This window comes from Vanellus vanellus, assembly GCF_965231255.1.
Source record: "Vanellus vanellus genome assembly, chromosome: 1".
NCBI classification, from domain to species: Eukaryota; Metazoa; Chordata; class Aves; order Charadriiformes; family Charadriidae; genus Vanellus; species Vanellus vanellus.
Genome location: NC_138905.1, coordinates 134,044,529 through 134,332,886, shown reverse-complemented (window position 1 = coordinate 134,332,886; position 288,358 = coordinate 134,044,529). Strand labels below are relative to the sequence as shown.

Sequence of the window (288,358 nt, the reverse complement as noted above, 5' to 3'; positions counted from 1 at the left end):
CTGTGCCCATGCCCTCTCTTCCCAGCTCCATTTCTCCGCAATTTCTTCCTTCCTTAGGCAGGGTAGTGACCCCTCTTTCCTCCCATCAAACTTTTCCAAACATGGTCACTCTGAGAGTCAGCAGGGGTGAAAATGTGCCATAGAAGAGACAGCAGTGGTTTTTTCCTTGGGATTGATTTCTTTCTCTCAAGGCGTAGTTGTACTGCGCAGCAGATAACACAGATAACATAGCTAAGACCGACCATAGCTAATACTGAGTGAAGAAGCTCCAGAAGTAGCACAGCCATGTTAGTCTAGCTCTGCTCACAAGAAATAAACCTTAAGCACTGAGCTGGTTCCTCTGGGCCACTCTGTATCGTATTGATCAGCTTCAGGGGCTCTGCACACACCTCTCCTGCATGGTATAGGGAAGCGCTTCCCACCTGGGGAGCGATTTCAAGGAGTTCATCACATTCTGAACGGGGAGAAATGGGAGGCAGTTTCTATGCAGCCATCCACGGGAGCTCTACTGAAGAAACACAGGCTGCAACACTCCGGTTTCTTTCCTTTATGGAATTTGTTTCCACTCGCTTCCTTCTGACATCTAAGTGTACATGAATATAGCCTTTCACAGTCTAGTGTCTCTTTGGTCACTGTTAATAAAAAGAAAGAAAGAGGTCATCATCAAACACTGCAATTAGCTGTTCATGTAGCAAACGTCCCATTTATTGCAATCTATGTCAATCAGTTTTCACAAGGACAGTTGGCCTTTTGGCAACTAATGAGTTGTAGCTTTTCTTCTACTGAATTTTTGCCTTTTTGGTGAAAAAAAAAAAAAAGAACGTTTTCTAGATCTTGTACATTCTACTGAATGCACTAATATTTTATGACCTTTCTGTGCATGAGCATTCTTGTTCAGCCTATATCTTATACTTTGAAGAGTCATTTTAACGAAGAACTACACGTGTGAATATTTTTCTTTAGTTTCATGCGAGCAAGCACTGTAACACGTTGCTAGTTTTAAGACAAGTAGTACAACTTAAGATCTTTGCTTTTTTAGAGTAAACAGGCACTTCTGGTTCTGCTGTTTAGTTTGGTCCCAAAGTATTACCTGCCATCCCCAGCGTGATATTTACACAGAAGGAATGCAAACTCTCATCCAGCTCAAGTGATTTTTATGGTCCAGTGAGTAACAAGATATTAGTCACCAGAAGATCTTTTGACCTCATTCGATTTTACCTTCTTTTCTGCTAATAAATACGTTCTTCTGGTTATGAGGTGACTACTTTTTATGCAGTAAAAGTCACTTTCCTGGAAAAATCTGCCAAATGCAAGTCTCTTTCAGATTGTTACCTTGGAAGTTGAGACAAATTAATGGTGTATTAACTCAGACACCAAGTTTTCGAAACAGCAAGCAACACCCACCCTAAAGCCGTTCTTCTGACCTTCCAGCAGGTGCAGGAATATGGAAGCAAGGGCTTTGCACACACCGGCCACAGGAAACATTTGAACTCCTGCATCCTTAATCCCTGGATTTGGGATCTCCAGGCTGTTTAATAGGAATCATCCCAGATCTTTTCCAGCTGAGCAACAAAGAGGGCCATCTGGCCCAGACAACCCTGGCTGTTGGAGGAACAGAGCAACGGTTTTGTAATATGAACAGAGCATTAAGAGAGACAGGTTGCAAATTTCTCGGAGCTGGCACAGGGGAACATCTTTTCACTTGCGAGACACTGTTAAGCAGGCTACTTGCATAACCCGAACTTCTCCCAGGACTTCTGCTGGAGCAAGGGTCCAATCTGGAAGCAGCAACCTGCCACGTTAGCAGATGGGCATGAGTTAGGCAGCCAAAAGACCAGAGAAAAATGGATGCTTATGGGGAAGTCACAGAAAGGGAGTTCATCACAATGGAAGGATGTAGACAGCAGTTAACAAGTTCGTAGACTGCAGTGGACATAATTATAACATGACTGCATACAAACAGGGAACGCGGATTAACACCTCAGCAACAGAAAAGCAGCGTTTTTTTTATAACGTGAATCACCAGCAGACATCTACTGTTGTTTGTGAAAGCAGGTTCATTACCCTCTGTGGACAACACCGTGTCTTGCCACAAGAAGAGGCTGGGATGAGACACCTTATTGCCCGAGTCGGCATATTATCCTTGCTGAGTCCATATGTATCTCTGTGCTGCTGCTCAGCGTGAACATAGCCATCAAAGGCTTCCTCAAAACCAGCAGAAAAATGCCTGAAACTTCTCAGCTCTGAAAGCTCAGCTCTGCAGCCTCTGCAGTATAACAGAATGTTATTGAGGGCTTCTAACTATGCGCTGTAAGAAAAATGGTAGAATTAGTCTGTTTGCCAACACGTAGTGCCCGATCTGCCAATTTAAGTCTCCTGCTCTCTATGGATAATATAAGCTGCTCTCCTGCTGCAGTAATAGTACATTCTAATAAAACTGTAAGCATCACCAGTGAAACGCACTATGGTGTATTTGTATGTGGTTTTAGGAACTGTGGGATTTAGATATATTGCAAGCATTTAATTTTGTCAGTTTCCCTGACAGAGATCTGAGATAGGTAACTTCATTGGGTACAGATGTTCTTCCTAAAGAATGTCTGTTCTGCCCTAGCGGTTAATCCTGACACTTTTCCTATGTTTTTTGATATGTGTATATTTAGTTGCGTACGGAGATTTTGCAACAGTGATGGTTAGGATGTATTTTAGTGTATGTTATATCAGCACCCAGTATATTCTGAGGCTGCCTTCTACATGTACAGCAAGAGAGCCACTGCCACAAGCAGCTAATGAAGGAGACAAGAACTTTTATTTGAGTGCAAGTTTAATAGTGTTTCAGGGACCAAGGCAGGCAGGTTCCATGGAATTGCTATCATCTGCAGTGCTCTCAAGGAGTGATATGAAAGTTTTCAGAATTGTCTGGAGATTAAAGATGCTCCATCTGAATGCCTTGAAAGAAGCCAGTTCCTTAAGGGTTGTTGACTTTCAATTTCTGAGGATCCAGACTTACCAAGATGTTCAAAATGGGTCCCAATGAGCAGAGGAATGCAAGCACTAACGTCTCTTTTGTCAGTTCGAGCTATATATGTTATCTTGCTATTATATCTTACCCACTCCTTGAGCCTTTTCTGGCTCCCACTGCTAAACAAACTGCAGCAAGCATTTCCTACTCTGCTTTTATGTAATAGATTCCATCATTTTCAAAAAGAATGAGATTTAATCCAACCGAGTGCTTAAGCTTGTGCATACCTGCGAACACATATGTAATTCTATTGAAGTCAAGGAGAAACAGCACATACTTAAAGCCAATACAGGGCGAAATCTGTTTCTAGATCGGGTCTCACAAGGGTTGCTGTTGAGGTGGGCTAGGAGATGACTGGTATTGCTCAGACATTGCTCCTGCCACTGCCCGTGCAGTAGGAAGGTGCAGCTGGAGCTGCTGTTCCTGTGGCAGCTCTCTCTAAATGGAGATTAAGCATCTAGAGTTAAGGCAATGAAGGGTTTGTGTCAATGTGCAGACTGACTCGGAAGATTAAATACCCTTAAAGGTGCCTAGCTTTAACATACGGAAACTTAAGATTATTTACGCCTTAGACTGGCTCTGCAGGAGGGATAAGACAGATCAGGACTGATGCTACAATATTCTGAAAGCAGGAAACTCTCTGTGGCACCTTTGTTCCCCCACGGTGCAGGGCAGAGTAAGCGTGTCCAGAGGGCTCACTGCTAAGGTGCTGAGGCTCTTGGTACCTAAAATGGGGTTCAGAAGACACTGGAGACACCGGAGTTTCCACCATTTCCAAAATTACATGCCTCAGAGCCTACATCCTTTATGGATGGATCCAGCCCTAATGTAACTGGCTGTTGGCTTTTTGCTACAAATCCATGTCTGTGTTTCAGTCCTCACCTGGAATGACCACTGCCAAAACAAAGCAATGTGCTGTGTCAAGTGTCTCACTGCTGAGCCCACCAGGAGAGGGTGGCAGCTGTGATTTTTGTAGTTTGTGCTGTGCTAGAAACTGAGCTGCGCCTTGCCAGCTGACAGGTAAAAACTGGTTTTCCTTGTGGTGAACCTAAGTTAAAGAGATGACTAATTCATGAAAGTTTCTATTGTCCACTGCCCCATACTCTTAGATACTCAGTCACCTCATAACTATCTAGTCAGTTACTTTTCCCTCCCCAAAACAGCTCAGCTATACACTTCTAAGCAGTGGTATCACTTATTAAATGATGCAAATACCCCACCCTTAATAGGTGACAGCCTGGAAAAAACCAACCTTACTGACAACAGTACACTGAGACCTTTCTTTAGCTTTTGTTGTGAAAGCTGTTGTTTGGGGAGTCCGGCTTGTCTCACTGAAGACCCAGAGGAGTTAGAGCTTCCTCACCAGGGCTGGGACTGCAGCGGAGCCCTGGGAACACGCTGCTGATGCGTGGGTGTAGCAGTCCCTCGACTGGTGGTAAAGTATTATGATTTTAGCCACTGGCAAAGGGGAGGGCAAACAAACAAGAGAAATTCAAAGAGAAACATCAAACCACTGTAAGCAACCTGAATTATGCAGGAGTCATAGAGGGAAGACCAAGAGACTCGGATAGGAAAATTACTGAAAAATGTACAGCAACATCTGTCTTGTGTCTGTATCAGACTCGAGGCAGAGCTGGGAAACCTGTTTTGATGACATGCCAGGTGAAACAAAACTGTTCCCTATCCCTCAAAGAAAATAAATAAGGAAAAATGCCCCTCACTCTTTCTCCTGTTCTGCTGCAGTAACCCTTTGCAGGTCTTAAAAATTCAGGGGAGGCAGCACCAGCCCCACCAGCAATGCTGATTCAGCTGCACTGGGAGCTGAGACAGCCAGTGGGCAGTTGCCAAGGAGCAGGCAGCCTGGTGCCGAAAAGGGAGAAGCCGGTCTCCTGTCACAGTGAAATATTTCCGACCTGGGGTGAGCACCAAAGCCCCGTGCTGAAAGAATGGCCGTCGAGCACAGGAACGGATGGGATGTACCGGGAGTGCCAGCTGGCCGCAGGGATGCTGCCATCCCAACTCCGGGGCTGGCAGAGCTCGGTTAGAAAATCTCCCCGTTCAGTCCAGTTGTTGCAGCTCTGAGCACAGAAATTGCTCTGGGAGAGCGGAGAGGTGGTGCCTGCTCTGCCTCTCCCGTAACATTCTTCACTGAGAGGGTGGTCGGTCACTGCAACAGGCTGCCCAGGGAAGTGGTCACGGCACCAAGCTTGTCACAGTTCAAGGAGCGTCTGGGCGATGTTCTTAGTTATATGGTTTATTTTAGGTGGTCCTGCAAGGAGCAAGGGTCTGGATTTGATGATCCTTATGGGCCCCTCCTGACTTGAGATAGTCTATGATTTTTTTCCTGTAAAATTCACAAAGGAAAGGCTGTAGCAGTGCCTCCTCCTCAACTGGTTCTGCTTTTCTTTTTAGCAACAAACCACCCGTAAGCTGAAGGTCGAGGCTGAGCCCCCTGAAGGGGGCTGTGCCAGGCCCTCACAGGGCACGTGTGGCGTCCACGGGCATCCCACAGGCACCTCTGCTCTGTGCTCAGTGCCATCTGTAAAGGTGCCAGGAAGCAAAACACTGTTCAGATTACATTATTAGAGACAGAGATACAGAGCAAAACATATGAGCTAACAGTCTAGTTTTCCAGGACAGTGTCGTTATCATCAACCAATTATGATTTTTTAAAAGATACCTTGTAAAGGGATGGATTGAACATCTTTTGAGTGTTTTGACAAAGACGTGAGAAGATTTGGTGTCCCTCTTTTTTTTTTTTTAACCTTTTGCCGTTTTTTAATAAATTTTATAAAGCTCTTTCCATTTTTCTGCCTGAAGTACATTAGTTTCTATGGAAACATTGTAGTCATTTATGTGCATGGTGTTTTCTGACATCCATATGTGGAGCATAAAGACAAGTTATGTCACTGTTGTGAAATGTAGGCATTTATGGGATGCTTATCACAGCTCTATGTGCAAGAGAGAGGGTACCTTTAGACTGTTATATAATAGATGCAAAAGTCCAGATACAGGGAAGCAGTAACGAGCTGAGCTGTGGAATTTACCACACTCAGTACGTTGATAGCCACACTGAAGAAGAATGTGGGATTCACTTAATATTCTGATTTTGCATATTTGATGGAATTATGCCTGTCTTCACTGTGTAAAGCAACACTGAAACCTCAGTGAATTAATTACCACAGAGAGTCTAATGATGTAACTCATCCTTCCTGTGACAACATCCAGTACTGCTGAAGGAAAGATAAAGAAAGCAATCATGCTGTTTCTTCCTTCATGAGAAAGAGAAAATTATATTGTGACACAACATGTAAATAACAGAACCAAAGCCATTGGATCTCTAAGTATCTCGTTCAGTAACATAAACCAAGCTTCTAGCGAGTGATGCTTGTTTCTTATGTTTTAATCAGGCTTTTATGAATCTACATTTCATATCTTCTGAAGGGTTAGTGAAATCCTCCCTATGTGAAGTACGTTTTAAAAATCAGTGCTATGGCAGCCTCGGATAGTTAGAGAATAAAATTATTACTGCACCTTGGGCACACTATAGAGCTAGAGTGCACCCACACAAATCTTTTGGCTGCTATTGTGTAAAAACTGCAGTTTAGGAGGTAGCACTCTGCTCATTGAAATTACCGTAATTTTGCTCCTTACACATCTTTTACTTTTGATTCTTAATATTCAGAACCGTAATCTGACAATTTGTTATCATTTCTATCATTAATTTCCTCTATCAAGACATGGAAATCAGCTTCCTTGAATATATCTCTGCAATGCAAATTAAACTGCAATGGGAATATTAACCTCTGAGGTACAAATCAGGTGCTGTTACACTTATTACCACAATACTAACAACCAGCAGAAGGCTGTAGCAATATAACAGGTAGGATGAATTGAACCTAGCAAGCAACCAAAACCAGGCAGAGTTATTTGCTAAGAAGATGCAACATTATTGGTAACGTTATCACTTATTATGGACAGCGCAAAGAAAAAAAATACTTTCTCAGACTCCTTCAGTTGATGCACGGGATTCTGCATACTCTTTGAGAAATATGTAAATTTCAAATGTATTTGATGAATCCTGCCTCACAGGAAGAAGTCGTATTTTCTCAAAGAACACCATTAGAAGTGACATAAGTTTCTCTGTTATCCACATTTCCCTGTCAGACCACCTTCAAGTGCCCTTCTAGTGGATTTTTGTAAGGGTTGCCAAGTCTGACAGGAGCTTGAGATGAGGAGAGACAATTGTCCTGATGGCGCACGGCAGGACAGCTCAGCAGCTCCTGCAGCATTCGCCCTCTCCTCAGCAGCAGAGCGGAGCAGAGGTCCTGTTTAGCCACATGAAAGGATATGGGCAGGGCTGAGCTCCCAGATGGTTTGACACCATCAGAACCACTTGAATTGAAAGGACATTTTGCCAAATAGTAACACCTTTTTTTAGTCTGCAGGTCCAGCTTACTTTTTGCCATGTCTAAATTGGGCGTGCTTTAATCCCCAAATACTCAGTGTAAGGCCAAGGAAGCCCACTGTACAGGCAGACCCTTGCTATTTCAGGTCAAAGTTAATGGAAAATAAAAATCTATTGGCACGGTGGCAAATGAATCCAAATGGTTGAAAACGTGGGATGACGGCACTAACAAGAACAAGACAGTTGTTATTTTTTTCCAGCTCTTCACTTCATTAGGAAACCAATCACCCCCACAATAAAGTAGGTCATGCTGGTTCTGGTAGAGGGGTTTGAGCTGAAGGAGCATTTTTACTTGATGTGATCTGTCATTATCAGCTAGCCTTGGTTCTTATGCAGATGAGAGCTGTGACCACCTCTCTGGAGGCCCAGAGGGCCCTGTTCCCTCCCTCTTCAGAGGCTGAGAATAGCCCAATGCAGCTTGTGATAGAGATGAACACATGAGCCACTGGCAAGAACAGTACTGTAAATCCCTGCAAAAATGTTGGTGAGTTTATGTTGCCCTCACTTTGCCCTAAATATATCCATTAGGCCAGTCCTCGGTGACATGTCAGACTTAACATCGCTCTTCTATAAGCTGTTTCTGGTTCCCCAGGGTTTACCATCAAGTGAAGGTTGCTGGGGCACTGACGCGCCACGGCTGCAGGGAAGAATACAGTGAAGAAGCCTTTATATTGTATCTATATTGCTTAACTGTGCATCTACAGTGGGGTGATCCCACTCTAAATTAATTTTAGGTTGAGAAGCTATTTTTGAAGGGAAATGCTAAAATACCTGTCCTGACGCAGGGAAATCCGGCCTTGCACTATGGGACTGGCAGTACTATGGGATAAAGCTATTGCTGAGTGTAGGTTTTATTTTGGCAATGCTTGGTACACTAAGCCCTGTATCACAGCTTCAACCTCACCTTTTTTTTTTTTTTTTTTCTTTCTCTTGTCCTTCCAAGGAGAGCTGTCAGTCATTGGCAGGAATGTCAGATGAGTCAACTGGGAAGCAAACAGCCTGGTATAAGAGGAAAGAGGAATGTGGATTGAAGGGAAATGCTCCCTATATTGAAGGGAATATTTATCTCAGTGTTGGCTCTGGGAACGGTCCCAGACCTCAGCTACAAAGTGCTGGGTCAGTGATGGAGACAGCAGACCCACCGACAGTCACTGAGCTGCTCCTTGCAGGATTGACGTCCATTTCCAGCCCAGCAAATCGGTAGCTTTGAAATTTCCTAGGAAAGGGTGTGGGTTTCTCAACACATTTTGTGAATGAATTTCATAAAATGCCACAGGTAGCGTTATCAGGTGTTTCCTAATATCCCCGTGGGAGGAGGGTGGAGTGGATCTGTGTGTGTAACATATTGGGCTATCCCTCAAGATGCTGCTGTTAACAGTCAATGCTTATGGCTATTGAAAATGAATCGTGTCTCTGTCAGACCTGAAGAAAGTTGACCCTATTTAGCTTACATTTATTCAACTATCTGTAAATCGGTCCTTTTCACTTTATTGTCCTTTAAAGATAGCTATGAATTTCTTCTGCTCTCAGAGCTTTCTTCTGTCACTTATTGCTATAACATATGAAAGTGCTTCATGCAAAACCAATAGCAACAGCATATTCCCTGGTGGACTTCAGGGAGTCTCATGCATGTTATAAAGTCAGATCTCTGCCTAAGAAAGCTACTTTGGCTGGTGATTTTGCTCTTTTTCATCCTGGGAGAAGTGAAAGGAGTTGAGGACTAAATGGGGCTTTTTATTTGTCAGCACCACAACTGGAGCAGAGGCTTTCCCTTGGATGACGGCTTCCTAACACCAGGCTCTGCTCCCAGTGCTGAGGGGTTGCTCCAGTGGCAAATGCTCTTCCACAAGACTGGGGCTTTTCCCACATTACCCCTCTGGCCCTTTCACCCCCACCACCTCCCAAGGTCAGAGCTGTCATCACAAATTTTGGCATAGCTGGGGATTGATACATTCATTAACTGATTTGAAAACTGAAGCCACGCATCTTCCTGGTGCTGGATGCCGACTGAGATCGGGGCCAGGTCGGGGAGCTCACAGCAGCCACGGCATGAGGACGATGGCCAGCCAGGTTCTCAGTGGCAGGCAGCCTTTGGGTCAGCTTTGACTCCAGCAAGTTACTGTGTGCCAGCATGGAGGAGACAAATGCCAAGGCCAAGCCCTTGTCAAGTTTACCAGCACAGAGGAGACTCAAGACGGCATTTTTGTGAACTTGTTCAACCTCATCACCCACTGTCTGAAGGGAACCAGACGGAAACCCAGAACCTTGCATCAATTGGCCAAGTGATGGCCCGATGTTCTTGGCAGAAACTGGGAACAAAGCTTTGGTCTTTAAAGACATCTGTTTCTGACCAGCATCACCTGAATCGTGTCTGTCCTCAGCTTCAGCCAGTTGCTCTTTTGCCATTTTAATAGGTTTAGTGGCATTAGATGATATCTCTATTTCTATATCTCTGTGTCTATATGTCTATATATCTATATAGTCACCAGATTTTTCAAATATATATATACACATGTATATATCATCATCATCATCATCATCATCTTCATCATCATCCCAAAGTGCTACGGCATGTTGTCATTTCCTATGGTTCCTGTAGCTTTTGATGAGAAGACAGGATACTATGAATATTTCTAGGACTTTAACTCTGTGTATAGTCGTTTTTCACTGGCTTTTTTGCCCAAAAGGATCTGTTCCACAAGGTATAGCTCAAACGTTTTTCTAAGAGTTTTGCAGGTGTGCTAGAAGCAATCTCAGATGGAGCCAGTGCTGCACTGGATAAAATTGAAGCAGGGGTCTTCTTTTTTCACTCCTTTTATATTATGTTAATATTTAACAATAACTTATCAACAAACTTGCACAGACTGACAGTTTCTTGGAAATGTGATTGGTTTACAACATCCTTTCAGAGTAGGGGATTATGATCAGCAGCCAACAGCTGGGGAGCAGTACTAGATGGCGAGTGCAATCCCCATCACATAGGAAGAAGCCTCAGACAGCAGCGGTGGAAGGTCGTGCTCCAACCATCACAAACTCCCTTTTCTTCCAAATGTGTGAGGTCTGCAAGGTCAGGTTCTGACAGGTGCCCAAGCTGTTGTACAAGCAGATGTGCATAAATGAGAAACTCCCCACCATATTTGTGCCGCTTGCAACAGAGCTTCTCCAAGAAGAGTCCTTACCAGCCCATGTTGCAAAAGGGGCAGAGGAGGTAAGAGTCAGCCAGCACCCAGAGGTCTCCAGCTGCAAATGATATTTCATACTGATTCAGCCAAATAACACTGACAGGATTTCAGCTATGGGATGAGCTTCTCTAAAATGTAAGGTAGAATTTTGGTAATAGAAATAAGATTTATGCAAGCAACTATATATTGCTCTCAAAACGCAGCAGTCTTTTTTCTGAGTTGGACCACCCTATTTTAGTTTAAAAAATGCAAAATATTATGGAAGCATCAATTTCTGGTGCTTTGTGGTATATGGGAATTGTCATCGATTTCTCAGCATGAACCTGAACACTTTTCTCAAGAAATCTGAAAAATCAAAGAGACTGGACTTTACCACCACATGCTATGGGAATATGATGACTGGTTTCTAGCAAGTGTATGCCTCCAGTTGACTTTATTTTCAACTATTTTTATTTTCAACTATTTTTATTTTCTCTCTCGGGTTAAGGCCAAAATATATGAGAACAAAAGTTTCAGACTATGTGACTAGAATTTCTTCTAGTCGTAATAGCTGTAAAACCCCAGTATCTCTAATGGAGAGTCAATGAGCAATATTCAAAGATGCCCAACACCCACAACCCACCTACAGAGAAAATAGCCTCTAAATAAGTATTTTCATCAGAATAAGTTTGACTTTTCTCCAGTTCTATTTGACTACACTTCAAACCAAAAATGCTAGCTGTTAGGATTATTCTATGCCCCACAGTCTCTGTGTAGGAGTTGGATCCTTTTGCAGTCTCCAGAGTGAACTTTCAAGTGAGAGGTCGATGTTTCTACTGTGTTTTGCACATGCCATCCACTTACTCTTTCACATATCAGTGCCCGTTGTGGTACTGAATTATCCAAATGTCTGCTTAAGGTTTGGTTGGTTAGAAACCAATTTACTACAGTGAACACCTATATCCATACAGTCTTGCCTATGCTTGTTGTCCTCCTGACGCCCCTCAGTAGCTGCAACTCTCTCTTCCCCGCTTCGAGGAAACAAGTCAGGGCATGAGGGCTGTGCACGTTGGCTTTCCACCAGCCCATGGCAGCCTACCACCGCTGATAACTTCCTCCCTGCCCTGCTTTCTGCAGGGCAAATCTTCTGGCTCACTGCTGCCTTTTGATCTCCAGCTTGGAAAAACAACTCCTCAAGGAGCTGAGCACAAGGCGTGGATTCTGCGTAGCTGTAACCTAAGCTACCAGGTCTGAGAGCTTTTAGGGAAGCTCCTTACCAAGATGGTGTGCTCTTTGCTTGCGCGGTGACCTTATGTCCGTCCTACTCTAAATTTATGCTGAGTAACACCAAAGTAAACATCCATACATCCACGCTGTACTCATTAATATACTGTAGATTTATTTCAGATTATAAATTATCTGTGCTATGCTAGGAGACAAATTCCAAATATGGAGCATGTACACAGTCCCTAGCCCTATAAACTGTTTTTTTCCACAGCCTAGCAAGCACCCTAGTAAGACAGTAGAGAAGGGTAAAGAAAGAAGGGCAACGTTACGAAAAGGATACATTTATACAGGAAAACAAACGCTGTGCATCACGCTGTATGTTAAATATTGATGAAAAACTGGAGTGACTCCATTTAATGCAGTGCTGTTCAGAGAAAGACAGTGGTCCAGGTACTAAAGGTATTTAAAACACAAAAATGTTCTCAAGACCCTGTTCTAATGCCCGCACGTGTCAGACTTGAGCAAGACAGTCCAGGCAGGCAGCTGAGATCCAGGACTGAGGGGGATACAGTGCATTTTTGTGGAAGTGTATGAACACGTAGTTAAAACCTAGTGTCTTTCTGTAACTTTTCCTCTAAAGACCATCTTGGTTTCCAATGCAGCCGGGCCAGCGCGACAGACAGTGGAATTAGGTGGGCATATTCCAGCAAATGACAGGAGCCTTATTAAAAAGCATTACTGCAAAGAGACTAAATAGGGCAAACCCTTCCCTTGACTACACCAGATCCTTGTGCTCCATCCTTGCGCTTCATCCTTGCTCTGACGCAGACTCCTACTGGTATCAGCCAGTGTAGGATCAGGCCCTCCCAATACTTCTTTAGCAGTCATCCGCTCATCTTCACGACACCACACCAAAGTCAGACAGCGTGAGCGGTGCAGTGCTCTCCCGCTGTGAAAGACATCCTGGGCAGTGTCCTCGGGATGCTCACAGGCCCAGGAGCAGCTTCATGCCATCGCCCGTCCACTGCAATAACGTGAGGTAGGAAGCGAGAAGTACTATATCCCGCTAGGGAAGCTTTGTTAGGTAGAAGTAATTACTTACTCTGAAATTAGGCCAGAAAACTTAGCCTGATTGCACTTGCCTTGAATTGCATGTGAAGCCTGTGGTATTTCAAATACCTTACTATTTAAAATGTCTTGAGATTTGTGCTGACCAGACCTTGCTACAAACTCAGTTTTACATTTTTACTGATTCCTGCATTATTGTTGTTGTTCTTAATTACTTGTAGTTAAAACACACTTGAAGGTCAGCATTTTATTATATAAATGTGCATGGCCTGTTGTTCCAAGGGCCAATAGTCACCAAATAACCAGTGTCTCTCCATCTCTGGTGGCAGGGGACAGGGTATCAGTGGCAGTCGCCAGGCTGTGAGGAGGATTTACCTGATGGTGCCTCAGCATCTTCTGGCCGCAGATCACCTCACCTTTACCTCTGGGGTGGGATCCACCTCATCCAACGCTGGCTGGCTGTGTCAGCCAGGCACCAAGCCCAAGCCTGTCCCTCTGCGGTCAATGAAGAAAGAGGGACGTTTGGAGGGCAATTTAACTCATCTATCTTAAATGGTATTTCCAGACGACAAGTGACTCTCCAAAGGACCATTTCTTTCCCCGCTGACCACAGGAGGAGTGTAAGGGGCTATCCACCCACCCTCTGTGCCATTATAAGGACTAAAAAAACCCGCAGGCCAGGTCAGAGAAAGGTCTATTGGTAAAGAAAATAACTAGATCTCTTTGAATCAAGCTGAGATCTCACAAACTCGATTCACACATGAAGCCAGAGCCTATATTCAGCCAAGAGCTTTTGGAGCCGTGAGTAAAATACAGTAAGATTGCAGGAGAAGGGCTGAAAGATAGCATTTTGTAATGTTAAAGGGACATATTAGACACTCTAGAAATGTTGGCATAGTCTGGTAATGTAATTTTCTATATGCTAAGTAATTACGTAAATGGATCTTTTTGTAACTTACACCTGCTGAGAGATATAACTGTACCTGTGTGGAATTGGGGTTGTCTGTAATTTTGTTCATGTCCTTTGGTTTCCTGGTAGCTCGCAGACATTACCTTGATAATATGCCCCATTAGGCCCATATCATATTCTGCACTGAACAAAATCATACTCATTGTATTTACATAGAATAATCAGGATATAATATTTTGTTTGAATAAATAAATAACAAATGCATGCACCACACACAGTTGTGATGAATGGGACCCTAAAGAGCTATGTGACTGACTGTAACACTTCAATTGTAGCTTTCTTTGTTTTCCATAGCTGGAACTGTACACATTAATTGTTTCAAAAAGGACATTCTAATAAGAGAACACACACCTCCTCCAGAGATTTCCTGAGTAAGCTCTAACACACACATTTGCACAATACTGCACATGTACATCTGAAGAATCAGAGATGCTCCCTGTGTCCAGACTAGCAAACAAACTACTAAAAAATGTGTCCTGTTAATCTTTTGCAAATCACCATTAATCTTCTTCCTACTGTTTTTGAATACTCTCTCCTTTGGATTCCTCTGTACCTTGTTAACTATTTGATCAAGAAAATGTAACTCGGTCTGGTCATCACAGCTGCCTCTTCATACTTCAAAGAAAAGCCTGCATATTATTCAGGAAAATTATTTTCCACTGCTTCATCGAGTGCTTTACTTTTCTTTAATGAGTGGGTGAATAGAATGTTCTGTACCAGCATGTGAAAGCCATAGACTTCAGAGGTTTGTTTGCCGTTTTAGCAAAGAATAAAGATGTTTATTAAGGGGTTTATTTTTCACATTTTCCTGAGATAAGAATACAGATTGTCAAACCGTAGTTTCAGGATAGGTATATTAAAAGCTAGTCTTTATGGTTTTTTTTCTTTGTAAAAGTGTACAGAAATAGTGTATGGCCGCATCTAAAAAATTCTGGTACCTGAAACTTCCTTAAAAGTGCTAGTTCTTGTTCCTTAAAAAAATCGGGTATTATGGATGTGTATAGCTATGGTCAATCCTCTTGCACCCCTCCAGGGAATACTGCATGCTCAGTTACCTCTCTGAAATACCTCTACACCAACTCCCGCAGCATGGGGAAAAAGTAGGAAGAACTAAAAATCTGTGTGCAGTCACAGGTACGTGATCTCATGGCAACTACAGAGACGTGGTGGGATAGCTCGCATGACTGGAATGTTGTCATGAATGGCTACCTACTTTTTAGGAAAGACAGGCCAGCAAGGTGAGGTGGTGGAATCGCTCCTTATGTGAGAGAGCAACTGGAATGTATTGAGCTCTGCCTAGGGGTAGAGGAAGAACTTTTTGAGAGCTTATGGGTAAAAATTAAGGGGCAGGCTAATATGGGTGACACTGTTGTGAGTGATCAGGCCACCTCGTCAGGAAGATGAAGCCAATGAGGCTTTCTACAAACATCTGAAAGTAGCCTTACAGTCATAGGCCCTGGTTCTCATTGGGGACTTCAACCACTCTGATGGTTGCTGGAAAGGCAACACAGCCAGGCACGCACAGTCCAGGAGGTTTCTGCAGAGCATTGATGATAACTTTTTGATACAGGCAGTGGAGGAGCCAATGAGGAGAGGTGCGTTGCCGGACCTTGTACTAACAAACAAAGAAGGACTGGTTAGGGATGTGAGGGTTGGGGGGAGCCTTGGCTGCAGTGACCATGAGATGGTAGAGTTCGGGAGCCTGCATGAAAGAAGCAGGGCAATAAGTAGGATTACAACCCTGGACTTGAGGAGAGCTGACTTTGGCCTCTTCAAAGACCTGCTTGGAGGGTAGGAGGATCCAAGACAGCTGGTTAATATTCAAGCACCACTTCCTCCAAGCTCAAGATTGATGCATCCCTAGGAGTAAGAAATCAAGCAAAGGAGGCAGGAAACCTGCATGGATGAGCAAGGAGCTTCTGGAAAAACTCAGACAGAAGAAGGAAGCGTACAGAATGTGGAAAAAGGGACTGGCCGCTGGGGAGAAATATAGGAACATTGTCAGAGCATGCAGAGATGCGATGAGGAAAGCTAGGGCCCACTTGGAATTAAATCTGGCAAGGGATGTCAAGGACAACAAGAAAGGCTTCTTCAAGTACGTCAGTAACAAAAGGAAGACTAGGAAAAATGTGGGCCTGCTGCTGAGTGAGGTGGGTGCCCTGGTGATGAAAGATACAGAGAAGGCGGAGTTACTAAATGCCTTCTTTGCTTCAGTCTTTACTGCTAAAGCCAGTTGTCAGGAATCCCAGACCCTGGAGGAAGAGAAAAAGTCTGGAGAAAGGAAGACTTTCCCTGGGTTGAGGAGGATCAGCTTAGAGATCATTTAGGCAAACTTGACACACACAAATCCATGGGCCCTGATGGGATGCACCCACAAGTGCTGAGGGAGCTGGCAGATGTTATTGCAAAGCCACTCTCCATCATCTTTGAAAGGTCATGGAGAACAGGCGAGGTGCCTGAGGACTGGAGGAAAGCCAATGTCACTCCGGTCTTCAAAAAGGGCAAGAAGGATGACCCGGGAAACTACAGGCCGGTCAGCCTCACCTCCATCCCTGGAAAATTGATGGAACAGCTTGTTCTGGGTGTCATCTCAAAGCATGTGGAGGAAAAGAAGGTTATCAGGAGTGGTCAACATGGATTCACCAAGGGTAAATCATGCTTGACCAATCTGATAGCCTTCTATGATGGCATGACTGGCTGGGTGGATGAGGGGAGAGCAGTGGATGTTGTCTACCTTGACTTTAGCAAGGCTTTTGACACTGTCTCCCATAACATTCTCATAGGTAAGCTTACGAAGTGGGGGTTAGATGAGTGGACAGTGTGGTGGATTGAGAACTGGATGAATGGCAGAGCTCAGAGGGTTGTGATCATCCACGCAGAGTCTAGTTGGAGGCCTGCAGCTAGCGGTGTTCCCCAGGGGTCAGTTCTGGGTCCAGTCTTGTTCAACATACTCATCAATGACCTGGATGAGGGGACAGAGTGTACCCTCAGCAAGTTTGGGAGGAGTGGCTGATACAACAGAAGGCTGCGCTGCCAGTCAGCTAGACTTGGACAGACTAGAGAGTTGGGCGGAGAGGAACCTAATCAAGTTCAACAAGGGCAAGTGTAGGGTCCTGCACCTCGGGTGGAATAACCCCATACATCGTTACAGGTCAGGGGTTGATCTGCTGGAAAGCAGCTCTGTGGAGAGGGACGTGGGAGTCCTGGTGGACGAGAAGTTGAACATGAGCCAGCAATGTGCCCTTCTGGCCAAGAAGGTGAATGGTATCCTGGGCTGCCTTAAAAAAGGGTGGCCAGCAGGTTGAGGGAGGTCATCCTTCCCCTCTACTCTGCCCTGGTGAGACCACATCTGGAGTATTGTGTCCAGTTCTTGGCTCCCCAGTTCAAGAAAGACAAAGAACTGCTGGAGAGAATCCAGCAGAGGGCTATGAAGATGACCAGGGCACTGGAGCATCTCTTATGAGGAAAGGCTGAGACCTGGGTCTGTTTAGCCTGGAGAAGAGAAGACTGAGAGGGGATCTCATCAATGCTTATCAATATCTAAAGGGTGGTTGTCAAGAGGATGGGGCCAGACTCTTTTCAGTGGTGCCCTGCGACAGAACAAGGGGCAACAGGCACAAACAGGAACACAGGAAATTCCATCTCAAAGTGAGGAAAAGCTTCTTTGCTTTGAGGGTGGCAGAGCACTGGCACAGGCTGCCCAGAGAGGTTGTGGAGTCTCCTTCTCTGGAGATATTCAAAACCAGCTTGGACGCAATCATGTGCAACCTGCTTTAGGTAAACCTGCTTTGGCACGGGGGTTGGACTACATGATCGCCATAGCTCCCTTCCAATCCCTACCATTTTGTGATTCTGTGATTCTGCAATTACTTTTGCTTATGCAACAGTATACCTATGGATGTTTAAGAAATGGAAACTCTTCTGCTTGTGATGTTTGAGAGAATGCATTCCTTCTGCATAGCACTCAGTGACAGGGAAAAGGATTGCAAACACGCCTATAGCTTCTGAATTACCTCTTGGGTTACACAAATAAAAACCACTGTAAGATGAAGTATCAGTGTCTTACACTATGAATAAGTATCAGAACATAAAGCATGCAGTTTATTCTTAAAAACAGTGGCAGCAATCCAGCATTACGGCTATGCATGTGCTCAAAGTTATAGATGTGAATATTTATTGTGATTTACAACAAGTGTACGTTTAAGTGTTTTTCCAGATCAGGGCCATAACCTCTGCTCATTGCTATTGCAAGAGAGTTGCTATCACTCCCTGTCCTGTGCTTCCATGCAAGAATTTGTGCCAGGTATTGCACATTCATGTCTTTCAAGTTCTGAAGATGAGAGGTTAACCAAAATTAAATTGTGCAAATTAAGTCAGATAGGAAGAAGAGAAAATTGTTTTTTGAAGCTGACAGACAATGTGGCTGCACTTTGGGAATGAAATGCAAGTTTAAATAGGAAGCAGAAAGAGGAGATAAGAGAACACAGGTGTGTTGTATGTTACCCAGCAATAAAAGCCCTCTGTGATATGAGAATAGACAATCCATTTGGAAAGGGTGAAAATGTCTAGACAGGCACGTACTGAACAGCAGCAAAAAAAAAAAAATCATACCTTTTCATCACAAATAATCCCGAAGTTCCTTTTACATTTAACTGATGAAAATTGAACATCTCAGAATTGGAATCTGGCCATGACAGAACAGTTTAATGCAATTCTATGCAAAATAACGTTACCTCTTTGGAAAGAGAGAAGCTGGGAGTGAAATCCAGCTTCTACTGAAAACGAGTCTTTCAGCATTGACTTTCTCTGGTCCGAAACCTCTTCTTGGATTTTACATTACATTTCAAGGACTGTAGCCATAACCGGGCAGCAGCCCCCGAACCTGCAGGAGCGCGCTGAGCAGCAGGGGGTGCGGAGCAGGTCCACGTGGCTGGGACTGCACCGTCACCATTTGCAACCACATCCTCAGTGAAGGAGACCCCATCCTGGGTGGGACTACTCTAAATGTGCTTCTTTTGCCCACTTGGTAGATGCATACCTGGTACCCCTGTGTGTGCTGTGCTCGCAGCAGCACTGTAGGGTTTGTTTTGCAGGTTTCTGTTTCCTCTGGTAGCCTCCTCCCAGGGAAGATGTTAAAGCAAACTACCTGTGAAGACTCTGGGGAAGGGACCACATCAGGCTAACAAAATGGAAACGCTGTATTGCATTATGCCCAAATTTACCCACAGAAAATTCCCTTTGGCTTCTTTGGGGCATCTGGGGATGGACAGCTACAGAGCATCTGTGGAGATTTCATTACCACAAGTGGGACGGTTCATTAATCATATTATGGAGTCTTTTTCAGCAAATCCAAGACATGTAAAGTGGTACTGAAAAGGTCATGCTGTTTAATGTGGGATAAATAAATGTGATCTTATTTTAGTAAGAGTCAATCATGTTTCAGTGTTACTAAGGCAAAGGCTGTGTCAAATGCCAGTATCTTTAGTAAGCAGGTTTGTTTATTGTTTTCTATATCTCACAGAGAAGAGAATGACTTTGCTTGGAAGAAACGTACTGATAATATGTCAAAATAATATTAATGCTTTTCTCAGATTTACCAGGTTTTCCTATTCCAAGTGACTGAGTTTTTAAAAGCCAAAGTGAAGAAATCGGTAAGAGGGAGCTTGACGTTATAAAGTCTAAGAGAGAAGCAAAATACTCAAACTGCAGAAGCAGCAACACATCTTGGCAATAAGGTAAATATATATTTATTTATGCAGATCCATTATGATATATATTATGATATTATACAGTGAGTTGAAATGTGCATAACAGGTAACCAAAAAGGGAAAATTTATTAATACATTTATGAATTCATTCTTTATTCTCTTTTAAAAATCTGACTGTATGACTGAATATTTAATGCAGAATATTCAAGGCGCATGTGGTACAAATAATAAGGTATTAAAGTGCTTTATTCAGAATGCCCAGCTTAATTATCAGACCGGTCAGCTCAATATACCAGCTACAAATTGCTTTTGATAGTAAGTTGCCAAACTAAACAACTCCAGAAAACCAGAACAGATGCTGTCTGGGATAAACAATCTGGGTCATTTTTGTAATTACGCATTTGCATGAGAACCAAATCACTCTGTAAAATAAAATATTTTTCAGACTGGATTCTTTGTTAGTTATCAAGCAAGCGACCCGGGTAGCTCTGGTAACGAGCTTTTTGGCCTTCCTGTTCTACAATATTCACTTCAGTGAACTTCTTAATTATTCAGTTAACCTGTAAAAGATAAAAAGGGCAAACAAAGCCTATGTGGTTAGCCTGTATGTAACACGGATAATGGGAACTATTTTTAAGAAGCCAGCAAGCTTAATGCTCAACTCAACAGGTTAGAAAATGCTCATCTAAAAATTCTATGAGAGCTGGTTTCTCTCAAAATCCACCAAAGGAAAGTAAATAATATATGTGAAAAATTAAGCCATCCAACAAGCAAAAGTACATTAAAAAAGACTCTACTACTTTGACTACTTTTTCTTCCACAAGCGTATGAATAACACAAGTAACCAGAGATTTCCCAGATCTGCTATACTTAAATCAGTCTGTATTTTTATCTTATCCATGTGGGTAAATCCCACCGTAAAGATAGCAGTGTGCCTTGTGCTAACCAGCAGTAAATTTACTTTCCCATTAATTATCTCTGATATTCTGCTATCTAATAGGTAGGGGCAGGGAAATGGTGCAGAGAGAAGAAAAAGGAGTCAGGCAAAGAGAAAATAATAGCTGGGGTGGATATGACTAAACCTAGTGAGGCTTGATATTCATATGAGTTTCTCCTTGGTAATTGCAATCTAAGAAAAAGTTTTATAACTGTTAAAATTTAGGGTAATATATTATTTAATTGCTAAAAGGATGTAATGTTCTCTTGCTTTCTATCAAAAACATGTTATGTGCTTTGCCCCTATGAGACACTCTCAGACATTCATTCTCTTACTGAAATATTTGCTTTCATATTTAGTCAATATGACATCAAAATATACATTCCAATGTTGCGGATGTTTAGTTTAAAGTAGTTTTCAAAAAGGTCAGTATTCAGTAAGTGGCAACAATATGCACTGTTTCATCTGGAAATACTGGGAAATGTGGATACCCTAAAATTTGGCCATTTCTAGAGAAGTAAGTTTCCTGATGTGAATACTTAAATACAAAAATGCTAAAACTGTTTGGTTTTGTTGAAACTAACACAACTAGAGAGTTTGAAGAAATAAAATATTTTAAATTCTATATACTAGATTAAGCAAAATTTCAAAATACATTTACAATCATTGCTTCATTCTATAAAATCTTTCATGTTTTTCCTTGTCTCACAGTCCCTGCCCTCCCTGTCCCTGCAGTAAGTGAAGAAATCCAAATTAAGAGAGGAGGAGGAGAAAGAGTTTTCATTAATTCCCACTAGAAAAAAAAGTTAACTTCCATTTTAAGTTTTTAGCATATTCTTCTTGTTAGTGATAGAAAAATAATATACTTGAAGATTTAAAATGCTGCTTTTATTTATGCAAAAAGTTCTACTTTTCATTCACATTTCCAGCTGGGGAGGGAAGCTGGGGAGAATGAGGGAACATAAGTATTTGCCATTATTTCAGTGTGGAAATGTCAAACATTATAAAAATATTTTCCTGATTTTTTTCCAGAAGTGATATTTACCCACAAAACACTGGTATCACAATCTTTTTGAAATAATCTCATTTAAGATGCCAGACCTTTCATCTTACACTTTTAACAGGTTTAAAGGTGTTAGCTTTCATGCATAACATCCACTGAATTGCCACACTTCAGGATTACACCCACCAAAGGCTTCAGGGACTTTAAATGAGATTACAATGCAAGTTACACACTTAGGAGCAGTAGTGTGGTCCTGAAGCCCCCGGACAGCCTCTGCCCATCCCAGAGGGCACACAGCGCTGGACCTTTTTCCCTGGCAGCCTTTTGGCGAGGGGGGCATCGCTGGGTCTGCGCTTGCAGAGCAGCTCTGCCGGCGGGTGCTGCAAATTTGGGGACCTCCCCAGGCTCAAACCACTTCAGGTTGGTTTAGTTGGTGGCTCCTGCCTGCAGGGAGGGCCACGCCGCCCTGTATTTCTGCTCGAAAATAAGGTCTGAAGTGAGATGTACCCTGGGGACCTGGCTTTGAAGTGATTTACGGTGGGAATTTAAACTGGGCTGGTGGTGAAAAGGAAGCCGGGTCTCGCCCGCAGGTGAGAGCACTGAAGCAGTCAGGCCAGAAAGCCCTTCCCTTTCTCCTGCCTGAGCTTCAGGGGAAGCAAAAAAATCCAACCCCAAACCATGGCAGCAATTAATAGAGCCCACCCCCACCTACCCTAATGATTTTGGCATGCTCAAGGTGAGCATCCTCGGCAGTGAAACAAAGAGGGGGGTGTGCTCCCATGACCTGAAATGTGGGTTGTCCTTGGGGGAGCCTGTGAGCTCTTGTTGGGCTCTCTCCCTGGCTAATTTGGCATCCTGCCTAGCAAGAAACCCCCATGTCCCCCTGTGCCTGCAGCAGGGCCCAGATGTGAGCCCCGTCCTGACTGAGGCCTGGGGCTATGCCGCAGACCGGCTCTTCAGCCAGCGGCACTTACAGCAGGACAGCCCTGCTGCTAATTGGACCTCTTTTAATAAAGCAGCTCCGGTCACCTTTGCTCTTTCTGTTTATTATTTAAGTAATTTATCAGACTCAGTGGCAGAATCAAGGCCTGCTCAGAAAGGAGTCTCTGTCAGATTGCTTCTGTTAGTTCAGTCCTAAGACAAATTTAAATAAGATTTCTAATGATGCAAAAGGCCCCTGTTAGACATACATTAAAAAGTATGAAGAACTGCCTCTACCACACACACAAATCAGTGTGAAGTATTTTATGAGCTCAGTCAGTTTTAGGTCTGTGTGAATATACAGCTTTATTCTTGGTGAACTGAGCAGCATAAATAACCAAACTAATTCTTCAGGGAGAATTCTGAAGGTGCAAGTGAAAGAAGCCTGAGAAAAGAAAAGCCACGCAAATATGGGGTATATCTTTTTAATGTCGTCTGTTTGTACAGTATCTAGAATACAGAAATAAAAATAGCTGTGGTGCATCAGGCAAAAAAAATTCGAAGAAGCTTTCTGCCTGAAAGAATCGAAATATTAGTGAACATATATTAGAGGGTATATTTCAGCCCTAACTCCTATCTTTAAAGAAATTAAATCCTTCCAACAGCTATCCTCAACACCCTTCCATAAATTTGATATAAACATCCCCCTTCCATCTAGCTTTAGGAGGACATTGGAGAACTTTCTCCCAGCTTCTCTAGTGCTAAAAAAAATAATTTCCAAGATGTGCTGGAAATTAATTCCTTCCATAGATTTCCTTTTCTCCTGCTGCATTGGGTACACCCAGACAGCAATGTGCTTCAACAGCAGGACTCGAGCTGCGTGCCCACACAGCCCCACAACATGGCACCACTGTTGCCAGTATCTGGCCATGAACTTTGTGCTGGGTTTGCCAGACCTCAGGGCTGAAGCCTGTCTGGTTTGCTCTGTCTACCTGCCCACAGCTTCACTTTAACTTGTTTTAGCTGTGACTGCAGTTTTTCTTCTGACCAGGTGGCTATGGCTAAGTTGTCTTACACTGCACAGAACCACTGTAGTTTTGTGGCTGCGCAGTAGTGATACAGTGGGAGAAATACTGCTCCGGTGGGACAGCAGAGGCTCTGGGACGTGCAGGTGCAGGGTGCGGCGTAGGAGAGTCCCAGCACTGGCTGACAGGAGAAGGGGCACAGGTTTGGCACTGGAGACCCCACAGCTGTAAACAACTCACCAGTGTCAGCTAAAGAAATGCAGACCCAGAGTTGGACAAAACTGGGTTTAGGGGCAACGAGAAGAACAAAGAAACTTTATCTAGTATATGTAAAAGGCTCTATACTTAGCAAATTCAGATCTGATATACAGCTCAGACCAGTTAAGAAAGAGCAAAGATGTAAAAGCATGTTAGCTAACATGTAAAAATGAACCCAAATATATCCTAGAGTAAGGAACTGTCAACGTGAACATCAAGTCCCTCCTGGTGAAGGACCACAGATGCCAACAACTCCCAATAACCCCCCAAACTCCAACACTTGATCAAAAGCAGCAGTTGGGGAAGGGGGAGCTTTACATCAGAAGAAGGGGTAGAAACTAAGGGATATGAGTGTCACAGTTTTAGCTGTATTATTATTACTATGATGACTGAAACTTTTTCTCCATAGGCATATACTTTCGTTTTCTGCAATAATTATACCTAGAGTAATAATGACTCTTGGATTCTTGGTTTCAATTATATTGGCAATAAATTCACAGAATCACAGAATGGTCAGGGTTGGAAGGGACCTTTGGAGATCATCTAGTCCAACCCCCCTGCCAGAGCAGGGTCACCTACAGCAGGTTGCACAGGAAAAAATTCCTGTCTTTATACATAAGTTGTTTCCTCTTTGCCCATAAAATAAGATACTGAGCATAAGAACTATCTTCGCTAGCTTTAAGTTAAGCCATGAAATGTTACTTTTTCACAATACTAAAATGGCATCTCTTCCTTGTTAGTCTAATACGCAAGAATAAACATTCTTACAACTTTTAAACTAAAACTGGTATCAGCTGAAGTTTCACGCGCATTTCACAATACTGAAAGGAAATTGAGAGATCAGATTTTCAGGTGCTGTAGGTGTTGCATGCAGGCTTTGCTTTTTGGTTGTGTGGAAAAGTTGGAGCTCTGATTTTAGGTTCTGTTTCTGGGACACATGGCTTCCTTAAAAACCTGAGGACCAACAGGATAATAACACTTACCGTAAGAGTAAAATCTTTCTGCCTCTGAAGTTAGTGGGAATTTTACCCAAAACAAACCCTTCACCCAAAGAAGACCAGGAAGAGATCAGAAAGGGTCACAGCCATCTGCTCAAGCTTGAGCCCACTGTTGGGACTGAGCATCACTGCTGTCCCCTGTGCACTGCTGGAAGTGAAAGCATGGGCACAGCCCACAAAAGTATTATGGCAGCACCTGGTAAGCTGGAGCTGTCGTCTCTGGGATTTCCCAGCTGTGATATGGAGATACATTATGGGTGCATTTGATCAGCTGATGCTCTAAAACACATTATAAATAGGAAAGCAAAAAAACCCAAACAAAAAACCCAGCCAACCAACCAGAAAGCCCCTCCAAAAAAAACGTACCAAGAGGAACATATCACATGCAGCTGTGATTAAGGAAAATGATTTTTGATGCTCTGAAATAACATTAGAGCTATGACTCACTGGAATGCTTGGAAGAGAAAGTATATGTAGCAGTACCACAGCAGAAAAAAATCCACAAGGTATGTATGTATACCTATATATCTCATTAATTTCCTTTATGTGTGATATGCAGGAGTAACTTTGATTTAATTAAGCTTGAGGTTAAAACATGTACACATGAGTCCACATACATGAGGGCACTTTATAATTGTTGGCCATAAACATATTTTAGTTCCCATGCAAAATATATGGGGAAGGTTGATAGCCTTTTTCAGTCAAGTTACACCATGTAAAGGTGTAAGTCTATGGACCAAGAATGAAGGGAATATGGGTGACCTCCTCAAATGAGGTACACTTCATACACCCAGGGGAAGTTCTCATGTTGTTCTGGGGATAACTGGTGATTTTGGATGCCCAAAGTATGCAGCTCCATGTAGTCATCTCCTGTCTTCTGCTCAAGCACACACATGCTCAGTGTTGCTTTGTCACATTAGCCTCTGGGTTTGTGTGTTTATGCACACAGAGTACGGACTCCATCTATGCAACCGTAGATTTTCTGAGAAAGTAAGCATCTGGGTCTGAATTATTCACTATTGGATCATTTTACAGTCTGTTGAAAGACAGCTATTTCCAGAGGGCGATTCCTCTTCCTCTAAGATAGATCTTTAAGACAAATCATCCTCTAGAAACGCCTGCTTCTCTTAACTGGGCTTTGAAGGTGACCAGCTCAGATTGAGACATCTAAAAGTTTGCTTATTTAAGGCTAAGCAAGATGAATCCCCCTCAGAGTCTGTAGTGGAGGCCCACAACGCTTGTTTGTCAGCTCCTGCCTCTATCTGATCAGGAGGTCATTAAACGGTGTCATGTGCTGTGTACGACTGTGAAGATTGCTGTGAATTGGACTGTTTGGCATTCTGTATCTACTAAGTTTTGAGTTTTATAGACCAATTGCTGAAGTCAGATAATGATTTGGGAAATTAAAACTTTTTTTTTTTCACAGAAGACTCATGTTCTGAATGATTTTTCATGACAAATTTTAAATTTTCTGTGAAAAGTTTCAAATTTTTAAAAAATATTTGTGTGATAATCATAAGAAATTAAATTCTAAACAAGGTATATATGTTAGAACCTTTTCACGCATAATATAAAACACCCCTCCAGCATCTGAACCTTTCAGTGGAAAACAGATCCCTATGATCAATTAGAATTTTAAATCATTATTTTAATTTCCATTGATTTTTTTAATTGCTTTTTAGTTTTTAAATGCGCATATGAATGCATTCATAATTTAAATAATCTAATTAGCTGTACTATGATAAGCATAGAAGAGACTCAAACCTTTGCAAATGGTCATTATTAGCATGTTTTTAACCCTCAGTCATTTTTTACAAATTTCCTGTGGAGTCTACATTACACTGTTGCAACAGCTATGGGATGATGCCCATCACTAACCTCAATGCTATGAAATGCTGTCTTTAAATGCAACATCAAGATTAATATAGTAGGGAAAAAATTATAATCTCTGATTGGGAAGCTGATTTTGTGGAGCAATTCAGGACGGGATGAGCTTAGCTCAGGAATAACCTCGGGACTGCTGCTTCCCTGCCAGATGGAAAACCTCAGGGGCGACACGTTCGGTGCCCGGCGGGAAGGATGCCGGCCCCTTTGACAGCCCATCCGCTCCACACTGACTGCATCAGCCTTGGAGGAGATTACAGCTCCTACCCTCCCGCCAGAGGAAAGGCTGTCGCAGCAGCAAATGGAGGAAGAACCATCAGGGCTGTGTTTGTGCGCAACAGGAAGGCAGTGAGCAACGTTAGGAGCTGCTGCCAGCGGCCGCCTGACAGAGGTGAGGGTTCCGCAGCTCCCCAGGTCCGGCCAGCAGCCAAGTGGAGCGGGTGATCCCAGAGGGCACATGCCTACACATGTATATGACACATCTACACATATAAACACAGACACACAGATTGGCAGGGACCGAGATGCTCAGCACTTGCCCAAACACAGAGAGCACCAACGGTCTCATCCTTCTCCCCTCGCTGGCTGATCCGGATGAAAGCCCATCAGGGGAAACTTGATATATGTAGGGATCTCTCCAGTACTCAGAGCTACACAAACACGCAGTCAAAGACACACACATGCACTAAGGATCCCTCCAGTAAAGGGGCTTAGATACCCAGAGCAGCCAGTAGCTGGTCCCTGGCTCCCCTGGTTGCCCAATAGCTCGTGTCCAGACACACACACACATATGCAAACTGGCCTTTCTGGTAGCTGGTCCAGATTTAGCACTTAGCAACAGTGAACTCGCAGACCCCACTGTCTCTCCAGTAACCAACTCGGACCTCCTGGCCCCTCCAGTAGCCAATGTACAGACCCTCTGGTCTCTCCAGTATCCATCTCAGATCCATAGCTACTCCTAAACTTGGCTCCCAAGTCTTTATCTGGCTTACTGGCCAGTCCTTCTTGATGTTTGCTAGCAACCACACAGTGAAACACACATGGGTCCCTCTGACCCATGGTCCTGCTCCAGTTGCTGGGGCTCAGACCCCCCATACACACACTTGCACTCAGAATAGAGAGGCTGTCACCCAGGAAAACAGTCAGAAATTAAGTTTAATAAGGAGAAAGGACAGACTGCAGTGACTAGCCCCTGCTGATCTTCAGCCGGCCCCCTTTATTCCTTTCTCCTCTACTTTCCCATGTTTTTTCCTCCCCAAACCATGAGCCCTCCCTTTCCTGCCTTTGGTTCCTCCCCTGAACATCCCATAATAAGTCTTGTACAATCCCCAGGTGTTCATCCCCTGAGCCCATGGGTGCCATCCCACCACAGGCAATGCCTACCTCAGTCTGTAAGTCTCCCTGGCCCCATGGTGATGGGTGTCCCCCAGCCGTGGGGCTGGCCATCTCCTGTGACAGCCCGGGCAAGGGCACCTTTCTCTGGCGAGGTCACTGCCCCCACCCCCCGCCTGCCTGTGTGCTTCTGTGCTCCTTCGTGTGTGGGGAGACGAGCCTTTAATCACATAAGGCAACAAACGCATACCAAATAAATTCCAGATAAATGAAACCATTGGGAACAACTCTCCAAAGAAGCGGGAAGCACTGACACTGTGGCACGGTGCCTGCTTCACTAAGCAGGGAGATGTTGGGTCGATAGACCCATACACCAGAGTAAGGATGGTACTTTTTCCTCATTTATTTTTTTGTCTTCTTTTCTGCTTTTGCATATCCAAAACCTGCAGTTTTTTTTCCTTTCTTGCTGTTGCTTCCCTTCCAAACCAATGTCCGCAAGGCTAGCTCTTGGACTTCAATGTGACCACACACCAACACTGCAAATCCAAGTGCCATGTGCACCCTGGGGCCACACAGTTCCTCATGGTATCCAGTCATGTCTACAAAATGACTTGACAGTAGTGGAAAGCTACAGATTTAAAAAGGTGCCAAACCCAAAGTTTAAATCTGGAAGTGGACACAGGCATTTGAGGTTTCATTAGCTCAAAGTATCCCTGGTCTGGTCCCTGGGCTGCAAACTTGTCTGTAGCTGGATGGCATCGGCTGCGCCACTGGAGCCTCTCTTCTCATGTATTTTTGTCCAAAAGGAATCCAGGATTTGTGCTCAAAGACACATCTCCAATAAGAGTCAAAGCACGATAAGTCAGGACAACCAAGAAACCCACTTCAACAGTGCACTCAGTACGGACAGAAACGTGACCATAGATGTACCTTCAATCAGGTGAAACCAGAAGATGGTCTCTAATTTTTAATAGAATAATATATATAGAAAGAGATCTTGGCATTCGGCACACAGGAGCACATTTAATGCATTCCTAATGTCAGATTTAGTCCAAAGAAAATATAACATGTCTAGTGTGTGTGACCAACCCCTGGCTCCAAAGCGTGCGCACACCAACACATGGTACCATCTGCTAACAGACATACCCTGTGTAAGGCAGAGGCAACCAAACCTGGTCCAGTCTCACCTGTGCTGCCTTCCCAGAGGGGGCCCTGGAGCCAAGCATCCTCAGAAGAATGCACATTTTTTGTTTTGATGTCGTAGGTTGACGCCAAATGAGTCTGAGACTGGACTAACATGGGTGATTAGAGGACAGAACTTGGAAATGAACTGGGGAGTTATTTGATAGCACAGATGTACCTGATGGAGTTAGTATTCTCTGGGGAAAAAAAAGTTACTTATCCACCTACTTACAAAAGTTCATTTCTGTTGGAAAGCTACTACTAGTATAGTATGCCTTTTTTTTTAACTTTGAAAGTAGTAGTATTTAATCTTGTGTATTTATTAAACAACTATTACAGCAATTTTAGTGCAATTACAGTTAGCAATGGATTCCATATTAGTTTATAAACAAGGAATTGTATTTGTAAAAGTAGCATACTTTAGGGTCTCTGAACTAACCGAAAAATTGTAGACCATTCCTATTTTGAAGACATGCAAGAAAGTTAATCAAATAAAGGTGGAATGTAAGTATGCCTAAACTGCAGGTTGATAAACGCCATATGGGTACTCTTATGCAGGTATAAAATGGCTTTCATTTTCTGTAGCTTAATTCTGTTTAAATTGCTGCAAACTCCAGCTTCTTTATTCTGAGTGAAAACACATGTCCGAGGAGTTTAACGTGCTTGAACTTACGCCTGTTAACTTCACGCTTTGATTATCCACAACTTTCCCAAATCTCCCCACCCAAACTTCCCATTAAAACAGGTTATTGCTCCTACTTACACGCGAAGTGTCCAAGCACGCGTAGCAGCGTGATCCATGCCAGCTGCATGTCAGCCATGTGGAGCAATTCTAATAGGCACTTTCTCCCACGTCTGCATGTTTTAAGAAGTTAAACTCCCAAAGACAGAAAGGGAACTAATTGAATGAGTTCAAAGCAATCTGGCCCCTTTCTATGCACCTTTTCTGAATTTGTCCTAAAGGCACTGGGCCCACTTATTTCTCTTACATGAAAATACGCAAGAATGGCAATGTACATCACAGAAGACAATGGCAGACTAAAGCTGATGTCAAGCTTAGGTAAGAGTGCTGCTTTCTGGCCCTCACCTCTACCAAATTCCTCAGGAAGACAAGCTACAAGTTGTTCTGTTCCATCTTGGTGGAGAATGGATTGAAAGAAGCTCTGAGGAGAAGAACTTGGGGGTGCTGATTGACGAGAACAGCTCAACAGAAGCTGGCAATGTGTGATCATAGCCCAGAAGGCCAACGATATCCTGGGCTGCCGCAGAAGTGTGGCCAGCAGGTCAAAGGAGGTCATTCTGCCCCTCTACTCTGCTCTGGTGAGACCCCACCTGGAGTACTGTCTCCAGCTCTGGAGCCCCCAACATAGGAATCATAGAATCATAGGGTTGGAAGGGACCTCTGGAGATCATCTAGTCCAACCCCCCTGCCAGAGCAGGGACACCTTAGAGCAGGTTGCACAGGAACGCGTCCAGGCGGGTTTTGAATGTCTCCAGAGATGGAGACTCTACCACCTCCCTGGGCAGCCTGTTCCAGTGCTCTAGCACCCTCAAGGTAAAGAAGTTCCTCCCCATGTTTAGGTGGAACTTCCTATACTCAAGTTTGTGCCTCTTACCTCTTGTCCTGTCACTGGGCACCACCAAAAATAGCCTGGCCCCATCCTCCTGGCACCCATCCTTTAAGTATTTATAAGCATGGATCAGGTCCCCCCTCAACCGTCTTTTTTCCAGACTAAAGAGACCCAATTCCCTCAGTCTTTCTTCATAAGAGAGGTGTTCCAGTCCCCTAATCATCTTGGTAGCCCTATGCTGCACCCTCTCCAGCAGTTCCCTGTTCTTCTTGAGCTGGGGAGCCCAGAACTGGACACAGTACTCCAGGTGCGGCCTCAACAAGGCAGAGTAGAGGGGGAGGATGACCTCCCTTGACCTGCTGGCCACACTCTTTTTGATGCACCCCAGGATGCCATTGGCCTTCTTGGCCACAAGGGCACATTGCTGGCTCATGGTCATCCTGTTGTCCATCAGGATTCCCAGGTCTCTTTCTACAGAGCTGCTCTCCAGCAGGTCAGCCCCCAACCTGTACTGCTGCATGGGGTTATTCCTCCCCAGGTGCAGCACCCTACACTTGCCCTTATTGAATTTCATAAGATTCCTCTCCACCCAACTCTCCAGCCTGTCCAGGTCTCTCTGTATGGCAGCACAGCCTTCTGGTGTGTCAGCCACTCCTCCCAGCTTTGTATCATCAGCAAACTTGCTGAGGGTGCACTCTATCCCCTCATCCAAGTCGTTGACGAATAAATTGAACAGGACTGGACCCAGTACTGACCCCTGGGGAACACCACTCGTCACTGACCTCCAACTAGACTCTGTGCCCCTAACCACAACCCTCTGAGCTCTGTCTTGAAACCAGTTTTCTACCCACCTTACTGTCCATTCATCTAACCCACTCTTCCTAAGCTTCCCTATGAGGATGCTGTGGGAGACCGTGTCGAACGCCTTACTGAAGTCAAGGTAGACCACATCTACCACTCTTCCCTCATCTATCCATCCAGTCACACCATCATAGAAGGCTATCAGATTAGTCAGGCATGATTTCCCCTTGGTGAATCCATGCTGAGTACTTCTGATAGCCTTCTCTTCCTCCACATGCCTTGAGATGACGCCCAGAACAAGCTGTTCCATCATCTTTCCAGGGATGGAGGTGAAGCTGACTGACCTGTAGTTCCCCGGGTCATCTTGCCTTTTTTGAAGACCGGAGTGACATTGGCTTTCCTCCAGTCCTCAGGCACCTCGCCTGTTCTCCATGACCTTTCAAAGATGGTGGAGAGTGGCCCAGCAATGACGTCTGCCAGCTCCCTCAGCACTCTCGGGTGCATCCCATCAGGGCCCATGGACTTGTGAATATCTAATTGACCTAACTGGCCCCTCACTTGATCCTCCTCAACCCAGGGGAAGTCTTCCTCTTTCCCCGTTACTTTCTCCAAGGCCTGGGACTCCTGAGGGCTCGGCCGGGTAGACCGACGCAAAGGCGGCATTCAATAACTCCTCCTTCTCCGCATCCTCCGTCACCATGGCTCCTGTCTCATTCAACAGTGGGCCCACAGCTTCTCTGGTCATCCTTTTGCCTCCAATATACCTGAAGAAGCCCTTCCTGTTGAGCTTGACATCCCTTGCCAGGTTTAGTTCCAAGGCGGCCTTGGCTTTCCTTGTTTCATCCCTGCACATTCTGGCAGCATTCTTGTAATCTTCCCAAGGAGTTAGGCCATTCTTCCACTGAGTGTAAACTTCCTTCTTCCACTTGAGCTTGTTCAGAAGCTCCCTGCTCAACCAGGCAGGCCTCCTGCGTCCCTTGGCCGATTTCTTGCTCTTCGGGATGCACCGATCCTGAGCTTGGAGGAAGTGGTCTTTGAATACCAACCAGCTTTCTTGAGCCCCTTTGCCTTCCAGAGCTCTAGTCCACGGGATCTCCCCAAAGGAAGGACATGGATGTGTTGGAGTGGGCCCAGAGGAGGGACACAAAGATAATCAGAGGGATGGAACACCTCTCCTGTGAGGACAGGATGAGAGAGTTGGGGTTGTTCAGCCTGAAGAAGAGAAAGCTCTGGGGAGATCTTATTGCCGCCTTCCAGTACCTAAAGGGGGCCTAAGGGAGAGCTGGGGAAGGACTTTTTACAAGGGCATGTAGTGATCGGATGAGAAGGAATGGCTTCAAACTGGAAGAAGGTAGATTTAGACAAGATATTAGGAAGAAATTTTTCACTCTGAGGGTGGTGAGGCACTGGAACAGGTTGCCCAGAGAAGTTGTGGATGCTCCATCCCTGCAAGTGTTCAAGGCCAGGCTGGATGGGGCTTTGAACAACCTGTTCTAGTGAGAGGTGCCCCTGCCTATGGCAGGGGGGTTGGAACTCGATGATCTTCAAGGTCCCTTCCAACCTAAACCGTTCTATGCCCTTCAACATTCAGAGATATACTTCTTGATACACTGCTTCTGATTTAATTTTATGTTTAGCATTGTGTCATATTTCTTACTATTTAAAAATATGGGAAGCAATAAAGAGAAAAAAGAAAAAAAAAAAAACCACCCAGCAATAAACACAAACTGATTCATAGCTGAGGTACCAGCCTATTGCCTAAACTGTCTGGCATGCGTTTGATGTATGGGATGATGAGAAAAATCTCATAACAGCTATTTCATTTGTGTGCTCCTAAATAGGGCAAGAATATTCAGGGGATGTGCATCACCACTAAATAATTCACTCATTGCAGGTCTTGTTCCATGGAGCACGAAGGTAATACTGCCTTGATCTATTTTGGCGCAGACTGACATGAGCCGTGGTTCCCCACCTGTGGCAGGAGTGCCGCTGACATCACACAAACCACTTCCAAGGCCTCCCTCTTCCTATGTGGATGCTAATTTGAACTGCCTGGGAACCGCCTGCTCCAGGGCTATTACTACTAGCTGTGTACGCGGGCATCCACCCCGTGGCTCAGCTCAGGCTATTACTGCCCGCGTGCCCTGACGGACTCCAGCCACCACCACTGCTGACCCTATTTGTAGACACTTGGGGTTTGAGGGATCGAGGTGGTGGGAGGGTGGGCTCTGAGGCTGACACCCCAGCGTAAGAGTATGTGGTAGGAGATGTGGGCAGCAGGGGTGGAGCCAATATTCAGTGTTGCCACCAGTGACATCCAGTCCAATCTGGATGTGAGCAGCTCTCCCATAGAGCAAGGATTTCAGAATGCCTTTCAGTGACTGCTTAGAAAATCGTTTGGAGGTGAATGATAAAATCTATACCTTTATATGACTCTGGTTAATACATAGCTCCATATTTTCATTGTCTTCAAGGAAGTTTTACATTTGCTGTGTAACCTAGAGGGGAAAAAATCCAAACCTGTCTCCTTTGAATGGAAAAGTCTGAGCTCCATGGATACTGTTGCTATAATACATCCTCATAACTCTGTAGCTGGACTCTAGGTTCCTTATGAAAACAGTTCTTTAATGAGAAAATCTGACTTTTTTGGAAGTTCTAGAATTATATCAAGAAAATTACAGAATATTAAAATTATATCAAGGTTTATAGAATATTAGAATTATATCAAAAAAAGCACACAGTGGCTTCACTTTTGTTAAATTAAACCCAGGCTTCATCTCATAGTAGATTTAGCTTATTTAATGTGAACATGTAAAACATCTTAAACTCTGCCAAGGTGTTGTGGGTGACCTCCAATTCAACCTCTAAGGAAACACAACTATGCAGGGAATTTATGCAAGAAAGCAAGGACCCAGTGTCTGAACATTTTGTAATCAAGAGGTTGGGAGAGAAGGCAAAAATGTAAAAAAGAAGGGGCAGCTGGAGAGAATGAAGAGTTAAAAATATTTGCAGTGAAACCAAATATTTGGAAAAAGTAAAGACTTGTCAGAGTTCAGAAGTGTTGCATATCTTACTTCTTTATTTTCAGATTTCTTTGCACTTCTGAGGATCTGGAAAACTTATAAAAGCTAATACTACTTGAAAACATACTTACTAGCCACTTAATGTATACTTGCTGCGTACTGTAACTGATATATTGGTCGAATGGATACACTTAATTTGTGAGGGAATCGGAGTTTTAGGGTGACCATTAAGTGACCACAACTGAATTTCACTCCAAGTAGTGGCAAGCACATGCACCTCCCGCCCGACTCCCGGTTCCCCTTCCAGCGCAGGGACACCGATGGGGCAGCAGGGCCCAACAGCTACAGAGACCAGACAGTCAACGATAGGGCTGAGTAATTCCCAGCCCTGCTCCCCGCTCCCAGCCCCAGGAGCAAGAGGGGTGGGTTGCAAATCCTTCTGTCACGAGAGCAGCGAAGAGCTGGGTGCTCCCATAGGGCTGAAGCGAGCCAGCCGCCTGGATGCCACGTGGGGTCCAGCTTCAACGAGAGAGGCGGCAGAGGGGGGCTGCCCAGCGGGGGCTTGCTTCAGCATCCCGCGCTGTGGGGGGACTTTCTGCCCCGAGCACGCCGGGGGGCGGCAGCCGCCCCCAGCCCCGCTCTCCCTCTCTGTCCTCCAGTAAGTCCGGGCATCCTCCTGGGGATACCGGTGTTTTGCTGGGTTTCTCACTATACCAAATCCCGCGAGATGAAAGTCTCAGGAGTGTTGTGGGACAGTCTTTTGGGAATGTCTCTGGGAATTATGGGCTTTCTTTCTGAAGTGTCCAAAAGGGAAAAGAGCCTTGCAGTTAGGAGGCTGGGAGCCAGGGCTTCAGGCAGCCAGCTGGGTGTGCCATACAGGTTGCTTAGTCTTTGTGTGCTGTATTTTCCACCTCCACAAGAAGAGGATTATAAATATTTCAGAGGAACATTATACATCTTCTTTTATTAATACTCGTACCGCCTGAGAACCCTGAATGAGAGATGCTGTATAAATACGAAGGCAGGTGGTTATGTCAGGCACCAGGACAAATAGAGTGGAAAATCTTTTAAAGGCTAATTGCGAATATGCACACATGCGTGCATGCAGGAAAAGAAAATCTCAACTTGCTCAAGACATCGACGTAGTTCTCGAGAGTTGGTGGGAATTAATGGAGTTGACCATATGAGTACCATGCAGCAATAAAGACTGGAAAAGGTTAAATGGGTCTGTCTGCTCCGTTCTGTGGCAGAAATATAAACTACATGCTCTCTGCATTCTAATGTCACGTTAAAAGATTTGGTGCATGAATTTGGATACGTAGTTACAGTCTAATACTTCTGGAGTACAGGAATGTTAATTCACTGGTCAGTCCTTCCCCAGCATAGCACTTTAAAAAAATTAACCTTCCCCCTGTACCAACTTCCTATTCAATATGTGACTGACAAATGCTGATTTTAGGAATTTTTTACCTCTTGTAAACTACTATGAGTGCCTTGAATTGGGTACAAATGTGCACAATACTTTTTTACAGTCTGACACAATCTTCTCTGATGTTTTGAGCTCCTCTAAGTAGCCACTTGACTACAAATTATAACACACTTGACTTTTCATATATAAAGGGTAAATAGCTTGAGATATTTTGAAGCTTTATACAAAGTCTGAGCAGTGCACACACTGGGTCAATATTAGTGGAAAACTAATTGTTGAAAAAATCCGGTGGTTTTTATCATAAATGTTCTCTTTCTTCTTTTTACTCTCTGAAAACAAAATAAGATAATAACACGTAACGTTATGCTTATAACACTACATTTGTGCTGGGTTTTGATATGTGTTTTTCCATTGCAGTTGTTACTTTAGAAAGAGCTGATGTGACTGACAGAGACTTCTGATGCATTATGACGAAACGAACTAATTGACTTTTAGGAGAAAAAGAGCAGAACAATTTATCCTAGTACTATATATCTTTTCTTGGGCAGAAAGGTCAGGATGACAAAGTAACAAAATTGAAAAATGATACAATTTTCAAAAACATGAAAAAACCCCATTGCTCTTCTCTTTGACAATCTTGTGACACAGATGAGACTAAAACAAACCTCCAGATATTCGATATTAATAGGCAGTGATGAACGATGGTGTTCCTGCTCTCTCCTCACGTGCAAGAGTGTTTTGGGGAAAACAATGCTACCGAAGTTGATACACTAAATTCTGTCTTCCATATACTTAATGCTCACTTGCTCAGTGCTTTGAAGTTAATGGAGTTATTCTGGAGTTAATTGGGTTTAACTCAGAGGAAAATTGGACCCACTAGAACGAGTGCTAACACAAAAGGCTTTGGAAGCAGGCCCGCAGTGCTGGTCAGAGAGATTAACAGCACAGAGGAAAAGGACCTCTTAGGAAGAAAGAAGGGCAGGAAGGCGATGCAGAAGAAACTTGCCCTCTCTTTTGAATTGGCAGCTGTATCACACGCTGTGATGGGGAGGCACCCAGCACCACTCTCCACCGTTTCCAACCACGTATCTCCTTGGTTCTTCATCACAAAAGCCATGCGCATGAGGTATGATGAGCAAAAGAGAACTAAGCGGTTAGCATAGGTGTGAGTAGATGTGGGATAATGGTTACAGAGATCAGAATTAGCTAGTCGCATCTGATGCCTCAAATTTATACACGCAACTGTGCTAAAAAAAAATGGATCCAGAAAACACATTTTATTGCATGTTGTTCAAAAATCTCTCTCCAAGTTAAAAGATGTCATCTAGTCTAGCTTCTCATAGTAACATTGGATCAGTTGGTCAAAATAATTTTTGTCATCTCAAACCAAGAAGGATGCTACCAGCTATACCCTAAATTCCTTCCACAGTTACTGTGTGCATTTGCATAGTAATTGCATTTACAGTACAGTATGCAAGCCCATATAAAGTGCCCCAAATAAAATTAATCCCTAAGACTATTATATCTTTCAAATACATACATATTAACCAGCAAGGTTTTATCTTTCACATACTGACTCATTTCCTTCTTTAGTAAATGATCACTGTGTAACCCATTGAGTTTCTCCATCATTATTGGCAGCTATAAGAAAGATTTCTTGCACTAACAATAAGACAGGTGCCATGGAAATTGGGGTACATTCATGTTGCTTTATACATTTATGAAGAATTTAGCCTGTAATTATTGGAGATGGTGACGGTAATTTTCTGTAGAGTGCGGAAGGACGTGTCAGATGTAAAACCTGCTCAACATTTTCCCCTGTTGAGCTGTTACTGTTTCTCTCCTGGCCTGAAAAGAAAAACGGGTGGTTGGTAATTTTTCAAATACATCACATTGAGTTCATCTTAGATTCATTGCTAAAATTGCCAGCAGGGAGTACATTTCCTCTTGATATGAACTATGGACAAAGGCCATTCTTCTGGTTGTCTAAGGCATATTGCACGCTCTTGCTTAGCAAACACTGCTGCTGGCTGGCAAAGCTCTTTCATCAAAACAAAGAGGCATCATGGTCATTCAAGCCATGATGACCATTCAAGTCATCCTAAAATTATCTCTGACGGATGGAGAAGCACTTGTGCCTCCTTCTCTACAGATTTTGGCTGTGAAATTACACAGGTGGCTCTCCTCTTCTCTTTGACACCTGAGTATAACTGATTGTGTGCTGCAGCCACAGAATGGGTCTAAGTACCTGCAGTGTGAAGGTGACACACAGTGGATGGACATAAAACAAGGGGGTTTGAGTGGGCAAGCAAGGACTACAAAGGCTTTTGTCCCTCCCGGCATCACTGGCTGGCACAGCATGGCACCTATGTCAACCGATCAGAGCTGGTTAGGTGGTTGTGGAGTTTCTGTAGGTAGGCTGGACGTGGTCCTGAAATGTTACCTTCAGATAAGGGATGCAGGGAGCTGAATGCTGTGGGATCATCATGGATTTTTCATTGCTATTGGGTTTTCCAGTAGTCAAGATTGATAAAAATTTTTCATCTGGGGATGGGAGGAGACCCGGTCCCTGGCTGCCATATGCAAAATTGGTTCTGAGCATTGTTGGCTTCCAGAGTGGACAGATGCAATCCAGCCAAATTAGAAATACCCTCAGCTTTGGAGAGGAAAATGTAAAATTCAGACTGGTTCAAGAGAGAGGCAGCTGACCTGCAAAGAAAGGGAAAATGTACAAATAAATCATTGTGGTGCCTCCAGACTCTGACCTGACCTTCAGCACTCCCAGTAGACTCATTCCAGACTATTTGCAAGATGATTTATTTCTAAAAAGCCATATGACCACATTTGCACAATAGGAATTCACATCAGTGTAATGCATTATGCAAGCTCTGATACAAACCTGCGCACAGATGCAAGGCAGGTCTTAAATTTGATGCAGTTCCATTTTGGGCATGCAGTCACGTACACTACAGCAGTGCAAACATTAATATGCACCTATGATACATACCGGCAGCTGAAAAGCTGTTTGAACAAATCTGGATATGCTCATGCAAAGTTCTCCCATGTCGTTCAATATCATGAGAGGAAAGCTCTCTCTGGGGCTGCCTGCCTTGAGAGACTGGAAGAGCCACAGATACTGATGCCCTCTGGCTAAAATGCAGGACTCCTCTCTATCATTGCTTTCCCACTGTAATAACTTTAATAATAATAATAATTAAACTAGATGAATTATGTGCCTTCTCCTCCTGCCTATGTTGAGCAAGAAGAGAACCAAAGATCAATATTTCAATTAGATTATGTAGTAGACTCATTTAATTCTCTAAAATGCTCAGAATACTACAGAGAAGAACACAATGGAAATGCCTCGGAAGATTAGATTAGATAGGTGTGATACCCGGCTGTCACTGGGATTAATAGAGTTTTTAAAATTGGGATGGTTAGAGGAATCTGAAATGAGCCCGTGGCTTGCATTCTTGCTGAGCAATTATTCAAACAGTGCTTGAGAGCTTTGCCAAAGTTTCCGATCTGTGACTCCTATTTCCTGATTTTCCAGTGCTCATCTTTGCCAACTACAGAAACAAAAGCTTCAGGAGATTGCAGGGCTGGAGCAGCACTCATGATTATCTGGTGATTGTCTGGGTAGGAGGATGGCCAACTTTCAGGTGGGAATTTGAGGCTGTGAAGCTAGAGGGAGCAAACATATGAGAGAAAATGCTTTTATCTCTAGCATGGTGTTGACTACTTGTGGTCAGGTCATCTCCAGGGCACCCCAGGGATACTCCTTTGGGATTTAGAACACCTGCAGAACACATCCTTGGTTGCTGGTTGCCAAAGTATAGGGATTACAGACCACCTGGAGGCTGTCCAGCCCTGGTTTCACCGCTGCGAGGAATGGATGCTGCCTGCCCTAGTCTGACGTTGACACTCAAGTCAGAGTACAGCAGAGCATGAACCTGGAAAGCAACGCCAGTGCTCGTGGCATGAATGTAAGCTCCATCGCTAAGCCCACAGTAGTAAATCTATCAAGGTCTTGGAATATTTCCAGGCATGAGAATGCTTTGGCTACCAAACTGCTCAAATGTGCCCCGGCACAGCTTTGGGCTAGGCCATCTAACATCTCCCAAACAAGCCCCAAGCACAGTTTGGGTATTAGCATGGTCAGGAAACAGTCAAATTATGTAGGCTGCATGTAGCTGCTTGGGTTTGGAGGTGAAGGCTGTTTAACGCTATGGACGTGAGCCATTCTGTAGTAGCTGAGACCAGTGCCAGCGAATAAGCCAGGTAAGTTTAATTCAGCAGAGTTCAATTCATTGGCTCTAGTCCACCAAGGAACGAGAGAAAACAAACAAACAAACAAACAAACAAACAAACAAAACAACAAAAAAGGTTTTGTTTAGCACTTGATCTGGGTATGTTTTGTGAGAAGCTTGCTTTCTTCTCTGATTATTTAAAATTATTTTGACTCCTTCTCTGTGGCTTAATTCCTGCTGAGTCACTTTAGGTATTTCAAATCCACCTTGTCCAATTTATCTGCCTTCTTAAACTCCTTCCCTTCTGAAACCTGACCATGTTTTGGATTTCTTGGCTTTGATGATAATATACTTAGATTTTCTCCTTTATTTACTCCCAATTTCAATATCCTGTATCTTCCCACTTCAGTGGTTTCTCACTCTTTTTAACGCTCCCCACCCTTCATTCCAACTGTACCTACAGATTGATCCATATGTACATTTGCTTTCATCTCCTCTTATGCTCCTTGTCTTTCCCAATTTCTTGTAATATTTTCTTCTAATTATTTTATTGCTTCCTGTAGCATATTCCCTGCCATTCCGCTTCACTCCTTTTATAATGCCACCTTTTCACCTCAATTCATCATTTCCTTACTTTCCTTCATTATTACAATTCTTTGACACTAGAAAAGTTCCTTCCCTTCCAAAAATATTCCTCATACATCCATTTAACAAAACAATATTCCTCTGCCTTATCCTTGTTTCTAATACTTTAACCCGGTCCAGCTGTAAACAGCAATACGAAAGGAACATTAATGACATGGTGGTATAGAAAAGTCCAAACTATGGCACTGCTGTGATATTCGAACACTTTGCATATTTAAGTAAATCTAACGTACTCTAGTCAATACTCATCTGCAGGTGTTCTTTCTCTCTAAATTCCCTTTAATTTCAATATGGCACCGTATGGACGGACCTTTATGTCCATGCACAGTCCCAGTATAGCTCCAGGGAGAATGTGGGGACCAGAAGGGACGGTTCATAGGAGTAGGACCTTAGGTCATAAATTTCTCAAGCTGTAAACATGAAGCTTCATGTAAATGTATGAGATCTCATATAACTTCAAATCATAGCAATATCAGAGCGCATCAGGGCATATTTAATAGTAACGTAGATAGGCTGCTTTGTACCAGGAATATCTGAAAATGTGTCTTTTCTCCTTTTCCTGTGAAATATGTTTGAAAGTAGTAAATGCTTCTTAAGGCTGGGAAATTCGGGACCATTTCCATAACAATAGCTTTTCGAGAAAGTTGTCAGGTCTGAGAAATAAAGCAAACCTGTCAGGTTTGCCTGGTCATTAGGAGCCAAATTTCTCCTGCCCACTTCATCTGCAAAAGCTGGCTGATACAAAGTCTTGTGGCACTGCAAGATTTATACTCTCTTTAATTTATTCGTAATAAATACTACCCATGCAGGATAGAGCCCATACAGCACGAACAAAGAACACGCTACATTTAAGAGGCCATGTCTGACTTAGAAGACATATGGCAATGCTTCCTGAAGTCAGAAATAAAATGGAATACTTGTAATATGGCATGTAATACTTTCTGTACTCCACCAAATTACCAGGGAGACAGATTGTGCTTTTCTGACTATACTGACAAATGTCCCTTCTCATTATGGTTTTGCCCTTTTTATATTACCATATCATTATTCTTTTTCTTTTGTACTCCAGTGTGCAATTTAGATGACTACTTTCTTGGGCAATTCTAGAATGTTGTTTTATTTTCAGGATTGCTTAGAAAATGATAAGATATTTATTATTCTTTTGCTAATATGAATTCATCAGTAAAAATATATACCTCAGGGGGAGCCACCCATTGCATTTAGCCAAGCCACCCAACCATTCCAAAGGTAATAAAACAGCATTTATAACCAGGAATAAACTGTGACATTTCTTTCTAACGAGATTTCCAAGCTGACTCTTGTTGGCAGCCATTTTGCATTTGTGATGCTAATAATGAGTGGGAACCTGATGTTAATAATTAGTAGCTGTTTTCTTTTATAATCTTTTCCTAATAATTTTAGCACAGAAGCACACTTCCCTTGGGTTTCCTATTGTTTCAAGTGGGGCATTTGTGTCGCGGGAGTATAAACGCAGCCTTAGCCTAGCACGGTAGCTGAACAAACAAACAGCCTCCTCGAGCTCGTGCCTAAAAAAAGAAAACGACAAGGCCCACATAATACCACCTATGTATATTTATTTTCAAGAAGGAACAGAAGACTGTTCTTTTGAGATGGCAGCTCCCCCCCCACACCTCCAACTGGGTGGCTAACGCTCCCAAAAAGCCCTCTGCATCTGCAGGGACACATCTGCTGCCAACTCGTACCTTCCCCGTGGCAGCATTGCTCTTCCCCCGTGGCAGCATTGCTCTTCCCCTGTGGCACCATCGCATCGCTGTGTAGCTGCACCAAGAGCCTCGGCTGGGAGCAACCGTGGGATGCAGAAAGACAAGAGTCCGTCACATTACCAGGGATTCCTGTTCTTTTCAGCAGCGCAATGAACCAGCCACTTGACTCCGTATGAGAGGAAATGAGAAATAGATACACTGCGGTTCGAAGAAGAGATATCATCAGAGGGAAGATAATTTCCCTCATAGCGGGAAAGGCTGGGAGAAATTCTTTGGCAGGTGTCAATGCAGGAGGACATGTCAGATGGTCAGGATGGTCCCTCCTGACCTTGAAAATCTATTAAGCCTCTGCACATCCCCACAAACCTGGGGAAGGAGGAGGTCTCAGCATGCAATTACTTGAGTCCACTGTTTCAGAGAGGCAGTGGGACTCAAATTGTGTATGGAGCGGTTCTTTTTTTTTTTTATTTTAAAGGAAGAAACCTAATTAAAACGATAGGGATTTCCTGGGGAAATTCTCAGCCTGTTCATTTTTTAAGAGCCTTTGTATTACAAAAGGTGTTTGAAGTCCTTGAATTTTTACCCTTTAGCCACCTTTAATCTAATTTTCTAATCTCTTAATAGCCTTAATTGAGTTCTGAATACTTTAAATTATTAAACATCTTTGGGGGATTATGATTTGTATTTCTGATTACACAAAAACATTATCAATTGCACACTCCTCTCCCCCCCCCCATATTTTTGTCAAATTCGACCATCAGGGATGTAAAGCATATACTTTAAGGGCAAGACACTTGCCTTTGAAACACCATTTGAAAACAATTGTGCTTTCAGGCCAGTTGAAGATGGATGGTGAGAAATGAGGAAACAGCAAGAACTCAACATAGGCCCCAAATTAAGTCAGTGACATTGCCTTTTTGGCATCTTTTGTCGTATGGGTAGAGATTGCCCATGGAGGTGGAGTGAGCGACAGCCGGCTGCCGGCGGGGTGGTGGGCCACACAGCCCAGCGCGGCACAGGTGGGAGAGCCGCCTGCTCCTCTCAGCTGGGGTGGATCTCCTTCCCAGCCCAGGGCCTTCACACCTCCCCCCTGCTCCAGTGCCAGGGGCAACTGGTCAGTACGGTGTGTGTCCCTGAGTTGGCTTGGGTCTCCAACTCCACCTAAGCCCCTTGGCTGCTCTAAACTTTCCTGACCTGCCCTGCCTCTACCCTCTTCAGAGGCTTACTGCCTCACTGCATCTCTGCTCTGCCGTGGACCTTTGTCCTCCTCCTTTACTCGCCCATGGCCTGCTGTCACCAAAGCTAGTCATTATTTCCCTCACCCTCCCTGTTGTTCTCACTTCTCCGTCAAAGACACCTGCCCTGGCAGGGACAGCAATCCTGGCATTGATGAGCCATCGGCTCAGACACCACTCTGGACGCAAAAGGAGTCCAGGGAGCAGAGGACAGACGACAGCCCTACGAGGCAAGGAACGAACCCAGTGTATTTATTCAAGGAGAGCAGCGACTTGCTTTACACGTTGTCCCAAGCCGTGGAATAAAATGCTCTCTAATAACGCAGATACAGCATCCAAAGCAGAAGTCTGTAGCATGAGCTAATACTGATGGAAGAGTTCAATTCTTATCAAATAAAGCCTCCCTTGTAAAAATCAGGAATTTATTTCTTATCAAAACACAAACAAGCTTTCTTAACTTGAAGAAAGTATTAGCTTCTTCACTTTGGTTTTTTGTTTGTTTGTTTTGAGGTTTTGTTTGTTTGTTTGTTTAATCTAACTGGGTTTATTAGATCTCAGCTTTGGTTACTGTTAGCTTACCTCCACCTTCCTCTAGAAGAATTGGCTTTAATATCCAGCACCAGAAACAATATCTTTTGAGAGCTAAATTCCTTTCCCTAGCTTTAGGGCAAGATTTCTACTTGTCATTGCTGAGCCTCTCATATGTTTTCTAGAGATCCTAGCAGAAAGTCCATGAAGTTTCTGGGGAACCCACAGTTATGCTTGTACCCATCACTGGTACCCGTTGTAGAGTCTGGCTTCATGTGCATAAAGCAAATGCCCATTCAATGTACCAGTGTTAGAGCTTGGATCGAATTCTGCCACCATTATTCAGGCTGAGCAGCACTCTACTTCAGGAGTTGTCCTATTGATTAAACAGGCAGAACAAAAGCATATAATTAGACATACTTGAACTATTTACTGGTATTATTTACAATCGGTATTGCTGTAGCAGCTATGATTGCCAGTCGAACTGTAGGGAGTTTTGGTTTTGACAGCGTACCATGACAGAAAGGCAACATCTTTTGTAAGCTTACAGGCCGAGGTGCTGATCCAGGAGGTTTGTGTGCCCAAACCTATTCTCTGAGGCTCTCCATCCATGTCCATAGATGTTCAGAGAATGGATACTTAAGCAGATACACAGTCTATACTGCTGGGTTCAGGCTTGTACTTCTTGTTGTAAACTCATTCCTTTTCTTTTTCTTTCAATATTGAATTTTACTGTGTACTTTTACATTTACTACCTAATAAATTGAGGGTTACCTAACAAGGACACGTATATTTAGATATATATTTTTTAAACACAGTAATTTTTAATGCACTGTATGGACCAGGATAATTATAAAAGATGAGTTAGGGCATAATCCTGCAGTTCAGCATCTGTGCAGACGCCTGTCCCATATGCTTTACATGAAAGGCCTGACTCATGCAGGTGTGACAGCAAGATGAGGGCCACTAAACTGAAAGATGAAAACAGCCGAGAGACTTTGGTTAAGGTACTTTGGCGGAGACACTTTAGTTTAAGAAGGTCAGCATGAAAAGTCATTCAGCTCTCCTTTTGACTTCTTACCCTAGAAAGAGAGAACAATAATAAAATGAGGCAGCAATAAATTTAGAGCAAATTAAAAAAAATACTTTTATGTAACACATGTCCTGACTATAGAATTCATTGCTGTAATAGGTCATCAAGTTAAATACCATGGCCAGATAATTTTATCATCACTCATAATGAGCCAAATACTCCCCACCATAGTCAAGCCAACGCTCTTCAGCGAGACTGAAACAAGAACGTTTGCCTGAGTGAAACAGCGTGATTTACCCCAGTATTTACAAAATGGCTATGCTCTATGAGAAGAACATAAAGGTAATTAAATCCCATTCTCAACACATCATCTGTGTATTGAAGTGGGGAAGCAAGCTCCCCGTTTTACCGTTCCATAATTTGCTAGAACCACTATAAAGGGGCTTTAAAAGTAACAGACACTGAGCACTGGGGCAGTACTGGGTCACATATGCTTTACTGAAAAACTCGCTTTACCTACAAATTAACATGGCAAGCTATAGGGATCCCAGTGCATTCTGCAATTATGAACTATAGGACTTCATACATATTTACCGAGAACTTACTTCCCCTCTCCTCACCCATGAAGAACTTTTCAGCACAATGAGAATTACACAATGGTGTTATAAATTATATGCCAGGTTTCAGTCAGATCTTGGGTATTTACTTCTAATCCTTTCAAACTACTGGTTTCTAATTAAAATTATGACACGCTCTTTCAACAACAATAACCCAGTATGTAAGGAACCTGCATACCTTTCAAACCTTTCATAAGGAAAGAAGTCAGCTTTAATTTGCAAGTGAAGTTTATTGTTTCAGTGGCTTTAGGTAACGCAACCCCTTTAGAAGCGGACTGCCTTGTCTGTGTGCTGGCAGGAATGTGACACAGGAGACACGTGTCTAGAGTCAAATTTGAGGAAAGTTACAACATCAAAGCCCCAGTTTTCAGTGAAAAGAAGTTTCTTTGCAGTTGAAGTACAGCCTTCAAAGTGAGGGTCAAGTCTTACTAATACTACTAGGGACAGTCTTCTGGGGACGCCAAGGAGAGATGTTACCAACCTTATGAGTGCTCTACTAGCCCTCATAGCTGGTACTTCAGCCCCACGTACCGAAATGGGAGAGCTTCCCTCGCTGCCCCTGCCATGCAAAGGGATTCCTTTGCCGTTGCCACTTCAGGGCTCAGGGAATCCTCTTTTTTCCTCATGTACAGATATTAAATGTCAGCGTCAGCAGCTGGCGTTCAGCAGCCAACACCATCAGAGGGAACATCTCGATGGCCGTCGCCTCAGCCTTGGCAGGAGACGCAGGGTGAAATCAAATGCAGGCGAAGCTGTCTGCCGGCCAACTCACAAGGAGGAAAACACCCTTTAGCAGTATTTATCCTCAGCCTGGAGCTGCGGGATGGCTGCCACCTCCTCAGAGCAGAGGCCTCTAGGAAGGGTGCAGGAAAAGCACCCATGGCCAGCCCAGGAGGAATTGCTCTGTGCTTCGAGGGACTCCTACAAACAGCCGCTGTGGCACAGGGTCTGTGGGAATAGTCCCCTCGAGGTAGCTGCCAGGGTGATGCCGCCTGGGGGTTATACAACGAGGGGAAGAACAGCTCCAACAGGGACAGTGGATTTTCGCACCTGCAGCCACTGTACCTTGGCGGTTCAACTCAGGGGACAGCGTGGGGAGAAGAGCCCTCTCCCCGGCTGAGGTTGCCTCATTCCCACCCTCGTTCTGCTGGTTGAGCACTCCGTTTTGCCCCACTACTGCATCCCTCAGGCTGAGGCAGGCAGAGGAAAAAGGGGCAGCCCTTCTCCTCTCCTTCCCCCCTCTCCCCTCCGGGCCGCCAGCAGAACCCGGCCAAGGGACCGCCACCCCATCAGCGCTGCCGGCCACCACGGCTCCCGGCGGCACCGTCCAACGCAGCCGTTTTACAGTCGGGCTTTCCTCACCCTAAAAAAAAAAAAAAAAAAAAAAAAAAAAAAGGGAAAAAAAATTACCTTTCCCGCCCACACAGCGATTTTTTTTTTTTTTCTTTTTCAAGGATGAAAAACCCAACCCCCAAGGGCCAGCTGGGTGCCGCTGGCTGCGCTCCCCCGCAGGCAGCCCCACCGCCCCCGCCTCGGCGGGAGCAGGTGCCCGCCACTGCCGCCGCCCCAGGCCCGGTCCGCCCCCCAGACACTCCCCCCCCCGGCACCGGCACCTTGCGAGTCATCCCGCCCGCCCCGCTCCGCTCCCCCGCCCCGGGCGGCCGTCGGATGTCGCTTCCCATTTCACTTAAGAGATATTTTCGGGTGGCGGGAGCCGCCTCGTCATTTCCGCCAGGAGAAAAAGACACCGGCGCGGCAAACCGCAGCGGCGGAGAGCGGCGGGAACCCGCGGGCAGAGCCGGGCAGAGCCGAGCCCCGCCAGCCCCTCACTCGTCCCTCGGGAGACCGACCCATCCCCCCCCCCATCGGCGGGGCCGGGAGCCGCCGCCGCCGTCGCTGCCCGCGGGTTCGCGGGGGCGGGAGGCGTCGGAGCGTGTTGCCGCCTCCTCCCCCTTCCTCCTCCTCCTCCTCCTCCTCCTCCTCCTCCTCCTCCCCGCCGAGCCGGCAACATGAACTGAAATCCCCAGAGAGGCACAGAGGCGGCGAGCGAGAGAGCGGAGCGCAGCGGAGGCAAGCGGGGATTTAGCGGCTCTCTCCTCCCGCCGCCGCCGCCGCTCGGGCTCCGGGCAGCGCGGTCCCGCCGCCCCGCACAGCCTCACCCCTCCTCGCCCGGAGAGCGGCGGCCGCCCGAGCCCCGCGCCCCCGAGCCCCCCACCCTCCCCATGGCCCTCATCATGGAGCCCGTCAGTAAGTGGTCGCCGAGCCAAGTCGTCGACTGGATGAAAGGTAAGGAGCGGCGGCGGGGATGCGCGGTGCCCCTCTCCCATCAACCGCCCCCCCCCCCCCCCCCCCCGCCATCCCCGCAGGTGCGGAGAGCTCCGCGGCTTTCCCCGCGCCGGGGTCCCGCCTCCCCGGCACCGCCGGGTCCCCCCGCCCCGCGTTTCGGTTGGGGGGTGAGATGGAGGGGGGAGGGAGGCCGTCGGGGCCGCGCCGCCGGGGCCAGGGGGCAGCGCGGGGGCTGGGGGCTACGGGCCGCCCCGGGGCCGCGCTTCCGCCCCCCCCCTCCGCCCCGGGGCGCGGAGCAGGGGGGCGGCTGGCGACCCCCGGCGGCACATAAAGGCGGGGGCGGGGGGGCACACGACACGGACAGGGACAATCTGTGCCGGGGGGAGGCCGGGCTGCAGTGGCCGCGGTGTGGCGATGGGGCTGTCCCCCCCCAGCAGCGAGGGGATGCGAGGAGCGTGGCCGGCGGCGCCCAGCAGATGCGGTGCGAAATGACTCGCGAAATAAAAAGTTTAACCTACGGTGGGGCGCTGGCCCGGGGGGGTGGGGGGGGGTGTCACGGCTGCAACCGGGCCCCGCGGTGGGGGGCTCGGTTGGTCGGTGGGTCGGTCCGCTCCCTCCAGAGCGCCGGGGCTTCCCTCCGCCCCCGGTGCCGTGAAACCGCCCCGCCGGGCGAAGGGCGCTGGGCCCGCTCCTCCGGCCGGGGCCAGGGCACCCACGCGTGGGTGGGTGTGGGGTGTGGGGAGAGCTCGCCATCCCCGTCCCCGGGGGCGGCATGTAAAGATCCATGATGTACATTAAACGGGGAGAGTCCGGCGGGCTGACGTGTGCTGGTACTGCTGCTCAGCCTGCCCGCTCCCTCCCTCCTCACCTGTCCCTCCCCGCCCCCCCCCCCCCCTCCCCCAATAAAGTCTAATGAGAATAAAATTTTGGAATTTTTGTAGATGCTTTTCTGTTATTCTGCGTGCACCGACATGGCTTTAACATTGTAATTTAAAAGAGTCTTTTTGGTTTTTGGTGTGGGGTTTTGGTTTTTTTTTACTACCTTTAAGTTCAGATGCAGCTGTGTTTTGAATAAATCACCATCTAGTATTATATATCATTTTATAAAGATAGAATGACCGGATGGGTACAACTTTTGAACAACTGCTACATTGTGGGAGTTCTTTATAACATGCTGCGTGCTACTAATGTGACACTTTCATCATCCTTAAAATTTCAGGCATATAGCATATGTTTTCAGTTATTCAATCCTGGCATTTATAGCTGTTGAGTTATAATTATATTCAGTAATGTGCATAGTTTTGTTCTTTCTGAAGTGTTCCCAATCCATAGAAGAAGAATAATGAAAAAAGAATAATGTGATACTTCATATCCTCAGAAATTAGTAAATATTAATAAAAAACTTGAAGGAGCTACAGATGATCAGTATTAAAAGCAAACCCTTTTCAACTTCAAAATGTTTTATTACAGCTATTTAGCTTCCAACGTTTTTACTTCTGGAAAAAAAAAAAAAAAGATTGTGTAGGAGTTTTTTCAAATTAGTGATTGAGATACCTCCCCCATATTTTGGGAATGCAGAAAAATAATGAATTTGCAGATAGTGCATCTTTAAAACACTTCAAAAATGTAATACATCAAATACTTTTCATAAATGACAGGTGAAGTACATTGCATACTCTGCTTTTGTATTTCATCAATACAAAAACAGTTATTTAAAAACAACAGGCTGACTAAATGATAGCATTAAAAATTGTGAGACTGGATAAAGGTTTGCGCTTAGAAACCAGTGACTAACACAAAACTGTAGATCAGTTTTTAAAAATAATTATGTGAACTTTACAAAAAAAGCAGTTATTGCAATCGTACTGACTTTTTGGATTATGGAGCTTGCTCTTTAGTGTTTAACCTGTTTATTTTGATGTGAATGCTCAACTGTTTCTCTGGGATACTTTCATTTTTACTGAGCAAACGCATATATGTTGCTTCAAGCTTTCATTTCTTCGTTTGGTATTCTGGGTTGCAGATGAGCCTTCATTTCGAGTGAGGTGCAAAGAGATAAAGCACCTGCCTTTGACTAGTACTGTCTGAGGAAAACCACCTAGATAGCCACCACAGTTTCAGAAGTTGAGCCTGGAAATGAGCGTGACCAGCAGCCGTGGGCAGATCTGGTCCTGTCTGATGGATCACCCCTTGCCGAGTTTGGAGGAAGGATGGTAGTGGATAAGGGCAAGTGGTCGTGGCTGCAACAACTTCATTTTCCTCATGTTACCACTTGTAGTGTTGCAAATATTGTTATTGAAATCCGGGTGAAAATATGTTCTTCTACTGCTTTAGACACATTGCCGCCAACAAATTACATTTCTGAAAGTCTCTGTGTTTTAAGAGGTGCCCAAGACAGTTCAATGAGTAAAACATGAACATGTCACGAGAACTTTGGGGTGAGTGCATTAGTGGTCTTTGCATTAGTGGCAGTCAAGTCTGGTTTGCGTAAATTACATTAAACTTCAAGATGCGAGAATATTTTGCTGACTTACTGGTGTTACTTTACAGAATTATAAATGCTGAACTGGGTTTTAACCTCTTCCTTCAAGTAAGTGCCCTGCTACGTAACATGCCTGCTCAGAGAAGCTCTGTAAAGAGCATTCTTCAAAATAGATTTCAACGTTCAAAGCAAAATCTTTCCTGAAAAAGGAAGATCCTACTGTTTAACGTTGTTTACAGTTATCTGAAAGTAAGGGGAAATGAAACACTTTATATTTTATTGCTCTCAGTGTTTTTGTGATGGTCTTGCTGGTATGACCTGAACGTTTGCAATAAAGGGCCCTGTCTGGAATTCTTTATTTAGGCAAAAGAGCCATTACCTCAGTGTCATTTTGTTCAGGGCAGCGATAAAGCATCGGGCCTAATATTAAAAGATGTGAGAAACGAAGACAGGGGAAAGTATTCCTGCTCAAAAGTGTTAGATAAAAGTGCCGAGCTCTGGGCTGGATAGGGAACAGGCTCAAGACTGTGGGTATTCATGGAATAAATGCAGTCTGTCCAGTAGCTTCTTATTTTTTAATTCCTTGATATACATGGTTGGTCTATGGATCCTTTAACAGCCTATGGACTCTAAACTTGCTGAGACGTGCCTGGAATTGGCTACGCAAATAAGCGACTACCTAAATTTCGACTATGAAAATGCGTACGTTAAGAAGTTGTGGACCGAAGTACCAGTTAAAGCTTTGCAAATGGAAAGGACAAAACGAGCGGAGCCTGTGTCAGCATATGAGCTTTTGTATGGTTTAAAATGAACCCACCGACAGAAGATTAACTGTCATAGAGCTGGAAAAAGAGCAGATGGATTAGCTCATCTCTCCCACAGGATGGCATATTGTACGTGGAGGATAAAATGAATATTTAAATTAATTCAAACTGTGTATTATTTTGCTTTTCATATATTTAGTACTAATTTTAAAGGCCCTGCATGGATCAGTGAGCTGAAACCGTGTCAATCACCTCCTCTGCCTCCCCTTTGGAGGACATGTGTGGATTCCGCTGCCGCGTTGCAAGACGTTGACATGTTGCATAGGCGAGTGCCGTCGAACGTCATGGCTTTCACTGACTCAGGAAGGGAACATGTCAGATGTGTTTTAGATCTCTGAGGTGCTGAGAAAACTAAAAGACACGCAATTACTTTCCAAAGATCAGGATGTTTTTAACCGAGTCTTGTAACTTAACTGCTTTTGTCTGAGGTTATTTATAATGGCTGTCGTTTGATAAGGACCCGCTGCTCTTAACAATATTCTAGTTTTAATTTAGTACCAACCTCTCAATGGCAGAATCTGTTCAAAAAGGCAATCTACCTGGACAAATCGATATTACTTTATCTAACAAAGCTTAAATATTTATTTTTTGTTTGCTGAATGACAGCTTATAGAGCTTATACTAAGCTCATACAGCTTAAGCTGTTGTAATGGTAGTCATACTCAAGAAGCTGACATCTGAGGCATGGAGTTGCTGTAAAGGCTTCTGGTGCTAAGGAATGGGGTTTTTTTAACTCTATGTCTACTCTACCAGCATTTAGAAGGATGTAAATATTTAGAAGGACTGGGGGAAGAGAAGGAGAAACACGAACGTGCTAGCAAAGCAAAGCAGAGCACAAAAGTTCCGCATTTGGATGATTGAATATTACACGGATTTAAGAACTGAGTTCCTGTCTGCTCTTCACGTACAGAAGTTCGTGTCCATTTCCAGTAGCGTGTGTGTTTGCACGGAGTCGTCGTGGGCTGCCGGCAACCGTGCTCCACTTGGTGTAATAGGAATTATGTGTTATTTGTTGGGAAAATGGAAGAGTTTGTGGGAATGCTCTGAAACAAGAGACTGTTAATACTTAATAATGATTTAAAAAAAAAAAAAAAGTTGCCACAGGGCTCCTTTTACTCCTGTTCCTGAGTGTGTAGAGCTCTGGGACTTCTGTGGCAACACCCAGGTCCTGCTGCAGGTCCTGAGCCATTAGGTAGCAACAGGGAAGCTCATCAGTGAAGGCACAAACCCTCTCGCAGCACTATGGATTTATCTAGCAAATGGATTTAGGCCTTAAAAACAGTAAGGATGACTCCTGTGTTCAGGGTCACTATCAGACCTACCTCATTTTTACCTTGGCTTTCTCTGAAGAAGACTGTGCTATGGACGGAGCGCAGGCTGGACTATAGTGCCACAAAGGCCTGTGAAAGGCCCTACTTTATGATAGAGAGGAGATGTGCTTTCACATATGTATGTGCCTCATTTTGGGCTTTCAATTTTGTCCATCTTTTCATGTTTGTTTGGTTTTGGTTGTTTTTTTTTTTTTTTTCTCCAATGGTTTATTGAGTTAAATGTGCTTTCTTATGCTGCTACCCTTTTGGTGGGGCCCTTAACAAATGTGACTATTAGAAATAATATGGAAAAGGCTGAGTTGTCTCAGGGAAACAAAAGCTTGGGTTCTGAAACTTTAGTTCTGTGTGAAGCTTGTGTAGATGACTGATGAGCTGCAGAATAGTCATCAACTTGAATAGTCACTGCTAAGTGCCGTATGTGGAATAGATCAGGTGTTTTAGTATTTGTCAGCATTAAAACTCTTGTTTTTCTCTCCCAAGAAAAGCAAACTGAAGTTTTGCAGTGTCAGAGGATACATATAGTACTCCATTAGCTTTGAGGTGATGCTATTAAATGGAGTTATGACTTTTACTGTAATGTCTAGCGAGAAAATCTGTGGAAAAGCTCTAGAAAAATATGAAATAGTGCCATAGTTGGAGCTTAATTTCGATGAACTCCCAAACTTTTAAATTTATAGATAGTTACTCCATTTGTAAGAAAGCAATAAGAATTTGGGTAGGGCCAGTTGAGGGCCTTTTTGGAGAGGGGAGTTTGCACAAAGGCAGACAGTCAAAAGTCAAGCTGCGCTCTTCCGAACTTTAGTTTTAAGGACTCCAGCTTTAAAGCTGTAGTGAAAGAAGCGCTGGAAGGTTTCTCTCTCTTTCGCTTGTTTATTTTTCCTGTGGATCTCTCTCGCTCTTTGCTTGCCCTTCTGCCATTAAGAGTTTTCGCACTATCAATGATCAACGGCCACCACATCAGTCACGGTGATGTGTTTTAGAGCATCTTGCTTTGTGATTAGAAAACCTCTCCTGCCATTGTTTATCAGCAGAAAATGAAACTGCAATGGAAAGGGGGATGTGACAAAGCCCAACAGCCCGGGTGTTGCCATAGCAAAGGCAATGTTACATAAGCAGCCACTCTGCAAATAATTCATGCAGCCAAATTTTAAGCATAACGTGAGAATTCAGATCTAAATTAGTGCACTTTTTCGGGAGGGAGCTTTCCTAGATGAGGTGATCTCACTCGCTACTGAAATTAATGCGCTAGTTGTGAAGCTCTTTCAACACTGCCCGTTTACACCTTTATTTTGTTTGAACATATTGTTCTGTTTCTGAAACATCTGTTAGTTTAAATATGGCCTCACAATATGTTTTCTCAAGTGGTTTTTTGCAACAGTTCAGCGAAGCTCTATATTCTGATCTTATTCAGGCTTATTTGCACGCAGCAGTATTAAACCAAGCAATTTACAAATGCCTTTTCTGGTTCATGGGTGTCAAGAATTTTGTGAGGCAGCGATATAAACCAGATCGCTTTTCAGATGAGGGTTCTGAAATACATATACAGATGTATTTTTAGAATCTGTGCAAGTAGTTGTCTTTTAGCGCTCCGGCAATAATAAAACAGGCGGTTTTGTCTTCTAAAACCCAAATTGGCAAATGGTCTAGACTTTCTGCCTGATCCTCGGAAGTGTAGATGACCGTTTAATCTCAGTAAAGTTGCTGTAGCATTTGATTGTACTGTATTTCTCAGTGTCAAGCAGTAATATTTGTTACCAATTTCCAGAGGAATAGGGAAAAGCTGTTTCCTGAGAAAATTCTTCATGTATAGGCTTGCATTCAAAGGTATGCAGCCAAGGAGAAAGAGAAAGCCCGTTCCTCAGGCTTCCTTGCTTTGTAGATGGCGATTTGTTTTGTTTTTTTTTTTCAATAAGTTACCATTTCCTCATTAAATCATAGGATAACTATATCAGTGATCACCTGTAGCAAGCATTTACCTTTAGTAGGGTAACTTAGCTTTAGATTTCTAGATCCAAATAAAACAAAACTGCGCTACTATCACACTTCCTGCTTAAATAACTTACTTAATGAAACCTTTGAACCTTCAGTTTAGAAGCTGAATAGTTGTCAAGACAAATGCTGCAGGATAAGGGTTCCCAAATACCTTACTAAAAAAAAAAATCCAATACTGGAAGGGCTGTGTCATGAAACTGTGAAATGCCACATTTTCTTCATTGATCTCTTCCAGCTTTTCAAACGCACCCACTTTTTCTAAAAAGGTGAAGTTATTACACGAAATAAGGGAGCTTAATTTCTTCTTGTGGGACAGCTGGGCCTAGCAGGACACTTGCTCTTAAGTTTAAAATAGCTGACTGTCCAAGAGCAAGCATCTGCTGCTCCTTATAATGCTCCTTTCCTGCAACTGAAGGGTGAAGAGCTGGAAGACAGAGGTCCATTGGTCTGGCGCACCCAAGATCTGGAATGCTGCACGAACATCCACGCATACGCACATTTCGCCCTCAGTGTATATGGGGGTTACCAGATGTCTGGTAGATGAGATGAATTTTTCCTTGAGGTTTCCAGTGCAGGCATTTCTCTTATGCAAATGGAGTTTGGTATATCAAGTCGTTTCGCAGCACTGGAGGCTCCAAAACCTATCCCTTTTTGTTCTGCTTATCTGCCAAATGATGTTATCTTTGAGAAAATAGCCACGAGTGTGATCTTGTAGGGTGCTCAGCATTTCCAGTTTATCCTTTAAGTAGAAATTTAGGGCACTTGGTACCTCAGATGAAGTGCCTAGAACAGTAATTTCAAAGTGTTTGGCCGTACATGATTAACATCTGTTACAGTGCCATATGGTGGGAATTTCCAAGTAAACAGTTAATTAATAGATGAGTGTACCAGAGTAAGCCGTAATTAAACTATATTCAGCTGAAGTGTATTATTTTAATATGGTGGGATACAAAGTGCCGTACTTTTGTGCTACACCTTTTCTGTTGTGTGAAGAAGAGGGCAAAGAGTTGATGAGAATGAATTGAGCCTTTAAATTAAGGGTTCAAGTAGCTTTTTTTTTTTTTAAATAAATGGTTTAAGACGTGCATCAGCATCAAACATCCATTGATTTGAGTGGAACAGGGTCTTTGGTAATGCTGAATTTTTGACTGTGAATACTGTGGAGACTGCTCTGCTAGGATTTTACTGGTGTCCGTTGTGGGTGGTCAGTGGATGTCCAGCTGAGCTGCACAAACACGTAAGCCGTTTTCACATAACTTCAGATATTGCTGGTGGGGCTACACCTGCGCTGCTTGGTCTAGTACCACCGGTGGAACGAAGTTTTCCTACGCGAGCTGGCCAAAATGGTCTGGGGGAGTGTTTGGGGTGGGAGCTAACCTAAGGGTGTGTACGAGCAGGGGTAGTGCTGGGACCTCCTCCTTGGCCCTCCTGTGTTTGGAAGGATGAACATACCCATGGATACTGCTGAGCAGCTGGCTAGGTCACCTCTGAAGGGCTCTTGCCTCCCACAGAGGATGATCATTGGGCACGTAGAACTTTATAATATTACTGTTTTTGTTAAAGTGTAGAATTTATTTTTAGTTTTACCCCATCCACCAGTTGCCAATAGCTACAGCTATAAATGACCTATTTTAAAATAGATTCTTCTTTCCTGGCCTTCCTTCCTTTTCTCTTTCCCTTCTCTCCTGATAATCTTCATGTCAGTAAGAAGGTTAAGAAAGCCTTCCTCTGCATAATGAGGCCAGGTAAATATAGGTGGGACATGCCAGTGTTGTCTGAGTAATTCGCTAGATGGCATTCTTCCCTTCGAGTCAACACGGAAACCATTCACGGGAATGACAAGAGACCTTAGTGTTTTTAGTGAGACATGAACCTGAAATCTTGGTCAGGTGTGGTTCCTGAAGGCTCGTTGGTATTCTTCATAATAATGCGAAAGTTAACTCTAGTGCCCCGATTAAATTCCATGTTAATAATTTAAATCTTTGTAACTGGACTCCCCTTATTGATATCCATGACTGAGATGAGCTTTTCTTACTTTCTTTAATTACTTTGTAGTTTTGCTAGTTGCTTTCACACAGTTGATATTTTGATTTGTAAGGTGCAGTGCCGCTCTTGTCCTTGTTTTGTTTCAGATTTTCAAAAAACAGTGGTGAAGGGACCTGTTGAATGCAAAGGAGAAGTTGCTCTCTGAAAAAAATAACTTGCGTTGTGTACCGTCAACTGTTGTGAATCTTCACTTATCCTGCTTTGTGTACACCTTTTAAACACCAAACAAATAACAATTTTCTTCTTGTCTAATTCTGATTAAAGTGTGAGCGAAGTATGAGGTGACATATCCAGAAAGTACCTTGTTGAGTGTCCAGCATGGGTTGGCTTCTGGTTGGCTTGTTTATTGTTTCTTTATGGTCACGGACAGAGCCGTGTGCCCTTTGTCTCTCTTTCTCTTCAGAGGTCAAGCATGGCTCTTTTGGTAGACTTTGTTCTATTAGAGCTAACAGGAAAAAAATACAAATCTCTTAGTGTGTTTTTATTTTTGTAGTCTGCTTCCACTTTCTGTAAGGGCATGACGATGAGGTGGGCAGTATTGCTTTTCAGAGAGGTGTTTATTGCCCTTTTCAAATATTGCGGTCTTCAAATATTTTCAAATAAAGCTAACTATATGTTAGTTTAACCTAGAATGTAGAGGCTTATTGTTTCTTAAATTTCTCGCCTTGTTTTTTAGTATAGTCTTGAAAATACTTATGCTCAGTAATTTCACTGTTGGGTACTGGACTTCAAAATTAGGCGTACTTTTCGTTACGTTAGCCGTTATTTCATGTTTTAAACCATATGGATCTTAGCTGTTTAATGCAGTCTGTGGTCAAAAGCCTATTTCTGGAGCCCTGATAATTGAGTCCAAGAGCACAGCGTAGTGTGAATAATTTGTCGTGCTCTGCGTGTGGATTTGTGAGAGAGAGGTTCAGCCTGGAAGCGTAATCTTTGCACATAAGGAATTTCCATATAAGTGTCAATCTGAAGGTTTGAAGGAAGGAGGAGAGTTTATCATCAGAAAAATAAGAAAGTTAGGTATGCAACAGGACTCCCTGAGAGCAAATAAACTCATTTTTGAAAGGACGAGATACTTCATAGCCTTCAAAGGATTGTTTTAAATGTCTGCTTTAGCAAATTACGCTTTTGGCATAGCATTTGAATGCTTGCGTGAGTTATGATGAAGCTCTCCTTAGCAACTATAGAATGTAAAATGGTACATACACAGTCATGAAACGTCTGTATTTTTAAGATTAGCATGTTTCTTTTTTTTTTTTTTTTTTTTTTTTCCTTTTAAATAAAGGGTTTGGTGTTTCTGGTAACTACCTTGCTTGAATAAGACAGCTGAAGAGTCGGGGCAAAGCTGATGAAGGAGTGCTAGCTATCTCCCTGATGGAAATGTCAGTATTTGAAAATGGTCTTACCAGCTTACCAACCCAAGGTCTTGGGAAAAAGAAAACACTTGGTACAAGACAAAAAAGAAATAAATCACTTTTCTGTGAAAATACATCCTGTATACTATGTAGTATTTGCTAGACGAAGAAAAGATGAAATTTGTTTCAGAAGGCTAAAGGTAATTTCAGTTACTAAAAGTTTACAAAGTCACTTTAGAAGGAGCTCACTGATTCCTTGCGTGTTCTGTCTTGGTCAATAAAACCCTTTTCTGTTGGTTATTTGGACATCATCCCGTTTCCCTCTTTCATCCTAACCACTGTCCTTCAGGTCACTGTAAGCCGCACTCAACTCTTCATTTTCGAACTGGAGGTAACTAGTGCTAATGAGATGTGAAGGAGTAGACCTGAAGAGACTGGACAGTTAGTGACTGCCTCTGGTGGTGTTATCAGATCATAGGGTTTTATTCGTCTTCCTAAGACAATGCTTTCCGAAGCAGGGTGCGATGGTGTGCTGTAGGTGGCTGCCGGGGCATCCAGATGCCAGGGATTGTGGAACGGGGGCTTGAGTTTGCAGGAGACCGTGTCCGGACTGTTTTTCACCTCTGCAAATCTGCGCAAACTCCTGTTTAGGGGAATGAGTGCTGTCTGTGTAATAGAATAACTGAAAAGATAACTTTGATATGTGATGCATTCCTTCAAAAAACCAAAAGCTTGAAAAGAAGGTAAAGCAGAATAAAAACTTTGCTGCCCAGTCACTTATAAAAAAAAATAAAATTAAAAGACCCTTACTTTAGATAACGTTTGTTTTTTCAGTTGACAATATATTGTGGGCTGTGATGAGAATGGTGACATTTTAGATCCAAAGGAGTGACATTTTAGATCCAAAGGAAAAACTAAATGTGCTCATAACTCTTCAATTGCATATGTATGAAATTCATTCAACTAACAGGCAAAATTAAATAACATCTAGGAATTGTAATGTTGTCTTGTCATTTCATTAGATTTCTTCACTTTGTATATGTTCTGTAATGTGGTCTACCTCCTGCAAGGTAATTGACTTGTATTTATCCTAAGAATTAAAACTGTAAATCTTAAGCCTGTACCCTCTCGTTTAGTGCTCTGAAATACTGGAAGGAGTTTCCTGCAGAATACTGTTTTGGTAAATCTCACTAAATCAAAATTCGCCTCAAAAAAGAATTAAAATGAGGCCTCTGAAGGAAAAGATTGATGTGTGTCAGGCTTTAGTTTCAATCGATGATAAAATTGTTTCTAAAATTACAAATCTATCTGATTTACTGTTCTTTTGATAGAATCTTTGAAAGCGTTATGGCAGTTCACGAAGTTGTAGCTCAAAGTTTTTGAGTTCAAAGCATCTCAGCAATGTCCAATGTTATGACTGTACTCCCTAGAAAGAAAATGGCTACCATATTATAGTAATTTAAAAATGAGTAAATAGATAGAAATAGCTTTTTAGTGGCATGATTAGATATTTTAATCTCAAGAGGTCATTTGTTTTTGTTTACTGCTCAGTAATTTAGGATTTTTGTTTCACTGCGTAACAGCACTAAATGGCAGATTGTAAATGGTTTAATGGTAAAAATCAGCCATCAGTGTTGAGTAAAACAAATCCATGTAGCTCCTCTAGAAGAACGCACCCTTCTTGTGTGTAATCAAGCACCGTAAGAACAACTGACTTGAATGAACTTTTGATGAGTTCTTAAATGTGCTCCCTTGCAAGTTATTATCATATGACAGATGGGAAGTAAACTAACTAGGAGTTCAGCGAGGTCGGGTAAGGCCAGCTATAAAAAGTTGTCTGCTTGTTGTTTTTGGTGTTTTTTTGTTTACCATTGTTTCCCCCTCCCCCCCTTCCCTTAATGGCTTTTTGCTGTGGCATATGTGACTTTATTTAAGTTCGCTCTGTGCGCTCTAATCCAATTGCTTTGTTAAGTCAAATGAATGTTTTTTGTTTTGTTTTGAATTTTAGCCTTTGTTTTTAGCATTAAATGTGCATTTTTAATTAGGATATGTTATTAAAGATTAGATTCTCACAATGGGGTGTGTGCCAGCTCTTGAAATGAAGTCATGCTTGTCAGGAGATAGTAAATAATAAGCTTAGTAAGGTTTAAAAGATGTGTCTTGCAAAACATTAGCCCCTGTAATGAGTGCGAAGTGGCAACAGCACATAAATATCAATTGTTTTTCTCCAGTGGATCCGTCTGAATATGAGTTTTCTTAATTTGAATTAAATTTTCTTTTGCCAGTTTAATGAAACAAGCAAGAAGGGATGTTTGTCTTTTGAGAAACCACAGTTTCCCATCCCAGAACAATGACTTGTTTTGAACTGAAGGGGAACAATCCGACATTCATATGATATCTTGTAATCTCTGTTCCCAAAACCATGTTAAAAATCAGAAACTGCTGTCCAGCAAATCCCCATTTAGCTGCAAGGGGAGACTCTGGGATTCCCAGCCTTGCTTTTGGGACTGTCTATATTTTGTTCCTCGTTTTATCCAGAATCTTTTAATGCTCCTGGGAACAAGGGTTTGGAGCACCAGGTTCCCTGTGCTCTGGAATACCTTGAGCGTCGCGGCTGGTGTGTGCGTGCCTGTGTGTGTGCGTGTGGTTGGTGTGCCCAGGGTGGCATTGGCAAGAGGAGGATGGGGAGACAAGGATGGGTCTGTCTCCGTCCTAATTCGATCAGACAAAACTGTCTGCAGTCATGCCCCGGAAGATTAAGAGTGGCTTTCCATGACTGTGGTCTTAAATTCAGTCATCTAATTTCTGTCTTTAAGTGCATGAGTCGCTTGGTGGGCCTGGGCAGAGTAACTCCTCTGCTCATCATCTGCGCAGTGGGTTTTTTGTCCGCGTTTCTGATGCATCCCCTGGCACCCGCGGGATAAGGAGGAGCAGGTGTAGCTCTTCTTCGTTGTGCACCTCTAGCACAAAACAAGGAGGGAAGTGGGAACGGTATGTTGGGATACAAATGTATGATGTGGAAAGCAGAGTAATTTAAGTGGAGAGCAGAAAAAAAGGCATAATATGCATACAGACATATTCTCAGTCACTTTTGTTTTATGTTAAATTATTTTTTCATTTTTTAAGTTACACTCGTAACATTTTTGAAATTGCATGTATAAAATTAGTGCTTGACTCAGGAGCCACGTGGTATGAGATGTAACCCTGGGAAAGAGAAATTGCCATTGCTAATGAGCAAATATTTCACTGAGATTAATAAAAGAAAAGAAAACCAAACCCAAATAAGTAATGAAGAAAATTCCCTGTATTTTAGTAATGCAGAAATGCTCACCAAGTAGCCAAAACCTGTAGTATCTGGTGCTGAAACTAAGTAGCCGTTAGGCAAAGTAACAGCGTATCGCTGTAGGTACCACGCTGCTAGAGACATCATTTTTGGCTAACAGGCAAAGCTTTTGTACTCAGTACTGGAAGGCCTTAAAAATCCTACATCTCATTTTGTAAGAAGCTCTTCTGCTGCGTGTCTGAACAAAATTACAGAAAACGGTTCTTTTAAACTGCTGATTTTTTTTCCCATGTGCCGCTGGACCCTCCGTGTTGTTGGCTTTACTGGGGAGTTACCAGTATTTCCGCAGCAGGTGAAGGGGCCGCTTGTCACCCCCTGCATCGCAAGTCCTCCGGCTCCTCCTCATTACAGGGGAGGGAGAAGGTTAAATGCCTTGTATCATCTCTAGTTTAAGTGCACTGAAGCATTTCTAACTGACTGGCTGCTTTTTTAATGAAAGAAATTTGTCTTGTAACAGCTTTATATGCCCAGCTAATTAAAACCACTCCATTATATTACTCTCCATATATCCAGTTTGGTAGGCAGAAATTGTTTGCTCTTTGACAGATTCATTTCTTGTTGATGTTGGTTTTGTAGGGCGCCTCTGTCTTGGACTTGTATACCTTAGAAATAATAAGGCATTAAGGCGTTTTATATATTGGAAAATGCAAAGATTTGCTAATCATTAATACGGAAAACTTTTTCAGTCTTGCTTGGAATCATAAGATGCAATTTGTTCTGCATGTGTAAATGCCTCAGCTTCACGGCAAGGCTAAGTTGAGGGACATTTAATTTGATACGTAAAGGTTGGGAATGTGTTTTAAATAAAGAAATTGTTACAACACACGGTATACTGTTGCTAGCGACCTTTTTAAAAGCTGTCAGGCAGGAAAAATGCCTTTTTTAGTGAAGAGGCAGGGTTGTCTGTACTTTCTTAGGCGCACTCAGTGTGGGTTGATCCCCTTCAGATTATCTGAAGCCTCGTATGTTTTTCCAGTGGTCTCCTCGCTGCAGCCCTTTGATTTCTTCCATACGGATCTGAGTGTGCACAGGTGGGAGTTGAGGACTGCCATGCTGCCTGTCACTCCCAATTTGAGACCTGGAGGTCTGAGGAACTTCACCCAGCTGGGAAGCTGGATCGGCTGCTGAGATAGAGCCACCTTCTAAAGAAATCACGCTTACCCTGCTTTTCCTCCTATCTTTTTCTCATGCCAAAAGCTGTGGGGTGAGCTGAGGATTAGCAACCCCATTCACTTTTGTCCCAGCTGTGAAGCAGTCCCTTGACAACTTCTTTGGTGGTCATGTTGGTGCAGATTCTGTACCACGTTGGAAAGGGGAAAAAAATCATTATTAGTGGCTTAAAATTTCACAAATGAGGTTTCTATTCAGTATATTGGTGCTGAGCCTGTTGAACAAACAAGTTGGGTACTTTTTGCAAATGTGAGAGTCTTCAATATGAAGACCAACCACCCCCACCTCTCCAAAAGCGAGGGATGGAGAGGGGTTTGAGTAGGCACCTTTATTCATCTCTAAGCGGAGAATCATTCACCAAGGACGTTACAGCCTGAACGGTATGACAGAAAAGGTGAAGTGAATTATTGCGTACGTTATTTGGAGGAAGAGATCTGGTAACCAAATGGTAATTGCGCACACTTCTGGCTGAGCAGTAGAAGCCGTCACAATTTGCCATCTGCTTCGCCATTATTCTGACTGAGTGTGGGAGGGGAGAGAGCGTTTGTAATTCATAACGCGGTATTTTGGGAGAGGCTTGGTGCCGCAAACCAAGCGGATGGGTGCCTGTTGTCTTAGGCTCTGTAAAATCTAGTTGGTCTTACATGAAAGGAGGGAGGCAATATGTGAATAGAAGGAGAAAGAAAGAGTACTGCAAGCTTTTTATTTCATATAGATTATCTGATTAAATTATTTGGAGTAACAGGAAACCCTTCAGTGTAAAATTCCTGCCTGCTATAAACTATAGGTCTCATTTGATCTTGCTCAAAGCTCATCACTGTTACGATGATAAGCGAGACACTACAAAACAAAATTGTGCTGAAAAAAATAAACAAATACACCATCAAAATCTTCTCATACAGCTTTGAGGAGCTTCTGAAGTAATATCAGTGCTTTGACAAGATACTGATACGTGGTGCTGCTGTGGATATCAACTGGATCTGCATCCGTTTGTTACGAGAGCGGGGGGGGCTTCAGTACGTATTGCTCAGTAAGTTACCCATTATGAGTCAGGTCATAACAGGACTTTAAAGATTTAAAAAAATGCTCTACAGCTAAGATTAATAGTTTGTTTGGTGAGATTAAGTAGCCAGTCCGGCCCAAACCACCACAGTATAGTATGTTCATGTGTTAAAACAAGCTCAAAATATTAGATGGGATCCTGAAGAATACTCATCATTAATAACGTCACAGTAACTGTTTACATTCTTGTAAGCTCTAGCTTTTATTTGTGCCCGTATTTGTGACGGCTTTTAAAATAATGTTTTCAAGGGTATTTATGGACTTTCTTGAGAAAAACTTGAAATGACATCATTTTACAGTTTGAGGCTAAGCCTTTTCTGGTTTTGAGTTTGCATAGAAGAATTGGTGATATTAAAATATCAAGTCTGGTAGGAAAAGAAGCCCACCGATTCTAACGTAAAAATTATAGAAAAACAAAGGAACTAATGCAAAGTGTCTTGAATGAACTGTGCACCATTTTTCCTTTTTCATTTCACGATGGTAACATAGCATGAAAAATGCTTATGGCATTTCCCGTAGGCTGAGGCAGATCACAGGGAAGAGCAGGTGGAGACACTTAAGCTTTTGGTAGAGGGACTAAAAGAAGGTGTTCCCTGGTTCTGTCTGTGGCTCACCGTTGTGGGGTTCCTGGTGCGGGCACTGAGCTCCAGATGTGTGAGCAGAGGGTGCCGCTGGCGGCTCTGCGGCCGTGCCAGGGTAGTGCTGGTGTGGGGCAGGGGGAGGCATCTCCTGCCGTAGCCCCGTGCCTCCCGGCAGCATTCCCAGATTATTAACCCGCTCCCCCGGGCGGGGGGTGAAATTACCTGGCACGTGAGACGGGGCCATGTCCAAAGGAAGCGTGCGGGAAACTCTCACGGTTAACAAAGAAACCTCTTTCAGGTTGGTTAATCTGTAGAAGGCGAGGTGGGGGTCAATACCATGTTTTTAATTAGAGTTAGGTTTCTGAAGTCGGTGGCTGCCCTTGTACAAAAGCGTGGAGACTGAGCGGAGCAGAGGGAAGTCAGAAAGCCGCCTCGGTAGGTAGGCGTGAGCTGAGACACCTGGAAAGCCCTGTAAGGCAGTCCTATAAAGAGTAAATATGTGTAACGGGCGCTTAAGCGACCAGCTCTGCCGTGTTCTGATTCTGACTCAAGCGAAACCAAAAAGTCAAGTTTATTCATTGCTCCGCAGTGTAGCGAGCAGCTTTGTATCAATTGACATTTTTGTCATGTTTTGAACACTCGTTAGCACTTCAGATTAGCTATTAAAGGACATGAAACGTTTAATCACCATGTCTTTTCTTGTTAGCAGTAGTCACTAGTGCAATGCTTTTTTTTTTAAAAGTAATTAAGTGAAAAAATTGTACTTTAACGATTTTACTTGGGATGCAGCGGTTTCAAGCATTGAGATTACCGGCCTAAGCAAGCTACGCTTTCTTCTCCCTGAAATAATGTTTTAAAACTCTTGAAATCTTAAAATAGTAATAAAATAATTCTAAATGTCATGCAGAAGCCTGGAAGATCCTCATTTACCGCCTCTAAATGTTTGGACATTTTTAATGTTTGGTGCAAAGGTGAATCCTTTTACTCACGATTGAAACGAATGATTTCTCATCTTCTAAAGGTCTCCTATTTAATGAAATATTATAAGCGTGATACAGCATTGGTTCTGTAACAGTGACACATTCATTGAATTGCTTTTTTTTCTTCCTTAGTACTAGTTAGTTATTTAAAAAGGTATTTGGAATAGACTTCTGACTAGCTTTAAAAAGGAGCGCTCTCAATTATAAATTAGAGGCAATATTATAAGCCTCAGAAATCCTCAAAATACCGAAGTGCAATTTTTTATTATATTTTCAGCCTGATATTCAAAAGGTTCCAAATAACAGTAAAATAAACCAGCTAGTTCCTTCAGGGATCTGTAATTGTAGGACCTTTTTCCTAAATGGAGATCTGTTCCTCTACACAAAATTGGCATTTAATCAAAATAATTTTCATGTAACTATTTGTATTCTAAAAATACAGAATGTGTGAATGACTAAAAGCAAACACTCATTTTTAATAGTATATTCCGGGGAACTCTGAAGGTAATGCCATGGAAAATATCAGTGAAAATTTGCTAATCAACCCCCTATCCTTCCCTTCGCTGTTGTAAATGGCCACGACCTGCCCCAAGCCGTGGTGGGAGACGTCTTCACGATGAAGTCGTGCTGTGAGGATTTTTTTGCCAGCTTTGCTAACGATGAGGGCGCAGGCAGCTCCGCGCGGGCGGCGAGGCCCCGGTGATGTGGTGGGTGGTGAGGCAGCCAGGTGGGATCGCGTCCCGCGGGGAGGGGAGGAGGCAGGCCAAAACGCTGGGCGAAAGCGAGAAGATGGAGGCTGTGGCTTCTTGCAGCTCCTCCCTGGCCTTGTGGGGAGTGGGTGGCTGGTTGTCCCGCTGCCTGCGTGGGGAAGCTTGGAGCAGAGGTCAGATGGGTTTTGGGTAGAGGTAGGGGGTGGTCACACCGAAGTCTTCCTCTGGAACGGACGCAGTGAGGGACCCAAAGTACCCGTGCTGCAAGGAATGGGTGGGGAGGAATGGCGGTGGGTTTGTACGTGGGAATTAGGGATGAGACAGAGGTGACTTTTGTGGCTGTTGTTCCCGCTGGCATTGATGAGTTGGGACTGAGCAGAGACGCATTTCCTTCTCCTCGCCTCGGCCACTGGTGGAGAAAGACAGCGGACTGCAGGTGATGACTGCAGCAGTCAAAGGTCTCAGGAAGAACTGAGATGCAGGAAAACAGACTTTGGTTTCCTGCAAATGCTGAAGGGTAAAGTTTTCTTTTAGAAGTAACTGTGAAAACCTGGCTGAGAGAAACAATACCTTGTTATGTTTTTCCTGAATGCCAATGGGGTAAATTTTCCAATTGGCATTTAGAGGATGCTGAGTGATGAGGATTGAGTTTGCAGAAGAAAGTCCTCTTCTCTCTAGAGCTTAGCTTCTTTCATACAGTGAGGGGGGGAAAAAACCAACCTCTCTGCAGGCCCGGCTGAATTGTAACCTTGGTGGTAAGCAGTGAGGAAAGTGAAATTGAAGAGTAAGATGCAAACAAAAAAAGAACAGTTATTGGTAGAGCTAAATACATTTTTGTGGGCTTGACAATACAGAAAATATTTCTTCTAAAAAAGGGAAGAAGGATTGTATATACTTCACAGCTTGTAGAATCCTAAAAATATGTTTATCCTTGGCAAAGTGTCTTATGGTCTCAGAAACAGTAAGACGTTATAAGCACCTCAGAAGGAGGCATCTGGGACTCTGCCGCTTGAGATTTCACTGCGGGGTTTGAGCTGGAGAGCTTCTTCCCGTGTGTTAGGTTTTGAGGTTCTCTGCAAAGATTAACTCCTTGAAATTTAATTACCAGCTATTGTATGCCCAAAACACCGGCTAATTTGTTGGGGTTTTTTCTAATACACAGCGTGGGAAAGTCTTGAAGACCAAATTCAGGAAAAAATGGGAATCGAGTTATTCTGCCAATATTAAAACATTTCTGGTTAAAAGAAAACAAACAAACAATAAAAAAACGCCCGAAAAACCCCCAAACAAAAATGAAGGAAGAAGTGAATAGGCCTTATGGTCATATAAAATTGTACTAGAATTAATTTTGGAATATCTTCTACATATTACACTGGCTAATATTGTGTGTTTAATGGAAAAGCTTTTTCTTTAATATCTCCAAATGCTTTTGAGGCTTTCACAGTATTCTAAGGTAATCATGTTAATTTCTAAGAGAGACTGTAAAGGGCATATTTAAGTCTGACGCTTGTACCTTCCATAATATCGATTAAACTATTTAGTCTCTGCCCGCTGAGAGCTGAAAGGACATGAGTAACTCCGCAACTTCCCACTAGAACTAAAGCTTGATCGCCTAACAGGATGCGCAAACCCACCCTTACATAAAGCACTAGCGTGATCTCCTCTATAGTTTCGGTAGGAGTATTCACATGCTTGAAGTTAAAATCGTGTCCAGTCTCAGAAGTGAGGCCCATATTTGAGAACTGCAGTGGAGCTGAGGTACGTACACCTTGGAAACCTTACTCTGGGGATTTTCTGATTTTGACTACTTTATTTCTGCAGCGTTGATATGGCATTTGTGCTAGCGTCTAGCATTCAATTTGTGTGTACTTAGTTACTTTATTGAGGGTGGTATGGTTTTGGGTTGCCAATAACTGTGAAAATAATGTAATAATGCATAGTCCTGCAAAAGTACTTGTGTACAGACACTGTTCCTCTGTTTTATCTGGGGTGCAGGGTTTACTTTCTGGGAAGCTAAAAAAAAGGTAGTTCTTGTTTTTTGTGTCTGTACCCTCAGAAACTTCTTCTAGTTGTTCTCATCCAAGGCATTTTTAAAAGATTACTTTCTCATTGCTTTTGTTTGATTTCTTTTAATTGTTTTAAAACATTTGGGCATTCACGGGGCATTTTTTTCCTCAAGATGGGAATAGGCCTTCTTGAGATGATTTAGAAACTACCATTGCTACCAGCTGTCTTAGATATAAATTGAAACTTGCTGATTTACTTATTAAAATTCTTTCAAAACTCTAAAATGTTAGGATCTACAGACTTAAGTTGGACTATGAAAGCCTATAATCCTCTGCATCCAAATTAGCCTTCCTCAGCGTATGTGCAGAAAGGAGGGGAGAGACGTTTTGGGATGGAGTTCAATAGCATCAGGCCAAACATTGAGAGATTGTTTGCACAGCTGTGTCTAAGCAGTGACCAAGCTGTTAAACAACCTAGCGGGGGAAAATGAATAGAAACTCTTGTTGGCCAGAGGACCCAGTTTCCTGGACAGTGCTCAGGACGTTATGAAGTCATTGCACATGCTGGGTCAAGGCTTTTACCCATATTTTCCCCTTGCACTTGGGAATAATTCATGCTTTGCTTTTTTCATAATAATGTAATTGGCTTAAACATCTGAACAAAATTCTGTATTGACGAATGATGCACTGTAGTGTACTTACCTATAACTTCAATTAGGGGACCTTTCCCTGCCAGTGAACCGATTCACTGATGTGAGAGGAGACAGTGCCTGTATATCTGTCTTGCTTCCTTGCAAATTGTAGATTATGAAAGTGGACTACCGAGCAATAATTTAATCAGTGGCATCAGAAGAGCATTAAGCTCCATTAAATGTTGGGTCACCATCAATGTCAGATGAGTATTAAATTATGGCTTGCAACTTAGCAGTACTCGTCCAAAAGGCAGTGCTTAGGTTCTTGGCAAGCATAGAACAGTTTGTTATGGAACAGATGCTTCAGAGGTTAACGTATGACTGAAGTGTCAAGTTGTGTCAGACGAGATGGGCCCAACACTAATGTGGTGCTCGGACTTTGTGAGACGCATGTTAGCAAATCGCTCCCTACCTGAACGGCGTGGGTTAAAAATGTTTCATTAATAGGATCTCCTGTTGAATGCTTGGAAATCAAAGCACTGCTCTGTCTGTCAAAGAAGGGCTTACAATGTGAAGAGGTTATCACAAAATACGCTCTGCAAATGGTGGAGATACAGTTCTCCTGATAAGGAGGGAGGATCCATACGGGCTGCTCAGAGTTTGAATTTTTGTGTAGAAGAAACATAATTTTCTTTTTGGTCCTGGCGCGGCATAATATCGCCAGCCTGCTATCTGGAGAGTTACTTTAATACCTCTACTGCTAGTCACAGATTTTCCAAGTAAGGGCAGTAAGGTGAACCTAGTAACGCTCTTTCTGGGTGGCTTCGCTGATGTTAGCGGCTCTCATGCAACAGCTAAATCATTGAGGCTCTTGTCAGTCTGCTGTACTGCTCCTGCCACTTAGGAAAGCCGTATGCTGCAGGAGATACTGACCTTGGAGCTATGCAGGGAGAGAGAGGAGGATGAAAAATGGATGCTAGAATAAAATGGTTTTCCCATTCCTGTTTAGGTTCCACAGAGAAAAGGAGGAAATAAAGAAGAGAGTGGGTTGGGCTGGTAGAGTAACAGATGTGCTGAGGAAAATTTTTGCTGGTGGTGGTGCTGGGAACAGAATAAATGAGAGTAACGTTTGATATTGGTAAAGCTTACCTGGTCTTTACACAGCCTCTAGTTTGATGGTAAGATGGGTTCTCCAAGTGGGAATCCTAACAAACCCATCTGCTGAAGATGGTGGTTTGGGTTCTTCCCACAATCTTGTCCATGGTTAAGATTTCTTATCTAACTGTAACCACAGGTTGGCCACATAGTCTTGCTGGCACACAGTATGGTGTGTTTATATATATTTCAAGCCTTATTACAGGTTTTCATCTATTAAGGATTGCACCACTGGTGCTTGGGTGTTACCAACCAAATTTTTGCTGGTGTGCGAAACCCATGGTACTCCTGTGGCAGTGGGCTGCAGATGGGAATGTTGCAGTTCCAGCTGAGGGAGCCTGGGACAGCTGGGCAGAAGGCAGTGGTCTTCAGGGAGGAATCACACTGTCCAGCTGCAAGATTGGCTGACTGAGCCACTGGGGCAGCGCGTTTTCAAACCACTCCAGTCAAAAGTCTCCAGAATCTCCTTCTGCCCATCAGTTTCACCCTAAAGTTTGGTGTTCATTTGCTTGTTAAAAAGTACCGCCCCAGAAATCTGTATGTCCTACATTGCTATACTGTTATTTTTCTTTTCAAAAATATACCAACAGCTTGTTGACATTTTAAGATTAACCTATTAATATTAAAGCTTCAGAATTTTTTTCCATTTTCCACTTTTTTCCTTGTTACAGTTCTGAAACTGGCCATTATGCAGAGAACTGGCTCTGAAGCGGACCTTAGCAGAGCAGAACCTGTCGTGAGAAGGCGAATTGCACCTTATCTTTATAAGGATTAGAATTGCCATTTCCTACCAGTGCTTCATGCATGCTTTATTATTAAAAGCCATGTTATTTCAGAAATAGTTCAACTTAGTGACAAGATTCTGGAAGAACTGAAGAGTTTAAAGGTATTACTGTTTCTTAACAGGAGGCTGAAATAATACATAAACACTAGGATGCACGTGATGCAGCGCAAAATCAGAATACAGCTGATAAATACGTGTTTAACAGACTGGTTGGCATTTGGAAATGAAGGTAGAAACCATGTATTTGATACCTTAGAACAGATACTTGAAATAAATATGTCCTCTGTCTTTCAAAAAAATCCCCACCCTTTAAGTCTCACTCAGGTTCAGAAAGTTTATATTTAATGAGAGCAAATGAGTCTGTGGCAGGTAACATGGACAGTCTTCCTTCAGTCTTTAGCAACAAGGAGGAAGGCATGCAAAACCAGCCAGAATTACCGTGATCAAAATATTAATTATTATTAATTCATTAAGCTTTTATGACTACTTGAAATGACATCCACCTTATGTTTCAGGTACACTTTAAAGAATAAATATGGAATAAGGAATCTCTCGTACAGTAGGAAGATTAGTACATATAATGAGTCCTGTTTAAACTCTGCAGAGTGAAAATTTAATTTTTTATTTTTTTTTTTTTTATTTTATTTTTTGGTTTCATTTTTTTCCCCAGCTTTTGAATAGGTCTGGATGAGGTGCTAACGAAAATACTTAATATTTTTATACTGATACACCCTCTCCATTACTTTTCAATGGAAAGTAAATAATGCTTAAGTGGGCAGGAGATACAGAGCAAGACCAAGAAGTATAGTACAGTTGGCTATATCTAGCTAACAGAGGAAGCGTTTAAACAGCATTTACATCATGGTGATGTCTTGTGGAAATGAGCAGGAATATCCATAATTGGGACACTTTATCCCACACTGACTGATACAAGTATTTTGTTCTACCAGCCAGGGATATTGCAGGATAAAGGATGAAGATCACACAAAGGAAACCCAAGCTCAAAATTAATTAACTGGAAAAACTTTATATGTTTTTATTTTTTTTTCTTTTGTCGCCATATCTTATCACATAATATACCAGAGCTTGTGGAACTGCAACCTCGTTAAATCTCAACTCTGGTTTAGTTTGCCATGCCTTCTGTGTGGCTTGGGGCAAGGCTGTTTGTGAGTAGGGCTAAGCAAAATGCACAAGAGGGTCACTTTACCTTGTGCTGCCTTCTGGAGGGCTCCATATGAATGGAGCTCTCGCCGATGGCGCGTTTTCTGTGATGTTTCTGGCCTCTTTCTACAGAAGTTGCTTTCTACAGAATTGCTTGGGAGGCCCGAGCATGGTGCCTATCTTCCACCTCCCTCAATGTTCCCTGCAACAGCCGCAAAGTGAAGTGTGGGGATATCAGGTTGGGATATCAGGTTTTTTCTTTGGGTTTCCCAGCATTAGGCCTCTGAATTGGTTAACTAAATGTGTGTATTATAAAGTGGTTGTGCAAAACATTACAGTTTAGTGCTACTAAGTTATATAGTGTGTAATACTAATATTTAATGAAGTACCTCATCTTCTCTTTGGGGAAGAGCTTCAGGGACAGCAGTTTCATATCATTAATTTAGTTCTATGCAGTTAATAGTTGAAAACAAATTGTTATTAATTTAGTGTGACACATGTACACATTACTTTCCATGTGAAGGTTCACTTCTCCTTCCAGGAGATATAACATTGACGAGACTTGAAAGAGACTAATACGTCGCTGTAGATTAATTCAGTCTTTGAAGGGTCTAATTCCTAGTTACTGCTTTTTGCTCATAAGGATAAATTGTATGAGCAAGTGATTATGCAAAATGAGAAACTAGCTAAAGTGTAACTGAGGTTGTCACTTCAACAGTTTGTTTTTTATTTATTTATTTTTATGTATTTACAACTTATGCAAAGCTGACAACGTTATTTTAAAAAGTATATTGCGGAAGAAAATAAAAAACTAACAAGTATATTTTTCCATGATCCAGTTGTGTGGGTTGTGTTCCCACTTTACAGGCTTACAGTTCGTATTGTAGATTTTGCATTATGGAATGTGTTCTTCTGTTCTAGCGAGCACGAGGGAAGAGCAGGCATGTAAAGTTGTCCTTGCTTGTACTTTTCTGTAAAGCTTTCTACTTTCAATATAATTTGAAGCAGATTGTCTTAGCCAAGAAGCTTAAAGCTGACATGTTTTTCACCTCTTAACATACACAGGATCTGTGCGTATCGGAGTGTCATAAAGCTGTACTTGTAGGACTGTTTGTAAAGTTACTTGAACGTATTCTGTCTGATTATGGGTGACGTCATTAGGGTTCTGGCTTAATTCTGAAATCCTTCCTGGGAGAAGGCAGCTAGAGCCAGTGAACGCTGGATGATTTTGCTGGTATTAGAAGGAAAATCAAATCTAGGGGAAGGAAGAATAATTTGGAACATGGGTGGAAGTCATCATGTAAGCACTCCCAGCCAAGCTTAGCATCTTGTCCGCTGTTGCTCCAGAGAGAGGTTCGGTGTAAGCATGGCAAAACTGAGGAGTTGCTCATGCTGCAAAATGAATTGCGTTGCTTTTAACCACACGGCTGTGCTGCATGAAATCCGCATATCCTGTGTGATGGCATCACTGAATAAATCTTATAAGCTTTATCTGAACCATTAACAGATCTCTCTAGTGGTGGGAAAGTGTAAAGTACTGAGGTAAAGGAAAGCTTTAACAACTGTTGTATTATGTCTTTGGGGACACGGTGTTCCAGCTTGCTCCGAAAGGATGCATTCTGACATAATAAATTCTTGGCAGCAAAGCTGGTTTTGGTGGTGAAGAACTATAATAAAGGCTGTGGCAGAGCTTATTTGACTATTTTGCGTAATAGCATATATTAGCCCATGTGAGGGAGTGAGGAGTGCCCTTCTTGTGACAACAACAGTGTGTTTAATGTGGCTGCTCCGGAGTGTGCTGTAAAAATGCAAACATGGGAAGGCATTTGAAAGAACAACCAGTACTTATTTACTTACTTGGTTAATGTCAGGGGTGTGCTTGGCTTACATAAACATCTTCTGACCATCTTACATATTATACTTATTTTTTTCCCTTTAATATAGGATTCATTTATATTTTGCGGGGGGGGGGGGGTGGGACGGTTACTGCGACATCATATGTGAAGTGGTGGTAGTGATGAATATTAGAAGTGTAGCTTTCCCTTTCTTCTTCAAGGCACTCCTACACATATCAAAGTATTTGACCAGTGATTTTAAGTTACAGATGTTTCTTTGTCGTGTGGAGGGGGATGTACAGCTTTTTCGTCCCACAACCCTTAAACCATCCCAAATCTCACACTATGCTGAATTGTGCGAGCTTCTGCTTAAAGAGAGCTCCAAGCCTGGGAATTGCATGGGCGTTGTGAGAAGAAAGAATGAACGGGAGGGAGTTCACTCAGAGTTTGAAGAAACTTTTCCTCCTGTCTGCCTGCTGTAGGCTTGGACACTTGATGGCTTTTACGTCCTATAGTCATGTGCTAGTGTGAAGCGCAGCTGCAGATAATCATGGGAGACAGTGAAAAGCTATGGAAAATAAAGACTTTCATATCTTAAGTCCTGCGTTGTTGTTTTTTTTCCAGCTTTATAGCCTCTTCTAAACTGTCGAAGAAGCCAATACCACACCTATTTAGACAAAGCCTCCCATCCTTGGGGGATATGGTGGTTGCATTTCAATGCTTGCAGTCATATTTGGGAATTTGGTAGTTTGTCATTGCTACGTGGTGCAAAATTGTTTGGAGGGCAGGTGCTGTGCATTAGTGCAGTTGTGATTGGACATGTGCAGCCGTAGCCCCAGGGCTGGGACAGATGGAGGGCTGGGTTGCTTTGAGCAGACTGCACCCTCGCTGGTCCTGTTACGCCGGTGGTGTGCTTGAACCTGGTGGTACTTACTTCAGCCTACCTTCATATCATCAGTGCTCGCTGCTTGCTTGGGAGATGTGTGGGAGAAGTAATAAAGCCACATATTTCTTTTGTTAGATGGACGGTTGTTCTCCCCTTGTAAACCAGTGGTGTAGCCTTTTTGTTTGCAGGCACCAGAGTGTTATGTATTTGGCAATAAGCTGAATTTGAATCTTGTAAAGTTGCTTTGCGCTGGTACAAAGATAAATCTCTAGAAACTCTGGAGTCAGAAGGACACTGCTGAGAATTTTTTTGTTGTACTCATTCATAAATTGCTTTATATTTTAGGGGGGGACTCATTAGTGAAAAAGTTAATCTTTACAGTCTGATGTATGGTAGCAAGTTCTTAGAAAACATCGAATCTCCACAGTGGTAGTGATGCAGACAGATGTTGTACAAGGAATCATTTTAGAGCAGAAAAATGGTAGTGTTTGAAATTTAAAAAAATTACCTGATGAAACACAAATCAAATAGCTGTTAGTGGTATTTAGAACCCAAATTTTATAATGTTGATTGAAAAATGCCTACGTGCCAAGATAGTTGCAATGTATTCTAGTTTACATGTGATAATTGGAGCAGAAACGTAGTACTTTGAGGAAGAAGCTAAACATTGATTGGATCCAAGAAGACTTCCCTCTCCTGAGGTACTCTGCAAACTGGAGCACATGTGAAAGATGGGAGGGAGAGTGATTGTGAGAGTGTGAAAACTGCAAAGTGAAACAGAGTAGAAATAAAAGTAGCTTTGAGGGATCTGCCTTTATTAGCTAGCCAGCTCGAATTTCATGGAGAAAGAGAAGTTTATCAAGCGTCTTGGGTCAGGGCCATGTCTCCTTATGTATTGCTTTTTACAGACTCTAGCATCATGGGGCCCTGAATAAAATTATACTGTCTGGATTCTTGTGTATAAGAAAAATATGTTATTACATGTAAAGTGACGATGCCACTTTCTCCTCTTGCTTTTTGCAAAGCTTTGACGGTATGTTCCATGCCCTCAAAGCAGCTTCAAAAATCAAGAGGGTATAGATTTAAGTAGGAAGAAAATTGAGACAACAGTGGGATTTCCTTTTTGATATTTTAAGGGAGTATTTAATTCAGGTTTTTTAGCCTTATAGTCTTGATAATGCTTGGACAACTTATTGTAGAACTTCTGGTTTTGGTAGAACACGATATTTAAACGCCACCCCACCCTCCTCCCCCATTAACCTATATGTTCTTTGTTCAGAATAACAGTAGGATTCCTGGGGGGAGAGGGAGGAAAAATAATCATTACAGTTCAGATACTTCCAGTTTATCTCTAGATGCCTCAGAAAGTGTGCTGAACTTCTGTCCCCGAGCTTAAAAGTCGGTCATTTTATACATGGAATTATGAGGGTGAATGCACACTTTGTCATCCTGTCGCCATTGTGGCTGCCCTAGGCCCCTGCGGTTGGGTGTAGTAGTGTTTATCAGGAGTAAATGGATTCATTCCTTTGATTAGCTTCATTTGAGGGATTCCTGATATTTAATGATGCTGTGGGTTTTTTGGCAAGTTCCTCTCCTTTCCACTGGCAAAGAGCTCTCCACTGCCGTTATCAGCCGCACTAACTTTTCTGCACACTTCAGCATTTCTCGTGTGCAAAGGCCACAGCTGTAGTTGAACAATGTGGTCGTTGTAATCCAATAATAAAGAGTCCTAAATATAACAATAATTATAACTTCGTACATTGAGAACAATATTGATAATCAGGGATACTAATCCTTGAATTTCATAGAAATAGAGCTCGGCACTGGTTGTTGCAGTGTTATCTGTGTTTTAAGATTTCAGATACTTTGCAAAACTTGTATGTGCTTGCGTAAAGATGGCTTGCGTAAAGGCTTTGCTATACAGATGGGCATAATGGAAACAAAAAGAGCCCAGAGAAATATGAATGATTACATTTATCAACAGCAAAACAGAACACTTTGGATATTATTCGTGTAATTAGCAAGTCTAACTTGCTGTTATAAACCCCGATTATAAGTAGTCTAACAGCAAGGACTGATTTTATTGAAAATACATCCTATTAGACACTGCAACCAATTTGGTCTTTTGTATCTTTAAATCACGCTTGTAATTAGTCTACATGTACACTTTATGTCTCTGTGTGTACTTCTTAAAATTTCATTTTATTTTTTCAAGAAAACACTTTTAAAAGTTGGTCAGTGTGAAATTCTTTAAGTAGAGCTGTTGATGGGCCACGTAGGATCCACTCAGTCTTGATGTTTCTGCAATGAACAAAATTGCCATTTCTTGCCAACGTGGTCATACAATTAATCTATCCATGTCTCATAAGAGTTCACGATTGTGAAAAGAGAGTGTACTGTAGGCACGGAAACAGAAGACACTTCAGAGTTAGATTCCTCAAACAGGATTTTTTTTAATTACAGAATTCATAGTGACTTGAGACAGTACTACTTTCACCTCAGACTTCTGTTTCTAACCTATCGCTGTTGCAAATATGCTCTTTGACTCCCAAGTTCTCACCCGGCATAATGCCATCTCCGTGTTCCCTGGTGGCTTTTCCTTTGACCGACCACAGGCCCTTGTCCTGTCAAGGACCTTAAAAAGAACAGAACAATGCAAGGTCTAAAATATGCTGCTTTTTCAGTTTTTGTTTTGCGCATCTCTTCAGGAGCCCAGTGTGATACCTCCCTTATTTACCTCACTGCTGTACACAGTAGCCTCTGGTCTAGTCCGGGCCCTCAGCATTTGTATTACCGTCAGGAGAGGCTGAATTTGGATTACGTTGCTGCTTCTCATGTTCACATCTTGTCTTTCGAGTTCTTCATTCTACCAATTTAACATGCTTTTCTGGATGTAGTAATATATATCCAGTGGATATAAAGTGGGGTGTTTTTTTATGTATTGTGTTTCTCTTTTATTGCCTGAAAACGTAGTTTTTAGTTAGCAGTACATTTCAGCTAATGTTTTGACTATGAACAGTTGAAGTTTCCCAATAAAAGTACATCTACCCTAAACTGCACATGGAAAACGTAATCTTATACTATATTCTATGAATACATGTTATGCTTGAATTATATTATATATATAATTATTTGTGTCTTCTCAGTCATTTTTAATGTTTGTTTTTAATGTTTTTGGGATTTTCTTTGACTTAGATATAAACAGAGAGAGAAGGAGAGGGAGTGAGAGAGAGAATAATTCTATAGAGTGAAGCACAAAAATGTTTTGCAATTAGAGGGCTTTTGCCTGAAATTGCAGACAACCAGTGCACAAAGTGATTGTCCTGCTCTTTTGCAAGTGCTGCTGTAATCCAGGCATTTGGCAATTCTTTTTTTTTTCCAAATCCTGTACTCATTCATAAATCTGGGGCCAGCAATTAATTCTTTTTCCCCTCAGTTTTAAATACATTGTAATTTTTTCCTGATCTGTAGGGAAAGCTGCCTCTGGTGTTCCTTTTGCCATCTGACCTGCAGTGCTCATCTGGGGTAGGGCATTACTTTTTGCAGCCATCCCGTCCCCAGTAGGCATTCGCCATCTACTGCACTTAAACTGTTCTGTTCTTTGCTCCGTCTTTTGGCACTGATACCTGTGACATCTGTTTGTCACATATGAAGCCCAGGAGGTGCTGAAGACCCTGAAGCAGTGAGCATCCCTTACGTGAGCATCCTTTACGTGGGCAGAGGAGAATTCTCTTTGCCTCTCAGGTGGGGAAGCGGCTGCCTTGGCTTGCTCCGGGTTTCTGTGGTGACATTCAGACCGAGGAACACGGAGAGTTTCCAAATGCCCATCTCCCATGTACAGACTGGGGGGAAGCCTGGCCTTTCCTAGTCTCCCCTCTTGCACGGTGGTCCTCCTAGGGAGGAAACGTGAGTGTGTACCCCAGACAGGAGCTGCTGCGGTGGGGAGAACTGCTGCCTGTGGTGTCTGCGCCCAGGAGCAGCTTTCTGCTCAAGGTGGAAGAGAGGGAGAAGTTTCTTGGCTGCTTGTTTTGCTCTTTGACATAAGGAAAGCTTGTTATTTTTGTATAATTAAAGTGAATAGGCTAGTAGCCTACAAGCTCTGGATTAACAAAGCCTAGGTGCAAATGCATAAGTCATAGCACAATGTTTTAACTTATCAGGAATTTAGTTGAGCATTTAAGTTTGAAGCCTACAGAGACTCGTGCAGTTTCAAAGGTGGTCAGTCCTTAAGAATAGTTGGCTTAAATTTAATGCATATTTAATGGTGAGCAGGGAGAAAACAAATGTGATTTTTTTCTGAACATTTGATGTTTTAATGGTCCTTTCCATCACACTAGTTTAGGTTAAAATCTTGCAAGTAATAGTTTTCAATCTGAAAAGGCATTGGATGGTGCTGCATAAATGCCCAGCCTACATTAAACTCTGGTTTAATTATTTTTTTTTAATGACTTGGTGAATTCTGTGCTACAGTCCATTGCTTGATTTTGTGTTTGTTAACGTGTAAAACTGATGGAGTTCGGGTAGGGAACGCTCTTTCTGTTCAGATTGAAAGATAAATTTGTTTGCCTGATATTTAAAGAAAAAGAAAAGCCCTGGACCTCTCACTTATTTTTTTTTAAGAAAGCTGTGTATCTTTCCCTCCTGTGCAAAATTATTCCATGTATTGCCTGTATGTTATTGCTTTTCAGGAAATAGTGGGTTTACAGAACAAGGACTTGCTAAGGGAAGTTGTCAGTTTGCATCCCCTTTCTGATTTACCAGGGGAGCATAAAAATATATTCCCTTGTCAAAGGTTCAGGTATGATAGTTAAACCTGTAATGTTCATCATCTTTCCCTTAACCTCAAACTGAAAGGAAGGCTGATAGGGACACAAGCTCTGTTGTTTTCACTGTAGTTTTCCAATCTTACGGTAAAATTCTTTTGCCACTGATTTGGGGAAGAATATTCTACTTAGTAAATACTGCTTTTAGAACTGTATCTTCTTACGTATATCTGAGCAGCTGATTACAAATTTTAGTTCCAATCTAGCCATAGAAAAAGACTATTTTAATACTTTTTAGTCTCTTAGAGGTGGGAGGAGAGACTGAACTGCTCACAGAGGAGGAGGAGACTGAGGGAATAGAACCTCAGGATATATTTCATGGAGAGGGTCATTTGAGTTTGAATTACCACAGATGTGCATAACCTGTTCTGACGCTGAATTGCAAGTCAGTTTGTTGGTTTGCTTGTTTCAAAAGATAACCTGTTACACACATCAAAATAAGACAATACTTCAGAGAGATCATGAAGTGTGCAGTTGTGTTATTAGTTAGGAGACTGCAAGGATGGAAGATTGCCCGGGAGGGTAGTGCTGCATCTTGCTATCTTATTCCAGAAAATTGCATGATCAAAAAAAAACCCCAACATTTCTTGATCAGTTTCTACTGTGCCATTGTAATAAAAGGAATTCATTGCATAGAAATATGCCTGGTTTCACATCTGTGAGCTATTAAAAATTGTTAATGATTTGATGAACTTTGACTTGGCCACACAAAGTAGAACTCAATGACGGAGCAGGGGAAAAAACCCCACAGTTCTAGTATTTTCTACTTGTAAGAGAAACTTTTCTAGAGAAGGTTTTTAATGTAAGAAGCACTGACTTTTCTGAGCAGTTTCTTTTGGAGGAGCTTTCTTTACTTTTGCTATTGTTTTTTATTTGTTTAGTTCCACAGGTGAGGTAGAGCTTGCTTTAAACTTAATGAAAAGAGTTGCTCTTTTTCTGCTGATGCACAGAATAGTCCATCTGTGTACGTAACACCTCAGGGGTATGCCAGCTGACAGAGGTGTGCAATGTATTAACTCAACATCTTAAATGCTTTTCTAGGCCCCGATCAAACTGGCCAGTTAATGAGTGTATAGTGGGATCTGGAAAGCATTGCCAGACTCCGCGGTTTATAAGCTCAGGTGGAAAGCATACAGGGCAGAGGAGTACTTCTTGAGTAGTTGGTGTCCTTGGAGGTCTCTGTTATTTCTGGAGCACAAGACAAGGAATCTTTCAAGAAAAAAAAAAAAAAAGGAAAAAAGGTTACATTATGTACTGTTTCCTTTAAGGAGTAGGTCTAAAAGGAAGAGGAGTACCTTCATACGGTTTTTCTTTAAACTCTGTTATTATTGGAACATCTGTGCCTTTACATATACTCAAAAAATCTTGGGGTTATTTTGGATAAGGAGCAGAGAGTTGTTGAATATGAGACTGTTACTTGGGTACTGATGGCACAAAACCTGTTTGATATACTGTGCGGCCTTGTGCATCCAAAATACAGTAATGAACCTGAGTTTTGGACAGAGGCCACTGTTTTTGAAATATCCAGGACTGCTCGGTGCTTTGCAACCTTAATCGCACCCATGGCCAGGAACAGGGAATAGTGCATCAAACTGAGTTATTTGCTGGAATTCTTGTGGTACATAGGTTGTGTGACATCCTCTGATATGAGGGCATCCGAGGGTAGAAGCGGAGCAGACCTTGATGGCTAGAAAACCATTGCGGTTGGGTTGATGCTTGACTTGCAGGAATGTCGTAAAAGACAGAGTGCTCTTAAAGTTGTGCTTTCCCTGTTAGTTTCCAGCGTGTTTCCATGGACCCCAGGCACCTGATGTTTTTTGGTACATCTTGTCCTGTCCCAAGTTAAATGGCATTATCAGCCAGGAACGCCCGTTCCCTGCAGCTCCCCTCCTGTTGACCTGAACGCAGCAGCAGCTGGCCAGCTGCTGGCAAACACCGCTGTCTGCTGTGGCTCTGGGGACAGAAGGTGTGGGTGAGGAGTGCTGGCGGCCTTTTTGTATTATTGTTATTTCCTATCTGTGCAGAGTTTTGTTTACAGAAAGAATTGCTGCTCTTTAATTAAGAAATAGAATGACAGAAATAAATTACTTTAAAAGGATGTTCTATTTAGGGAATGAGGGGAAGTAATTGTGGCAAGCTATTCTGAAAATGTCACGCAATCTACGGTTAAATTATTTTGCTCTTTCCTGGCTGCAGTTTTTACGAAATTGGTGAGTCAAGCAATTGTCAGTAATACTTTTGTTTTCTTAATTTTTTTTTCTTACTCTATATGAACTACATGCATCTGTCTAGATTACATCTGAATGACAAAAATACATAGATAGCAGGAGGAGGAAGAGTAATGGCTTTATTTAGAATTAACTGTCAGTAAGTGTTTATTAAGTGCATCTGTCATGTCTTATTCTGGATTTGTGTTGCTAGTCTCTTAGCTGGGAATTCATTTTTTTGATACCTGGTGACGTTGAATATTTTAATGTTATTATTCTCATTCAGCAGTCTATGTAAGCAGTGTGGGACTTAAGTTCAGGAATATCAGAAGTATTTACTGCCTTCTTTTTTAGTCATTTAGCAAAAGCACATCTATTGCCTATTTTTAATACATTTTTAAATGGAATGTTTTATGTATTGTCAAGAATACTCAATTTGTTTTAAAAAAAGTGCCATTATACATTGGACTGTGCTTGTAAAACATTTGCAAAAACATGCAATTAATATATCAGGTGGAAAACTTGGGCTAAGAAGGGCTTTAGGAGAAAATATGTACAAACATGGATAAATCAAGAAGGCTCACATCAGATAATTCAAGATAATGGTATCTTGTGTGTGTGTGAGCAAGTAAAGTGGATTCAAGAAGATTTGAGAAAAATTATTTCCTTTTGCAACTTAAATTTAAATGTTTAAATGGGTTCTTATAGCACCGTGACTTGATAAATGGCCTTGCAGGCAGAGAAGAATACCTGATTTTTATTGCTGCTTGTCTGTTTGCTAATAACGGTGAGCATTGCCTAGCAATGTAAGAGAGGGACGGCAGCATTTGGATGAATTGAGGGCTCCCATTGAAATGCCTTGGGAATATGCAGGATTCATACTCTTTGACATGTTCTGAACCAATGGTGTCTAAGAAAGAGAGAAATTAAGATCTTCCCCTTGTACATCACACCGACTATGCGTGTATTTTGTTGTTTTACAGTGAAACATTACTTTTGATTAACAACCAGTTCTAAGGCCAAAGGCAGAGTATTCATTATATAAGTACAAAGGAGAAAAGTATCAAAAACACAGTGGGACACCCCACAAGGCAGCAGGCTGTGTTGTTTTGACCTTATTAAGTGTTTCTGTCCTCTTTTCCGTGCATATGTGTGTCAACCAAGTCATTTCATGGATCATTCTTGGTGGTTCTGATAATTCATTTTCCCCTACTGTAGGGGAATGAAATTTAGGAGAACAAAAGCTTTAGTAGATCATTGCTCTTACTAAAAGCTTAACCATTTGTATTTTCTTTGTTGGAAAATTAGGCAACAATTTTTAGCTCCTCACAAGCCGGTCAAGCACATCTGAGAACCAGGCTGTGTGGTGAGATGTGATCCATGATCAGTCCTGGATCACCATTTTTGTTCTCTGTTAATATGTTGTAATAGCGTATATGACTGATTTGAGCAACTATTTGATTAGAAAGGGGAATGAATGGAAGGCAGAGCTCCAAATGCTTGATTAACCTAGACCTTTAAGTGGCTTTGTTTCAGAGGCAGGAAGTAAGGGGACAGGCTCTGGAAGGATGTGGTCGGAGGCTGCTGGAATTGGGGACCTGCTCCTGTGTGTTGGGCCTGGAGTATTTGATGTACAGCGTGTCTGCGTGGGGCTTAGTTTTGGTATGTGAATGCTACTAGTTAAAGCAATGTGAAGGTTGTGCTGGTGTGTTGCAACAGGAACAGGGTGTGGGTGACGCTTGCCCAGGGGCCGAGCTGGGAATGGCAGGCTGGCCTGGCACTGGGGCGTCCCTGCCTGCAGTACCATCATATTTCTCATGTGAGTCTCTTCGGAGGTGTGGTGACATCCTAAAAGGGGTAAATGAGAACCAAAAATGCAACAAAGCCAGTTTCAGAGCAGCTTTGTGCTATAAGCTGGGGCTCCTATGACACAGCTGGGGCTCAGGAGTCAGATTGATCTTTTCACCTCCATGTATCTTCAGATTTTTCAGACATTCATTAGCAAGTAAAAATGTCCTTGTCTCCTTGCAACCTAACAAGTAGATGTTTTTTCTGCACTAGGGATTGTTTGAAGACAACCATCAGAAGGGTGGTCAAGAAGCAGCTAAATTAACGCATTCAGGTTTTTGTCAAATCCTCCTACTTGGTAGCAGTCACGTTGATCCATTGGAAGGTATTCAGACACAAATTTTAGATGGACCACCAAATACCCAAGAGTATTCTTTACCCCCTTAGCATAGGGTTACACACACTGCAGAGCTTCCCTGTACTGGTCTGGCTCAGGCAAAGATTGCTGGGAAAGAGAAGTATGATGGATTATCTCATGTTCTGCAGTGCTTTTTGCTTTAGGCAAAAACGTGTAGTCAGCTACATGTCATTAGACTGATAATCAAACTGAATAGCTAGAATAAGGGTGGTCCCCAAAGCAAGACCTGGTACTGTACAACCCTGCACTCATCCGTGTCCTGAGCAAATGTGTTGCACGCACTTCTAGGATCTTTTTTGGCACAACAGGACTCTTTCTGCTCCCCGACTACTCTCTTCTGGGGAGTGCACCCAGGTCTTGATTTTAGTAGCTTTTTATGCTCAGTAAGCACTTGTGTGCCATGAGTGACTCACTACGGTTTCTGACCTGAGGTACATTGAGCTGGATCTGCTGCTGCAGTTGGGGTTTGCTTTAAGCATTCACAGTGCTACGGCCTGCCTGCCTTGTTCTCCAGAGTCTTTGCAGCTTGTTTTAGGGGCTAGCATGATGTATGAACTTTCAGGTGGCTCAACAGAGTATGAACAGTCTTGGAGTAGGAGAGATGCTATGCACTGCAGTTTTGTGTGTTGCTGCATGGGGCCCTGTAGTCAAGCATCCCATGAAGAGAGGGGTTCCTAGAGGACATCTCTGGCAGCCCCTCCCTATCATGCGACCTACCATGGCAGAGTACCAGCTACGCTGGGAGAGAGGTTAAGAGGCACTGATAGCTAGTCACTCCTGGATGTGTGGCGTGAAGCATATTCACACTCATTATTCCCTAAAAATTTGTCCCTTGCTTTCCCTTGTTTCCAGCCTCTTAATAATTAACAGCACCTGTTGGTAAGCTGCACCCAGAGAAGGATGCAAGCCTTGCCTTTGTTCCCTCTTCTTCTCTCCCCTCCCAGATGTAATGGAGGCATTTCTAACATACCTGTTATCAGGGGCTGCCAGATAGGCATTCATAGCGCAGTATACTACAAGAATTCAGGGCTCTGTTTGGGGTTCAGGAGCGGTTGGTATTGTCCACAGGTGGAAAAGCCATGGCTATCATAGCTCTCCAAATCTGTGTAGCATGAATTTTTTTGTAATATTGAAATACTCCTCTGAAAGATATTCTCCTTTGGCTTGATTTTTGGTTCCAGCCGATTATTGCTTCCTATGGCAGTACAAAATGTTGCTAACTTTTGTCTTCCCTTCTTCTGCCCTGTTTCTGCAGGTCTTGATGATTGCCTGCAGCAATATATAAAGAACTTTGAGAGAGAGAAGATTAGTGGTGACCAGCTACTACGCATTACTCATCAAGAACTGGAAGATCTTGGAGTCACACGAATTGGCCACCAGGAACTTATCTTGGAAGCAGTAGACTTGCTCTGCGCACTGGTAAACTTCCTGGGGGAAAACGGGGGGTGGGTGGGTGAACAGTGTTTGTGTATTCAAATTTCTAGTCCTAAAGACTATCTAAGTAGTTCAAGAAACTCCTGACATGTCATGTATGAACAATTGAGCATTTTAAACCAAAGGCAAGATAAAGAGCAATATCTACTGATGGGCTGGTGCTTGTTAAATAAATTGGTATCAGAGATTTAAGGCTTGCATCTCTGTCTTTGTAGTAGAAAAGTTCATCCGAAATCACAAAAGAACTAGACTGAGTTTGGCTTGGAATATAAAACGGTTACATATGTGAATGCAGTAATTGAGTACCGGTTGCCCTTTACAAACAAAATGTCCTGATATTAACCATGTCATTTTTCACTGATCCTTTCATGCAAATTATGTTTTAGATTCGAGCTTGCTGAAACATAGCTGCTTGTATTTCACAGTAGAAAGGATTAAATACTGAAATAATTATCTTCTGTGTAAATAATACGTACAGATTTGGTGGAGCATACAGGGGGATTTTGGTAATGGTCTTTTCAGTCAGGTTGCATCATGCGTAACTGGGATTATCCCCTCGGTGAGGGGTGTGGTGCTGACTTCACCCTTCTTATGAGCATTTTGCGTCTGCCTGTAAAGATTAGTGATAGATTGGGCACACTCTCTGCATTCTCCACTGTAGGAAGGATTGTGAACAGCTCTGCTAAGATGTACTTGACTGCCTAAAGTGGTGTTTTGTGGATTTTTAATGCATAGTACTTTTCCAAGCCTCAGAAACCGCTTTAAGAATGCTGAATCCCAGTAGAGGCAATCAAAGATGGTAGGCTGAAAGGCTCTTCAGAAGGGCTTGTGGACTCTCGGTGTGCAGCAGCTTTTCTGAATATCCTGTTGTTGCATCTTTGGGAGATAGATGTGAGGGGTAATGAAGAGAGTGAAAACAAATAGATAAAAAAAAAAAAGCAAAAGAAAAAGTAAAAAGGGGGAGAAAAGCTTTTCCATACGAGAAGACATTTGGTTTTAAACACATCTTAGATTCTTTTCCTTAGAGTAATATTTCTAATAATATTGCCAAGTGGCTCAGTGCAATAAGCTAACTCATCTGTTTGTTTTTTAAATAATGGAAAGGATGCAATCGTAAAATAAATAATGCTACTGATATAGAAGGAAACATAGTTATTCACAAAGTACTTTTCTCATCAGACAGTGCAAAAGGAAACGAGAAAGTAAATAATTTAATTAACTGAGACAAAATCTAAGTTAGGGTGAAGACTGGTGACCGTTTTTACCAGGCACACAGGGAGACAGATTGTGTCTCTAAAAAACAACCTATTTGCACAGAAAAATCCTTGTTTATTAGCAGAAGTTTCTTTTTCTCCCCGGGTATGCAATTACAGATGTTATCTTTAGACAAACAAACCGAACTTGTCTTTGTAGCTCCCTTATCTTAAGCAAAAGTGTATGGAACTAAGTTGAATATAAAATAAGGAATTTGTAGCAAAGGCTAACACTGCATCCTTAATTCATGCAGCAACTCTACCTTTCTGGTCCTTGTTGCACATAGAGTGCAACTGCTTCTCTGAGTTCATCTTAAAGGAAACTTTATCACTGAAACACAATAGCATGTGTTCAGATCACAGCTTCTAATTTAAGCTGAGGTTTTTACAATGTCATGATTGGCTTCTGATGGCTCCTCAGGGATACAAAATTTGATTGTTATATTGATTTTAGTGGACTTAATTTGAATTTATTTTTCACCAATCAGATAAACCTCTTAGGAAGTTTAACTCGGAGACAATCCTTTTTGGCTGTACTGGTCCTATACATACAGGCTTTCCTTTTTTTATTGCGTCAGTAAATATTTGTCCTGGTTAGTGCTTGCCCGTTCTTCTGATTAGCCTGTAGTGTTGACTGTGTTGTTTAGGAGAACTTTAAGCCTATGACTCTCCAACATAGGTTAACTGCTAGTGCAGGTAGTCACTGCAAGGCTTTTTAAATTAAAATTATCTGATTATTTTTTTCTGTTTCACTAGAGTTTGACAGAGGTTTCATGATGAAATTTGGCATGAGTTACAAGTATATCATCCAACTGAGTTAACATCTATTTGGAAGCTGGAGATGATGGGTGGCATGATGGGGTAGGAATAATAACGTTCATTTTGCCTTGCAAGCATAATCTCTGATTGATTTTAAACTAATCATTAATAAAACTGAAAAGATTGTCACTTCTGATTCTCCTCCACATTCTCTCCGAGTTAGTGAGTGACCACCTAAACAGTTTTTGGCATTGAGGACAGAACCATCTCCCAGTGTTCATGCCTGCTCCCACTCCGCAGGGGGAGAGTTTCCAAGAAAGAGTTGCCATCAATGAAGAAGGCTTCTGCCATGTTGATAGCTGGTGTGTTTTAAGAGCTGCTTTCTTCCTGCCCCCTTCCCAGAATTTTTTCCAGGGGTAAACTTCTACTTGCAGTTTCTGCCCTGTCAGCTATGGATATGGCAAATGGCAAAGCACCTGATTGTGTTGCGTGTCTGTAGTTCATGGGGCAACATTTTCTTCCTGGAGGAAGATGGAGAGCCTGGACAAGCGTATTTGGCTGGTGTGGAGAGAGCATGGGACCTCCTTAACACAGGTGGAGGCTATTGAACAGTGCTAAATAGACAAACCGCTTGCAGCAATAATAGTTTAGAACCGGTTATGATTGATAGCACTATTTAAAGGATGTTCTTTATTGATTTTTGACAGAAGGTGGGTGGGTGGCTGTGGTCTCTCACAGTATTCCCCTCCTGTCATAAGCACTTGCAACAAATGGATCTTCCAGTGCTTGTTAGCTGATCCGAGAACAAATGGTGGCCTGTGCTATTCATCTTAGTAGAGTCTCTCTTGGCTACCAGCCTGCCATACTGTGCTCTTGACAGGAGAGCAAGCATCCGGTGGGTGAGATTCACATGTTTTCTTTTCCTGTGGTGCTTCAGAGAAGGAGGAATAAAGATTTTGCCCAGCTGCTACTGCTGTTACAGGTCACGCTCGCTGATAATGGTGGGGGCGTACATAGTGCATACCATCACTGAAGCTGAACGTGCTCCAGGAGAGAGCGGGCAGTGTAACTAATTTGGTTTGTCTCTTCCCTCTCTCCTTCAGTCTGTGAAGGTGGGAGCATGTTCTTGCCTCAGAGCAGTTTTGTGTTTAATAAAATCCATATGTCAGAAAGGGCAAGATAAATGAAATGTTCTCTGTGCTTAGAAGAAAGAAGTAGCGAGGTCTGTGATGGTATTTCGTTGCTGCTAAGTTTGTTGCATGGTTTTCGATCGAAAAGCCACCAGGATGGATATAAGCCTGTAGAGTTGTTTTATTTCCAGCAAGACAAGTCTCTTGTCCTTCCCTTTCTATTCAAACTGGGACAGGAAACCAAGATCCACTGGTGGCACCAACAGGTAGATTCCTACTTGATGTTGATGTGCATGTTTATTCATACTGACAAAATCTCAAAAACTGGTTGAAAAATGGTAAACTAAGAAACTGCATGTCCAGCTCTAGAGACAAAGGAGAAACTGTACTGAGTTAGGTACCATGGTATTTTTTTCTCCAGGCTACTCTCAGGAAATAAAACATACACTTGTTCATCAGTTATAAAAATTACCACCCAGCTTTAGCCTCAGCATGATCCTTTTCAGTATGTGTGCGGTGGTGAAGTGAGTCTAAGACTGCTTAACATCAGTAAACACACAACAGTGTAGCAGACCTTCATCCACACGCAAAATGTGACCAGCCTAGCTTCTTTGATGGCTTCTTGTCGTGGTTTAGGCCAAATCGGCAACTGGTGACCTGGGAGACCCAGATGGGACCGACAGATGCTCCCCTCTACCCCTCTTCAAAGAGAGAGGCAGAGGAGGAAAAAGAGACTTATGAGTTTAGAAGGAACTAAACTACTTTAATGGAATATTAATAATAAAATAAAAATTAATAATTAAATATATACAAAACCGTATCAAGCTCCTGGGATGACTATCACGACACTGGCTGGCACTGGGGCAGTCCCAGGCTGGACTCAGTGACAGACGGGAACTGGATTCCGGATCTGCATTCAGGATCGGGATCACAGGCAGATGAACGGAGTCCTCCTCAAACGTCGGCCACTGAAGAAAGAGAGACCTGACCCTTTGATCCCTCAGCTTTTATACTGAGCATGAGGCAGATGGGATGGAATACCCTGTTGGTCAGTTTTGGGTCACCTGTCCTGTCCGCTCCTCCCTGCAGGTGCAACCCCACTGCGGTTTTCTGCTTCCGACCCTCCAACGGGGCAAATAACAAAGTTGGTTGGCCTTGGCTGTTAGAGCAATAATAAGTATAAGCAGGAGCCTCTCTGCATACGACGCCTGGGCATCAGCTATAGACATCGGTCTTATGACTCTGAGAGTGAACATTGTCTGCACAATATGCTGTTAATGTCAGTAGATAGAAGACACCCAGCTAAGAAGCAAAGTTACTGAACGAAATTGGTTCTGTTTATTGCTTGAAGAACTGGATGTGAATGAACAATGCCAACAGAAAGTAAGTTGAGGAAAGATGGAGGTGATGCTTGTGAAAAGAGAAATGCATACTGAAGAACAGGTTGCTTAGATAATACCATTGGATCACTGTATTGGTCTTTAGGTTTGGAGTGCGTCTGGAGGTCTTGTAGCTCCTTAAATACCTAACTGTGCTGCAGAGAGCAAAGAAATGCACATAATTCTTTTTCTATCATCTCTTTGTCATGAGATGGAGTTTCATTTTTCAAAACTGGGTATGACCATATTTTTCTGAGTGTCCATGGACTCTAAATTTTATGTCTCCTTGGTATCATATTTTTCCCAGAAAACGCTACCCTTTGCCTCACTGCAGTCTTCAGTCTTTGTATTCTGCAGGCATAGCTAAAGATTTCTTGTTCCATAGTTAAGAAAGTGATCTAATTTACCTGATAAATCACCACAATGTCTTAATGCATGAGGATTTCTTTTTTTGCTTTGCTTCTCTGAAATACCACATAGATTTTGTTTTCATGAAGATTAAATTAAGTTCATTTGATTTTGAACATTTTCAAATATTTTTTAAAAGGAGACCTTAAAGTGGGAAATATTTTGTTCTGGGAAGATAAGAATATTTAGAAAACTTCACAAATAACTTTTGGATGCTTTACAGTTTTCCTTAAACAAAGGACTTAGTAAAGTCCCGCTGAATTTGCAAAATATGTCTTCAGGGAATCTGCCTCCGTGTACAGTAGAGTTTGGTTAAACAACAAAACAGTTTTTGCTTTGTACAGCATACTGGTTTCAGTACTGGTTTCATGCTAATTATTTAAATCTGCTATGGCGGCGCAGGAATTTTTTATACACCGTATATTTGAATCTGTAAAGCTAGAAGATTGCAGCAGATGAAATAGCATTATTATTTGGCAGAGAAAACATTGGTGTGCACTAACAGCATGAAATTACTTATCATTTACCACTAACACAAAACATTTATATGCAAATGAATGTAAAAAATAGACCTACTTTACCCATGAATGATTCAATTCCTCCTAAGAATTATACCTTTTATCTTCATTTCATCTTCTTGCCATTTCTTACACAGAAATCCTTTCCTTCGCCCTTATCACTAGCCAGATCTTAAAACTGCTTTTGTCAGTAATAGTGAATATTAGACTTAATCACTGTAGTGCTAAATGAGGAAGACTTCATTTCGGAGTGGGGATTTGTATGTACTGGAGTTGGGATTTATTGTTAATATCCTGCATGCTCACAACAGAAAAATTACTCACCCTTTTTAATATTGCCCTTTGCAAGTTAAAGTTCTTCTTATATATCATCTGCCTTCCTGTCTTCAGCATGAGCTAACTTAACTGCAGAGAGAAGGAAATCCTGAAGTCCATCACCAGATCAATGAAGCTAAGGAGTTAAAGGCTTTCTGATGGCTCATATAGATCACTCTGAAAATGGTTGTTGCTGTTGTTAGTAGATCTTCTATACAGACCTGCAGAAAACCCTGTGGGTATGCCAAAGGCAGTAAATACCTCTGTATGCAAAGGGTGAATGTCCTTCCTCCCACTCACCCCAAGAATCAGTTATGGATCCTAGATATTTTTCTTAGTTGCTTTTTTCTTTGGGCTGTTTGGAGTTTTTGGGCAAGTATGAAATATGTATGCTCTAGTTCATAGAGTCATAGAATGGTTTGGGTTGGAAGGGACCCTTAGACATCCAACCCCCTAGTTAAAAGCAGACTGGATAAAAAGGGCTGTTACAATGTAAAATGTTTTAAAGAGGTAGTGTGTTTATAACAATCTACTTATTTCCTTTTTTTTTTTTTTTAAATTGCTGATTAGCTGTTTCAGACTTTATGAAATGCATGTAACTGAATATGTAACTGGTGGTTTGAATTCTGGAAAAATAAGAGCACTTGGCTGGCTAGGGACAAAATTACATGAGAAAGAGAAACAAAAAAAAATAATGAGCACTTCGTCTTGCAGAGTCTGCTGATTGAATAAGAGTAAGAAGAATAGTTTATGTAATTGCTCTATTAGTGCTACAAAGCATGACCAGGACTTGTTATTTTTGATATGTTGCTTGATTGTGCTGTAGAAAAAGAAAGGCATTTTCCAGGAAAGGGGATGATGATGATTATGAATCTTTCCTGGGTTCTGCAGGGCTATAAGTATCATGCACCTGAGTTTTTACTGACTGTAAACATTTAGGACAAGTATTTATACCCTTTGAAACCATTTGCCTTTTAATCAGTATATGCTTAATAGTTGCAGTAAAGGATAAGTGTCATTTGAGCTATATCTGGCTTTTTCACCTTATCTGCTTATTCTGTGTTTACGAAACAGATGTTTAAGGATCGTGTGTTGTGCACTTCTAAATTACCCCATATGTCAGTGCTATTTGAAGGAGAGATAACCTTAGTGTTGGCATTTCGTGATTCTGGAAGAAGGGTCGTTGGAAATATATGTCGTAGGCAGATCTGATGAGGTATAAAGTTACATAAGGCACCTTCCATATGACAAGCTGTGTTCTCAGTTGTTCGCAACTTTGGGCTGGTAAGCTATCTGCCTCATACTTTGTGGGATGTGTTCAACCAAATGCTTTGGAGAATGAGGCTCAGATGCATTTTTGTTCATTTTTAAAAACAACTTTGGAGGCAAAGGTTGGAATTTTCCTTGGCAAACTTTTGGCCGCTCCAAATTTTGAGGTGTGGTTTTGAAATGGCTGCCACATGCCACGGGATCCCTGTGATCCTGTTTTGATTATTCATTGAAAAACTTCCCCAGGCTTCCTGAGAACTGAGGACACTGAACCTTACTGTTTCCAGGATACTTGTTTAAAAGCAATAAATAATACATACAGAAATGATGCTCAAGAATTAAATATGGAAGGTAAAAGTGCTGAAAAATAGTGAGGAGCAGAATTAAGCTTGCCTGATGTTATCTTAAGTCCATTTCTTAGCAGTCATATGCTATTCTTACCTAGAACTCCTGCATTTGGTCTGTGAATAAGTGGAAAAAGACTTTTAAAAAAGTTGCATTAGAGAGAAAACTTACGATTTCATCCTTGTGATTGTTATCCATATTGCTTAGAGATATCAGGCATAACTGAGAAGTTACATTTCTTTATACAAAGTTTACTATACACTGCACATAATTTATTAGACAGTACAGCTTTCTAGACTATAATATTTGTCTTTTGAAAAGGTTGCTATTTTTTTCCTTCTTTAAAAAATAATGTTTGTGTGTGCTGACTAACATTTGCCGAAGGAAAATAAACCTTCACCTTCTGTAGTTTATACGGTTTATACTTCTCCAGAGGGGCTGCAGAAATAAATCGATATAAGTCTGCTCTGCCTGCCTGGAGAAACTGTTTTTATTTTCCTTTTGCCCCCAAGCACCAGTGTTACAGTAGTATCTTTAGTTCCCATCTTGTGTCTCTTCAGTAAGAGTTAGCACTGGTTGCTGCATGCCTTTTGCTCCGCATGTTTTCCAGCAGCTTTCTGGGCTGAAGAGAAGAAATAGTTATTTAGGGAGGTAGGCAGAGGGGCCATATACTCATTTCTGTCTTGGGTTGTTTGTAGGAGTCAAACTATGTCATTGAACTTGATGTGGCCTTTGTGCTTGGAGATGTAGAGGCATTCACGGCTGCATGAAAGTTGTGATCAAGACATCTGTTCTAAGGGATTTCTGGATTTGTCAATGGGACTGTGGCTATGTCTGTATTGCATATTGCGGCGTGTTTAGATCCGGACTTCTTTTGGTAACTGAGCTTGGCTCTTTTAGTTAGCTGAGACATCTTTGCGTTTGCAACAAGCAGCACAAGAATAGCCTAAACGAAAGCTCTCAGCAGCTTCTAGACACCCTGTCTGAGCCAACAGAGATAGTTAGCACTATATAAGTTAGGAACACTTTACTTTTTAACCTGTGCTAGCAGTGTAAGGTGTGCTTCCCTGCCAGCAAGGGTTAAGTGAATTTAACACAGGGAAGAGATGAAATGAGCTCTGAAATTTTTTTTTTTTTTTCAGTTGGGGAAAGCAGGGGGGAAAACTAGTGAACATTGATCAAGCTAATCCAAGAAAATTTCACTTTACTTCCAAAGTTTGGTTACTGAAATCTCTTCCTACCCTGTGGTGCTGGTGCAAAGATGGGCTGGCAGAGGGACTAGGCTGGCTCTCCTCACCAACAAAAAAAGCAAAACTCACCAGTGGCGATTAGAGCTGCTGCTTGTCAGCGTGTGAAGAAAAGAGCTACAATTCATCACTCACACTGTCATGTGAAGCCACAGAAAAGTAATTAGCAGGTAAAATGTCTATTAATAGCTCCCACCACCTTTAGTTTGAACACCTGCTGTCAAGCTATTGCTCTGTGTAGCTTAGCTTCATCAAGTTCTTGTTTTGTGATTGCCAGAAGAGACTCCATTAGAGCCATTTCTGTTGAGGCGGGGTGTCTCTGAAGAGTCTTTTGCTCCGTGGTCTCTCGTGGAGAAAGCAGACGCGTAGACCTGCTTCGTTTCTCATAATGTCTACAAGCGTGCAGAGATTTCTTTGTGGTGCTTTCAGTGACTGTGAATTTATTTTGGCAAATGAAAGCATAACTTACGTTAGTGCTGGCTAAATGCAGAGTAGGGGAAAACAAAGAATTGTCTCCTTTGCCTGCAATTATCTTCTTACGGTGCTTGAAAATAAATGCAGTGCATTTCTAAGAAAACCATATTGTTAATAGTATATTATTGCATATAAAGTATGATTAAACTTGGCAGTTACTATTTGAGCAAGCTTGTTTCCAATATTAGAACATGCAACTCTGGTCGTTTTTAATGTGGGCTGGAAATATTAGTGATAAACAAAGTGGGGATTTTGTTAGCTTGGCTGCTGTGTTAGGATCCTTCCACTTGAAGGCTTTGATAAACACATGCCCAAAAATATATTTTACCTGAAATCTATCTCTGTATTTTCCATCCCTGACTTTATCTGCCTCATATTACAGGTGGAGGCTTTCTCAAAATCAGTGCCGTTCCTCGTGTAAGGCTGAATTTTATATGTAGCTCAGGCGTTACGTGTCCCTCAGTTTTATGTTAAAGAACACACACACATTTGATGAATATGGATGAAAATAGACTTTGTACCCATTAATGTTGTCTCTTCCTTTCCACACATCTGACAGTGAAAAGAGACATCTGAAAAATCTGCGTCTGTAGGTGGCTGTCACCTGAAATGTTAACAAGAGGCCACTAAGCTTTTATAAGGAGCTGATTTTCTAAAGAAGCGTATACATAAATTCACCCTATTTTCTTGTGTAGAATGAATTTTTGAGTATAGTTTTGCTCGGACTGCAGTGTTCAACATTGCAGGCTTGCTTTTTGCTGGTGCTTTGCTTTCTGGTGGGAGCAGGGAGGCCTGTACGTGTCCCACCGGGGTTCCTGCTGCGGTGGGCACAGCTGCTACCTGGCACCCGCCTCCGGAAGCGGATGAGGTACAGATGAGGTGATGAAGTAAGGAATGGAGAAGGAGGTGAAATAGTTTAGGATTGTTGAGGAGGAGCGCTGGGATCCGGTCAGGGCCCCCCAGCTGTGGGGCCCTGTGCGTGGCCTGGATGGGAAGTGAGCGGTTGCCCGGGCTCCTTCCCCCCCCCACCCCTGCCTTGGTTTGAAAGTGAGCACGGTATTTGGACAATTGCGCTTAGCTTCTTAGTTAACAGTCTCCTGAATCAAGAAGTTCGATGTTTCAGTGAACCCGTGAGGAGCCCTGTGTCCAGGTGGCAGTTTGCGCTCATTCCCTCTCCATGTGTGTGGGAGGTGAGCGCCATGTTGTGCGGGTGTGCTGGGGCTCGCTTGTGGTGGGGTCTTGGGTTGGCTGATCTGTAAGACGTTTGCTGTGACATATCTTTCATTTGTTTCTTCCCCCTATTAATTCTGCCAAAATGAGCTAGATGCTCAAGAAGCAGAATGAAAGAAGAACAAACCTGGTATTTTTTTCCAGCATACTCCTACTCAGTCCTCAATCTCCATCTTGCTGTTTCAACCACAGCAATCACAGAAAAAAACATTTATTTTTATCTGATGCTTATCTCTTTAATTTGGACTGATTTAATAAGTCATTAGTTATGAGCTGTTTAGCTGCATAATAAAGTATGTTTTACTTTTCCTTCCCAATTTGTTGTTTTCATCTTGTAATTTTTTTTTATTTATAACCTAACTCTATCTGTTGCGTAGTTGCTATTGAATATTTACATGGTGGAAACATCACTGCCCAAACATACTGAATGTGGGAACTGAATGTGGTGGCAGAGGACGACACCTATGCATAAACTGTGGAGTTGAGAAACATGCCCACAAGACCTTCCTTGCCCAAAATATGATCACAGATGTTACAGTAGTGTTTTTTTAAAGCGCAACCTTAGCATATGGTCACTTCTCCCTTAAGCTGTGTCTCCAAGTGCATCCTCTGCTGCGGAAAGATGGCCGCTGTTTTAGCGGCTCCCTCATGAAGTGAATTTGGTTTACAAGCATGAAGAGGAGGCTGGCTGGGAGATGGCAGACAAGCTGTGTGCTGAAGTCTCTTCTTTCTGTGGTGATCTCTTGTTTGCTTCAGAGTGGACATTGTGGGAGAGCTGGGGCTAGCTTCAGCGTAATGTTCCTGCAGTCCCTGTGTAATTAAAGAGGAGATTAAGTTCATTTAGTAGACAGTTTGGATTAGGAGCATGAAAACTGCTGTAAATAATCACACCATCATCTCCTCGCTCCCACCTCCCCCCCGCATATCCTATAGTAAAAAGGCAAAGCTAAATAGGTAAATAAGATTCATCAGGCTTAAATTAGCACTGGCAAATATATCCCTCTCCCATCTCTTCACCTTGTGGATGGATTTGTATGGGCATCAAATTGGGGGCCTGAGAGGAGAGCTGATGAGGACAGGAGGTGTCGTTAGGAAGCAGATTTTTCTGTGTGCAGCTGAGGAGCTTTCTGCATCCTACTTCACCATCATTTGTGGTAGGAAATGGTCCACCTTTGATAGTAAGTAGCCCTTTCCATTGTCAACTGAACAAGTTGTGAGCACCTCATGTTATAAACCTGTGATGTGGTTAGGGCAAGGAGCACCTTCAGAAGTCCCATCTTTCTCTTACAGGAATAATAAGCTCAAATCTATGTAATTGCTTATTCCTTTACAACGGCAAAATAAGATCTCTTTTGAAATAACTGTTATTATTTGCATTTGTGAGGAAAACAAATTTATTGCAGAAATAACAAATAGCTGATTGTACTATATTGTATTGTAATTGAACATTAAATTAGGGCATTCTCTAGTACTGTTTCAGCAACATTTGTATATTTGAAGGATTTTCAAGTACTGTTTGTTAATATTTCTGCATAATTATTTCTGTCTCTGCTGCACAGCTGAGGAACATAAGTTTAAGGGATTGGCTCTTAAATGGAAGCAAAGTTTACAACTTGACTTTAAAAGGGCAACATAGACATTGAGCAGAGTATCACTGTGTTCTCTGGTCTGTGATTCTGGTGGTCCTTTACTGCAAACAAGAATGAAAATAAGGTAGTGAACATGCTTCCTTCACTTAAACCAACAAAAGCAATTTGGTGTCACACTGTGTCCATACTGCATACTTCTGCTAGTTGGAAACCCTCTTGCCTAATGTGATCTTAGGAATTGGTGTGAGTATGGACATGAGGGACTGACCCCTGACTGTCAGATCTTCTGAGAGAACTGTCTGATCTACTGAGAGTGATGTACTCTTTTGAAAATCAGTCTTCCAGACTAGGTTTTTCCTTCATTTTGAGATGTTTTTCTCAGTGCACTTAAAACCAGCTAAAAGATCACTCATAATTTTGCTCTTCTTTTGTTCTATTTTTATGCACTTTAGAAACAGAACATGCCATACATTTAAAAACTAATGAGTGGGTGTATTTCTACCTTAATTATTAGGAATGGTTTAAGTTTTGAAGCAGAAGAGCAGTCTTGCTGTTCTCGGTACTTCATGTTCAGCTGCAAAACTAACTTTTCTTTGTCTTTTTTTCAATGCAGAACTATGGCTTGGAAACAGAAAATCTAAAAACTCTTTCTCACAAACTGAATGCATCTGCCAAAAATCTGCAGAACTTCATCACTGGGAGGAGAAGGAGCGGTCACTATGATGGAAGGACCAGCCGCAAATTACCGAATGATTTTCTGACGTCAGTAGTGGATCTGATTGGAGCAGCTAAAAGTCTGCTGGCTTGGTTGGACAGGTAAAATCTCTCAAATATGTCACAGGTAACCAGATCATGCACATGCACAAACCCCAGCTTCTTTGCAAAATGTAGTTCAGGCATTGAAATGGAAGCAGAATTCATTTACAAATTCTGAGAGGAAGTTAGTAGCAATTTTGTCTTAAGTCAGTATGCAATTCAGATAACCTTTCAGTACAATACTTATAAATGCACTGCAACACTATGCATGTCTGGAAATACAATATAGTAGCAGGATGACATCATTAGGTTATATATGTATTTTATTATTAATATAGAACAACACTTTGACCTGCATAACTCAGATTCATTGCTCTCATAGTATCACATTCACAAAACTGTGATCGTACCTCTCATCAAATAGGTGACAATATATAGCTTCAGTGTGTGTGTAAACATGCATGTTGCATTCTAGGTGTTTTTAAACGGCAGTGAAATACCTCTCAAACTGTAGATGCAATTGGAACTGTCTTATACTTCTACCTCTATTACCTAGGAAGTAATAGGGCCAGGACTTAAGTGCTCTCCTTTACCATATCTGTAGTGACATTTTTCTAGCGATGACAAGTGTAATATGCAGGTATTTAAGACAATCATTGAAACTCCTGAACTGGTTGAATTTAGTCTATCTGTATGTCTTTATAAAATGCATCACAGTGCATTTTTATCAGAAAAAAATAAAATGCTTATCTGGATTGAAAGGTGTATCTTACTTTGTATCCAGCAGCTGAAGTTTTGTTCAGAGTATGATCTTTGTGTAATTCTTAAAATTCAGCAAAATTATTTGGATTTACTGCTGTGGGTTTTGTTGTGTTTCATTGTCCTGAGGAAAACTGGCTTCTGTCTCATAAATGGTTTCCATATGAAAGGTTTAGGTGAGGCATGAATCTTTTCTATTTCTTAAGCTGAACTGCAAACTCTTTCTTTTTTCAATAGACTGCATCTATCATTGCTTCTTGTTTTCACTCCCCTTTCTAGCCTTTCCCCAAGTTTCAAAACCAGAGTACCTAAAGTTGAGCTCCGAAACTTCTATTTAGATGTTTAGCATTAGATGCACAGAGAAGCAATACAGTCTTGTGGAAAGAGCTTAGTATTGAGACTTGAAAAATTGAGAATATACTTTTAGCTCTCTCTAGCCTGTTGTTGTTACTTGGAAGACCTGTAGGCTTCACTTTTTCTCCCTGCAAATCGCTTTTGGCAGACAACAGCATATTCTGGGCTTTAAAACAGAAGGAACAGTAGAAAACAATGTTCTTTTGCGTAGGCACATCACTGTTTACCACTTCTTTCTATTTAGAAATAACCTTGATTGTTTTCTCATTGGAATTGTGGCTAATGGATAAAGACTGTTAGTTACAGAGTTGAGGGTTTGGGTTGGTTGGGTTTTTTTTTGCATAAAATATTCTGGTATTATAAAACAAACTTTCACATATATATGCGTTTACCACATTGAAAAACAATGTGTTTCTGGCATCTTAATATGAATTTAGTAGTTGAACTTCACGAAGTTGTTGTTGATGCTGGGAAACATCTGCATCTAAGCATTAATATGTCACTGTAGTACTGTGCACTACGCCCAGATTATGCACTTTTAATATTAAAAGAAAAACCCAGTCTGTAAAATTTGCTTGTTGCTCAGAAGTGCGTTAAGAATTACTTCTTAGTAAAATGATATTTATAAAGGCAGCCATACTGTATTTATCAGGAATAACTCTGTTAGCAAGTTTTAGTGTTGGTGGGGGAAGATCTCAGAAATGATTTCTGAAAACATGCATATCAAATCTACTCCCAGTAAAATGCAAAATGACTTTTGCATTTATCTGAAATGATAGCTGATCAGACCCAGAAGTTCCAAAAAATTAAAAATGAGTCAGCCATGGTGGTAGCCCACTTTAGCAATGCTGTCTTTCGTGTCCAGATAAGACTTCCTAGAAGTGATATTTTCATTTCATTCAGATTCCTGGGAAGTTCCTTTTGAAGATCTGTGTAGCTTAAACACATGGTTCTCGCAAATGTTTTCTGTAACATTTGAAGACTTTTCTGATTTATAAGTGTGTGGGTATTTTGGTTAGGTTTGTTCTTCCTTCTTTGTGAAACACCCAAATTAGGATGAATGCCAATGACAGCATTTTTCTCAGAAAGTGGGAACATCTGGAGATCAATAGGATTCTGCTTATTATACTCCTTCTAAGAAGCCATTGGGGCCACTAGGGGGAGATAGAAATATTATAAAAATAAAGTATTTAAAGTCAGGAACATTGATTTAATTTTATTCTGCACAGCAGTTACTATTAAATCTGGGCCCCGAATCTTTTTTGATTGGTTTCTAACACTGGTTCCATCTCTGAGGTGCAAGAGAGGGGAGGGCAAACCATTAGGAGGAATAAAGTAGCTATTAGGGTTATCAACCCCATTGTAAGACCCATACTAGGCTATCCCTGTGCAGTGTTTTTCAGGTCACGTCTGGAAAAAGTGACTAGCAGCAGCTCCAACTTGCATAGAAATGCAATGATGTGGTTTTTATGTGTAGGGAGTGGTGATGATTCTATACAACTTGTGCTTCACTTGCTGCTCTAGCAAGCTCTCTTTTTACGATGTTTCTTTAGGACACTTACAATTTATAAGGACCTCGTTAAGCCAAGCACAATTATCAAAAGGAGCGCGAGAACTGTGATTTGTGGAGTTACTTTCATTGTGGCTCTTGCAGTGCCACTGTACAGGGCTGATCCAAGGACGCTTTTTGTTCCAGGTCTCTGCCTGGAGCAGTCCTACTTCCAGATGTATGCCAGAGCTTTTAGTTTTACTGAAAATTAGGGTAGCTTTTATTGCCGAGCTTTAAAAGTCTTCTAATTTACTTTCATTTAGGAACTGGAAAACTTATTAGAGAATTCTAGGTATTTTCAGAAGAGGTTGGCTGATGGTTTTGAGGAGCTTGAAATACGTCTCCAATAACATCCTGTAAGAAACTGTCACCACACTAATAGATTATGTCCTTAAACTTTTTAGATTAATTTTAACTTCCTGTTACTTTCTATCCTCTCTTACAGAAGACTTAAAAAATGTTTTAGCTTGGTAATGTTTTATTTCACACTCTTTCCCTAATCTTCAAATTCTTCCAGGCCAATTTGCTGATGAGAATGGTGCTTTCTTGAAAAACCATAAGAGTCTTTTGTGAAAGTATGGTGCATTTCCACTTGGCGCATAATGTAGCTCTTGGGCCAGTGGAAAACCACACTTTAGGCTATAGCAACAAACTACTTACCTGATGTTCAAAGCAGCTTTGCATCGAAATGTCTCCAGTTATACTTCACAGGAATTAGACAATAATATCTACAGTCATGCGGGTGTTCTAGATTTCCAGTTAGATCATTGGTGTTCTTTCAGTCTTTATTCCTGTGATTCATGAAAGTTGTATGCTTTGTAATACCAATGTATACCACCTTTCTGAATCCTGCTTCTTCTCTGATGTGTCAGGTTCCTGGAAATTCTTCTGCCTTTTACAGGGCTGACGCACTCTGTCCTGGTTCCGGCGGGGATGGGGTTAATTTCGTCTCGGAGCCGGCAGGGGAGGCAGGTATTCCATACCACGTGACCCATGCCCGGGCTATAAGAGGAGCTAGCCGGGGATGGGAGAGCAGTCGCCGCTCGGGGGTGGGCTGCGGTGGCACAGGGCCGGTTGGTGAGCGGTGGTACTGCGATCGCGTCGTTATATGCCTTTATCAGTGTTGTTTTTCTCTTCCCTTTTCCTGTTCTGTGAAACTGCCCTATAGGAACTGAAAAGCAATAAATCATAGGGAGCCCAGAAAACTCTTCTGAGCTCCAAGTTTAGAGCATTTAGCAATGCTTATAACTAACTTGCTCTCTGGTTAAGATACAGCCAGCTCTTCTAGTGTACTCGCATCTGATTCCTTTTATACTAATTTGCTACTACCTATTGGTTGTACAACTGAAATTGTGATGAGTCCTGAGTGAAGGGTGCACAGATTCATCCAATACTTTTTCTCTCAGAACTTAACAAATCATCTCACAGACAGAAGGTTGATTTTTAAAAGAAGTTGGCATAACATTGAGTATTGAGTTTGTCTCCTAATGAGTCAGAGGCTGCTGCAAAGTGAAGGCAGCCTTGGGAGCAAAAGCATCTTTTATGCCTCCTTTAAGCACCCCGCTTTCCCCTTTCAAGTCCCACTGTACATCATGTGTTTTTCTTTCATGGGACAGCTAGTTTTAACAGGTAGTCTTAACTGGAAAGAAGTGAATGCTCTTTGTGCAGGAGGAAGGATCCTGAAGGAACCTGACCTGGGGTGACATTTAGTGGCAGCTGCATGAGCTCTGTCTCTTCCATCTTGTCTCCTTGGTCTGCTAGCATATAGCTTATTTACATCCCTTGCTTCTGCTGGTGCCATCTTCCATGTTGCTCTTGTTTTGGTACGTTGTCTTCATTCATCTCCACCACTGTCGTCTTTGCCAACCAGACACCCTGGAAATCTGTAGTTCATGCTGACTACAGTAAGCAAGAAAAAAATTCTTAATTGTGGATCTGGGCTTCTTGCTCCTGCCTACTCTGTAGTGCTTGGGCCCTGTCATCTGAATCAAGGACTCTTCAAACTGTGTATCTTGTGCAGTATCAAGAGGAATGTTTTAGATCTTGGCAAATAGTAACAATATCTGTATAAACTATAAATGTGGACTTAAAGACTAGGAGTGAGGAAGGGGTGGTTGTTCTTAGGGCTTTAACTGAGTCTTCATTAAAGACACCACTAAGGTAAAGCAGTAGTTTATTTTTCAGTTAAGAATTTAAGAAGGCATAATCAACTTCCCATGAGACAACTACTACAACATTTTGCGTCTGTTGTTGTGTCACAGATTTTAATGGTCGTGAATTAGGATTTGTCAGGGAACACTGCATTTTTTTTTTTTAAGTATAGTGTTTGACTCAGCCATCTGTGTGGGCAGTGATTCAATATGTATTTCACAGCAACTCTCCTGTATCCCTTGTTTTTCACCCTAGCACCATTCCCTTTTTGGAAATAAAAAAAAACCTTAAACTGTTGCTGCATATTACACTGAGATCTAAGTAGAAGGAACAAAGAGAGCTTGTGGAGATAGATTTTTGTATTCAAGACTTTCACTGCTGTGGCCAGAGAAAAGCTAGCAGGCTGACAAATGTGCACCAGTCTGATTAATTTACCACTGCTGTCTGGATACATGATACATGAACAAAATAGAACAAGGAGGTGAACAAAAAGCCCAATTGTAAGTAGAAATTGTTGGGCATATAAAAGATATGGGTGAAATTGCTGACAGGAGTAACAAAATGTAAAATTTCAGAGTAAAAAGGCCATTCTGGCAAGTCTAGGTCTGCTTTTAGGGCCGTTTGCAAAGTGGTGGGGTGTAATCCTTTGACTTCTAACCCCAGGTGGGCAAGTCATTTTGACATGGGTTTAAATGTGCTAATATTCTTCAAAGCACTTATATGTATACATAAATCCTATTAAGTAAGGCTAAAATTTGTGCATAAAATTAAGGACATTTGAATGCTTCAGTGGTTAAGTCTGGACAGCAGAATAGGACCACCAAGCCTCACTGTGGGCTGTGTAAATTTTTCTGGCGATGCTCTGTTGTTTGCAGAGAAGTGCAGCCTGCAGTGATGTAAACACTTTTGTTTATGTATGAACAATTCTAGGTGTTCAGCTTCAGCGCACCCTTTAAGCCTGCTTTGTATGAAAGCACTGTGGTAGCAGAATGCATTCCCCACTCAAAAATGGATCTCCCTCTTTTCACCATGGTGACATACACAATGCATACGTTTTCTTCCATTGTAGGTAAAATGTTGTCAGCTGGATTTCTTTGTTTGTTGTTTTCGGTGAATGAGCCTTGGTGTTGTTTATGGTGTGACTATTTTGTAGTTTTAAGTAAAGAGGAGCATTCATTGGGAAAATTATGCTTGGATGTTTGCAAGCCTGTAACTTCTTACTTACAAAGAAAGTGTTACTGGTTTAGAGTCTCCTTTATGAAAGACTTCATACAGTCCTGTTAGCTGTGCTTGGTTATTGCTTGTCCTGACAGGGTAGATGAGGTTTGCACACAAGATGGTTGAGGAAAACAAATGAAACCCCAAACAAAAAGAAAACAAAGAGTTTAGCGATTCTTTGCTCACCACACAAATAATGCACTTTCTGTCAATTGACTTTCAGTCTTAAACGTGTGAATCTTATGTTTCCTTCATGCATTTACCTTTATGCTCGTTTGAATGGTATGCCAAACCTGTCAGTAAGTGCTGCCTAAGAATGCTATGGTACTTAACCGTATTGTGCTACTGGAACAGATGTAAATGTTTAACAGACCACTCATTTAAAGAATTCCTTTATCCAGTGTGAATTTTACTGCCTTCTTCCTTGACATAAAGCAGTTCCATTAGAAATACAAATAAAATGTTTATTTCATGAAAGCCTAAAACTATGAGTCTTAGATGGATTTGGCAAAAAATATATGCAACAATATTGTACATTTGGATTTTTATTTGAGCTTAATGTGTTACCTTTGAAGAGTATTACTGATTTGGTTACCTATTTTGGACTATTATGTTTAATCAAGCCGCTTTGAGGACATTTTCCCTTGTTAGAATGCTAAAACAAGTAGGATACTGGTTTTAAACCCCTTGCAAAGTCTGTTGTTATAAAATAGCTCAGTACTACAACTAGCGGTGAAACATGATTAATTTTGGGGCAATGCTTTTACTAACAGCAGTCTGGATTTGTCTAAAGTGTAACTTTTAAAAGTGAAATAGTTATTTCTATGTATCATATTCTCCTAACCAAATGTTATATGAAGAAGATGGATGAGGAGGCTAAAACATACGAGCCCAAAAATGTTGATTATGTAGAAATACCAAGTATATGCATCTCCTTCACAATACACATCTTCTTGTAATTGTTTGGGAATGATTTTCCTTCATGTGCAATCAGTAATTGTGAGTATTAATAGCTGTTGAGTTGTATTATTTCTTAGTTCTGTGAGGGAATTAGCTGTGCTATATTGATGTAGCTGTTTTTTCTACCAATCCTTTAGGGTGGCTTAATTAATTAGTGTTAGGTAATATATTTTTTTTTTTCATTCTGAAAGATGCTGATACTGCTAAAAATCTTAATCAGGTCTCAATTCATAAAAGTGTATACATGTAAGCATGTGTTACAGCCTGCATTACACATGTACAAATTTATGTTTCAGAGCTGTTTTATTATTTATCTCAAACATGGGTTTAAAAAAAACGTGGAAAGAACTAAAAGAACCAGTAGCTTTGTCATGCCTGGTGTTAGGGAAACTTTATTTCCTATTGATTCGGGTCTTGAAGTTGATTGACTTTAATGTTTTGGGGTTTTTTTGTTTTTTTGTTTTAAAAAAAGCACCAATTGTAAGGTGGTTTTTCTCTATGAATGAAGTATTTAGAAGCTCTTCATCTCACTGGAATCTGTGGTGTCTAATAAGGTGCAGGCTCACAATGTGGGTTCACACAGTGGAAAAATTAAGAGGCTCCCACTTTTCTAGCTACATGCGTGATTACAAAACCTGTATGAACTTAATTATTCTTGAAACCTATTACCCACCCATTTGTGAAACTGGTTTGAAACTGGCTAATGGCTTCAAATGTTGGAAAGGAGAAGGCAGGAGAAAAGGTGAGAACAAGGGCAAAAGCACCCTGCACGCGTGTGCAGAAGCATTGATGTGATTGCATAAGTGTTCTTTCCTTAAGATATCAGGTGTAGAAGGAGTAGACAAAGAATGGAAAGTGGAAACCAGCAGAGGTCTGGAAGAGGAAATGAATGGAAAAGGCGTGTAGTCAGGTAGGCGTGCTGTGGAGCTACAAAGCTGTTTTCATGTGGGTGTTGCAAAGGAAGAGAATCACAGGGAGGTTTTGAAGGAAGAACAAAAATTACAAGAGAAACTGAGTAAAAACGGTTCCACGAATAGGCAAATGTATGTTGGAAAAGGTCTTGGAAATGACTGAGAGAGGTGAGACAATGGGACACTGAAGTCAATATCACAGCAGGAAGTGGGGCAGCATATGGCCCCAGTCCCAGGCAGATCTTTAGTTCTTGTTTAACTTAAAAAGCACTGAATTGGACAGCACATGCATTGAAAATTGCAGTTGGTCTTAGGGACTGTGCTTCACTGGAGCCATAGGAGGTATCTGAGACTTGATGACCCAAGGGGCTGCTAAAGATGTGGCTTTGAAAGAAAAGAGTAGAATTGGAAGCTGATAGAAGTGGCACAGCCAAGCCAAGGAAATAATTTTTTAAAAGTAGAGGAGAAGTGGTCTAATTAAACAAGGGATTCCTTTTACTTGCTATGTTCCTGATGCCTTGAGAAGGAAAGTGTTTTAGCAGCCAATTGAAAAGCTATAGTGTATGTAAGCTTTATTTGCATTTTATACATATAGTTTCATCTGTTCACAGTCAGTAATATTGTGCTGTATTAAAATTACAATCAGCCAATGTATTGTCTATGAAGAGGTTTTTTGTCAGATTGGTGTTTCACACTGTATCTTTTATGAAATCCAATCAGTGATCCTACAATGACACTTTTGTTGCTATTTTGGTTGAAATTGCTGGCATGTTGTTACACTAAGTCTTGCTGGACTTTCACTGTTGAAGTTGAGACTTAAGATGTAATACTAAGACACATTTCCTTTGGTAGTAAATACTTAAAGAGGTCCTTACCATTTCCTCAGCTGCTTATGCAGTACTGGCTGTATAGTTGAGCATGCAGGTTGCCTCCAGGGAGTTGGTCTGAACTGGGGAGAAGGAGGAAAGGGAATTGCAATTTTACTGGTCCAATTTGCAGCAATACTCCAGGCATTGACAGAAACTGATGTGAGGGAGTCGATTTATAAACTACAAAGACCTACAAAGGAGGCATGGCTTGAGGACCCCTTGCGTTTTCTGCAGGAGCGAAGTCCACATAACATGGACCTGTCTCCTTACCTTTCCAAGTTGTGAAGCACTTTTCAAAATATGACATATTAGTTACTGATTTTTAGTGGTCTTTTCCTTCCTGCTGGCACCCTTGCTGCCTGTTTCACATGCTGTTTACAGTGAATCTTCACTGTGTAAACTTCAATTTAACAAAGATGAGTAATGTCTCAGTCCCTCTGCCTGTTCTTTAATGTTAACAAAGTTTATTTGGGGCATTTCTAACGATCTTCACTAAGAGCGATGACGGTAAAAATGTCATTATTTTCCTTATGAACCGTGAAAACAAACTAAATTGTAAAAGTATGAGGGTAGATGATACAGTATTAGAAGCCAAAGCCTACCATGCAATTTTGTTTAGAGACATGCTGGAGGCCTTGAAATGTCAAATAGATTCCAGTTGTGTAATTTGAGGATCAAATTGTATTAACATCCATACTTAAAGTAAAATAATACCATTTGCTGGCTTGATTCCATTCATCTTCAATAAAAGTAAGTTCATAAATGAACATAACCTTTTTAAATCAAGGTTTCAGGTAGATTTCAGAACCTCAACAGTTACAATTTTGAAAGGAAAAACATCAATGTTTTTGTACATCTTGGCTAATATACTTTTTAAAACACAATTATGGTTCATAACCAAGCAGTTCAGTTACCTTTTATCCTTTAATATGCTCACGTCTCCTGAACTTCAGTAATAATCTCTGTGTGTGTCCGTGGGTAGGCCTGCTGTAGTGTGTACGGTTGACATGTACTGCAAAAAACTTGGACTTTGAATTGTGATTATATGTCTGTGTCAAATAGCTTTTGTAAGGCACCTTTTGGAACCTACCCACATGCTGTCTACTAAGTCCTCGCTCTTGCTTTTATGTTTCTTAAACTCTACCTAGCTTCCAATTTCTGAACTTTTATTTTAAAAAGAATGTACTGCTTTTTTTCCCTCAAAAGTACAGGCAGAAAGTATATGTTGCTGTGTGATGTATTACATCAAATTAAAGCTGCTAGACTTGAGTATGCACCTCCAAGTTCATTCTGTCTTATGAACTGTCAAGGCTGAACTGGGAGCCCTGGAGAAGAATGAGAGCGTTAGAAGAAGCAGGTGGAGATAGGGGTGTTCACATGGTTTTATTAATGGACAGTTCCAAATCTGCCTGCACTATAATTTCAGTAATTCTGCATATGGAAAAGAAATTTAGAAACCTACTAAGAACCGGTCAAACTATATTTGTAGTTATCATTTAGACATGCTTATAGCACAGGTCTTTGTGCTGGAAACTTGTCTCTAGTCTTAAATGAGGAAAGTATAATACCAACCAATGCTGTAAAACTCTTAAAGGTATATATGAATATGTATAATCTAAAAAGTGACGAGAGGAGGCAGTTGGGGAAGGGAGTAGTCATCCAGCTTAATTTAAAGGCAACCACGCTTAAAGTATTGTTTAGAGATCTTGGCCCATTACATGGTATATTGTTAGTTTATTCAGACATTACAATCTTTGTGGTTCTTTGCGACCTTTTTTTGTTTTAAAAGTTTGGAGCGGGCATATTAGGCAGAAATGCCACCTTTGGGATGCTAATAATGCCCATAAAAGAATCTCATTTGCAACACTGATGAAGTCAAAATCTTGACTCCTCTTTGAGAAAATACCAGTCCTGCCTAGTCTTTCGCTACTTCTCGAATATAGAAAATAGGCTAAGTTGAGTTTGTAATTTAACACAGAGTTGTAGTACAGAAATCAGATGACTGCCAGCCTCACTAACCAAATACATTTTAGCAGTGCTCTAGAAAGCAAGCAAGCTTCTAGGTAGGCAAGCATTTTAAACATCCTAACATGAAGTTTTAAAGTATAGGATAGACGTAGGTGATGTCTGTAAGTGCTGGATTATGCTTTTCATTCCACTAAGTACAGTGTGAGGGGATCTTGGGTTGTGCCTCCAGTTTAGCCTTCAGAGCTGCTTCTGAGCATTAATGTATCTTTGGCTTTAAATATTATTCTCCCCTTTGAATAAAGATTTTACTACTTCTGAGTCCCTCCAGTACTTTTACCAGATATTAGATCAGGTCCCAAGAATCCCAGTGAATCAGCCAAATGCTTTTCTGATCTGATTCACATCTGGACACTGTTCATATAGCAGGTGGAAGCATTGCCTCCGGTTGCCTTTATGAGGGTGTTCCCAAACAAATGCAGAAAGCAAGGTGTGCTTTTTCTGGAGGAGTAAAGGCAGTCCAGAAATAAACTGGAAGGCTGTGAAAAATAATGCTTTTATAAATGGAATTTCTTAAAGAGGAACTTAAAAATTGCAAAATCAAGGAGAGGTGAACATTTTCCATGGATATGTATCCTGTATTTTACAATTTTAGTAGTACATTTTGGATATTCTGTGTGATTTTTAGTATTTCTAGAAACAACGTGTACTAAGCGCATTGTCCACTAGTGAAGCAAGTGGATGTATTATGATAATGTTATTCAACTTTTTTTTACTTTTTCTTTTTTTTTTTTTTAGATCACCTTTTGCTGCTGTCACAGATTACTCAGTAACAAGAAATAATGTCATACAGCTCTGTCTGGAACTAACAACAATAGTACAACAGGTATGAGACCATCTGCTTAGCAATTTATTTTTTCCTAAATTGTAAATGGCGGCTACCTTCTTAACACAATTTGGTGTTACTCTGCCTATGTCATTGCCTAACAAAAATAAGGGAATGCTGTACTAGGTAAATGCTTTATAAAAATTCTGTGTCCTGTTTTTTTTGGATTGTGCTGTGTAAATGCCTCTGCATATCTCAGTAGTAGATTCATCATGGATTCTCTGGTATCATGACTATAAATTTGTGAAATCTACTTGATAATTTGTATATTTAATTTCTTATATTTTCTCTTAATTTTTAATTAACTGTCTGGTTCAAAAGGTCTGTATGTATTGGACTTCAGTCATCTACTGTTTCATACAATTTATGTAATTTAGACACCTCTTAAGATGACACATGACTCCATGAGGCTATAGAATGTTGTGTGTGAATACATTTTTGTACATGCTACCTTCAAGAAATCCAGAAGTAAGTACTGAGAAGGACTTGCTTAATGGGCTTCATTTGGGAGTGCAATCTAGAGAACCTTCTCCACCCTTCTGTTGCTTCTCTGTGTGTGGTTTAGGTCTGTCCCTACCTTTGCCTGTTGTTCGGTTGAAACTGAAAATTCTCTCTTGCTGCAAGTTCAGACTAATGGTGATAACAGATTCTGTAGAAATAACCTAGGAAGTTAAAGTAGTTCTATTGAGTTGAGCATCATCATTTACCGTGATGCATGCATTTCTAAGACATGCCTGGAGAAGAGAAGGCTCCGGGGAGACCTTATTGCGGCCTTCCGGTACCTAAAGGGGGCCTACAGGAGAGCTGGGGAAGGACTGTTTACAAGGGTATTTAGCGATAGGACGAGGGGGAATGGCTTCAAACTGGATAGGTTTAGATTAAATATTAGGAAGAAATTTTTCACCGTGAGGGTGGTAAGGTACTGGAACAGGTTGCCCAGAGAAGTTGTGGAAGCTCCATTCCTGGAAGTGTTTAAAGCCAGGCTGGATGGGGCTTTGAGCAACCTGGTCTAGTGGAAAGTGTCCCTGCCTATGGCAGGGGGGTTGGAACTCGATGATCTTCAAGGTCCCTTCCAACCTAAACCATTCTATGATTCTAAGTCTGCTACTGATGGCTGTGAAGGGCCTCAGTACCATCTTATACCATCAGTTGACGATGCAGTGCAGCAGTGCCCATCACATGGAGGGAAAAGGCTCCAGAGAGGGTTGCCTCTCCTGGCAGTTTGGCAACAGCAGAGGGAAAGGACCACTGCTGCCAAGTGGAAGTTCAAGGGAGTGTTTGCACTTGAGAAGGTGGAGTGGGGAAAAAAGGGAGACAGTGGGCCAAGTAAGAGCACTGAGGAGACTTGTTATGGTTTTCAGAAGCATTACTCCAGACTGAGCAAAGCTAAACTTCTCCTATGGCCTCTTGGTGTGACTTTGTATGACGATGTTCTCCCTTTTATAAAAGAAATGCATTTTTCTGTGACCCTTTCATAAATGTGTGCGAGAAGAGGCATATTGCTAGTCCTGTGTGTTCAGGTTTGGGAAATCAACATTTCTCCCTCTTCTATATTATTAGTATTATTACTAATAATAATTTTCCCTCACTTGTGTGGGATTTTTGATGTGGAAATGGAGCATGGGCTGTTCCCTCCCCGCAGGCCACACAGCAAGGGTACCTGTTTGCTTCCCAGGCTTGAGGGCCAAAGGGTGCCCTGCTAGTCCCGTCCTTCAGCCTCCCGGTACTCCCCATTGGGCTTCTTGCTGTTACCCTGCCTCAAACTGTGACAGAGGTGCCAGCGGTGGTGGCTGTGGAAGAAGAGCCCGGGCCTTTGGTTTCTTGTCTGCCTTTTGCACGACATATATTTTTTCACCTGTTATCCTGTGGCTTGTTGTGCCCTTGTTGAGCTGTGAGAAAGGGTCAGTACTCTGCAGAAAGGAGGCATGGAGGGCATCCTTTCCCCTTGGCCAAACTGCTCATTTTCCACAGAAGTAGCTGTGCATCACTATCTAGTTTTTTAATTGAGGGGAAGAACCACCTGACCCATTTTCAGTTGTCCACTGTTAGTGAGAAAGTGGGTAGAATATCAACTGCTGCAGTATTTCCCAGGATTTAGCTCAGTATCAGTTCATTTTCTTACAATCCATGATACTGCTAATTTGCTATGGTGTAGGTTAATATTTCTCTGTGTATATTTTTCAGTGTGAGTGAGAGCAAATGTTGCTATTTAATACCTTTGGAGAACAGCAGTTTTATCTTTGCCAAAACTGACATGATTCCCAATCAGGAAGCGGTTCGGTACATGAATCCATACTTTGAAGTCAAAAGGAGCGTTTGTGCCTACATTTAAGCATGCTCTGAAATTGAATTGGGCTGTAGTCAGAAGAATGATAATGAAAAATTCCATTACTAGTCCCAAACACATGTGGTTTGATCTCTACTTAAAACAAATGCATTCCAACGTAGCATTTCAAAATGTCTTTGCTGAGCTTTTCTTTTGTATGATCACTGAACATGCTGAAAATTCTCATTGTGCTTTCTTCAGGCTGTAAATTGAATGTTTCAGTATCACCTTATCAGGTGTATTTTCTGTCTTAGAATCCGTTTTCTTTTGTATGCAAAGTACTTTATAGTACGTTACTAACTTACAATTATTTATAATTTAAATAATATATTTTGCTTGTGAAAGACCTACAGAAGACAGTGTTACAATTGTTCTTGTAACAGTAGCAAACAGCAGCTTTTTATAAAGCTTAGTGGTTTATTAAAAAAACAGTCTGTGCATTTTCTTATACCTTTGCCTTTTTTTTTTAAAAGACATTCATACAGTTTAAAAATAGAACTCCAGTATTCACCTTAGTAACTGAGCATCATCAGGACTGAAAGCTATTGTTTTGGTGGTGTTTAAGTTATATCTGACATTCAGATTTATTAACTGAAAATGATTCTTTAGTCAAGATGGAGGAAAAACTGAAATTAAGCTGTCTTACCTGAATTATTTTGCACGTTGTGAGGCTAATTGTAATGTCAGTGTTTCTTCATAGAATTGAGTGTTGTTGGGTGTTCGTCCCCTGTCCGTGTCCCATTCCCCCCCCTCCCCCATTATTGGTGCTAAATGGATAATGAAGAAAAAATGACAGAATTACAGCTCTCTCATAAGTCTGAAGTCTATGAAAACCTACTGAGTGTCTGTGCTTTAACCTTTAAATAATTAGAAAAGTTAAGAGTAATAATACCTACTTAGAGGCAGACTTTGGAATAAAATGCAGAATGGTACGTACGTTGTTTTAACCATTTCATTTTCTATGTGTGTTGCACATTGCCAGGACCCAACTAACAGGCCAACATGCAATGGGTATTTGCCAGCAGAAGCGGGTCCCTCAGAGCACTGCAAGTTATTATTGTAACCTGCTTTGCATTCTCACTAATCATCTGCTTCTATGCAGCTGTTTTATTTTGGCTTATGGATTCCCCCTTCCCCCCCTCCTTAGGACTTTAGGATATTGTTTCATAGGCACTTCCTGCAGGTTTTCACTCTTAATACCATCCTCCTTGCTGATGGCTTATTTAATTCAGGGCTTGCATTCTTGTTCCATTTTTATAATCAACTCTTCGCTTGCAGCAGAACACCCGAGCAAAAAATAAGAATTTGAATAAAAAACAAATCCATGAGACTATCATGATTTTTGCTCCCATTCTCTTGCACTCTCTGCTTTTCTCTCCTATACCTATCTGCCTCCTCATAGGAATCGGAGGCTGTGCTTTATCTGTACTCTGTTACACTGCAATAAGTAAAAAAAGCCTGTTCTTTCTTGATGGTATGAGATAGGTGTTAAAGGGTGTACAGGTTGGGGGTGGAGGGATTGTTTTGGGTTGTGCTTTTTTCCCTTTTTGTTCATTCATAAATTTAGATTTGTGTCGGCAGAGTTGTTCTAGTCACAAATGCATATAAGGAAGAACATGAGTGACTGTCATTATGGCGTTCATAAGTCTTGCTACTGACTTAGTTGGGGTGTTCAGCTTCAGAAGGTCCCAGGAACTGGTCCTTTTAAGTGTGCTTGTTTTGTTTTAGAAAGGTAGCAGTAGCTACAGTGATAACTGTAAGGAATAGAAGTTTTATTACTTAATAAAAGCTACCTACAGGTTGCCTATCATTCTCAATTCTCTTGTTCCTTAGGAACCCATTAATGTTTCACTAAAGAACCTTTCTTCCTTAGAATTAAAGCCCCGGAAATCTTGGGAATATCTGAAAAGTATAATTTTATTTTGACTTTGTAAGTTATCAGACATTTAAAGAAAACTCTACTGCTGAACATTGTAGTTCTTATTATTGCTGTTTAGTAATGATCATTAGTAGCGCTCGTCACATGTGTTTTACTTTCTTTAATCGGCTTTCACAATGATTTGCTGTGTTTGTTTAGTTTTAAAACCACTGATGTTTATCTCGCAGCTTCAGTGTCTTGTGGGATTTACTTAGCAAGATGCTCCAGCAGAAGCATAGCTGTAGGCCTGTGAATACTCCTTTGTAAAAGCTTCACTGCAATTACTTCTCTTCCTAAAAACCTTTTTGAAGAGGGATTATGTGGTGGAAGCAATTCTGTGTAACAGGGGTGGAGACAGAGAACAGTCACTTGGCTAACATGGGTCTGGCTTGCACTGTTGTCACAGAACATACTTCTGACATCATCTGTCAGCAACATTTGGAGGTAAACTTAGATTTTGGATGACACAGGGTGAGAATCTGAGTGATGCAATTTGGGAGGGGACATCCAGGATGGAAGATGGTGTGGAAAGACCAAGACAACCATCCACAAATACTCTGACTGGACCTGGGATTTTGAGCTAAAAGCCCTAATATAGACCACATACGGAAGTGCCTCATGCACTGCCTCAGCTGAGTGATTTGGAGGTTATTCCCCATTTAAAGGTGTTTGAGATTAAAAAAATAAGTGTCTGTGTACTCCATGCCCCAGTGGACTCACTTCCCATGCCAGAGGGTTAATCTTTCTTGGGCTTCTAGTCATTGCTATCTTTTAGATAAAAGATATTGAAAAGGATCACAAATTATTTCTTGAGTAATGCACTATTTTGGTATGACATTACATTTTTTATAATCAAATGGCTGTGACTTATGTGGTGAATGTTTCAAATATTAAGTCTCACTGAGAAACTTCAGTGCAGGCTTGCTTTCCAGTTTAAAGGATAAAAAGAGAATTTTTCTTAACCCCCTGCCCTGGCTCAGAATCCAAATACAATCATATAAAACGGTTCTATCCATTTTGTTAGGACAATACCAAGTACGTGAATAGAGAAGAGTAATTAATATCCTTAATACTGTTGTTACGAAGTATCTCTCATACAGTCTTTTCTCTCATATAATCTTTTCTATCACAATTCTTCACTTTTGTTTTTAAGTCCTAGTTATTAAGGATTTTAAGGACTCACTAAATATAGCTTAAAATTTTTTAATTTTAGGTCATACCAAGTAGCTAATTACCTCAGGTATCTTTAGCTAATAAACTGGCTTTAATAGTTTAGTGGTGTGAATGTTTGATTGGTTCCTCATTAAAGCTGCTTTGTGCTTCCAGATTGTTGTGGTTTTCAAAACAACACATGTTTGATGGAAACAGTTATGTATTAAATTTTAAGGTTTTTAATTTAAATTTTGAACACTATTCCTTCCACCCCAACTTAGTTATCAAATCCTTGCAGGAAAAACTTTGTTAGCCTACCATGGTAATGATCTCCTTCCTCCCCCCTTTCTCCCCTCCTCATGGTGAGGAGGCCGCATTCTTGGAATTTAAAATATATGTATGCATAGAACACTGTTTATACAAAACGCCCCGTTTCTGATAAGTGTACAAGTAGAGGGGTAAGTGTACAAGTGGGTCGCTAAAAAGATGTTGTGAAAAGCTGAAAACGGAACAAAAAAGTCCCCCTTCAAAACAATACTCAGGCATTATCTGTCTATAGTACATGGAGTTCAAATGGTATTCATATGAGAGTGTTATAACTCATTGCAAGTAACACTGACAGAAATTTAGACTTGGTGTCCTTCAACTGCTGTTCTTAGGCAAGATTTTCTGTTCATAAGGTATAAAGCAGTGCTCGGAAGTAGTGGTGTTTCAGGATATGTATTATCCTGTGCAGCTGTTTTCTTCACATTTAGAAGGAAGTGTATAATGTATAAGGTAAAATAGAATTTAAAGGATTGTTGGAAATTTGAAACTGTTTTTTGTTTACAGGAAGCTATATCAAAGTAGTATCAATTTGTGTTCTTTAGCAATGTTTTTCTCTTTTTCATAGTAGAGTAGCTTATTTCTCTATAGCACACTTCTGTGGAAAATTTCAGATGTAATTTAATGGAATGTGAAAAGTGCCTAAGGTGCTTAACATTGATGCCTTTTTCTGATTCTGCTGGTTTATTTCTGCTATTTTATTATACTTTTTTTCTCCCTTGAAATGGCTTACTTGTAGATATATTGTTGTCTTTTGATTTAAGATTTGAAGTCCTTTTTGGAACGGGATTAGGCACAGAATAGCTCAAAGGTTAAAACATCAATAATAGTCTATAGGGATATGAACCACTACTAGAAATAATTCAATGCCTCATTAGTTGTCATTGAGATAGATGCTGTAAAGAAAGTTTTTTGGTTTTTGTTTTTTTTTTTTTTTTCCCCCTAAACTTTTCTGGGATGTGACATTTCCAAAGTAGCTTATGAAGCTACTGCATGCTTTAATAAAAACCCACCCTGTAAAGTCCTGTGAATTTGTTAGCTGTGTTTTCTTTTCCATTCTTAGAGAAAGTAGTTTCTTTTCCTTGTGGGTGGAAGAAGAAAAACAAACAAACAAACAAACAAAACAAAACAAAACCCAAAAACAAACCCAACCCAAAACCCCCCAAAAGATTCTGAGTACATAAGATTAGTAACCAGAAAGCAAAAATGGTTTGGTGTTGGCTTGTTTAGTTGGGGTTTTTTGTTTGTTTGTTTGTTTTTTTTTTTTTTTTTTTCTTCCAGATTAACGATTGACAACCTTTGAACATGGGGAAAAATGAAACACAAAGCAGAATAATTTGTGGGAAAAAGAGTAGTCTCTTTGGTGCGGCATATGCTGGTAAATCAATGCAGTTGTTAAATTTTTCCGAGAAAGGGAGCCTGAGTGGGTTGGGGTGACAGTGAAAGAGTCACTGAAAGGGACTGTTGAGTTAATTCATGCACTAGTGGAAGCACTTGCAGAAAGTAGCAGAAAGTTGGTGGAAACTGAGATAAAGTATAGACAGGGAAGAAAATGTGTTTTAGTATGTCATATGTTTCCTTTAAATAAACCTTTTTTTCTTGGACTGATTGTTGTGGGCACTGTGTCAGTGCATGTTGAGTGGCATCACAGTTTTTATTTGAATAGAGGCAGACAGAGAATACGCCACGCTTCCTGTATAATTCTTTGTAAATGCTATATTTAATCATTAATGATGATGGATTAAGATTATGTTGGTCATATCAGTAGAAGTGAAGACAGAGCCTCTGTATTTCTTTTACTTTAGAAACTGATTTCCCTTTCCACAGGCAGTACAGTCTCTGTAACCAGGCACAGCGAAGCAAGATTTCACTGCAGTATAGTGAATTACAGAAACAATATGTTGCTAGGTAGCTAATAGAAGACTTGAGCATGAAAAAGTGTAGGGTCAATCTTTATTTCAGGAATATAATGTGAGATACATGTGTGTGTTTGCTTAAATCCATTAAAAAGACATCAAGAATGTCAGATGATCCAATATGAAACATTCAAGTCATAGCTGAGCCTGAAATGCCATCTACCTAAATATCATTACTTTTTCTCAAGTTCAATTAATTTTATTTCCTCTGTTGGCAGAGTAATCACCTGGCACTATATGCAACCTGAAATATTTTGCTGCAATTGTAGTTTATAAACCAGAATTGTTTTTCACGACAGTACTGCAGGAAAAGCAGAAGTGAAAAATTAATAAATTATTTACTTCTAAACGGTCTTGGAAGTGACATTAAAAACCTAAGAACTGCACAACACGTCATGCTGCAAACTTTATTTTGTGTGTCAGTGATAAAAGATTTAGTTTTAAATGCATGACGCTTATTTTTCCGAATTAGAGGTGTGGAGAAAAAGGGTGTTTCAACTTTGTTTCTTCTTCTTTGGATGGAATATTTTTGCCTCATTTCCAACCTCTCATCTGTTGATAGGTTCAGTGGATTTTACTTTTACCTGCTGAGAATGTCGCTGCCTAGAGAAATCGCCCTAAGAGCCAAAATTCAATTTAGACCATGTAAGCATTTAGATGCTAGCAGGATATATGAGCAAGTATCAATGTGATTTTAGTCGGTGCTAAAATACTTGCTATGGTTTCTTACCCAATGGTATACCAGCTCATTTTAGAAACAGCATAGCAGGAAGAAGTGTTACTCTCTGTATGCAAATTAAGAACTAATATGTGACCAGATCCCAAAGGAAAGCAAAATGATGTCTTTTACAGAAAGGAGGGTAGAAATAATTGGAAATGGAAAATTACTTGGGAAAGATAGAAGAAGAGAGCTTAGTGTACACATTGCATCTCTGTTAATCCAGCAAGCAATTTTCCCAGTAGTTGCTTGATCTGTGGGTGATTTATGTAAGTTGTGTTAAATTTTTGCATGAAGTATTCTGTTACTATGGTGATAGGTGCCGCTCCACGCAGATTGTTTAAGTAAAATTAAGGCAATTCTTTGTACTCAGTAAGCTGGGTAATTGCTATTAGTTTGTACACAAGGGCTATGAACTCAGGGAACTGCAGGTTCATTAACTATTCAGGGAAAGGCTCTAGACTTCTAGAAGCATTTGTGTAGGTTGCATAGGAAATGACCTTTTACGTAGCATGTATTTAATAGCTTGCATTATATTTTTCGTATTAGTGATTTTTTTTTTCCTCTTCCCTTAGTATCTTAAATGGCATGTGCTCACCATTCTCTTTGCTCCCCTCTCTGTCAGTTCTTACGCATGCTTCTGATGGGGGAGGACGGAGTGGGTTGCTGCAGGTACAGATGAGCCCTGGCTTCAGTGTGGAGGGGCAGGGAATAATAATAGAGTGAGTATGCCATAGACCCAGTGGTAAGAAACTGCAGGGATTGAATAATTGTAGCATAAGTGGGAAAGAAAGCAAATATTTCTGAACGGCAGTGGGAAGAAAATCGACAGGATTTGTGTGGGAAGCGGAGTTGAAAATGGCACCCAGGTTGTGAGCTTGTGGGACATAAGGTGGTGGAGTTGTTGACAGAGATGGGGAAAGAAGCGGGGAGCAGGGAGGCTTTGGGAAGAAACGTGATTTCAGCTTTTCGGCATACTGCGTTAGGGCTGGTGGCAAATATCCAGAAGGAAATTCTGAGCTGCAAATGTGAACAGAAGGGACGAGAGATCTGTGACTCATCTGCACAGAGATGATAATTAAAGCAGCATGATTTTAGGAGGCTGCTGAGCAATAAGGAAGAGGTTGCAGAAAAGAGGAGAGTTGAGGATAGAGCTCCCTGGGACTGTGGCAGAAGGAGGAGGAAGAGCCATGACAGGAGACTCTTCTGGAGCAGCTCAGTGGGAAGAAATTCAGGGAAAGCACATATTTTGGGACATTCACTTAGAAATGCAGTGTAGAAATACAATATATTTTTAACAATGGCTGTGTAATTTTAAAAATTCGTTTTGTATGGCAGCAGCCAAGGATTACCTATGAAGCGCTGGGTTGTTGCATAGCTGAAGAGGAGCTTGCTATTGCGTTTTAGGTAGTGAGACAGGAAAAAGGTATTTCCTCTTCCCTCTCTCTGCTGCAAACATTCGTAATCATCAGTGTCCCCAAGGCCCACACCTTTTGTATCCAAAGTCCCGGTAAACCTCTTAAAATCTAAGATGTGGTAAAGCACCTCAGGAAACCTCTTGCCTGTGTCATGTTCTTAATACACTGCCTGTTGCCAGAGGAGAGCGTTGCCTGCTTGCCAGCTTCTGTAGCTTTGGGGGTATTTTAAGTTTTTTGTTTCTCGTTTTTGTGAATGGGCATTGGAGGGGGTTGAACAGAGCTGTATTTCTGCCAATTTGTATTTTATTATTCTACCAATTACCCAGATATACCTGTAAAACACAGTCTGAGCACAGTTCTCTAATATCCTTCAATTTTCTAATCATGCTCTGTAGAACACAGCATTTTGCCATAGCCTATATTATATTGATCAAGTTTATTGTTTCAAAGCTGTCATTGTTTAATCCTGGCATCAGCTGTATCAGATATATTTTCAATGCATTTTCTAAGTGGTGAAAGGCTAAATTAACTCAACCTATCTTACCCTTGGACCTGTTTGGAAATTATGTACCACTGTCTTGGTCCAATAAAATCAATGAATGGTAATAATAAATGAAGGTACTATGAAAGCTGTAAAACTTTTGCCTTCTTCATATGTTGGCAAAGCTTTAGACTTTGTCGTTGTTGTTGAGAACTTTTGCGAGAATCTTCAGTGACGACTCCAGCAAACCTCAGTCTTATGAGTCTCTTGCCAGAGCTGAATTGGGCAGAATGCAAACCAAATGAACCTTTTTAGAGCCAATGGCATAAATTCCCTAGAGCTAGTGACAATTGAACAGGCTCAGAGTGGGCTCCTTGAAGCCAGAAAAACTTACTTTTGATGGTGCGGTGCCGAGGCTGAGTTGACTGGGAGTTATAATCTGAGCATTCTCAAGTTAATTATTTTTATTGTTGCTAAGTAGCAAGACCGACAGACCATCCATTTGACATATACTGCTATTAAAGGATTCGGTTACAGTTTTAATCAATTTGAGAAGCAAAGTGATTTAAAGGATGGCTTGGCTTAATTCCAACCAATGGCTACATTGCTCAAGGGAGATTTTATGTTAAAGGTTTGGCAATGCATGAGAGTCTGAACCCTCTTTTAAGAATCGTGTAATTCATTATTTTTGTTACAAATAGAGAACTGCAGTTACACAGTTTTGAACATTTTGCGTGACTTCAAAATAATGGTGACAGCAGTTCTATCAGGCATCTGTTTTTAAGCAGTGCATAAAATCTAGCTGTTGTCCTCTTAAAACTAGACATGGAAGATGTGTGGGATTGCTCGTGAAAAATGCATTTCCCAGGCAATTAAAATTGTGTTCCCAACCTTGCCTACATTTTATCAGCAAAATACTAGTAAAAACAATGCAATATACACAAACACACACATGTAAATTCAGTTGGATTGCAGAGGAAAACAAATGAAAAAAAACAGTGAAGAAGCTCCACCAGAAGGAACTCGAAAGCTGCCTGGAGAACGAATGCTCTCCTGGCAAGCTCTTGCTCTTAGCAAGTTGCTGCAGTTGACTCCGCCTCTGTAGCACCACACAACCTGCTTTTGAGCAAAGCTACTATCGTATGAATTTACAATGGACATTTTTTGGCTAACATGTTACTTCAGAATCAGGAGATCTGGTTTTCGGTTTTGACAGTCATGTAACCTGCTTCTGTATCAGCTCTGCCTAGGAAATTTCCTTGCATTGGAGGAAAAAATAAATTAGGATGACGAAATATACGTGAGCAACTAAGGCATTCTGCTGAACAAGAAAATACAGTGAATGAAGTCCATGCCCTCTCTTGAGCACTCTGATCTAAGGATTACTAGAAATTCTGAAATGTTGCTGAAAGAACTAATAAACATATTTCTCTAGTTCTCCCTTTTTCTATCCCTTAACTATTTCTATGTATATATTTTATTTTTTGAGCTAGCATAACTTTATTCTGAAGTTAAGTCATGGAGTTGACAGGAATTTAAGACGGCCAAGAAGAGTTCAGTGCAGCAGCTGCCTAGAATATGTGGCAAAACCACAAATAATAATAGTAGTAGTAGTAATAATAATGATGGTATGTTTCAAGATTATAGCCTGCGAGTACCCCGAGAGGAGAAGTGTTTGACAGGTAATTACAATAGGTAACTTGACAGGTTGCCAACTTGGACGAATAAACCAGATCACATATATGCAAGAATAGAAGTGTTTTCTGCTGAATATTATCCCGTAGTTATAGTATTGGAGAACTGCATGAACATTTTTTTCCTGTGGTATAAAGGAGCAGTAGGATGAATTGGCAGGTCCACTAGATCTCAGTACTTCACATTTTGAGTTGAGATTCAATCAACTCGGGTGCAAAGAAAAGGACTAAAGATTAAGAAAAGTGCTGGTGTAATTAGCTGACCCTATTCCCCACTCCTGTAACATACTAAACCAAATGTGTGTTTTTTTTTTTTTTTTTAAAAAGCTTTAATGGTGAGGGGAGAAGAAAATAAAATGGAAAAATAAAGTATCATAAATATTACTTTTGAAAAATAAAATCCATGAAGATTTGTATTTTATATATGTTGCATCACATGTGAATTGTTCTAGCAAAGTTTGGGTCAGGGTGGGGTGAGATGTGTACATTTTGCAGCATTGTCACCAGTTAGTGCTGTTTAATTCAGTGGGTTTAATTTAAATGGGTTTAGTAATTATTACTTATGACATTACAATAGGATCTTTGCAGGTAAAACTTGTAATTTTGGTAGAAATAATGCAGAATTGTGGTTATGAAGGTCAGAAGTTCTGGAAGAAATGTAAGTGATGCCTCTCAGTTGCCGTGTAGCATAGGTCTTGCTAGTCTTAAAAATAGGTTTTAAAATTATACCAGGATTGAAAGTGCAGAAGAACCCTCTCCCTGATTGTTGTGGTTTGTTCTTGCTCTTATTATCTTCCTCCTTTACTGCGTTTTTGTGTTTGTTTTTTTTTTTTTTTTTTTTTTTCTTTTTCTTCCATTTTTGGACCTCATGTTTCCCTTATTTAGGATGTTAGCCTAGTTCTAGCTGCCTCCACAAATGTCACTTATGCCATTTTTGCGTGAGGCAGAGCTGGAAAGAGTGACCATGAAAATCTGATATTAGTAATTAGGTTGTTCCATAATATTCCCCTTTTATTTCTTCTTCTTTGCAGATGATACTGTCCCGTTTTCCTCTCTGAAACTGCTAACAGCCAATATTTGACTACATTTTTGGGAAGTATAAATTAACACAGAACTGCTGTTGTTGCTTTACTAGCCACCTGCATTATTAATCTTTTCAAAAATAATGTGCATTTATAAGATAACTTTATGCTGTTTCAGCTGTTTGGTTAGATGAAGATGATATACCCCAGCTTTAGTTATAGTTTGTCAGTGGATATATGTGTGCAGTTCAGAGAATAAAAAGGTAAAAGTAAAATATCCTCTCCTTTCTGTATCTGTGCATTTCAGTTCAGGTGTAATCACAGTATTGTTTCACTAAGTGAACAGCAAATTGTTGGCTTGTGTAGGAGTAAAGCTTGGTTGCAGATTTTTTGTGTGTTCCTGCTTTTCTGAAGCAGAAAAAAGTTGATGTTAAACTTTCATATGATCTGTTTCTTACCTTAATTGCAATGTTTTGATACTGTGGTTAAACAGGTATTTAAGAAGATCTTTCAGGAGTAAGATATAGGCTTTGTGAGTAGGTATGGAAGGAAGATATGATCTCCAGCTGTGGGTGGCATGCTATTAAGAATACAAATTTATTTCTAATTGCATAGTTAGCAACTCTTTTTATAGTTATTAAGTGCTTTCAGCTCTTTTAGGTGAAATGAAATGGGTATGAAAAAGCAATAATTGTAAATGGTAAAGGCCCCCAGTAATAAGCATTCAGCTTCTCATTCTACCTAAGGGATTTTTGAAGAGGGTGGGCGCAGTTATCCTCAGTGCTTGCTTAAAGATAAATCACAAAGAAGTGAGTGACTTAAATCTAAGGGGAGAGAAACTGTTCACTATGAAAGAAAGTGACTTGTAGGTTTTGGTCTTGGCATCATTGAGAAGCAATCTCAGCCCTCATCTCCAGGGATAGCTGCAGGAAGTTAAAATGAGCTGGCTACGATGCAGGCATCAGCTTGGTGACCTTTTCTAGATTTCTTTGAATCCTGGACCTCAGGGCCGCTCTGGGCTATGCCGGCGTGGAACTTTGCATTGCTGCACATTTCCCTGAGTTCATGCTTGAATTATGCTTAGTTGGATGTCATTCATGTATGGAAGGAGTATATTTTGGAATTGTTTTTTTACCTAAGCATTGCGTTTGCTCTCTTCTAGTTTTTCCGTCTTTTATGGTTTACTGAACTTTTAATTCTTCTCTTGCCTGAATATGAAGATGTAGCATTAACAATCAGCTGTCCACTATGTGATGAACTCACTTAGCAATTCCTCTTCCCAGACCGTGGATTTGTAGGGAATTGTGTGTTGAGGAGAGAATTTAAGGGTGAGGCCACCTGCCCCTATACATAGACTGGATGCCTGAGAAGTTTTCCACTTGCTTTACTGTCTTTTGTTGATTCAGGAATATTTTAATTTTTATATAAACACTCTTGGTTTGTCAGAAATAAGCATATTTCTTTATCTTCCTTCATAATTCTGTGGAAGAGTTTCATTTCAAGGATGTAGCAGCATTTCTCTGTTATTCACTGGTTTCTTGGTTGTAAAAAACCTCTACAGCATTTAAGAACCCAGAATCCTTCTTCCCTTAGCAGTGAGATTTTTCAAACTGTATCTTCTTTAAGTTGCATGTTTAAACTTATAGTACAATCTTCCTATTACCAATGAAATAATGTCTGCTTAAAAGCACTTTTTTTTCAATATAAATGTTGCAATCCATTTCTACTATTTTTGCAAAATGATTCATAAGAAACCATGCAGAACGTAAATATATCCAGATTGAAAATGTTACACGCCCTCCCACATGTAACAATGAAATGTGTGTTTTGCTACTAAGATTGCAAATACTTCATTGATGTCTGCATATAATTAAACGTGTTAGATTTTCTTTCCGGCTGTACTTACTGGTGAATGTTTCCTGAATGCCAACAGCTGTTATTAGGAAAATGCTCCCTGATCAACCTGCTGCTTCTGCATAGCTTGCTTTACACAAGGCTTAAGAACACATTGGCTTTTCTTGCCTGAGTAACACTGGAAGCGGTTCGTGGATTAAAGGTTCATTTTCTTTAAAAACAGTTGCATATAACAAATTTTGTTTTCTAACAGGATAAACTGATTTAAAAATGAAACTTTAAACATGAAAACTTAGTCACATTTTTCATGTGTGGTATTAGGGAGGATATAAAGCATCTGTTCCAAAAAGAGTTTGCGCTAATTACCATAGAGCTACAGCATCTGATGAACTTAGAAAAGAGTGGTTCTTTCACCAATGTTGGTTGTATTTCATGTGTTGTCTGCCTTACTAATTCCATTTCTCTATATCCACTCAGATTTTGGTATGTCAGAAAAGCTTTCACAGCCCCCAGCCTCCCATCTGTTAGTCGTGCTTATAGAAACTGCCTCACATGCTATATAAGGTGACAACAATGTGCATGCCGTCCCCATCAGGATGTGTGTAATAGGATGGTCCAACTCAAGTTTCCTGTGCGTTTTGTATTCCACATTTGTCTTCTCTCCCATTGCATGGAATGTTATAAACAACCAGTGGTTCCCTTTTCTCTTCTTCCTCATCCCAGGGTCTTAGTTCTCTTCTTTGGCAGGGTGTTCAAACATGTTCGGCTCAGCTCAGCAGGAATTGTTCAGCTTAGTTTTCTTTCTCAGTTACTGAAGACCATTCCTGGTACTTCTGTTTTTCAGTGTCACCACTAGAAGCAGGTCATTTTTGTCCATGATCAGGGACTGCTGCTTGAAGCCAATTGTCTGGCATACATGTGACTAGCTGGTACATGCCAAAAGGATGGAAAGTGGAGGAAGATCATTATCTGTCTCAAGGAAAGAAGCCACGAGAACTAGTGAATAGATATAAACATTTACCAGCATTTGCTTTCCATGGTGGCTTTACACTTTGATAACGTGCATCTTTCCATTCTGTTTGAGACTTTGAAAGCTTTTGTTTCAGCCTAAAGACTTCGATTCCATTTAATTCTTTTTAAGGGTAAATCTAGGAAGGGTGTATGATTGGGTCAATCTAACCTGCCTTTTCTGCTTTACTTTTTCAGGATTGCACAGTATATGAAACAGAGAATAAAATTCTTCATGTGGTGAGTAGTGTTTGGATTTCTTAATACATATATTTGTATAGACTACAAGGAATTACTGGTGTGTATTGTGCTTTTTCTATGCAGTACCAGTGTGATAATGAACTAATCTGGGTATGACTGAGGGAATGTATGGAACTACTTGTGAATAGGCAATGAGGTTATGGAACCTGAATTTGGCATATGAGAAGGCAGGAACTTTGCAAGGGCTTGTGTTTGTCTGGCTCAGGCCCATCTGTTATTTGTAAACCATGGCCAGAAGAATGAGTTGGAAAAATGGCATTTTTTTGAGAGCGAGCCGGTTGCTAGGCTTCTAGGAAATCATATATTTATTTTAGTGATATAGCTTAATTTGTGCAGCTTTATTCCTAATAGGAGCATGGAGCTAGCCTAGTCATAAGAAAATTAATGCAATTCTTTTCTTTTGAATTCTCAGTATAAATACAACAATCTGTTCCCAGAATCTGTAGTGCTATTGATAACAAATAATAATAATAAGGCAGATGAAAGTCATCAGGGCATCAGAACACAGGATGAGTTTGAAAGGCTGATACTGCGGTGGATGGAGAGTCAAAAGCTTGAGTAAACTTTGTCTGAAAACTGCACCTAAGTTTTAGATATTAAATCGTGTTTCGTGTTGTGGCTGTAGTTTAGTGGGTACTAAGTTAACTCAGAGCTTGTTTCTAAAAGTTAGATATGAAGATGCTCTTCCTAAGAGTGTCTACTGAATTAGTTTAATTTATTCACTGTACTTTACATTTAGGTAGGTTTTGATATTTTACTTTTCTAATTACCAGAGCTTAAGCAACAAAATACTGCATTTCTTTATTTTAAAAGGTGAGCTTCCCAGTAAGTTTTGCTGTACCTTTTTTTTTTTTTTCCCCCAGTGGTCCCATACAAAAGCTTGGCAAGCTGAATTCTATAAGCTTTTGATGCTTTGATTTCACAGTGATGTGGAATAAAATGTCTCCTTGTATTTTTAAGTTTCACTGATATTTTTCCCCTTTGGGACACAAAGAATTAGCAATTTTAATGAGGCTGACATCATCATCTTTGCTAGGCTGATCTCTGCAAGTATTTAAGTAATGCAGTTTTTAATTGCATAATCTTGGCAACAGTTGAAGTGCTATAAGTTTGAAATCATATTGAAAACAAGGTTATATATAATATGATTGTTGTCTGCTGTAGGACCCAGTAGGTCTGACATCTGCTATATACAGTATGTATCTTTTACAAATTAGCAAAAAGGGAGCTGGCAGCATTTTGAGCTGATGAAGCATCAGTTAATATAGTCTTCAACAGAAAATTTTGAGGAAACTGAGAGGGGTTTATTTAAAATCATAGAATCAAAGAATGGTTTAGGTTAGAAAGGACCTTGAAGATCATCGAGTTCCAACACCTGTGCCATAGGCAGGGACACCTCCCACTAGACCAGGTTGCCCAAGGCCACGTCCAGCCTGGCCTTGAACACCTCCAGGGATGGGGCCTCAACAACCTCTCTGGGCAACCTGTTCCAGTGCCTTACCACCTTCAAAGTGAAAAACTTCTTCCTAATGTTTAATCTGAACCTGTCCTCTTCCAGTTTAAAGCCATTCCCCCTCGTCCTATCGCTACATGCCCTAGTAAAATGTCCTTCCCCAGCTCTCCTGTAGGCCCCCTTAAGGTACTGGAAGGCCGCAATAAGATCTCCCTGGAGCCTTCTCTTCTCCAGGCTGAACAGCCCCAACTCTTTCAGCCTCTCCTCATAGGAGAGGTGCTCCAGCCCTCGGATCATCCTTGTGGCCGTCCTCTAGACACGCTCCAGCAGGTCCATGTCCTTCTTATGTTGGGGACTCCAGAGCTGGATGCAGTACTGCAGGTGGGGTCTTAAGAGAGTGGAGTAGAGGGGCAGAATCACCTCCTTTGACCTGCTGGCCACACTACTTCTGATGCAGCCCAGGATACGGTTGGCCTTCTGGGCTGCGATCACACACTGCTGGCTCATGTTGAGCTTCTCGTCAATCAGCACCCCCAGGTCCTTCTCCTGAGGGCTGCTCTCCAGCCATTCCCTGCCGAGCCTGTATTTGTGCTTGGGATTGCCCCGACCCAGATGTAGGACCTTGCACTTGGCCTTGTTGAACTGCATGAGGTTGGCTTGGGCCCACCTCTCCACCCTGTTCAGGTCCCTCTGGATGGCATCCCTACCCTCCAGCGTGTCTACCTCGCCAAAGAGCTTGGTATCATTGGGAAACTTGCAGAGGGTACACTCGACCCCACTGTCCACGTCGCCAACAAAGACGTTAAGATATGTGAGTGCACAGATTTGAGACAAGTTTCAAAAGCTGTATTATCTTACATCATTCAGACTCACATAGGCTTATTTATTTAATCCACACTAACTTCATTGTGGTGACAGGTGGACATATGTATTATTGTGGAGAGATTAATTAGCTTCTAGGATTAGTGCTCAAGCTTGCAAGGAAACACGAACAGAGCCTTGAATGTTTTACTGAAGCCCAGGATTAAAAATGACTATATGTATTACACATAACTTAGATCATTCCTGACCACGTTGCATCTCAGCTGATGGATGGGATTTCAAGGGGCAAAAGCTGGCCAAAAGCAATTGAGGAAAGAAATAGATCTGTGACTGAATAATTAAAATATGGAATTTGGAATAATATTTTGAATTTGAAAGGGAGTATATTACATGTGCAGCTGAAAAGGTTGATGGTAGAATTGGAATTGAAAGCAGTCACAGTTCCCTCTAACCCCTTTCCTTGGAAGACAGAAAAACGTGTTGTGGCTTTAGCCCATTAGACAATTTGGGGAGGAGCAATCGAACAGGTAGATTAAAAAAAGGGGAAAAGCCTACTAATGACAAGATCTTGAGAGAGTGCACGGTGTTTTTATGCCAGTGTCAAAGAGAGGATGTTGGATACCTTATGAGATAACAATATTTGAATGCAGGAGTACAAACTGGATTAAAGATGTTCTAGAGGGGGCTGAAGAATTTAAATCTCCCTTTACAGATTGTGCATCCAGTAAATTTAGAGGTGTATGTTAAAAAGAACTTTCTCTGATATAAAAAGAATAGTAGTAAATTTTGGTGAAGGTGTAGAAAGAGTCTTGAATGAGAAATGCTGGGAGAACTAGGAAAGATAAGGAGAGGATGTGTACACAGATACTACAAAGAGAGAAAGTAGATTGTTTCTTAAATATCAAAGACCAAGCTATTGCAAGTCTGTTTTCTGAGTACATTTCCCATCTGCAAAGTGTGCAAACTCCTGGAGGTTACAGAAGTGGTGTCTGGCCAGCATCACATCCAGCTGCCTTTGAATGATCAGATACCAACATAAACATGTGTTCACTGGGAAGACTTAGAGAGGAAATGGAATTCAAAACCATGGGCTCACCTGTATTCACATACCACGTTCTCTTCATGACACAAGGAAACAAGGTTCCTCACAAAAGTTAAAGGCACTGACTTACAACTAATTAGCAATTCATTCAATTAGCCTAAGTAAATCCTTGTTGCAAGGTATTGTACCCACTCGGGATTGATTTAAGAGACCCTTCTTACATAAGTAAAAAAGAACTACAGCTACAGAAATGAAAATAAATTAAATGACAATTTTGTGCTCTTTCTTTGGACACCAAGAAACTTACTACCTTAGGAGCAGATCATTGAATCAAAGTAGTTGATTTCTGTCTGCATTACCTATTGATTGTCCAGTGGCTTACTTCAGGTTGAACCTGTGTCCTGCGTTATAAACATCTTCATTGTTCACATGGCTCAATGTGTTATTTTGAACTTGTGTACCATGGCTCAGGGACTGGAGCTCTGTAAACACATTTTGTGTGGGGATGGTGCCCCATTATCCCTGGCACAAGCTTACTTTGTGCCAAATGAGGAGGCAGGAGGGTGTGTGGACGCAGGTGGGGGATGTGAGACCTCTCTGCCGCTGTTGAAGTGCATTCATGGATACCTCCAAAGTTAACTCATCACTGAGTCTTCAGGCTTTCCTCTAAAGCATGGTGGAATAGGCAGCATCCTTCACCAAAGGCAAGATCCTCAATTAAATGACCGATTGGTTTGCTTTAATCGGGTAGGGCCAAAAAAATACTTAATGTGCTCATATTCTAATGGAAGTAATTTCTTTTGAAAAGCAAATGAATGCCCTCTTTCTTTCAGAGGTGGTAGTGTGGGTGTTCATGTGGAGAGACTGCCGAATCACCTTGTACATAGATAGTACGTTTTAACGGTAATGAACTTTATTCAGATGTTAGCTTTTTAGATATCACTGATACATTTAACAAATGGCATTATGTGGAGACAGAACTGTATAGCTTCATCTTATATTCAAGAACGAAATATTTTTGTTTACTCCAAGCAATTCAAGTTTCAAATGCTATATATAAGTATTTTGATTGTCACTCACAATATTGGGTTAAGTAGTAAACTAATCTGCGTCAACTAAATGCATAAAATGTATCTGAAGACCTTTTTGTCTTATGGAAAACTGATGAAGTTTTAAGAAGAAATTACCTACTTCAACTTGTTTATTTGTTCTAAATGGAGTTGCAAAGTGTGTCAGGGAAAAAATCTCTTCTATAATTTTCTGCCCTAGAATTGCAGGTGTGTTGAAACAATTATTTTAAAGACAACTAGATTTCTTAAAGGTTTTTTTACTGTGAATGTGATCACAGAAACACTTGGTTTCTGTGGAATAAGAAATGCAAAAACACACAGGAATAATGTGTTGGTATTTGCTCATTAAAATGTTGATGCTTCTGAAATATTCATGAATACAGAGAAATGCTTCATATTTCTGCCACTTCATTTTTCAATGTGATTTTTCCCGGTTACCATTTGCTCAGTAAGTGATGTAATAAATAAATACTTAAATAATAATAATTGCAATAATTTACTAATATAAACAGAGAGTAAATATCACCAGAAAATAATACCAACACAAGTAGATGGCAATAGAAAATATTAACTAAAGAAGAACGGGTTTTAAAATACAGTGAGGCTAAATATGAAAGGATAAGCCATAGGTGTGGTTTGCTTCAAAATCGGAAATTAGTATGCTCTTACTAGTTTACATTTCAAATGTTTATATTGATTTAACTTGAGATGATAAAAATGTACAGAAAACTGCTCTGTTTAAAAGGGTATCAGTTCTGCTTATTTGGGCAGTTATAAGTTAATCGTTGCAAAAATCTGAATGGAGCTTTAAAATATTTGAAGAATAATTCATTGATTCCATCCAGCTGTTCAAGGCTATATATGATGGAAATATCTAGTTCAGATTAGTCCACGTGAAGCAGTAGAGTATTAAAGTGAGAGCAAAGCAAGAAGGTCTAATTATAGAAAGTAGAAGCCGAGCTCCAGTCAGATTAATAGTAAGTTTTAACTGGATTTTCTTTTTAGTTTAATTCTGTGAAAAATGATAATGTTTTCCTAAGGAATTTCACTTCCTTAAAATTATGCTGCTTTTCCTACCAAAATCTAGTTTTATCGAGTTGGAAAACTGTAGAAAGTACAACCACAGAGTGAATTTATTATTTAGAAGGTTTTGAAAAACAAATGAGCTATTTAAATTTAAAAAGAGTTACTAAATTGAAAAAGAAAAGACCAAGTAATGGATCAGAATATTCTCTTTTTGCTAAGAGCCTTGCAGAGACCACAGTGATGATAATTCACTCCTGCCCACTATATTGGAATATTTGTTACAGAACTATAATCAGCTAAAAATGCATTGTCAAATGTATCATTTTGAATTTTATTAAAGAAAAAAACCAAAAAAACCTTGCTTCCTTTCAAGAGTCTATACATTGCTGGGCCCAATTTGCAAACTTCACTGTAATAGAAGCCTCCCTTTTTGTATCCAAAATAAGATTTAGTTCACTCTTTAAACTTCATCTATATAGAAATTCAAGCGCAGGCACAGATGGTTCTAAGACTGTCAGAATTACTGATGTATTCCCTACACTACAACAAATGTTTTAGACTAAAATTAATTGATTAATAATTATTTGATTTGGCTTAAGCTAACTAGTTAGACTTCATCCTGAACGGTCATGGAGGAAGTTCCTTCATCTCTGTCAGTTGTAACTAACTGAGTTGCTCCCACCCGCCCCCCCTCCCAACAAATTAAATTTAACATTGCCAAGATGTTTTTTTTCTTACTTTTAGCCCTGAAAGTTTGTGTGTTTTCTTGGCATCCTTCATTCAGTGACGTAGGTGAGAGAGTTGATGAGGGAGGCCGGCACTTTTCTTGTGCTCAGCCCTCAAAATGCGTTTAAACCAGGATGCTTCAATATTGCAAATGCTTGGCAAGATAGATTTAAGCTTGGTCACTAGCCTGGGTAAAATTAAGGACGGGAACAAACACAAGTCTGCTTGCTTGACCAGAAATGCTTTGTGACCCTAGAACTGCCTGAATTGAACAGAAAATGGATGAACAGTTTGAGGAAAGACCACGGCTTGTGGAAGCCTCCGAAGCTAGCCGTGTCCCTAACTACATCCACTCTGCTGCAGAAGACAAACGTTTTCCCAGCACAAATTGAAGCAGCCACAGGGAATCAGAACAGATGCAAATCTAATGTAGTCACCTTTAGGACCTTATACTCCTGGCTGAAAGAAGGAGCAATTGGGGAAAATACATTAGAAATTGGTACACTACAGTCCAAAAATACAGGTGGAAACTAAGCATTGTCTTTCATTCTTCATGGTCTGAATCATAAACTAGTTGCCTACTGAGTGAAAGAAAATGTTTATCCTTGAATTTCTGCCAGACTAGATGCTGTGTTAGTGATATTTTTCATCCTCCTTTGAATCATTTAGCTTTGCCCATAAAGGCTATGATGTAGCTTCAATCCGCAATTATAAGTTTGTCACTGAATAGCGAGGAGAATTCATTACTAAAGTGCGGTGATGAGTTACTGCAAAAGAGAACTGAAGTCATTGCGGTAAGGCTTCTAGTGAGAACAGGGACTATGTGACAACAGGAGAAAAAGTAATCATGTGTTGATTTCTCTCAGTTAATCTTTTGTAACTTGCTTTGGTTTTGGCCTGGCCAAATCCTTTTCCTTTGTTCAGATACCGTGCACACTGAAAGCTGAGTGCAGCTTGAGAAACGCTGGGCATTTTTAATGCCTGCTGATTTTTGTAGGAGCAATTGAATGCTTGTCTTACTGTGGCTAGTACTGCGTTGCAGTAGGCAATCAAGAGTTACAAAAGGTAAAGGATCCTCATCTCATTAACAGTGTTTTCATAAACAGAAGTTTAGTTTTACAAAGTAACAGAAGGTAACTACCATTTAAGGGAAGAGGTGAGTTGTACTGTCATCCAATTTTAGTGAAACTGAAATACACATCTATGATTCAGTTTGAGCTGAATAGTTATGGTGAAAAAGAATGCGTTCATAAGTTTCGGAACAAAATGAGTAGCAAAAGTGCACCGTTTGTGTGATTTTTCTTCCACTCAAATTAATTCAGTAGCCTACATGTAAAATACTATGTCAGTCCATTACTTTCCATCTAATAAAATAATAATTTTAAAACTTTTTATTAATAAATAATAATGAAAAAAATGTAATAATACCCCTCCCCCCCCCCCCATATTTCTCGCAGCTACATAACTTATCCAATTGGCTTTGCATCTGCCAAGGTGAAATCTCCAGTGAAGTCTGGGAAGCTTAGGGAAAATTTAGTCAAGCTGGAAGTAAAGTAGTGTCAAACATAATTTTAGCTTTAGGCTGGGCTGTTGCTTGAATGACTATGGGATGAACCTGATGAGCCACAGTGTGAACTGTTTAGGGGGAGGAGCGTGGAGAGGTCAAAGGTGGTTTACTTCAGAACTTTCTAAATGCAACAGCATGTTGCCTCCATGAAATTCACATTGTTGCTGTGCCATGTGGCAGCATCTCTGCCATGGAAGGTCCTGATCCACTGAATTGGTCCAATATCTTTTTCTGTAAAGAGGCCTGATGGGGAGGAAGCCTGATCCTAGTTAAAAGGCTTTTTTGTCTGGTGTGCTGATTTATACTGATTGGTATATTAAAAAGCCTTGGCCAATTAAGTCGACAACAGTAATCTGGGCAGGAACTGGATGGTAACTATGTTCAGAGCCACTGGTTAAACTCTGTTGTAAAGTGAAGTGTCTGTACCATATGAATGTGTCCCAGAGCTGTGCAAGCTCTGGTGTGTTCCTGGGGTTGAATTTCTGTCCTCCTACTCCTTCTTCTGTCTTACACACACACACACACACACACACGTACGTGCAAGAAAACAACAAATCACAAACGAGATCTTTCTAGGAATAAAGGCAAGGAAAAATGCATTATTTTGCCTGTGTCAGTCTCTGGACATGTTTCCAGTGAGACCCCGCCTACCCTGTCTTTGCAGCAGGGAGATGATACCCGTGGTGTAAGAGCGGGCCCCTTGCTGTTCTGGCTCTGGGCAAGCTCAGAGTTCATGAAAAGTTGCCTTTCACACAAGTCTAAGAGACACTCAATCCTACTTACAGCCCAACTCTTTAGCCAAAGAGTATTTAACCAAAATTATTTAAATGTATAATAGTTAAGGGAAGCTTATAGGGTTCTGTAAGTATTCTAACACAAACAGGCTTCTTATACTGTCAGGAGAAAACTAAAGGTGGTGTTAGATATTTTCTTTTAGCAGCTGAAAGTTTTGGATCATTGGGTAGAACCCAGGCCCATCTTCAAAAAAAAAAAAAAAAAAAAAATTGCTTTTTGTTCCCAAGGTCTTGAAATGTTGCTGGATGAAGAAAACTGAAATAAAGTGCATAGTATTCTGAAATTAGATGAGCAGTTTAATTAAAAACAAATTAGCTTGTCATTCCTTGGAAGTTGGGCGACATGAATATGCCAGTCTGCTATGCAATAGCAGTAAGTCTTAAATTCAAAATCCTCCTACAGCAAGCATTCTTTCCCCTCCAAAGGAAAGGATAGTTCTCCCAAGCAAAGCAAAACATGTTTTAATGAAATGAGTTTGCTGGACAGAACTATTCCGTAGTTACTAAGGTCTCATTATCTGGACTGACTGTTTCTTGAGAAACTCTTTATGGGTGCAGTTAGTTCATGGCACATTGTCTTACTGAATCACTCAGGTCCACTAGTGCTCTATTAGAAGAAAAAGAGCTAATTCTGTTGGTCAGAAACTGAGAGAAGTAATTCAAGAAGTTTCAGTTTCACTTTTCTGCACTTTCTGTTTTTATTTTGCTGTTTCCAGTCACCTCTGGTACTATTATATGGTAATAAACCTGATAACTTTTAATGGAGCTTTAAAGGTTCTCTGTCTTCAACTTTTGTCTTCACCCTGGTGAGATCTGGGTGCTCATGAAGTGGAAAAGATTTTATAATAGTGCAACAGAGTTTTGCCCCTAAATATCAGTTTTCCAGTAAGACAGTTATATATGCATCCCCACATGTTGAATGAGTGTTTACATTTTGGAAAGGTCATAGAATCTGAAGCCTTAATCTGAAAGAGTATCCTCTAAATCGTGGGGTCTTCTCTAGGGACTTTGCTGTGGCTCATTTATTGTGCTTGGACTGGGCATGGTATCGTGCTGTTGGACAGCAGTGTAAGTATCTGAGATCAGAAGAAAGCCACAAGACCCGAAAGACAATAATCTTTTAGAAATACATAGAAGCATACGGCAGATTTTTTTATCATAGTAACTTGGTGATTACGGCATGCAATATTCCCAGATATCCTCTTGAGGAAAATTCACACCACCTTGTTTTAGGACTGCAACCAAGATAACTATATTGGCATGCTGATCTCCATAGGCTTACGGACTCTCTCTGTACCCCTCTCACAGAAAGGCAGAGGGATAGCAGCTGCTCCGGGGAGCTGTTTAATGCATCTCAGCTTAATGTTCTGTTCCATGCCACATCCTGGACTTGCCTCACTTCTCTCCTTTCCTCATCATCTGTCAAGGCAGATGAGGACTTTTTTTTTTTTTTTTTTTTTTTTTTTTTAAACGAGGAGCCATGTCTGTGAACTTTAAATGGCATACCTTGTGTTAGGTGGTAGGAACACTCATTTTCTGTGCGTTTTGGCATCTCTCTGCAATGCAACAGTTGGGAATAGGAGAAAAAATTCATACATTAATTCATTGTTAGTAGAACTTTGTCTGTAACTGCTAAGGACCCCATAAATTTGGTAGTTTTAGAAGAGATGATTAGGAAGAATAGGTGAGTGAATAAAATTCTAAAGATATATGAAAAATTCAGCTTTCATCACGAGAGAGTGATTTATAATGTAGGTCTCTTGACTTTGCATGTGGACAGCTGAGTGTTCTGTAATTTCCTAAAAGTAATTTTTCAATAATTGTCAGTGCAATTACAAGAGATGAAAATACAAATACCATGTCAGAATTCTATTAAAAAAAAAACCCAAACAAACAGGAAATCTAAGCTTTTATTTTTATTATGGAATTTCATATATTTTTTACCTTTTAAAAATGTCAGCTCAAAGCAATTTTCATGTATCCAAAAATCCATAAAAAAAATCAATTTTGCGATGAAGTTTACTTTTTCACTTCCTCCTAATTTAGGTAAAGCACAAAGCATTCTTAACCCCATTTTATGTATTTCTTGACTTTCATTTTTCAATAATGATTCTGCATCATGAAATACAGATAAAGCAGAAGGGGGGGTGCGTGTGTGCGCTTGAGGGTAATACCGCTGGAAGAAGGTCGTGTTGGTAACTTAAATCCTGTTATATTTTCCATTTGTTTCTGATTTGTTTATTCATTCTGAAACATATAAACAAGCTGTCTCTGTACAAACCTAAACTTCCAACTGTTTGTAAATAATTTAAAGAGGAGAAAATCCCTACGCAATGGTGTGTAACAGGATTAAGATTTCACTGTCACTGGATTTTTTGTTGCTTTTATCACTTAAGTTTTTTTACTTTCCTTTTTACATGAGATATTTGTAGTTAGGCATTTGGAATTTTAATGGTGATTTGGCAAGAAGATTATATTCAGTTTTATATTGTTTTTCCATAGCATTGTTATAGATATGTTTTTACTCTAAGAAATGTGCTTTGCAATCTTGGAAGAGTGGTTGATGCAGCAGTCCTGTCCAGTTGTTTCAGTCATTTGAGGAGACTGATTAGCCTTTATCTTCTGAATTTGAGAGCAGTTAAGCTGGTTCTTAATTGGTTTTGGAGGTACCTGCAGTTTCGTGACCAGAAGAATATCCTAGTCCCTGAATTTGCTGACAAAACATGTGTTTGGAAACCTGAACTGAAAATCAGTTTTAATTGCCGAAAGGGGACTTCACAGAAAACATTGAAACTCTCAAAAGTCACTTGCTTACAGAAATATGAGAGAATGATAGGAAAAAAATCACAGCTTCCCTGCTTCTGAGAAGAGGGTGTTCAGGGAGTGAGAGATGAGTAGATACACAGCACTAGTTTGACAGTCCCAGCTATTTTAGAAACTTTTTTATTTCTGTCTTGCTGTGAGGAGGCTGCCAAGGTTTAAGAATCATCCCGTCGTGAAGTGGTTATTTATTGTAATCTTCATGCCTCCAATAGTAAATCATGCTTGGCAGCAGTATAACATGAAAAAGTCAGTCCAAAGTCAATTAGCGTGTTTTATTAGTACAGAATAAACTTCAGAGTTAATGGGAGTTACACATCATCGTTAAGAGCCTGATCTTCATCTGTGCTAAACATCTGAACATTCAATGGAAATGAGTGGGGTTTGGGGGTGCTTAATGCCTTTGCCAAAGATGTGGGTGGAAAGGGGGGGGTAGGAGCTCACCACGGGCTCCGTGGGTGCCTGAGCACGGCTCAGAGACAAGGGCGCCTAACCCTGAGAGCACATGGGAGCAGCTCGCACAGTCCCTTTCTCTGTCTACTCAGATGCAAAAGCATTTGCTCTTGTTCTTCCCAGGTCTGATGCTGTGTCAGTTTGGGGTTATCACGGAAAAGGGATTTTGTACTGTGCTGCTGACTGAGGCCCTTCCCCATCCTCCTTCATTCCTTGTAGATTCACCAATGTGTTTTAATATGTACTTTAAAAATGCAGTGCTTCAAATCGTAGGTTGATATGCAAATAGGTAGCAATGGTATACTTATTGTGACATTTTCTTTTCTTTTTTTCTTCCTAGTGTAAAACTCTCTCTGGAGTCTGTGATCACATTATCTCTCTCTCTTCTGATCCGCTGGTTTCCCAGTCTGCTCACCTTGAAGTGATCCAGCTTACAAACATCAAGCCAAGTGAAGGGCTGGTAAGAAGTACGCAGTTAATCAAACCCATCATCCAGGATGAGAAAATGAATTGTCTAAAATACACCTTGTATATATGGAAAGGAACAGGACACTTTAGCTTTTTTTATTTTAAAGCCTGAAAATAGTTTGATTTCTCATGCTAGTTTGGTTTCTCATGCCGGCGGGCCAACAAGGAGGTATTTTGTAAGGCTGTTGAATGTATGCAAAGAGTTAAGTAACCAGGGAGAAATGAGCGAGAAGTTCTTGCCATTTATACCAGCTTCTGAAAAATGGTTCAGATTGTTCTAGGATCTTGAAGTCTGAAGGGTTTTAAATTACTAAGATCAACTCAACCAAGAAGCTTGCGTGGGCTTATGCACAAAACCTGTCAAATTCTGGAATATGCTTCATAGTATCTCTGGGATATAAAGCTATTTTAGAAGTTATTCAGGGGCTCTACAGCACTGCTGAGAAGTAGCTTATTGAATTTTATTGCAAGAACTCTGCATGCTTAATCAGGTGCTTGTAAAGGCTCAGCGCAGCCATCCTGTGTTTGTAGTTCAAGAGCTGACCATTGATCTTTTGTTTACTTAAGTGTCCTACACCCACTGCGTGGAAAAAAACCAACACTGATAACAATTACAACTTTATGACTTTACATCACTAATAATAGCTCTTCACGCAATCCTTGGAGATAGGAGGTGATCACAACACAGTTAGCCATTCTTTGCCTAATGAAGTAACTTCTGCAAGTTCTGCCCAAGTTTATTCTCATGCAATTTTCTTGAATAAGAAGGACTACTGCTGTACTCTTTGCAGCAGGTTTTTGCAGTTGTTTGGATGGTACAGTATGGAGAGTATTTTCATTTGTGGGTTGGTTGTTGTTGGGTTTTGAGGTCTGGTTTGGTTTTTTGACAAATTAATTTTCCATTGTTTTGGAAATCACAATTAAAATATGAGAAAAACCCCAAACATTTGGATGAGTAAATATTGCCCCATCCTTTGTTTTAGTATGCTGTTTGTTTTCCCTTCCTCCACTGGCTTTCTTTTTTATCTCCGGGTCCATTTCAGACTAGTCCTCCAGGATTTCGGCTTTTCATGGATTCTCTCCTCCCTCTCTTTCTCCTGTAATTTTAAGTCTTCCACCAGCTCACTGCAGTCAACCTTTCAAAATCCTATCTTCTACTGTAATGAAGAAATATTCCTTTCTCTTGATCACCTTTTTTGGATTCTGTCTATTTTTTAATCTGAACTCTCATTTCTTCTTCTTTCTGTCTTGTGACTGTTGTTTTTCTTCCTCATTTAAGCCTTTGTGTAGGGTGTTGTTAAACCCCAGTGACTGAAAAATGTTGAGTGGTATTTTTGTAAATAAAAATGTCTTTCATGGGTCTGTTCCTGCTGGGTAGCTGATGAGCTAGAGAATCTCTTCCCCCTCTGTGCCTTTGTTTTACACCCTCTGTCTGTCTTGTCTGTTTAAACTGGAAGCTCTTGAGGCACAGCTTTTCCGTTTAATATGTGTTTGTGAACCAACGGAACAAGGTCTTGATGCTGACTGAGGACTACCATGTCATTGTCCTAAAAATAATTCTATGTATTTTTAAAAAGTGGAAAATACCGACTGTGCAGTACACAAGCAGTAGAAGCTATTTCGATATAGTCATATTTTTCCGCTTTATCCTTGCCTGTATCCCACTATTCTGTTGCCTCTGTATTGTGCTGACTCGTCTAGATTGTGAGCTCTCCAGAGCAGGCACTAAGGACAATACGTTTGCGCCTGAAGGATGAATATCATACCTTTCAGTTTGTTATAGTGCCAATTTTAGTAACAAATCATCTTTGTCAGATTGCTCTTGGTGCTTTATATGAAAGCTTTGCTTTTGGGTTGTTGGGCTTTTTTTTTGTGTGTGTGTTTGTTTTTTAAACTAATATCTTTCAATTAAGATACAGTGAATGTATATCAGTACTGCCCCGTTGAGTGCTAAGCGTGTCAGTTTAAGAACTGATGGTGGAGCTTGCAGTTGTGAATATCCTCTGCACATCAGGAGCACTTGGATGAATATGAAGCTTGATAACTTCTGGACCTTCTTCCAGGATTTGTGGAACGACGGATGTGGAAAACTGGATTATTGTCAACTTTCTTCTAGATTTTTCACCCACACATCAGTTCTATTTTGGCTGTGCTGATCACTAAATAAAATCTTCAAGCAGAAGGAAAAGGATAAGAATGGCTGCTAACTGGGAAGATTTTTTTTTTTGGTCACCTGGCATAAACAGAATATCTAACGTCTCAAATTTAATGTCTAAAAAGCTAAAGTAGATCAGGGAGAGAAAAAGGAAAGAAGAGAAGGAAATAAAAAGTTTGGAAAACAATGCTATTTCCCTAAATTCATATGGTAAATGTATGACAGACTTGAGAACATGGTTGGAGTTTTTATGACTTAAAACAGATTGGAGCACTATCAGGATGTTTTAATCAGCACAGAGAGTTCCTTTACTATGTTTGAGCTTTCCTTGTGGACATGTAAGTATCACTCAGAGGTAAATGTAAATTGGCAGACTAATACTGTAATGCAGAAGGAACAGGTAAATGTGTTGCAAGGTTTACAATGTATCAAAACTAGCGAACACCAATCAGAAAAAAAGAGACTAAATAACATGGCAAGCAGAAAATTTTGTTATGGTGTGATGTGGGGAAACTCTTGTGTACTGGGTAAAGCAATGTTATTGGTGGGTTTTGGTATTGCTTTTTTTTTTTTTTATTATTATTATTATTTTGCCCTTCCCCCTCCCCACCCCATCCATGGTCTGTTACCCAGGTGAGTTGTGTGACTGGATGCATACACATGTTTTTCAGTGAGTTTTGCTGTTGGAAGAGATACGGTCTGCAGTGGCTGCGAAGTAAGGGTGAAAAGGGAGTTGTCAGGGTACAACATTATTTAAAAAGCCCTAAAAGGGATTATTGTGGTCAGCTTTGCAATCACTCGCATCACTTCATTTTTTTTTTTCTTGTTTTGAAGACTTGGAAGTTGTTTCATCTGTATCAGTAAGCAGAATTTAATTTTGTGTGGTTTTACACTGCTGATGTTCTAGAGAGGGACAAAACTGACTAGCTTAGATAGTATCTTTTGCTAGGTAACAGTCTTAAAAATATTACTCCTTGACTGAAAACAGTGAGTGTATTTTGCAAAGAAGCAGAATACTGTACACCTTTTATTAGACAAAAAGCAGGTAACCAAGTTTTCCTTGGGAAGATTTTCTTCAATAGTTCTGTGTTTTGTTTTGTTTTTTTTTTAATATAGAATGGAATATTGGAGAACTGTGGCAAGGGTTAATCTTGAATTTCAATTTTTTCCTGATCATATTATCATTTTAGTCCTAGTCAGTTCAGATACTGATATGAATTCAAGTTGCAGCTATTAATCTAGCTTGCTAGCTTCAGAAATGCAAAGGTGAATTCACCAGAACATGAGACTGATTGTTCTGGGTTCCTCTTTGCCTGCTGAAGCAAACACAAAATAAGCCTGTCATGTAAAAAAAAAAAAAAAAAAAAAAAAAAAAAAAACAAACAAAACAAACAACAAAAAAAAAAACAACCCTCATAAAACTCATAAAATACAAGTTGTAGATACAGCAGAGTGTGGCAGCTGATTAAAGGTGCGCTGCTGACTTCCTGGCTGGAAAGTATTTTCTGGGAATCCAGTGTACTACTGTACCTAATATTTCTCCTGAGTTTGGAGTTAGAGGCACAAGCAACTTTGGGGGATTCCATTAAGATGGTGTCACAGTGAAAGAGTAAAAATTCAGTTATGTATTAGATAAAATGGAATTAGTATCTTCTTTTCTTGTCATCCAGCATTGCATAAAATATGTTAAAAGTATATCAGATTCTATTTTCTTTCTTAAAAAAAAAAAGGAGGGGGGGGGGGGGGGGAAGTCTCTTTTCTAACCCTTAACTGAATAATAGTTCACACCAAGATAAAATGTCATGGTTGGTTTGAAATTAGGCTTCTACCCATAACTGATCAGGACAATCTCTGATGTATTTAAGCATGAGTTATCCGATCTTTAATCTAGGCATACATTTATTCTTGATTAATAGGGTGGTTACCTTATGGTTATTTTAGTCATATTAACTAAATTATCGTTCCTTTTATTTGACCTAACCAATTCTTGCAAATTCATAGGGACTATGACATTATCTTTGGATACCTAAGATGTGTATCTGCCAGTTTGTTTTGGTACAAATGAAGAGTACACATTAATCTCCCCTGTATTCTTGACCACTAAACGTACTGTTGATATTGTGCAGCCACAAGGAGGCAGAGAGGGCAAAACTTGTAAATGTCTGTCATATTCTTATTTCCATTCTGGATCAAACAAAGTATGCCAGAGACATTCTCTTCTCTGTACTGTTTCCCATACTTAAAACGAGTTCACTCAAAATGAGGAGCGGAGGAATGTGGGTGAAAGGGTAACTCATCTTTCTGTTGTAAAATGTTACCTCCCCCCATTTAAAAGCTGCTTTGTAGACAGAATTATGTTGGCTCCTGCAAAATTAATGTGGCATGGTACTAGTGTACCATTTATCAATTTTGCACATGTGGAATAAATATAATCTGGGTTTGTGGGGGTTTTTTTGTTTGTTTGGTTTTTTTTTTTTTTTTCAACTTCCCTCTTCCCTCTCTTTCCTAATGTATGCAAAATCTTGATCTTACCCTTTAAAGAAAATTCTCCAAATTCTCCTCTTTTGCTTTTTCAAAGTCCTTCAGACTTGTAGAAAAGACTAAATTGGATGTGAATTGCACTCTACCTCAACAGCATACTTGGGCGATCTTACTATCCTTCAGAATAAAGCTTTGCACAAAACTAAGCACTGTGTAACCATTAAGTGTGAGACTTTATCGTTAGCTTTCTCCCTGATGTTTTTTTTAAGTTGAAAGCAGTAACTTACTGTCAATAAAAACAAAGATGTGGCTTTCTTCAGAAATTGCTCTGTGTGGGGACCTGACTCATACCTCCTGTCACCATGAGGTCGCTGTGATGTCAGCTCTTGCCATGTCACGAGGTGTGTGGTCAGGTCACTTAGATCCAGATCCCGAGAGGGATTTAGGCCCTGATTTTTGGTGGTTTCAGGGTAGGTGTGCGCACCAAATAACAGATACCAACATATCTCAGCCTGTTGTGTGGCTCATTGCCCTGTCTGTAAAATGTCTGTGTATTAGTGTTTCCCTACCTCACAGGGGTGTTGTGAGGATAAGTATTTAAGAAATTGCCATTCTGTATTTGAGGTAACTGAATTAAGCAGGAACCTACATGCACGGAGCCAATCAATGGTAAAAATTGCTGAAGGTGCATAGAGGAGCTGGAAGTTGAAGCGTGATGAAATGGGCTTCTGTCTGTGTAGTAATGAGCAGGTTCTTGCTTTGTTCTCTTCTGGCTGTGGCAGCCCAACATGACAACTGGATTTGATGACTTTACTGCTATGTATTGTGCAGAGCAAAATAGGAGTTTAGTTTTGAGCCCCCTCTCCTGAGAAACTCACAAAGTTCATTTTTTTTATTTTTTACTAGGGATATCATCCACTTATGTTAAGTGGGGGTACTTCTTTGTTCCCGCTTGTCTGTGAGCTCTGATCCCAAATTGGATCAGTCTGACCTGATATGTCTTCTTTGCCTCTTTACCATACTTAATCACCAGTGAGTGCACCCTCCTCCTCAGTTAGGAACAGACGTCTTTGTGGCATGCTGATTAAAAGGAGAAAAAGTAGGTTATGAAGAGAATGTTAACTCAGGCTCAATATTTACCTATTTTCTGTGAACCGGTCAGAGGAAAGGAGGTTTCTCAGAAGTTGGTGAATGCTCAGTGTACACCAATTGTCTCTTCTTTTTCCTTCTCTCATTGTCTTAGTGGATGCTGTTAAAATGTTTGAATTATGACTTGGTGAAAAAACAGATTTGAGACACTGTCTCAGACTACCCATGGAGGAAGTTCTGTCTGTTCATAAGATATCCCTCCTTTTCCATATTTTTTGTTTGAAAGAAGGGAGGTAGCTAACAATGTTGACATCTAAGTTTTCATCATTGAGTTTTATAGCCGACCTGTTCATTGAGATAAGTGAGGCTATCAGAAAGTCTTAGAGCCATTTTGCAGGCACAGTTCAGAGCACTGGTTATCAGTTTGAGAGTTAAGTTTGCAGCATTGCCCACCAGAGACTCCAGATCTTTTAAAGCCTTCTGTAGCTTCCAAAGCAAAATGGAAGTATTGATCATCCTAAGGCAATTTGTAATTCTTTTTTCTTTTTTTTTTTCTTTTTTTTTTTTTTTTGTAATCAGATGTTGTTATATTTGTAGTTGAAGGAGTGTTTAAAAACACTGGGAACTATTTATGGAGATGACTCTGGTAAAAGAAGTTTGTTTGCTGTTGATAATTAGGGCTGGAATCATTTGGGCTGTTGTTCTTGAAGTGTACAAAAAAGCAGTTTCCTATCCAGAGACAAATTCCTCATAGCATATATTAAAAGTCCACAAATATTAAAAAAAAAAAAGGCTTTTCTTTTAGAGATATGCAAATTATATTTGGATGGTGATGGTTTGTAAAACACTTTAAAAATTCTTTCCCATGATGTCTTTTTCTTAGGGTATGTACATTAAATCAACATATGATGGTCTCCATGTAATTACTGGAACAACAGAAAATGTAAGTATTGTTAATACTGTATGTTCAGGCCTGGAAGCCTTTTGACCTTACCTGTGGTTTTATGCTTTCCCTTTGCTATAGGCTACATTTTGCTTGCAAAAGTGTGCTAGTTGGCTGTTGAGGACCAATAGCATGTTGGACAGCAGAAATGCTTGTGCTTGTTTACCTCAGAATTAAAAGAGTTGTTCCCCGTTGAGGACCAGGAGAATCAGTTTCGATTTGTTCTTGCCTAAGATGCTGGAGTTGATCAAGATAGGAACTAGCTGTCTTGGAGTTACCTTGCTCTGTGAATAAATGTCTTTATTATGTATAGGCTGATATGCTAGAATTTGCTGCGGTATTAGACAAACAGCTTTTATATTTTCCATCTATCAAGCTCTATTTTGTAATCAATAAATGCATGGAAATGAGGACATTCCTTCACGTTGACAAATAACCATATATTTCTGCATGAACTTCTGAGTAATGCTTATAGAAAGGAACGCTTATTACTGGTGTGCTGATTCTCACTGAAGGTATTAAACAGCAAGCAAAACTTAATAGAATTCTTTTCAACTGCCTTTGAAATAGAACCTCCTTTCCTTGTAGACCATATTTAGAGAACTGGCTGGCTGTTAGGAAGTGAGCAAAATGATCATTTTAGGGGGAAAGGCTTTTATCCTTAATCTTCAGTGAGCATGGAACAAGCCGCTAAACAACACTGAACTGTTCCGTAATGGTTTAGGCAATTCCTTTCAAAGATATTGATGGCATTTTCTTAAAATGAAGCTGTCAGAAGTGTTTGTTTTATCCGGCTACTGTGTTATACTGTGGAAAGTGCAAACTACCCACATGCTACGTACAGCTGCTGCCTCTGATCTTCAGTGAGGTCCTGTTAGCATCTCAATGAAATAGGAGTATTGTTTTCATCCCTTCCTAGGAACTGCAATCTGATAGCCTTTCTTCTTTTTCCTTCTGCTGCAGGCAGGATCCATGGGTTATACCCGATAGATAGAAGTTCTACTGTTGTAGAACTTCTGTGAATGCCACCTATCTCAGAATAAGGAAAATGTAAGGAATTCCAACCTTGAAATCAAAATCCTAGGGAGTCAGACCTACAGATATCATCAGTGGAATTAGGAAAAGTAAACAAAAACAAGAGAGCCAAACTTAAGCTTCATCTAGCAAACATTTGAAAGAAAGAGGATGGTTTTTACAGTTGAATTTCTCTTGGATGAAAAAAGGAACAATTTCTTTCCATGACTTACTAATATTGAATTTAATTTCCCAGGGGCAAAGATAAAAATAAAATCTTAATGCATTCCCTCAAAACTCCTATCTTTTGTGATTCATGAATATAATTTAAAGCCACGTCAGGAAGCTTCAGTCATTATGACTTTTCTGCTTTTGTTAGTGACTCTTTCGCTTACTGTAGCAGCCTGGAGGTGCTCACAGCAGACTCTCTGACAGAGAAGCTGCAGTCTGCTATCCAGGGAAAAACCTGTTGTGTGTTAAAGCCTTTTTGAAAATGAGTAACGCCTTAAAGTAAGGTGTTTCCTGCTTTTAAACACAGTTGCTAGCTGCTTCCTTTCACCCCCCCAAAAAATAAATTCCGCTCCTCTTAGCGAGATATTGGCACAGCTTTTTGTCTGGCATTTTGCTGAAAGATCAGAGAGAAGCACTTGGCTTTTTAATAAACACAGTAGCATGGCAGCGCTAGCAGCATTAATGTAACCTAGTATTTTTTGTAACTGCGGTTCCACTTTTTCTGTTTGGCATTCAAGGTGCTTGAAGTCCAGCTACAAAGCCCATTAGAATTTGGATCTTGCTGTTCAGCATTAGGAGTCGTCTCTCCCAACACATTAGCCCTGCAGTTCAAAGCAGCTGAGCTCTGAAACTTGAACAGTGAGAGAGCAGGGTTCCTCACAGGTCACTGCCCCATAAGAGCTTCTCTCTTGTGGTCCTGTAGCATTAGAGCAAGCTGAGTTTTCTGGTTCATGTCGTCTTTCTTTTGTTTGGAAGTAGCAATTCTAAAGTGTGTACTGGTCCAGCAAGAGATTACAGCTTTCTTGTTGAGTAGCCCTTTTAGACCATGTTGGAGAGACTCTTTTAATTCACAAAACAAATGTATTCCTCAAATATGGGTATTTTATAATTTGGTTTTCTAATAGAAAGGAGTATTTTCTAAAGTAATAGCGTGCGATGCATCTCTACCAGAAGTGTATCTTTTGAAGAGGGTGCTCACAGTATCCCCACTTACTGTGCACTGGTTGAGTTTGTGGGTTGCCCTTAGATCTCAGGGAAAAGAGCCCTTTCGGAAGAAATGACACCAAAATCTCCGCTCTGGCTATCCAGCAAATGTGCTCCAGGGAGTCTAAACTGGTCTTTCACACGGTGTGGATATACTGGGGGGAATGGGACAAAGACTATGTGTAGTCTAAAGGGCAAAACAAAATCTTTTCTGAAGAATAAATCCTAGGCAGATTCTGAAGAGCTTGTATGGTATGATTGTGTAAGCCTCAGCAACAGGTACTTCCATCTGTTGTTCAACTCCCTGTTGAACTGAATTACTAGCTAATGAAGATATACCTGTCATGTGACACACTTTGCTCCTCCTAGTAGGACTTCGTGAATGGATCTTTTGCTTAATGATCAGCATATATAAAAAAGAAAGAGCTTATCAATTCTCCTCTGTTTTCCTTAGTGATGATAAAAGATACTGTTTCTTTACAGCGAGGTCTGTATTCTTTACTTAGGAGGAAAAAGCAATAAGGAACGGGAGTTGCAACCTCTTCATAAGACCACAGCCTTGAGACTCCTTTATAAATGATTTTTACCTCATCTTGCAGTGTTCAAGGCATAAGTGCAATGAGTTGGTTTTGGGTTTTGTTTTTTTTGTTTGTTTTTTTTTTTTTTTTTTAAGTAGCCTTTTCCAATTTGAAGATTTTCAGACCATATTTACTGGCTTGGCAAACTGCCACACAAAATACCTGTTTTGTTGAGATTTAAGCTGTAAATGCTGAAGTCAATACAGGGGGAAGTTTGTATCTTAATAAAGTCCAGTAGAGTTCAAGGGTAATGATACAAGATTCACTTTCATTGACATTTTGAAAGTCTTAGGTGTAACTAGATCTGAGCTAAAATAGCAGTATTACACAGGAGGATTATAAAGTTTGTTAGAGGTATGAATGAGTAAGTGTGAGTAGTGAAATGGCAGGAAGAAAGGAGATCATTAGAACAGAATCAGCAGTGTTAAATTTTTCCCCAAGTCACTCAGCCAACACCTTTAATGTTGAAATAGTGCCAAAAAGTCAAGGCTGCTGTTTATGTCAGTAAAATTGCACTTTTACCAGCCCAGCTTGATTTAGGATGTTCTGAGCACTGTCACCTAGGACTGAGTCATGAGTGACTGTTCTTTCAGCCTCATGTTTCTCTTGGATATCTTCCATTTAAACACTGTCTTTAACTTGGGCCATGAATTATGTGCAATTGTACTAGAAAGTCATGGCGTAGCTATGGGATGTGACATACATTTTGAATGGGGATGTAGTGCATAGGTTATTACAATTTCAAGTCCACATTCCAGACCTGGAGCATATTCTTGAGATGACCTGTTATCTCCCCTGAAAATGAATTTAATTTCATTCCTTTCTGTAAAATTCATACCAGGTTTTCAGAAACCTACTGCTGAGCAACTTGGTTTTTGCCAAACTGTCAGTCTCACCTTCCACCTTTAAGTTGATTAAGTGCCTTCATAGCCTGGCAGCCACAGTATTGAGAGAAAAATCAAATGTCACTCTATGAAAAGCTGAAAGAACTTATTTTCCTATAAACATAGGGGTATCTCCTTCAGAAAACTCTTGTTCTACTGTAAATGTAGAAGTCAGAAGAAGGGAAAGGTTTTGGGGGGATGTCTCTTTATGGGGGAGGGTTAGTGTTGTTTGTTGTGGGGGTTTTTATTTGGATTTTTTTGCTGTTAAGTTGTGTTTTTTGAGGCAAAAGCAAAGAACAAAGCTACTTTGCTTTTTGAAAGTGTGATCCTTGTAGGATTTTGATTCTGGTTGCATTTCTTTCACTCTAATGACAACCCAGAAACCATGTAACTTATGTGATCTTCCTAGCTATTATCTAATCTAATACTCTCTCCTTGTGTACGCTTTGAAGAACAGTACTGTACTGAAGTTCTCTGCAACATATTGAAATGTTGTAGAATAAAAAGGCAACGTGTGAAATGTGTTTATGAGCAATTGCCAGTTAGTCTTGTTAGGTTCAAAATTCAGCCAAAGATTGGCTTTCAAGGTTTAAGAGATATCAGGCACATTGAAGCACTCTTTTGGCAGAATGAAATTAAAAAGAAATCCTTAGGACTTGGTTATTCTTAATAATAATAAAAAAATCAAACCTTTCTTAACATTTAATTGTCTTGTGTACAATAGTACAGATTATTTTTCTCCAACAACAATGAATTGGTTTATTAAATATTTCTTTAATTCTTTATTTCACAGTACAATGTAATTATCAATCTAAGCCGATTTACATAGCTTAGCAATCATACTGCTGAAAGAGAGATGATGACCAGTAAGAACTGTATTCTTTATCATCTCTTTTATTTTAAATTCAGTCACCTGCAGATCGGTGCAAGAAAATCCATGCTGGGGATGAAGTGATTCAAGTTAACCACCAAACTGTGGTATGTATAACTATATTCTGTGTCAATTGGAGATAGAGTTGTCATGGCACATCGGCATGTGTAGAGAAGAAATGTGTAGAAAAATGTGTTTTTATAAATCATTATTTATTCTAACATCTAAAGTTTCCTTTTCTCTTCTGAAGCCACATGGTTCTTATGTTTGTAAGTTAAGGCCCGATCCTCTGCATATCACTACAGGTATCGAGTTAGGCCAAATAGCTGTGGCTTGGGAGATATGTTAGGGTGTTTTCTGCTTACCTATGCTCTATTAAATAAACAGTTGGGTTTAGTGTAATAGAAAGTTTGGGTAAAAGGGATGCAGGGAGTTGGAACTGTTGGGGGTTTAAGAGCAAGATTACTTCCTGAAAGCTGGAAAACTTACTACTTTCCAAACCTACTGGAATGTGTAGAACATAGTTTTTGAGAACAAAGCACGTAAAATTCCCAGTATGCCTAGAGTGTTTAGCTTAATTTAAATACAGTTTTTTAAACTTGGGAAGTTAAGATGAAAAATTTTTGCAGATATGATAGGCAAGAAAACTAATACCATGCAAATTGCTCTTTGTGTGAACAGATGCATGTTAGTTCCTGGTGATTTTATTTAGGATTGATGAACTGTCAAAATAAAATTACCTTTTCTAAGGTGAGGCTTGGTAACAGAAAAGAGCAGACTGTCAGTATATAAAGCAACTATTCTTTTTCCAAAGTATAAGGTTTCTTAAGAGTAGTGAAAGACAATACATGGTATTAATTACATGTGTCTTTGTAAGCAATTTAACTGACAAAAAAAATATTCTAGTTTGCCATTATTAAGTCATTTGTTAAGTGTGTTTCGTCATTCCCCATGGGATTCCACTTCTAGCTTTAGGCCACTGTACATCATGTCAGCTCCTCTGCACAAATTAGTGTAAAATTTCAGTATACCCTGCAGCTAAGTTTGGTATCAAATATACCGTACATATGTGGAACTTAAATGATGGGAAGCTATCTTTTGAGCTCTGCAATGTAATTTGATAAATCTAAGCAGGTCAGGCTGAATTTTAATACTTTTTTTTTGGCTGTATAGATTATTCATAAGTGTTGTATCCCATGATTACTTACAGGTACAGTTGGTGACTAACTTATTTTTCTGCAGTAAGAAAGCTTATGAGATCAATTTAATATGAAAAATGTTTTAGAACATTATTATGTATACACATCTGAAGAAGCACATCAACAAGCATTCACTGCTTATGCTAGCTAGTTTTTCCAACAAATTCTGACGGTGCTATGTAGCAAAGTTGTCTCATCAACTTGAAAATTTCCAATCAACTCAGTATTTATTCTAGTTTTCTTTGTGCAGCTACACTGCATTTGTTTGATGGAAAGATCAGATTCTTACTTCTAACACTACTAATAAAAACTCTTTGACAAGCCTTAAGATGAGCTTTCTTACCTAGTTGTATGGAATTTTGAATGTAGGATTTGGGCATTGTGTCTTTTGAGTTAGTAAAGCTAGGTATTTTGAGATGTACAGAAAAAAATTGATTATAGCTCTAGGAAAAAGGACCATAGGGAGCTGAGACAAACTTAATTTAATTTTTCAGCAGTAACATTTGATGTAGAGGCTACATATAATAATAGGCTAAACCACATGTTTACATATCTTCTTGCTTTGTTGTATCAACAATATAATTACGATAATTGGCATCTTTGATTTTGTATACGAGTAACTTCCTTCTGTTTTAATGTCACCCTTCCACAGTGAGAGCCAGCTGGCATTCTCTTAGGAATGTGATTGCTCTTCCTGTGCTATCTTTACAAAGGTGCAATTCATTCACTTTCCAATTTCTAGAGCTCAAATATTCAATCTTTTCTGTAGGTATTGCAGCATTTTTTTAATCTTTTTTTTTTTTTTTGGCAAGAGTCTAAATCAGTCCTTTTGTACTCTGGCCACTGTCATAAGGAATTTACTGTCCAGTTCCAGGAACCTGTTTTTCTGGAGAGAAGAGGTATTCTTACTTACAGTGATTCTTAGTTAGGAGATTTCTGAAGATACTACGTTTTGTCTCTGCATTTTGCTGTTTGTTGTTTTTTTTTTTTTTTTCACACTTCCTATAGTGCTCAGCAGTTGAAAACAGAGGATCTGTTTTTCAACTTGCTCTTTGTAACTCATCCTACGTTATCACTCATCAACTATAGAAATAGCTTTGACTAAATTTTTTTAAAGACCTAACTCTAAAACTGTAGGGAAATATTGTTCACATGTAAGTGTTATTTATGTGGTGGAGAATCAAAATCTAAAAAAGCTAAGTTTAAATTTATTTTAGAGTTAAAACTATTTTTTCTGTATTTTCTTCAGTTATTTTGGTGTATTGTGTTTGTCAAAGTGAAACTAATACCTGGCTTTCAGTACTATATATTTCAAAGAATGAATATAAGTATGGGGAGGAGAAATTCCACACAATTATTTTAAAGATCCAACTTGCTAGCGAATGCTTTTTACAAGGATCACATTTTGATAATTATGAAAAGTCTGTTATTTCAGAAAGCCCACTGGCTTTCAAATAAGCAGCATAACAAAGTAGGAGAATAGTTGAATATTAATTTTCATTATATATATCCTAATACTGAGTGTCAAATGGTTTTAAATTCTCTACTGATATCCTCTGTTTTCTTGTAGCGTTGCTTAATTTTCATAGTAGTTTGTTTGGCAGTGAATTCAAAGGATTTCAAGTGATTGCCCTGATCTTTTTCTGTGTTGATAGAAAACATGCGTAACAGGATGTATTCCACTTGTTGCTGGCAGGATGTCTGCAATGTAAATAACTTCTGAATTTTTAAAATAATAAAACCACTGAGATTAATCCTAAAGTCAATGAAAAGCTAATGTTCACAAAATTGTCCTATAAATTGTAGTTTACTGAGGTTAGATAGCTATATGAATCTTCTGTGTTAGTTTTGCCTTACAGAATAGATTTTTTTTTTTTTTTTTAAATAGCTCTGTAACTGAGAGGCATGATTCCCCCATTAAAATTCAGAAAGACTTAGGCACTGTCTTACCTTAAACTTCCCTGTAAATTCCATCCTTAATCTCCTCTAAAAGCCTGTCTGTCTAAACTGTTTCCAATGTAAACAAAAAAAAGGCATTCGGGCGATTCCGAATTTGCACTGTGCTGCACTACTCATGTTTCTGCCCATATATTATTCAAGAGTGTATTTTGCCTCAAGATAGTCCTCCTTTTAACCAACTGAAAGTGCAGGGAACAATATATAGCTTACATGAATTATTACTGTTCACAGTACTCTTTTTGGTTGCATCAGTGATAAAGCTGTATAGAAAATGTTCCAAGCAGAAAAGAGGGAGGCATAGACTCAGGATGGTGTAGGATTCTTCAATAACAGGCTGTTCCTGTATAATCTCCTGTGCCTAGTTTCTTTATTTTGGAGGCATTTTTGGCACATTGCATATACTTCTAATACAAGTATGATATGACTTATGGGTTTAACGTAAGTATGATATGACATGTGATAAACATGGTTTCCCAAAATTTATTTTTGTTGGCTAAAACTTGTTAGAATAAATGTAAATGTAGATGACAGAAAAAATATGGCAAAGTAATTTGACAAAATAGGTAAATGTCATCAGTTATCGATCTGTTTCATGTAGAAGCTGGTATACTTAATGTCTTTAACACCTATAAGTTACCATTGAAGTAGGATTTTTTGGAATCATGTGCTGTGTGGGTAACACCTAGCTTTTATATGGCGTGTTTCTTACTGTGGAAACTCCTTTGGGCTCTTGTGGGCCAGGTCAAGTCCACAGAAGTGAGTTGCTGGAATTCTTTTTGTATTTACAGTACAAAAATTTTGAGGAGATTTTGCTAAAATTCCTCTGGAAACGATGGATACATTTACAAGATCATACCTTGCTTTTCTGCAAGGGTAAGCACTTAAGAAGGGTATGATACCTTTCTAGATCCTTACTGTAACTTTGCTTAGAAAAAGTAAGGAGCGGGTTTTTAAGACTCGCTGTACAATTAGGGAGAAGAGTTCAACTTCCACAGAACCTCTCAGGGTCTGTGGGGAGCTGGCAAATTCCAGCTGATAGGAAATGCTGACCTTGGGGTGCTTATGAATTTCTGAAGTGTATGCATCCAAAATGGAGTTTGCGGTAGATGATGTCTTATTTTGGGAGAAACAAAAAACCTGTAAGTAGAAAAATGGCATTGCAAATATTTGTTTGTTCAATTATTCTGCACTGTTTAGCAGGATCTGTTTCAGATCCAAGCTAGGCTTTTTTTGAACACAGGTGTTTAATTTAAGGCCTTATTAATTTGGCTTGAAAGGAAACAGAATTTATAAAGAGACTCAGTGGGGAAGAGTATAAGGGAGGAAATAGCAGTGTCAGTTTAAGACTTTGACGTTAGAGGTTTGACACCTTATACAACAACTTCCACTAACAACATCTTTAATTTAAAACAATAATTTTATGCTCTTAGGATGCTTGATTTGAACAGTGCATCAAGATAGCAAAAGTTCAAAAGAAATATGCCTCGTGCTCAGCTTCCTTCTCTTGCATGTGCTTTTATAGAGGAGGAGATAGAGTAATAGCTCCCAAATAATGATTTTAATCCTTTCCAAATCCTTGGGCTTCCTTTGTTTATAATGGTATGGTAAATTTTAGCACGAATACTTAATTTTAAACATACGTGAGATTTACATCTAAAAGCCTTTTAAGTCTATTCAGAAGTGTTAATGGAAGTCTTTGTGGAAGTAACCTAGTTCTCTGCTGTTTGTCAGGATACGAGGACTGTACTTCGATTTTGGCAGATGTAATCCGTCCTCCAAATTCCCTCTCAAAATTTCAGTTTAATTCTTTTTTTCTTTCTTTACAGTCTCCGTAAGTATAGCGTACTACTGATAAAAGCTCTCAAATGGAAAAAGTCTTTTGTGAATTTGCAATTCCCTTTAACATGGAATTTGTGTTAAGATTATATGGTGTTGCTTATGATCTCTTTTCTACATAGATGTGCAAATACACACAGAAATATATTATTTATATGTCAGGGAAGTGTGCTATTGCAGGAATGAAATGTGTGAGGAAAGATGATCTTTTGTTTCCCTGTGGTGAGCGCAAATGTTTTTACATGAGTTTAAATGAAAAAGAGAAACAACTTGACAAATTTGACAAATGCAGAGGATTTATGTTATGTTTTCCAAGAAATATTCTCCAGGGAGAAAGGATTCTCAGACACTCTGAAGAGGAGGTGGGAGGTAGTCTTTTAAGGAATTAGGAAAGTGCGCGCATGTGTATGTAGAGTTCATTTTAGTTTTCTGCAGATATTTTTCAAATGAAGTAAATATTTGGGAAAATAAAATTCATGGAGGTCAGCAGCAGCAGCTCCATGGGTAAAATATCTCTACTTTGAGAACTGCCCTACGCTTGTTTTCGGATTGGTGCAGTTTGAGTGGGCGAGGACTCTCCTGCCAGTTCTGCAGCACAAATGCTGGATGGTCTTGTCCAGTGAACCTGTTTTCCATTGATCCCTGGGGCTTGTTGAGAGTTGATGTGTGAGACATACACCACTTTGATGAGCATGGGGTCATTTTTATGTAAATAGCATGCTGTGTCAGTGTGGGCATCCACTCGCACTTTAACTCTGGCAGGAGGAATCAGCTAACAACCAAGTCATTGTCATATCTGTGTTAGATAGAGCAGTGTAAGCTTGGCCTGCCCACGCTGCTTCATGTTTCTGCCAAACTTTACATAATTTCCCTTTGTTCATTCTACATGAAATTTTCATGCTTAACTACACACCTGTATCACCAGCCAGTGGAATTCGTTCAGTTGCAACAGAAAGCCACGCTGTGCTGGCTTTCAGCAGCTACCTGTCTCCTAGACGATAACAGAGCTTAACTACGTGAGCGCTGACTACTGTAAAGTCAACCTGCTTGGCTTAGCTGAAAGTGTTAAACCTGGTTGACTGTGCCCCAAAATGGAAAAGGAACACTGGCAGTGTAAGTCACAAGTGATTGTGGAAACTGCTCCTTACTCCAGGCTTTGTGAGTGGCAGGTTTGGTCCTGTGACCGGGTCATCGACATCCCACTTTCAGTGAGCTCTTTGATCTGTGCTCCGCAGCACCTGATCCCAACCCTCTGCTGTAGAGTGCAATGCAGTACTTGAGGTTTAACATGCCCAGCATATATTCTTCATCTGTGGGATTGATGGAGCTGTGTAACAGTCAAGCACTGAGAGGTTCAGATTACTATAGGAGGCCTTTCAGGAAGTAATAGAAGAAACTGGTGCAATAGGAGATGCCCATCCTCTCATATGACTGGGACATGGGTTCAGTGGCCATACACTGTATTTCTAGAAGTATTCACGGAATCACGGAGTTTTCAGAGTTGGAAGGGACCTCTAGAGATCATCTAGTCCAACTCCCCTGCCAAAGCAGGATTGCCCAGAGCACATTACTCAGGACTGCATCCAGGCGGGTCTTGAAAATCTCCAGGGAAGGGGACTCCACAACCTCCCTGGGCAGCCTGTGCCAGTGCTCTGGCACCCTCAAGGTAAAGAAGTCTTTCCATGTATTTGAACGGAATTTCCTGTGTTCTAACTTGTGCCCATTACCCCTCATCCTGTCACTGGGAACCATTGAAAAGAGCCTGGCTCCATCCTCCTTCAACCCACCCTTTAGATACTTGTAAGTGTTAATATGGTCTCCCCTCAGCCTTCTCTTCTCCAGGCTAAAGAGTCCCAGCTCTTTCAGCCTTTCCTCATAAGGCAGATGCTCCAAGCCCTTAATCATCTTAGTTGCCCTCCGCTGGACTCTCTCCAGCAGTTCCCTGTCCCTCTTGAACTGGGGAGCCCAAAACTGGACACAGTATTCCAGTTGTGGCCTCACCAGTGCAGAGTAGAGGGGGAGAATGACCTCCCTCGACCTACTGGCCACACTCTTCCCTATGCAGCCCAGGATTCCATTGGCCTTTTTGGCAACAAGGGCACATTGCTGGGCCATGGATAATTTACTGTCTACCACAAACCCCAGATCCTTCTCCTCAGAACTACTTCCCAGCAGGTCTGCCTCTAAGCTATACTGGTGCCTAGCATTCTTCCTCCCCAGGTGCAGGACCTTGCACTTGCTCTTGTTGAACCTCATTAGGTTCTTCTCTGCCCAGCTCTCCAGCCTGTCCAGTTCACGCTGGATGGCAGCACAGCCCTCTGGGGTGTCAACCACCCCACCCAGTTTGGTATCATCAGCAAACTTGCTAAGGATACACTCTGTCCCCTCATCCAGGTCATTAATGAATGCCAGCTGGTTGTGGTCTTGGTCACCTGTTGTTGTTTGCTGTGTTCCACAGCTCAATCAAAAACATTTATTTATTTATTTATTTATTTATTTATTTATTTATTCTGTCCTGGCTGTACCCCAGAATGGACAACTCTATTATCATTAAGACCAGGTAGTTTACTCGTGATTAGATGAACATTTATGAATAACCATTCAGCAGATTATTGAATTCTTCCATTATTTTTCTTTGGAAAAAATGTTCTTTTGTAGTTGATGACATAGATGGCTCTGTACGTCACTGACTACAGTTTGGGAATACACACCTGGGCTGAGTTTGAAGGCACCAATGTCTCTTTTAGAAGCAGTGTAATTGTAGTAAGAGTTCTGCTGCAGTACGTGTTGACTTTTCTGTCATCGGTGGGCCTTCATAGTTTCGCCACTAGTGATAGCCAAGTTACTGAGTCCATAGCCAAATTGGGTATTTTTATACAAGCTACACTTACGACTATAGTCCTGAGGATGTATCTGGTAAAACCTGCTGCAGTATTTTGTGGAGTATTCTTGTGACCTAATTGTTAAATTCATCTTTGTGCACAGAACATACTGGGAGATGATGTATTTTAATTTATTTATTTCATACAGTTGTTTTATGGTTTCCTTTTTTCCATATGGTAGTGTTTCTATAGGGGGGGGGAAAAAAAGTCCTTTAAGAGGTACTGTAAATGGTGTTAATATTTCCAACAGATATATTGAAAGACAATGTGCTGTCAAAAACCTTTTGTATATATTCCTGACAAAAATAATTTCATACTGTCATAGTAGTTGCTACTGACTACTAATCTTGGTACAGTTTGTATTTGCAGGCAATTTAAATGACAATGTTAACAGTATATTCTTTTTAGGGAAAATACGGTAAATTCTGCAGTTAAAGTAATTATTTCAAAATTTCTTAGTCTCTGATGTGTGAAGTATAGGATTAGAGCATATGTTTTATGCCAAAGTAGCAGATAATAAGTAGAATTGGAGTTTTCTGTTGTTAACTATGTTGATGCCTATACAACAAAATACAGGTTATATTCCTCTCTTTGTCTTGTAAGAATAGGTTAAAAGGCTTACTGTTAGTATAACTTCAGGTATTTGTATTTAGAGAGAAAGGTAGGTATTATTCTGCTGCTAATAATCTTCCTTTTAACTGAAATTGCTGAAAATTGAAGTACACTGTAGAGAAGGAGACAAAAGGTGAGGAGAGATGTCTTCAATGTTGCGCAAATCAATTGGCTGATACTAAATTGTGCGCAGCCTGGACCACGTATGAGTTAGGATTCAGTAGTTTTGAATACCTTTGTGCAGGTAGCAGCTGTGTAACTTACACAGCTGATTTTCAGGTTCCAGCCTGATCTTACATTGCATAATTTATTTTCTTATCCTGATGAAATTAGGATGTAAATGTGAGGGAGTGTAAGGCAGTAATAGTTGTTGTAGAAGTAGATCAAAATAGTAGGAAAAACAAGTTAATGCTGTGTCATGAGGGAGGAAAAATTAAAGCAGGGAATTTCTATGCCTGATTTGAGTAAATGTACTCTGAATATGTAATTTTTATTTTAAAAAAAACCTCGGTTCTGGCTTAGAGCACCTTAGTGGCTTGAACGCTGTACATAATGTATGGCTAATTATTTTAATAGTAGTAAAATGGAACAAAAAAGAGAAGAACTCTCATGGCTAAATAATTACTGCTTTATTATGACAATTTCTTTTAACTCCCTATCCCTGTCCTTCCTTTAGCTAAGTGATGCTATGTTAGTTTTCAGCTCAGTTAAAGGCTTTTTCATTATTTTTTCTTTCATTTGCTTGGTTGTTAGTGACCTTCAAGAAATTTTTTTTTTTTTTTTTACACTTTCTTTGTATGCATGTTAATTTATTTTCACTATATGAATTCAATCTCAAGAAACATCTGTTTCAAGGATAGCAGCACTATCTAGCTGCAGGGCAGCTGTGGATCTCAGGGACTTTCTTTATACATTGAAAAGGAAGGGGTCAAAGACTTGGAATTATTGACTCACTGGAAGCCTTCTAAAATATTAAGTTGTGCTAATGTAAATTTAATCTGAAACAAAATTATTTACATGTGTGTGTATGCATGTATGTTTATATATATTTATTATTTTAATTCCAGGACAACTTTTGGGGAATTTAAATATGAGAATATGCAATGCACACACACATGCCTCAAATTCCCATTGTGAGATGTAAGCACACAGCAGCACAAATGAGTTACTGTAAGGCAAACAAGGCTGTGGTGGGTTAATACTGCAGGGTCACTACTGAGGAGCACGTCCCTTATGCCGTGTGAGGTATGGACAACTTGGCTGTTCCCTTCCCCTCAGGCAGGATGAGGCCACCCACATCCATACTGGAGCTTAATCTGTGAGAAACCGGGGTGCAATCCAGTCTGCCTAAATCCTGCCTTCAAGCCTTCAGCGTGTACCACTGACTCTCTGCACCTGCTTAGACGTTTACCAGCACTTCCCTGCTCACCCTTAAAGTTTCTTTAGTGCTCACCTGTGGCCACCCAGAGATGCTAAAATGTCCATTCTCGGGCAGTGGAGGTCTGTCCCTCACCAGGAGCCCCACTGAAGTGGAGGTAGGCACCTGGGCTCTCCATGCATTCTCTGGAAGCTCCTGAAAATAAGGCCAGGTGAGGACTCTGGTGGCAGCACCTTTATTCACATAGTTTAATGTCTGTGCCCTTGCTGAAGAACAGGTAGGGCCTGTTCATCACAATGTGGCTTTCAAAGCCCATTCCCTGAACTGTGTGTGCAGTTTGTAATGCATTTATGTTGCACAAAAAGTGGTCACTGGGAATTGGGACCAGAACCCTTATTTCCCTGGTCACAACACAGGGACTGGATGGTTCTTTGCCTGTTGTGTGATTGGGCTTTGTACTCGTGTATTTCCATCAGCGCAGTGCTTTGCCCTCAGGGAAGGTCTTTAACCTGAAATTATGCACATCTTAGTGCTTGAGACACCCCTCTAGGGTTTGAAAGACTGAGTTTAGTTCCTCTGAGGCTGAATAATGCTGAGATACACATTCCACAAGTGGATGGAAGGCTGGATGAAAACTCTCCAAATTGCCAGTACCTGTTTCTTCTGTTTATCTATATTCCTGGTTGGAGAGAGAGATGCCTTACAGTCATCGTGCTGGAGGCAGCCAGTCACTGTGCACTGGGGAAGATGCATCAAATTTCAGAGGTACACCAAAACTGAGTGAACTATAATCAGCCCCATTTTTTAGAGCCATACTCTGAAATAGGGAAATGACACCCCTTTTCCTCAAAAATTGTACCTAGTCACTGACCTTACATCTGTAAAATAGGATATAATCAAACCCATAAAGTTGGAATCTTTGCTGTTCACAACAAATATACTCGTTTATTTGTTCTAGGATGTTGCTAGCAATGACTCAAAAGCAAAACAGTGAGGTAGCTCTGAACTGAAGGTTGATTGTATCAGTGAAAAGTGAAAGGTAAGCATTGTTATTAAATAGTGTTCAATCTTCAATATAGACCTGATTCTGTGTCCCTGGATAATTCAACTTTTAGTTTCCCCATGGGGAAAACAGATGCTTGTCTCCATTACTGTGGTGCTGTGCAGTTATGTTACTAACATTTGTGAAGTTTGTTGAATTACGGTGGAACTGAACTGTGCAAATACCTAAAAGGAGCAAGGTAATAAAATCAGTCAGAAGTTATGCTCCGGATCAGATACATTTTCTGACATGGAAGTGTGATTAGAGCAGGTTAATTACAGGCTTCTGTATTCAGCTCTCAATTTGGGTCCTAACTTAGTTTATTTTTGGGAAAGTCTCTTAATTGTGAGCTTTAGTTTACGTAGCCAAAATGAATATAAAAATTACTTATTTCATAGTTTAGTGGTAGTAAGCAGAAGTTTTGATGAAAAATCAGGTTTTGCTCAAGTAAAAGATGTGATTTTCTTCAATGTACTTTATATACAAGCTGTGTTGTTGTGACTTTGGACAACGATACAGTGACGTTCTGAGGATGCACAGAACTGCCTTCTTTAACACTGGATTAAAATTGCATTTATTTAACATAGCCAAGATGCTCTTTAATTAGAATTGCAGCATATGCAATCACAATATTATTAACCTCCCCTCTTTGGGACAAAACTGTTATGCAAGCATGGACGTTCATTGTCATGCTAGCCTAAGAAGCTGGATAAATCCCTGAAAGGCATCTGCTACTCTCCTGACACTGCTTCTCCTACCGCGTACGGATACAGCTTTCATCTCTGTGGGAATCCATGTTGTAAACATCCTTCTGTGGTTTCCTCACCCAATAATGTTTTCTGGAGGCGGAAGACCTATGGCCTTCCATTATTTTTTATCTTTTTCAGGCATCTGCAGCTGGGGGAAGGGAAGGAGATTCTTGCTGCTAACATATTTGTTTCACAGGGCTGCCAGCTGACCATTCTCGTTTCTGGCCAGTGTTCATGAAAATCAATCTGTTAATTTAGCAGCATGACGCCCGATAGTTTCTTGTCAGATTCTGACTTGCTTAACAGCGTGCTAGGTTTGATAGACAGTGATCTGAAGTGCAGTGTTGTTTTTTTTTCCTATGCACTAATTTTTGTTTATAAAATGCAAGATGGATGATAGATACGGAATTTCTTAAAAAAGCACCCATTTCTTAAGGTGAATACAATTTCCTCCTAGAAATTCTATTTTTTTAGCTCAAAAATGAGTAAAGCTTGAAGCTTGAAATGTTTGATAAGTCAGAGCTCTGTCTGCATTCCACTTATAACAGGCAGCATTGAAAGAGTAAGAATTTTGATTATCTCCCCTTTCCAGTAGCTTTTAAAAATTAAACACTAGAGTGGATTTTGCATATTTGCTTATCAAGAAAATAGCAGATGGCTTTGCAGTTTGTATTTAGCAGGAAAATATTACTTTTCCTTCAGAAGTGTAAAGATATTGCTACTTTTCATTTTACAAATCTGAAAGTCAGGTGTGAATTACTGTAACTGGGGGAAAAAAAATGGTTTTCTCTTCATGGAAGCAGAAAGCTGTTATTAACTTTCATGGGATTCTGGTGACCCTTTGAACAGGAATATACCTATAAAAATATGGACTCTGTTCTACTTATCATTTTACTATAATTCCTCCCTCTAGATAATGTAGTTTCTGTGTGCATTAGAATTGCACACTGCTTTTAAATGATGCAGCTGTTCCATGGTTTCATTGGGATACATGTGCTGGATTTTTCAGACTGGATCTTGTAGCATCCTAAAAATACTTGGTTTAGGTCCATCCAATTGTATTTGAGCTGCCTTCATGTTAATCTTTTACAGAACTCTTTTCTGGCTCATAACATACGGCAGTACACACAGAAATCATGAATGAGCAACAGGAATTTCAGAATACTGTCATGGGTGTGGCTGTGTAAAAAAAAAAAAAATACAGTGAATGTTCATGCTTACTTTAAAAAAAAAAAAAAAGGAAGATTGCTACTAATTTTCTGAGCTTCTCATAAAGGGGACAACCAAGTCATCTGGGGAAAAAAGGTCATTAGTTTAAGAACAACTTTTTAACAGTTTAAAATGTGGAAGTTCTTGGCAATTTAGAATAAGAATTCAAAATAAAAGTTCCATTTCAGGCCGCTGTAATATTGTCATCCAGATGTGCTTGCTGCAAGCCAACAAAATGTTGGGGTCTTTTAAAATATGTCTCATCTTGCTCAGGTATGTCTTCTTTGCCTAGGTGGTGGCTGGGGGAGCAGATGTCTGTAACACCACCCTGCTGTTTGGGGCAACGGGTGCTGGGATATTCCAGGTTGTAGAGAAGCCAGTGGGAAGTGAGGGGGAGAGGCAGGGGAGATGAGGAGAATGTCAGAGCTGGTTGCAGCTGCGCAGGGCTCCTGTGTGCCCATCTTGCCCCGCTGAAGCAACCTGGGTGGCCCTGATTTTCTCTGGAGCATGCTGTTGAGGCTTCCCAGCCTGGCCACAACCTCTGGGCATGTAGTGGTGGGATGAGAGGAGAAATTTGGAGGTAGCCTGCCTGCAGGCTCGCTTCTCCTTGTGCAGAGCATTGCCCTCCCCTTTGGGTGGGTGATGGCCCTTCTCTTGCCTTCCCCCAGCAGCACTGTTCATCTAGTCTTGGGTTATCACTCCTCAGGTGGCATGGGCTACCCTTTCTATCCCTCCTTTACCTTGGTAGTAGATTCTTCCAGCAAAGGTGCTGTAGTCTTCTTGGCAGGAATTGATCAGCATGACCCCTCAGGGCACCCTGTGGTGCTCCCTTGCTCTCCTCTCCCTCTTCCCCTAGTTCCCCTGTCTTTGTATGCCATTCTCACCTTCCCTTGCTGCTCCTTAAGGCCATAGTCATGTCCTGCTCCAAGTTCCACCTTTCCCCAAGGTGTGCTGTGCTCCCTCGGGCACCCAGGTCTGTGCCCATGCAGTGGGTGCACTTACCACCCCAGGGCTCCCAATATTACCCAGGGACTGGCTGCACTGTGCCTGCGGGCTGCCCTCATCTGCCCTCGGCCCTCCCTGTGCTCGGCCATCAGCTACACGGGCAGCCGGGAGGGATTCAGGCGCTGCGCCGCAAAATCCAACGCTGGACTTAGGCTGCCACTAAAGAGAGTAAATTCAAGCGCGCTTAAAAGAAAGTGTAGTTTAACATCACTAAAGTCAATTTCTAGAAAACGGGTTTCAGTTCCAGATATATTCACAGCATTTTCCTTTCCCACCTGACCTCCTCAAACAAGATTGCTTCTGTTTAGTCTGTGTCAGTATGAATTTTGATGGGATCTAAACTATGCGGGAACCGAAAAGCATGCCTCCAACGTGGACATTAATTTCCTTCAATTTATTGTTGACAGCCTCTTATGTGACTTGTTCCTCTTAGGCCAATTGTGTAATTTCTGTTCAAAAGATGAGAAGCAACCAAGGACTGACTGAACCAGCCAGAAAACTCCTGTCAGGGAATACAGTAAAATCAGAGAATGAACTTCATTTGAAAATTAATAGTAAACTCTTATTTTTTCACAGGAAAATTCTGTAAAATTGTTTATATTTATGAGTTTCTAAATTAAATACATCAGATTTAGCGCTTTGAAGTGATTTTTTTCTTTAATGCCCCTAACTCTCATAATGAGACTAGATAATGTATTTTTTGCATTGTAAGATGTAGTTGAAATACACGATAGAGTTTATCACTGCAAAGTATGAAAATGCATTTAAAATAATTTTAAAACTGCTAGCCTAACTAGCATAACCACCTACACCCCACCCCCACCCCCCCTCCCAATTTTATTTATATTCTTCTGGCTATTTCAGTGAGAAACAGATGACTTTAAAGCACAGCTTTCACATGCAGTGTCCTACCAACTTAAATGGAAAGAATTTTACATTCTGACTCTTTAACTGGGTCCAGATCATGTTCTCCTCAAGGTTCCCTGTGCTGCTTTATTCAGCAGAAGGATTCGTCTCCAGAAATCTGTCTTCAGTTGTTACTTTAGGGAATTAAAGTGTACGGTAGCTTAGGTACAGATACCTTACATGAACTGTAGGCCTTTAATTCCTTCTTTTGGGTAGCAAATTAAACATTGCATATGCCTAAGGTGACATTATGGAACTATGGGGAATGTATTATTTCTAAGCAGTAGTGGAAGTCTCTCTGAGTAGGAAAACAGGATTGTAAATAGCAAGGTATTTTTTTATAAAATCGTAACATTAAGACACAAAGTTTGGGCTTACAGAGACTTGGTTTAGATCAGGGAATTAAGCTGAAGTTGGTTACACTCATGTTTCATTTTATTCAAAGTATAATAGCCATATGCCTAGTACATTGGACTGAAAATAAGAATTCCAGCATGCTTGGAAATCTTCAGTGAAAGCTGGAAAATATACCATAAAGGTGCATGTTGTTAACACCCTGTGTCTTTGTTTACAATAATATTACTGTAGAAGTGCATCCTGGATATAACGAACTTTGCTGTGGTGAAAACAGGACAGGTAGGTTCACAGTAGCTGAGGAAGAGTGGTGAGGTTTGAGCCTTGTCTGTGATTCAGGGTTGTCGGTAAGCATTAGTGTTGGCTTAAGTGACATGCTCATATGGGAGTATCAGCTCTTAAAATAAGTTATATTAAGCAAACAAAGTGAGTTTTGCTGTAACAGGGAATAAGGTAAAAAATAGGTAGCAACAACCGACGCATGATTACCTTGCTTAAACAGAGGTAAAAAATACATATTTGCATCATATTGCGGTGTACCAATGATAAGGAACATCTGCGTTCTCTTTCCTCACATTGCCTATTTGACTTTTTTCAAATATATTGACGTTATATAAAGTAACCTTTTTACGATGATGTTACCTTTTCACTTCAGAGTTCTAGATGTTTTTTTCAGTAAGAATTTCACTACCCGATTAGATAATTTTCTTAACATTATTCTTGTACAAGTTGCGAAAATAGGAAAATACTTGTAACTGTGATCCTTTAAACATCAGGAAACGTTTAATTTGGGGGGGGGGGGGAGATGGAGAAAAAGGTAGAGGAGCTGTCAAGTTTACAGAAATAATCACATTCTAAATCTACAGGCTGAGGCATGTATGATTCTGTGTATTGTTGCTCTAGGTGCCAAACTTGAAAATGCAGGGATTGAATATCTTAAAGCGTTTCAAGATAGATACCTAAAGTCGGGTATTATTTAGACTGAAAACCATTGTCATGAGCTGTGCTGTTTTAATATTTGAAATATTATTTTTTTCCAAAACTGTGAAGTAAATTATTCAGAAAGTTCTGTCCTGCATTTATAAATAAAGACTTGTTGCTTTCTGTGTTAGTCAAGTTCTTAATTTTAGAATATTTTGAAATGCTGTAATTCAATTAGGAAAATTATACTTTGGGCTAATACTCAAGTAGTGGCTAGACTACATTTCTGTCATTAATTTACTGTATTGTTTTCTGAAATCATCATGAAAGGAGTACTATTTAAAAAAAAAGGCCTTGTGATTCTGATTTTATTTTTATAGCAGTGTGAAGAGTAGAAGATTTTCCTGAACTGGTTTGTGCTTGCATAAGCTGCTAGGAGTAGAAGTAGCCTGACTACATGTGGTTAGTGGACTTTAAATAGTAACTACAGACTATAAAATGCTCAGGTTTGAATTGAACTGTTAGGGCAAAAGCTAGGGCTTTTTAACCTTCTAGTCTCTAAAGTCTACGTACCAGAGCTAATTTTGAAAACACTTTGAGATTTAATTGTGCATTTACAGTGGAGTAATGGTAGTTTATTAATTCTAAAACCTGAAATGATGCATATCCATCTTAACGCATTATAATAAGTATTTTAGTTGACGTGATTTTTATGCAGTAATTTATTTTGACGTTTCTAGAGTTAATCTCCTTATATATATATATATATATATACACTCCTATTATGTTATTTTACTAATCTTATTTAAAAAGGGAACATTACATATTGAATACTGTACCTCAATTTTATTGTACTGATTTTACTGGTTACCAGGTGGGGTGGCAGTTGAAAAATTTGGTGAATGCACTACGAGAGGATCCGAGTGGTGTTATCTTAACTTTGAAAAAGCGACCTCAGAGCATGCTTACCTCAGCACCAGCTTTACTGAAAAATATGAGATGGAAGCCCCTTGCTCTGCAGGTAATGAAGCTTAATCATAAGTCATACACCATCATTTTAACTATAGATTATCTCGATGCTTTATTGTGCTTCATCTCAGCAGCATATGGATTTACTCTTGTATACTTTGAAAAATTGTTTCTGAAATGATTTCTCTGCAGTTTGTTCTTATAGGCTCAATTGAAATTAAACTTTTATTAGAACTTTTCAAAGTAATCATCCTAGTGTTTTACAATGCAGAAAAGTAGCCCCAGGTAACTTTTCTAGCCAAGGGGAAACAAGCATACTTCAGAAACTGATAAATTTTAGTTTGACTTCTTGTTCTGTTCTCAGTGCAGTATGAACTCAAAGAAAGAGGGGAGGAAAAGATCTTGAGTTCTCAGTTTGCTCAATCATGGAGTTATAGGAAAATGTATAAGGGGATTTTATTTAATAAACCACTTGACCATCAAAATTTCGTCATGTAAATAAAGTCCTATTCTTGTCAGAGTTGTTGTTGAGATCGAACCCTTGCACATAAGGAGGTGTGGCACAGGATGTCTGGCTGGGCCTTTAATTTTAGTAAGCCTGCAATGTGCTGAAAACCATGGAATGGTTTCATTAAAGCTTTCGTGTTTCACTCTAGCATAAAATGTCAATGTGATGGGTTACTTTAGGAAATAAAAGTTATGTCCAGACTGATGAAAGCAGGTAACCAATGTATGGAACAGACAAACAATCCCCCCCCCTTTTTTTTTTTCTTTTTTTTTATTTATTCAGTTCAGATAGAACAATGTTTTGAAATTTGTTTTCTTTGCATAAAGAATACATTCTTCAGGACACTTTTATTATCACAATAAAAAGTCTCATTTAAAATTAAGTACATTTGAGAGAAAAAAGACTTGTGCAAAGTTCAGGCAAAAGGAAAATGAGATATGGAAATGCCACTGCCATTAGCTGTGGTCTTTGCCATCTAAAATATTAAGAGATTCATAAAATGAACTAATGCCACGAAGAACGTCTTTCAAATACATGTGTATATATATAAAAATTACTTTATAGTGGTTAAATGCATCACTGTCTTTGAAACTGAGTAAGTTTTTAAATGATTGAGATGTCTTGGTCTTTCAGATATAAAATACTGACTAGACACGTGACAAAAAGCTTTCAACCAAAAATATCTTACTAGCGTCTGAACATAAAATTGCAAATCTCTATGCATGATACGAGTGTACGAATGTCCCTACTTGAAGGCTGCACTTTTATCATAGCTTTAGTGAGACTATAAATACAAATGAAAAATCCACATCACTGCTTTAAACGGGGACAAATGCTTTCAGTCTAAGTCCTCTTTGGGTGAGTTTGATATTTCTTTGGGTGAATTGGTTCATTCTCCTAAATGTTCCTTTTTGCTTCACTGTATCTTTTGCTGCTAGAATAATTACACTGAAGACCCCACAACAGAAGTTTCTGATACGGGTCACTGATGCAGACAATAGCAAATAAGCAATTAATTCAAGACAGACTACTCTGAAAGGATGGGAAGCAATTGGACAGAAACCAATTTCAACCACCTAAACTAAGTCTGGTAGGGAAGTGAGGATTCCTGTGATCCTTTTACAGTGAATGCAGTCGTAAGCTACAGTTGTGGGCCTGCTTGAAACTCCACACCCACTTCCAGAAGCAAAAATCCAGTCATCTTTTAGTGTGTTTTATTTGGCTCTGATTTACATCTCGGCATCCTTAGTTCAATACAGATACTAGGGTGTTATTCAACTGATTTGACTTTAGATATGTGGTATGTACCTATCTACACATCATTCAGGTTTCTCATTTTTACTCCCTTTGGCCAGAGGACATAAATAAGTTACTGGTGCATTCATCTTGGTCTATTTTAGACTGATCTACCTTCAGATGAGTTGAATTGGACCCTGTGCATGCCTCTTTCTCTCCATTTGATGATAAAGGGAGTCTGGACAGCTAGCTCACATGTAGATTATCTGTATTACATAAGATGAGACTGATCCTAGATAGAAGTTTTCTGCAAGCTTACAACTTTGGGGAGAGGGGGTAATGGGAGTATTGGGTTTTGGTGTGGGTTTTTTGCTGATAGCATAGAAAATATGAATAGCTTTAAGGCTAATATGAGCACCGATAGAGATGTTGTTAAACATTAGAGAAATAATTCTGGTATCACGATGATATTGTTCTAATTTTATCAGACATGACACCAGGAAAAGGCCAGAACCTCATTCAACACTTAAGTGTGCAGTGTGCATATGTGTGTCTGTTGTAATTTGTGATTTTAGTGTGAGAAACAACAGTTTTCTTAAGTAGACTGAATGTCAAAAAAGCTCTAGGGCGAAGTGAAGACAAGCTTCAGAAGCTGCATAATGTGGATATTTGTTGTTAATTTATGCAGATCAGAGGTGAACAGCTGTTAAAATCAGCTGATGTTAGTTTAAATGTAGCCTAAGTGTGAAATCGGTCCTGTATGTTTGATTAATAACAAGCAGCAAAAGCAGACAGAGTGCAGTGTAATTTTATAGCTATTTAAAATATGAAGAAATTATGTTTGTTTAACAGAATCTACTTCAAAAAATTCTGAAAAAAAATCTTCAGGAAAGGCATATGTTTTGTAATTGCAATTTGCCCTATGGCTGTTGTGAAATTTCTTATGCTCCTGATTCACGTAAGGGAGCTATTCTTTAATAGGACCTTGGGAAGCAGTGTGAGAGGAGAAATAGGAAATAGGAAAAAAATAAATAGGAAAAAATCATAAGGAAAAGCAGTACTTCCATTGCCTTTGAAAGCAGGGGAAGTTATGATAACTTGCTTTCCTATATCAGGATGTCATGAAATAATTGAGAATGTTATAACTGTGCTGACACCCCAGAGCTAAGTTAATTGAACCATATGTATTATTCAACAGACACAAGCTATAAGGAAATTATGACTCAGTAATAATTCTGTTAAAGTACAAAATATAAGCAAAATATTCAAGACTCTAGAATAAGATATGGGGATGAAATTCTGATAAAATGAGAATTCGGACCTGCAAATTGGCTGCTGTGGGGGTTTTTTGGTTCTGCAAATGGAGTGAACAGAGGAAAAAATGTGGCGTCGCATCCTAATCAGATTGCAATGAGAGAGGTGGGAAGGTGGAAGTTTGCTCCAATGTAAGGAGACTGACACAAAAGCAGAGACTGAGTTTTTGAACGCACCCCACCAATGAATATGTTTAACAGCTGTTGTAGCGAACGTAGAAGTTAAATATTTCAGTGAATTAAATTGAGACTCGTTTACATTGAGATTTACATTAGGATGTTTTAATTGAGAGCCTTCAAAACTTAGTTTTAGCTGAAAGTGAATAATATTGGGACATTATTGGTAAATGGTATTCTGCTTGTTTAGTCAATAATTATATTTAAGAACATGAAGTTCACCATTTGCAGCTACATGAAATACTAGACTTAACGGAGAGATACTAAGCGTGCCCCTAAATTGGGAAAGTGCTAGACGAGTCTTGCAGTTCAGGCAGTATGCATTACCAGTGTATCAAGCAGTTTGGTGTGTGAGTGACAGGGCATCCTGGTAATTAAATTATGCATTCTGGTAATTAAATTTTTTAAGAGCTTGCTGTCCACTGTTAGTGATCTAGTTTAGGTACATACCAGCCAAACATTTCTGGTCTCTGAGTGCAGAAAACGTTTTTTGATCATTCAGATATTAACTGGTTACTAATTGGCGTAAATACTTTTTAGAACATTCAGTGATTTACTTTGGACAGCTCTGTCTTCACATTGCAGTCGTGCCATGAATTATGAGTTAAATTCAGTCTACATAATTATTGATTAATTCTTTGGGTTTTTTTTTCCTTTTAGCAGAAATGTGGTGTATTCATTCTTTTCACAAATATTTTTATCCTTAGAATAAATATGAATGGTTAGGGGAAGGAAAGAAAGAAGAATTATGCATCCTGTGTAGGAGTCCTGAAACTGATATTGAATGGCTTGATGTACAGTAAAATAATAGAATTAGCCTATGGCTAAATCATGCACCATTACATAATGAGTTTTTATTTACAAGTGCATTAATTCCAGCTCTAAGGTCAATCAGTACGGAAAGGAAAACATCCTTTTTTTTCCCCTTGTGTCCTGATTAAAGGAAGTGCTGGATTATTTTTTTTGTTGTTTTCCGTCACTTGATGATTGTCTGTTTTAATATCCGTGAGTATCCAACTTCTTGCAGATAATCAAAGTTCTCCTTTGATGCATTCTGGAATCTTGTCCGAATTTGTGAAGTCAAGGGATTTTTCAGCCTGTGTTTTTGTTATTGCTTTTATAACATTTGAATTAGGCAGCTGTGGCTTTGGGGAATTTGTGATTGCCTTTGCAATTGAAGATATTCATTAGTATGGTATTGTACCATAAATATTAAGGTGTTATGCTTGCAAGACAAATCTTACTAAATTTGCTTTTCAGTTACTTTTTCTGATACTCTGATCTGTTGTGTGAAAGCCTAGAATGATATTTCACATGGCAATGTTTGTATTTCTGGCTCCTACTGAATGTGATGAACAAACCAAATAAGTTTAACCTTTAATTTTTCTATTTTTTCTTACTTGACATAGAGGTGACTTAATTATCTTTGAATTCTCCAAGTTTTTCTCTGGTTCAAAACCTAACTTAAATAAATATCCTCTCTTCTAGATTGTCTGTTTTATTTCTCCTTTCCACTTTGTGTTATTTTGGGGAGGTTTCAAATGGAGGCTCCCCAAAGTGCTGTTTGAACAAGGGTTCAATAGAGAAGATTCTTGAAGCATATGAAATCTTATGTAAGTCACCATCATCATAATAGCAAGAAGCTAGCTGCAAAGTCCTCCTTTGCCTTCTGGAAAGTGCTTTGTTAATTAGTCAAAAGAAACTGGACTTCGACTACAGTGTGGAAGATTCTTCATCCAGTTTCTTTGTAATACAGAAAAGGAGCTGGTAGAGCAACATGTTGCCAAGCTTCGGCTGATTTGGACTATGCCCTGCCGATATCAGTGAAAAGGCTATTACTGATATCAGTGAGGTTGGGGCAGGTCCAGCTGCCAGCCACATCTTGTGTGTTGACTTGAAAAAAAACCCCTTCTGACCCCTCTTAAACACTCTGTCACACTCTTCACCAAGCTTATTTAAATGTCACCTTTGTATATTTAAAGTAGTTCCCTGTACTGTTTTGTATGTGATTAAATTGTACCATTATAAAATCACCAACAGCTCAGTATCTGTAGTTTTTTAAACAGACCTTATTTTGGATTAGATATGCATCATATCTCCACTACGGTATGCATCATATCTTCACTATGAACTATTCAGCTTTTCAGCCTCCTAAGAAGCAACAGCAACAATAACAACCGAGTCCTTGGTTTGAGAGAAAATCTACTTTTAGTATTTTATTTAATATTTTTCCTTACTTGATTATATTGCCTCCTTTATTCATCTAGAGACAATGTTATATTCTGTTTTCATCATTTATGATTAGAATTAATGACCTTACACTTTTTATTATTAAATTTGAATAAAATACTAACTTGTTGGCTCTTCAGTTACTTATTTTTTAACTGCATTGGTACTGGGCAATCTTTGCAGCACTGTTAAAATGGATTCTGACTGGGTTTTCCTACAGAATATGAATTATTTCTACTGTTTCATTACTTCATGTTGTGGTTGGTCTTAAAAAGTTTATTTGATTGGAAACATTCTGTTCAATAAATTGTCATAACCTTGGTCGCGTATGAAAAATATATTAGCAGTAAAATCTGTTTACTGATGGAAATACTGTATAAAGATATTACCATTTAAAATTTTGTATTGGTTTTGCTTGTTTTTAAAAATTGTATGTCTTTTTCTGGAGCAATGTTTCTCAAACTATATATTGCAACTTCTAAGGGAGTTAATGAAAGGTTCTAAGAGTTTTAAAGATTAAGAAGAATTTTAGACAGTATATATTAAATATTAATTATATTCATTGTTTAGAGAAAAAAAGCAAAATAATATGCCAGCTAACTGGCGGCATGGTTACCCTCTCCTTTCCTTCAGGGTTGGGGATGGGAAAAGCGGCAAAAGGTCGTCTTATTTCCCTGTGCTGGGGAAACTGAGCTGCTCTAAGTAAAGACAGATGGTTATCTGTTCCCTGGCCAACTGACAATTTGGGAAAAGGTCCATAAAGGCTTATGATCATGAAGGAGAATGGTGCATCCAAAATGTTTGAGAAATAGTACTCCAAAATGTATTGACATACGGATTTTTTTCGTCTGTCACTGTGGGTTAACATTGATGCAGGGTCTTTTGTGGGACACTTTTGAGGCTACTCGTTTTAATATGTAACTTCTAAACTTTCTCTCGGGCTGTTCCCATGGGTCAAGTATTTAACTATTTGGACCTGAACAATTTTTAGTTTTTTGGCTCGTTCAGCAATCCCACTTGCCCTGGTGTCATGGTTTGGCCTACCAAAAGGGACTGCAGCAGGAAAAAGCTCTAGTCCTTGGAAGATAATTAACTCGGTGGTCTCCAAGGCATCCAATTCAGAAATACATGAATGGAGTTCCATGTGTTTTTCTGTTCAGTGTGCCTGCATATGGTCCACTGAATGGTTGCCATTGAACTGGAGAGCTACATGGGCTGCTTTACTTGCAGGGGCACAAATTGACTTGAACTGAAGAGTTGAGGTCTCTCTAAATTGCAAAGCAAAATGCCATGTAGATGCACCATACCTGCAGGCCGTGTTCCGGAGCCCTCTCTTTTCAATCAGGAGGGCCTGAAGGCTTTTAATTCCTTATAAAATGAAAGCTGAACTCCCACAGCACAAGGTGGGAGCTACAGCAATGCTTTCAATGTGTAGAGACCAGGAGAGACCATTTGAATGCTTTTACTGTGTAGCTGTTCTTTTAAAAGAGCTTACTGATTTATTTCATGAAGTGGTGATGAATATATTTTTTTTAAAAAAATAAGTCGTGACCTACTTTTAAATTTGGATTTCTCACTTTTCTTTGTCCAGTTGCACAGCTTTTCTGTTTCTGTGGAAATAAACTGGACAGTTGACTTTGGCAATATGATGCAAATATGGAAAAGATATGAGATGTCCCAGTATGTTTTGGGACAATCCTACATGACTGGGCTTCCTTTTGTACTAGGTTGTATTGCATTTTCTATCCCCTTGGGAGCTCCAGGTGCCCTGGGAAGATCTACCCACATTGCCTTCCTGTGAAATACCACAGTCATTGAGACCCTCGCCAATTACACTGTAATTTCACCTCTAAAAGTCTCTGGCATGGGGACAGTTTGAGGGAAACCGTTTACCAGGTAGCTGGATAACTTGTGTTTTTCTGTGGTAGATTTCTTCCTTTTGCACTCACTGTTTTAACCACCTTGCTGAGCCAAAAGATGAACCAAAATATGCCTTTGTCAAAGATGCACAAACCCCAACTGAGAATTTCCAGCATCTTCCAGCAAACTGTTCTGGAGGACAAACTGACCTGTACGTCTGGGCTGTGTATTGTCAGGGACTGATGAAGTGTGAAGTTATTCAATAGAATCCTCAGACCCAGCAAAATATTTTTTTTTCAGGAATTAAGCCCATATCATTATTATTTAAGTAGTTAAACCCGGTTAAATTCCAGGCTGTAACACACAAGAAATTCTTTCCCTGTGTCCTCTAGCCCTCCAGCAGCTGGTCAGGACCACCAGGGGCTCATCAACCTGTTGTAAGTCCAGATGACTGTTGTGCTGGAACATGTTTTTCCTTATGTGACAGAAACCATAAACTCATATTGATTGCCACCAGACTAGTCCCCCCTTTCCTCTTGTCTACCTAGTCATTCAGGTAAAGTAAAGGACCATCATATTCCTCAAAGGGAAGAGCAAATCAGTCTTGTCTTCCTCTCAGTGCTCCTGTCAGTATGAGCCATGAACAGCTACAGCCTGGGCTTAGCAAGTATAAACAGGATCTAGGTCACAACACTTTTTGGCTTACAATGAAAATTAATTCTACAAACTACTCAGCAAGCCACAAAGTGTGTTTGTCGTAGAAGTGCAAAGTATCAGAAAGGAAACAACCAGTGTTGCATTAGTAAGTGGTGCAAGAACGTCTATGGCTACAGCGTCACAGATGAAAATGTAAAGGACTAGATTGTTGTTTCTCTGAAAGAGTTGTTTTTTTAGTTTTTTTGGTTTATTTTTTTACCCAGTTTTGCCACCAGGTTTATTCCTATTTTTGCAGACTTGTGTCGTCTTGTTCTTAGTGGTTGTAAAGTCTTTTGCCTGTCTGGTTTTGTGTGTGTGTCTTTCTCCCTCTCTTCCTGTAAATACTGGCAGGCTCTCATTGGCCCGGCTACAGAATATTCACGTTAACTCTAATATTAGTGTAAGGAAAGAATTTAGAAGTATCACTGTTTACAGGAGATGGTTTTCTGACATTTGAAATGAGAAAACTTGTGTCAGTTTATAGCTGTTGCTCTAAAGGTGGACTTGCAAAGTTCTAACACGAAACTTTTAAGCATACGTTTTATTATGTTTGAGACAGCTCTGTTCCTAAAACAAGGCAGTAACTGGCTAAAGGATGTCTGAGGTTTCCTAGGTGGCAGGCATTATTCATACATACAGATTGAAAAAAAAGTAACACGACGGTGGGGGCTTTGCTCGATAAGCATAAATTCAAATGGCTCATCACTAGTCTATGAAAGGCCAACATTTTGAAAACGTTCCTGCTCTTGAGCTCTTGGGGTTTTCTGCAGTATAGGCATAATGCTACAGTCTCAAGATTAATATCTAGAAAATGAGAACTGATTATTCTGCAAGAATGCTCTGCTAGTAGTCATAAAATATTCTTAATATTGCTGGCAAAAGGATCTTTCTACACACCTGTAAATACAATGTGAAATGTTTATATTCTCCAGTATTTGTTTAGGTGAGAAATTATAGGTATGATGAACTCGTAATGGTAATCCCAACACTTCTGTCTTCAAAGGGCTCACTTCCAAAAAGATGGAGGGAAAGAACCATTTCAAAGCAAAACTCAGCATTTGTTTAATATTAGATTGATTTTAGGGTATATGAAGATACTGATGTACTTGCTGTTTTGCCATTTTTCTGCTGCTGCTGCTTGAGTTTAGCTATCACAAGCCAAGCAACATAAGACTTTTGTTATTAGGCAGACGTGTTATTAAGTAGACTAAAGCAACTAAAGTTTCTCATTCCATTTTTCTGCATCTGTATAGAGATAATTAGAAAATCTTGCTGGACTTTCCAGCCCTACAGTGATTTAATAAAGTCTTCAAATGGTTGGTCGTTATTTAGCTAGCCAAGATAATTAAATTGAGGAAGAAAAAGGGGTGCCTAGTTCGAGTAGTGCGAGAGAGAGAGATGTGATTAAGAAGGAGGATCCTATTTGGACTGGAATGATAGCTAGAATGCATGATTATTCTGCAAGGAGGGTACGACTTATTTACCTGGTAGTAAATGCTACTTTGTGAGGAGTGTGCCCAGGGGAGTGAAGAATAGTAATAATCTCCAGTATATTCTGTCTCATAGCACGTGTGCTCTGAGGACACAGTACCTGATTTTACAGCATCTGCAGACATAAACTGAAGCTTTTACAGTTAATTTTGAAGTTGTAGAGCAGATGGGGGGAGATGACATTCAATTTAATGCCTACTTATGCACCTTTTACTGTAAAAACTACATTTTTTTTCTTTACAGTGTTTGTTTAATTAAGGAATTCACTGGATTCTGTATGTTATTTACTCATTAAGATTTCACCAATGGGAATACTGATTACTATTTTTATGGGCATTAGCAATACTCTTGCTGTGCAAAAGGGAAAAATGTGTAATCAGAGGAGTCAATTTTATAAGCACAATACATGTCCATTCGTAGATCTGTCTCCTTAGCGTGTTTTTTTCAGTCAGTTTAAAAGCACACAAAACATTAGAACTTTCTGAACTATAGAATGTTTATAGCTTTTTCAAATTAAAATGCATAATATATAAGGATAATCTTGATTGTTTCTCTTTCTCTTTTGAACCAGCCTCTTATTCCTAGAAGTCCTACAAGCAGCGTTGCTACGCCATCCAGCACTATCAGCACACCTACAAAAAGGGACAGCTCTGCCCTTCAGGATCTCTACATACCCCCTCCTCCAACAGAACCTTATGTTCCAAGGTAAAAAAGATCATTTCAGGTGCAATTCAATTTCAGAAATATTTGTAAAATAACTGACCATTCTGTTCCTACCCATTTATCAGCCTGTCCTGCAGGATTAGGGTGATAATACTTCATTTTGCAGGTGAACTGGTTATTAAGGGTAGATAAGCTGAATCAGACTCACACTGGTCTGAATCAGTGTCTTGTCTGCAAAATAGACAGTAGCCCTTAGAAAACAAGGTTCAACACCCTATTTTCTCAAATATGGGATAATCTATTGTCTATAACAGTCTCATCCTACTTCAGAAGAGCAAAGATTATCTGAAACCCTGAATCTGTAACTAGGAAAAGAGTTTGTATCTGTGCCCTTGCCTAATAACCATGATGCAACAAGGGAGGCTGACCTAAAAGCAAGAAACTTTCAACTTCAACAGCAGCACTGTTTTGTCTGCTATAGTGTTTTGTTGGTTTTTTTTTTTTTTTAAGATATATTTGATTTGATGGTGTTAGAGCAAATTTCAGGATTGCGTTTTAGTGTGGATATTCTGCTGGATTCTGCAGTGACCATGTTGTCCTCTGTAAATATATCTGCTACTCTGTCCTGCCACCTGGAACAGGCATTTTCATCTCTCCCAGGTCTCTGGCCTTGCTGAGCCAGAAAAAGAGCAGATCCTCCTTGCAGATTCATCACCCTACACTTACATGACCTCAAATGATTCAGTATAATTCCATAATGTACACAGATGTTACTTTCCTAAAATTCGGAGAGAATTATGGCCTATAAATAATACAGAAGTAGTTACTCAGGGGTCTAGGGATTTATTTAAGAGGAATCAGTGTTTTTAAAGTTTCTGTATTCTTAGACACAAGCTATCATATGTCCAGTCAATGTATTTTTAAATTACTTTTCGCTTTTCTTTTAGTTAACTTTCTTGGAAAGGTCGTAAGGGCAGCATGCCCTTTGTTGTACCTGAGTTTCTGGTAGCTGAGTTTTCGTAGTCTTTCTCATCAGTAACTCTTCCAGCCAATTAATAAGATGTATGACCTGATTCTGACAAGACTTTCCTGGGGGTTATCCAAGAGTGAGGTATATGGCAAATTAAATTGCTTAGTGGGGGAGAAGTTGTGATTCTATGATAAATTCTTACTCTTCAGAGATATGAAAAACCTTCCAGGGCAAAAGAGTAACTTTCCGTTTCATGATTTAGATGATGTCACAAGCCTTTTGTGAAGCTGTAAGCTGAGTCCCATGTTCCTTCCTCATCCCTGCCTCATCTGTTACCTGGCTTGTTTTTTATTTCTTGGAAATATTAAATTTGAATGAAAATTTTATTTCAAAATGGAAATTTTTGAAATTTTATTTCAAACATGACACATATGAAGCAGTGGAACTTGCTAACACAATTCCTCTAGTATCTGTCTTAAGGTGACAGAGACAGAGTACATAGTCTAGTTCACTATTTATTTTTCTTTTAATTAAATAAAAACACTGTCAGTCATGACACTTGAATTGTTCATAAGTGGTGAATATGTCTTTTATCTCTCTGGTAACAGTATTTTGTTATATCTGTGTAAATATTTTAAGGACGTGGTTTTCAGAAAATCCACAGAAAAAAACCCAAGTATTTAATTCTAACCCATTAACAAAGAAAAGCTGCAAAAAGAAACCTCAACCAAAACATAGTACTAGGTTTCTCTTTGAACACCGTAGTTATATGGTAAAGACCTGTTGCTACTGAAACTGAAACTGTACTATCTTATGCCTTTGTACTGCTACTGATCATGTTTAACACCACAAAAATACTTTTATTTGATAAGAAATGCATTCTCTTCTTTGAAGTATTTTTAGTGAGTATTCACTGCTCAGCAGTTTTTGAGTTCTCTAGAAATATATTCAAAATGCATTTTCATTATTTATTAATAACACTTCTTAAATAATGATGATAATGCAGTAGTTTGGACCAATTCTGATTAAATCTTATAATACATATTAGTACAAGCTGTAATCTTACAGAGAGATTAAGCTATGTACATTTGAATTTTTTCTATCAGCTTAATCCTAATGGACTATACTTTGTTTCACAAACCTGTCACATAACGTACAGTGATTCTGAATAATCTGTTGTGGTATTTCATCAGGTTTTTCTGTCCAAGATTAACTATATTTAAGCACGTCTTTATTTTGGGTATTATCAAACTGTTGAGCATGTGTTTCTCAGTTTGTTGTTGCCGTTCCAAGAGGTAAAAAACCAAATAAACAAACTCTCCGTGCTTGCAGTAAAGATCCCTCCAGCTCAGGCCTCCCTCCTTGTCGTGGAGGCTTCCTTGTGCCAGCCCCTGATGGTAGCTGCAGCTCTGATAAGCTTCTGGCTGGTTTATGTCAGTCTCCATTGTGTTACCTGCCGGGGTCCCCCAGCACTGTCACCACAGAAAGTCTTTCCGTGACTGGATATGAGCTCACCAGCCCCCCTCGCTAAGCCAACACCATCCCTGCTGTGGGAAAGCAACCTGGCAAAGCGGGCATAGTGGTCAGTGGGGGTTTGTGCTGCTGTGCTGTTGCAGCCAAGGCAGGATGGCCCTTTCTCATCTTCTGTGGCTGCCTGGATCCCATGAGGAGGCTTTGCTTCATCCTCAGATGGAGTCTCAGGGTGCCAAGGGAAGTATGGGTCAGCACGCCGGCCAGTTTGAAACTCACACGGCAATGCAGAGGGGCAGAAGCGCTCCAACGAGGGCATGAGGCCCCAGCTTCTCTCTTGGCTGCCTCCCATGCATTTTGCTGCCCAGAAATTACTGTCCGATTAGGTCTTTTGCAGCCATCTCCAAACACAGTCCTACCAGCAGGTTTACTGAGCCCTGCTTCGTCTCCTGCAAGGAAAGGGCTCCTACCCCTGGCGCAGCTTGGTCTCTGATGTCTTTGAGTAGGTTGCATTTTCAGAGAGTGGGGCAGGGGCGCAGGGAAGGAAAAAGCAATCGTCTTGGGGATCTCTGCAGAAACGGCAAAGTGCATGCCTTGTAATGCATTGCTGTCTTGGGACAGCAGCTCATGGTCGGGTGCTACACACCCTATTTGATAATGTATGGATGTACTTATACAACTTCTAGGCCTGAATTGATTGTGCAAGACTATTTCAAATGTCTGTACATCATCGTTCCCTGGTTCTTCTTGCTCTGAGGTTAGTTTGTAAAGAATAAGATTGAATTTGTCCATTCTTGCCATATTGCTGTGTCTTAAAACTATCTGATGTATTTAAAAACGCAACTATAAAAAGGTAAGGTCAACATTATTTCACTGCCCTAAATCACCAAATGCTAGGTAGATTGAAAAAAAAAAAACAAAAACCCAAGAAAGAAAAAGTAGCTGCATGTCAGTCTTATTTCTATGATTCTTTTCAAGAGAAACCAATTAAGATGTAAGATTTAAGTCTGTAAAAGAATTGAATAAGCAGAGATGTGTGAGATAACTGGCATATACATGCATACATATGCATATATGATGTGCGATCCTGATGTTGGTCGATGGCATCTGTTACTTGCTTGTATAAAATATTGACATATTCCCACGTTTATTGAAATAGTCACAGTAAAATAATAAATCACTGTCTTATCCCAATATATTAAAATCCTCTCTTGTTTACTAAAGGGATGAAAAGGGAAATCTCCCCTGTGATGATGTTGGCAGACATATAGTGGGCAAGCCGGTTCATACAGGATCTGAATCTCCAAACTCATTTCTTGACCAAGAATATCGGAAACGCTTTAATGTGGTTGAAGAAGATGCCGTTTTGTACTGCTACGAATATGAGAAAGGAAGAACAAGTGGTCCTGGAAGGAGAGAGAGCACACCAACATATGGTATGGCATTGATCTAATAAGGATAATCAGCATTTGTTGATTTTAGGATTTTCATGCATCTGCTTTTGTTTTTAAGCATGGAGATATTCTTGGTGGCCATTGATTTAGCTAAGTATTGAGTATTACTTTAGTCCAATTTCAACCTAAGAGCTTACTCTGTGCAAGGTTAAATGAATAACTATGATAGGGAGGGCAAACCCAGTTTTATATTGGTGATTTTTCTGAATATAAGTTCTATCATTTTGTTATCAGCTTAATTGTTCAGATTATGTTTCAGTATCATGTTATCAAAAAAGCCCAACCTGGCAGAAGCCCATATATTTTTAATAAAAATACAGGATGGAATTGTTCTCCCAGTATAAGTGCGAGACTTGCATAAGTTTAGGAATTCAGCATTAGAAAAAGTAGAGATCAATAAATATCAATAAAGATCAAAAGCACTTCAGACTTACCAAGAGATGAAATGCTGCTTGCATGCTGCAGTGCTCTCTGAAAGTCTTTAATTTTTCTTTAGTCCCCAAAATGAAGTATAAATGATGATAGTATGCTTTTTTTTTTTGTAATAACTGTATTAACCTCCTGTAACTTCCTATATGGGAAGTGATGACTTCCTAGATATAGCAATTCCTGTGTATTTGAGGTTATATATTGTCTAAGAAAGAATTTTGCATGTAAACACACACATGTATACGTGCTACTTCCACATCTTGGATTTTGACCTATTTAGGGTAAGAACTCAGAAACAATTTCTGGTGAGAGTTTTGCTCCTGAAACCTGTATGCTCCAGGTTATTTTCCCTTTTAATCTGCTGGAAGTCTTCCATTAGCTGTATTGTAACTTGTTTCAGCTTTGGATTGGGAGAGTTGGTTTTCTGGTGCTGAGTATAAAATTGTGCAGTCATAGAGTTGTTGGGATATTGAGTAAAATGAAGACGAAATCTCATGTTTTAAGAAGATATTTTGACTACTATGGTATTAACTGAGCACACACTTGAATATTTTTCCACCATACTTGCTATGTTATTTCAATTTTTAAACTGAGCACAAGCTGTATGTTGGAATTGTTATGGTAATCCTGACGTCATATCATTTTGAGAAGAAGATAGACCTTATTTTTGACAAAGCTTAAATTTAGTGCGTCATGCAGCCAAGCTCCAAAAGCACCTGGGAGCCTTGATTATAAATTGAGCTTGAGCTGTGCAAAGTATCCTCGGGACCTGGAGCAATGTGCTTGCACAACACTAAGGGTACATTTTCATAAAATGCACCCTTTCTATACAACTACACAATCCTACAAAATCGTCAGTATCCTTTTGACTTCAAAGTGTTTTCAGGTATTTTCTAACCGTGCCCTTAGTGTGCAAAATAACTGCTAAGTTTTGAAAGGGGATATATCAATTTTATTACTCCAGTATTTCAACTATTACAATTGGTGGATGCAGTCAGTTCCATTAAAAGAGGTGTACTCTCTGTTCCAGCTGTTAAATTTTAATGCTGGTGGTCTAGAGTGAAGAGGAATAGATTTCTTCATCAAGGACTGCTAAATCCATTATTCTGTTACAGGATAGCTTTTTTAGCCTTTTTTTCTATTAGCAGAAAGGGTTATAAATACATGGATCAAAGACTGCACTGAAAATCAGTCATTATTTAACACATTTGTTATACAGCCTTTCACTTTTGATCTCACTTCTTTTTTTTAATGAATTCACACCATTGAGTCCGTTTTCATTTAAGTGTATTTTCTAAAAATATTACCATTTCAGCATTTCTAAAGTTTCCCACATGGCATTTGTTAGCCTAAGATTTGTGGCTAGGCATGACCTTACGATTTCACAGAAATCTGGAAAAATGACAATAATACTCTTCTGGCTTATGGTGACCTATGAAAGAAGGTAAAAGAGTTCCGAGGCCTAAAGAAATAATTGTTTTCAACATGTACTCATCATTAATTATGTGGTGGTGTTAATTTTTTAAAAAAATATTTCTCAGTCCTCCTTCGTGAGAGACTAATAGGGCCCTCCATAATTTCTTTATTGGAATCTTTTGACATTTTTTGACGATGTTAACAAAGATTTCTCTTTCATGCTCTTACTGGCTTCCAGCTGTTGTATAATTGTTGCTAATTGGCCTCGGAAAGCTTCTGTTCACATCCCAAGGAAGACATTTTCCTGAGTGTAATCACCAGGTAAAACAGATTTAGGGAATTCATGGCGGTTAACAAGAAGGTGATTAGCAGAGTTAGCAGGCAGGTGAAACTCGAGTTTAAGGAAAGAAAAAAATTTGGTCATTGCAGTTTTACTGACAGATACAAAAAACATGCGCTTTGAACAGCTAGAGATTTTGTAGAAAATTTGTTATGGCTGTACCTTTTGATAACAGTCAGACTTTACATGATTTTGTAACTTTTGTATCTGTGCAGGTGCTTTCAATAAGATACTGTGAGTTCAGCCTCACAAAGAAGCGAAGGTTGTTTTCTAGAGAAAGTAAACATTGAAAGTTAGTTCTGATCAAGTAAACATGAGCTGAATACATCATCAGGAAATGACTTCTTAACTGTGTGCTCTAAATCTCCCTGGCTTCAGACTTAAATATGTGTCCATAAATAGTAAAATAAATTATAAATAAAAATTAAATATATATGTTGTATTTCCTGACACAAGTACAGACAGTACAAGCTTTTACCATTATGCTGCCTGCGTGGTTTTGGTGTATTTCCCATGGATGCCATACTTCAATAGGTCAACAGACATATTTGAATATTTGTTTTCATTATAAACACATCTTTCTTTTTCAGTGTATCATGGATTTAACCTCAAAAACGTGGAATAAGACTGATCACCTTTATGTAGGGGTTTTCTAAAATAATTAACGAGACTTCTGAAGTTTTTACTTTAAGCACTGCTGCTTTTAAAAACAAATTATTTTCCCACTTTTCAGTTATGTAACCAGTAGATCGATTCAAAAAAGAGCAAGGGCTGATCTTCTTGTGAAAATATTTTGGTTTCAGTCTACCAGATAGCGAGCCGTGTGCTATGCTACTCTTACGTTTTGTTTCAATATACCGTTTAACTCACTAGAAACTTCAGACCCCTTTAAGTAACCCCTTTAAGTTGCATAGCACACTTTCACTGAATTCCAGCTACATTTGTGGAATCCTCAAGCAGAAATCATAGTTCACAGCATTTTTTAAAATCAATTCAGCAGCTTCCAAATCAAAATTTAAAAGTCTTCAGCTTTTCTGTTTCTTGCTGTCTGAAATCAAAGTGAATTTACCAATAGTAGTGTACTTTCTGTGGATGAAATGCTACAAAAGAAATTACATGTAGAGTTTTTCTGCTTCTTTCCTTACTTAATCACTGATGGATCTTTTAAGATGCTATTTGTGAAGGTACTTTAGTCATGTGGACACGCTGCTGTTACCAACGATTCACAAATGCTTTAAAATGGGCTTCCAGAATAATAAACAGATACTGTTCAGTGAAAACTAAAGTAATTTGAATGCGTTGGTCAGTCTCAGATGTCAGTCCGCTGATGATTGTGTAGGGCACTGGATTTATTTTCTAAGCTTAAAAAAATCCATTAAATACTTAGCTGCTTCTTGTCTGTTAAAGAAAACAGAACTCCTGTTTTAACCTCTTGTTCAGAGGTGAAGCTGGATGCTCTTTCCTAAGCAACTCCGTAGAATAGCAGCTTAGAACATAATTTGTTCTTCTAAAGAATGTTAGTTTAATACCGCCTTATGGTGCATGATCTCAATTTTTTCCTCTGTTTCCAGGGAAACTAAGGCCTATTTCTATGCCAGTAGAATATAACTGGGTGGGGGATTATGAAGACCCCAATAAAATAAAAAGAGATAGTAGGAGAGGTAAGTGATCTGAACACACATCTTTTACAAGGCATTATGGGTTTTATCATGCTTTAAGCCACATATTTCAATGTCATTTTGCTGCTTGCTTAGGTAAATATTTTTGTGAACCTGTTTTGGGTTCTTTCATTATATATGCTTAATTTTTTCAGAGCCTTTGTGAGGATTAAGGAAGTTGCTCAGACAGGCAAAAGAAAATCATGACTGCAAAGCCCTGCAGTTTGGCTTAACTTTATATTGGTATTTCATTGATTCAGCTATAATATCCAGTCCATTTTGGAACTGACCTTAGTTTTATAATACCAGAGCGCAAATGTGCGGTTATTACCGATAAATATTGTTATTCTTTAATGAGAACTATATATCACATTTCTCTGTCTTCATGAGTTCTTTTTGAGTGGAAGACGTTCTAGAGCAGCATGGGATTCACCTCAAAATCATCGAGGATAAGTTTGTCAAAATTTTGATTTGTGAAGTTCAGATATGTAACTTCACGTACAAAATGACAACCTCTGCGACGGCTATTATTGTCCAGGAACAAGATGTTACAGTAACGATAGATATTTTGATAAAAGTATTAACTAAATGTTTAGTAGGGATCAAAAAAGGAAACACTGTTAGGAATATTAGGAAAAGAATATAAGACATAAAGAAGTGTGTAAGTTCTTGTTTATACTGGATGTGTGTGCAGTTCTGGTCTCTTCATCTCAAGAAAAACACAGTAGAATTGAAGAAGGTTTAGGAGAGAACAAAAAATGATCAGATGTATGGACAGGCTTCCAAACCAGGGTCAATTCAGTAGGCTGGCCGTCATCAGTTTGGGAGAATTTAGGCAGGACATAATAAAGGCTTATAAAATCTTATGTCGAATGAAGTAAGGAAATAGGTTTGTTGCTGTTTTTTCTGAAACAAGACTCAAGAGACATCAAATGTCTCTGTCGAGTGCTGGTTAAAAAGAAATTCAGTTTGTATACAAGCTAAGGAACCTCTTGCCACAGGAGGCTGTGGATACTAAAAGTTCACATTCATACAAGGAAAGACCAGACAAGTTCGTGAAAGACAAATCTGCTGAGGCTTCCTAAATTCACAAACATTGTTTCTGTCTCAGGATGTCCCTCAGCTAGAAGCTGGTAGGTGCTGGAAGAGTACTCGGGAAATGTATGGATGATAGGGTGAACGATCTCAAATGAACGGTCAAAGCAAATTACTTCTAAATGTATGACACCACAGTTATTTGTATTTGTTAGGACCTTGTTTAAAAAAAAAGATTACAGATATGCTCATAAGTGTATCATTGCTCATTTTTTGAAAACTCCAAGACATAATTTATTGATGTTGGGCTTCTTTTATATTCTGTTCCTTTTATTGTCAAAGATACCAGAAAACTGCAAGAATGATGAATGTTCCCTACCAAAAGACTGCTTTCTTATTATATCCAGACCAAAAGAAGCAAATGGGGTTTGTTAATGAAATAGTCTTGAAGAGTTAAAATTGGCAGTAGAACTTAGCAAGAATATTATATATTTTCAAAGCAGAATTAACATACATGCAACAATTCACAGTGACGGTTTGCATTACTTTTCTTTTAACAGAAAATTCGTTGCTTCGCTATATGAGCAATGAGAAAATAGGTCAAGAAGACTACATGTTTCAGAGGAATAGCAAAAAGGATACTGGGAAAAAGTCCAAAAAGAAGGGAGACAAGAGTAGTAGTCCAAGTCATTACTCACTGTTGCCTAGTTTACAAATGGACTCATTGAGACAAGAAGTCATGGGCACACCTGGACCAGAAACTGCTTTGTACCACGTGAGTAAAAATAACATTAACAAAAGTTGTTGTTCCGTGCTTGTGATGAAAGATCATAGAATCAGAGAATTAGTGAGGTTGGAAGGGACCTTTAAGATCATCAAGTCCAACCATTAACCTACCCTGATAAAAACACCACCACTTCTAAACCATGTCCCTAAGCACCTCATCTACCCTTTTCTTAAACACCTCCAGGGATGGTGAATCCACCACCTCTCTGGGCAGCTTATTCCAATGTTTAATAACCCTTTCAGTGAAAAAATGCTTCCTAATATCCAATCTAAACCTGCCCTGACATAACTTGAACCCGTTTCCTCTTGTCCTATCACTTGTCGCCAGGGAGAAGAGGTCAGCTCCCATCTCTCTAAAACCTCCTTTCAGGTAGTTGTAGAGGGTGATAAGGTCTCCCCTCAGCCTCCTCTTCTCCAGGCTAAACAACCCCAGATCCCTCAGTCGTTCCTCATAAGGTTTGTCCTCCAGACCCTTCACCAGCTTTGTAGCCCTTCTCTGGACACGCTCCAACACCTCAATGTCCTTCTTGTAGTGAGGGGCCCAAAACTGAACACAGTACTTGAGGTGAGGCCTCACCAGTGCCGCGTACAGGGGGATGATTACTTCCCTAGTCCGGCTCACCACACTATTCCTGATGCAGGCCGGGATGGTGTTGGCCTTCTTGGCTGCCTGGGCACACTGCTGGCTCATGCTCAGCCGTCTGTCCACCAACACCCCCAGGTCCTTTTCTGCCAGGCAGCTTTCCAGCCACTCCGCCCCCAGTCTGTAGCGCTGCATGGGGTTGTTGTGACCCAGGTGCAAGACCTGACACTTGGCCTTGTTGAACCTCATACCATTGGCCTCAGCCCATCTGTCCAGCCTGTCCAGATCCCTCTGCAGAGCCAATCTACCCTCAAGCAGATCAACACGCCCCCCTAGTTTAGTGTCGTCTGCGAACTTGGTCTTGTTTTTATTGTGGTGTTGAAACCTTTTTTGGATGCTACTGATTCCTGTTCTTCGGACCATAACTAGATCTTAAAGAAATATTTTACAGTTCTTTATTTTGCTGTTATAAATGTGGGATGGACACCAGTCTTTTATCTCCTTTAACTAGAAGATGTCATGTTTGAAATGGAGTGTGGTATCTCTGCCTTGACTTACTTGCTACTGATGGAAAGGGAAGAAGTAGCAGTTTCCAGACTGGCTAGAAACCTTTTTTCCAGCATGTATGTCACTGCAATATGCTAAGTCTTATCAGAGAAACCCTTTACTACAGGTACTTGAAAGGCCTAATAATGGCAGGAGGACTTGTGGGAGGCATTTGTTTTTCCTTTGAGGTACGGGGAGCCCTACTGCATGTAATTGTTCTTAATATATAGCTCTCAATAACTCAAGTGAATGTGAAGGATGGGATTCTTCTGAATAGGATGTAAAAGTAATATTGCAGTAACTTGCTAGTCTTTAAATGTGTCAAGAAAATGGAGTTAGAAAGTCACAACATATTTTAGATATGATATCACGTTCACCCTATCAAAGTATTTACATTGTAGAGGTATATACACACAGTAACTGTACAGCAAAACAATAGAAATAATTGAAATTATCTTCATATACTAACAAAGATTATGTAATCTAGATTGTTCAGTGTCTAAGGGACATGGCAGTGTGGGCTTGTCAGGAAGTCTGCTGTGAAAAACTGGCAGGTGAAGCCTCACTGAACCTTTAAAAGGCAAGCAACTTGGTTTCCTGTTGTAAAACATCACTATGGATTATCGCTTAATAATTGGTGCAGATTAATTGACACTAATGGAGCCTTTACATCGTTTTACACCATCTGAGTGTTTGGTCCAGGAGCTGCTAAAATTCCTTAGTGTGCTGCAGTATATAGGTGAGGGATCAGTTTCAGAGAAGAGGTCATTTAGTATTAAAGTAAGCGCTTGTGGTGCACTTCAATTATATCAGGTCCCCAAATTCAAGAACTGCTATTCCCTTTCTTTTTCATTTGTGGTATATTAGGTACGATGATAAACATTTTTTCTTACATTGTTATTTCCAACTTTAGCTTTATGCTTTTTTTGTAAGTTGGAAAACTGATAGTGGGGAGATTTCCATTTGGAAAGGGAGGCTGATACAGTGTTTCCGTTATACATGAAGCCAAGAAGATTGCAAGTACCCCCAAACTGTCCTCTTTGTAATGTCTGCAGTCTTACCTAGAAGGAATCTAATCAGTCCAAGAGCCCTTGAAATCAAATGTTTACAGAATAAAATAGAAAAGTTATTTGTGTAACGGAGGACTTTCCACTCTGTAAAGAACATTTGTAACACTTTCCTTGTATTGAGAGAATACTTCTCTCTCATCCTCTCTCAACAGCATTTTTTTGCTAGTATACATTAAATTCCTGACACTGAGCAGTGAGAAAAATTTTTAAGTTCCTCTTACCCATTATGTGTAGTTTCCAAATTCCATTATGTGTAGTTTCCAAATTGTATACAAAAATAAATGACATACACAGGAACTGGAAGACTCTTCAAAATCCTGGTGTGGAAATTAATGAGCAACAGCAAACTTAGAATTGACAACTGACATTTTTTATGTACTTTCAATACCCATCCGCAAAACAGCTGAACTAACACTGCAGATTTCAACAGTGTCTGCTAATCCTTTTTGTGCGTCATTACCATTAAAGGATGTCTGTCTCTGTAATGCCATTAAATCTTCAGCATCTTTTTGGAGGTTTAGTGGGAGCTTATTTATTTATAAAATTAAATAAAAGGTTATTCATTCTTCAGAGTACAAATCAGTATTGATCTGCTAACTGGCTTTGAATAAAAATGCATGAAATAAACAGAAAGAAGCAGCTTGAGCCATTGATTTGTCCCCAGGAAAATGGGAGGGAGCCCTTCACAAGGCATTTACAGCCCTCTGCAGCTGATTATTGCTGGTCCTATCGCTGGAAGCCACCTGGCTGCCACTGTGCAGTACAATGCAGTTGCCGTGTTGTGGTACTGGTATCCAAGCATACTGGCTTATGAAACCCTAATCTAGTTTGCAGATGGGGCTATATGTCTTTGTCACATAGCAGAGCCAGAGGTTTTGTAATAAAAGGGACAGAACTTTTCTTCAAATCTTAAGCAAACAATGCTATGAGCAGATAAAGAACAGGGCAACACAGATAAAACACAGGGAACTCATATCTTACTGCAGTACAATTTTATTAAACTATAGATAACAAATAGGACAGTGAAGACATTCTTTATGCTCAAATTGCATCTTAAAGATCACTAAGAAGTTGCTTTCCTGTTAAAAATATTTTTTTACAAGCATCAGCTACCTAGTTTTCACAAAGACTCTGTATTATCTGTAAATGGGAGCCTCTGGATGAGCTTGAGTTCAGTGCACAGGAATGGCGATAACTCCAAAAACTGCACTATTATTAGTGAAAGAGACTGGGGTTTTGTTTTGGTTTGGTTTGTTTTTTTTTAAGAAGTTGATGTTTTCATCATACTAGAATATCAGATGAAGAGAGAATATTGTCACTCTCTGCGCTGCGTACCACAAGCCAGTGGATTTTCCTGAAGTGTAGCTCCTACCAGTTGGCTGTAGTTGAACTTGTGCCTATAGTGCCTCAATTGTAGGTCCCAGTACTAGACAATACTCCAACAGGCTTGTTAAGCGGTTCCGATCCCTGATTGCTCCTGTTGGTATAAAGTTTTCACCTGTTAGCCTGTGCTTACCTGGCTTCTATGTCCAACGTTAGTTATAAATGTAACTTTATCCTGTAGGTTTAAAAGTCTTGTGTTAACAAATCTCCCAATATAGGAATTTACAGGTTGTAATCAAGTCACTTTGTAGCCTTCTCTTGCTTAAAAGAAATAGAATTAACATCCTGCGCTTGTCATCAAAGAGTGTGTTTTCATATCCTTTCGTCATTCTCATAATTCTTTCAACTCGTCGTATTTAACCTAAAGTACTCTAAGTATCCTAAGCATCCTTCCTAAAGTATGTATGCCAGAATAGGACATAAATTTCCAGGAGCTAGATATATAACCTTTCTATTCCTGTTCACTACGTCTCTAGTTAAATACTTAAAGGACTGTTCACCCATTTTAACCATAGACTCGGAGTGGGAGCATGCTTATTACTTGGTTTTGGTGTATTTTACTCTAATGTCATTTTTCCAAATCACTGATTCGCAAGACTGGTATTCCCAATCTAGTAATTTGTATCTTGCATTCTTTGTTCTTAAATATTTAACATTGTGTATGGTTGGCTATGTAGAAACATATGACTTTTTGGGTATGCTTGCTGAATAATCTATGTCTCTGAAGCAACCCTAAGTCTGAATACCAGAGAGTAAGGGCTCTGGGGCCTCAAATTGGGCCCCCATGAATTCTCAAGGCCATAACATGGAGTATTGAAGCTCCAGGAATCCAGGGTCTGCTGTGGAATGGAACTACTTTTTAGAATCATAGAATGGTTAGAGTTTGAAGGGATCTTAAAGACCGTCTAGTTCCAATCCCCCTGCCAAGGGCAGGGACACCTCCCACTAGAACAGGTTGCTCAAAGCCCCATCCAACCTGGCCTTAAACACTTCCAGGGATGGGACATCCACAACTTCTCTGGGCAACCTGTTGCAGTGTTTCACTACCGTCATAGTGAAAAATTTCTTCCTAATATCTAATCTAAATCTGCCCTCTTCCAGTTTGAAGCCATTCCACTTCATTCTATCACTACATGTCCTTCTAAAAAGTCCCTCTCAAGCTTTCTTCAGATACTGGAAGGCTACTATAAGGTCTCCCTGGAGCCTTCTCTTCTCCAGGCTGAACAACCCCAACTCTTTCAGCCTATCCTCATAGGAGAGGTGCTCCAACCCTCTGATCATCTGCATGGCCCTCCCTTGCACCCACTCTAACAGGTCCGTGTCCTTCTTATGCTGAGGACTCCAGAGCTGGATGCAGTACTCCAGCTGGGGTCTCACCAGAGTGGATAGAGGGGTAGAATCACCTCCCTCGACATGCTGGCCACGCTTTTTTTGATGCAGCCAAGGATACGGTTGGCCTTCTGGGCTGCAGGTGCACATTGCTGGCTCATGTTGAGTTTCTCATCCAACACCCCCAAGTCCCTCTCCTCAGGGCTGCTTTCAATCCATTCTCCACCCAGCCTGTATCTGTGCTTGGGATTCCCCAACCCAGGTGCAGGACTTTGCACTTGTCCTTGAACTTCATCAGGTTTGCATGGGCCTACCTCTCCGGCCTGTCCAGGTCCTTCTGGATGGCATCCCTTCCATCCAGTGTGTTGACTGCACCACGCAGCTTGGTGTCATCGACAAACTTGCTGAGGGTGCACTCAGCCCCACTGTGCATGTCACTAACAAAGGTGTTAAACAGCAGTGGTCCCAGTACTGACCCCTGAGGAACACCATTTGTCACTGGTTTCCACTTGGACATCAAGTGGTTGACTGCAACTCTTTGAGTGAGGCCATCTACACAGTTCCTTATCCACTGAGCATTCCATCCATCAAATCTATGGCTCTCCAATTTAGAGACCAGGCTGTGATGTGGGACAGTGTCAAACACTTTGCATAAGTGCAGGTAGGTATTTTTTTTAATTATCTTTTTAATATGCATATTCTGTGAAATAAAAACACTCACACTTTTTTTTCTCTATTTTGTCATCCCTTTTTTCTGAATTCCCTAGAATAGAAACCATGCTGCTCACTCAACATTCAGGTCTCGTGTCATTCACTGGTTCTTTGTTACTTGTATTCAATGATGTTTTCGTTCTTTTTGGAGTCCATTGATATAAATGTTAAATAATTTTGGACTAAGAATGCATCATACTAGTTAATGATGAATTCCCCTTACAATTCCAGGCCTCTTTCCTTTGGAATTTTGCAGCCATTGATGTGTGCAGGTTGATTACCCTTTTACTGTGAAGGTTTTCTGCAGAAAAGCAGCTTTTGCAATTGCACTGACTTCAACTCATTGCTTCTACTGCTTTTATACCTGGCTCTATAGAAAAGAAAAATCTTTGATCAAAAAACTGCACTGATAAATTAAATTGCCACAACAGAAATAGTATGTTTTTGTCCTGTAAACAAAGAGCATGGTGTTAAAAATTTACCATGGTGACTCAGAAGTGCACGCTTGTTGTTTATTTGCTAAAAATTACTTTGAAAAATGCCAGCAGATTCAAATTGTTATATTCTGAAGTGATAACAAGAATGTGGCAATCTAGCATTTTCCAGACCATCAGTATACTAAATTTGCATAAAATCACTGGTTTTAACAATTTTGTTTGTATCATTGACCTGCCATTACAATCAAAAACTGTGTGGTCAAGGAAGCTTTCAGTTATGACCTTGAAAAGTGAACAGTGTTTACTTGTGTGCACTGAATATAACAGATGTGATAGCTGATATAACAGCAAAAGAAAAACTGGTTTGTGTTATGTTTGTGAAGTAATCATGTCTTGTATCCACTTATGGTGTTCTTTTAATCCTCACATACAAAGTGTCTTCACCACTTTGCTTTGTTTTGTTTCCCATTCCAGAAAGTTTTTCCAGCGTATGTTGATTTCTAGCCAAGTTGTTAGTTTTACATTCTATTTTTCTTCCTCAATATTGCAAAAGAAATACCAACACAGAGTGTTAATGTTTTTATTAAGCCAAGGCAAACTGTTCAAGCTGTTGCTAATCTTGTGTGCAAGCAGGTGTTCGATGTGATCTATTACTGTAGATATAAAACAGTGCAGTTAAAATTGTCTTGGACCTTTGGGGCACAAGAGAAGAAAGCTCTGACACATGATTATAGTTTTTTAAGTTCATTATGTTATTCTGTATAGGAATTTCCTTGGTACGTTGTGCTTTGTTTTCATTACAGGAAAATAATGCTGTTATTTACAAGGGAGATAGTGTCGTGAGTCAAAAGAAGTTCTGCATCAGGTTAATAATAATCTGTTCCTATCTGGATCAATAGAACTTTCCCTTAGCCTAGAAACAGCATTGCTATGGGAAGAAAAGGTTGCAGCCTGTTGTATATAGTAGGGAGTTACACAAGAAAAGGTAATCTTGTTTACAAATTGTTTCCAAATCCTTACCAATAAAATTATATTATTCACCTTGTTCCTTCTCTCTTCCTGCCTCCTATCCCTTTGCCCTTTCCAAACGTCCTGATTTGAGGTAAAACAGAACCAATATGCTCACTTGTTCATATGTATTTGGCAGTACCTAATGACTTGCTTGTCATAGAAAAAGTGACAAAAAAGTAATAGCTTCTCACTTTGCTGATAACCAGCCTATTTAAAATTGTTTTCTTGGTCATTTTAATCGTTTTTGAAAATAAGACGTTTACTAGCAAGATTTTCTATTTAAAGTTCATACATCTGGAACAAATGGCTCAGGAACGGATGCAGGAAAGAAATGAAGGATTTGTTCCATAGGGATTTTGCTGAATCTACACGTGTAGGATATGTGCACGTGCACTATATTCAGTGTTCCAGTTTTACTTTAAATAAGGGAGGAATAAAATAAAAGCCTTCAGCTGCAGGGTTTTTTTGCGGCAAATTCAATTAAGTTGGTGCTCTTTTGGCAAACTTATTTGTTTTTCTCTTTAGCAATGGGTAACTATCCGTGTGGTTGGAGTGCAGCTCAGTGACTCTTAACTCACATGATTAATTTCAATACTTGCTGCAATAAGCACCTACAGAGAGGCAAGCACTCTCCTTTCTACTCTGCCAGTGAAGACACTGAGGCAAGGACAACGAGGGATTTGGCCAAGGTTTACAATTTCAGTCCTCTCTCTGCCAGTCCTCATGAGGTTGCCGTACTGGTTCAGCTCAGTGGGTTTGCTCAGCAGAGCTGGTGGGTCTGCATCAGTCTGGGCATGCAAAGTTCAATTGGTTGCAACAGTGATCTTATTGAACAGACTGTAAATGAAGAAGATTTGTTTATGGAGCTATTGCAAAAATCGGTTTTTAGCTGATAAGATAAATTGGAAAGGAGACAGTAACTTTTAAGAAAAAGAACTTTTCTACTTAAATGATGCATATTTCCAGATATTTCTTGCCTCCCACCCACCCCTCCAGAGAAAAATACAGGAAAATGCTTTTTAAAAGTTCAATTCAAAACGTATGTATTTAGGTATTCTCAGTACAGAGAAGAATTTACCAAAAGGTCACGATTTTGAAAACTTTAAAGTCTAACTCTACTTAAGAGGTTGATTTTCTCTTATTGCTCTTATTCCTCTTTACAGAAAGGCTGAAAGGAAGGAAAAAGAGAAGGTACTTGAACATAAAGTACCTACATTTTTTATGAAAATTCTTGAATCGAATACGCCTGTATTTATGAAACCTTTTAATTGTAGTACTCAGTAACTAGCATTTAAGAAAGTGCAGAACATATGCAAAAACCTTCTGAATAGAAATGGCATCTAATAAGCACTACATGCTGGAAAACTATTTACAAAAAAAAACCAAACAAACCCACCCAACGGAAAAACTAGCAGTTTATTATAATTGTAGGCATCATGGTATTTAAAAAACTTCTGCTTGGTGAATTTCTATTATGGATATTTGTAATTAAACAAAAATAAGTTTGTAGAGGGGAAAAAAATTGAAAATCAATTGCACAGATTTTAAGTAGGTGTCTGAAATCTAGAATGTCCTTGTATGATTACGACAGATGGAGTTGGTACATTTTCTTCTTCAAAATGTTTGAAGTCCAACTATGGCAGTATTTAAATATCAAGGGTCCCCTTTCCTTTCTCTCCTCCATGTTTTCACAGTTGTCGATAGTTAGACTTGTAATTACTATAGAATAAAAGTCTAGCAGTTGATATCAAAGTCCACTTCAACCAAAGTTCATAGTGAAAAATATTTTCCATAAGTATTTCCATAATTTTCATTAACATTTGAATTAGTATTGCTTCTTCTCTGCGATCTTTCATCTCCATTTAAATATTTGCATTAAAATAATACTGAAGCTTGCAGAATGATTACAGACTTACAGGCATCAATCATCAGCAAAGGAAATTTTAAACTCCTCCTTGAAAATGTACTTATAAGAAATACTTGATTTAAAAACTTGTACTTGTGTTAAAGTTAAAAAGCATTGGCATTTTTGTATTCCCGGCTAAGAAACTGCACTGGATTTCAAATAACTGTCCAGAAATTAAATGATCATCATAAAGAGTTTTTGAAATATTTCATAATTGTGGAAAATTTCAGTCTATTACCACAGTAAGAAAGGATTAAAAGGCTCATTTCTCTGCTGCTTTGTTGCAAATTAGCCCTTTACAGTCTAAATATAATTGTGCATGCACTAGCTTGCGCTGTAAAGATAGGGAAACACAAACCTCTGCTGAAGGTAGCACATATGCTGTTGAAATTTCACAAGTGAAAATATCATCATTTTTCACTATATGTTGAGCACTATCAAAAAGAGCTTTCTCACATTGGACTCCAAGTAGGCTCCCAGGTGCCTCGGTAGAACAAGTGCAATAGTCTGAACTGCTGTGATGCCCTAGTTTCTTCTCAAGTACTTTTATGTTTATGAAGGTCTAGCATAGCTTGGCTCTGGTAAAAACTAACCACTGAGATATCCCTCTCTGGAGGTGACTGGAGTATTTATGATGTTTACATCCCTTTCTTCTGTAGGTTACACTGGTCATATCTCACCTTAGTTTTTGTAGCCTTATAGGGATGTAGGAGAGCACTTTGGCCTGTTCTACAACTTCGACTCCTTGTTCATTTTCCCATCAATGAGCGTGTAACGAGGAAATGAGGCTGTGATGATATCTAGGTCCACGTGTGTGGAAATGGAAGGAGCTCACTGTTCTGCAGTAGAAACAGAGCTGAATAGGCTTATGAAGTTATAGAATAACCTGATTTTGGAGTTCTTTTAAAAGACTCAGTCTATTCCGAGGCAATAGTGCTGGTAGAATGTTTCATATAATGCAGAGTAGAATACCCAATTTTGCTATAAAGGCATCATGAGCATGTAGCTTGTATCCATTTCTCTTGTCAGCTTCCTCTAGTATTGTTCAGGTATAGAAGGCCTTTTGCTCTGAGAAACAACTGGAAAGAATAGCTATTAAAAAAATTCATCAAAACCCATTAAAAAAATCAGTAAGGGGAAGCCAGGTAAGAGGAAGAAACGTAATGGAAAATTCTTATCTAATTCCTTCTGGTGCCTTCATGAGTCTGAAACACCATTGTCTTGTCCCACGGCACAAAATCATCCCATTGGTCGTAGGCAGCTTTGAATGCCTTCACGTTGGCACATGTTGGGTTCCTTTCAATTGGAGAGTCTTGGGTTTATGTATCTGACTGAGACAGAAGAGCAGCACCTCTCAGGTTTTCAATCTGGAATAGTGGTTCCAGCCCTTGGCCAGCTTCTTCACTCCAAAAAGCAGCCATCTAAATGATACTATATGTATTTTTTCGAATGGAGCACTTTGTAAATGTAACAAGCACAAACCAAGTAATAAAAATAGTAGTTATGTTGTTAAAATCAGTGTAGGAACTTCATCTAGGTTGTAAGTGAACTGTGTGGTGTATAAAATAAACAAAATGGTGAAACAGTTAACAGTTAACCAATAAACAAAGTAAGCCTTACTCTGTAAGGTAGTTCTGACAACTGGAAGTGATTGGGGTAGCTGTAAGATTGCTGTGCTAAAAGGGAAATCTAGATATTCTATCTGGGTTTGGTAAAAATATGGTCTGAAATAAATCTTCTACATTTCTGAGAGCAACAGCATATAAATTCCTTGCTAATGGAAGATGGCATTGTATTATTTATAGACTAGCGCAATCAACAGAGAGGAATAGAGAGGCCTCCTGGGTCTAGTCCTCTGCTATTGCAGTTAATCACCTTCATTTAATCCTATTCAGAGATGTGTTAAACTCCATATTTAAACATGGTATGAATTGCTAATGATGGGACCAGTAAAAGGTGGTAAACTGGGTGAATGGATGGCCAATTGTCATAAGTCCAAGAAAAATGTTGTACAGCAGGGAAGAGAGAGAACAAAATTATAATTAGCCTGCCAGCAAGAGAAAGGCATCACTCCTAATGAATTTGCTGCAGAAAAAAAAAATCCAAATGCCTCAGAAACCAGGATAAAGCGCAGAGAATAATAGGATAATTCAGGCTGGGAGGGACCTCAGGAGGTCGCGATTCTGGTCTTCGGCTCAAAGCAGGGCCAGCTCTGAGGTCAGACAAGGCTTCTCAGGGCTTTGCCCTGTCACAAACCTTCTGAGATGGAGATTGCACAAACTCGCAGCCAACCTGCTGCACTGCTTGGCCGTTCTCATGGCAAAAAAGTTGGAGGTGAGAGATAAAATGGAGATCTCGGCAGCAGCTGAGAGGACAGCAACTTGCTGGGATTTAAGACAGGGTTTCTGTTGTTTCACTGCTGTTTAGCTAAAATCATCTTGTGAAAGGGCCTTAGTAATCTCACGCTTGTTTTGCCGGTTCTAGACTCTCAGTCCTTCGAACTCAAGACTGAAGAGAGTAGATGTGCATATGCAGCTTTTATAGTTGAGTTCTGGTTGAGAATACATTATGTGAAATAGTAATATTTTGTCTCCTCAGGAGGGAGTGCTAAGTTCTTTTAATTATATGGAATAATATCTGCATTGTTCATGAGGAATATTATTCCTGTCACAGGTGAGAGAATATTTTCACTTCTGCATTGCTTCTCTTTGAAAGAAGCAGTTAATACCATGAATTTTCTCCTATTGGGGAAGCGGTTGCCAAAATGAAATTTGAAGGTATTGAATGTGGACGATTTTACATCTATTTCTATATACTCTGTCATTTTTACTAAAATCCAGAGTTAACTATTGCAGCAAAGCAAAATGTTCTAGAGATGAGGTAAGATTGGTTTATGGGCCATCATGAAGCACAATTGGAGGGGTTTTTTTCTGGAAAAAAATTATTTTACGCTTTCTCTATTACCTTTTTCCGTATCTGACCATGAGGGAAAAAATGGCCTGTTATAATTTCTTTCCATGACAAAGCTGGGGAATTCTTTAAAAATGAGAGGGTTACTGTAAAGGTAGTCTAGTCCAGCTCTGCCAGTCTAGATTTATTCCTTATTGCATATGATACAATGCTCTGAAAGTGTAATTTTACGTTGTCAAAGAGATGTAGATCTATAGACTAATAAATCTCCCAGCTCAGAGCATTTCCTAATTTCCTTTCACATCCCCATTCTGTATTTTTTCTGTTATCTATTTCAATTAATCATTCCTGCTTGTATCCTTCTTTTATTACCTGGTAGAGGACTTTTGCCTTTGTAGGTATTAACGTTGTTTGTACACCGGTAAGCTACATTACATGTAGCTGGTACAGTCACAATAGCACAGCTGAGAGATATTTTTTTTTAATGTGGAATAAGTGATTTAGTCCCTCGGTTATTCCTCTTTGATAAAGAAGAGATTAAGCGCAGCATATTGTAGCAGAGAAGTGTGTGTCAGACATTGCACAGAGGGGACTCAGCAGGAGTTATCACTGCAATATGGTGGGGAGTGTCACATCTATGAGAACTGAGATCTGGGTCCTGACTTCTCAACTGGCTCCTCTCCGTCCTCCTTTCTGTGCAAGAAAAAGGGAGGTATCAGGACTATGAAACCAGTGAACCAAGGACACTGGTTGGCATGCGTCGTGAAGTTTGGCATTCTAAAAAACTTGTACTAAGTGATGGAAATGTTTGAATTAAGGGGGCGCAGATGCCTGTTTCAGAGTACCGTTTTATCAAAATACTTTGACAAGCAGCACATTTGTTTCTGAACAAGGGGTTTTTTCGAAATAGTGGTTTGACTCCACAGGAGTCTCTGCCCCGCTTACACGGCAGTGGCCCCTCGAGCCTATTGCTGACACATAATGTGGGAGGTTGTATTGTTGCACCTGGGAAGAAAATGGCTCTTTGCAGCAGTGCAGCTCCTGAACAGAAGCTGTTTTATTAGGTGTTTCTGTTTGACTGGGAAGAAAATGCTTGTTGCTTAGCGCCTGATCTGAGTCAGCCAATCCATCTCTGCTACTGTGCTGCGGAGGAAAAAAAACTCGTATTTTTCGTATAGAGGTAACTGCTTTTTGGCCATTTCTCAAGTATATCCCTCTGCTTTCAAATTAACCCAAGTAGATAATATTTCTAACTCCACAAAATTCTGACTTTAGAATGAAGTGTAAAACTAATTTTGTAAGCTGGTTTGTACCCATAAGGTCACCATAGCCAGCACAGAGTTAAAAAGACCTAATATTAACTTTCCCCACCTTCTGAGAAATGCTGTTTCATCTTATGCTTAGAGGAAATTTTACTGAATTCCAGCAAGTAATGTGACTTTTATCCTGGAGTGAATTGTTCTTTTTCTACCTTAATTCATACGTGCAATGGAAGTGTTTGGTATGAATTTTAACAGAATGTATGATGGCTGAGGTACAAACGCTCTTTCCCTCATTTCATCATGGGAACTTCCCCTCCATTCAAGATCTTGTTACTTCCTACAGTCAAGAGCTACCTAATTTCAGTCCTGATGTGCAACTATTACTACAGCTATTGCTGCAAGCTACTCTTGGTAGCGTGGTGGAACAATAAAGAGGCACAAAGCACCACGTTCCATTATTTTAGTCCTGAAGGGTACAAATGCTGAGAAATTTCCAAGCCATGCAAATTATTATAAGGACATGTCCTTAACAGTAACGTAACCAGTAGATAAGGTTTTCTCCTGATGAATAGTGCTACTTGAAAGAAGAAAATTGGGGTTTGGATGTTCTACGTTCTAGAGATGGGCAAGGAAAGCATTTTGGTGGCTGTTATTTGTCTTGAGCATCTCCTTTGCTAAGACTGCTTCTTTCACACACAACTGTGCACTAATTTCCTGTTTCACCAAAGCCTTTGTAAACTCCACAGCTACAGAAAAGTACAATTTTCTGTTTTATTGATTTTTCACCAAAAACTTAATATTTTTGAAAGTCAGAAGGAGGGATTTTTTTCTTTCACCGAAAGAATATTATGCCCAAGTGCTAACAGAGAATAGCTTGCAAGAGTATATCTTCCTTAAAGCAAAAACCTGTTTTCTCAGTTCTGCCCTCATTCAGCACAGAGCACCTACATCCCCCGGAACTTTTCTCTGCCAAACAGTCAGCCTGAGCAATATGAAAGAGATCACGCTAAGGGACACAATCAGAAGCATTGCTAACTGCTCCTACAGAAGGAGCTGTGTATGTACTCTTTTCGTAATAAGCAAACACCTAGGTGTTGTAGGAGGGGCATGGGACCTTTATCTTAAGCTAATGGTTTTTCATCTAGAAAGACCATGGGCCTGATCAAAGTTTTTGTTAATGCCCTGGGGTTGACTTCTGTGACATTTTACAGTAGTTTAAGTTTTCTCCCCAGGAGGTCCAGGATTGGTTACATGCTGTACTACAGACCACCTTTCTAATCTAACATAGATCGCTTGCAGAATAAGTTTCTTAAATCTGCTTGGATAGTCTTGTTTTAATGTTTAGATAAACATACAGCTGAAAACCTACCTTTCCTACGAATAAGACATAAGTTTTCTAAACAAATCCAGATTTTTCCTGGAGGAAATTGCATCATTTGAAAGAGGTTGTTTGACTGACTGATGGCGGGGCAACACCGCAGGGCACAAGCAATCCACGAGGCTTCTGGAGTGCATGTGAGGTGACTCGTCTCAGCAATACTTTGTGAAAGGACATAAAATGAAATACAGGAAAATCTATGTAAGCATAAGAAAAAACTACTTTTATTGTGAAGATGGTTTAACTGGAGCAGTTTGTCTGTGGAGTTTGTGTAGTCTCCCTCTTTGGAGATATTAAAAACCCAAATGGACACAGCCCTGAGAAACCTGCTCTAGCTGACCCTGCTTAGAGCAACAGGGTGGGATAAGATGATCTCCAGAGGTGCCCTCCTGCCTCAGCCATTTTGTGATTCTCGAACTGGTCCATTCTCTTCAGTAAGAGATGAAACTGGGAATTGCTTTGGGATAGAAATCAAAAGGGTTAAATACTGTTCTGTAATGGGTGATAATTTTCTTTTTCCATCTTAAATGGATGCAGTTGAAGCATACACAGTGATGGAACAACGGATACATCTTGGACTTTTGCCTTTAAAGAGTACGTACAGTTTTCAAACCCTCCCTTTCTCACTTAGATTACTTACTGTCAATAAAAGCAGTGTGGGAGGTACCAAAATTACATGTTTCAGAGTAGATACAGAAGAATGATCTCAGAATAAATTATTCTAATGAACAGCACTTGTCTAGTTTAACTTTTTATCCTCGTTTGCTTGAGGCAGCTATGACAGTGCTGCAGTCCTTGTTTTGTCAGTTGAAAAGACAGTGGAGGAATATGAGAGCTCTCATTTAAATTTGATACTATCCAGAAGTTTTACTGCTTTAGTATAAGAGAGTCCTGTGGTGGTGAAAAGCATTTTCTTAACATGGCCTGAAGATTTAAAAATTGTTTTAATTTTTGTTTTGCATGCGTTATACTAACAAATTTGCACAAACAATTTGCACTAGCTTGTGCAATTGCAAATTTGCATCCAACTAATGCAAAATTTGTCACAGAGCCCCCCCAGATTACGAGAAAAAGTTCAGGGATGGGAGAGTGAAAAAGAATCCCTGAGCAGAAAAGCTGTGCTTGCTGTCACATTTCAGACAACCACAGCTGTGTCCTTCGCTAGCATATTCTTGGATAAGCAGCTATAGGAATAGTTGTATAGAAAGATTAGACATCTTTGATATTAACAGCCCTTGTAGACTATGTAATAAGGAGAGCATCCTGCACAGGTAATGTAGCCGTTGCCTACAACAGAGGCAGCTAGAAAGTCGGCAGCTTCAAGGTCTTAGGCTACATTTTTTACAATCAAAAGCTCTTAGCATATTTCTCTTAAGGTGCATACTGTTTCTTTATCCTTGTAGTCACTGACAAAATGTAAGCCTTAGGAATTCATGGTGAGAGCTCCAAAAATATAGGAACCCAGTTAGACCTGTGATCGTGCATGATAGATGGCACGTACTGTAGATGTAGTACTTCCTAGGCGGCTTTCATAAAGCTACAGTGGGGAAAGGAGAGAATGAGTAGGAACAGGAACAAGGCCGTTAATTTTCTACATTTACCTGACAACTATCTCATCTGAAATGGACTTTTTGGCTGCTGCCAAGTAAACTATTGCTTTGCCAACTTTTGCAAATACACATTCATTTGGCCTTAGTATTGAAACACCTTTCTGCAGTTCTGAAAAAACAAAACTAAGGGAGGAGGAGGAATATAGTGTGTAGCGTAACATACCAAGCCGTGAATTCTGGGATCTATTCTTCCAGTGGCTGTTAATATGTCAGTGCCTCTCACAACCCATTTGACAGAACCAGTGATTCATGCTTCTCTCTGTCTGAGGTATTTGCTATTTAAAAGAGAAATATCCACAGGATATTTAGTATAAAGATTCTGCCTTACTTGTTGACATTATTTTGTTTGTACTACGAAAGCTCACTTTTAGAAGTCTGTTCATATATAATGTTCATACTGTGTTTTAGTATGAAATGTCTTAGCTAGAACCTTAGTAAATGCTGTCCTTTTAAACCCAGGTATGGTATTTTTATTATAGAGCGCGCTCAAGAGCAGAGAGCTGTGCAGGGAGAGCAGAAGTATCTGTTACCAAAGCACCAGAAGATTCGGTCCAATAAATTTTACTTTTGGGAGGCAAGACTGAAGGTTTCAGGCCATTGTTAATCAACTGTGGCATCCTTTGTCTGTAAATCACTTTTCATTCCAACTCACTGTGGATTTATGAATTCCTCACATACGATAACTGTTTTGTCATCAGCCTGTGACTTTAGCGTAGAAAATATTTCTGGGTCTACTTTCACTGCTGTGCTTTTGTATTAGACTTTCTCTCACGCGGTCCATCCCGTTTACTGTATTTGCATGTTACCTATCCAGAGCAAAGCCCCGCATTTAGTCAATATGCAGTCAAATAATTAGCAGTACCAGCTTTCATTTTTTTTCCCAGATACTGGCTTTTCCATCTGCAGCAGAAAGTTCCAGGAATCAGAAATGTTACAAGCTACTCTGCTGAAACTAGAGCAAGTTATCTTACAGTGACAGAGGGGAACTGTCTGACTGTAAATAGTTCCTTAGTGTCTAAACTTGTAGCTTGAGAAAAATTGAATTTGACTTGAGCTCTCAAAAAAACTATAAAGATACCTGCCATTTGCCTTCCCAGTCAGACTGAGCTCAAATTCAGGTAAAAGAGTTGGTGATTGTTATTTCCATAGTCTGGTTCTCTCTTCCAGCTTTCTGATAATGAGCAAGTGGGAAATCTCTGAAGACAAGTGAAGAAACAAATAAGCACTTGAAAGAGGATTTCAAGAGCTGTCACATTTAGTACTAATTGCTATGGCCAATCCAAATCTTCAGAGAAGCTTCAGTTATGGTCTTTTTTTGGTAGACCTACAAATTCTGTAACCATGAAGGGGTTCGTGTAACTATTAGAATGTATCTGGTCTTTGGACAGTCTACTTGTCTTCTACTTATATTTGAGGTATCAGCTGGAACAGAAATTTTCTAACTTTCATCATAACATGAGTTTTATCAAATATTCATCTCTCCTGACAGCAGTTGCACTCCAATTTAATATAGATATAGGAAGATCAGTTTATTATGTTTATTATTTGGCGTTAAAAAAATAAATTCATTGAATCTGAAATTATTTAAAACTTTTATTTAAACACATTTTTTCCAAATAGAGAGATATTAAATTACTACGAAGTAGCTCATGATAAATACTCACATTTTCAGGCTTGTGGATGTTAGTGACTAACTTTCAATTTTGCTTCCCTTCTGAGCAAATACACAGAAAGCATGGTACTAACCAAGTATGAATACTTTATCCCAAGAGCTGAAGGCAGACAGAAACTTGGATAACTCTGAGGATGAGAGGAAAAACCTGATAGTCTAATTTCCTGAAAATTTTCTCGTGCATACGAAGATGCTGATGCGTGATGCTGATGCTGTGTGCATGCAGTTATTGTTGATTATACCATCTATATGTAATTATTTTCTTGCTAAAGGAACAAATGCAGTTATAGGTCGTTGGTGACCTCTTTTGTTAGTGTGAGCCTCTACCTGGACGTTTTTTAATATGTGGCTGTATTACTGTGCTATAATACTAACAGCATGGAAAGGCATACCCTAGGGCAGATTGCTATTTACAGCTGTGCAGTCTTCTGATGGGCTTTCAGAGCCCTGCCAATCATTTGGGAAAGTGTTAAAGTAAATATAACCCACCTGGCAAGTTTGGTAATGAACAGTTGCAGGAAGAGGGGAACTGTTATGGCTCTTCCGTGCACAATGAAATCTCCATTGGCTGATGGGCTAAGCCCTCAGAAAGGTAAGGCTAGAGGTAGGCTAGCAAAACCCCTTAATAAATGATGTTTTGTTTCTTTTGAAATACATGTGCTTTGGAGGCTGCTGATAGCAAAGGCAGACATATATATACCTAAAATGTTTCTTTGATACTCTACTTAGACGCGCATTTGTCAGAGAGCTTAGTTTAGGTATCTTATTAAATATGACAAGCTCAAACGCCACATATTGCAGGAGAAAATTATTGCATTCAAAAAACTGAAGCTCGGGTTATTCAAGGGAGTTTTGATATATGATAAACATCAGATGACACCTTGCTTTCGCATAATGGAAAGTTTTGCTAATTGTGTTTTGGGCGTCTGGAAAGCATATAATTCAGGATACAATTAACCAGTTTCAAATTTTCTTCAGGAGTGACAATTTCTATTTGGATTAAGGTGTTCATCTTTCATCTTTTCAGTGGCACTCTTGTTTCCATTTTATTTATTATTTTGACTTACTAACAACTTTAATATACAATGCTGTTTTCTATTTCGTTTTGTGCTTGCTGTCACAATTAGCGGGAGAGACGAATTCTTGGAAACTGGGACAAGATGTATGTGAAAGCAGTTGCTCACAGCTCAAGATGTATCAGAATCAAAATGCCGTGAACATATGTTGAAATCCGGCCTCGTGGGCGGGTGATTAAACAGTACCTTGCAGTAAACTTGCTTTAGTACAACTAAATTTCTGGGTTTGGTGTGAATCCATAGTTATAGGGTTCGTGGCATTAAAAAGAAGTATTTATATTATTTCCATATTTGCCACATCAAAGAACTAAGCTGTACAAGGGGAAACATTGTGGTGGCCAACATTAGGACAAGTTGCTTAAAGAGGCTGTGTAATCTTCTTCTTCGGTGATAGTTGGGTCTAGGCTGGAGGTGACCCTGAAGAATATGATCCAGCATTGGCTTCAGAGCAAGCCTTGCTCTGAGCAGGAGGAAGGACATGACTCCATCATTCTGTGATTCTAACCGGCACTGAGAAAATGGTGTTAAGCATTATCTAATGACTGGAAAAAAGCTGTGGATTGCATTTGGTGATTTCCTAAAAAAAGGAACAGAAGCGTTTTTAGATTTCATCCTCACTTGGGTTTTTTTGGATTACATATCATGTGCGTTTGAAACTGAATGGCACTGACTAACACATACTGCTTATACATCTTCTGGGTAAAAAAAAAATAGCTGGTGCTGGTTTTGCAAAGGATAAACTAACTTGAAGCCTGAAGTCTATCTAAAATAATCTAAAGCGTTAGCTAAAATCACTGAAGTCAGTTGAAGTGTTCCAGGAACTCTGCTCAGTTGTAGATTTTTGTCCTTAATTATAATTTAGTTTAATGAGCTAATTTAGAATAATAACTTAATTTAATAAAATCTTTGTATTTTGCAATATGACATAATGTATGGAAAAAATGGCTAGATGTCTAAATTACATGCTGTCTTCCTATTAAAAACTGATACCCCTTCATTACCCTTTCTTGCCAAAAACTGACTCAGAAGTTGAGAGGTGCAAGCTCACATTTGTAGGTTCAATTTACAGATGAAACACTTAAAGAGAAAGCTTTCATATTGTTCTCATCTGCTTTCAGAATCACTTATAAGAAAATCAAGTGGAGGTTTTCCTTTTCTGTTCTGGCACTGTGAAAATATTAGTGCAGAGAAGTCAAGCAGCAGAATGAAATCATTTGTGTTGTGAACTGAGAAGTGCTAAAGTTTTGGGTTTGTGCATGTGTGTGTTTTTTCAACCACTTTGAATTAGGTAAGGTTTTCAAAGCATCTAAGAGGGACTTATTTACACACTTCTACCCAGTCACTGTATTATTCCTGGGTCATAAAGACCTCTCTTAGTCCTACGCAGGTCGAAATATTGCATGTGACGTAAGTTGGGATGGTGTTGCTGTCTTGGCTTGCTGAGAGCTGGTGCTGATTGAACTGATACCAGTAGCATAAGAAGAAGGACAAGAGCCAGGGAATGAAAAAAATTGGCTCCTTGTTTCTTCCCAGTGGAGGCCTATTTTGACCATCTGAGGTGGCAATACGGCTGAGTAGTTTTCTTCAGATAGGGTCTACAAGGGATCAGCACATCTACCGAGTTAGTTAATTTTTTTATATTACACTTAATTATCATTGTATTGCTGGTAATTTGTCCCCGTGGACATGTTAGTATTTGCTGCTTGAGAATGTCTCAGCTGTGAGGCGAGACATCCCTTGGAAGCTGAACCTCAGCCTCCTGCATGTGAGCTCAGGTGTATGGGAAGCGGGCAGGAGAAAACGAAAAGAAAAACAGCTATTTGAATTGAAAAGGGAGCCTTGTAAGCTGGGGTGAGGGTTTGTCTTATCTGCTAGGAACAGGATTTGGGCTTTTGCTTAGATTTTATTTTTATCAAGTGGCACAAAAGCTTTGATTTTTTTTATTGATTCCCGGTAAGCTGAAATAAGAGGTTTTAATATTCAGACACTCTAATATGGCCTTTTCTTAGTTTCAGCACTAATACATTTGTCTTCATAGAAAACTAAAATTCAAAGCAACTTAAATCGCATCTTTAAATTCTGATTAATTAAAGAATTATTTTTTTAATTCACTAGAGTGATGGTGATTATCTGAGTCGAAGTTTTTTAACAAAAGTGACCATAAAATGTGTTAATATGTGTTGCCATTTTTAATAATCTAGGATCTTAAGTAAAGGACTAATTTCCATCCTGTCTCATTTCCAAGGCAATGGGTTGGTTGATGGGAGTGGAGCAACTGGAGGGAAATTCTTCTGGTCAAAGCCTGGTAAAAAAATAAAGTGTTTTCTATTTCAGAATATTTATTTTGGAGACTTTTTCCCAGTTGTGATTTAGCAGAATTTTATTGGTGTCTTTAAAAAATATTAGGGCTGTTTCTGAGCAAATTGTCTGATGTTCTAAAGATCATCGTATAAATGCCTTCACAGCTGCATTAGGCAGTGTCTTAATTTGCATATTTGCATATTTATGTCAGGAAGACCTTAATTAGATGATGTATTAGAAATGCATGGGCTGTGTAGCTTCACTATCATACTAACCAAAGGGAGACATTCCTTCCTTATTAACAGATCAAGAGAAGCACAACCATTTTAGAGAAAAACTTCAGTTGTTTTGGCAAACTGATTTGTGGTCTATTTTAAGATGTTTCACTGTGAGCTTTTGCTTTACAACCTTTTGAACAGGTGAACTAAAATTACCTTTTTTTCCTAGGCCTAGAAGTCTGTTGCCTGGTGTTACCTGGTCATGACTTCAGTGTTTGCAACGTTACACTTTTATGATAAGGATGTGGTTGAACATTAACACTGTATTTTCACTAATTCCATTTCGATTTTCTTGTAGACATTTCAGCAGTCTTCTCTACAGCAGAAAAGTAAAAAGAAGAACAAAGGTAAAAATTAAATTTGTTTTCATGTATCGGTAGGAAGGGAATTGCCAACGTTAACATTTATGGTGTTGCAGTATCTGAGGAACTAGAACTTGTTAGCTCTAATCCAATGTTTAGTTCAGTTATTGACGTTGAGAATGTGTTAGTCCATAGTTTCCTAATGCTCATCTACCTGCTTATGTCTGCTGTCAGATAATTTACATCATAGTAAATTGTCCTCCCTTGATTTAGAAGTACAAAGGCCTTAGGAATTCTTTAGTTGCAAAAGGAGCTGCAAACAGAGGTTTTTGAATACCCGTGAAGTACATACATAGTTATATTTGGCAGCCAAGTGTGAAAGTACATTAATTTATATGCTGTGTGCTTTAATCTGATGTGAGATATTAATTTGTTGAAAATTACAAATAACCATTTTCCTTATTTTTAAATATCTTGCCTTTCTTTTCTCTATAGTGTCTTCTTTTACTGTGTTGCTTTATTTTTTTTTTTGTCTTATCCATAGAATATGAGTTCTGTGAGGTGCTGAACGTGGGTTGTTTTGGGTTGTTTTGGTTTTTAATTTATGGTGCCTTTCATAGACTTTGGTCAAAATAGAATGTTTGTAATAATTTATTCATGGTGAATTGAGGTTGAAATTTTTAATTAATTTTCTGAAGCAAATATATAGTGCTTTCTAGCCAGCTGTCTTGTTGATTTAGTGGACAAGTCAAACACTTTCACACCAACTTGTTGTCATTTTCAGCTCCTATTCCTGGTAAAAGCAAAAGACGGATCTCATGTAAAGATCTTGGTCGAGGGGACTGTGAAGGCTGGCTTTGGAAAAAGAAAGATGCCAAGAGTTATTTCTCCCAGAAATGGAAAAAATATTGGTTTGTGCTGAAGGATACATCTCTATATTGGTATATCAATGAAGAGGTAAGCATCTGTGTTCGTTGTCTCAACAAATACCCTGTGTAGTGCTGTTATCATGATTTAGTGGGAAGCCAGTACTTTGAGGGCTTATATGTGTGGATAACTTTATTCACCCAAATAATCACACTGAAATTACTATTAACTGCCTGACTACCATTAAGGTCCAGAGATATTTGGTCCTTCAAATTTGCCTTTTACTACATGGAGAAATAACACACTTTCCAGTGTCCTGCTCTCACCAGTTTAGAATAAATCTATCCTCAAACCCCTGAAAGGGAAAAGGTAGTTATTTAATCCTGTCATTCAAGCTTAGTCATGGGAGCGTAAACTTTAATGATGTGCTGCCTGATGTTCCTTGTTTATCTGTGCTAGTGAAATCGCCAAAACCTCTGGCAATTAAGGAAGATGCATTTGTTTTCTCAGTTGTGTTCTCCTATCATTCCTTCTTTATAGCTTTTGATATGATTTCAGTGCTCATATGCTGAACTTTAGAGCACTGGAGCAGCCTGACTGAATTGTGTACACCTTTGATTGTGTTCTGCATTAGTACACGTTTATTTATATCAGCTTTAGAAAAAAAGCTTTTTGCCAGCAAGTTAGAAAATCTTAGGTTTAAACCCTACTAGTCTCATTAGTGAATATCCTGAAATGAAATCATTGCCAACACGTGGATGGATGCACTCAGTCCTGGGCCTGTTCTTTTAATCATGCAAGCATTTGTACATAACCTTTTTAAAATATTGTGATCCGCAACTCTTCCCTGAGTAGACAGAAAGCAAGTTGTTCCACGAACAGAGTTACCGAAGCCTGTTTTCCCACAGACTCACCCACAGACTCATCCCATTTGTGCCTTGATCCCAGCTTCAGATCGGGAACCCTAATTTCCACCTCTCCATCCTCCCTCCTCAAGGTCTATTGTGAGGTCTTCACCAGGGTGGTAATTCATGTCTACGAGTACGATGACTGGTCACTAGCCATGGCCAAGAAGCAGGTGGAACTGCTGAGTTGTGCCTTACTTTCCTGTGCAGAGGGCAGTGGTCTAAGTGCCTCTGTCTCCCCCCGTCCCAAGTTTCCCTGAGACTTGCTGAGACTCAGTTAGTTTTGAGACCTCCGCTCCCTCACCAAAGAGTCTGCAATTACCAATAGATTCAAAAGCTGGTAGGGGAAGCCTCAGTGGCAGATGGACAGATAAGCAAACGGTGCTTTTGCCAAAATTTTGTTTTCTTAGGCAACCATGCAAAAAAGATGGCAAGATTATTCTAAGCAGTATCCTTTCGATTTTAAAATACCTGCTAATGCAGAACCTTGTGCCTACCACAGAACAACTCTAGTTCCGATTTTATATGCTGATTTGTGTCTTTTATTTCTTTCTTTTTAAGAAAGCATATAGTCATATGGACTGCATATGTAGCATAAATAGCCATGGAGATTCTGAGAAAAGATATATTTCTTTGCAATTCCTTAATATACATTTGTGTTTTCTACAGCTTCACTTTCATGATCCTGTATTAATTTCTCATGCAAAGTTATGAGCAGTTAAATAAGAGAGTCTGTGTTATTGATTTATTAGTGGCTTAAAATAAAGAATGCTTTCAAAAAGTGAAAAGTCAAGGAAGAATGAATATCTGATAAATTAAACTATGTGCAAGTCTTTAGAGGAGAGGTGAGGAAGGTCAGGTGTCTTCTCTCTTCAGTGCTGGAGAGCTGAAAGTAGCTGAAGAGATATCATGCCTCTGAGCTGTGATACCATATAAAGATGGTAAGCAGCACACATTGAAATTGCTTTTTTCCCTATTTCTTACAGTAGGCTGCGTTTCTCCTTACTAATTAGCCCATCTTCCCCCAAATTAACTAATTACAATAACTAATTGCCTGAATACATTTGGTCATTTTGTATATTTTCAAATGCTGGTTCAGCTGTGAAATTGTTTGAGAAAACTGGGTATTTAAAATTGTATTTTATACCAAGGGATTTGTCTTACTACTTTGGCAAAAGTCCCAGTGACTTCTGTGGGAGGTTTGCCAGAGCAGAGCAGCACACATTAGTATTCCTTATGTAAGAAGAAGGCAAGTGAAAATATCTTTAACTTTTCAGTGTGGGGGGGTTTTTCTTCTGACACCTTAACAACAGTAATATCTAGAACTATCTTTGCAGGATGAAAAAGCAGAAGGATTCATCAGTCTACCTGAATTTAAAATTGACAGAGCCAGTGAATGCCGCAAGAAATAGTGAGTATGCTCAAAAATAATGCAATGATACAACAGAAAAAGTGGAACAAAGGACAAGGTTTTCTCTTAAAACAGTAACGTAATGGTCTTTGTTACAATGATCATTTGGTTGTATCACAGAATAAGCTCATACAGAACAGGCAAATTCAGTGTGGTTTCTGTGTGTCTTCTTTCCTGATGAAGCTTTTTCTTGCTTAATCATTAATCACAGTGATTGACTAGAGCAAAATTAATTTAGAGCAAGAAGGCTGGTTGGCTGCTTCTGTCCCTTTATTTTCCTAATTTTCCTTTCTTATTTTGTTTCCTTTCTGTTTTGTGATTGGTTTTGTTTGGTTTTTGGGGAGTTGGAGTGTGTGTGTGATACTTTTATGCTCAATAAAGAGCTTTAAGCATAATAAAGAGACCATCCAAATAAAAAAGTCCCCAAGTTCATGGCCAGGCATCAGTCTTTAACGTAACTCCAAATTAGCTAGCATCATCTCAAAGTTTGCTAATTCGGTGTATCAGTTCTGAGGCAGAGTGAAAAAAGAGAATGACAGTGATTTGCTGTATTTTTGAGGTACAACCTAAAGGTCTCAAAGAACTTTTCTTCTCACCTAGCTGTGTGTACTGCTGTCTAGATTTATGCCATTGCACAAATCCATTTCTTATTTAGATGCAAATTCAAGGATATGTAGCAATGTGGGGGGTGCATACTCCCACAGAGGTATTTTTAGTGTCATTATTGTTGAAAACTTTTATTGTTGAAAACTTTTTGTCTTGCCTTCTAATGGTTTGTACTTTTAAGTTTATCAAGACATCACTCAAATTTGTACAGAAAAGCAATTGCAAAAGTAAAATGGTATGATTTGTAGTACGTACAGTTCTAAAGAAGTCGCTGACCTTGTATCAGTTGGTCTACATATCTCTTCTGGATGAACTCTACTCTTCATGATGGTCTGAAAGGGTAGAAAATGAAAAATGCATTTAAAAAAAAAAAGATACATCAGCTTGGGCTTATTGTCCTGTGTCCTTGGGCTACATTGTTGAAGTGCTTCATTTTTTTTCTTTTTTGTTGGGGCAGCAGCTTAAAGTCAACTCATTTCTCAGAATTGCACCCTGCTTAAATTGTTGGTCTTTTACTTGATTTGGTATCTACAACACAAAATGTGGCTATTAAAATTCCTTGCTTGGGTGGCAGATAAAGAAAAAAAACTAAGAATCCGTACAACAGATGCTGTGACAATTTTAAGAAGTCAAGTTTTGGGTCTCAGTAACTTGATGAAGTCTTTCAACACTGAGCAGATGTCACTGTACATCTGCTTTCACTTGCATAACACTGTGTCATGCTCTAATGTGTTAGAAGAATTCTTTGTGTCTCAGTTTTACGTTACGTTCACTAGCAGTAACATTCCTGGATATCAATGTCATGTCCCTGGTTTCTTAAAACCTTTCTTCATACATTTGCATATACATACCCAAACAGATGTACATATTGAAAATTGCAGGCATGATACACGTGAAGAACGTCATTACCATTTGTCTGACACGCAGTGGATTAGAAAGAGTGAAAATTGTTATAGTGTATAGATATATTTATATATATAGAAAAACTCCGTTGTGTCTCAGAAAAATGGTGATGATGTTCTTCATGTATCACGTTTGAAGTTTTCCTTATTTTCTTTGGGACTGTTATGCATTTCTTGCTCTTATTTTAAGAGAGACCTTTAGGCTATTCTCAAAAATAATTCTTCTGTACTGTAAATTATTAATTACTTTCAAATGCATTTTCTGGATCTTCAAGTACTTCACCATAAATCTTTATCCAACATAGTTAAAAAATTCTTTCTAGTAATTTATTTCATATTATGTATGAAATGCAGTAATTCTCTCAGCCCAGTCATGTTGATTACTTTGGTGGAAAGAAAAGATGAGATGTAATTGCCCATTGCTTAAAATGACCTCAGGAACACAGTGTTGATTTATAACAGCTTTTCAGAAGTCAATCAGTGCATCATATTTTTCTGTTTGAAATGCAGTCATTAGAGCTAAAGGTAATGTGAAGGTCATTGGGATGTTAGGAATCACCAGGACTGAAAGTTTTTCTGTTGTATCAAATACACTGTTCTGTCAATTCTCCGTTCAGAAAAAATTGACACCTATAGGTATATCAGAAAAATTACCTGATACATAAAATTATATCCTTAACTGGTTAACTTTATCTAAATATAGTACACTGCAGGTGATTGTTGAGCAATCTTTATGCACACATGAATCAAACATTATTTAGAAAGGGGTACAGAAGAGCACTTTACTTGGTGAAATCTGGCACAATCCTAAAAGTTGTACGTTTATATAGGGGCATCAAAAAACTCAGGAAATCTGAACTCATCTCATTCCTTGGTGACCGCACCATCTTACATTTAAAAAAAAAAAAAAAAAAAAAAGGAGTTGTGCCCTTACAATTATATAATTTTTATAATTATGTTTTTTTTCTACAGTGCATTCAAAGCCTGTCATCCTAAGATCAAAAGTTTTTATTTTGCTGCTGAACATCTAGATGATATGAACAGGTAAGGAAATCTAGCAAAGTTCAAGGAAACCTTCCTTAAATGTGACACTTCTTAAAGCTAGTAATAACACAGTGATAATAAATTATGTGTTAATCTACAAAGTTAAGTTTAATAGCTGAGAAAATAAGTGCAGAGTAGCATTGTTTCTGAGCGGCTGCATATGCTCAATATTCAATTCATGCAAAAATTCCTTTATTTTGAAACAAAAGTTTGAAGATTTTTATAAACAATATTCCCTCTTTCTGAAAAGAAGTAAATACAGTATGTGAAACAAAATCAGAATTGCAGCTTTCTGCTTTTGGCTGTCCGGCACCTGCAAAGATGCAGTATCTCCAACTCTGCTTCCTAACATACTCCCCAAGACATGGGATGCTTGCTCTGGAGATGCTTCTATTTCTGGCCCTGGAGGGAATGAGTCGTTGGAGAAAGATTTAAAACAGTCACTGATTTTTCTTCTGCCAGTCTTGAAAAAGGAGGTAGAGATTACAAGGAATTAATTTTACAAATTCTCTCCATTGTTGTGAATTTAGCCTACATGTTGAAGTGAAACTTTGGTTGTATTGAATTTAGTTGAATCAGCAACTCAAAAAAGAACAAGGACTTAAGTCTTAGTTCTTTGGGTATTGAGTTTTACTGTCTATTTTAGACCACTTGGCGATTTTTTTCAGAAAAAAGATTAAGACCAGCACAAAATAAACACAGTTCCTCTTAATTCATTTGAATGATAAATTAAAAACATGGATCTCATGTCTATTCAAATATTTGGGTGTTTATTTAATTTATTTTTCACAACATAAACTTGAATTAATTCAGTTCAAAATAATTTGAACCATTTTCATCATATGACAGAGGACACAAACAAAAACCTATTCTTGCAACCTGAGGTTGTTCTATCTTAGTTAATGTCTGTGGACATCCTCGCTGAGCAAAATTGCTTTTAAAACAGAGGGAAAAGGAGATAAAGCTCAATCCATAAAACTGTTAGTAAGTGCTGTAATCATGTTTTAATCTCTCCTGTGTGTACTAGATTCAGCTACCTGGCAGAGCACCTTCAGCGTACTGCCAGTTCTTTACTGATAATATTTGACTGGAAAACTATGCCAATACTATACTATGCTTGCTTTCATGCGAAATAGTCTGTTAACATTTTTTCAAAAGTTCAAGCATGACTAAGGCTCGCTTCAAAAGTCTCTTCTCGGTTAGAAAACTTAAAACCTTTTTATTTGTTTGCAAAATTTTGGGCTTGCCTTTCCTTGATAATTCTGACAAACCAGACACTCAAAATTCAGTTTGCTGCACAGCAAACAGAATAATGGCATGGCCTATTCGGCATATCATGAACTACAGCACAAGATGAATCACTTCTGTCAGCAGGTCCTCAGTCAGTATGACAAGGCACCTTGTTTCTAAGGATAAAAATTTATATAACAGTTCAGTAATCAGAAAGCAGCAGCAAATATGCATCAGTTCTTTAAAAATATATTGCACAGCCTAAACCCCAAGAACTAAAAGATTTTGAACTTCCCAGCACAAATAATCGTTTTATCATATTTTGAAATAAGTGCTTGTTAAATCATTTAGAATTACCTTAACCAAATTTTGATCTGAGTTATACACATGTAAATTCAAAGCAACTCTGTAAAGGTCTGTGGAATTACTTGGAATTGTTACATCTGAGTTGCCATCAGAGTCTCACCAAATAATTTTATTTTTTCTCTTTGTTTAATATATTAGAAAAAGTAGTTCACTTTTACAAACGTTGAATTAATTCAATATATTGGGGAAAAAAAAGTGGGTTACTGCAAAATAACCTTTCAAATGCAGAAATAATAAAATACTTCCTGTCTAAAAGCATTTTGTAGCCTAGCTGCAGTCAAACATTGGATCAAGTTATTAAGTTAAATTAAGACTATTTTGATCAATTTGTGTTCTTTCTTTGTCAGGTTTCTGACATAAATTTTAATTATGTATCATGCAGTCACTTCAGTTCTGTTTATACTTGAAGCAGAGGAAACGAAAGTAGAAAACTGCTAAGACATGGCCTAACTGAAAGTTCAAAATGGTTCAATTTCTTCATCCTTTGTATAAAATCACAGAGTGGTAAGGGTTGGAAGGGACCTTCAGAGATCATGTAGTCCAACCCCCCTGCCAGAGCAGGGTCACCTACAGCAGGTGGCACAGCAACGCATCCAGACGGATTTTGAATATCTCCAGAGAAGGAGACTCCACAACCTCTCTGGGCAGCCTGTGCCAGTGCTCTGCCACCCTCAACATAAAGAAGTTTTTCCTCATGTTGAGGTAGAATTTCCTGTGCCCGTTACCTCTTGTCCTGTCACTGGGCACCACTGAAAAGAGTCTGGCCCCATCCTCTTGACAACCGCCCTTTAGATATTGATAAGCATTGATGAGATCCCCTCTCAGTCTTCTCTTCTCCAGGCTAAACAGACCCAGGTCTCTCAGCTGTTCTTCAATGGCTTAGTTGTGGTGTTCAGGTTTTTTGGGTTTTGTTTTGTTTGTATGTACTTACATAAAATGGGTATTTTAATCTCAGGTACCGCTGTCACTGTTCAAATTTACGTAAAGTTTTTATGACTGTGCCACACCATTATGCTGGTAAGAAGTCTGGAGAACTACAGTTACTGAAATTTACTGTTGTGGCATCTGAAGTTCCTTTCATCTGCATGGTCACACCAGCAGAAGTATTATTTCTACCCATATAACACGCTTAGTCTGGGTGAGAAAAACAGAATATCCTTTATTAATGCAAGGTAGTGTTTTGCCAGTGTAAGTGTGAACTCATAGAAACATCTTGCTTGGAAATTCATTGTTATTCCCGTTCTGAGAAAATATACTGATGTAGAAGGTTAGTCCATATATTTCTACTTGATTATACTATATGTAACTTTATTTTGATTTTCCATGGTAACTGTGCACGCTGCTTTATGGACTAAGTATTTGTTCTTTACTCAAAAATCCTGATCATCAGCTCAGAGGCAAATTCATCCTTTCCATGGTTGGCCAGCTTAAATACTTACAATACTGTTACAATACTCTTACTCTTCGTTTTCATTCCTAACTGTCCATTTTTTTTTTTAGTGATGACATATATGGCTGCCAAAATGATATATTCTACGCTAGGAAATACAGTCAGTAACTTCATGTGGAATACTTGTCTGAGAACTTCCTTGACCTGCTGTAACTGAGCTGTCCTATTTCTCTTTTTGTGACATTGAGTATTGACATTTATAAGAGTTTTCTTCCTCAGTGTAGCTCTATGATCAAGAGGAAAGATGACAAGTCAGCTTGTAGTATCAGCATATGAGAATGTCTCTGGAAGATTTCAGTGAGGAAGGCCTCTAAAAATTCTCCTGCGTCATCTACAGGCCTTTTCATTGCGGTCGAACTGCAATTGGGTACTTACAGACACTGCTAGGTACCCATATTCCCATATAGCAAGTTTGTCCCATATCCTCTAGCTTTGTGATTAAGGACAATTTGACACCCTGCTTTGACTAAAAGCATTGCATCTATCTGGAGTGTGAGATAAGATAGAAAAATATTTCTTACTATTCTGTGAGAGTGCCAGTACTGTGCATTCTTCTTTACAGAACTTACAGGTCTACAAAAAGATATATTTTTTTAATCCTGTTCTGTGTGTCATAGAACTTTTTTAATTAAATGCTGACAAGAAATGTATGTGCTGTTCTTAAAAATAAAAAAAAAAAAAGGGAAAAAAAAAGAAAACCTAGATAGCTGCTAAAACTACCAGTGCTACTGGATTTATTGTCATGCCTAGCAAATAGATTTTATAATTCTCACAAGAAAATTAAAGCTGCATTTGCAGTAGCTAGTAATAATTTCTTGGCCTCTTGCCCTCTAAAAGTTACAGTGGCTACCAGAACACAGCACACCACAGGGAAGAAAGATTTAAATCTTCCCATGTCCTACAGCTTTGTATCTTTTAATATTCATAGTAAGGTATATTTCTATAGCTGTACACTTGGAACTTTTGTCTCCAGTGTGTTGTAAAGCTGGAATGTTTTACTCCTTTTCTGTTCTGCAGGAGATCTTTACGTTTCCCTGTGATACAAGCTTGGTGCATTGGATTTCTCCTACGATTCTAACTTCAATGAATCATAACCCATTCTAACCATATCTAAAGAAGCTTTAGCAGCCACATATCAAAAAATATACAGAAGAGGTCAATACCATTTTTTTAGTTTCTAAACTAGCAAACCAATCGAAAGCCGTGGCTGTTAACTGTTTACAAACACATCAGTACCTTCACATTCACCCCACAGGTATTGCAGGTGATATTCCAAGCCATGGCACAGCTCAGGACCTGAAGAAAGACATTAAACGTAAAGTCAGTCTGTTGTCTCTCTCTCAGACATTTTGTGGGTTATCATCAGATTATACTTTTCAGGAAATAACATTTTTCTGGAAACAATCATCTACCATAGCTGTAAGCAGCACCAATTAAGTGTTTATTAATTTAATTGGTAACCTTACTCTCACGCACACTTAACACAAAATGCTATCTCATATTTAGGACAGAATGAAGTTTTCCAACAAGAGAACCTTTATAGGTATCTCATTTAAATATTTTGTGGTCAGCAGCCCTATCCAAAGGGGTTAAGTAGGTGGCTCTTCCCTGCTGGCTGCGCTGGGGGGTGGGAAGCCATGAGGTGAATTGGGAACGTGAAATCCAAAATAGGCGAGAGGCAAGCAAAGGGCCGCCTCCGTTGTCTGCCATGCCATTTGACAGAGCTGGCGCTTGTCTTCTTGTGCTGCTTTACCCTTTGGACACGGACAAGTCTGTGGCCTTTGCTGGTCCTTCGGCAGCACGAGGCTGGAGTTCTTTGGGTGAGGTTCCTGCCTCAGTGCCTCTGATTTGGGCTGGCAGAGCTGTCGAGACAGCTGAGCTTTATTCCCCAAAGAAAGCCTTCGCATATCAGCAGTGTGAACCTAAAAGATAGCTTTGTAGTGGGTCACCTTTCTGCTGTGAAAATGTGAAATCGTCTGAGACACGATTCGTTGGATTTCTGTTCCTCTGTGTCAGTTAGTTTTATAAGTGTATGGCACTTCCTAACAATTACAACTGAAATTTCAAGTCTGTTCTTCTGTTTCCCTGTTCTTCTGGCAGAAATTTTGATTGTATGCTGACATGAAGTATTCTGTAATCACTTCAGGAGCAAACCTCTGGCTTTCTTCCCAATGTACAATGATGTATGGACCATTAATGTGATTTACAGATCATACAAGTGGTCACCATTTGTGGAAGAACAGTGACAGCAGTTAATTTTGAGGAGAGCAGCTGTATTTTATGATGATGCCTGCTTACCCTGCACTGAAGTGTCTTGGAGGCTGGCACACAGGAGTGATTACAAAGGTGTCCCACTTGCTGAGACAATACTACGTACTGTTTCTGTGCATATAGTATGCAAATGAAACCCATCAGGCACAGTTTTCTGAAACAGGAGTTTCACGTTCCTGAAGAAAACGCAAACCTGACTTTAGTTGTCCTTCTGTATACCCTAGCAGTAGAATTGCAAGCCAGTAGCTGGGCAAACCAGGCCTGTCAAACCCTCACTATGGGATGACAGGAGTAAATAATTCCAGGTTTACCATGGAATGAACAACCACGAGAGATTGTCAGGGTGCTTTAAAGCCTTGTTGATGGAGGACCTGATTTAGCGTAAGCATTTGGATAATGCATGCACTGAGAGCCCCGTGGGGAAAGAGGGCAGGTTGGAGGAGTGCATTGCTACAGGCAGTTGAGTGTACGCTTGGCAATGACAGCCCTATTAGAAAAGAATAGCAGTAGTTTGTGGTTGGTTTTTTTTTTTTTAATTTGTGCAGCTTAAGGAAGCATTTTTTCAAGTCTAAAAGGTTAAAGCCTTAGATGTGAATTGCATTGAGGCAACTGTCTTTTCTCCCCCTGCTTCTCTGACACAAACACAAAAGTGAATTCTGATATACCTCCTTCTCTTTGTACTTGACACTGTAGGTAAGCTCTGAAACACATAATGGCATAATTAAACCTCGCTGTCTGTTTGGGAGTGAACCTGTTCTTTTGACTGCTGGTTTCTGCTCTGTTCCTCTGCTAAGTTGCCAATTCAGACCTTAAAATATTGCTTGAATTTCTGAAAAATGGTGTTTATTCTTAAGAAATCAGAACAGCGGGAGTATTGGTGTGATGGCATATCTGTGAGCAGCAGACTTAATAGCTCTTTGATTATCTCCAAATCCTTTATTTTACAGATGTTTGGCATCATACGTGGTTTTCTATTTGAAATAAAATCTTTGCTGTGAAAACAATTTGTTCAACAGCAAAATCATGGATGTTTGGAGGCTCCCCGAGTAAGAGTATCAAAGAAAACAGCTGTCTAATATGAGAAATAACATAGCCCTGAATCTCCTTCAGATGCTTCTAACTTTGTTTTTTGTAGAAATGTACCCAAAAGTTAAGAGGCTGGATTGGTATCACTGCTTTTTTTTTTTAATGTTATTTCAGATGGCTAAACAGAATTAACATGCTTGCTGCTGGGTATGCAGAAAGAGAGAGGATCAAACAAGAGCAAGGTAATGTGTTGTTATTTTGGTTTTTTTTCTGTCAGCTCTTATCACAAGTTCAACTGTTCTTTTTTTCCCTGCTGTGTTCTTTTTTTCCCTCATTCTTGTCGTCTGAGAGCAATTCACATACGGGTATCACTGTTGTTGCTTTAGAGAATTCCTTCTCTCTCAGGAGTTTTGATTAGCTCCTTCAGATTCTGGTCCACAGGCACTGGATTATTTCTGAGAAGACCGCAGAAGGTAGCTAAAAGCAGCAAATGTACTGCCAGTAAGCTCCGGTATGTGGTACCAAGCAGTCTGTGTGCCCTATCAGAAGAAACTTAAGCATCTGCAAACTGAAAAAAATGTTTAAACATTAAATTTGGTGTTTGAATTCACAAGGGGCAGGAATGCATGAAATTGGTCTCAGGAACAAAACCATTCTTCTAAAGCCTGTTAACATAATTGGATTTCCCCTAAAAGCTTTAATTTTAAGGCTATTTATTTTTTTGTGATTTCTACTGGGTTTGCTATATTGAGGTATGTGCTGAAGCCCTGGTGGCATTTCGTTTGGAGTTGCAGGATTACAGCATTTTACATGTTTGTTTTCAATGTCTAGTGTTTCATGGGTTTAAAAAAGCAGCATATATAAAATAATGAGTTGCTTTGCTTTAGTTTTCTGCAGTAGAAATCCTGTTTGCGGACAGGAAAAAAGAAAGGGTCAGTCCTCAGTTGTGTTGGGGAGGCTGTTTCCTAGAATTGCCGGTGACATGGATCCACAGAAGTATTCCTATCCAACTAGCTGTTTTGGCAAACAGCTGGCTTTTGAATCCGTGCTCTTTTTTACAGATACACCTGGCAGCAGGCACCAGAAAATTGCAGTGGTCTTGATGATCCAGAGCTTATCCAGATGCCAGTCTGCCTGCTGCCCACTGAGTGAAAACCTCACTTTTTAATTCTGTGGCTCTGCCACCTTCATCAGTAAGGTTCTGTCTTTTGGCCCAAAAAGTATATAGCTGGGACCTGCAGCAGCAATGTATATAATCTAGTCTTTTCTTTACAAAGACTGTATTTCTAACCATTTTTCAGGGAGAGTTGTGTTCAAAAGGCTACCACTAGGCTTCAGAATTTGCAACGTGGTGTCCTCCTTGCCCCCCAAAGTCGTGGTTCTGTGCCAACCTATGTGAGAGCAGCCTTAGCCCTGACCTTCTGGTCTGATACCATGAGGAGGGAGGTGCACGTGGTCTGTCTCTCTGCAATGTGTTGCTGCAGTGCTGTTTTCCTGAGAGACACTGTGCAAAGAACTTCTTTCCCTGGTGAGAAGTAAGGGTGGCTTCGGCAGCCAGGTGGAAACATCAAGAGAGTAGGATATTCTGTAACAGTAGAAGATTAAAAGATAGCATCAGAAAATTATGTCTGCCTTGATTCATACCCTGATTGCCTCACCACAGAGCATCCTAGAGGGATCTGCCTGCGGTTGAAGAGCAGTGGCTTATATACTGCGATAATTCAGCAGTAGCAGCGTGTGTGGGAAGGTTTTGGGGCATTCTGTCATTCTCGCACATAACTAGGTTGTACATGCTGTTGCCTCATTTCCAGTCATGTCTTCCAGTAAGTGCAGCTGCTTATCCCGGGAGTGTTGCCCACACCCTGTTTTAGTCTGGTATGGTCTTTGGCACATCATGTCATTCTTAACACCAGGTCCTCCGCATTCACACAGCCCAGGATAGCAGCACCATGCTCACTGTTCCTCCAGTCATGTTCTCAGTGCCTCACCAGACTTCAAAATCAGTTTGGGAATCTGTGCTCCTCAGGCAGTACTACAGTAACCAATTTGGAGGGACCTGTATACCATCTGTCACTGCTTGAAGAGGCTGTGAACAAACTCTGAATCTTGGAGTCTTCTAGGAAATCCTCCATGTTAGCATTCAAAGCCAAAGTCAAACTTTTATTGACAGCAGGTTGGCACTAGAATTACAATAACATGTGGGACATTAAGGGAAAAGGTGTATGAACGGTTCTGCTAACACTGTCCAAGTGCACAATTGCAGACATGATACACCTTTCAAAATCCAGATGGATGTGGAGAAATATTTTTGCTACCATGCAATTACTGAGTAATAAAATAGCAGATGATCCAGCTCCTAGACATGAGATCATGTGGATTCAGACCTCATGTTACCTATTATTAAAATGTCTCCCCAGTGAAGATAATCAGTGAGACCCCACTTACTATTGAAATTATATCTCAGGTACTGACAGAGCTCTTTATTATAACTCTAACACCATTCACTCAAATTGATTTATCCTATACAGGTATGTTAAACTATATCCTCTTTGTGTTGCTTAGTTGTGTTTAGTGTGGGGATCAGTAGCGCATTCCCCCCTGGCTGCCATAGACTGTTTTTATGCCTCTGGTGGTTATCCTTGGCTCCCAGCACAAGGTCTGTTACACACCTCAGGAGTGTCCCTGATAAGCAGACGTATCAAGGTAGCGAAGTAAAACCTCTCTATAGCTTCAAGCATTTTTGCAATTATAAAAACTGTGAAGCTGGAATTTTCTGTATTCAGTGACTGTACCAATTGTCATCCACATATTTGATTTTACAAAAGGTCTTTTCTTTCTGTTCAGTTCAACCCTTTGCAGCAAAGCTTTATAATACCTCTGAAACAATTCAACAGTAGTTGTCAAACCTATTTCAATTAAGACTTGAATGCTTCTGAATCTAAAGTGCATAAATATATTTCAAGTGCTTCAGAGATGCACGAATCACCGAATTGTGGGTGTACTGCTGAATAAAATATCACACTCTGTACAGAACAGTTGTATAAAAATACCACCAACTTTCCATATTAAATACAATGAATGTTAGCAATATGGTAAGGGACTTCCTTGGATGGAGAAGTTATACGCTTCCCAGTCATACAAAATCCGAGAAAAAAATACTTGCTTATATAAATAGAAAATATTTAATCAGCAAATGGCAGGTCAGTGTTAGTTTATATATAATATATGCGGTCTGTTGCTCATTCAGAAAGCTTTCAGGATACACTCGATGCATTGAGCTTGTCTGTAACTGAATTGGACAAAATCTGCGGAGAGAAATATGGCAACTGTTCAATAGCAATATACACATTTTAGATAGACTCTAATGAGTCGGTTGCCAAAAGCAGAACGTTTTTAAAAATTGGTGGGAGGCTACTTTCATACATTTCATCTCAAGTTGGCCCCTGTGACTGCAGAATTTTTCTAGACAAGCCGTAAGTTGCCAACAGAATTCCCTGTCTGAGGTAAGGTGTGCAAAAGCGCGATCATACAGTACTTTATTGCATGTGAATTTCAAAGCAAGAACATCTTTGTATTTTTAGCCAAAACTGGAACCTGCACTGAGGCTGCTAAGTTTTACTTTCAGAATAAAGAGTTGAGCTCCAAGTCTGCAGAAATCTTACTGAGTGATGCAATCCTGACAGGTCTCTCGCCACGCATCGTGCCATTAGGCTTTGCTGTAATAGGAACAAACGTGCTTATATGCCAATATTCTCAGGCGTTTTGAGTTGCTGGAAACAAGTTTTCTTAAAACTAGGAGTGACTTGAAAAAGCGTTTTCTCTGATTTAGTCTTTCGTTCACCAAAAATTCGTTATTTGCAGATTTCTAGAGACAAAATTTTGGGGAATTTTTTATTTCACAGTCATGAAAACTTTATGCTATTTATTATACCATTTGAAGAGAATGTCTCATCTGTAAGCTTGCCGAAAGCAAATCAAGACCTCCCAGAGTTAAAACAGTTGTTACTGCTTGGAAAAAATAAATAGATAAATAAGGCTGCCCCCACTGTTACTACAATCTAAAAATATACAGCATTTTAGGGACAGCTGTTTCAAGATGGTGTCGTTTTAAGGTAAGCTTTTGTTTTGAATCTTGAATAAGATTAGGTACAGTAGATCATTAATCACACAATACGATAATCACCATGGTAACAAAAAAATCATTAAAGCCAAAATTACATGTTGTGCCAACTTGGATTTTTGGTTTAGATCGTTTATAAAGCAACAATCAATATTTTTCTCCTCATCTATTAAAGAGAAAGTGGTAAGTCATGCAGTTCATTGAACACTTACTAGGTGAAGTGAAAATTGCCTGTGATTAGTCTGTGAATAGTCTGAGCTAAAATGTCCTGTTGTACAATGATTTTCCCAAATAGTAGAAGGTAATACAGTCAGAAACAAAGTGACAACAGAAATGTTTGCGTAAGTCTTATAATGTGTAGAAACGTTAAAGTTATCCATCTTGAGCTGAGTTGGCAGTTAAGTAGTTTTCTTTTGTAAGGAATATTAAGGTCTGACGTCCATTTAGTTTGATGCTGTTCTGCTTTAAAAATATTTGCAACAGAATAAATATAAATTCCCATGTGGTACATTCATTCATGTATTTTCCCCTTTGACCAAGCTACCAAACAGATGAAATGTGTTTGGCCGAGACTTGATTTCTTGACAAAATAAAACTCATATCCCATTAAATTTAGTCCACAAGCTCTGTGTCCTTTTTATTTTCTTATCCATCTTTTGGTGCTTAAATATCACCATCATATTTTTCCTTACCATATCACATTTATGTTCTTGCATGGATAACAGGGCACCAGCTGTTTTTTGAAGCAGATAGATGATGTAAAGTTTTTCTGGCTTACTTAAATGCAGATGTTTGTTATTAGAAATTCAGCTGAAAAGCTTGGGTAACTGCTAGTAAACAATGGGGAAAATGGGTAGAGAAATAACATTGGTTAGTCATGTGTACTTTGATTTGCCAGTTGGTGTTAATTACATTTGTTAATGTTTTTTTTTTGCAGTCAGCAAGACTTTTGCAAGTTACATTTTTCATCTTTTCTATTAAAAAAAAATATTTCGGTATTTTCCTGTCGAATGTCCAATCGTAATTATTTTGATGGCTGTATAAACACTTGAGAATGTGAAACTGGTGTTAGGGCTATTCTGTATGCATGCTGTATTTATAAGGTGCGTACAAGAGTTAAATTTGTGGCTCTGTTGCAGGTTGTTGTTTAATATCTCTGCAGTGGGGCATTAGGCTTAGTAAAGCCCATAATGTTTTGAACTTTCCCTCCTTAGATTAAAGCAATTCCAAATTACAGCAGCTAACGTTTATAGAGTCAGCACTGACTGATGTTCAACTCTCAGCAATACTAAGGATGGAGTTTCCAGTCGCTTTTGTGAAAGCGAGTCTCTGAGTATCAAAATGTATTAGTAGTTGTTCATCTGATCTGTATGTAACTTGTAGATTACTGGAGTGAGAGTGATAAGGAGGAAGCCGACACTCCATCGACACCCAAACAAGACAGCCCGCCACCCCCGTACGACACGTACCCACGGCCTCCATCGGTAAGTCACCTGCAACTGTCTACAGGAATGACTACATAAAGTGTCACTTTTACCTACTCTTCTGCTTAGAAGCATGTGCACGCGCACATTAGGGCGCTCTCCGGTATATTTTTTGAGTCAGTACTTGACTTAAGGCACTTGTTAAGTAACATGCATGGCTGACTTCAACAGCCGTCATTGCTATTTCCACTGGTTTGTAGAGAACATGGGCCTATAATCCCAATTGCTGTACAAAATGGATTAAGTTACAGAATTCTTTCTTCCTGTTTTTCGTTCGTGATGGACACCTACTCATCCATGCAATCCCTCACCCGCCCCCTTATCGTCTTCTCTGACAAAATGTTGTTACCTCAGTAACAACACAGCCTCTTCTCTAAGGCACAACAGTTGTGCTGTGAAGCTTTACAGTAACAAATTACACTTGAATTTCCACAGAAATGCCAGCATAAAAATGTTCTCTCATATCCCTAACAGTGATACCAGTTGTTCTGTTGTTGTGAAAAAGTAGCTTTCTCTATAAATTAGAACAAAAGGGGGTTTGTTTTTTTATTTTCTTCTTGAAGCAGCTGTTGGTATAAAAGCAGAATGTGGACTTCTAATTTATTCTGCACTGGAAATTTTAATTTTCATGTCCGTATACTCAGACAATGTTAACTAGTATATCTTACTTGAATATAGTTTTTAAAATGCAAAAATTCGGATTGAAAAATTTGGGAAGTCTGGAGAAAGAGAGTGTTCATGATGTTTAATTTGAATGCAATACTTTACCTTCCAAAAACATAGATCTTTGAACTGCACTGAAGCACTGCAAAGACGATGGCAAAGAAATGGTTAGCAAGATAGGATGACAACAGGTATTTGGATGGCATTTTTAAGATTTTTAATGGACCAGACAGGTCTCTGTCTTCCATAGTGCCATATTCTGCAAAGTTTTCTGCAAATAATTCTGTTGGCTTATTTTATAGACTAAGTGACGTAATAAGGATACTTATTATGACCAAGTATCAGTATTTGGCTCACAGGTGTGACACGTAGAGGTGTGCACGTCTTAAAGTTAGGATCAGGGGAGGTTAATCAGGTAAGTCTGTGTCTTTGTTACTAAGCTGCGTGCCATCACTGACACTGAAAAGTACGTGATTATTGCTAGCAGTCGGTCCCAGTCTACATTGATCTGAAGATTGCTCCATTGCTGATGTTGTAGATGAGCTGCACAAGCCCCTACGTGGAGCCAAAACACAGCCGACTCTCGTCCACGGAGACCTCCCAGTCGCAGTCTTCGCACGAGGAGTTTCGCCCGGAGGCGGCGGGGAGTGCCACCGACTCACCCGTGCGCAAGACGGCGAGCCAGCGGCGCTCCTGGCAGGACCTCATAGAGACGCCACTAACGAGCTCAGGACTCCACTACCTGCAGACGCTGCCGCTGGAGGACTCTGTGTTCTCCGAGACGGCCGTGGTCTCCCCCGAGCACCGGCGTCAGTCAACCTTGCCCACCCAGAAGTGCCACCTGCAAGACCACTACGGCCCCTTCCCCCTCGTGGAGGGTGAGCGGATGCAAGTGCTGAATGGGAATGGGGGAAAGCCCCGAAGTTTCACTCTGCCTCGGGATAGCGGCTTCAACCACTGCTGCCAGAGCCTTTCGGTCGGTGCTGCCGATCACCATGAAGAAGCACAGCAGAAGGAGGTGGAGGAGGAGGAGGAAGAGGAAGGAAAAGCAGCAGAAGAAAACCAGGAAGATAAAAGTAAGTATGGGATATTTCTGTGGCTTTTCAAGAGTCCTGTTCATGTAACATAGCGGTTGTTTTTCCTTTGTCCTATCAAAAAACCCCAACAGTCTTTCAACATCCCCCGTGTTTTACCAGGTCCCCCGTGTCACACACCTATTTGATCTGCCTTATGTATAGGGCTTAATAATCAGGCAGAGTGCTGCATGACCTCCTAAGATCAACAGACATTTCCCTGTAGGCTGGTCACTAGTCATCTCCTACTAGTAATTCTTAATTATAAATGGATTTTGCTTCCATGCTTTCTTCACACTTCCACTTGCACAGTATCCTCCCCCACTGACACATGTATGTCTCGGGACATACTTAGTAAGATTTCCAGCCAACTCCATCTGAGTTTTTTTAAAAAATAGGTAAATCCTGGAGTGCAGGGTAAGGCTGTGATTGTGTAGTATCCAGGTGGGCAGGTCATAAGACAGCCCAGAAGATGTAAGAAGTTGATAAAGAGAGTGTTCCCCAGTTCCTCACCTTGTGATTTATAGAGAGAAAAGTTCAGGAAACATTCCAAACAAACAAAAAAAATTAATAGAGAACAACTGTGACCAGCAGGGCTTAAAAAACGTCATAACGCTGAGTAACTGTCTCTTACATGGCACATTAACTCTGTAGATATTAGTGCTACTTGTCAAAAATAATCCAAATAAACAGGGATTGGAGAAAGTCCCTGCTCCTCCTGAACATGTAAACATATTTCTGTGTCTGTTTCATGCTCTGTCCTTCACTGTCATTTATGGAGCTTCTCAGCATGTGTTGCTAGCAAAGTTGAGTTCACACCCAAGTTGTAGGGTCAGTCAACGAAACCTACATCCACAAATTGTGGGGGTTTGCTGCAATTAAGTTACCTGTAGTGGCAAGGAAGGCAGGGTGAGCCCCGAAGCTCTGAAAGAGTTTGTGCTATCTGGTTCCTTCAAATTCAGTTTTTTCACCGCAGTAAAGTAGTATAAAAATGGTAAAGGGATAGGAAACGGTAATGAAAGCTCCGGATAATTAACTATCTAAGTTAATTCATTAAGGTTAGCACCTTTGTTAAGCATTAAAATTCACGTGGATGTTATTTAGTCTGCTTGGGAGAGAGCAACAGTTTTCCATTGCCCTTATGCTTTAGTCAATAGGTTATAAACATTTCAAATTCTTGCCTTTGAGAAAACAGTGATTTCTTTTGCAGATATTAAATTTGATGCCACTAAAAGTTTTAAAAGGAACAATTTCAGTTGTGTTCATGCATGACACTCCAAAAAAAACCATACATTTATTAGGGCAATATTAGACTCTTACTGACTGTGAAATGAAGCTGTCTAATTAAGAGGGTTAAATTTCATCAACGGTGCAGAATGTTTTATCCTATTTTTAGCCCTCGATTTTGGTTTTCAAGTGGGTTTTTACTGATAGCAATAAAAACTATTTTAGAAAACATTCCTCGCAGTCAATGAAAAGGGTCAAGGAGACTTCCCACTGGAGTCCCTGTGCTGTTTGGGCATTACTCAGAGATACTGTTGCAGCACCTAAGTTGTTAGGTGTTTTAAATCTCAGTTTTAAGGCTTTGGGGTTCCTGGTTGTAACATTTTATAACATACAATACTAATAAAGGGCTTGGTTTAACGTGCCAGAACTTGGGCTCTTCTCCATCTTTCTATACCAATTTCCAAAAAGGGAGAAAAAAGTTTAATTTTTGAAGTGGTCTCCCTGTACCTACGTACCCACATACTGTTATTTTAGTCTGGGTGAGGAGGGTTTCTTGGTTGAAGCTTTAACAGGAGATTGGTTTTGAGACATTAACAACCAGCTAGGCGAGTAAAGTGCTCATGGTGAATTATTGACCGTGAAATTCTAAAACCAGAGAGAAAATACTGTTTAGTCTGTTGAAGAGTTTAAGTGTTGAATTGCTTGTTGCTATGGCTGCAATGTTCTGTTTGCCATGCTGGCTTTTTCCAGGGCCCTTACCAGTAAAAGGCAGGAGGGGTTTCATGCAAGTGGTGTTCTTAAGTGCAAAATCCCAGTTTCTGAGCTGAGAGAGTTGCTTACAACTGCTAAGTCTGCTAACAGGATGGGTGCCCTTGTGCGTGCTGCAGCATTGCCCCTCTCATCTCCATTGCTCTGGGAAAATGAAACATTGCAACTGGTTGGAGAAAGGGAATCCTCTCCCTTTTAGAAATGTTGTAACCTCACCTTGAACCTTCCCTGACGTGGTATCAGATGAACCTGTTAAATGTATTTATTTGCCTTGCATATTTGTGACCCTGACGTGGTTCTGAGCTCTTGGATGGTTATGTGTGTTCTTGTGTGTACATGTACGTGTTTTAAAGCTTAATCATTCCTATTGCTTTTTGTGCGGGACAAAGAATGCAGCTCCTTTGCAGTTGTTGCTGTACAAGTCAAGTGTCAGCGCCACAAGTTTGTTTTCTCAGCTTTTTGCTTTTACATTCCTACTTTTAAAACCTCCTGAGTTTAAATCAAAAAGTAAAATGCAGTCCTGTTTCTTCCAACTTCTTTTGCAGAATTGTTTTCAAACAACCGCACCACAAATTAGGAGCTCCATGCTTTTTTCAGATGCTGTCCTCAACTGCTACAATTTAACATAATTCTGTTGACTTTCTATTAAAGCTACACTGATTCGCATCAACTAAGAATCTGCTCTCTGTTAGTCACTACTTTATGCCTTAAATATATATTGCAAGATTTTACTGACATTACAAATACTTCTGTGTATCAGCTCTGCTGTAATGCCTAGGTATATGGTAAACTGAAAATACGGGTTGTCCTTTCGGATGTTTATCCATTAGGATCTAACTTTGTTGTGTGTTCAGTTGCTTCTTTTTGTCTTGTTATATCACTTTAACATTGCACTTCTAATCTTTAGTGGATTGTTTTATTTCCCTAATTAAAATTACTTTTGTGTAAATCATTTAGATGTTCCATATTGACACTGTCCTGTAACGGTCTCTTGCTTTGTAACTGAAGAGGATTCTCTTGTGGGATATTTGTGTTTGTCCATGTGTTTGCTCCTGAGGCTATGAAAATGGCAAATATTCAGACCTGTGGCACCAAACATCCCTCTTGCTGTGTTGTTCAGAGGCAGCGTGCACACTGAGAGCAGGTCAATGGCTATGGCATAGTGCATTGCATGTCCGTGATTCAGTTGCGGAGGGCAAGTCGGGCCTTTTCAGGTTTGTCTTCTGCTAGTAGGAGGTAATAGAGGGAGACAGCTGTGCAGCAGCATGGCACTGTCACCCCCTTCGGCCCCGGCCCCACCGCTGTCTGTGCTCTCTGTGTTTCGACAGATTTCACCACTTAATGCCAAAGAACACTTCTAGGATCTTATTGCAACGCTATTTCCAGGTTTTGTCCCAGGAAAGCTTGCTTCATTTTTTGCTTTATTTTTTGAAATTGTTTTTGATGGTGGTGCCTTCGTTTTCAAAGACTTCTTCGGTTTGTGGGAAAGTAGCAGGAACGACTAAGGGTTCAGCATTTAATGAAAGCACATACAAACTGTCTACAGAGTGTAACTGGCTGTCGATCCCGCCGACTTAGCCACGGAAAAACTTGCACCTTTTTTCCATACTCCCTGAAAAAGTCTTTGGAGACCTGTAGCATCTGTGGGAGTCTCTGGTGCTGTCACCTCCCTGGACAGTGCTGGGGTGGGAGCTCTGCTGCTGGCTCCATGTGCTGCGGGGCTGGCGCACCTTCCAGGGAACGCACACCTGAGACCTGCAACAGTGTGCAAGGGAGCTTTCCGCTGTGCAGGCTCCATAAGATTTCTTCAGGAATACGGGTAGAAAAGCATTGACATCTGTGTGTGAGTTTGAAGAGGTAGTTGGAGCAGGAAGGAATCGCTTAGATTGTCTTCCTGCTGTACAACCCCATTTCCTTCTGTGTCGTTCCTCACATCTTCATTCTCTTGCTTCTGCAAGATTTCTGTCCTTTTCCTGCACTCTAAGTACTGTAATTCCTGCCTGATGTGTTTTAGGATTTTTTTTGTTGCTACCTCATCATCATAATTTTGGACTATCTTCTATATAGGATGGAGAACTATCACAAAGTCTTAAATAGATTTCAGTAAATCAATGGCTGTCCTTCTGGGGCAATTGAAGGCTGGGGACCATTTATTTGCTGCACTGATTTCCTGCCCCCCTCCTCCCTCCCCCCCCCAAAGTGTTTGGGAGACACAGCAATCTTCCAGGTGTGACTTGTGTCACCTTGAAAAGATTTCACACTGTTTCTTAAGCCTGGGCACACGTATTCCCTGGCACTTTGCTCTGTCGCCATAAGCCCTTGTTCAAGTTTGCAACGTCTCCTGGCATCCCGTGTTTAGTCCCACAGAGTCTAGTGAGTGCTGTCCCAGAAGAACACGATAGCCTCATGCTCCAGTCTCTGAAACTTGGCTTTTTACCTTAAACCACTGCAGACACTTGCCAAAGGCTGGAGCAGGAGCTGGTGCTGGCATTTTGCAGCTCAGAGAGATGTCCAGTCTCTGCAAGGGGTTTCAGGAAAGCTTCCCTTGATACCAGTGAGATCTAGTCACTGAAAGAGATACAAAATGTGCTGAGGTACCAAGCCTCAGACCTTTTTCTTTTGTTCCCAGTAAAAAAGTTAGGAACCAGCAAGACAACAGTAAGAGAAACTGAGAGCAGTTTCTCCCACCCCACCTACCAGTCACAGAAATGAAATTCAAGGTGGCGATGCTTTCATAAAATAGGACAGATGGGTTTAAGGAGTCCTATGACTAGCAACAAGTAGTGTTTCACGCACTGTGCCCAAGAAGGTATATCTGTGGGACGTCCCGGGCAGGCGTTTGACTTCAAGAAGGAGTTTGCACTGGTAAAAAATATACCGTGAATAAGGTTGGGTATTTCAAATTCTGAAATACAGGTACAGGGAGGCTTGCCACGTTTTAATGAGAAGGCTGGACTGTGCAGCGCAAGTGGTGTCTCTCAGAAAGATCAATGTGTGCTAATTAAACACTGTGCTGTGAAGTGTTACACTGTGTACCACTTCTAGGTTTTGCTTCTCTGCTTTTTGGATAGGGTGTCTTCTCACTTTGGCAGGGTTTAAGCAACAGTGGAATATGGGAGTCAGGATGAAGAATGCGTAAAGCCTGGATTGCGCGCACTGCAGATGATGGGGCTGTGTGTCTGAAATTAATAGGGCGGTTTGATTTTCTGACAGCCTCTTTCCGTTTTAGAGAGGATACCATTAGTGGTGTCCTGTCATCTGACCACCCTAGTTAGTTTTATCCGCACCTAGAGGCAAGGGAGACACTATTAAGATACAGTATCTTGCCCTCTGGGGTTATTCAGGTTAGTTAAGGTGTGTGTGCCTGGTAGTGTCTTAAATAAGCAGAGCTATGAGAAATGACAGGCCATGTTTCACATTAGGAATATTTCTTATGATGCTGGCGAATAGCACGAGGTGCAGCACCCTCTGGGACAGTAAGGAGGATCTTATTCTAACTTACTGCCTTCACTATCAGTCCTGCACAAACCAGAGCATTTGCCAGGGTTGGTTTGGTTTTTCTTCACTCGACATCCTTCTGGGCAGCACAGCCCGTGCATGCTCAGACACTGAAGTAGGCTAGTGAAATGGCTGCTTTTTCTGAGCTTTCTTTTCGTGATCTGATCTTTCATTCCTAATTTCCCCTTGAGCCTTCCTGCGGCACCTGACTGGGCATTTGCACTGCTGTGGGCTGAGGACCATCAGCGTTTTGAACCTTGTCTGCCGGGAAGCCTCCCTCCCTCCCACTGCCTCCAAAGTGCTGGCTTTGCTGTTAACTCAGAATGAGCTTGCCTAAAAATACTGCCTAGTTATGTTCAGCAATATGATCTTGAGCCTGTTGGTTTATAGTGTAAATGGCTAGCCTGCACTGCTCTGGTATGGGTAGTTTCTATAGTTGCAAGGAAATTTTCATCAGTGGCTCATAGTTTCAGGGAGGAAGGAACCATGGAAAAGCAGGACAAGACAGTGGCTGCCGTATCACCTGGTCTGCTTTTCAATGCAAATGCTTTATGTACAAAATGTCTGGTGGAATGACATATCTTCACATACTCTTTTTTCTTTTCTTTTTCTTTTTTAACTAAACCAGTTAGTGCTTCATTTGACGTAAGATCCAGTGAGATCCTATGAGAGCTGTTATATTTGAAAGTGAATGGGTGGGGGGACAGCATTGTTTGATAATCTAGGTTACGTGTCACGCTAAACTTTTTTTCTTCTTGTTAAATTTTAAGATACATGTTTATCTGAACAGAAATTTCTGTAAACTTCCAGAAGCAGCTGCATATTTGGGAAAATTGTCATTGCAAATAAGAGTTCCTTAATTATCTTCTAACTGCTATATATCTGTGTATGTTCAGCTGCATGTATGAAAATGTGGTTTAGACTTTATTATATTTTTAAAAATATTGATAGGGAGACTAACTTGGATAAACAAGTACTGGGAATAGGTATCTTTTTCTGAGCATGGTCTTTAATTCAAAATTTAAACCTTATAAAATAAAGCTTTTCCAATTCTCATACGCAAAATAAACTCCATTATAGAAGTTAGTTTGTATTCTAAATAAAAAGAAATGGGATACAAAACCTCTGTATTCTGTTTTTAAATTTCAGTTCTAAGGGAAAAAATTGGCTGCAGTGTTTGATAGCCAAATATTGAATCATTTACTGAGTAGCAATTCAGAAAACAGTATGGGCTGTCAACAAAAATAAAAGTAGTTTAATTTTATGCATGTTAGTGCTTTTACATATGAATGCATTTTACCCACAAATATGCTGTTGCCACATGTTAAATTTTAATTGATTTCCATTGCCCATGCTGCTGAAAATGTAAAGGAGAGGTGAATTCCTACTCTTACTTTGATTTTAATAGCTTTGGGTGTCATTGCCAACAAAGGTTGTCTGCTTTTGCCTGATATATATGGATTACATTGTCTTTTTACAAGCAAAAGAAATGCACAGGAGGGTTTCTTACATGGCCATTCTTATAAATTATTTTCGTGCAAAGTACCCTCAACTCTATTACTGAGTTGGTGGCTGTCAATGGAGCCATGCTACCAGAGACATCTTCGAGTTAGGTGGTGGACCAAAGAATCTATGGACATGAGAATATATTTCTGGGGTTTTTTTTCAGTGTTCTGCATTAATTCACTTGCTAGGTGTTATGTAACCGATCTGGTTTTCCTTTAATTTCTCTATTTCTTGTAAGCAAGCTCTGTCCCTGCTGCTGCCCTGTTTGAGTCTGGCTGCAGAGATGCTGTCCTTGGGAAAAGACAACTCGTAGGTGGCAGACCACTTCACAAGTGATACAGGGAAGACAGTCCAAGCCCTCTAGGGCTCTCTGTTTACCATACTGAAGGATATCTGATTGCTTCCCAGATTGTTGGCCTGATATGTCTCAGTAGCAATATAAAAAAGCTTTTTTTTGTGCTTGCAGATTCCGCCCCCTTAATTCCAAATGTGCTTTCATTCTGAAGTATAATATAGTCACATTTCTTAAAAGAGGTTATGTAGCTTTTTTAAATTATTTTGTGTATAAAAAGGAAAATCAGACTGGTTTTTTAAATTAATATATAGTTTCCTATTAAAAAGAGGGGGTTCCTGTCCCAAAATTTATACTCACAGTCATTTTGATTTCAAACATATATTGTTTTTAATCATTTACATAAATCTTCTCACTGAAACTCACTGAAAACTGTATTAAATATACAGATTTGACCACTGCACAATACACGAGGAAGCCATTTTTCACTGGGATTTTTGCAGAACTGGGATAATTTCCGGTTGAGATGCAGCAGGGACTTGGCCTAATCTAAAAGTTTCTAAATGCAAAGGCAACAGACACCTACAATGAAAAAAGTTAACCAGCTATTGTGTGCATAAGAATGTTGTTTCAAAATATACCTTTAAATTTTTTGGCTTTTTTCAAAACTAAAAAGAAAACCAACAAAGCAACCCTTTCCATAATCGATTTTAATTAAATCAGAAGAATATGACACGGTACCAGTAGGACTGGGAGAATAGAGGAGGACTAAAATATTTTCAAATTATATTCATTACATCTCCAGGTGGTACCATCTGCTGTCTGTGGCTCTCAGGTTCTTTCAAGGCAACTGTTAAAACATATGCAGGGATGAACTTCAGTGCTTGGAAGGACATGGGAAGGATATAGTTTTATTAAGCTACTACCACGCTGAACTTCTGTAGTGTCACCGTGTAAGCATTCATTCTTGTTTAATTACTGTTCATCGTGGGAAGCAGGATGAGATATTAAAGCCCTCAGTGCGAACAGTCAGCGTCCTGGTAGATTTTTTTTTTTGTTGGACGGGAGACTCTAAAAAAGCTAAATTTGTTACAAAGCAGTTTTGTTTGGTTTGAACTTTCTTTAAAAAAGAAGTCCTCAGAGTTCTTGGATTTAAGATGAAGGTTGTCATGGAGACCTATAAAATAAATGTTGCAGGGCAGTTTTCTGTGAATTTTCCTAGTGTCCAACCTGGGCTTTGGCTGACTTTCCTTTTGCACCTTTTCCTTTTCTCCTGACTTTCCTTTTCTGTTAGCTGCGGCTCCAGAGGGTCACAGATCTCACGTAGGTCATGCGTCCAACCTGCCAGCCCTATGCAACTTCTTTGGATACTCTTTGACAGCTAAAATGTCACTAGATGCTCATGTTTTGGCATCTTAATCTCCTTTCTTATGTCCTAAACTTTTCCACTGGAGGAAGGCAGCACATGTAGGCTAAAATCTTGGCCCCTCCAAAGGCTCTAGTGAAGCTGTGAGTGTGCTGTGCATGTCTTGGAGCCAGTGAGCTGGGAGTAAATTCGATGGTTATCCAGTGTAGCTCTGCCCTACAGTCTGGAGCCACTGTACCTACTGAATCTGTCCTTAAACACCCCCAGCGGTGTTTAAGGAATTCCTCATTGCCTCCGGACAGCACTTTTCCTCTTTGCTGTATTGGAAAGGAATTTTATTTTTTTTTTTCCTCCTAATGGGTATTGAATTTTTCTTTCTGCAATTTAAGCCTGGCATTTCCTTTCTATTATGGCACAGAAAACAAAACTGCTCCATTACAGAAGCTCTTTCTCAAGCTGAAGGGTTGTTATGAAGGTTGATTTAGTTTTTCTTACAGATAGTGTTTTCTAGGCTTCTGACCCTTCTTGCTGAGCTTCCCTGAGTTTTTCAGCTGCCTTCCACCTTTTTTGGGATGGCAGCATCCAAGCTGGGTGCACCGCACCTGGCTGAGACCAGGAAGATGGCTTCGCCCTGGGCGTTTTGTGCAGTGTACTGTGATAAGTATCTGTTTTGCAGCCATACTGTATTTCACATTTCAGTTCATGCTGTACAGTATCCCAGATGCTTTTCTGCTTAATGGTTATTTTTCTTACCATAGTTGAGCTGATTAGTCCTGCACCTCTCACATACCCACGTTAACTAGCTCATATTAATAAAAATTCAGGTGATTTAAAATATCTAATTAATTGGACTAAAGCCAACCAACCAATTAAAAAAATAAGACATTTTGTAAAATTAACAGCCTGACTTGACACAGAAAAAAAAAAAAAAAAAAAGAAGCATTACAGAATAACCTGGTGTTTTCCAAGCTCTGTGGCTGTTAGTGTAGCATCTACCATATTGTTATATGAAACACGGCAAGGGATTTCACTCCTCCAAATCATTCCAACTTCTGAGACTGTCCTCCAGCAGTCTAGGAGACATTTCCTCCCACTTCCATGCTTGCGGATTTTAATAGATTTATTCTCTTCCACCGTCCAGCTCACTAGTGCAGTCTGGGACTGTTTCAGGAGCCAGAGCAGCCTCAGGAGAACCCCACATAGTGCAGTTTTCCCTGTTAGCAGCGAGCCTCTGGCGTCTCCTCCGCCTGGGCTCGGCTTTTGCTATCAGAGGACACCTTGGACATCAGAGGTGGCTAATGTTGCTCACTTCTGGGAGCTGAACTTCTAGAAGGAAAAGATTGTGCCATGTGTCACATCCATTCTGCATCTAAATAACCAAGGAAGATGTTACTTGGAGAGAGGTGGGAAACTGAAGACTCATCTTTTTGTCACTTGCAATTTCATCAGTCCCTTTGTAAGCTTTTCTGTTGTTTTTCAGTATCAAGCATTGCCAGTTCTTATGAAACAAATGTCATAATGTAGTACTTTATTAAAAAAATCCAAACTCTGTAATCAGGCAATTTTGCAAGGATCTCAGTTCTCATAAATAGTAAGAAAATAGGTTTCTAGCTTTGTTTTTAAAAATTGTGTTCAAAAACTAGAAGATAAATATTGTTTGTCTCCTTTTGTGGCCCCAATTTGTGAGTTTTGGATCTTGATGATAGTTAACGCTCCCACATCGTTGTACCTTGTGTGATGCTATTAAATAGTATGATTTCACAGACAATGAGTAAAACAAGTTCTTTGCAGGATCTTATTGTATGTATGTGAGGAAAATGGCTGCATTTTAAGTAGAGTGGTCGCTTTCTAGCTCCATGTTTTGAGCTGCTGACACAAAATAATTGCAGCTAATTATTTCTTCCCTTCTGGATTCCAAAGGGATGAACTTTGGCCTTTAGGAACATAAAATATCACCACTGATTTGTTTAAAACTGTTTTGAGTTGTTATCACTGTTAGAGAGTGAGGAGAGGCTGCCAAAAAGCTTCGATCTAAAACCACTTTTCAGCCACTTTTTGAAACGTTGATTTAATCATGTGAAGATTTACAGGCATCAAGGAGGAGGTGAAATTAAGGAAGCCTCATTTGTGAGATTTCTCCTGGTTGTAAATTTAGGGATGGACAGGTATCAGGCAGTGGCACTGCGAGGCCTAGCCACAGGGCACGGGTGGGGAGCAATTTACCTTGATCGCTTTACCCAACAAGACTAATGAGAATAAGTAATAGAACTTAACTGGCGATCATTGTGCATTCGGATTCAGGTTAAATGAAACTCAGATTTCGAGTGCAGTGGGCTACCGGTGTGGCTCCTGGTACAGCACCCAGCAGGGCTGGGTGATGCCAGACGTGTCAGTGGGCTCCTCACAGCTAGTACGGCGTTTCCTATCCGTGCAAAGCAGTCATTATAGAATACTTGAGAACTGGTGAACATGAGACCTAGAGAATTAGCGGGTATCTTCCTGTAGTAAAAATAGCAAAATCTGATTTAGAATTCACATAACGGTATTTTAATAGTCTCTACATTTGGCATTAAAGTGATATTTTTACTGTACTAACGTGAACACTTGAAATCTAATATGAGAATCATACTTAATCTATGAAAAGCTTAAAGCTGATCATTCTGCAAATTCTTCTGTTTCTTTCCTCCCTCCTAAAATATACCCTGCCATTTGTTTTAAACTTCTAAATTAAGAAAATAAATTTTATTTTCAATACTTTTTTTTTTTAATCAAGCTAAGTACATGCACATACTTTTACAGTACAACATTTATATTTTCAACTTTAATGGCTTTAGGGACAACTAGAGTAGCTGGTTTCTGTCTTCTCAGAAGATGGAAGAGAGTGTTTTTATTTATTTATTTCTGGCTGTGTAAAAAGCCGAGGAAAAAATCCCATTTAAATTTTACCCTCCCACTAAAGCTCTCCAAGACTAAATTACTTTTTTTGCCACTGAGAATCATGCTTACTTTCTCCAGTGTTACTGTATAATCTTGGTATTTAATGTCATGTTTCCTAATGTCGCCTTAGGAGTTTCATGTGATTCTTACAGGGGCTAGGAATACTTATTAATGAACTAAGATAATTTAACCATGCCGTAAATTTTTTATACCAACACTGAAATTTTAAATCTTAGAATTTTGACAATGGCTTATGAAATGGTGAGACTGAGGAATAAAAATAAGAAAAAAAAAAAACAAACAAACAAACAGAAAATGCACTTTAGACATTAGTGCATTATGCATTAATAAATTGATAGTTTCTAAGTTCTCTGCTCACTTTGCATTTTAACCTTCCGCAATTTAATTCACAAGTTATGCCTGCAGATATGGCCACCTTATAGTGGCCATTATTAATCTTAGAGCATAAAAAGACTATCCTTATATCTGCGCAAACCCTAAGAAGTTGAGAAATCTGATTCTCTAAACAGTCTATAAAATATGTGTAAAATGTCTCCATAGTAAAAGAAAAGAAGAGGATGTGTATTAGTTTTCCTGGCAAAATTTGTTTAAAGGATGGCTGAAATTTTTGGTTCAATTAATTTTGAACTATTGGTAGAAGGTGGAAAGAAGTTTCATGGTTTTCATAAAGTGGAAAAAAAAATGGTTTCCTTGGAGACTGGCAATTTGGAAATGGCTTTTGCAGTTAATGAAACTCAAAAATGTCAGCCACCACCTTCTTGCTCTCCTCCATCCCAAAAGTCCAGTTTCCTAAGCTTGTATGTGTTGTGGCTAAACAAGATTATAGAATTTATGGTGAGAGTACAAAAATCACTTGAAGTAAAAATTAGGCTCTTCAGTCAGTTTTGAAAATAGCACTTGGGTCCTTGATGGATTTCATTATTCCTGAACTTTAGGGGAGGTTGAACGTGGGAGCACGAGGGCATGGTCATGTGGCCCTGAGCAGCCAGCGCTGTCCCTTGGAGGCCTGTGACACCTGTAGTCTTTGGGTTTCTGCTCAGAGGAAAACAGGAGTGGAAGGGTGAGATTTTATCTTCCACCTAGATTTGGCTCTTCTGCCACAGCTGCCAGCAGACTGCATGTGTTTCTGAGCATGGCTGCTCCCCAGGATGTTGGGGAGTAGGAGGCTGCTGAGAGTAACCCAATGAACAAAGAAAGGAAAGTAGACACCACCAAGGCGGTGGAGGCTTAATTTACCCATGTAAAAAGAAAGGGAATGTTTTCTACAAGCTGCGATCTGTAGCCCTTGTAGGGAAGAGGAAACACCAGGGCAGCTGGGGAAGAGATGGCAAAATCCAGTGGGGTGAGACGGAAGCAAAAGGCAGAAGACTAGAAATAGGACATATGTCTATAATGGTGAGGATAAGCTATGGAACGAGTTTCTTTGGGTTGTGATTGGTTTTTCAAATTAAAATCCCAACAGCCTTAATGCTCTGTGCAAACATTGAGGATGATGGTATTATAAGTCTTTCCCTCAGTTAGAAAAACTGTTTTAAACGCATTTTGTCTTGATTGTGACACAATACTCTTACAGGATAACCTACTGTAAGTGCACCCGTGCTGCCTTTGCCTTTGCTTAACACAATTATGCAATTTGGCATGCTGCACAGGTGAGCCAAGTGGATGTATTTTATGCTGGGACCACATTCTGGCAGACCGTACCAGTGCACAGAAATGTTTCCTCAGCCCAAGTTATCCTCCAAGGAGGACATATCTGGCATAACCTCATGACTGTGGTGGAAACCCTGTAATATCTCTGTCCATAATTAGCTAAGGTGGCAGTTATTTTTGACAAATAAAACCTTATAGTGTCCCCTTAGCTCATGTCTTCCAAAAGTATTAGCAGAGGCCTCTGGTGAGACTTTTTCTTCAGGTGACTTACTCATTTGTACCATATTGAAACGGAGTAGATATTTTAAAAGATGAAGTCATGAGCCTGTTTCTTTATTTTGTTCTTGTATGTTTTGCATTTCTCAGTCTGCTGTGGCTCATCTTTAACGGTTGCCATAGCTAGCGCTATTATTAATGACCAAAAGCATACAGCCGTATCTGCATCTCTGTTTTATTAACATCTCTCTCATCCTTCCAAAGCAAATATAATGGCTGTAGTAGTTCCAGGCTGAGCAGGGGAGTTTGTAGTCTCCACTTGGGCATGTAACTGTGCATTTCCAGTTCTGAAATCCCCCCCCGAGGTTTCTGCACACACCTGTTAAGGGGTAGTTTTAAAAACCCTTCACCTTAAGCTGACCGTGCACTTGCTGTATTTCATAGTTCACAGAGAAGCGTGTAAAACATGGTTACCAACTTTTTTTTCATGACCAGCAGTTGTTGTGATACGGTGCCTATCACACCATAATGTAACAAGAACAGATAAATTCTTGTTCGTTCCTACCTTCTCATGTACTTTTTCATACAAAACTTAAATTGAGAAAGTTTTTATTTTTCCACAGAGTTGTTGAATAGATGTATCATATAATATACAGTGAACTTTGTGGTTACTCTGTAACTACAGTAAAGTCTTTATTATATCAGATAAAAGCAAGGACACTATAAAAGGTAGTGTGATCTATGTGTATTTCAAAATTATTTTCCTTGGGTCTCTTTTCCAGAAGCAATCTTGTTTTCTGTGCTTCTTTTACCCTAGTTGTGAAAGATATGAAATAAATCAAAGATAAATTTATAGCCTAATTCCATGTTGTTGCACCAGGATAATTTCTCCAGAACCTCTCCACCTGTATTTCTGGAATAAAAAAACATTGAGGAAGATGAACATAAATTCAAGCCACAGCAAATTATAAAAGCATCAGTGACAAGTCTAATGTTGTAAAGCCTCTTTGGAATATCTCTTGTACTAGCAAGTCCTGATGTCGTACAGGAAAATTAGTGAGCTTATTGCCATAAGATACGCAGCTTCTCTAAGAGGGATGTTTACTTTATTCCAAAAAACCAAATCCTTACAAAATTAAAAACTCACTAAGCTTGTTGTTTTTACTATTTCATCTTGCAATCTAACATTTCCATTCTGCACAGCAGATGTGGGCTTAGTAAGAATTGTCCAAAACATTGATTGGTGTAGTTCTGTATCAGATCTCAGACTCTGAGGTATTTGCATTAAAAAAAAAAAAAGAAAAAAAAAAAAAACAAGCCAAACCTGCAAGTGCAAGTGATTGCACCAAAGAGCATTGAGCCCCATATTCCACCTAACCCAGTTAGCTTGCCTTGAACAGTGCCTAAAAATATACTTCTAGGGAAGAGTTAAAGGTGTCTTACTTGTAGCCCTTAATGGATCATTCTTCCACAACACAGTTTTATCGATTTTGAACTCAGGTGTACTTTTAACTCCGTGATGTGGCAACAAGGAGTTGCACATTTTAACTCCAGGCTGGAGAGAAAAGCATCTCTTTTGGTTAGTTTTGAACCTGCCACCCAAACTTTCAGATACTCCTGTTACTGGAAGAGGCAATGATCAACCTTTTCTCTCTTTACTTCGTGCATGTATGTGCTCATAATTATATAGACCTCTCTTACATACCCTTTGTTTATAGGGATGACCAAGTCTTGAATGGTCTTAGACTGTGCAGTCACACCTTGCTGGAAGAACCTTTCACACCACCAGTAATCCTAGCAGCCCATGTCTCTGCCTTTCTCAATACTGCTTTTTGAGGTGAGAAGGCCATAGCACTATACAACCTCCAGTGTGTGACACATCAGGGATTTACACTGTCTCATTTTATTTTTTGCCTGCTTTATCTCCGCTATTTTCTGTATTTATTCAGAAGTAGAAGCCAAACCTCCCAAGTTCTCTTTTTTTCTTTGGAAGCTGATGTGTTATTTTTAACAAGTTCTCTGCAATTGTGGCTTTGCAATCCAAGAAGAGAACTAATGGAAACTGTTTGGTATAAGATGCTTCTGCCTTATAGGAGAAGGAAAAAAAAAAAGGTGTAGTTTTGATGTATGTGGGCATGAAAAGAGTGTGTAATGCTTGTTCACATACAAGACTGCAGAGGAGAAGGAAACTAAAAAAAGACAATATAGTTACCAAAAGAAATTAGCAAAAGGCATAGCTAACTGAGCAGCTTGAGGAAACACTCAATGAGGAGGGAGATTGCTATGGTGAGATAAGAACAGAGCTCAGTTGCATGATATTCTGTGTTTTTTCAGGCTGTAGAAATGCTAATATTTTCTTTGTTTAGTGATGATATTTTGATGAAGCACACTTAAGCAAACTGAAACAGGAGCGAATAGTGAATTGCCGGGAATATTTCCACCAGCTTGTGCTAGTGCTTGCCCAGAGGAGGAGTGACCATGCACGTAACTGGTCAGACAGAAGACACTTGGACAGCAGAAACCCCTCAAGACAAGCCTGCTTTGGCTGACCATCCTCTGAGGGAAAGGCACTCTTACCTGGCAGTTTTTGAGGTTTTGAGAAGTGCCTGTCTCCAACGCAACTCTGATGGTTCATGCCAGTGGAGGAACTTGAGCTGCTGTAGGAAAAGAGAAATTGGTACCTGGGTGCCAGCGTGGCCGTCCTGGTGGGCCCTGTGCACTGCTCCATCATCCCAGGACAGTGGGTCTTCCCAGGGCTCAGGAGTATTGCCTTTGGCCCCGCAGGATGGGGTGCTAAGGCAGGAGCAGGGCTTTGTCTTCCCACCCTGAGAAGGGCTCAGACATGCAGGAGAAGATAACCAGTGCCCTAATTGGGTACTGGTGCTGAAATCTGTTCAATGAAGGATTATTTCTTCTGTGAAACAATATTGTTATATGGAAGTATGGAAGCTGCACCTCATCAAACACATGTGACAGAAGCATTTTTGTGTTTTGGACATGCTTGGGGACAAATTAGGGAGGAGGTAGCTAATGAGAAGCAATGAATTTTCACACCAATGTCTTTGTACCTTTGTACAAAGATCATTGAGGGTAAAACCTGAAGAACAGGTGGAAGGAATTAATGGAAGAGTAGGAATTGATGGAAGTATAGGAGTAACTCCTTCCTGGTTATCCCCACTGCACCAGGAACTTAATCAGGAGATTTAACTGCTGGGCGCACCATGACCTCTCTCGCCAAGAGGGCCTTTGGTAGGTGCCTGGATTTCAGAGGAAGGCTGGACAGCAGGGCTGAGGGCTCCCCCACAGCGGAGCATTGCGTGGCCATGAAACCCTGGCATGGTTTCCTCAAGTTTTTTCTGGGCTTCCTGACCAGTCTGACAAATGCCTTTTATCATCCCTTTCCACGAACAGCTGCCTTGTGGTTTTCTGAATGAGTATTTAACCAGGAACTTGCATACATCAGGGGATATGACAGAAGACTCCTTTGATTAGTTTGCTGGGTTTTTTTCCCCTCCTAAATTGTGTATAGAAGTGCTTTCTTAGCAGACTTGAAGAGATACTGTCCAATTAAAGAGATCATATTCACTCCAGCATGTTCAGGGATTCAAAATAATTTAATTTTTTTTGTTTGTTGCTATCTTTAGAGTTGAAATACACCGGGGAACTTCTGACATTTTCAGCATTTGACTCCTATAAGAGGAGCCTTTACCCAAATGAAATCCCTGTACAACTCTGATTTTCTCTTATTACACCGGTGAGGGCATTGTTTGGCATATGATAGGCTTAGAATATACTTTTTACAAAAAATTTGGAGCACCTCTGAAAACAGCTCTTGCACGTTAAAAATATACAAGTAATTATAAGCAAAAAAACATAGCAATGTTTGGCTTGCCAGAAGGAAACCTTACATAAAACCTTTCTGTGCAAGCTTTTTAAGTAGAGATAATTATTCTCATAAAAGATAAATGTTAAATTTACCAGATGAAAATATATGCTTTCAGTATCTACCAGGTGTGAAACATTTTATCATTAATTCTTCATCTTATATTCCCAAGTATCTGCAAACTCACTGCAGCCAAACAAGGAGCTCACTGCTGTATTGGTCTGATGGGCTTTCAGGACACTGTAAACACCTGAGAAAGCAGGTGAATCATTGTTTTAAAACAGGAGAGGTGATTTCTGCCTTCTTTGTATGGAAACCAAATTAATTAGAAGCAAGGTTTCTAAAAGTAGTTTCTTTATATGCTAATTTTGTGCAGCATATTTCAGGTTGATGATCTGAGGGAGGGGTTTCAGGTCTGATAGCAATTGTATCCCTAAATGTGGTCCTCCTTCAGCCTGGAAAAGACCTGACTAAATGAAAAATAGAGTTGGAGCAGAACCATACGACCTGCCTGGGAACAATCAAGGCAAGTTGGATTAACAGATCAAACGTGCTAGTATGTCAGGAGAGAGAAGGGGATACCTTTGTTATACGTAGCACAGCCAGCCAGGGGGACTTGTCAACGTTTCACTGAATGGCCTCGCCAGATGAGTAATAACACAGTCTGTTTTGTGCGTGTGCTTCTCCAGTGAGCTCACATTTTGATTAAAATATCTCAACATGAGCATAATAATAATCATCATCATCTTCCCTCCCAGCTTTCCCTAACTGGGTGGGTTTTCACACCATTCACATTGGAGGTTTTAGCAAAAGCTGCTCAAGAGCCTCAGCAGAACAGGGCGTGAGGAGGAAGATGGCGTTTTTGCTCAGTCTGCTCATTTTACCTTAACCACACGGTCTGATATCAATAACTTAATGTTTATGTCATCTGTCTCATTGACCCACTCGGAGGAGAGATCCTCAGCCGGGATGGAAAGTTGCTGCAGTCGTCAGCAGCTGTGGCAGGAGCAGCACCTCAGTTCTCTGCCCTTGGATGTGGGCAGGCAGTGGGGAGATGACAGTCTGGCCGTGTGTTATTTAGTCGTGTGAGTGATTGTGTCAGTGTATTGGTATTTTTGGTGTCAGTATGGAAGGCACCATCAGAAAGAGCAATTCTGTTACTTGCTGGTGGGCTGTTAAAGTGTTCTTTATCTAAAATGGCTTCTACTGGTTGAAGTTAAAAACTTCCTTGTGTAAATTTAAACTTGACATGTTATAATATGCCATACATTTCTGTTGGCTTTTAAAGCCCCGAATGAGTTAATGTATAAAAATTCCCAGAAATATGCTGCTGATAAAGATGATATAGAAAATAGTGTTATGATAATAGGATCAGTTCTCCTTAAGTACTCCTTGTTTAAAATTTTGTTGATACAAATGCAAAAAATTAGTACATTACTTTTTGGTTTAGGATTGAAGTCCAAAGCATTATTCAGGAAAATTAACTCCTATTTTTGTGCTCTATAGTAACTATTTCACAGAGCAACACACTGGAACTACAGTTCCCGCTTTGTGGTCAGGAAAAAAGACATGTCTTTTCAAGCAGTTCTCAGTATAAACTATGCAGGAGGTTTGGTAGATTAAATTGAGCTTTATATGCCATTACAATCGTAGCCTGGCTAATTTTAGCTTGTGATAGTACTAAGAATTGGATTGAAAGCAACCCATTAGATGTACCTGTCTTTTGGGTGTAACATTGACTTCTCTGGGGTGACTCTTGTCACAGACACATGTAACTTAGTTTCAGTGTAATCCAGCAATTGGAGTGCTAATACGCAGAAATTTGAACAACATTCTCAGAAATCATAAATGGCCCAGTGGGATGCTAAAGTCCTTTTTACATCTAGCACCCTCTGAACATATATAAAATGTGAGAAATGCAGCCAGCTTCTTTTTATTCCTGACCACGGTTATGCAACTGTGTGCCTTTTTCTCCCTTCCAAAAGAATGGTGTTTTTCTCTTCGTACCAATAACAATAGATTTATTTTTTTTTTCATATTTTATCCAGTCTCTCTGTTTACATCCCAAATTAGAGGGCCTTCTGTGTCTGGGAGCAACTCAGTGTATTAGTTTACAATGGTTACAAAACAAACTGCTCTAGAAAAATAACTGTGGATTTCTGACAGAGCCACAAAACTGCTCCATCATGGAGTTGTGAAGCATCACTCCTCTGAGGCCCCAGTAATGAACTAAAGGAGAGAGTTTTACAGATATTAGAGAGACACCTGTACAGCACAAGAATAACCATGAGTTATCGCTAATATGGAGGGGCAGAATTAGTAAGAATATAATATAGTAATATCAGAAGAATTAGTAATTTGGCAGTTTAACATGCTACATTAAAAAAAAAAAAAAAAAACCAACAACAACAAAAAAAAACACAACACACGCACCAGAAAGCAGCCAAAAATGAGGTCCTTATGGGTGGATGGCACTCCTTCATTAGATGTTTAGTTACTGATCCTGGTATTATCCTTATCATATCCTTATGTCAGGCAAGCTGAAAGTTCATCATTTAATAAAACCTCCATAAACAAATAGCAAATAATATATGGGCTCTAGTGGCATTGTCAAAAAGCTTCTTGTCATTTAGAGAAACCGTCTTCGTGAAGCAAATGCATATTCTTTATGTTAACTTCATCCTTGATGTTTCTGTGTGAGGCATTACTTTAGCAGAAGGTAGTGCAAAAAAGAAGGGTTAGAAATGCTTGAGAGGTCTGTCTCCTCAAGCTTCCAAGTCCATGGCTGTTCTTCTCAGAGGTGGCTTTCGCGGAGCAGAGAGAGTGCTTTGAATGAAGGTCGCTGCCACACGTGCCACTGGTGTGACATCTGCATTTGTGCCTAGGGGACAGCGCAGTGTCAGACACCACAGCTGCAAGCCAAAGCAATGGTCTGGAGGAAAGCATAATGAGTTCATAGGTCTTATAGGTCTTCCCTGCACATGAGGTATGAGCTACATATGATTCAGCATACATGTGCCCGGCTTAAGACAGGATCATACAGAGAATAATATTATTCTGTGTACTAATTAGATATTAGTGGTGTGGTGCTGGCCTGTGTAAGACAACTTTAACTATGAATTTTGAGTTGTCCAGGTGCTTTTTATTGTAACTGTGGTAGGGGTTTTGCTTACTTTGTTGTTTGGGGTTTTATATTTAGTTCTTTAGTACTGAGCAGATAGAGGGTTATTTAGCAATGACTGTAGTATATGAAGTGCAAATTGGGAGAAATGGGATATATCTGCAGGCTTAGAAATACTGTGGTAAGTGGGAGGAAAAATCCCTGTGGATCAGAGCCCCATAATTTTCCCCTGCACCGTTCTTCTTGTGGGGCCAAGTGCAGCACTTGTGCAGGAGCAGATGCTGGAGGTTATACGTGGTCTGACACAATCACCTGTCCTCTCCGTCCCCCTTCCTCATTGTGGTGCTTTCTCATATCACATTTGTGCTCTTGGTGTTCCTTTGTTGTCACTTTTAGCTCAGTGAGGACATGAGAGATGCTAAAGCACATACTGTAATGTTGGGAAAACTGGAATTTGCTATTTGTAGATAGCATATTCCCGGGTTAGCATTGTTTCATGCAGTGCCCTTTACTGCAGTAACTCAATCTCCAGAGGAGCACTGAGTGGCTCCTGCTACTGCTTCCTCATCTACCTGGCTTCTTACAGGGTAACTTGCAGAGACGCTGCTTTGGAGTGTAGTGTCAGGGGGCTGCACTGGGTGTGTCATCGAAGCCCTCTTTCGTCAGGTGCTCTCATTGCCAGGCTCTATACCAGCTCCTTTTTGTGTCTGCGTGGCACGTCTCTGAGACCTGAGCAGTCCTGAAGATGGTAGGAGCTTCCCATCATTGAGCAGTGGACAGTTTGTAGATCTGCCCGCATTTCTTGCAAGGACTCTGTGTCAAATAGCATTGAGGCATTTCCCTAGTAAGGACGGAGACGGATCTGCCATTGGACATAGAACAGAAACAGCCAGGTCGTAGTTTGAGGTACACGGGGAGGGATTTCTTTTCCCCAGTGTTGGCGTTCGTTCCTGTTCAGAGCCTGATTACTCATGCGTAGTATTTATCTTTAGGGGAATATATGCAACTAGATGTGCTTCATTTTTGGACTAGATAATAGGAAAGAGCTTCTAGTCAAAGTTCTTCTGTATCTCTCATGAAAGTCAGATGTAGAAATATATACACAAAATAGGACGCAAATGAAGGAAAGGATAGAGATTCAAAAGACGGTTCCAGTTTTCCTTTTCTAAAACTTGAGTACTTATTTCGAAAGTAAGTTTATTAACTTGCTATTATTCAACCTACCCCTTCTCTGAAAAGTAAATTTAGCATAAACATACCATTTAGTAATCAGACATCTTGTAGTCTGTTTAGGCAAAACATATAATGTGAACATTCATAAGAAAGCGTACTCTCATGCGGCAGCGATAAAACGTTATGCATTTTATTAAAAAAGACATCAAAGTGAAAAGCCGAAGTTAAATTACCTCTTGTTAGTGACTGCTGGTGTGCCTTCATTATTTATAAATAGGCCTCAAAGAGAAAAAGAAATAGTTGATTCACCTTCTATGCCCCTTTCCTTACATAAGACATCTTGAGTGAGAGCCGTTTTGAGACCTTATTGATTGCGACTCAAACGTTTCTCTCAGGTGAGAACTTTCTCCTCCCCTTTGCTTACATTTTATCATTTTTTGAGACGTGTTGGCATGCCTGGAAAGGCCTGCAGAGCATCCCTTTGTTCTTGCTTGGCGGGTTGGTCCCAGCCCTGATGCATTCTGTCACCGCCACTTTCGATGGGTAACTGCTACAGGTTTGCTCGGACGTAAGATTCTCCACATCTTATGTGATTGCATTAGCTGAAGAAATACGCGGAGATTTATAGCAGGCAGTTTTGCTTCTGTAACCTCTCTGGGGAAGTCATTTGCCGTAAAGCTCTTCTCATAATGCAAACATAATTTAGTTGATAAATGCAGTAAGTTCACTTCATTATTTTCTTAGGGTTGCATTCATTTTTGTATGTGAATGGCAGTTGGTTTATTTTTCAAAATGTTTGCAAGTCTCATGAGTTTCACAAATTGTAGTGTTGATAAGTATCCATCCAAAACCACATTATTTGTTCTTTGTTATTTGTATTTGTTCTCCTTTAAAACAAATTTAAAAAACCTTAACTAGAAAGGCAACCGTATGCTAGAGATTTTTTTACATAGATCATTTTGCTAATGCTAGTGATACAGAAAGAAAAATGTGGGCTTAATGATAAGGAAAAATAATTTTACTACCAAAAAGCAGAATTTCTAAACTCTTAATGTGCATCTACACTAATAGGAACTATTTACAGTTGGTTACTATCAGTAAGAGTGATATAGTAAAATAATAAGCGAATCTATTCAGAAAAGCCCCCCAAGTGTGCCTGTTAATTGTAGTCACCTTCCTATAAATAGGACAGTGTATGCTACCACTTATCTTAAGAGATCCTAATGAAAGGCCGTTCATGCCCATTGTGACTAATCCAAACTGGGACACCAAAGAATTACCAGTGTTTCATGATAGGCCTGTAATGGCCTTAGCAATATTGCTGAATGGCCTTTTCAAAAGCATGTCTTATTACCAGTTTTGCTTCAGAAATAGTCATCTTCTAATGCAAAATTTAGTTGCATTTTAGGCACATAAAATGGTCCTCTTCCACCACCTGTTGAAGGCAGCACAGTTCTTCCATAGACACAGAGGACAATGTCCCAGCCAACCTCAGCAGGGCGTGTGGAAGAGCTGGGTATAGGCGTCTGCTAGGTAATGCCCTTGCCCTAACTTCAGTAACCCTCCCTTATTTCATAGCCACCTTGTTTCACAAAAAGGGAAGTTTTTTTCACCAAAGCCTGACCTTTGAAACCAAGCTTCCTGAATTTTTAGAGATAAAGTTATATGAAAAACATCCATGAGACAACAAGATCTCCTGAAGCTGCAGAAGTGATACATATGAGGCGGCAGTGTCCTCTTTCACGTAGTGCCTTTTTCTAAGCAAATCCAAGACTTACTTTAAATGCTGTGAGTCTTTATAAAAAGAAAAACAGGATGAAATGTGAAAAACATTCCCTTTTGCAGTCTACTGAAGTCTCCCTTCCCTCAACCCCATGAGTCCTGAAATGTGCTGGTTTGGCCTTTTGTTTGTCAGGGGTTTGGGGGTTGGTTTTGGTTTGGTTTATTTTTCGTTTTGATTGTAGAATCAAATGTTCCTTATTTTAAACAATAAGTTATGTAAAAATTTCTCTCGCCTGCTATACTTAGGATTTAGTTATATAAACTGTTTTCCTCTCCCTTCTTCTTCCTCCTCTCCCTGTTGACGCATAGAGTCGCCGGGAAATCTCAGCAGTGGAGGAGAGGCTGAACTCGGTTTGAGTTCCGTATTGCAGTGCTAACCCTCTGCCTCTCTGGAAACTCATTTTCCAATTGCTGCCGTGGGTGGAGTAAATGGCACCGATGTTTCCATCTGGGATTCTTTCCACCTTGTGCCTTCTGTCACTGAGACAACATTTCTTTTCTGCTTTTCCAGACCGTTTGTGATATGCTCAAGAGTAAAAATGGCAATGCTTGATATTTTCCTTCCTTTTTCATCCTGTCTTTTAAAAAACAACAAAAACAATCTCTGTAACAAGGGATAAACAAGTCTCATCGGTTAAATTGGATTAATTTGTACATCTTTATATTCCGCGCAGTTGAACTCTTTCCCAAAGTGTTTTTTTTTTAACAACAAAACATCCCCCAGCTTTTCGTATCTGGGATATAAAATCACGATGGATTTCAAGATCCATTGAAAGTTTCATTTTTTTATTACAAAAAAGTGTAGTAGATGATAGAATAGGGCATGTACTGAGAGCAGCCGGGCTTTTGAAACTGCCCTGTGTGCAGAGACCACGATCCACGCAGAAAGTCTAAGTAAACAACTTAGCTGTATGCTGTTTATTCCACCTCTCTCTTTCTCTTTTCTTTGCTAACACAGGTCCACAAAGATTCTCGAGTTCTCAAGCCCTAGCTTTTGGATGTATGTAATGTCAGTGTGGTTTCCAAATCACATGATTTCCTAGCTCCATGTCTTATCCTTCACCCAACGTTGCACAATGCTGGATTGTCAGCTAGGATAACGAAAGGAGCCAGATTGTGTTGTGCCACCTCTTTCTCTAGTTCACGCATAAGTTGCCAACAGGATATTTTTCTGTGTTTGTAGCACGTTTGGTGGATTTGGGACACATTCTTTGCTTCCTTTCTCCTCATTCATGTGACCCTTTTCCAGCGCTTCCAAATGAGCTAATGTCCTTTAAACATAAAGCAGACCAACCCAAGTTGGTTAGGATGTGTATTGTTCTCTTGTTTTATTGTGGGTTTTTTAAATGGTCTTTGTTCTGTTCTTTTCTCTTTTCTTTTTTTCTAAGCATATCCACAAAGAGAGAATATATAACTTTCTGCCCTAAATACCTCTTTTGCTTCAGGGATGGATATTCTAATGGAGCAAGGTGTAATAGCAGAACAGTGCCATGTCTCTGTCCTCATGAGCATAGCTGCATGCAGATTCGAAAAGCTCTGTAGTGCTGCTACTGTATGCCAGATTTGCTATTTGCTCTTGTTTGCATGATAGTATTTCTAATATACTAATATGATATGGAAATAATGGCACATCACAGTTCTTTCAACATATTGTATCACTGCTTTATCATATTAGGCTAATACACTGCGAGAGTTGATAGCACCTCTCCATGTCAAATGGGATCCACTTCTCTTGGCACTGAACCGATTGGACTCAAAGGTTGATAAACTTATCATTAGCGAATTGGCACGACGGAGACTCAACTTCAGCCTCTTGCAAGCAACCTAATGGCCTCCGTTCAGAAAGCCAGTTCTTCTTGAATAACTTTGATGTTTATAACAGAGAACAGACCTGTTTAAAGCATAGACAACCACATGCCTGGATATGAGGCCTCCAGGAAGGTGTCAAAGGGCATGGCCAGTCTTTTGAAGAATGCACCCTTTCCACAATGGGACTAGGCACAAACTCAGATCCAGTCTACACGGAGCACATTTGCAGAAAATACTGCCCCCCGCACGGGAGAACGGAAGGGGAAGAGGGTCTTGGCAGGGGAAGGGCTTTGATGTCACTCAGTTTGGTTCTGCAGACCTCGAGGAATTAAAGAGGGATTCAGCCATGGTAACTGTAAAACCGTGTTGCTTGTACTGAACTCCAGTGAACCTGTTCAGGCCAACCAGGCAGAGTCGTGTCATTTAAGCATACTTCACGTTAGTGAAGGAAATCACCTTACTGTGTCATGCTAAACTAAGTGTATTCTGTCAAGTGGAGGTATGTACAGACCTTTCGGAGACTTCCATTTATCTAATGATTTGTAAAGAATTACCAGAGGGGTACACTGACACTGGTTTGGACGATGACGGAGAAGATACCTCACGCTGAGATTTATTAGACTCTGCAGATAAACTCTTCGGTTCCTCTTTATCTTCTAGGACTTAAACATGTGAGTGATGCTGCCTGGCCAAGCAGGCACAAAGTATTCTCTATATAACACCCAGACTCCAGAGGGCTGCTTTGGGGCCAGTATTTGTCTGGATGTCACTCGAAGTAGATTCAGATATTGTATTTATCATTATGTTCTGGGTCCCCTATGGGTTGATGTTTGCCTCTATCTCTGTGGTTAGAATGTGGATTTTCCTTAATATATTTGGCTAAGGGTGTATTGTAATAATGTTAATGCTAATTACTTGATATTTCATACTATCTTATGGGGAGATACTTTTAAAAAATGTATTTTGAAATGTTTTCTTTCTGTTTGCTCAATGTATGGTATTGCATTATGTTAATACCAATAAAATTATATATATATAGTTATATATATTTCCCTTTTATAAAGAAGTAAATTATGCTTTTTTGCCTCACAAACAGGAAATGTGCAGTGAATAAAATTACATCATTCTGCCTTATAGCAGGTGACAAAGCTTATAATAGTTTTAATATTCTTTTTTGAAAAATAAAAAGTATAGTATGACATAAACTAGTTGGAAATCCATCAAAATGCATGTTTTGTGTTTCTGCTCAATGGGACTGTCACAAATTGGCCTAAATATTTAGCAATGTTGTTTTGGCATCTTTAATTTTTTCCAATCAAAAACATACACTGTATTGCTATTATTGATTACGAAACTGTACTGTCATAAATTTTTGCCTGTTGGCCAAATAGACAAACCCACTGAGTTTTTACGACTCTCTTGTCTGTAGGAATTGATTTTTAAATTTAATTTAGTGCTCTTCCCGATGCTTGGCAAAGGCAGAATTTATTTTTTATATAAGGTTGCCTTTGAAGTATCTGCCTCTGCCAGGGCTGATAAATCACTGCTAAGTACATTAAGATCCTGCAACCTGAAGGATATGTCATTAAAACCTTGTTGGAATGGCCTGCAACCCCAGCCAGTCCTTTACATTCTGTCATTAAATTCCATAATTAGTTAGAAGTGAAATGTTTTGGAAATGAATTAGAGAAGCAGAAGCAAAGATGTGACTCTAAAATGTCCTTTGGCTGCCATTTGGGGTTACGCTGATGGCTTATTTGCTGCTCGCAGTCAAAGGCCAGCATATATCTGCGCTAGTATGAATTAGATCGTCTTCAGCTTCCTCTCTTTCTTTTCCCCACCCTTTCTAACATATTGTATTGAGTATCTTTGTTTTGCAGAGGCATTCAGAAGGGCTGTAATTAGCAGTCCCCGGCATTTAATTGCATACACATTTGTTAAATATTTTTCTGTATGCCTTAAAATAAAGTATAGAAAATGGCAGTAAATGTTTCTTTAATGAAGGCATTTGATTTATTCATGAAGTCAGGATTCTTTGAAGGTGTTATTTTGGGCTTAATAAAGGAAATAAGCCAGCAAATCTTCAGTTTTGCCTTTGCATAACCATTGTTTGTCAGGGCTGATGTTCATTTCCTTTCTCTTGTTGCTTTTGTGTGCGAACACATTCTGCCCAATGGATGGGGAACGGACCTTTCTTCTGTGACAACTCTCGTGCCGGTTTTGAGAGAGCGCTTTATGTTAAGGTGCATACATGTTCATGAGTTCATTATGACATCTGATGACATGAGTAATGTCTAGAAAAGCTGCATGGTATTGCATTTCTCTTGTCACGGTAATAGCTTTTGTTCTCAAAGGTACTTTGAACTCTGTGCGGTGCTTACAGACCGTGGTGGTGTGATGGGCATTCAGCAGCTGACAGGGGGTGCTTAATATTTGGCAGTGTTGTACCCTACATAAATGACATGTAAATCAGGGTGCAGATTAATTAGTCTGGAATCTAATCAGTGCAGCTATCATAACATGTGCAATTATAAATCCAATAATAAATCTGAGTATCTGAATAAATGTGACATCTTCTGGGATAATGTTTTCAGAAGTTTTTAGGCCCCTTTCGTAAAAGCCTCGGGAGGTGCTTCCCCAGCAGACCGCAGTGCATTACGGAGCTAACTGAGCTGGCTGTTAAATTAATATCTGGCCCCCGCCCACACTAATTTGGCATGTTGCTTTCATGTTGGAAGTAGGATTGCAATTCCTCAGCGATGCAAGTGCTTTCGAAAATTCCACTCTGGGTGTAACGCTTTCATATAAGTAAGCAAACTTATATAAGGGATGTAGCCTGAAGTAGAGTTCATTTTCTCGGTGGGTGTGGAACACGTGCCCCTTCCCTTCAGGCTTGCTCTCAGGTACCAAGCCCTTAAACCTTGACAGGCATTGCTGTTGTGCAAGCGTGACTGTGGCTTGATTCTGACTGGTGAGTAATGTCGCTGGGTCCGTATCATTTGTCACTTAACCTTTCGCAACTTTGTGTGCTGTAACAGCTTAGGTTTGTGAAAAAATATTTTCCTGAAGGAGTAAGTGCTTCCATATATTGCTTGCGAGATGTATCCGTAGGGAGCTCCTCGTCCTATTTAAAAGTCACAGCATCCCCAGACGGGCAGCAGTTTACCCAGTTTGCTTCAGCTCCTGGCTTACCTCATAAATATGAGAAGTTTTTCATTGTTTCTGAACTGCGGGGACTGAGGGGAAGCGTACCATCAAAATGTAATTGCTCTGTTTATTTCACTTCTACATTGGTAGCTTGTGGTAAAATTAAACAGCACTTCTATCAATGTGTGGCACGGAAAAATGTCAGGATATCCTATTTCATCGTGTTAAAACTCTCCCAAAGAGTCACTAAAATCTGTTCAGCAGATGAAGGCTAAACCGATCTCTTCATAGGCAACCTAATGAGTAGATTACCATGTCCAAATACCAAAGGATGCAATTATAACACTGCTGCCAGAAAGTTCTGCCGCTGATCAGAGTTCCCTGTTACTTTGGGAAGCTTTGGAGTTATTTCATCTTTCTCCTTAGGCCCTCTCGGAAATCACAGCCCACCAATACAACCTCATGGAACAGCAGGCCTGGGAGCAAACAAGGAGCTTCTCGTGATGCTCATGTGAGGGGGTGTGAGAGCTGTCAAGAGGCAGCACAAACAGAGCGAGCTAATTATTCCCTCTTTCTGTGTTGTCCCTTCTCACTAACATACTAACCCATTTGCTGGCACCTCTGCTTCACTGCTAAGTGGATGTTGAAAATGCCTAAATGTTACTGTCAGCACGGCAACGCAGGTCTGCAGGGAGGAACCTTGAGGATCAATTTTTTTTTTTTTTTTTTTTTTTTTTTAATGCCGAGTGTAGCGTCAGCTGTTTTTAATAAGCAGTTCCAGTTGCGTGGAAAGCTGCAGAGAGGTGACTGACGTGGGCGTGAGACCTCTAGCAGGACCAGCTCAAGCGTCCCATGAAGCCCGGAGGCTGGGCCTGCCAGCTCACAGGCTGCAGTCCGCAGGGCAGCAGTGGCTCACAAGGCCGTGACGAGGTGTAGGCAGCTTATCATTCAGATGTCACCAGAAGGGTGACCTGAGAGGAAAAGAGATTCGCAGTGATCTGCCAATCCAAAAAGAAAACCACTAGTGCCATAAACAGCTCGCAAAAGGAATTAGCCCTTTGGTGCCACAGCAAAGGTGTAGCATCTCCCAGCCCTTACAAAGGCTAGGGTCCGATCTTTTAAAAGCGATTTTGGTACCTAACTGCTACTGATTGAACTTGGTTGTAGTGGAAAATGCTTGAAATACCTTCAGAAATCTGTCCTGTGGGAGATTAGTTTTCCACTTGCTTGCAGAGTTCATTTCAAGAAACCAATTTATGCTCATGCGTGTGAGAGGAGAGGCAGCCTCCTACCATCGGGTGGAAAACTCCAGCGTATCGCAGAGCTCTGTTGTGTTGGTGCTTTCAGTGAACACCCTCTCTAGGGAATAGCTTTTTTGCCTCCAGGTGTACATAATAGGAGAGAGCAGAAGCTGTGTACAGCTGTCCTAGTAACCCAAAAATACTTCCTCTTTAGAGGAAAGAATGGTATAAAATGCAAATTTAATACTCATTCTCTGATCCTCCAGCCGCTAATGTTTTGCTAGACACAAAGCTTGTTTTTCAACAAGCTCCTCCCTTCCTTGACTCAAGACTTTGGGGGAAGTCCTGCACTTTCAGGTACACAGGGCCAGAAAGGATGGATGATGACACAAATCAGAGAAGCGCAGGCAAAGGGACGGAATAACAGAGAGATGCGTTGCAAAGGCCAGGTGCTGCATGAGAAGCCCCCAGCTCTTCATTTTGCTTAAACCTTCCTTCACTCCTGGAAAGCATTAATATATACGTGTATATGTATACACATGCGTGTGTGTAAATATATATACGCGCAGGCCCAGTCAGGCCTTGATTTTTGCCATATCGTGGCATAGGAGGTGACACAGGTTTCTATTTGTGCTTTAACAGGGAAATCTGCTCTGTATTCCCCAGAGCAGATGCTGAGCAGCTGGCTTCCATGTAGACCTGAACTGCATCTTGTTGCCCCTCCTGCCTGCTGTACCATGCCAGGCTTAAACACTGCGGTGCTGCTTCCTTTTCTCAGTAATCAGGGACGTGACTTACAGCGTTTTCCTACCAGGAGCCGATTTGCCAATTTGGCACCGTGGCTCCCCCCATACCTGTGCAGAGGGGTGACCTCATGCACAGCACACAGCTGTGCAGACACTCTCTCCTTGTAAATCTTTCATTGAGTTCACCATTTCGTTCCTTTTAGATTGTAGTCTGGGGGGAAAGGAAATACCTAGCTCAGTCGGTAATAGTGTAAAAAACGGCTGTAATTCCTGTTGCTGTGCATCATAAGCATTTGAGATGTCTCGTTCTTGTGTGGTTTGGACTCTAATGATTAACCTGAACTGCAGCAAAGATGGATTTAAGCCTTGCACTGAGAAACCAACACCTACTTCTTTGGAGGATTTCTTCTCTCCTCTCCTCCCCTCCAACACAGCTAAAACCCACCTCCAGTCTCCTTCCATCCTGTCGCTTTCTCACCTTAAACATAGGAAGATCCCTTCTGTCTTTCTCCTGACTGTTCCCCAGGGTTTACAAGCCCAGCCAGGCTGCTGGACCCTGCGGTCATGTTACGTCCCCTGCCCCTGCCTGCCTGGTAGCATGCTTGGGCTGGCCGATAGCCTGAGCTGGGGCTCAAGAGTTTGCTGCGGGACGCCTCCTTTTCCCGAGGGATCCACAGACATCTGTCTGCTGCACTGCCTGCCAGGGAAACCATTGGAGGACCAGGCAGGTTTTGATAGCCCTGCTAATTAGACGTGGCACAGCCACCATGTTGCGGCATTGGAAGATTACAAAACTCTTTGTCGGTCCTGGGATTATATCGCTTACTAGTTAGCTTGTGGCAGACAAGCTTCTGCATTCCCGACAAAGATGCCACAGGGTCAAGAAGGCAAAGGAAGACAAAAAAACCAGCCCAGAGATTTGTTCATCAGGGCCTGTTTTAGCTAGTTTGAGACCGTTTCCCAGAGGCCAGGGATGCTCTCTCTTTTGGTGGAACGCTTACTGACGCTCAGACAAAGTCTCTGGGAGGCTTCAGGTAGGTCTTTCCCCTATGCGAAAGGTGAAGCAGAAAGGTGTAACTCTCAAATTGGAAGCAAATCTTTGGGAGTTGTAGGGGGGAAATAACATATGCAGCTGTTTAGTAACATAATTAGTGATGTATTCTAACAAAATTGCCTCCTTAAGGTCCTGAGGAAGCTGAGCTGGTTCCTCTGCCAGAGAAAGTGAGCTCGCCAAAAGGAATGAAAATGGGAGTTTAAATTTCAGCAGAGCCGGAGGATTTCAGTCTGACTGTTTGTGCCTCGTTCGCTCTCTGTCGCAGACTTTGCAGCAGCTCGGCTTTCTCAGGGTTCACAGAGGGTGGTAATTTTGTTCAAATTCAGGGCTAATTGCAAGTAGAGGAGTGGGCGGGCATGAGAGGACTTGCGCAACGAAGGAAAGCAGGTCACTATGCTGCAAAGGTAGCAAAAAAAGGATAGCAGAAAAATGGAGAACGCCATCAGGGTGGCAGTGGTGTCTGTCAGTCATGACAAGGAGTCTGAAGACGATGGGGTGAGCCTGAGTGGCGTTAGGAGGCACTGCCAAAGCACAAAGGGGCCTCAAAGGAGAGCGTCAACCATTGAAAAATCTGACCTTGTCAGCACAGTGGGTGACAAAATTTGTGATTAACTGTGTTGTACTATCCTTGCATGGGTAGTACAGTCTCCAATCATTGGTTCCTCTGGTACCTCACTGAAAGGGGAAAACCATGCAAGCTTCCAGTGGCTTCAGCTTTTATAGGGAAAGCGAGTCACAGAGGCACAGGAACCTCCACTGAAAATTACTAGAGGTTATTCCATATATTTAGAGCAGATTTATGAGAAGTGTGTGCCTAGAGATTCTTTGTGTCCAGAGAGCAATGAGTCAGCCAGCTGGGTTGCAATGGTGGCCTTCTGCATGGCCCTAATTCAGTACCGTCATCCTGAATCATCAGTTTACGTGGACCGATCCATGTAAATACCGATGTTAACTGTTACTCTCTGGTCACTTTTCATTCAAGTGCCTGATGTTCTTCTTTGTTGCTCCTAGGATCTTGGTTTATAAGAGGGAAATAATGGAAAGATGAATAGCCCGGCGGAGCCAGGAGGTGGTTACAGTTAGAGGTGTTTACATCATGGAGCTCAGGGAATGCTCTTTTCAACAGCAAATGACAGCACAGTGTAAGAAATCCCACCAGCTTTTCCTGAATGCCAACAACCCAAACCATTCCTGACCTCGTAGAGTTTCACCCACCCGGCCACAATCTCCAGCTCCCTCTCCTGAGAAAATGTGAGAGTAGATAACAAATATCTACGTCATTTTAAGAAGCGAGGGCAGAGTACAAAAAGTTCAGAAACTCTTTCTTGTGGAAAGCAGAATAATGAAAAATAATAACATGTCATTTACTAGACTGATGTATTCTTTACCTCCTGAATTTAGTGCAAATGGCTTTCCATTCACTTGAAGAGACAGCAGAAGATTCATTGTTACAAAATTTAGTACCTGTATATTCTTGTATTTGGAAGATACGGTTCTGAATTTAGATCCTGTGTGCTGCAGAGTTTATGCAGCTTTATTTTGGCTCCAGAGTTACAGTTGTTCAGGTTCGGGGCGGGGGGAGGGGGCGACAAAATTACTGCTTCAGAGAAGAGCCCCTCATTTTAGTAGGAGGTGGAAACAGCCACCTGACAGTGTGTGCAGAGAAACGGGGGAGATGCGACCCATGACTCAGCGGCCAAGTGGGGGTGAAAAACAACCTGCTGCGTTGCCTGCTGGTCGGAGGTCATCCACGAATCCCATTAGGCCACGTTTTCTACTTAAACAAGGCATTACCCTGAGGCCTTATTCTTCCTTAAGGAGACAGGCCTGCTGTAACAGTATGACTAGCATACAAGTCCACCAATTTAAAAAAAGAAAATATGTTTTAAGCTCAGCTGTATATCTAATCAAGTACCTCCGATGCTTTATGGTACCAAGGGTTTCACCAGCACCTACAGGAAATCAATCAAAGCCTTTAGCAGAAGGGTGAGGGAGGGGAGATTTGTGTATAATCTCATTCCCGCCTACTGAGAGCCATTGAAAGCAGCACTACCACCACCTTCAGTGTTTCTCTGGAAAATATTAAGGATTTGGGATGTGTTAGCGCGACGCCCACTGCCTTCTCCCCCGCCGTGGGTGGAACAAGGCGGCGCTTTGCCCCGTTTGTGCTTCCCCAGCCCCAGCAGCAGCGAGACATTTCCGGGAAGGGACCTGCTGTTTTTCTTCTCCGCTCTTTCCTTTATAGTAAATCCCATCCCCTTTTCTGCACGCCGCTCATAACTACAGCACCGAGGCGGTGACGGAGCCGGGGGAGGCAGCCCCAGCTGGGTGGAGGTGATGTGCTGATGCCATCAGAGCTCTGCTGCCCAACCCTGCCCGCGTCCTGCGCCTGTAGTCCTGTGCCTCTTCCCATGCAGCCTCAGAGCTGTTCCCATATGGGGAGAGGGTAGGAATCCCCTGGTGGCAGTCTCCCCAAGGCCCACGCTGAGCAGCGGCTGCCTGCCCAAGGAGATGAGCCGTGAAGAGCACCAGCCATGCAGACCACCAGGCTGGCGACACGGGGAGGGAGGGCAGCACAAGCCCACCAGCCCAGCGTTTGAACCTGCACGGACCATGCTGCCTTCCAGGTGCATTAAAGGCACTTGTCATCCAGGATTGAACCTCTGGGTTGAACCCAAACATTGTCCTTTGCCATGGTGGGGACCTTTGGTGTTTCAGGAAGCCATGGGTTTTTGATGGCAAGCCTGGACATGGTGGCTGGTTGCTGGTCAAGGTTCTACATCACCCTAGCAAAGTAAATTCAGACGACATGGAGTCAAAGCACTGACTGTCTTCTTCAGCAGACTTTCCCTCCTCTATTCCCCTGAGGCTACAGCATGGCAATGCTGCTGGGGAAAAGAGACCAGACGAAAGATCTTTTTTGCTGTGCATAACAAGCGATAAGAGAAAGAGAGAAACAGATATAAAATACTTCCCTGGCAGCTTGAGGTGGGCATTTTCTCTTTGCCCTTTAGCAAATCACTCCCGTTCCCCAGCTGTCAGACTGGTGGACTTCAGTGTTCAGCGATACGCACTGATAGAGAGATCCCAAACATCTGATCTCGTTGCTGCAGGGACTTTTTAAGAAAGCATAAAAATCAAGACCGCGGGGGATTTTAACCAATCTTTAAGTGTTCAGCTGCTGAATGTTTTGCCCTTTAACACATGAGATGTTTTAATAAGAAAGAAATCGACAAGAAAGAACAGTGCATCTCATTTCTATTTTTCTTTAAGTCCTGGCCACCCCTTACAGTCCCTTCAAGCCCCCCTCCAAGCAGGGTAGCAGACAATGGGAGGGCTTAGGGAGCTCGGAACAGACTCACAACACCTCCGTCAATAAAAAGCCTCTAACCCTTCTTCACTTCCATATCTCTTAAGAAGAAAAGAGTGTTCTAAAAACAGCCGCCCCCTAAAAAGGGCAAAGGAGTAAACCAATATGAGCTATAGCTAGATTAGTTGCTGATTGCAAAATTGTTTGTGTAAAGATCTATACAAATGCAAACGCTTTTTGTGGTGGGGTGTGGAAACTTGGGTCTCTACAGTTCTTGCTTGAGCCCGAGGTGAGTAGTTGCCGTATGGTGTGGGCTTCAATGAGAGGTTGCCTCGGGTGGCTCCTGGGAGGCTAGAAATGTCGCTGCTAAATACGAGCTGTCCTCCCTGTTGGTGCTCGATAAAAAGCTCTCTGAACACCTGAGGAGACTGAGGTTCGCTACTTACGGGTACTTCAGCACGTGCTGAACTTTCAGCCAGTGGAGATGGCTGTGTCTTGGTGCAGGCTCAGTCACAGGATAAAAGTGACGCTTGCAACCAAAGAGCTGTAGCCTTCCTATAAGAGCTTTCATGAAAGCATCCTGAGGACACAGGCGGCTTGGGCCAGGAAAACATATACCACTGTGAAAGCCGGGACTGTTTGGGAGGGTCCCAAGGGCTCTGGAGACAACTGGGAGGCTGTGCGCAGGCGGCCATGGGCCATTGTGTGTACAGGTGTGTCGGTGTGCGAGGGGCAGCAGGGACGGAGCTGCCTGCCCCGCTGGCTGGCTGCTGCCCCAGGGCTTCTGCTGGGCACCACTCCGCTCATCCTGGCACGTCACTGGCACTTCCCAGGTTTGTACGGAGTCATCGAACAGTTTATTCTGGGAGAAATGGTGCGTGAGAAATTGAAATGTTTTGATGCTTTCTGAATGAAGCATCTCAAACGCTCATATCAGAGTAACATTCCATCCCCAGCCTTTGCTTGACTTTTTTTGAAAAGAAACAAAATCTTTCTTTTTTATTTTTTTCCTTTAAACTGCTCCCAGGACTAGTTGAAACAATTCTTTTAAAACCTGTAATAAATAAATAGACCAACCAGACAGCTCTGGCTTGGTTTGCCATGCTGCTGGGTAGGCTGTCATGAACGCGCTCTTACGTCCAGTCCATAGTCTGCTGCTGATCCTTCAGCTAGCAATAGAGTAAAAAAACACCCTAAGTGACAGTATTAGTGACAATTGAACAACACTCTGGAGTATGAAAAATATGAGACAAAAAGAAGCGGGCTTTTCTAGGAAGGAAAATGGGTCATTCCAAGGCCACCATCATAAATATAATCTCGAATGCCATATCAGCGCTCTCGGGCCAAGATCCGATCCCTGATCACCTTCCTCAGCAGGATGCTTCCAGGGCTCCCCTTCCTTGTAATAACAAAGTCGTCAGCATATTTAACTGCAATACTAGAGATGTGATTTCCGACAGTATGTCACTGTAATATTACTACACCTTGCACTGTTTCTCTTTTTTTTCTTCTTTCTTTGTGGGTCAAGGCTTCGCATTCTTGAAAGTTTTTCTCCCTTTATCCTGAAAGCAATAGTTAGTAAGAAGGAGCAGCTACAATCACAGCACTTATTTTCTGGAACTTAGCAGGTGTGAAACATTCTCCTTATGGTCTAGTTAAACCTGTTAAACGTTTTGCATAGGTTTTTGATAGATTTTCCTATAATCACGTTAATGATACGTTGTTCCTTTCTCAATTTTTTCCTCTGTTTTTTTTTTTTCCTTTTTCTCATTACAGTTGAAACTCTAGAGGAAAAAACAGCAGACTCCTTGCAAGATTTGTACAGAGCCTTGGAGCAGGCCAGCCTGTCTCCTTTAGGAGAATACCGGATTTCCACTAAGCTGGAGTATAAGAAATCTTTTATAAAGAGATGTAGCGATCCAGTAGTCAATGAAAAACTGCACCAGCTGCGAATTCTGAAAAGCACTTTAAAGGTGAGATAAAAGAGGGAGGAAAAATCCTGCCCCAAGGTTGGATCAGACTGTATTGTATTTGGAGATTAATTGTGCGCAGCTGGAGTCCAGGCTCAACTTAGTGTGTGAAGCAAGGGAGACGTGGGGAAACGCTGGTCACAAAGCAGAGACAAATGTGCCTCGGGAGAGCAGTCGAAGTCAGGGGATCAGTTTTTATTTCTGCGCAGATAAAATCTCAGTCAGCCGCTCCTCCTCTAGCTAGTTTAACAGAATTTGACACCAAATTATCCGAGGGAACCTCAATCCCTTTTTTGTCCCTGAACATTTTCATTTTACCAAAACGCATTCTCTCTGTAATTGCCCAAGTCTAAAGCGAAGCGAAGCCAGCCCTGCGGAAGGGAGCACTACCTTTTGCAACACTTGGTTATTTCCCGATTGCTGGGCTTGTCCAGGAGGAAACGATGTGCTTGCTTTCTGCGTAAGCTAATAGGATCATTGTATTTAATCAGTAGGATTGATTAAACAGATAGCGGTAATGACAGATTTGAAGATTTTTATGGTTATTCTAAATGTACCACAGCTCATTTAGCCTCCCTGTCAGCTTCTTTGTTTGTTACAGCAGTTTCAATTCTGCCTTGATAGAGTTTTCAGAAAACAATATGCTGGATTTCCCCAGGGACCCTGTTAACTATATTAAATTACCACATTTTAAGTCACTAGATAATTGTACAGTGGATTTTGTAACAGCTTTCATCAGAGGACTTTATCAAGATTAATTAATTTAGTTTTCCATCACCTAGAGAAGCATGTAACCAATATTATTTTCATGCTGTGGGGCTCCCATCCTGAAAAAATCTTACGCGTGCTTAACTTTCTGCACCCTATCGTCTCATTGAAGGCGACTACTACTTGTAGTATTATGTGGGTATGTGAATCTTTACAGGAGGGGAGGCTGGCAGAAAAAGTCGAGATCCATGTGCTTTCCACAAGACGTGTGCAAGCTTGAGAAACTGAAACAAAATCCCAGTAGTCTCAGACTTTTCGGGGTGGCAGGAGGTTCACACTGTGCTCTTGCACCGTGGTGGGATCACTCATACCAAAACTGCGGTTCACTATCGGCAGCTTGCTGCCATGCTTCATTGTCTTTCTTGTTAGCATTTATTGATACCTGAGCTACGTGCCAATGGCTTCTTACAAATGGAATTGCTTTCCCCCAGGGAGTTCCAAAAAGAGCGCATCCCCTTGACCCGGCGGCTCTAAACCTGTCGCCATTCTTGCTTGGACCTCGAGTAGCCGAAATCATTCTTAAAGTACACGACACCAATAATTGAAAATGCAGTGGTAGCAAATACCAAAGACCGATAATTGCTCTTCTGTGCGTAGAGCAACAGTGTAGAGTGACACGTGCTGGTTTTGCGATGGCATCATGGTAACGCATAGTGAGTTTCTAGCTTCATTTTAGCCCAGAGCTCCACCTCTGCTCTACTGCTGGTAGTCGTATCTACCGGTAGCTACTGCTGTTACCTCATCAGTTATTCTTGCCTTTTATCCATGCCTTTGATTTCTCCTTCCGGAATGCAACCACTTGGACTGGCCTGTTGAAGTTGGTGTTCTGAACTGTCCTCGAATTTATCCAAATTAATAGTAGCCTGAGACAGCCCTCCAAATTGCTTCTAGCTCTTGCTGTCCGTAGGTTCCCTCTTCCATCATTTAAGTTTTTAGTGAAAGACCCCTCTGCTCTCCTTCCTGTGACACAACACCAAGCCGTTCTCCTGCCAGCGCATATGAGCCGCCTGGCTGGTAGTGCAGAGGTGTGGGCACCAGCCACAATCTGTGAGAAGCGGGTTATGGTAGGTCAAGCGGAGATACCGTAATCGGGAGTTCCCATGGTTTAATTTCCACTGGTCAGTCTCGGCTTGCACCTCCATTTCTGAAAATGAGTATTCTAGTGCACAGCGTTAATTGGCCGCTCCTTATGGGTCACATCTCTTACTTCTGACCTTCTGGCGCTCTCCCACCACCGTGGGCTGACACAGCTTAATATTTCCCTTTAACATGCTTCCCAGAAAGATTTAACATACTCGTAGCAGGGACATGGAAAATGTGAGTTGGTAATGAGGAGTGTGAAACCCGCCTGGCGGGGAGGACAGAAGAGAGGCTGCTGGTGACCGTACCGTTCCTACACAGAGGAGCAGCGCTGGAAACCTGTGTATTAGTTGTGTTTCCAAGGCTGATGTCTGGCGCATCCACCTTCCACCGCTTGCAACGACCACCAGTGGCTAAAGGTTTATCAGAGGCTTACTGTGATCCATACCAGCTGCCCGTCATCTCTCAGTAAACTAATCACCAGCCAGTGACTGTGAGACAGCCACATCGCCTGCCTCGATGGTGGGTTAGAAGGTACCAGCAGCTATGTTACATTTGACCCGTTTCTGCCTTCTTCTTGCCACTGCAGTGGTGGGAGGAGGTTGCAGCCAGCCAGCCCATCTCAACCACCGGGTCTTTAATGAAGATGAGTTATCATTAACGTGGGGGTCCTCGCGCAAGCCTTTGCGATGTAGCGCTCAGATGGCCCCACGACAAGCCTGGTAAAAAAGGCTTAGCTGTGCTGGCGGGCGAGAGGCCATCTGTCTGCGTCCCACGCACCCACGCAGTATTACTTGTGCTGATCGAGAAGAGCAGACAGATGGCACTTCGTCATGTGAAACCCATCTTGAGAAATGCAAGCAGCTAATAGTAAATAGCGCAGGGCTTGCTTTTTCGTGAGCTGAACAAGGGGCGAGGAGGGGTAATAGGGAGCGTTTCTGAGGATGCTGGGGAAGGCGAGGGAAGCCCTTGCCCCGCGGGGTGATGTGTGGCACCCGGTAGGGAGGGCTTCTGTTTGCGAGCGGTCATATAGCGGCCAGATAGGCCCCCTGCTCTTAGGGGCTCCGTGGCTTGAGTTTGCTGCCTCTATTCTCTCCTTCCACCCATGCGATCGATTTTGCACTGACTCTTTGCTTGCTCCTTTTCTCTCACAGGCCAGGGAAGGAGAAGTAGCCATTATAGATAAAGTTCTGGATAATCCGGCTTTGACGTCTAGAGACTTTCAAGAATGGAAACAAATGTACCTTGATCTCTTCGTGGACATCTATCAAAGCAGCACCCCGAGGGACTCTCTTAATGGCTCGTCTGAGGTTGATGCACTTATAGCCTCCTTAGCACACACTCACTCTTACATTGAAACACACGTATAAAGGTCTCTCTTTTTGTCCATTTGCTCCGCTCCAGCCCTTTACTTAAGTGCATAAAGTAGTTTTTATATCAATCTGTGGGAGCTCTAGTAAATTATATTTTAATGTTCCTCAGCTGTGTGAAGTCAACCTTCAATGGTCAACGATACCACGTCTTTAATGAAGATTTGTATATTTTATATGCTACCAACGCTCTGCTTGTGTTTACCTTCTGTGAAATAACAAACATGATCTTTGCCTATTAAGGAAAAGTATTTAAAAGCATTTTCAGAAGACTGTGGCCTTCACGCAGGAAGTTCCACAAGCTAAAGGTTTTGTTATCGAAGGTCACTTTTACAACGATATTTTATATTATATAATTCCGGTATTGCATTGCATTTTTGGAGTGCAGGTACTATTTTGGCGGTGGGAGAAAACCAATTTTTATATTTAATAAGAAACTCTAGGAGTTTTCTTAAATAACAGGGAAAACGTGTAAGGCAGTGGTTGTGTTTCACTTTTGTCAAACACACAAAAGGGTCAAAATCAGCAGACAGAAACAGCTGATGTGAATTTAAGTCCCAAAAGGTTAGGTCTTATTTCCTTGTGCTTTTTTAAAGCCTGTTGCTAAGGTTTACTATTGGTGCAAAGGGATGCTGGGCTGCGTTCTAATTAAGACCAAATTATGTGTTATTTGTCTCTTAATCACATTTGGTTGATTTTTTTAAAAAAGTAGTGATGGTACTGTCATTTATGCTGCTTTTGTACTGAAGGTATCACTATAATGTGCAGATTTTGCGGAAGAGAAAATGTAGACTTTGAACATCCTTGATAGCGACGTTTCTCTTGCTCAGAAAAGCAGCAGTGGAAAAGGTTCCCAACGAATCCGAGAGGCTTTGAAAATTCCCACAATAGAAAAGGAACGAATAGGATTTTTCAAGTTGTCTCCTATGTGTTTTCTGAGCTGTGAAATTTGGCCGTATTGTAGGCAGGGAAAATGTGTGATGGGAGCAGAGCTGAGCACAGAACCTGAAAAATAACTGAGGAGTGAAAAAGCCTCTGGTTTGCTTTTGAAGGGGGAGGGATGTCTCTGGGTTCTGCCGAGTTCAGAAGCCAATTGAAATGTTTTAAACCTCCACGAGATTGGAGATGTGCTGGAGGCGACCCAGTGAATATGAGTCGAAATAACTAATTAGAAGTAACTAGCTTAGAAATAACTAACTCCTTAGAGGTAGGCGCGTACCTGGAATAGGAAAGTGGGAGGGAAATCTTAAATCGCGTATTTACTTTTTATGGGCTTGTTTTCGAAAAGCGATCAGAGCGTGACAAAATATTTCTGCTGCTTTTCAGTATTTTGCTGCATAAGTTAGGAGTCACAACGTGATTCAGTAACGCTCATGTGAAAAGGAAAAGCCTCCTTTATACTTTTTACAGTGAGCTGTACTCTTAACCAACTTTAGACTCTTGCCTGTACAGCTCAGTGAATGTACTTTAAACTTTATGAGCTCTGATATTCCCTGACAGTTGTATCCGTGAAGGGACGAAGGAAGAACGGACAGATTTATTTTCTCTCTCTTTCTTTCTTTTTATTCCTCTCTCTTTCTCACCCTCTTTCTCTCTTTCTCCCCGTTCTCTCTCTTTTTTCCTCTTTCTCTCCCTCGTTCTCTTTCTTGTTATTTTACTGCATTCGGATTGCAAATGTTTTGCAGATTTTGCACAATTGTACAGAAGAGTGGCCTTTCTGTAGCCCATTTTCAGTAATCCTATATTCAAGTCGATATGGATGACAAATCATGTATTAACGTTTGTATAGAATTCTGGATCCAGTGTAATATTTGTACCATTAGAAGAATATTGTTTGTATAAACTGGACATTTATTTACTGCATGGGTACTGACTTGTATATTAAATTTGTGAGGTTTTTGTAAATTTCTCTTAAAAAATGCTTGACTTGAAATGGATTGTGCTCTCGTTCCAAGCATTTAGATTCTCTCGCTATTGTTTTACTGGACCAAAATTAAATATATTCATATAAAAAAACCTCTTTATATCTGATGGATGTATATGCACATTGTGTAGTTGATTCCTTGTCAAAACCAAGGCAGTTCAGAAGACTTAGATCTGTTGCTATGCAACAGCTATTCTGCCTGCACTTTACATTAGTAAAGTCAGCTTGATTGCTTTAAAGGTGAAAATTAAACATTACAGTTTTTTAAGCTAGTCTAGTGACAAAGAACATGTGTCCTCTCCATTGTGCTGCCTTCTTTTAAGACTATTAAATGTTCTTCTATATATATTTTTATTGTATTAACTCTCAGCCTAGAAAAGGAACACTGTAAAATGAAGTACAATAAATTTAGCTTTTAAATGAACGTTTGTGACTCGAGATTCAATTTACTCCATACCAAAGTGATTCTGCGGCATCTGACCACTTTGCCTGCATTTCACAGATCCACGTACCTTAAAGTGCCCCCGTCACGTGTGCCTTCCGACTCTGCCAACAGGCCCAAAAAGAAGTAAGACTACTGCTGTTCCGTACGTAGGCAGACTCCGAATAAAGACTTCTGAAAGCCTTCAGTTACCTCCCTCCCCTTTGTACTCTTTGGTGAAAATAAATCTTTTTTGACTGCGGGATTCTCCCATGTACTAGTTCAACGGCTGTGAATAATTTTAATATTATGACCGGGTACGATAAAGCAGCGTATGGTACCGAGGTAAGTATCAAGGCATTAGTTACGGCAACTCCTGTAACATGTTTCTGAGAGCCTAATAATAAGTATACCCACTCAGCTCTGGCCATCTAAACTAACACTAGGTTTGGATACAAAAGAAATGTACTGTACCGGTAGCGTGCGTCTTTAAAATAAGCATCTGAAGGGCATGTTACAACAAAGGCTGCTCAGAGAGAAGTGGCTTCTATGAAACAGTCACTGTTTTGACTTATGACCGTAACTGAGTCTACATATCAAAAAATCCATGCTTTCTGTCCAGTAATTTCATGCTGGTTAGCTATGACATTCTTGCCTAGTATGTAGCATATCAAATAATACTTTTTCCTTGGCAGTACTTATTATTAGTTCTCATAGGCATCAATTTTCTAGTCTTTATACATCTCACTTTTATTTTGCTTAGCCGTAGCATAAAAATTCGATAGCACTTACCAGCTGGGAAAATTACCTCTGATTAAGGAAACAGAAAAGACAGATTACATTTTTTAACCTTTGAAAAATCTGACTTGCAACACCCATTAATTGCTATCTAGGTGTTATTCTTCAAAAAGTCAAGGATTACGATTCTCACTCGTCGCCTCTAGACATGCTACTTGCTACATCCTTCCTCCGGGAGATCGGCTTCCGGCTCTATACATCCCGACACCTTTTCCCATGCTGGAGCCAGACTTTCCTGCCTGTTTCCACCCAGTGTGTGGCTTTTCCATGCAAAACCTCCGCTGTGCTCACGTTCAGTGCCATTGCAATTTTCTCCTCCTTCTCCGGCCCCGACCCATGCCGGCTCATCTCCTGGGATGATTATTCCTCCGCGCGTGAGCTCAGCAGTTCGGCGGCCTCTTCTGCTGGCTGTCGCTGTCCTGTTCATCGCCCAGTTCGGAGAGCTGCAGCACCGCGCACTGCAGCCCGCACCAAGGCAGGGGGGCTTTACAGATCTCTTCCCAGCCGTCGTTATCGATGTCGTAGCCAACCACGTCTTGCGTGGGCACCTCCCGTGAGTTTTGCCATTTCTTACCCCCAATGAGAAGAGCTGTCTCCTCTACCACCGCCAGGCCGTAGCAAAACCGATCGTAGATCAGTGGCCTTAACCGAGTCCATTGGTTTTGATCAGGGTCGTATCTTTCTATTTCGGAGAACGGTTCATATAATCCTAAAAATGTGAATATGGCTTCTCTGATTGTTGCCATCTGATGCCCAAACCGAGCAATGCTCATGGGAGCTTGTTTCATCCACTGCCCTTCAAGCGAGCTCAGAGAATATACGTCCTTGCTTGTGTTGGCTGGCTCTGTGTACTTGCCGCCCGAGATGTATATAGTGTTCTTACAAATGGCGCTGGCGTGGCCATGTATCTTGCATGGCAATTCCCTGGCCTTCGTCCACCTGTCCCTGCTGATGTTGTAGACTTCCACAGACGAATGCAGTGACCCATCCTCACCCCTGCCACCAATGGCAAAGATATCCTGGCCTAGGACACAGCAAGAAAACTGGCATCTCTTTTCCAGCATGCCCGTGATTTGGGTCCAGGTGTTAAATCTTGGATCGTAACGATGGACCTTGTTCGTAACCGATAAGATCTTTTCGGTTTTAGGGTCACCCGGGGCACCGCTTTCTATTTCCCCACCCAAGACGTAAAGGAAGTTCCCCACCACGCACACGCTGTGGTTCTGCACCCTGTCCCGCACTTGCGTGAGAGCTCGCCATTTGTGATTGTAAACATCGAAGGCCACCACATCGGTGACGAGCCCCTCGCTTGCCGTCCCTCCCCCCAGCAGAATGATCCGAGTTTTCTGGTTCCTCAGTGTGGTGGACTTGTCCTGCAGGACAGGCTGTTTGAAAACAGATGTGTGGTAATTTATTGCTTTAATGATCAAGCACTTAATACCTGCGGAGAGGGGCACTTCTGACTGCGTGTAGGCTTTTCTCAGCTCTTCCACCGGGATGAGGCCGTATCTTATGTGCTCTAAAAGGCTGCTGGCGTGAGCCAGCCTGGATTTATCCTCCTTCAGCCACAGCAGCACAAGGTTCAGCAGACGGGTTTCTTTCACCATGGGGAGGTCTGGAGATTCAACCACTGCTAGCAAAGACCTGAAGTTCAGCTCGAGCAGCCCTGACAAATCCAAGTCCAGCAGCTTCCAGAGATTGTTGACGATGTATTTTTCTGTTGCTATTAAGGCATCCGGCAGGTAGAACTTCCTGGCCACGTTGGCAGAGAAGCAGCAGTTTTCCAAGGCAAGGTTGTTAACCAAGTACTGATTGCACAAGCCAATAGCATCAGTCACTTGCAAGTAGCTTGCAGCTTCCAAGGTATCTTCCAGGCTTTCAAAGGAAAGGGGCAACAAGGAAGTGTAAATGAAATCCAGGACGTGCTGGAGGCCGGTGGGTGAGACAACTTGCAGGTGAATGACACTGGCTTTAGACTCTTGGGTGTAACTTTTGAACATGGCTCGGAAATAGTCGCTGGAGCATGCCAACAAGGACTTGTGAGCAGGAAACTCGTTTTCCTTCACTTTCAGTAAAATATCGCACAGAAAGCCCTCTGATCTCAGGGTCTGGTACTGGGTGAGCACGGCGGTGCAGTGTGCTTTGCAGTAGGAGAGGAAATAGCTCATGGTAGGCAACGCAACGCTTTCCCCTGGAGTTATGAAAGCTAAAATGCAATTAGATATTGAAACAGCTGCCCTACTCAGCAGTCATTGCTCGAATGCCCAGCACACCTCCAACTGTTAGAGAAACGCCCAACCCCAAAAAAAACCCAACTCGGTCTCTTGCCTGGCATGGGGGGACAGTTAGTAGATTTGCAGTGAATTCAATGCATTCCTTTATAGAAAAAAAACAGCTGAATGTGGTAGCAGCTGTGGGATGCTTACTTTTCTCTCCTCCGTCACTTGCGCAAGGATGAATGGTCCACGGCTGTACTGAGCGCTTGCTTGGCTGGCCATCAGGTGACAGATGAGGGAGCTAGATGACAATCCCAACAAATGACACTTTGTGTCTGCTCAGCCGTCGCCCTCGACCCTTCTCGCTCCGCAGGCAGATCAAATGGATCCTCTCTGGCTGCCAGCGCATGGCTCTGAGCAGACGCGGATAAGAAGGGCGCGCTGGCTTTTCTCCTCTCTTGTTTGTATTTCAAACTCAGATAGGTTTAGACCTCACTGCCCCTGGGACAGCAGCCCCCTTTTCATCCTCTTTTTGCGCTCTCCTAGGAAGCCTCCGCTGACGATCAAATCAGCGCCCGGGGACTATTACGTGAAGATTTTTTAAGCCCATAAATCTCTGCCCGGCAGGCACTGAGATAACCAAAATATCATGATTAGTCACTGTTTCGATTTGACATGCATTTCTGGGCTCTTTGCTTCACATGACACTGCCATAACTCACAGCTACCAGAATAGCCGCAGGCGCATCCCCTCGTCCCCTCTGCCCGGGAGCCGATCCCAGGCGGGCGAGCAAAGGGGCCGGGGACCAGGCGGGCGGAGGAGCTTCCACCGACAGCCGCAGCCAAAGCAGCTGACTTGGAGTGACCTGGCTGGAGATCACAAGGGTAACACATTCGCACAAAGCGGTGACAAAAATAGATTCCCCCAGTTCGGCCGTAATAAGCCGGAATCTGTTTATAGAGGGGGCTTTGCATAATTGTGCTCTCAGTTACCAGCTGGGAACAAACCCAGAGCCCCCGTGGATGGGCCGGAGCTGACTCGCTCAGCTTTCTCACTTTCAGTTTGTCCCAATTAGAAGCCCGTATGTGGGGATTATCCCTGATTTTCACCCGGGCCCTTCAGGGTCTAATTTCTACCAGGAATAATGGCTCTGAGTGGGCTACACATTCTGACCTCTTAAAGCTTGGGTTTTTTTCTGCTTTTTTTTCCCCTGTGTAACTCTGGGTGGAGGTGTTCAGGAATGTCCTCCTGACACCTTTATTTCCAGGTCAAACGCACTCGGGAACTGCAAACCTTGACAGGGTTGCTAAATGCCAGACCACTTTGCTGCGTCATGAGCCAGCAGATGTGGGGGCAGAGGAGGATCCCGCAGGACTGAAAATTTTCACCTTTCGCTCAAGCCCAAGGTAAAGCCTTTCTACTGTATTTGCTTATATTTATTTATGTGATGTCACGAAATTCTGGCTCGCCCCTGTAATCGAGGGGCATTTGGGAGCTGACTGGATCCTAATGCAGATCATGCACACTGAGCAACTGCTCTAGTGGTCTTAAACTGTCTTGAGAAGTAGACTGATACCTACACATGCTCTGCTCTCTTCGTGGGGAAGGACTCCAAAACCATCATTCTTTGTTGCTGTATAGCTCTGAAAATTGATTTCCTGCTTGAACACGCTTTCCGACACGACGTTATAGACCATAAATCTTGCTAAAAAAATCTTCCCCCTTGCTAGCAAAATGACATGTACGGGCAGAGAGGATGAAGGAGGAAAGGGATGTTTTGTTTCTCTTTTCCAGTGGCTTTGCCTATGTCCATGTTGGGACACCTCTAAAGTATTTCAGACATCGTTAGCAAAGCTGCACTGTTGACTCCAAGCTTCTGGTCTGATGCTTTTTGTGTTTTGCACCAACCGGAGACCGGGTACCTCCGTCACTCCTCAACAGTCACGTGTGCTGGTGATGAGGGACCAGGCCTTGAATGTTCCTGCTCCTAAAGATACTTTTTTCCCCCCAATTTAACCCCATAAGGTACCAGATTTCAGCAGCGTGAAGTGCAGCTAAACCGCCACTGTTTCGAAACAGTGCCATCGCACTTTCCCCAGGAGACCAAGCACTGAGCACAGGGGAGCAGGGGTGGCTGTGCCTTCAGTGCAGGACTGAGTTTGAGGAGCGTTTCTCCAACAGTTCTGGCATAGGCAAGTCCTGGCACCACCTCCTCTTTGCTGCCAGTCCCTGTCCTCCATCAGCCCTTCGCCTGTGCTGCCACGATTGCTCCGAGGCGGGGAGCTGGAAGGTGATGTCAGGAACTGATGCTCAGAGACGAGTGGGGGAAATCCAAAAATACAACAGCAGAGAGGTCCCTGCAGCCCAGATCAAGTCCTCAGTCTCCCTCACTGTGTGGCCCCCCCCAAGCAGATGCAGTGTCCCAACCCAGAGTGCAGCAGAGGCTGGGCAGGCAGCTGGGGACCCACCATCAGGAGAGACCCTTGGCACATGACGCCCGCCCGACACACAGAAACTGGACTGGTCTTTTGTCACTGAGCCGTGGCGTTGTTAAAGTGCTTTGTGTATGACGGTAAGCCACAGAAGCTGGGACTGAGGACACATACTTAATTAAATCCTACTTCCCCCACGTCAAGTTGTACCAGAAAGGGGTCAGAGATGTGGCTTGGGCAACTGTGGGTATTGCCAGCAGCAGCCAAAACACACTCCCCCTGTCAAATGATGCACTCCCAGGCAAAAGCAACATGCCTTTTCCTCTCCCTCAGCAACGCCAGGCCAGACGCTGCCCAGGCTTGCACTGGTTTTGCTGGCACGTGGGAAGTAGCAGCACAGCCGCAGAGAGGCCACACGAGGCTCAGGCTGAACGCGCTTGCACCCGGAGCCATGCAGAGTTAACCAAACTGGCTGTGCATCACTTGCTCTCCGACTGAATTCCACGCCTGGGCTGCGGTTTACACAGGTCAGTTGCCAGCTGATTGCAGCGCGTTGCCACAGGAGCCGGTGCTGATTTAACCGAACTGATTTAGTACCAGTGCCAGATAAGCAGGTCCTATAATTGTATGCTGATTTGCTGTGCGATTCCCTCTCAGACCTACTTCGTCTTCACGGCAAGCTGGCTAACAAAAATAGTAAGAATCATGATCCTTATAAAGCTGTTTATTTGCCCGGATTTTTTTTTTTTTTTCCTTTCCCTTATAATTGAAATAAAGCCAAATCCTTTCCAGTTTCTTGCTCTGGAGTAACAAAGAAAGAATATCATTATCAAAATGAGGTTCCACTTTCAGGCAGTTAGCTTTGGCTACGCAGGGAGCCTACTCAGCCGGTACCCTCCTTTGTCAACAGACAAATTATCTCCAGACGGCAGCTCAGGTCTTCGGCACCTTTGGAGGAGTATTTAATGCCCATTAGCATGAGAGCAGGCAGTGACTAAACAGCTAACTTATGAATCTCAGGAACAGACCAAGCACAGGGTGGGATGCAGTCAGTCAAGCCATGATCTTATTTTTCTCGGCTGTAATTTGGAAGATCAGATCTAATGGTCGTCTCACTAGATGGTGCTTAAAATTAGGGAACCGTTAGTGTTTTGGTGATATACGATGTGCTGGGAATAGATAATACATTTTTAATCATGTGCATCATTTAGACTTTAAATTAGATTTAGATTTCAGGCTTTTAGTGTATTTTCTGCTGAAATTATTGCTGTACTACAATAGACAGTCTGCAATAAAAAAGAATATTCAGAGGTGAGCTGTGAAAAATGGTGGCTTCCATGCTCGCAGTTACTTTTTCTTCCTATACAAAGCTGAAAGATGGGCTGAATTGCAATGCCATGTTCAGTGTAATCTTGCAAGTAGGCCATCAGTTAATAAACACCTCAATTACCATTGTAAATTTTCCCAATTATTTTTTAAGTGAAAAGGTTATGAAAAGAGTTGCACAAGTAAAATTAGGCTCATTAGTAACAAGTGGCTTACTGTAAAATATTCATTACAAAAAGTCCACAGCGGAGGATTTCTAAGCTACACTTTGTTCCAGAATAAATCAATGCAGTCCAGAGGACAGCAGAGCAAATGCTTCAGATGCTTGATAATGTACCGCATGAACAAATATAGCAAAAGTGAGTCAAATGATGAATGTAATAGGAACGATGTAGCATATAGGTTTTCGAGAAACTACTAATCAGGGAGATCGTATTGATTTAAGTTGTCTTGTAAAAAATCATTGGACTAGAGTCTGTACTTCATCCTTGAATAATCATTCACAATAGTATTTGGGTCACCCCATCTATTTAAAGCAAAGGATGTTTAGCCTGGGAAAGCAGTCTTTAAGAACAAAACAGTAAGAGGGGGAAATACTCTTGCAGCTAAAAGCAACGTGTGGTGAGATCATGTCTGTGTGTAAGTGAAGGGGAAAGTTACCGGTTTGGACGAGGTGGGCCGAGGCTCTGGGGTTTCCCTTTTTGCAGGGAGAGTCTGGGGACACACGTGGCTTTAAGCACTGTCTGTGTGTGAAGGAGATGGAGATGCCCACAGGACACTCTGCCCGCCGGGAGCTGGGGGAGCAGGAAATCAGTGCAGGGCAGTGCATCCCCTGGGCTGTCGGAGGAGTCTGCAAACCCTCAGCACACCATACCCATCCACGTGCCACCTAGCAGGGGTCTGTGTCCAGGGAGGATGCTGGCAAGAAAGCTTGGCTGAGAGCAAACCTCTGGCTGCCACTGGGGAAAAGAAGAGGTTTAGTGTGATCAGGAGTCAGAGCAGGGATCCCAGCCAAAGCCAGCTGCAAGGCCATGGCTGCTAAGCCACGGCTGCGTGGCAGTTTGCTGTGGTTTTGAGGAAAATGAGGAGGAGGGAATAACATTGGCACACCTGGGTTGGGGGTGCCACACTCCACTTGGGTTACACCAGCATTAACTAGACCGACGCGAGAAAGCATCGTGCTTCAAACTGTGAAAGACAACATGGAATAACAGCCTCTTAATCAGCCTGTGCCTCATTTGTTTCCTCTCTTTTTTTTTCAGGTTCCCTTTCATTCACCTCCCATGAAGACAGATGTAGTTATGACTTCCATTGGTCTCTCAGTGACTTTCCCCAGTGAATAAAAAACAAGTTGGGAAGGTTTTTAACTTGGCCTCCTGTTTCAGAGCGTCTGCACTGGGATGAGTCAGGCGATGTAGCTGCAGGATAATGAAGGTGAATGTGTATGAGCACATTTCAGAGCAGACTGTTCTAATGGCCTTCACAGAACTTCACAGAGGAGGGCAGTTTTCATCTTCTGCTTGGGGGTCCGTCTGCTCCCTTGATGGCCTGGTGGCACCAGAGATGCTCTGCATCGAGCCCTTGCTTTTTCACCCCCAGGCAGCCAGCGCTGCCCACGCTGCAGCGGGGGCAGAGAGGGACCTGCAGCCCCTGCCCAGGGGGGTCTTCACTCTGCATCCAGCTCAGGGCTGCTCAGAGACCATGGTGGCTCCTGACGCTGCACGGTGAGGTCTCATGTAGCCCCAGCTGAAGCTGCTCTGCTCACAGGTCACTTCTGCATGTATGGAGGCCCCCTTGCTATAAAAGGAACATTTCTGACCCCCATGAGCCCTCTTGCCTCCCCAAGACCTTGTGGCTGGTTGAACTGGGTTCCCAAACTTTCTTTGCTTGGCTACATCTAGTGACAGAAGCTGCAGTGTTGGGCTGCATGACCGCTAATGGCAGCAGAGCTGAGTCCTGCCCTTCTGCCTGTGGTTGGATACACCCAGCAGCTCCCAGCTCTGCCCCCGCTGCGGAGAGCCCAGTCCACCCTGTTGTGGTTCCTGTGATATATGTACCCAGTACAAAAGAGTCTAACTGGGATCTATACCTTGGGTCTAAGAAAATTATAAAGAAATGGAGACTGGCTCCCCATGTTGCAATGGTCTCTTAATGCGTTTACATGTAATTAGAACTGGGATTTGTTTCTCCGGGGATAGAAATGTAAGGAACAACCAGTGCTCTGGGACCACAGAGGAGAAAACACAAACGGCATTTTCCTCTATTGGGACACCATATAGATGAAGTAAAACCAAGAGCCTTCATGGAGTTTGCTGCAGACTGCAGAGGTCTCCCTGAAATCAAGGGGCTTTTCACATAAGCTGGTTGGGATTCAGCTCTTCCATCCTCTTCCATTCCTTAATTCACATTCAGGCAAATGGTCTCTAAGATATAGACTGTTGCTTAGCAAAGTAAAGGTTACAGTGTCATCAGCTGTTGTTAATGGTGTTACTCTACGAGATGAGAGTCTGATGTCCACACTCAGTTGATCACTAAATGTGTTCCTAGAATCTGTACAGTATTTCATCATCATTATCGTCATCGTTGTTAGCAGCAGCAACATGTTACCCAGTGACTCTGGACACGGTCCCTCCATGATCTGCAAGTCTCAGGCTTACCCTTGGGACAGAAAGGATTGCACTTACGCCCGCTGATCCTATTCCATTTGCTCACGAGCGCTTAGGTTTGAGAGGGGGAGAGACAGCTGAGGGAGAGCACCCAAGTCCTCGCACTGGGTGAAGTGCAGCTGGAATGAATCACACGTACTGAAGGACAGATGACGGAGCAAACCACCAAGTTTATAGAGGGCTTTTTGTCTTAATGACTTCCAACTGAATAAAGCCATGCTGGAGTGTGGCAAAGGGATGTGTTTTATTAGCCCTTCTGACCTTCATGAGTTACTGGAAGGTGCGTGATGAGCAAGCCTCACTGATCATTTGTCAGGCTGAGCTCAGGGCCAGTCCATAGTGGTATACTGGTGGCCCAGTATATATTGGTGGCCCTACTCACCAAACAGGGAGAGAGACTCTCCCTTCGGAATAGACACAGCCTCTAAATTCCACTCCTGGAAGAAATTTCTAGGGTAGTTATAAGAACTGGACTCCTTATGTAAAGTTTTCCTCTCCAGGACAGAGCCCTGGCACACCATGGCTTCAGTCATCTCCCCTCTTCCCCTGGTATGAGCTGGATGCACACTGGGCACGCATACAAGCTGTGGCTAGCGGTGAGCCAAACCCTTCATCCCCAAGGCACCCTCCAAGAACTAATATACTGTGAGCTCATTTTTACTAATTTTTACTTTAGAGTTCTTGTGCCAGCGGCAATGCAAATATTGACTTCCTCATGGAAGTGCAGGGTTCGCCTGCCCAGAAAAAAACACAGTCTACTTAAACCAGCTCAAAAGGCTGTGGAGATACGGACTTGTTCTTTTTTTTTTTTTTTTTCAGCAAGTTTGTTTAAGTCTCATCTGCCTAGATCAAGGATTGACACGTGACTTTTGAAGGGAGCAAACATAGATGCTCTGAGCCCCGGCGGTACGCACCTGGCACGACAGTGCAGCATCAGTTTCTTGGTACAATGGCAAAGTTTTCAAGGGGCCATTGGATTTTGCTGGAAGTAGAAAAGTGGTTGCTGTTTTTTAGCTCTTCAGCCACACCGAAGAAATGAAACTGTAGACAGGTAAACAGAAAAGCATAGGGCAGATGAACCTGAAATCTATGAAAGCCTTTGGGGGTAAATGTGAAGTTTGAAATGCCTAACAACAAACCACCTTCCCAATGCTGCAAAGATTTATCTGTCCGTTTTTCTCCCAGTTGGCCCATCTCACAAGGGCACTAGGTGTCTCTCAGCAGAACCATGGGATTTGTCTGATGCTAGGAGTCAGCAGCCCATGGACAGGCCGCTCCAGCCTCGCTGAGGTACCAAGCAATGCACCCAGGGAAAGCACGTGCCCTCCTGAGGGATGTAGGTCAGCCAGAGATACCCTCTCAGGTGGACTGGCAAAACTCCTGCAATAAAGAAGCAGTACTCTTTTGGGGTGAAGGCACGGAAGATGCTTCAGCAGGATGCCGTGCTCCTTCCAGAAAACCCAGAGTCCTCACACACACAGAACTAGCCCAGTTGCATCCTCCTCCCCTGTTCGCGGAGGCAGCACTGACGTCTAGGAACCTGCTCTGATCCTGACAGCAGTCATCAAAAAGGGGCGGATGCGAAGGAGAGCTGGAGTTAAATGAGAAATGTTGTTAAATGGAGCTACCATTCAATGGTGTAAATTTGATATCCTACCATTGAAAGGGAGAGATTAAAAATAAATGTATATGCTTCAAATTCTGTAAAAATACAAGTAATGACGTTAGTAGTACTTTCCAGAGATTGTGCAATGACAGCAATACAGTAGTTTAGGCCAACGTTCACCATCTGGACAGGGTACAACCATGGCTTCCCTTCTTTTTGGCCTGTTCCAGTCTTCCTCTTTGCTGAACTATGGTCCAACAAGCAAGATGCTACAAAGAAAATTTCCTCAATTTGCACTATGGAAATGACAAATCTGGTCAGAGGAAAACTGATTTTAAAAGGTAAGTGGGTTTATATATGTGGAGCAGTAGATAATCTCTGTCCCTCACAGTTTAGCTCACAGTAACATATGAATGTGCCTACGGCCCTGGTAAAAAAAAAAAAAAAAAAGTCAAAATTAATATATTAGCTTCACAAACCAGGCCTGAGGCAGACTTCCAGCCCATCACTATGCAAGGAGCTACTGTGTGCTGCTAGCGTAGCACTTCCATTAGACTAGCTAAGCCAAAGCTTTGAAAAAGATAGATTGCATTAAGTATATTCCCTCATACTTCCCGACATCGGCATCTTAACATCATTTCCAGGGGTGGATGATTGCACTCCCTTGAAAAGAAAACACTCAGGTTTAGGAGATGCCTTGAAATAGCCACATCCACTCACGTCTGAGACCCACCAGGCGTAACATGTGAAATAACAAGCAAGCTATGCAAACAAACTGCACACCCTGATATTTCTACTACTCCTGAATATGGTTAAGAGGCTGTAAGGAGAAATAATAAAAAGAAAATTAAAGCAATCACCATACAAATTACCTGTCCGTTTTTCCCCAAGCGGGTTTATTTGCCTTCGACAAAACAAAACAGCTGTTAAAAGTCTGACAGATCTTCTGCAGGGGGTTGTATTTTGCAATTTTCTTCAAATGAGCTTTGTGATCTAATAAGTATTTTCCAGTTCAAAGTTTACAGAGTTGAATGGAAATAAAGGCTGGATTTGATTCCTTTGAAGCCAATAGGAATTTTGCCATCAACTCTGGTACAAGCAGAAATGCAACGTTCTTACCATATACAAGTTTTGGGGGCCAAAGTATCTGTCCTAGCTTAATTTTTCAGCCTTATATACTGGCTTTCGCACCTGATATGCAGGGCATATTCAGTTCCCAGTGGTCCTACTGGAATAAAGGTTGTATTAAAGATCAGACCCGTTACAACTGAGCCCCTGGTTTGCTGCAGAAGAGAGCACGATGAGTTTCTACGCACAGCGCGATATTTTTAACGCGTTATCTCTTGATGTGTAGACGTTCCACCAGCGGTCTGTATGGGGCGAGCAGGCCCTAGCGAGCAAGGCTGGGGAAGGGCAGCAATAATCCCTGCTCAGACGCTCCCATGCTGCTGCCTTCACTGACGCTTTAGGGAGCAGAGCCTTCAGCCACTGGCATTGCATGGCTGCCTTTGCTGTCGCTACTGCTGACTTCACTTGAGTTTCTCCAGAAGCAGACAGGCTTGCAGGATTGCTTCCTACTGCCTCTGGAAATGGTTTCATTAAATGATGATTTTTTAATTTTTTTTTTTTTTTTGAGCTAGGCAGGTAGGGCCTTCTCCTGATCTTCCTTGTATTGTCAGAAAAGAGTTACTGCAGAAAATACCACATTTCCACAGCCTCCAGAATTACAGCACATTACCACAACCTCCAGAAGAGAGATACTGCAGGGAACTTAAGTTCCTATAGGCCATTTGCGGTTTCCCATACATTGAAATTCTCAGCTGCAAAGACAAATGGAGAGAATAAATAGCCATCGCTAAGACATCAGGAACAAAAGTGGTCAGGGAAGGCACTTTCAAAGGCAGAAATAGCAGTTAGAGGCCAGGGTCACTTCAGGCATCTAAACAATCCTAATGGCCATCGCCGTTCATGACAATGTCCTTTCTACTTACTGAAATGCAGTGATTCTGTTATCAAGGTGACACCAAAGGGTCCGATTTGGTTCAGGAGAGAGTTGTGTAAGACGGGCACTTTAGAAACACTTAGAAAGTGCTGGCAACCGCCTTCCCATGAGGCCACTGCTGTAAGTCACTGCTGTCAATAAATCTTGTTGCTCTTAATTGTTTGGGTTTCTCTGAGAAACAAATATTTACCAGCTTCTGGTTTGCACAGTCTTCTAAAGGTCACAGATGCTAGCTCCAAGGGGAGCCAAGCTATTCAACCTTAAACTATTTAATGTTGGCTTCCTGTGTAAGCTTGTGCTGCCATAAAAGCAGGCATCACTATGGCACTTATGTGTAAGGATGGAGGAGTAAAGTTCTTCTCCTCTTGGCCCATTTCAGTATGTTATTTTTAAAAGCTTATGCATTCAGAGATGGAAATGGATGCCTTCATTCTGCTTACCCTTTTGGATGGGGTTGATGTGTTGGATGCTAGTGGTCTGCGGGGCAGTTAGAATCACTTTTCTGTATAACAAATCTGGATAGAGGGGAGAGAAAAGGATTTTCTTGAGATTGTTATTAATGGAAAAAGTTTGTTTTAAGAAAAAAGAAGATCCAGGTTTTCCAAAACTATTACAGCCCTTCTACGTCCACTGCACAACTACGTGTAGCTCCAGAAAAACTACTAGCCTTATCTCAACTTCCAAAGACTATTCAGACAAGAAAATCTCTCTGGCAGTTCTTTCTTACACCTACCTTTCATTTAATCATGACCAAAAAATCCCAACCAGGAGAATTGCCGGAGAAGCGATTATCAAATTTTGTGCTCTGACTCTTTTCATGCTGACTCTTTTCATTTGAATTACATAATTTGTAATAACACCAGTCACCTTCATACTCATCTGAGCTACTTGCCTGTGAAAGCAATAAGCTATGTGCTGAGCTACACTCTCTGCCTGGTGCAGTAGTTTTGGGTTTGACTTTTAAACTTTTAGTTATTTTTCCTCTTCCTTTTCTGCTTTGCTTTGGTTTTGGTCTGTATAGGCCTTAGAGAAGGTAAAGCTTCACATGACGGGGAGTTACCAGTTCTTCTCTTGACTGGAATCCTCTAGCTCTTGCTTGGGTTCAGCAAGAACCAGCTCACTTTCTTTTAAGACTTGTTATTTTTGTCCTGTGACCTAGATGAATCACAAGAGACCAAGGCCCCCACTTAAGAGCCCCTTGCATGCAGGTTAATCATGCCTTGGGAAATAAAAGGTTTGCTTTCTCACCCCTGGGATGGAAATTGATAGGATTTACATCGTTTTCCAATTTGATTGCTCTGCTCAGTGTTGTATGTTTCCTGCACAAGCATCACATGTAATATCACCGATATATGTTACGCTTATGGAGGTCAATAATATCAGCTTTAAATTAGGAAAAACTTTCTAACAGTAAAGGCAACAAAATACTAGGATAGGTTGCCTAGGGAGGTTGAAGGGTTGCCATCATGGATGGATCTTTAAAGTGTGCTGCAAAGAATATATTCCCTGCAAATCTGTCTGGAATTAGGCAAGTATAGCTGCTTGGGCTTGGAGGCAAGGAGATGGATTAGACGTCTTTTAAATCCCTCTGAGGGCTGTACTCTAGGATCTTCTGCTCATGATAAACATTCAGTCACAAAGTCCTCTGAACTATGGTGTGTGTGTGTTTTATGAGGCCTTGGTGATTCACACAAGTGATTTTCTAAATTGAGATGCTTTGCTGAAAAACAAAAGCCTTAAACAGGAAAAAGCTTGGGACACATGCTGCTGTGTGATGCTTTGGAGACACCATAATTGCTCTGCTTGGAAAATTTACTGAGCATGTGAGTACACTGAAAGTGTAAGGGACAAAGGGCATGCAAAGTGTCTGCCTGAAAGCACTGCCTATCTTCAGAGGAAGAGCCATTGGAAGGTCATTGCCGAACATCACTGCTGTTTAAAAAGCTGCTCCCTGGGGATGTCACGACTTGAGCACTTCTGCTGAGATCAATCCGTAAAGAACGCATTTTTGACAACTGACTGGAGTAGTACGGAAATGAGCTCCACCACCGCTGACATCAGAGTTCTTTGTTCTTTTTTTTTCTTTTTCTCCCATGCTTCACAAACAAAGTTTTCCATTTTATTTGAAATTTGAAGAGTAGAAATAGTTCTTGTTCTGGATATTAGGATATTAGGAATTTGCATTTCTGGATGTGCTTTTCCTTTTGTTGTTTTTCCTCGAAGAGAAGCAGCAAGGCATGTAAAATATCAGTAAGCCAAAAAAATAAATAAGCAAGAATATAACAACCACCATGTTCTTCTGTCAGATTCATCATGTTCCCCACCAAGTCAATACAGGTGCAGGAGAGAGACCCCCTTGCAGAGTTGGAAGCTGCTCTTGGTAAAGATTTGCTGGGCAATGCAACACCAGTGTGAATGCTGGAATACAACGAGCCAGATTCTGGAGGAATAAAGCCTCTGCATCGACGTACCTAAGCATTTCCTGAAATAACCGTGCCATCCTGCAAGGCAAAATCACTTCCCCGGCGTACTGGTTCACTTGCTGCTCAAGCATGACTTTGCAATGGAAAACACTTTCAACCTAAAGAAGCTCTTGGAGGGCTGAGTTAGTCCCTGCTTTTTGGCGAAGGACTAGAAATCCTGTGCACCTGGGTTGCTTCCCCATGGATATGAGGAGCTCCCTGCAGGACAACAGTGCAGGAAGCCCCGACCGAGCGGACTGGATGGGGGCAACAATGGGAGAGACCGGGCTGGCAGAGCCTGTCTCCCACTGGAGGGAAGGTGAGGGAAGGGGAGGTCCCCAGTCCTCTCTTCCTGCCGCACGGGCCTGCCAGCACCCTGGTGGGATGGGGCTTGGGAGGGTGCAATCCCACCTGACACCTTTCTGAATTATGCTCTTCCCCAGGCTCCTCCAGAGTGCACAATCTGCTGAGGCCCTCCTCCAGGTGAGCGCTGGTGAGCCATGAGCTTTATACGTGAAATATCAATCCAGGAAACGAAGTTTGCCCTCCCACAGGGTGAAGGATGCTGTTCATCTTGTTTCTTCTCTTGAAGCCTACTCTCTTCTGAGTGTGTCTCTCTCCCCCTGATTCCTCAAGGCTGCAAGCAAAAGCGACTGCCAGTGCAAACCATCATCACTTCAGTGACACCGATGGCGTGGTGCCATGCTGCACCCACAGATGACCTGGCCCTTGGTTTTGGGTCAGCAACATGACTGTATCACCCGCAGCTTTCGCTTGCTTTCGCATGCAGCATAGGCAGAGCGCGTTCCTCTCTTGTCAAGGGCCAGGGAAGAGCCCAGATGTCCCATTTGTGTCACAACAACTATATGAATTTGATGCTGACTGAATTTTCTCAACCGTGTGGCGCCATCCAGCATCATTTTCCTAATCTCCACAAAGCTCTCCCCCTCACATTGCCCGCTTCATAGCTCTCAGCTTTAGGACGGTCAGCAGCATTTTATTGGAGAAACAGAGAAAGCAGGGAAATAAGACATGGCCTCATTCTGAGACATTAGTGCCTGAGTCACTGGGATGTCATTCAGGCGTGAGGACAGCTTGTGAAGGCTTTCAGATCACATGCGTGCATGACATTTAGAAGAGGTGGGTGACCTCACGAGAGATTATCTGAGAGATCTAAAATGGCCATAGAAAGTGGCATTGGAGGCTTTCATTTATCCTCACTAACCTTCAGCAGTAAAAACGGAGGATGAGTGCGTGGATGTGCATGCAGGAAGTATGCGAGAAGCGCTGAGAACATTGTGAAAGCCAAAGGGCTGGTAAACCATACCCTGGCTCCAGTGACATGTGGCTGTCATGGAAAGAGGGAGGAGGAGGACACTATGTGTTTCACTGGCCATAATGCTTTATTTGATTTTTTTTTTTGTATGTGTGTATTTGCTACTTGGTAAAAGTTAAAAATTTGTTCTCCTTGCCTGGTTTCTGTAGGAAAGCATGAATTTGGTATTCTCCAGACCTTCCTAATTCTAGATATGGCCACCAGGCCAGGGACAGCCTTGGCAGCAACTGTGAGGGCAATCAGAAACACTAAGTAGACCGCTAATTATTCAATCCCCACGAGCTTCTTCCATCAGTGACCCTGGATCTCCAAATCAGCACCTCAGCACACATCAGCATTGTCGGTGGGGAGCAAGGTAGTTTTCCTGATTTCAGTAACAGTAAGGATCTAAAGGGTCCTGATATGTCTTCTTAAGTCTTTGGTGTTCCTCTAAGCATTCATCTGTCATGTGTCTGCCCACCACATACCTTTCTCCAGCCTGCTGGACCTGCTCTGGTGCCCCTGCTGAGCTGCCTGTTAGAAAATTTAAGCAGGAGGAAAGAAGTGGTATGGCAGCAGGGATCCCTTTCAGGTAGTCCTGAAATCATTCTTGCTTCCTGGCTTGTTTCTCAAAGCAGAAACCTACATCTGTGTCCTCTTCTGCCTCTCATACCCACCTTCCTTCCTCTAGGAGTTGAACCCTCTTGTGCCCTCCCACTGCACTCAATGAGTCCATCTACTCATATGGATCCTCCTCGTGTCAAAGCAAGCATGTGAATCCTGCCCTTTGTGTCCAAAATTAGAATCATAGAGTCGTTTATGTTGGAAAAGACCTTTAAGATCACCAGGTCCCACCGTAAACCTCACACTGTCAAGTCCACCACTAAACTGTGTCCCTAAGTACCACATTTACACGTCTTTTAAATACTTCCAGGGATGGTGACTCAACCACTTACCTGGGCAGCCTGTTCCAATGCTTGACAACCCTTTTGGTGAAGAAATTTTTCCTAATATCCACTCTAAACCTCCCCTGGCAGAACTTGAGTCCATTTCGTCTTGTCCTATTGCTTGTTAATAGGGAAAAGAGACTCACCCCCACCTCGCTACAACCTCCTTTCAGGTAGCTGCAGAGAGCGATAAGGTCTCCCCTCAGCCTCCTCTTCTCCAGGCTGAACAACCCCAGTTCCCTTAGCCGTTCCTCATAAGATTTGTGCCCCAGACCCCTCACCAGCTTTGTTGCCCTTCTCTGGACATACTTCAGCACCTCTATGTCTTTCTTGTAGTGAGGGGCCCAAAACTGAACACAGTACTCGAGGTGCGGCCTCACCAGTGCTGAGTACAGCAGGAACACATCATCAACACCTTTGTGCTAAGAAGGACAGAAAATACTGTGTGCTGCGTCATTACAAAGTCCAGTTCAGCTACACGCTGACTTCTGCATTTCTGCTCTGGTCAGTGCTTGCATTATCAGTCTCCTGATGGAAGGGAGATCTCGTAAGACCCATTCTGACCTTGCAAATGATCAGCTAGGAAAGTCATAAGTATCAGATGAAGATGAAGAGCCACTGTATTAGATGAAGAATACTCTCAATAGAAACTATTGCAGTACCTGTAAACCACGTTTACTAAGAATGCAGCATCTGTAAGAAAGACAAATTGAATCCCAGTTTCACTAAAAATACAGCAAAGGATTAGGTCACTTTTCACAGTACGACATCCAGACAAAATCAAATCTAATTAGTTAACAGACAAGAGTTGTCAACCACTGGTGCACATGAAACCCACAGTCGGTATCAGAGCCAGAACATTGTCACTTTGCTATCGCACTTGCAGTTAGTCACCAGTCTTCTGTAGGATATCTTTGAAAACATCCACTTCATAGTTACTGCAAAGTAATGTAGTGGGAAGTGAGTATAACATATGAACAGATGTGTTTATTTTATAAATGGCTTTAGACTATTTCCAAAGGCTCAGGAAAACTGGATTTTACCAAGTTTGACAAATCTTTTATCCAACTCTTCGTTTTTTGTCTCTAGAGAACTATTTTATCTAGGGGGAAAAATTAAGAAACAAAGCTGCAGTACTTTTGGAGGGCTGAAAAACTGACATTAGGGGGAGTTTCCTTTGTAATTAT

The 288,358-nt window shown here is 40.8% G+C and overlaps 2 protein-coding genes and 1 long non-coding RNA gene across 6 annotated transcripts; 2 read left to right on the top strand and 1 right to left on the bottom strand.

The window, feature by feature from the left end:
* Nucleotides 1–48,260: 48,260 nt before the first annotated feature.
* CNKSR2 (connector enhancer of kinase suppressor of Ras 2) lies at nucleotides 48,261–267,564 on the top strand (the record flags this gene model as incomplete). 4 transcript variants are annotated; one of them, XM_082491742.1, is made up of 22 exons in its annotated part: nucleotides 48,261–48,324; nucleotides 85,151–85,314; nucleotides 97,859–98,061; nucleotides 109,536–109,623; nucleotides 125,653–125,694; nucleotides 137,829–137,948; nucleotides 144,565–144,624; nucleotides 149,225–149,293; nucleotides 166,113–166,259; nucleotides 176,289–176,422; nucleotides 180,045–180,256; nucleotides 184,031–184,120; nucleotides 185,713–185,927; nucleotides 207,700–207,748; nucleotides 208,488–208,660; nucleotides 210,813–210,886; nucleotides 213,367–213,438; nucleotides 219,956–220,023; nucleotides 225,285–225,385; nucleotides 226,587–227,124; nucleotides 263,645–263,841; nucleotides 266,841–267,564. In XM_082491742.1, the coding sequence occupies 22 exons, from the start codon at nucleotides 48,261–48,263 to the stop codon at nucleotides 267,054–267,056; spliced, it is 3,096 nt and encodes a 1,031-aa protein (XP_082347868.1). In that variant the 3' UTR covers nucleotides 267,057–267,564. The 4 variants fall into 4 exon arrangements, with proteins under 4 accessions (XP_082347868.1, XP_082347870.1, XP_082347869.1 ...); XM_082491744.1 differs by lacking the exon at nucleotides 166,113–166,259; XM_082491743.1 differs by lacking the exon at nucleotides 184,031–184,120.
* Nucleotides 267,565–270,139: 2,575 nt separating this feature from the next.
* KLHL34 (kelch like family member 34) lies at nucleotides 270,140–272,980 on the bottom strand. Its single transcript, XM_082498577.1, has one exon. It carries the CDS (start codon nucleotides 272,365–272,367, stop codon nucleotides 270,580–270,582), a length of 1,788 nt encoding a protein of 595 aa, XP_082354703.1. The 5' UTR covers nucleotides 272,368–272,980; the 3' UTR covers nucleotides 270,140–270,579.
* Nucleotides 272,981–273,726: 746 nt separating this feature from the next.
* Nucleotides 273,727–277,508, top strand: LOC309675644. The gene is made up of 3 exons (XR_014269518.1): nucleotides 273,727–273,821; nucleotides 275,181–275,374; nucleotides 277,436–277,508. It is a non-coding gene; the product is annotated as an uncharacterized lncRNA (long non-coding RNA).
* Nucleotides 277,509–288,358: the final 10,850 nt, after the last annotated feature.

What these genes read in the sequence shown, in the direction of transcription:
- KLHL34 (XM_082498577.1), bottom strand. Translation starts at nt 272,367, where the DNA reads ATGAGCTATTTCCTCTCCTACTGCAAAGCACACTGCACCGCCGTGCTC.